Source organism: Pinus tabuliformis, chromosome X (assembly GCF_031772625.1).
Source record: "Pinus tabuliformis cultivar Carrire ecotype Pingquan chromosome X, CPIR1, whole genome shotgun sequence".
In the NCBI taxonomy this organism is placed as follows: Eukaryota; Viridiplantae; Streptophyta; class Pinopsida; order Pinales; family Pinaceae; genus Pinus; species Pinus tabuliformis.
The window spans coordinates 9038774-9327131 of NC_142308.1; the positions used below are offsets into that span (position 1 = coordinate 9038774).

General features: G+C 38.5%; 1 protein-coding gene across 2 annotated transcripts; it reads right to left on the minus strand.

The window, feature by feature from the left end:
- Positions 1–263255: 263255 nt before the first annotated feature.
- LOC149138020 (uncharacterized) lies at positions 263256–267532 on the minus strand. Of its 2 annotated transcripts, none has more exons than XM_089449204.1 (7): positions 266063–267532; positions 265175–265405; positions 265004–265069; positions 264825–264893; positions 264651–264722; positions 264091–264344; positions 263256–263969 (listed from the first exon to the last, which is right to left on the minus strand). In XM_089449204.1, exons 1-7 carry the CDS (start codon positions 266861–266863, stop codon positions 263894–263896), a joined length of 1569 nt encoding a protein of 522 aa, XP_089305330.1. In that variant the 5' UTR covers positions 266864–267532; the 3' UTR covers positions 263256–263893. The 2 variants fall into 2 exon arrangements, with proteins under 2 accessions (XP_089305330.1, XP_089305331.1); XM_089449205.1 differs by having other exon boundaries at positions 263260–263969; positions 264141–264344; positions 266063–267527.
- Between the last annotated feature and the right edge of the window lie 20826 nt (positions 267533–288358).

The window sequence follows — 288358 nt, forward strand, 5'->3', positions numbered from 1 at the left end:
ATTGTAGGAATTTTACCAATTTAAAAATTTCTTTTCACTCTGTGTAAGAAAAATAAGACATCAAAGAGTACTTTCAACAATAAGTATAACACGCAATAATTTCAGCAATCAATGGAACACACAAAGAACAAATAACTTCTTCAAAACTTCTTCGATTTATTCATAGGGCAAGTTACAACTTGTTACAATTTTATGGATAAAACCAACGGGAAGCTACAAATCCCTGATTTATCAGCTACAATTAAATGGAGCTACAACCCCAAGTATTTTCTATCACCCACTAGAAGGAGCACCAACCCCTGATCTGTAATCTACAGCTTGCTTTGACACTCACTATTTCATATTTCATCCGTTTTCATATTAGGAATAATGAATTCCTTCTATTCTTTCAAAATCAATTAAATTCCTCAATCACCAACAACTTTAACAATATTTGATTACTGAGAACACCAACTGCTTCACCACAAATCACTCATAGAACTCACTGTCAGGCGGTATAAATGTAAGATTTACACCAACATTTAATTTGTCAATCTAGGTAAGTAAACTTAGAGGCGTAGCACAATATATGTCAAAATATGACCTTAGGGAGATGTTGAATAAAAACCAAACTCTTGCAAGAAATTCAAAAGGAGCATCATTCAGGAAAAATAAACAAGAATATTTAAAGCAAAGTAAACACACACCGGGAATCTACTTCTGGCTCCTCTTCTGGGTTGAGTTGACTCCTTCGGTAAGCCTTCCTTAGTTTTCTAGGGGACAAAGAAATGTAGGCCCCATTCAAAAGAAAGTGATTCAAGAAATAAGGAATGCAAAACCTCTTAAAAATTACTGCTATGTGGCAAGCATGAAACTAGAAATCCCACGACAACTTCATTCCAACTAATCTAAGGAAATAATCGAATGCTTAAAAAGAATCAAGATAATAATGCACTACTTCTCTTAAAGACAATTTAGTACTTTAGTTGTAATAGAAATATGAAATAAGAACCAATATATAATTCGTGTTATTTACCCTGATCTTATTAAATACTTCCTTATAATATATGCAACATTTAATTATATTGAAGAATTATGTGAGCGTTTTGTCAACAAGATTCACAATATTTCCTTACATGTTGAGTGTGGAGCATGATTGTTCAGAGGTCTTTGTTTCAGCCGGATGTATACCCCAGGAAGTTTGTACACCCCTCCACAGGGGGGGACTTGTCCCCCCCGTGGGGGTTTGGGGGGGCCGATCCCCCCTGGCTGGGGGGTCTGGGGGCCAGCGTTCCCCCGGTGGGGGCTCGGGGGCAGTGCCCCCGAAGCCAAAAATAGATGTAAAATTGCCTTCTAAAAGTATAGTAATTTCTAGTCAATCTGGGCCGTTCATTAGGCAGATGATCTGACAGTAGAACTTATGTTTAGTTTAGGGTTTTTTCCCTAGAAGGCAACCCCTCTCTTTGTATGAGGGCATTGTATTTGAGGCTATGTAATAGATGTGTATTCGTTGAGTGAGAAATAGAGAGGTGAGACTGTGAGAAAAAACAGAGTATATTACAACGGATCTGCTGTAGGTTGTGTCTCTTCATTTTGCTGGATAATAGAAAGGAAGGACTGGCTGTTCGGGGTGGACGTAGCCCAAATTGGGTGAACAATGTATATCTATGTCTCTCTTGTTTTATGCGTTTTCTGTGTTTATATTTCTGCAATATTTTATGTGTTCCATTGCTCCGTAATATATATATTTTCTAACAACTAGTATCAGAGTTGAAGGTCTATTTGGCTGATAAACTCGCAGGAAAGAAGGGTTCCTCACTCAAGTGGGAGCAATGGCGGAAGATGGTAAGTTTAGGGTTGAGAAATTTAACGGCCAAAACTTCTCGCTGTGGAAGATGCAGATGGAAGATTATCCGTATCAGAAAGATCTATACCTACCATTGGGCGAACAAACAAAGATGCCGATGGGTATGATAGATGAAGAACGGAACCTTCTCGATAGAAAGGCACTCGGAACAGTACAGTTGTGCTTCGCAGCGTCGGTCGCCTTCAACATTTTGAAGGAAACGACGACAGAGGGTTTGATTAAAGCATTGGAGAAACTATATGAAAAACCCTCGCCCTCAAACAAGGTATTTCTTATGAAATGGTTATTTAATATGAAGATGTCAGAAGGTGGATCTGTTGCAGACCATTTAAATGATTTTAATACTATTACAAGTCAGTTATGTTCTATAGGGGTAAAATTTGATGATGAAGTTAGAGCTCTGTTATTCTTGTGTTCATTACCAGAAAGTTGGAATGGTTTAGTAATGGCCATTAGTAACTCTGTGTCTGGATCTAGTACTTTAAAGTTTGATGATGTTGTTGGTGATATCCTTAGAAAGGAAATGTGACGGAAAAGCTCTGGTGAGACATCGGGTAATGCTTTGAGTACAGAGTCTAAGGGAAGAAAAATGGAAAGAGGAAAGAGCTCAGGATATCGCAGTAAATAAAGGAAAGGTAGATCCAAGTCCAGATCAGGGATAGTGTGCTGGAAATGCGGAAAGAAAGGACACCTAAAGAAAGACTCTAGATCTCAGAAGGGAAAAGAAGGAGATGCACAGCAAGAAAACAATCATGAAGCAAATGTGACAGGTGAGGTGTTACAAGATGATTTGATTCTTTCTTTCGAAAATATTACTGATTCCTGGGTGGTAGATTCAGGGGCCTCATTCCATGCCACACCTAATAAGAAATACTTTCATGACTATGTTCAAGGAGATTTTGGAAAAGTTCGTTTGGGTGATGATAAACCCTGTAAAATTGTTGGAATGGGTAAGGTTCTTGTAAAACAACAGAATGGAAACCAATGGCTACTAAAGGAGGTAAGGCATGTTCTAGATCTAAAGAAAAATCTGATTTCAACAGGGCAGTTAGGCAGTGAAGGTTGTGTGACAACTTTCACAGATAAAGCTTGGAAGGTCACCAAAGGAGCCCTAGTAATAGCAAAAGGTGAAAAGGTTGGTACATTGCATTTATGCAATGGTATTTCTAACTCTGTTAATGCTTTAACTTCCAAAGGAGCAGATGCAGCATTATGGCATCATAGGCTCAGACACATGAGTGAAAAGGGGATGAAGATTCTTCACTCAAGGAATTTGTTGCTGGGTTTGAAGAATGTTGATTTGGACTTCTGTGAGAATTGCATTTATGGAAAACAAAAGAGAGTCAGATTTCTCAGAGTTGGGAAAGAAAAGAAGAGTGAAAAATTAGAGCTTGTGCATACAGATGTATAGGGACTTACTCAGGTATCATCTCTTGGTGGCTCTCATTATTATGTTACTTTTATTGATGATGCAACTAGAAAAACTTGGATTTATTGTATTAAGAATAAATCTGATGTATTTGATACTTTCAAGAAATGGAAAGCTTTGGTTGAGATTAACACAGGAAAGAAATTGAAGTGTCTTAGATTGGACAATGGAGGTGAATACTGTAGAAAAGAGTTTGATAGGTACTGTTCAAAGCATGGAATTCTCAGAAAGAAGACAGTTCCAAGAACACCATAAGAAAATGGTGTGTCAGAAAGGATGAACAGAACAATCATGGAGCGTGCAAGGTGCATGAGATTGCATGCAGGATTGCCTTTACAGTTTTTGGCAGTTGCTGTAGATACTTCTGTTTATCTAATAAACAGAGGGCCTTCAAGTTCCTTGGATGGTGGTGTTCCAGAGGAAACATGGACAGGTAAAAAGGTAAACTACTCCTTTTTAAAGCCTTTTGGTTGTGAGGCCTTTGTCCATATTGATAAAGAAAATATAACAAAGCTTGAGGCAAAGTCAAAGAAATGTACCTTTATTGGATATGGTGTTAATGATTTTGGTTATGGCTTATATGATTACGAAAATCACAAAATCATTAGGCGCAGAGATGTAATATTCAATGAAAAGGTCTTGTATAAGAATCAGTTGCAGGAAAAGAAACAGTAAAAAGAAAACAAGGAATACACAATTCTTGATGAAATCATTGAAAAAGTAAAGGTGCCTGAAAATAATAATAATCAACAACCACAACAACAACAACCACCACAACAGAAACAGGCACCCCAAACACCTGAAAGTGGTGTTAGAAGATCTACCAGGATAAGTAGTCCCCCTGAACGATACTCTCCTTCATTATATTATTTATTGTTGACTGATTCTGGTGAACCTTAATGTTATGAAGAAGCAATGTAGGTTGAAAGCAGGAAGAAGTGGGAGGTAGCCATGGAAGAAGAGATGGACTCCTTAATGCATAACCAGACTTGGGACTTAGTTAGGTTGCTTGTAGGAAAAACTACATTGAAGAATAAATGGGTTTACAGGCTGAAGGAAGAAGATGGAGGAAAACAGAGGTACAAAGCTAGACTTGTGGTGAAGGGGTTTGCATAGAAGAAAGGTATTGATTTTGATGAAATATTTTCTCCTGTTGTTAAAATTACTTCAATAAGAACTACTCTAAGTCTAGTAGCAGCTGAAGATTTGCATCCTGAGCATTTAGATGTAAAGACAACCTTTCTCCATGGGGATTTGGAGGAAGAGATATATATGCAGCAGCCACAAGGATATGAAGTGAAAGAGAAGGAAAAATTAGTGTGTAGGTTGAATAAGAGTTTGTATGGCTTAAAACAGGCTCCAAGGCAGTGGTATCTAAAATTTGACAAGTTTATGTCTGAACAAGGTTATACTACATGTCACTCTGATCATTGTGTTTATCTGAAAAAGCAAAATGATGGCAGCTATATTATATTGTTATTGTATGTAGATGACATGCTTGTTGTAGGGTCTAACATGCAGGAAATAAATGTGCTCAAAAGAAAATTGGAAAATTCATTTGCAATGAAGGATTTGGGAGCTGCAAAACAAATCCTTGGTATGAGAATCACTAGAGATAGGAAAAATCGCAAATTAACATTGTATCAGAATGAGTACATACAAAAAGTGTTGAAAAGATTTAATATGCACAATGCAAAACTAGTTAGTACACCTTTTGCTAGCCATTTCAAACTTAGTAAGGAAATGTGCCTAAAGACCCAAGAAGACATGGATTATATGTCTAAAGCTCCATATGCATCAACAGTTGGAAGCCTAATGTATGCAATGGTCTACACAAGGCCTGATATTGCACATGCAGTGGGAGTTGTAAGTAGGTACATGAACAATCCAGGAAAGGAACATTGGATGGCAGTGAAATGGATTCTCAGATATTTGAACGGTACCACAAATCAAGCATTATGCTTTGGTGGTTCAAACATTTCTCTACAAGGATATTTTGATGCAGATATGGTAGGTGACAGAGATAACAGAAGGAGCACTACAGGATATGTATTTATTGTAGGTGGTACAGTTGTCAGTTGGGTTTCAAAAATCCAAAGTGTTGTTGCACTTTCAACAACAGAAGCAGAGTATGTTGCTGCTACAGAGGCTAGTAAAGAAATGATTTGGTTACAAAGGTTTATGAGTGAATTGGGTAAGGAGCATGATATGGGAACGTTATACAGTGATAGCCAAAGTGCCATTCATCTTGCAAAGAAATCAGCATTTCATTCCATGACTAAACACATACAGCTCAAGTACCATTTCATACGATCAGTGTTGGAAGATGGAGAGTTGAAGCTGGAAAAGATACACACTAGCCAGAATCCTGCAGATATGCTAACAAAAGTTGTAACTAGGGAGAAACTGAGAACATGTTTAGTTTCAATTGGTCTTCAAGGATGACAATGAAGATGAGAAACAGCCAGGTCCAAAGAGGAGTCATTGTCCAACAAATGAAGCAGTGATGGAGTTGCTACAATCATTCTCCAAGTGGGAGATTGTTGAGTGTGGAGCATGATTGTTCAAAGGTCTTTGTTTCAGCTGGATGTATACCCCAGGAAGTTTGTACACCCCTTCATGCGGGGGGTATAGGGGGGAATTGTCCCCCCCGCGGGGGTCCGGGGGCTAGCGGTCCCCCGGCGGGGGCTCAGGGGCAGCGCCCCCGAAGCCAAAAATAGATGTAAAATTGTATTGTAAAAGTATAGTAATTTCTAGTCAATCTAGGCCGTTCATTAGGCGGATGATCTGACGGTAGAACTTATGTTTAGTTTATGGTTTTTTGCCCTAGAAGGAAACCCCTCTCTTTGTATGAGGGCATTGTATTTGAGGCTGTGTAATAGATGTGTATTCGCTGAGTGAGAAACAGAGAGGTGAGACTGTGAGAGAAAACAGAGGATATTACAGCGGAGCTGCTGTAGGTTGTGTCTCTTCATTTTGCTGGATAATAGAAAGGAAGGATTGGCTGTTCGGGGTGGACGTAGCCCAAACTAGGTGAACCACGTATATCTGTGTCTCTCTTGTTTTATGTGTTTTCTGTGTTTATATTTCTGCAATAATTTATGTGTTCCATTGCTCCGTAATATATATATTTTCTAACATTACATTGATCTTGGAATTTTCTTGCAAAAGTGCAGGAATAAATGTTTTTATGTAAAAGTGTAGGAATCTGTCTCATATAATATTCAAAGGCAATTATGAGTACATGTTAAGTGCGTTAACCAGAATTCTTGCTCATCAATTATTTCACCATTGCATTCTGGAAATAAACTTTGTTATGCAGCAATAAGATTAGGGTAAATCTTTGTAAGAATAAATAAGAGACGTAGTTCAAACATTCACCGTTTACTTTAGTTCAACCTTTATGAAAATACATCCAAAATCATTGATATTAAAATTAAATAACCAGAGCAGTAGAATAAAGCTTTTGGAATGGCTAGCAAAAGAAAGTTAAGAGGTTTGGGGCAACAGACTGGCCGATGGGCCCAACCATCCAGCTCGTTTCCCTTGCAGCGATTAAGTCACAATCTTCAAAACAATATGGAGAAAAAAAATTACTTAGAAGTGATTTCCAAATAAACTCATTTCAGAGTAGAAACCAGAATTCAAAATTTAATGCCAAATAAATTCATTTCAGAAGTCTTGTTACAAATTCATAAAACAATGTTGCGCTGGTTCTAGTGGTCCCCTCGAGGGATCATCCTACTAGTGCGCAACTCCTCCCTTCCTACACAACAATATCAAGTCCCTACTCCCGCAAACAAATATGATTTACATAATACAATCTGCCATATACAAAAACTAGCCCTCACACCTACGTGACTCCTTCCTTTTATAATGTTATTTCATGATAATTTTGGCTCTATTCCTTAGAAAACAATATGGGGATTGAATCCCAACTGATATTCATCAATAGAATATTAGTACAACCATTTACCCATTGAAGGAATGAAGATCTGGCACAAATTTCCCAAATCTGGCCATTTTCTACAATTCTGGAAAAATCAGTTTTTTTAACAAAATGCCTCCAAAGAATTCTGTGTATCTCCTTAACCATTATGAATTTCGGAAAACTGTTTGGATTCAATCTAGCTTGTTATATTCGTAACCATAACATCTCTCTGAATTTTCTATTTCAGCTCCATTGCTTCGGAAATCGTGCCCAAAAATCACTGTTTGAAATCCGAGATGCTATAATTCTAGAAAAACAGTCTATTTTTAGAAAACGGCCTCAAGGACCGTTATGTAACTTTTATACCATTAATAATTTTAGAAATAGGTTTGAGGCTTTGTCAATTTGCTATACTGAGACCAAAACCCATGTTCCATAATTTCTCTATTTGTCTTCACCTGCATGGAAATCGAGGCGGAAGTTGGCAGTCTGGAAACTGCTATGAATTTGGGGCTGATGCATTAATTAATGCCTAAATATAAATCCGTACGACCTGGGCATATCTTAGCTTATGTGGAAGTGTTCAAACACCATTTTGAATAAAAACCTCTTTCATATTTCCCTAGAGATGTGTCAATGTATGAAAGCCCCAAATTAATGGATGCATGTTGGTGGAGGCATGTTGGTGCAGGAAGAGCTAGTGCAGGCACAACTAGTATAGGAATTGCTACTATAGGAATGTTAGCACCTACCACAAAAGAGCCTGACATTAATGACATTTTCATATTAAATTAACAAAACAATAAGAGTTCATAGATCAACAACTGTCAGCTCTAAATGCCTCTAAATAATAACTTAATAATGCATAAAATGAATAATAATGATTATAGACACTTAGTACAGGTATAAAATTAATTAGTTAATTCATGAAAATTTTGGACAAAATGGAGGCTCAACACTCACTTCTCTATAAAATTGCTATGTCTCTGTAGGGAAAAATATTGAGGAGGTGGGGGGGGGGGGGGGGAGGAGTGTTAATAAGTATTTACAAATCAATAAATTTTTGCATTTCATACTCAGATTTCTATACGTGACTTTATTGAACGAAACTTGCATGTGTACGCAATTGTTCTTAAGACAATTAGCGTATATCTAGTGAAATTATGATTCAATTAATCCATCATATGTTTGTCTTTAGCCAGTGCACTGGTACTTTATTAATCATTAGATAAACAGTAAACATGTGTTGTAATAACAAAATAGACCATCACACATAAGAAACACACATGAACACCAGGATTTAAGGTGGAAACCCAATGCGGGATAAAACCACCTGCTACTATCGTCTCTGTCTTATTTTTAATATAAAGAAAAAGTTGTTTACAATCTTGTACTGGCACAGACTCATACCAGTATGCAGGTACCCACCTACAGAAGGATACAACCTTCTCTCATTCTCCAGCTTCTACTGGAAGGGAGCTACAACTCCCTAGCTCTTGTACTGGTTGAAATGTTTACCAGTATGTAGGTGCCGGCCTATAGAAGGTTGTCACCTTCACTCTTTCTCTAAGGACCACGTTTCATAAATTTTTAGCCTGGATCCACCTGCTTCAACACATCATAAATTGTAGGCCACATTTCATCAAATTTTCATAATGGACCCATTAACAACACTTAAGCTCAATATCAAAAATCAAACTATAGCTCATCACTGCAACACTGTCATTCACAATTGAATCAATCAATCATTGAAACCCAATCATAAATCTTTGACATAACTGAAATCCAATCATCACTTTCAAAATTAACCAGTCATTGAAACTTTTGACACAGCTGAATCACCCAATCATCAATTTCTGATACAACTGAATCAACCATTCACTCAAAACCCAATCAACCGATACTTAATCAAAATTCAACCAATCAATTGGAACATTTAGATCAATGTAACCAGTACACAAAATTAAACTCAGAATATTGTATCAATTTTAACTAGAACAAACAGCAACCTCAAAAATCATATGTCAAAATGTATACGCTACTTCAATGAGGACAGCCTATGTGTATACGATACTTTCTGTGACTCAACCTGCGTATACCTCCAAAGATACTGAATCATGAAACTTCTAAACCAAAAACTTTACCAACCAAAAACATTATAAAGATCTACTATCATATTACAGAGTTCTAAACAGATAGCAACAAAGATCACCCTTCTTACTCAATCAATCAGTCAACCAGACTCAATCTCCTTATACAATCAATTTTACTTCAGATCTAATGAAGACATCATTGACAAACAACAATAAAACAACAACACTGATCATATAGATCAGTCATTTATGAACAACAAGCCCTTCCTCTGCATACGCTACTTAGAAGTGCCAAATCCACATGTATACACACCTTTGTTGGCATTATGATGCACGTGTTGTACTTGATGGCAAACAACTCATAGAAGATCAACTCACTTATATATATCTAGATGAATCTACGGAAGAGATATCAGATGTCAATTCTCAGTATGACAAGTCCAAAGGGGGAGATTGTTGGCATTATGGCTAAAGTGTTGTCCTTGATGGCAACCCATACAGGTGATAGATCACAGGACTTCAGGTCAGTAGCAGAGATTGATGATCAGCTCTCAAATATTGAAGAAAATAAGGGGGTACACAGGTACACTGTACAAAAGGTGCGGACACACAGGCATGTCTTAGAAAAGGTGCGTACATACCCGCAGGTACACCATGTAAAAGGTGCGGACCCCAGTTCACGCACTTTCATGCAGTGAAAAAGTATTCTCACGTGGGAATCCGATGGTGGACCATAGTATTTAGCCCGACGTATTTGATCCTATGGTTTGGTCAGTGGTATTGTTTTATATTATTATTATTATTATTGAGCCCCATGTTTTTGGGCCCCTTGTATTGGTTATCTATGGTATTGATCCATGATTTTAGGAAGACCCTGCCTATATAAAGCAAAGGAGATCATTTGGCTAGACACTTGTGAAATTAGAAGATCTTAAGAGAAGCTAGATCTGAAATTCTTGTAATCGGTTTGTGAGAGAGAGTTGAATCAATATCAAGGAGAAACATGAGAATTACAAGTCGGATCTACTAATGGGTTGATATCTCCTCGGTGCATGTTCAGATCTGTAGATCTGACAGTCTGGGTTATTCTTGAAGTCTTGAAATTATCTATACCCGCAGGTACGCAAGTACAGTGAAAGAAAAGTGCGGAGATACGCAGGCACAGAAGTGCTGCAGGTGCACAGATACGCAGGCCCAGAAGCGCTGCAGATGCGAAGGTACGCAGGCAGTTCATTGGACACAGAGCGCAGGTACGCAGGAAGTCTGTGAGGCACAGTGCATGGGTACACAGGAACGCAGTTGGAAACAGTGCGTACTTCTACGCAAGTGTTATATGGGTGAAGCTGCGTACTTCTCATGAAATCTATTTAGCTGCCCCTGTTTATTGTTGTGTTCTGGGTTTTGAAGTGATGTCTGGTTTCTGGTATTAAGTTCTGATAACAGCAGTGATTGATTAAATGTTTATACATTGATGGATGAATGGATCAGGTTCTTATTGACTCATCTTATGTGATCTGATGGACTAGATCTGATTGATGACTCACTTGTATATGTATTGATCTAGTGCTTGGGTAATTCAGAAGGTTGTTTGATTATGAGCTTCAATGTTGTTGGGCCCAGTATGAAAATTGGATGAAATGTGGCCTTTCAGATTATGTGTTGTGCTTCAGTGTATCCAGTCTGAAAATTGATGAAACGTGGTACCTGGAGGAGAAAATATTGTAGGCCAGCACCTACGTACTAGTATCTAAGCTAGTACAAGAGCTAAAGGAAATCTTTGGAGCATTGTAGCAGGTAGTAGCCTGCGTACTAGTAAATGGATCGGCTAGTACAAGAGCAAAGGGGGTTGTAGCTCCCATACTGGTATAAGACTGCACCAGTACAAAATATTGTAAAAGGATTTTCTTATTAAGAAGAAGATTGAGATGACTTGCAGCAGGTGGTTTTCTCCCGCATTGGGTTTCCACCTTATATCATGGTGTTCATGTGTGTGCCTTATGTGTGATGATCTATTCTATGTTACTGCATTTGTTAACTGATAATATGGTTGATAATGTTCTAATGCACTCATTGAAGATCAATTAACTTAATCATAAGAAGTTGTGGAAGTAGCATATATGAATCTGATTATGGAAATGAAAAAGTTTTATTAATGTGATAATACTGATTCACCCCCCCCCTCTTAGTATTATTTCCAACAATTGGTATCAGAGCAGGTCCTTTGGTAGAAGCTTGATCGCTTGAAGGAGATCCGTGGAACAATGGGAAAGAAGCTTAAGAAGAAAGCTCATAAGAAGAAGAAGACATCTCAGAAGAACTATGACAGTGGGAGAATCGATTGGGGATTAGGTATAAGAAGCTCCTCAGATTCAGAATCATATTCAGAATCATTATCAGGTATGAATATATTATCCTCTGATGTTCCAGCTATCTTTCCTTTTGGAAGAGATGAAAGTGATAGCGAAACTACTGAATTTGCTCTTATGGGTGAACAAGAAAGATATCAAATAGAGGCAGAATTTAAAAGGCTGACAGACAAAATTAGAGATCAACAAGATCTATTGAACAAAAGGAAATGTGACTTCAAAGAAGAAGCTACCAAACTAAAGGCCCAATTAGAAGAAGGAAACAAGGTAAGAAAACTACTCAAGGACAAGGAAGACCAATGTCAAAAATTGCAGCATGAAGTGACATCATTAAGGAAAGAAGTCAACGAAAGAAGCACAACCATCAAGAAACTCAAAGATAAATCCAGCTACTATGAAATCTTGAAGCTACAATCCTCTCACTAAAAGGAGATCTTGAAGAATCAAAGAAGCAGAATGAAGATCTACATCAAGCAATTGAAAAACAAGACAACGAAGTTATAAACTTAAAATCCCAGCTGGAATGTGCCTTCAGAGTTCGTCAAATGCAGCAGGATCTGAATGAAGAACAAGAAAAGGAGATTCTCAAACTAAGGGAACAAATGGAAGAAGGAAGGAAAGCTGAACAAGATTTGAAAAAGCAATCTCTTGAAAAGGAAGAACAGCTTCAGGTTGAGGTAAATATCTTGAAAGGTAAATTAGAAGAAAAGGATAAGCTTTTACGATTTCAAGATAGTTCTAAAGTCTTGGATGATATTCTTAGTAGTCAAAGGTCTCCTGCTATAAAGACTGGTCTTGGTTTCCATGAATCTGTTGAAGGTGAATCTAGTTCACAAGGTGAGGCAAGGAACTCTAAAGAGAAATCTGAAGTGATCAACGAAGAAATGAAAGATCAATCTCATCATCAACCAAGGAAAGAGATTCCTCAAAGAAAATCCTTTACTCCTCCTATGAATAATGTTGAATGTTATGTATGTCATAATCTTGGACATGTTGCAGCTAGATGTAGAAGAAGAAGGGTTCAAGACCATTATGCAGAAAGATCATCACATTCAAGGTACTTTAATGGATATTTTTTTGCTTGCAATATGTATGGTCATAAAGCTGCTGACTATTACAGGAGGAATATGAAACATGTAAGATGTTATGCATGTAACAAGCTTGGACATATAGCTAAGGAATGTAGGAACAAAGTGTGGGCACCATATCAAAAGGAGAAAATGTCATCATCACGCTTGAAGATATGGAGGAAAAAGGAAGTACAGTCAGAAAAAGGCGGCACAGCACAACGTACAGACATACCAGAATCAGAGGGAGTTGAAAGTACAAAACTTCAGTGCCCTGAATCTCATATGCAAACTCCATAAAGGGAAGTCGCGTATATATGCGAGTTGGATACTGCACAATCGCGTATATGATTGTTTGAAGAAAGGCAGTAGGGAAAGTGAAGATGGAAGTGAATCTATGAAGTGTGATCTCTCGAGCACAAGATCAGATCTGGGAATCTGACTGTCAGTAGCACAGAGGAGGACTGTTAATTGGGTTCTAATCAGAGGTACGCAAACCATTCACTGTGAAAGTGCGAGGGTACGCAGCGCAGCAATGGTCCTGGTGCGTAGGTACGCGGCGACATAGGAGGTCGAGCTGCGTAGGTACAGTATAAGTACGCGGCGTAACAAAAGGGCACATGCGGACGGACGCGGCGAGACAGAAGAGGCGGTGCGGAGCAAGATCGGAGGTACGCGGCGCGATAGAAGCAAAGAATGCGTGGCCACAGTAGAGGTACGCGGCGCAATTGAAGAAACAGTGCGTGGGTACGCGCTGTAGTAGAAGGCTCTCTGCGGGAATACGCAGAAACTCAGAAAGTCAAGTGTGGGGATACGCAGAGGAGCGGAAGGTGAAGTGCGGAGCCACGCAGGCAATATAAAGAGAAACTGCGGATCTGTCTTAAGGCATTTATTGGCTGACTTTTCTTGTTGATAAGATCTGACAGATGGCACCAGTTTAGGGGGAGCATATGTTCTTAATGCATTGTTGGCATTATGGTCCTTGGTGACGATGCTTATAATTCATCTTGCTATGATTATGAGTTGTTCACATGATTCTTGGATCAGATTTGTGGTTGATTCTCTAATGGTGCTTGCATGGAATCTTTATTGTTCTTGGCACATATATGGATGGGGATTGTTGGCTGGATTCATGGTTGACTATTCAAAGTTGCATTAATGCAGATATTCCAAATTGATGATACTTAGTTCATAATGGCTATGAATGAGTTGATGCAGACATACCTTGATGATTCATGCACTAATGCAAGTTGCTGATCTAGTTGTTGTTGACAGATACTATGGAGCAGATCATACAGTGTTGTTGCTGATATTTATCTTAGGTGATTGGTCTCTGTTATAAATGTCATATCACAACTCATGATGTAATAGTATGTCTCTATCTTTTGTAGTCATTTGATGAGATCTCTTCAGGTCATGTAACGGCCTATATTGGTTGCCCCACTATGCCTGGGATGAATGATGTTATTCTCTTATGTTATTTGTAAACTTTTGGTATATCACCATTGTGATGGGAGATAGATGTATGTATGAGTCTTTGGTGATAGGAAGGTCATTTATGATGTATAGAGTCATGTACTTCTTGTAGAACATCTTTTTGCAGACCTTGCTTAACAGTCAGGGGGAGCATGAACAAGCATATTTCAGCAGAGCAGAGATTTCAGCATGTTCTCAAAAAAAGCATGGACATATTGGTGCACCATGGCATATACAAAGGGGGAGCTCATTCAGAGATTTCAACAGGTACTCAGGGGGAGTATGAACAGCGGAATGCCTTTCTAGGAAAGAGAATATCTTGGTTCGCCCTTTGCCCTTGATTTCAAAGGGGGAGAGTGATTTGGTATTGTTGCCATCAAGTCCAAAGGGGGAGATTGTTTGCATTATGATGCATGTGTTGTACTTGATGGCAAACAACTCATAGAAGATCAACTCACTTATATATATCTAGAGGAATCTACGGAAGAGATATCAGATGTCAATTCTCAGTATGACAAGTCCAAAGGGGGAGATTGTTGGCATTATGGCTAAAGTGTTGTCCTTGATGGCAACCCATACAGGTGATAGATCACAGTACTTCAGGTCAGTAGCAGAGATTGATGATCAGCTCTCAAATATTGAAGAAAATAAGGGGTACGCAGGTACACCGTACAAAAGGTGCGGACACACAGGCATGTCTTAGAAAAGGTGCGTACATACCCGCAGGTACACCATGTAAAAGGTGCGGACCCCAGTTCACGCACTTTCATGCAGTGAAAAAGTATTCTCACGTGGGAATCCGATGGTGGACCATAGTATTTAGCCCGACGTATTTGATCCTATGGTTTGGTCAGTGGTATTGTTTTATATTATTATTATTATTATTGAGCCCCATGTTTTTGGGCCCCTTGTATTGGTTATCTATGGTATTGATCCATGATTTTAGGAAGAGCCTGCCTATATAAAGCAAAGGAGATCATTTGGCTAGACACTTGTGAAATTAGAAGATCTTAAGAGAAGCTAGATCTGAAATTCTTGTAATCGGTTTGTGAGAGAGAGTTGAATCAATATCAAGGAGAAACATGAGAATTACAAGTCGGATCTACTAATGGGTTGATATCTCCTCGGCGCATGTTCAGATCTGTAGATCTGACAGTCTGGGTTATTCTTGAAGTCTTGAAATTATCTATACCCGCAGGTACGCAAGTACAGTGAAAGAAAAGTGCGGAGATACGCAGGCGCAGAAGTGTTGCAGGTGCACAGATACGCAGGCCCAAAAGCGCTGCAGATGCGGAGGTACGTAGGCAGTTCATTGGACATAGAGCGCAGGTACGCAGGAAGTCTGTGAGGCGCAGTGCGTGGGTACGCAGGAACGCAGTTGGAAACAATGCGTACTTCTATGCAAGTGTTATATGGGTGAAGCTGCGTACTTCTCATGAAATCTATTTAGCTTCCCCTGTTTATTGTTGTGTTCTGGGTTTTGAAGTGATGTCTGGTTTCTGGTATTAAGTTTTGATAATAGCAGTGATTGATTAAATGTTTATACATTGATGGATGAATGGATCAGGTTCTTATTGACTCATTTTATGTGATCTGATGGACTAGATCTGATTGATGACTCACTTGTATATGTATTGATCTAGTGCTTGGGTAATTCAAAAGGTTTTTGATTATGAGCTTCAATGTTGTTGGGCCCAGTATGAAAATTGGATGAAATGTGGCCTTTCAGATTATGTGTTGTGCTTCAGTGTATCCAATCTGAAAATTGATGAAACGTGGTACCTGGAAGAGAAAAGATTGTAGGCCAGCACCTACGTACTAGTATCTAAGCCAGTACAAGAGCTAAAGGAAATCTTTGGAGCATTGTAGCAGGTAGTAGCCTGCGTACTAGTAAATGGATCGGCTAGTACAAGAGCAAAGGGGGTTGTAGCTCCCGTACTGGTATAAGACTGCACCAGTACAAAATATTGTAAAAGGATTTTCTTATTAAGAAGAAGATTGAGATGACTTGCAGCAGGTGGTTTTCTCCCGCATTGGGTTTCCACCTTATATCATGGTGTTCATGTGTGTGCCTTATGTGTGATAATCTATTCTATGTTACTGCATCTGTTAACTGATAATATGGTTGATAATGTTCTAATGCACTCATTGAAGATCAATTAACTTAATCATAAGAAGTTGTGGAAGTAGCATATATGAATCTGATTATGGAAATGAAAAAGTTTTATTAATGTGATAATACTGATTCACCCCCCCCCCCCCCCCCCCCCTCTCAGTATTATTTCCAACAACCTTCATCAAGGCAAACATGCGTATAAATATGCAAATAATGACTTATAACTTCACATTTTTTCAAGATTTCAGATATACACAGATCATAACATTTAAAGGATAAAACATGTGTTAGCACTCAGATCTAGGCTATACATTATTAGATCATACAAGGATAAGTCATTTTAGGTCTCATGATCCTGATCCATCATTACATATCATCCATCATCAAACACTCAGGTGCATGCTTAGTTCAGATCAAGCAAAGCATCAATAACCCATAACATGCATATTTGCTTTTGATCTAACTCTTCATAAGATTTTCATTACTTGCACACACTCACACTTTGATCTTCACCTCCTTATATAATTTTAGCCTTTTTCAATACCTCGGGTCAAAACCATAGTTATGCCAATGGTATTCTTTGACGGGATCAATACACTTTGTCGTGCTTATTACTATGGGCCAATACCATGGTAGGAACCCCTGATATTCTTTAACCTTAATTTTCCATCCCATACGTGCTTTTCCTTCTATGAACTACGTGCATACATATACGCACCTTATTTTGTGTACCTGCGTGTATACGCTACCTGGACTAGGTTAAACAACATATACAACTTAAAACATTCTCTTTCCTCAATTTCCTGATTTTGATCTGCAATCCTTTGTCCCATCATCTTGTTCTTCTATGCCATTACTCTGTTACCTCTAAATTTTCCTGTTACATTGTGAGTTGTAATCATACATCACTTCTGAACTGATTCCTCTAAACTACCCTGCATTTTTTCACATTTGTAAACACAACTGCCATGCATTCTATCACATCCTATTTATACCTTTATCAAGTAGTTCATTCATCAAGTAGGTTTCTATCAAGGCGAACACCTAATTCATAATACTAACAATCAAGCTTCTGATTTTGATCCATAAACCTTTGACCCATTATTCTGTCCATCATTCTGTCACCTCTGATATGACCTGTAGATTCATCTAGTTTCCATATACTTGTTCTGTTACAAGTGAGTTGCCATCAAGTACAACACATGCATCATAATGCCAACAATCTCCCCCTTTGGACTTGATGGCAACCAGTTTGGTGTTTGGTCACCACAACCTATATATAACATCAAGACGAGCACCAAGCTTTTCAAAACTTCAAGCTACTCTCCAAACACCAAGCTACTCTCCCCCTTTGACATCAAGGGAAAAGGGTTGACCAATGTTAAATGAAGACCTCAATATCTGAACTGCTAAATATGGACACTGATCACGCTTCCCCTAGGCACATGCTGAATTTTCTAATCAAACTCCCCCTTAGTACATGCTGAGATGTGCTATATTGTCCATGCTCCCCCTAAGCACATGCAAAGTCTGCAGAAATATTTTTTCAAAAGAATAACATGACTCTATAACTCAACTATATGTGTATGACATTCCTATCACCAATGACTCATACATACATCAATCTCCCAACCAAGTGGGATTACATATTTGACATGATTTCAAAAGTCCATACATGACTGAATATGAAAATTATTACATCATTGATATTTACATGACCTTTTCATCAAATGATATACATGACATTTATAACAAAGACCAAATACCTAAACAAGATCATGATAATTATCAACAACTATCATACACCATATATAATCTGCACCATAAACATCTGTCAGCAACATCAAGAGTAACAACCTGTATATGTCCATCATCAGTTAGCAAGATAAGTCTATGTAGCTTTAATATCATCAACCTGTGACTAAGTATGCTTCATATATATATTCACTCATCCTCTTGACCTTATCAAGATCAACTTGCTTTGCTTCCTTAGTAGAAAAAGCCTTAACATAGCCTTTCATGAATCAACTAAGCATATGTCATATCTCTAAGAAATAATACAAAACCATTCACATCATATCATATATATGTGAAACCACCATAGTCATCATCCATGACCATAACATCATCATCGTAGCAGGAACTGCATGATATTTCCACAAGAACCCTCAATATATCAACCATGTATCATCACTAGGGAACATCCCACATCTAATAACCATTAACCATGATAAACATATGTGAGAACCAAAACTATCATCATAAAGTAAGAAGTCATCATCATTATGTGACTAAGTAATCCAAGTCTCCAAATAACCATGTCTTCATGAAACCTGCAATAACACCATTCTCTTGGCCAATTTTCTTCATACAAGAGGATCTTTTATACCAACATCACAACTTAAGTAAGCATCCATGTATCCAACGTAATATGCATCTAGCTTCTCATCAATGTAAAAGGAAAACCATGAGCTTACAGTCATTTTTCAAACTTTCTTAATACCATAAAGTGCAAAAATACTCAAACAATATACCGTGTGAGAGGAAAGAACTATAGGAATCCTCATGCATAACTGCACCATATGGAATTTATGCATCTTTGAAGGCATGAAGGCAACAACATAACAGAAATGAATGGCACTTAACATCATCAAATAATGGAGATGTGTACTCAAGCTTTGTTCTTCTCCTTGAACTTATGAAGGTCACAATGTAAGCAACATAACTATATGTATCATCAAAAGAGTCATCCACAAATCTGATCAGAAGCATCAAAACAACTAAGTGTCTCATGAAAAGTATCATTTGTGATTTCATCATAGGCAATTCATGATCGTAGCATAGCATGATGCATCATTTAAACACTTCAACAACATAATAATCCTCACCATTGATATGAATCATTAGGTACCAAAGACTTCTAAACATAACGCCAACAATGCATTATTAGAAGCATAACATATTCTCCCCTTGAACATGTGCCAACCATTCATTGTGAGATCTAATCATTGCATATATAAGTAAGAATCATAAAGACATCATCATCAACCAGTTATACATCAAAACATCAACAACTTATGAGGGTCAAAATCACTTCTAAATAACATCCGCAGACTGTAATCATCAACCACCAAAATAGAAAAGACAATTGTTGATTGTCTGAACCATATCGGACCCCTTTTCTAAGTCAGTCCCACTGCTTCTTCATCAAACCAATATATACGTGACTGTGCAATTTCGAACTCGCGTATATATGCTACTTGTCTTCATAATATTTGCGTATGAAAATTGGAACACTAAAATTTCATACTTTCAGTTCCTCCTGAGTTTGTTTTGATTGTACCTGGTCCTAGAACTTTTGTTGAAACATCAGTTCCAAGAATATCATTACCATGATGGTTCTTCATCAGAGACTCCATTTTTCTCTTGTCTCCAGTCATGTGATGAGCACATCCACTATCATCTTTGTCTTCGAATGAGCAGAGAGCAAGATCACACCTTATTTGATCTTCCTTGGTGGATTCATCTTTTTCAAATTTTCTGATATAAATGTGCTTATTTGATTGCTTACCATATTGTCTATGGTGATCCATAGACTTGTTCCTGCATTCTTTTTCTATATGCCCAAACTTGTTACAAGCATAACATCTTATATGTTTCATATTCCTTCTATAGCAATCAATGGCTTTGTGACCAAACATATTGCAAGAAAAACAATATCCCTTAAAGTACCTGGAAGTTGATGATCTTTTTGTGAGACAATTATTAGCTTGAAACATTCTAATTCTGCACCTAGCTACAACATGTCCAAAATTATGATAGATATAACATTCAACATTATTCATCAGAGGAAATAATCGATTAGCACTTCCATAGATAGGAGTAAATGATTTTATTTGAAGACTTTCTTTCCTTGGTTGTTGATGGGCTTGACCTATTATCTCCTTATTGAGCATTTCATATTTTTCATTAGAATTCCTTGCCTCAGTTTGTGAGCTAGATTCACCTTTAATAGTTTCATGAAAACCAAGAATAGATTTGATGGTAAGAAACCTTTGACTACTAATAATATTATCCAAAATCTTAGTACTATCTTGAAATTGTAAAAGTCTATCCTTTTCTTCTAATTAGGATATTTACCTCAATATGATATTGCTCTTCCTTTTCCAGATACTGTTTCTTCATGATTTCTTCAAATTTTCTTCCTTATTCCACTTGTTGCCTTAATTTGAGAACCTCATTTTCTTGTTCTTCAAATGCTTGAAGTAGTTCTTCATTATGCTTATTTGAATTTTCAAGATATTATTTTAGAGAGATGACCTCAGCTTCAAGACCTTCACAATAATTAGTTTTTTCTTTAAGTTCCTTGGTGCTTGTATCCTTTTCATTCACTTCATTTCTCAATGATGTCACTTCATCCTGCAACCTTTGACATTGATCTTCCTTTTCCTTGAACTGATTCCTTATTTTGTTTCCTTCCTCCAACATAGTTTTTAACTTGGTAACCTCTTATTTGTAGGTACACTCCCTTTTGTTAAATAGATATTGTTGATCTCTAATTTTATCTGTGAGACCTTTTTTAGCCCCAAGGGTTAGCTTAGTTGGTCAAAATCAGTGCCTCGTCATCAGGAGGTCACAGGGTCCAATCTCCCCGAAGCCCTTGGGGTCAGGCCTTGCTAGTGGGCCGTGGGGCTAGATTCCCTTCGGGGTCGATCGACCCATATTTTTCCGTGGACGTAGCGCCACCCGTTGACCAGGGTTTCCATGAAACACAACCCAAAATAAAATAAAAAAAATATGTGAGACTTTTAAATTCTATCTCTATTATATTTCTTTCACTTTCACCCATAAGATAAAATTCAGTTGTTTCACTGTCACATTCATTATCTTCAATATTACATGAACAAAGAAATGTATCACTAGAGGACCAAAAATTAGTACCTGATAATTCTTTTTCTTGTTCATCTTCAATCTGAGGTGATTCTGAATCTGAATAATTGCTTCCACCTAATAGCCAATTGTCTCTCCTACTGTCACTGTTCCTTTGAGATGTCTTCTTCTTTTGAGGTTCTTTCTTCTTTTTCTTCTTTCCCATTGTTACAACAGATCTCCTTCAAACGATCAATCTTCTACCAAAGAACCTGCCCTGATACCAATTATTGGGAAAAATAGTCCGGGGGGGGGGGGGTTGGGGTGGGGGCGGAGGGCGGTGGTGAATCAATATTTACAAATCAATAACTTTTTACATTTCATATTCATATTTATATACGTGACTTTACTAAATGGAATCTATGTGTGTATGTGACTATTCTTAAGATAATTAGCGTATATCCATTGAAATTATGATTCAGTTAATCCATCATATGTTTGTCTTTAGCCAGTGCATTAGTACTTTATTAATCATTAGATAAACAATAACCATGTGTTGTAATAAAAAAATAAACCATCACACATGAGCACCAAGATTTAAGGTGGAAACCCAATGCGGGAGAAAGCTACCTGCTACTGTCGTCTCTATCTTCTTTTTAATATAAAGAAAAATTTGTTAACAATATTGTACTAGCGCAGACTCATACCTATACGCAGGCACCCGCCTGCAGAAGGCTACAACCTTCTCTTGTTCTCCAACTTCTACTGAAGGTAGCTACAAACCCCCTAGCTCTTATACTGGCTAATATGTTTACTAGTACGTAGGCGTCGGTCTACAGAAGACTGTCACCTTCACTCTTTCTCTAGGGACCACATTTCATAAATTTTCAGACTGGATCCACCTGCTTTAACACATCATAACTTGTAGGCCACATTTCATCAAATTTTCATACTGGACCCATTAACAACACTTAAGCTCAATATAAAAAATCAAACTGTAGTTCGTCACTGCAACACTGTCATTCACAACTGAATCAATCAATCACTGAAATCCAAGCATCAATCTTTGACATAATTGAAACCCAATCATCACTTGCAAGATCAAGAAATCATTGAAACTTCTGACACAATTGAATCAAACAATCATAACAACCTCTGACACAACTAAATCACCCAATCATCAATTTCTAATACAACTGAATCAACTATTCACTCAAAACCTAATCAACCGACACTTAATCAAAATTCAATCAATCAACTGGAACAATTAGATCACTATAACTAGTACACAGAACTAAACTCAGAATATTGCATCGATAACGAGAACCAACTAAAACTTCAAAATCATATGTCAGAATGTATACACTACTTCAATGAGGACAACCTGCGTGCATACGCTACTTTTTGTAGCTCAACTTGCGTATACCTCTAAAGATACTGAATCATGAAACTTCTAAACCAAAAATTGTACCACCAAAAAAATTCTGAAGATCTACTGTCATATTACAAAGTTCTAAACAGATAGCAGCAAAGATCACCCTTCTTACTCAATCAATCAATCAACCAGACTCAATCTCCTTATACAACAATTTTACTTTAGATCTAATGAAGACATCATTGACAAACAACAATAAAACAACAACATTGATAAGATAGATTAGTCATTTCTGAACAACAAGCCCTTCCTCTGCATACACTGCTTGGAAGTGCCGAAGCAGCATGTATACACACCTTCACTGAGGCGAATCTACGTATAGATCTACAAATAATGACTTATAACTTCGTAGCTTTTCAAGACTTCAGATATACCCAAATCATAACATTTAAAGGATAAAACATGCGTTAGCACTCAGATCTAGCCTCTTCATTATCAGATCATAGAATGATATGTCATTTCAGGTCTCATGATCCTGATCCATCATTAGATCTCATCCATCATCAAACACTTAGGTGCATACTTAGTTCAGATCAAGCAAAGCATCAATAACCCATAACATGCATATTTGCTTTTTATCTAACTCTTCATAAGATTTTCATTACTTGCACACACTCACACTTTGATCTTCACCTCCTTATATAGTTTTAGCCTTTTTCAATACCTCGGGTCAAAACCATAGTTATGCCGATGGTATTCTTTGACGGGATCAATACACATTTCCGTGCTTATTACTATGGGCCAATACCATGGTAGGAAACCCTAGTATTCTTTAACCTTAATTTTCCATCCCATACGTGCTTTTCCTTCTATGAAATTGTGTGCATATGTATACACACCTTTAATTCTATGTACCTACGTTTATATGCTACTTGGACTAGGTTAAACATCATATACAACTTAAAACATTCTCTTTCCTCAATTTTTTGATTCTGATCTATAATCCTTTGTCCCATCATCATGTTCTTCTATGACATTACTCTGTTACCTCTGAATTGTCCCGTTACAATGTGAGTTGTCATCGCACATCACTTCTGAACTTATTCCTCTGAACTGCCCTACATTTTGTCACATCCATAAACACAACTGCTATTCATTCTATCACATCCCGTTTATACCTTTATTAAGTAGTCCATTCATCAAATAGTTTGTCATCAATGACAACTCATCAAGTATTTTTCTATCAAGGACAACAACTAATTCATAATACTAACAGTCAAGCTTCTGATTCTGATCTGTAAACCTTTGACCCATTATTCTGTTCCATCATTATGTCACCTCTAATATGACCTGTAGATTCATATTTGTTCCATCATTCTGTCTCCTCTGATCTAACCTATAGATTCATCTAGTTTTCATATACTTGTTCTGTTATAAGTGAGTTTCCATTAAGGACAACACATGCATCATAATGCCAACAGTCTCAAACCTACTTGCTCAAGCCTACTCATATCAAATTTTGGCTCGATCTTTTTTCCTTCTTTGCTTTTCTTGTATTGTTGCATGCAATCTTATTTTTTGCCTTTGTCTTGTTCATTTAATTCTTTTGGACCTTTTCACCAAGTTCTTAGACTTCAACCATCCTTTTTTATACGTTAAGCTAAGCTTATTTTCATATTTTAGAAATTCTGCCTTTTTAACAAGTTTTAGCAAGGCTTTGCTATTTTTATCTGCAGGTAACTTTGGCATAGCTTCCAAATCTGCTTCCAAACTGATAGTTCTACCACTTTTGGCCTTATCTCCTTTTCTTGGCTCCCTTACCTATTTTTCCACCATAAAAGCAGGTCTCCGGGACCGCGGCTTAGGTTTTCAAGCTTTAAAACCTTTTGATCTCTTTGCAGGCCAAATCTCTTTGTTAATGGCTCCACGATGCTGGTACCATTTCTTCATGAAACGAAAAAGAGCTATCACTTAGCCTCTCCAAGAGCCTTCACTTCTCTTTATAACCTTTGCGGCCTTGGTCCTTACCTGTTGCATAGGTCCCTATGCGGGCACTTATCTCATTGCCCCCTCTATCCTGACACATTGAGTTTGTGCCTCTATATAAACCTTTGGGATCCATACCTTTGGGATGAGTTGTCCTGTGGGGTCCTCCCGACCTCAATCTCATTCATTGTTTCTCTGCTATTAGTGTGTCCAGGTGCTTGTTTCCCGATTCTTCTGCTTGTGCACCTTGTTAAGTCTTCTAGGCTATATCCATCAGGATGACATCACAATGAAATCATCTGCGCCACGTGTTAACCAATGATTGGTCCATGTGTCAATCAGATATGGGCCCTTTGGGTTCCTAAAAATGTTGAATCTACATGCCATGTTTCCTACTCTGATTGGTCTATGCTAACATCATCATCCTCCACCATCTGGGCCAATCACATGCTGCCACCTGTCCTCCTAGAGGAGAGAGAAAGGGTAATGGAGGCATGTTCTATTATAAATTTCCTTTGTTTATTAGAAAACCATCGGGTCTTAGAAACCAGTCTCGACACCACTCCTGTGTAGTTTGTGGTTTTTGGAGGAGAGGTCTCGGGGTGAACCTCCGTTGTTGATCTAAGTGATCGATGGTGTGGGAAACCACCCCTCATGACCACCAAGCCTGTCTAAAGGGCCATCTCAAGTGCTGTCAGAAAGACACAACATGGCCTGGTCCTTTTCCTTTTTTTCTTCTTCTATTCCAACACTCTATCGCACTGCAACTTTGTTAAACCTTCAGGCTAGCCCTTAGTGGGGTGAGTTTTCGGAGTGGAAACCACCCACCCGAATCCTCATTGGTCGGCTCTTTGCTATCATGTCTCGACGTCCACCGCCCAATAATTTTCTTGGTGCATCCTTTGCAACCTTCTGGTATGCACTCTCTGGGCTACCTCCACGAAGGTGGCGTCACCTGCTAGCGTCATCATGCTTCGATGCTTGAGTCCTCCTTATTACTTCATCGGGGTTATACATCAGGCTTCCTCCATTGGGCCAGGCTGTGAGGTGGGATCCACCTTAACTAATAAAATTGCTTCCCACTTCTAATGTGTCCCTGACACGTATTCCTGGTCCACCCTTTATATACTCTTCTATCTTTGCCATCAGGTTTGGCTTATTTTCTAAACTTAGCTATGCGTCAAAGCTCATCCATCCAACTTCTAACTCTGCTAGTTTGACTTTGGGTGTAAGTAACTTTGACTGACTCTAAATTTCAATCCAGGAGGCCATTTTCATGTTAGGATATTCCGACACATAGGAAATAGTTAAGTATAACTTGGTCTAGTGTAGAGTTAGGTAAAGTGTGTTTCTTTACTATGTACTTTTGTAACTTACAATTCGATAGTTCATTCTCTCCTTGGTATTACTGACACTTGATCTGTGGCTTAACACCCGATTGGGCCATGATCTCTATTTAAAGAGCATGGAGGGTCATTTGTAGGGTAATCGTTCATGAGGGAAGCTTATGTAAATTTTCATCCTTTTTAATAAAGTCTCTAAAGTGGCTGTGTTGGCTCAGGTCGTGGACTGTTTCCCTCTTTTAGGGTTTTAACCACGTTAAGAATACTGGTGTACTAATCTCTGATCTATTTGTGAGTGGTGTCTTCCGGTGTTCTGTCTAAGGAACTTCCCCTATAAATTCCTACATGGTAACATAGCTATTTGAGGGCCGCATCCATTGGTGATCCAAATATGAAGTCGGTAGAACTGCATCTGACTTTCGTTTCCTAGATCTACTATTTTTTACTGCTTTCGGGTCGAGAGGATTGATCTATTGTGTTAGGACCACCTGTTCCAGTGAGGAACTCCTTTCATTTCACGCGAAAGGGTTTCCGGTAGCCCTAGAAAAGTCATTTTTAAGATCTGGAGGTATACAATGTTTATTTGTAGTTTTTAGTTATTTTCTCCCTGTTTATTTCGGTTTATTTATCTCTTTGTTTTTTATTACCGAATCTATACCTTTCATTTATACGTATTTTTATAGACATTTTTGGGCATTGCAATGCCAATCATAAATTTCCATAAACTAAGGGCTCCTAAGTCCCTAAAGGTGTTGTTCCAACCCCTAAAAGAACAAGGTCAACTGATTACAGCATCTCCCAGAAGTTCTCCATGAAAAACTACTCAGAACTGGTCAAAACTGGACCATTTCACCTGCTCCATAGTCAAGGTGCGTTGCATCCCACCTGAATACACACAGTAGGTGCGATGCATGTCAAAAACCCTTCTATGGGGTGCGATGGGCAAAAGTGGGCAAATGGCAGGGTCAATCCGCAAGGTGGAGAAGCATAGAATCTTCTAGAAACTTCTCCTGTGACACTTTCCTCTCTGCATTCGACCAGGGATGAGTAAGAGATCATCAATCTCCAAGTGGAATCAAGAACTATCAGAGAGAAGACACTAATCAAATATCAAAATCTGAGTCACCTCCCTTGCAGACATCTATATATGGATCCCTCATCCCAGAGATCCAGAGGCCGAAATTTTGTATCTTGTAAGGAAGTGTTGTTGGTTTCTTGGTGCAACATCATAGTGTTGGGTGATCTAAGCTTTTCATGAGGTGAAGAAGGGCTTTCTTGCTGAGAGGATGATGCTGGGTCAGAACAATTGGTTGTAATCCTCTTTTCTCTTTCTTGATTATCAATAAAGCTATTCAAGTTTTCCTCCACATTCTTGTATGATTGATGATTTATGCATTTGTGTGGTCAATATACATCTGGTCCTGTATTGTTTATGATAATAGATCTATGTTCTTGGATAGTGTTATGCTGCTTTGATTCTACAGGTACTCTTTGAAGCTGGGTAGACAAGGAAGCGAGTGGCAAAGACCTATCAGAAGAGAGAGGAAACGAGCAAGGAACCAAGCGCAAGACAGAGGTTGGTCTCCTTATTCTTCTCTCATCTATTTCTCATAAAGGAAAACGAAATTAGTTTTTAGTGTGTTTGTTTCTAAGGTAGCTACCAGCCTTAGTGGGACTAGCAGCTCTGCATAGACACTAGTTTTCCCGATGACACGTATGCTCTTTTCTCCACAACTCTGTGTGATCTAGGCAAATCAAAAATAGAAAGGAAGGAATTTTTCTTGCGTATGCTCTTTTCCGTTGCGCTTTAGTTTGATCTCGGAAAATCAAAAACAATGAGAAATTTTTTTAGTTTTCGGGTGTTTGGTCTAAAATGTGGATGAAAATTAGAGTTTCATTTACTATCAATCTAGATAAGTAACCTTCGAGGATCATCCAATATATATGGACTTAGAGATAAACTAAACTAAACTAGGTGAAGAAATGCCACAACTCCCTTACAAGAGGTTTTTCATTGGGATCTCCAACATCTATTTAGTCATTTAACAAAATGAAATCTAAAAATTAAAAGGCATTGTGATAAGTGTAAGAAATATTAAAGCTCCCTTACAGGAGACTGCTCATTAATATTTCTAATCACCTTAGTTAACAAAACCTAATCCTCATTGATTGCATGAAATATTAAAGCTCTCTTACAAGAGACTATTCAGTTATATCTCAAGCATATAAATCAGAAACTTAAACTAATGAAATCAAACATTAAATAACAAATCAGATTCATTGAAGGAAACATTAATAGTTTCTTACGAAAGGTCATTCGTTAATATTTCAAGCATATGAAAGTAATAATTTAATCTAATGAAATTCACAAACAAACATAAAATAAAAGCTCACCAAAATAAAAGTGTACTTGCTAGGCATTGGGGATCCTTCCAAGGATTCACAAGCACACCAAAAGAGAAGTCAAATGTAGAGGATCAAAGAAGCTCCGTTTTATTCATCATCAATTGCAAATTGCAATTACAACCATTACAATGATTCTCCAAATCTAACTTCTCATTACCAACCTATAAGATACTAAGATTACAAATGAAGGACTAGGTTCTAAAATTCTAAAAATTAAGATTACAAATGAAGGAGATAACACTCCTATTTATACAACAAGATGAGATAACAAACTCATAATGATGATCCACTATTCCCTCTTCAAATCCACATATCTCTCAACCAATGGTGACACATAACCCTATCCTCCATGATCTTCTCCATGAGGTCCATGATCTTATCCATGAGGTTCATGATCTCCTCAAATTCGAATTTGAACATAGAGTGCCACATAAGGGTGCCTTAGAAGCTTCCTTTGTACCTACACATGTCAACAAACTCATTCTAATTGTTAGGTATAAGTATATGGATATTATTTTCTAAAGTTTAACCACAAATTCTCTTAAAAATACTAAGAATTAATAATATTTTGGAAAACACAAAGGTAACCCATATAATGATGAAAGTGAAGCGGATGTGATGACATGGTGGTGGAATAGAGGTGAGAAAATGTGTGAATGGAGAGAAAGTGGATGTTGAATGGAGTGAAAGTAGATGAATTTTAAGGATAATTCTTAGGCCCAACATACCCCCAAACTGAAGGTATTGCATGTCCTCATGCAATCTATTACATTACTTTTTATACTTGAGCTTTGGCTTAAACTTTGCATGATATTATTTACTTAACTTTTGCAAAGTGTGTTTGTTGAATTGCAACTTGGTTGGTTCTTATGTTTCAACCGTATTTTGTTGGTTGCATTCAAATTCAATGTATGATCTTTGCATAATGATAATGTGATTTTTATTGCAAATTATTTTTGTTGGAATGCATCATGGTTGGTTCTTGTGTAACAACTATGATTGTGTTGCATCCAATTAGCTTTTAAGTACTTTTTACAAAGCCATTTATATGCTCATGTAATAGTGAATAGATTTTGAAGATATGTGGGTTTTAGAATGTGATATATGAATATGGAAAAATATGAATGTGACAAAGTATGAATGTAAATGTATCCCCCCCAAACTGATGGTTTTGGCAATTTTATGAAATGAGGAAAGGAAGTTTTTTCCAAAAATTATCATTCTAGCTTTCAAGGAATTAAATGGTTAAAAGTTAGAAAATATCATACCTCAACTTACCCTTTCAAAAATGGATGAGATTTGTGCATGTGTGGCTGCAAAATTATGATCATAGTCTTCTTTACTTGGCTGTGAAAATGGTGGATGAAGTCGAAAAAGTGAATATTTTATTGTTGTTGCATCTGCTGCTAAATCTGTTGTTGGATCTTCTGTTGAATGTTTAGAATCTGCTGTTGAATGCAGCTGAAAATGTATAAGGCTTGGAAGGTATACAAAATTTAGAATTTACACTTCCCCCCCTAGCCTTATTTATTGACTTGTCCTCAAGTCATTTACATCAAAAAACTAAAAAGTAATGAATGTAATTCTGTTTCGTCTGCTACAAAATGATTGGTCTTCAAGTCTTCAACGGAACCAGCTCATTGGCACATTTCTTGTCATGTGAATAAATGTTTTGGTGTCGAACATAACAAGAAGCTGTTAACTTAGTGGCCATTAATGGATGTCAGTAGTCAACACGAGAGCTCCCATATTTGATGTGGGTGAGAGTCAAGATGCCCCGAACACATCTTTCTAAGTATGAATGAATTTGTTGTTGTCGAATACTTAGAAGGTCTGATGAACGAGGGACGTTGATGTATTCCCTTGTTTATCGGCATGATAGCTTGCCCTTAAGGCATGCAAGCTTCAAGGTGTTTTTAGAATAATATTTAGACTCAAGGACTATGGACTCAATGGTGTATGGAAGCAAGGTTTTATTTGCAAGGGTAGTGAAACGGAAACTGACAATGATTATGTAACGTGGAACAAAAAGCTTGTAAATGAAGTGTATGTGGATAATGAGAAGTGGGTTAGGATTGATGAAAATGTAATGAAGTGTATGTGGATAATGAGAAGTGGATAATGACTCTTGCTGGGAAAATGTGAATTTTGGCGTGCAAAATCGTAAAAATAGCAAATCTACTCATTAATTCGGGAATTTATGCTAAAATAGCTGAGTTTCACCACCGTTGACCAGCCATCTGTAGACTTTGAATTCATGAGTGGATAGGTATTTCACCATCCTTGGACATCTAGGAACAAACCCTAGTTCTTTGAGTTTGCTAATCTGTCATGCAACATGTCAAACCATTAAGCTATTATAAGAAGTTGCAAGATCTTGTAATTTTCTAGAAATTTCATTTATGTTCATGTACTTGTTCTTTAGAATTTCTCATGAAATTAGTCTTTTGAAGACCAATTGTGCACACGATTAGTTTCCTTTATGATCAGTTGATCATCCGAAATCTGCAAAAAATAACTTGGCATAAAGAACATTAGTGTGTTAAAAAAGGAATGGCCAATTCCTTGATGATTCTTACGCAAAAATTGTATGCCAAAATGAAACGATTATGGAATATCAAAAGCATAATTTTAGTCCAATTCATGATGCTAATAACAATCTATGTTTAATAAACAAATAACCATAATAAATAAATCAACTCCCTGTTTGTGTCTGAGGACTCATGGAATGTGCATGTAAAAGCTTAGCATTGTAGATGAATCCTCCTAATTTGCTTCCAAGTGTAAACCCAGAAAAGTAAACAATTTTTGTACTCTCAATCTTGTAATTTTTTCACATGGATGACAAAAATGACAATATGCAAAGATAAACAATTTCCTCCATTTTTTTTTGTTTGAACCATAAAATTTCATAAATATTTTTTCAGTTTGCTTCAATCATGCAATAAATTTCACATCAATTTTTTTCGATAATTTTCCATGTCAATTTTTTGAAAAAACAATAAAACTAATAAAATATTTACAAAATTAAAAAGTAAAATAAACAAAACATTTAACACATTAATCATAAAACATATCATAAACATAACATTAAAACATAACATCAAAATTAAAACATATATAAAAACATAGCATTAAATATATACTAAAAAAACATAACACAAAAAAAAATTATAATAATAATAATTATAACATATAACAAAAAATATATACATTAAAACAAAACAAAACATATAGACGACAAAAATAGAATTATAAACAAATAATATTAACAACGCAGCAAATCACTTACCTCGGATTCCTTTCTGGAGATACCCCTATAAATATGGCACGATTTTCTCACAAAATATGCATTTAATCATTGATAATCTTCAAATCAGCAAATATGGAATACTGGTGTTGCGTGCCTCCTGCGCTTGAAGGCGTGTAGATCATGGGTGGTAAAGGATATATCCGGTCGGTTGCATGTCAATTCCAGGTGCGTCGAATATGCAATTGAACAATAAGTATGAGGTGCGCCGAATACGCAATTGAATACGCAATTCCGTGGTGAGAGAATGACAATAAGTATGAGGCGGTTAAGGTAACACATTATAAGTAATTTCCATGCATCGAGACAACACTACGGCAAAACAACGATAACACATCCATATCCGCTAACTTTCAGGGTCAGCTGCATGGACTGCTTCTTTGATATTGCCACATGTAGAAAAATCTTGATGTTTCCAATAAACATAGTGACCAGAAGCAATCCATAGTTGAAAATACCATTGTTACTTACGCAGATCGAATGCACAGTGTCATTCATGGTCCACCCAAGCAGGTACCAACAAGCACCAGCATAAGTAGCAGAGCTAGTTGTTTCATACTTATTCACTTTTGCCCTTGGATCTAGAAATATAGATCTACCTAGCCAAAACAATGGTAGCAGGGGAACATCCCTTCGTTTGAATCCATATGCCATCTAACTACCAACAACAGTAGCTAAGGTAGCACCAGCGGCATATCCAGATGCAAAGGTAAAGGTAGTTTCTCCAGCTCCAGATCGAGATCAAGAATGAGGGTTTTGAACATAGAGATACGCACAGTAGTTTGGGACAATTTCCTTGTTCACACGCAGTTGTATTTACAAGCTTAATCCGCAGTGATTTGCAGACAAAACACGTAATTTTCTGTGCATTGATTTTAAAAACTGTTTTTTTCTTCATGCAGTCACCAAAACAAGGTCCCTAAGAATCACGATTTCCTCTCAAACCATTAGGAATCCAAGGAAAAAATTTCTGGGTTATGTAATTCATTTCGTTCTGGAAAAAAATCATGTCTTTGTTTTTCCAAATTTGTTTTTGTTTGATCAAAAACAATGTTTCAAAATGACATGTCAAAACTGTTGCATCTTCTGTTCAAGTTTCCAGTCAAAAAGTATGTCGAAATCATACCCAGCTCAAGGGAAAAGTTGCATGCTTTTAGAATAGTTTATTACTGCAATTGTATCATGCTGCAACCACCTCCATCCCTTTCAAATCCTTACTCTTGTGTAGATTTGCATGAATGTGTAGATTAGCGGCTTGTCGACTTGCATGAATGTCAAGCATGTACTCTGGATATATTATGGGTATCTCGATGCTCTCACAAAGTCTGATTTGAGGAGGAAAATCAATGCAGGATTATCACAGGATACAAGACCTTAAGTAAGCGCATTATATCGACTATGATGTAGCAGAGCGGGGTACTATATAAAAACGACGAGAGATAGCAACGAAGATCAAAGCAGTGGCTGTGCGCTGAGAGTGACTAAGATACATAAGTCAATCTGGGTGTTCCAATTGGATCTGACATATTCCAGCGGACCGTGACTCTTCTTTCAAAAATTCGTGTGATGCATACAAAAATTATTACGATGTCAGGATCCTTTTTCAACGAAGATATGGAGAGCCACGTAAATTTGTTCATGCATTGTTATGGCTCGTCAGTTAAAGATATGTTGCATTCGAAGGTCCATATGAATGGCCTTTATTTGATCCCACAGAAAATGCATACCATTTGATCCCACAAAAAATCCTTATCGTAGGGATGATTTAAGAGGTCAAGAAGATGATTTAAAGATATCACAAATTTCTCTTTTAAAGATATCACAAATTTCTCCCTTAAATACTGACCTTGAATTGTTTATATGCAGACTTGGTGCAAATTCTTAGCAAGAGATTTTTATTTAATTTTGAAAATAAATCAATAGATTTTCTAATCTTCTTGATTGCTCGAAGCGCAGGAAGAGAGCATACTAATTTATTGATTTGTTTTTTATTTTTTATTTTTGTAGGTTAGCGTGGATGAAGTGGCTCACGTAAATTTATTCATGAGAAATTTTGATGATTTTTTTTGTTATTATTTATATTTTTTGAAAACAAGACTAAAAGAAAACCATATGAGATCTCATTTTATTTTTCTAATCTATTCTACCTTAACTTGAAAGATTTTTTTTTTATTTTTCTAAGTGAAAAAATGCTTCCAGTGAAGCCATCTACGGACTAAGAATTCGAAAATGCTCACATCATGATTTAAAATTTTTACCTTATGATTTGCAAACATGTGAGTAACATGTCTTATTCTTGGAGTTGGTGCAAGGTTCTTTTGAAACCAGTCCTCAATATTGTCCTTGCTCTCTAAGAAGTTCCTGTTCAACATCTTCAACTTTCTTATCTGTAGATGATTAGTAAGAAATGGGGTTTTTAAAAAGACTAAATTTAAAACTAACTAAGTATGAGAATAAAAAATGCTCCAAGCTTGAACTCCTTTATGAAGATCCTGTTGTTACCAGGTTTCACAAGTTAGTCCATAAAAAGAAATTGCAATAAAACTAATTTCCTAAGTCTATCTCCAATCATCCTCCTTGACAACGGCGCCAAAATGTTTGATCTAAAATGCAGATGCAAATTAGAGTTTCATTTACTATCAATCGAGGTAAGTAACCTTCAAGGATCATCCAATATATATATGGACTTAGAGATAAACTAAACTAGGTGAAGAGATGACAAAGCTCCCTTACAGGAGGTTTTTCATTGGGATCTCCAACATCTATTTAGTCATTTAACAAAATGAAATATAAAAATTAAAAGACATTGTGATAAGTGTAAGAAATATTAAAGCTCCCTTACATGAGACTGCTCATTAATATTTCTAATCACCTTAATCAACAAAACCTAATTCTGATTGATTGCATGAAATATTAAAGCTCTCTTACAAGAGACTATTCATTTATATCTCAAGCATATAAATCAGAAACTTAAACTAATGAAATCAAACATTAAATAACAAATCAGATTCATTGAAGGAAACATTAATACTTTCTTACGAAAGGTCATTCGTTAATATTTCAAACATATGAACCTAATAATTTAATCTAATGAAATTCACAAACAAACATAAAATAAAAGCCTACCAAAATAAAAGTGTACTTGCTAGGCAATGGGGATCCTTCCAAGGATTCACAAGCACACCAAAAGAGAAGTCAAATGTAGAGGATCAAAGAAGCTCCGTTTTATTCATCATCAATTGCAAATTGCAATTACAACCATTACAATGATTCTCCAAATCTAACTTCTCATTACCAACCTATAAGATACTAAGATTACAAATGAAGGACTAGGTTCTAAAATTCTGAAAATTAAGATTACAAATGAAGGAGATAACACTCTTATTTATACAACAAGATGAGATAAAAAACTCATAATGATGATCCACTATTCCCTCTTCAAATCCACATATCTCTCAACCAATGGTGACACATAACCCTATCCTCCATGATCTTCTCCATGAGGTCCATGATCTTGTCCATGAGGTTCAAAGGAGATAACACTCTTATTTATACAACAAGATGAGATAACAAACTCATAATGATGATCCACTATTCCCTCTTCAAATCCACATATCTCTCAACCAATGGTGACACATAACCCTATCCTCCATGATCTTCTCCATGAGGTCCATGATCTTATCCATGAGGTTCATGATCTCCTCAAATTCGAATTTGAACATAAAGTGCCACATAAGGGTGTCTTAGAAGCTTCCTTTGTACCTACACATGTCAACAAACTCATTCTAATTGTTAGGTATAAGTATATGGATATTATTTTCTAAAGTTTAACCACAAATTCTCTTAAAAATACTAAGAATTAATAATATTTTGGAAAACACAAAGGTAACCCATATAATAAGGTGATGGTGTTTTTGGAAGTCATTTTTCTGTTTGGCATAAATGGAGTCGGGATTAGGTGAAGCGCGGGAGTGGTATTTTCAAAAGGAGTCGTTGGATATTGATCCGACACCCGAAGACCTCCTCGCCTATTGGGGACTGGAAGAATCAGAGGAGAACCTGCATCATTTCTTTCCGAAGCAGGCAGTGAAGTCAGTAAGCGTGGAAATGGCAGTGGAAGCAGGAGTAAAGGAAAAAGGTGCTATCGAACGGAGTTCTGGGGAAAATACAATGCGGGAAGGATTGCTTTCAAGCTCTGCTCGGCCCTCGACTGTAGAAGAGGCGGGAAGAGATTTAAAAGTTTTAGGAAAAGAGGGTCAAAATCAAAGTTATTTTTCAGGATCGGCGGGTGGGGGTTCCAGGATGGCGGAGGAGCCAAATGAAGGCACCTATCTACAGTCTGATAAGCATTCTGAGTCATTTGAGGCTGTAGAGGGAGAAGATAAGATGGAGGAAGTGGGTGGAAAGAGGAAGAAGCCCAAAATTTGCAGGAAAAAGGCGGTAAGACCCAGTTGTGTTTTTGGAGTGGATATCCACATAGACAGGGCGCTGGAAGCATCGGAAACCCTTCTAGTTGGCAGAGTCCGTGGAAGGAAGTTCTCGGTGGCCTTCATCAAGCAATGGGCTCTGGATGAATGGAAAGAAGCTCCGGGTCAACCAGAAGAGATCAAGATGCTTGACAGAGGCTGGTTCTATCTTCGGTTTGGGCAAAAGGAGCATGTCGAATGGGTGTTGACAAAGCACTGGAGCCTAGGGAAGAGGCCTATCTTATTCAGGAAATGGACGCCTCTCTTTGATGCCCAGAAAGAAAAAACAGAGGAGTTTCCAGTCTGGGTCAAACTAATGGGCCTCCCTATTCATTTCTGGACTGACTCGGCTTTCTCCTCAATCGGAAACACTCTGGGCAAGTTCCTTGATTCAGATAAATCCTATTTATACACTCATGACTGGAGCGCAGCCCGCCTTATGGTAAGTTTAAACCCCAAAGAAGGTCTGGCGGATGATATGCTTTTGAAGTATCGTGGTCTAGAGTTTATCCAGACCCTGGACTACGAAAACCTTCCTTTCAGATGTCATCGATGTAAAGTATATGGTCATCTGGCTCAGGATTGCCCTCGAGGACATCGTCGTCGTCGAAGGCAGAGGAAAAATGGGATTAAGGTAGAGGAAAAGGAAAAAATGAAGATCACTGCTCAGAAGGAAGAGGTTCAGTCCAAGGAGGCCGAAGTCTTGGCAAGTGTCCAGGAGTTGGGTCCGGAGCTTATGGGGGGCTTTGGAATATTTCAGCCTGAGGTGACAGCGAGTGCTGTTGTTTCAACTCAGCTCTCTACAGCTGGTTTCTCAGCAGTCATTGCAATGGATGAATTGAATCAGGCTTGTCCCCTACCCCCTCAATACTCCTCCCCTCTCTTTTCAAGCGTTTTTCATGTGTCGTGTAGTGGCGAGTTAGATCTGTTATGTCAACTCTCAAACGATATGACAGACACGAATAAGGGACAAAACCCAACTGATAGTGTTCTAATGTCGGTTCCATCCCCTCCTTCTCTCGGCTCTACGCATTCTGGAGATGGAGGACGTGAATCTCATTACAATCTAAGGCCTTTAGCCACCAGAAAAGGAAAAGGGCTGGTAGTAGGCGGTTTGGCAATGGATGAGGTGTCCATAGGTCCGAGGAAGTTAAGAGGGAGGAAGTCGGATTTATCGAAAGCAAAGCTGAAGGCTATCATTGATATTGCTGGAGGGAAGCAGTTGTCACTGCCAGGGGTGCTTAGAGCAAAGCAACCACCCCCTGAGGTTTTTAAATGATCATTTTATCTTATAACTGCAGGGGTCTTGCTAGTATCCCCAAAAAACTAGCTCTGAAGGATCTGGTCAGGTCTAACAAACCTGATATTCTTTTTCTTCAGGAAACTCTTGGGAAAGGAGATGATATTATAGGCTGTCTTCATAAGCTTTTGTCGGGTTGGAGTTTTCATGCAATGGATGCAAATGGTCATTCTGGAGGTGTGGTTTTGGGGTTTAATGTGAAGGTAGCGCATGAAATCTCTTCTTGGGTAGCAGAAAACGTTTTGGCAGTGGAACTCTAATCCAATGAACTCTGTATTCCCTTTCTTTTTCTGAATATCTATGGTCCTAATTCAGAGCGGGAGAAGTTCTGGAACTCTTTCTTCGCGAAGTCTTTTTTGGCGCATCCAAATCTTATTATTGGTGGAGACTTCAATTTTTCTTTGGGCCTGACTGAATCCTGGGGGGTTAATGCTAGAGTGGATCCCCTCTCTGCTTTCTTTCATCAGAAATTGGCCTCGTCGCCTCTTGTTGATGTTAACCCTTCAAAGATGCGTCCCACTTGGAGGAACCACAGAATTGGCGATGACTGGATCGGGAAGAAACTAGATCGTTTCTTAATAAGTGATTTGCTGGCTGAGAAACTACAGGCGTTCAGGCATTGGGTTGGAGATGGTGGCCTCTCAGATCACTTACCGGTTTTCCTGGAAGTGAAAGGTGATCTATCCAAGCCAGGTATCCCTTTCAAATTTAACTCTTCTTGGCTTTTGGATGCATCTTACATTAGTCTTTTTCATAAAACTTGGAGGAAAGCCGTGGTTAATGAAAATGAGAATCGAAGTCAGTTGTTTATGGAAAACTTATTAAGGATGAAGGCCGCTTCAAAACGCTGGGCTCTACAAAAGAAGCTGAAGGAAGAAGAATTAATGCAAGCGGTAAACTCAGAACTCGCCCTTCTCGAGGATCCAGATAGTCAGGGCTATGGCTCAGGTGAATCTCGATCGAGGATCCATGAGTTGGAAATGGAAAGAAGGAGAATTCTGTAGCTCAGGGAGCAAAGCTGGCGCCTTAAAAGCAGAGCGATCTGGTTACAGGCAGGGGATGAAAATTCCAAGTTTTTCCAGAATTATGCCAAAGGGAGAAAAAACTCAAACACAATATGGGAAATGAAGAAAGCAAATGGTGATTTAGTGCTTTCTTTCGAAGAGTTGGCCACTGAGGGGGTTAATTAATTTAAAGACCTTTTTAAAGCTCCAGGTGAAGCTTCAATTGCAGAAGTTATAAGGGTTGCCCAGATTTTCCCACGGTTTATAGAGGAGGAAGACAATGAATTTCTCATGGCACCTATTTCTAAAGAGGAGGTTGCAAGCGTCCTCAAATCGATGCAAAAGGAAAAAAGCCTCGGCCCGGATGGCTGGACAGTTGAATTCTTCCAGCATTTCTTTGAATTCATTGGTGATGAGTTAGTGGAGGTAGTGGAAGAATCCAGACGTTCAGGTTCTATCTATCAACCCTTTAATGCTACATTTTTAACACTCATTCCCAAGAATGATCTCCTAGGTTCTTTTGCCAATTTCAGGCCCATTTCTTTGTGCACCTGTGTTTACAAACTTATTGCTAAAATCATTGTTGTCAGGCTAAAACCCTTCCTTTCTAAAAATGTTTCTCCGGAGCAGTTTGGCTTTTTAGATGGCAGGCAAATTCATGAAGCTGTGGGAGTTTCTCAAGAAACGCTCCACAGTCTCAAAGTTGGAAAGAAAAAAGGAGTCATTGTGAAAATAGATTTATCGAAGGCTTACGATAGAATCAGCTGGCTATATCTGAGACTTTTGTTAACTCATCTGGGCTTCAGTTTTGAACTTGTAAGATGGATTATGAGTTGTGTTTCGTCTTCTTCCATAGCTGTTCTGATCAATGGAGCAGCCTCCAGTTTCTTTAGCCCTGAACGTGGCCTGTGCCAAGGCTGTCCGCTCTCTCCCCTCTTGTTTTTGCTGGCAGCAGATGGAATCAGTCGTTTGATCCATGAAGCAAAAAGACAAGGATTGTTGAAAGGAATCGAAGTTGCTCCAAATTTCTGGGTCACTCACCTTCTCTTCGTGGATGATATAATACTCTTCAGCAATGGCAGCCTCGAAGATTGCAGGATGCTTAAGAGGATCTTGGACCTCTTTCTGAAAGCGACTGGCCTCTGCATAAACGAGAGAAAATCTACTATTACTTGCTCTAGTCTGGCTAGAGAGGAGGTGCATAGAGTGGCTTTGGTTCTGAATTTTGAAGTTAAATCGTTGGAGGATTCTTTCAAATATCTGGGGTTCTATCTGAAACCAGATAATTATAGGATAAAAGATTGGCAGTGGATCCTTGTAAAATTGGATTCGAAACTGAAACATTGGAGCCACAAGTGGCTCTCTCGAGCAGGTAGGCTTGTTTTAATAAAATCAGTTCTGATGGCAATCACAGTCTATTGGGCAAGCCTGACTTGGGTGCCCAAAGGAATTCTAAATTCTATTGAGAAATTATGCAGCAGCTTTCTGTGGGCGGGGTCCAAGTCTGAGAGAGTTACCCCATGGATCGCATGGGAAAAAATAGCTCGCCCTAAAGAGTGGGGAGGCTGGGGTATAAAAAACCTTGCTAGTTTCTCCCAATCCCTTGCAGCAAAGTTGGCTTGGAGGATCATTACTACGGAAAATCTATGGACTGTTGTGACTAAAAGGAAATATATATATCCATTATCAACGCTAGATTGGATTAGACTGCCGCAAAAGTCGTCCAAAAATTCCTCGGTGGTCTGGAAAGCAGTGGTTGCATCTGTTCTCATCATTGAGAAGGGGTTGGCATGGTATGTGGGAGATGGAACTCAGATCCGCTTGGGGCGAGATCCTTGGATTGGCTGTTCTGAGGGGTTTACTCTATCTCAGGGATTGGTTGCGGCTTTAAAAGACAGAGGTCTATACACTCTAAACCAGGTAGCTGATCCTCGGGCCTCTTCCATTTGGAATCAAGGGTGGCTTCAAGGGTGAGACTTAGATTTGACCGATGATAGGTTGGAGGAATGGGACAGGTATACAAGGGACCTCCTCAATTCCTCTGTGAGGCTTTCTGACTCTCCGGACGAGCTAAAATGGGTTTTTGCTCAGAATGGTTTTTATTCTCCAAAGGCAGGTTACAAATGGATGATGTCTCAAAACGGATGGGAGAATCCAGATTGGTGGACTAAACCGTTATGGAAGTTAAAAGGACCAGCTAAATCAAAATTGTTCTTCTGGTGTGTCCTATTCCAGAAAGTTCCTACGTGGGATTTCCTTCAAAGAAGAGGTAGAATTGGTCCTGGTAGATGTCCACTGTGTAAAGACAGTGCTGAAACAGTTCAACATTTATTTCTCTTTTGCCCTTTTAATTCTAGCCTTTGGGCAGCAATGCTAAGCATAATAAATGTTCCTCATAGATGGGAAGGGCAGGGGCTCTTAGAGGCCTGGCAGAGATGGTGGAACGTTTCTTTAAACGAAAGAGAACGAACCATTCCGTTACTCATTACATGGGGGACTTGGCTTGCCAGAAATCAAGCTATTTTCAAGGACTCTGCATTCCCTATTGGAAGACTTGCCGCTGAAGGAGCTGCCATCTATGAAAGCATTCCTATACCTCAAGCTCTTAAGTCTTCCAGAGCTGTTAGTCAAGAAGTCATTAGATACTCTATGCTGTGGGCTTATTTTGATGGGGCTTCGGATATTAATGGTCGATGTGGGGCTGGCTTGATCATACATTTTTCAGAGGAGAAGATTGTTAAAGTTTCAATAGGTCTGGGACAGGGTTCAAATAATTTTGCCGAATTGAAAGCCCTTCATCTCCTCCTCAGCTGGCTTATTCTTCGAAATGTGGGAGAAGCTCAGCTTTTCGAGGATTCCATGAATGTTGTGAAATGGTTCAACGAGGCTCATCGCTACAGCAACCTTACTCTGCTTCCTATATTCAAAGAAGTTTCTCGTCTTAGGAATCGCTTCATGGAGATCTCTCTTAGCCATATCTACCGGGAAAGGAATTATGAAGCAGACCATCTTTCTAAAGAAGGAGTTGAACTTGAGATGGGGTCGTGGTCTGTCTCGGAGGTTGATAATGGGGTTGTTCGACTTGTCGAACAACCCATCTTTGCTTAACTTATCTTCTCGTTTCTTCTGTTCCTGTAAATAATCGTGTGGTTTTTCTGTTTCTTTTCCTTGTGTTTTCTACTCTCTGTTTTTTTTCCCTGCCGGATTTCTTGGGTTGTTTTCCCTATTTGTGGATGCCCGGGCAGTGGTTTCAGTCACTTCTCTGTAGCGGTTTCAGAATCCTCAAAGTGCTTATTGTGGATCTCTGAGGCCTTATTCCCTGATCGCGTTCACTCCCGCGTGATCTTGTTTCCATCGAATCGTGTGGATTTGGAGGATTTTTTCCTCTTGCGGTGGCTTGCTTTGTTATAGCTGCGAGCAGTTTTGACTGTGTTTCAATGAAACGTGTGGTTTTGGAGGAGTTTCTCCTTCCTGCGGTGGCTTGCACTGTCAGCGAGCAGGTTTGGTAGTAGGCTGAGACTCTCCCCGCTTGCTGGTGGATACAGTCTCGGCGTTTTGCTTACATAATTTATGTAACCCCCCTTTTTTTAATAAAAGGATGGTCTTTTTCTGTGGAAAAAAAAAAACCCATATAATGATGAAAGTGAAGCGGATGTGATGACATAGTGGTGGAATAGAGGTGAGAAAATGTGTGAATGGAGAGAAAGAGAGAAAGTGGATGTTGAATGGAGTGAAAGTAGATGAATTTTAAGGATAATTCTTAGGCCCAAGACCGGGCAAAGCTAACTTCAAACCATAAGGTTTGTTTTTTTTTTTTTGTATGTCCGTGTTGGGTTTTGTGGTTTTTGTTTTGTAGGAAAAAAAGGAGATTTCTCAAGTAAGCACGCACCACAAAGCTTCAATGACTAAAAAAAAAAAAACCCTTCCTCTTTTCCAAAAATTACTAACCTTTTAAATTAGCTCACTTGGTCCAAAGTTACTTTATGAGAATAGAGGTCTTGGGTTCAAGTCTTTCTTTTTGTTGAGTTACTTTTTCAAAAAGCACATGTAGCTTATGTTTTAAAATTACTTTATGTAAAAGTGTTCTCACCCATTATAAAAAGTGAGTCACTTATAATTCTAAAGTCTCTTTATCTTTTATTTAAGTTACAATTTAGTGGGTAGCTCATAAAGTACCATTGTAAAAGTGACTTTCACTTATTTATAAAAGTGAGTCACATAATTTTTTTTAAACCAAGAAGAATATATTGCCATCAATAACAAAGGGGGATATTGTTGACCTAGATTGTCATTGATGTCAATATGGCAATATTCTAGGTGAAGCGGAGCAAGAAGCCATGAGGAGAAACCAAAGGAAAGCCAAGACAGTCAAGCCATTAGAGATAATATCGGAAGTCATAGGAGCTATCAGAATAGAGATATCAAAGTAGGAAAGAATTTCATTAGAAGGAACAAAGAGGAACACGCATCAGGAGGAGAAGTCAGTGAAAGAGCAGTTAACGAAGGAGCATCGCATGTAATATATGCCAAAGAAGAACTATCGGAATCCAAATGGAAGACCAATTAGAGGAGCAAGAGAAGCATAGAGGAAGAGTCATTTGAAACCACAAGAAGCAAAGAGCAGAGAGTCGTTACTCTGTGTAACCGTGTTCAACAGTTAACCGACGGGTTTGTAATAGTGGCAGTCGTTATCGGGCGAATGCTAGGCAGTAAGTGGTATTTAGAGGAGAGCGCCCGATTCAGTTAACCAAGTGACACGTAGCATTCGTGTGGAGAGAGAAAACCACTTTTTCGGGTGGTTATTTCTCTTGCAAGTGGCTCACCCGAAATGCATGTAGGTCGTTGGATCTAGCGCATGTTGATCGACAATGAAGGATCAACGGATGGTTATGGGTTGATTGGGTTAAGTCAGGACCATTAGATCTAGAGAGAAGATCAACAGTGGAGGATCGCTAAGGAATACCGCAAGAGTGTAAAGCCGTGTCATGATAAAATATGTGATTGCGATATATCTATATATATATATATATATATATATATATTTGGACCCACGGGACCATTACAATATGATGTAATATAATATCGCATCCGTCGCAATATCGCAAGCCTTGTTAAAGTTTTGCCACATTGAAATCCGCCGATTGCAATATAATTGCGGACCCGACTACACCATTATAGCATGGCTTAATCAAATGTCGCATCTGCAGTAATCGTAATGTACAAAGGAATGTCAAACCGGTGATTGCAATAAGGGTGTGGACCCGACGGACTTATTAATAACTATTTAATACCTTATTGCATTCGCTCCGTCGGCAGTTGGAAATCATCAATGTTATGTGCAAACCTTCGGAAGCTGCGATTGCGATAAAAGGATGATGTGGCATGTGGGACCTCTATATGGGTATAGCCTATTCTATATGATTTCCATGAATATGGAAGACTCTTCACTATGTTTTTAATATTCAAGTTGGCCGGCCTTCTTCCACTAAACGCGTCTTTCCATTGGTGAAACTCATATAAATCTACGATAAGACGTATCATTTCGAATGATCTACTATGGGCATCAATCACAGAATAGAACGGTAGTTCACAACTCGTGATTATGAAAAGAAGATGAAAGGACGAGTGAGCGTAGATTGGGAAGCTAAAGCTCAAGAGACCGGATGAGGGAAGCCAAAAGGTCGAGCGAGCATTGAGGAAGCCGAAGCTCAAGAGAACAAGGAGGAAGCCAAAAGGTCAGGCGTATCAGGCTTCTATAACAGTGAACAAGGAAGGTTCAAAGTGTGGTTGGCGAACTAGAAGAAAGAAGGAAGCCGACAGTCCAGCAGGATAGAAAGAGGCCGAAGGTCCAGCAGGACAAAAGGAAGATGAAGGTCCAATCAGACAGGAGGCAGTCGAAGGACGAGAAACTCTATTGATCATGTTACCCTGTGAAAGACTCAAACCTGTGATGAATTAATCAGGTACATAATGCATACTGAAGAAAAATCCTATGATATAATAAATAAAGTTTCATTTGATATCTCTTGAAGGGAATAGTAGCCAACATTAGTATTGAAGCATATGTGAATGTATTTCTGGGAAGTAAGAGATTGCAATAGAAAGAACAATGCGCAGTAGTCACGCTAGAAGCATTCACCATGAAAGTGAGAACAAAGGCTTGAAACAGAGAGTTGGTTCTTGTGTAGAGCTTAGTGCAGCTAATAGTAGACTCACTAAATCTGTGTGGAGACATTATCAGAGATCATGATGGCTATTTGATATCATCATGAGATAACTTTTGCAGACTCTGTGTGGATAGTATAAAGAGTTGTAAAGACTTCTTCATATGAAGACTGGTTTCCATTTATGTTGTAGCATGGAGACTACAGTGAAGCTGTAAATAGAGAGAATTCAGTAAAGAAGATTTTTGGGAGCAAAGAATCACTATTAAACATGCCTTGAAAAGATTGGGTCAGAGCCCTTGGGTTGGTGCCTCAGAAGTTGGAAGGATTGGTGTCCTTGGAGTTGGTACTCTTATATCCAAGGTTGGTGCCTTGACAACAGAGGGTTGGAGCCCTTGAGTTTGGTGCCTCAGAATTGGAAGGATTGGTGTCCTGGGAGTTAGTGCTCCTAAGTCCAAGGTTGGTGCCTTGACAAAATAGAGTTGGTTCTCTGGAGATTGGAGCCTCACAAAAGTCCAAGTTGGTGCTTGGCAATAGATTGGAACCATATATACATTGTATCTATTTTATTGCAAAGATTATATTAATAAAATCATTTATTCTTGTTGTTCATCTTGTGTTCTGAATATAAATTTTTTAACTGGTAAAATAACAATTGAAAAGAAATATTGATTCACCCCCCCTCAGTATTTCCAATAATTGGTATTAGAGCCAGTACCTTCATTCAAAGCTTAACAGCTTGAAGGTTGATCTTTAGAACACAAATGGTGAAGTCAAGGAAGAAAGTCTCCAATCCTCCTAAGGATGTGTCTCCCTCTACCACTAAAATAGAAGACAATCAATTTGAGGAGGCTCCATGGTTCAATGGGAACTTTAATATATGGGAAGCAAGAATGAGGAATTTAAGGCTCAAGGCATTGAAATCTGGAAATCAGTAATTGTTGATAGCATGATGGATGGAGAATCCAAGGAGTACAATGAAAAAGCAATGAAGGCAATCTTGAATGGGCTACCTGATTCTATAAAGAACAATTTAGGAAACTATTCGTCAGCAAAGGGTATATGGGACAAACTTCATGACATTCACTCAAAAGGAGCATTGACCATGACCATTAGTCAAGAAGATGATGGAAATCAAGAAGAAAATCCAGAACTCATCATAGAAGCTGAAAATGAGAATGATGACATCAAGGTTAAAAAAGACCTAGAAGATGAAGAGAATGAAAAATATTTTGTAGAAGATCGCCTCGCTCGACTTACAGCTACCATAGAAGAGATTATCAATTTGAAAATGGAAAACAAGGAACTTAGGAAGAAAGCACTAGCTGGTGACCAAGACCAAACAAGGAAGAACGTTGACCTTGTCTAGCTTCAAATACAAGAAAGGGATGAAGAGCTTGTCAAGCTTAAGAAGGAATTTCATCAAAGCAAAAGAAAGCATCATAAAGAAGTCATATCCATGACAAATCAATTGGATAAAGCAAAGAAACGAGAAGATACCTTGTCAAGTCAACTTGAACAAAGGCACAAGAGCTTGAACAAACTTGAAGAAGAGATTGGTCAGTACAAGGTAGAGGTCTCCTCTCTCAAATCTCAACTACAAGAAGCAAGAAAGTTAGCACAAGGAGCTGAGAAGACAATGGAAGCATTGGCAATCATAGAAGAACAGGTTGATGAAGCAGAAAAGGAGAGAAACACCATGATATGTCAACTAAAAGAAAAGGATGAAGAAATATTCAAATTAAAATCTAACATCAAACTTCTCAAGGCCGAAACATGTAAAGCTACAAGGATCAAGGAAGAAATGGAGAGCGGTCTAGCAAAGGAAAATGAAGGAATCTTCAAAATGAAGTCAGATATCATCTCCCTTAAAATAGAAGCAAATGAAGCTGCTCATATGAAGGAAGTGTTAGGATATTCCGACACATAGGATATAGTTAAGTTCAACTTGGTATTTGAGGGCCGCGTCCGTTGGTGATCCAAATCTGAAGCCGGTAGAACTGCATGCGGCTGTCGTTTCCTAGATCTGCTGTTTCTGACTGCTTTCGGGCCAAGAGGACTGCTCTGTTGCGTTCGGAGCATCTGTTCCAGTGAGGAACCCCTTTCGTTTCACGCGAAAAGGTTTCCGGTAGCCCTAGCTGCGTCATTTTTCAGATCGGGAGGTATACAGTGTTTTTTTGCAGTTTACTGTTATTTTCTCTCTGCTTATTTCGGTCTCAGTTTATTTAGCCTTTTTTTTAACCGGATCTATACCTTTCATTTCTGCGTATGCTCTTTGCCCTGCGACTCTGTGCGATCTGGGCAAATTAGAAACAGAAAGGAAGGATTTTTCTCATGCGTATGCTCTTTTCCCTGCACCTTAGTGTGATCTCGGAAAATCAGAAACATTGAGAAAAATATTTAGTTTTTCGGCTAAAGCTAACTTTGAGATTTTTTTAAAAAATTTCTAGTTTTTTTGGCTAAAGCTAACTTCGAGCCGCAAGGTTCGTTTTTCTTTGCATATTCGTGTTGGGTTTTGTGTTTTGTGTTTTGTAGGGAAAAAGAGCTTTCTCAAGGCAAGCACGCAAACCAAGGCCCCCCCCCCTCTCTCTCTCTCTCTCAAATTTTTTGTATAGATCAATTGGTTCAAAGCTATTTTAAGAGAGTAGAGGTCTTGGGTTCAAGTCTCCATTTTGTGGGGGCGGATTTTTTTTCATTCCCGCACATTCGCGCACTTTGCCGGCAACGTCAACATTTTTTTTTCAAAAAGCCATAACTTCTTCATCTGGAAGCCTTTTTCAGAGCCGTTTTTTTTTTAAATCGCCTATCTTTTCGAGATCTATCCATTGGAACACTTACTTTTAGCATCTTCAGCTTCAGTTTTTTTTAAAAATGGAAATTCCATGCCAAGTCATTCTTGACAGCACTAACTACTTCCAATGGGTAGCCTACATGGAAGATTTACTTAGAAGTAAAGGTCTCTTCAGAATAGCCACAGACCAAGAGAAGAAACCAAAAGATGAAGACAAGGCTGCAAAATGGGAAAATAGACAATATCAAGCACGTGGTTTGATAGGGATGTCTATTTCTCCTGATCTTAGATTCCACATTGCAGAACTTGAGACTCCTCATGAAGCATTAGAAAAACTCGCTAAAGTTTTTGGGATTAAAAATGAAATTAGAGCCCATCAACTTGAAAATGAGCTGCTTACTTTGGATCCTAATAATTTTTCTTGCATTGAAGATTTCTTGTCCAAATTCAAGACCCTTAGATATCTCTTGGAAGGTGTTAAAGTTAAGAAAGAAGATGGTAACCTTATTTATTCCATCCTTACTAAGTTGGGACCAGCCTACTCTGTATTTGTTTCCACTTTCCATTCTACAAGGGAAGCTTTCATTTGTCAAGGAAAAGACTACAAGGCCCCTTCCTTTGACTCCTTTTGTGATTCCTTAATAAGAGAACAAGAAAAACTCTTACACCTTGGTCTTCTTAATCTTGGAAACTCTTCCACGAAAGCGTTAGCCGCCCAGCAGCAACCAAATTCAAAGAATCTTAAGAAGTCATATCCTCAAAAGAATGGTCCTAAACCATCTCAGCCTCAAAATGAAAGATCATTTCAGCAAAATGATAAGACCAATAAAAACAAATGGAAGAAGACTGATAGACATTGTAACTTTTGTAATCGAGATGGCCACTTAGAATCTAAATGCTTTAAGAAGATGGAAGCCTTGGAAGCCGCAATGAAGAAACATAACATCCATGTGGAGCCTACTTCAACTTCAACTTCCGGAATGGCACTTTCTGCATGTCATTGTCAATCATCTCAGTCTGGTTATGCATTAAATGTATCTTCTTCTTCTTCTCATTCTCATGAGTGGCTCATTGATTCTGGAGCCTCTTGTCACATGGCCAAAAACCAAGCCATGTTTTCTTCTTTAAATGATTGTAACACCAAAAATATATATGTTGGTGATGATAGATCTCTTAATGTTGTAGGGACTGGAACTGTTCATCTAGACAATGGTCAGTTTAATGATGTATTATGTGTTCCAACCTTATCCTGCAACCTTCTATCTGTCTATCAGATAACTCATTCAGGTGAAGGTAAAATTGTTGAATTTTCACCTCATGATGTTGTAATCAAGGATCTAAAAGATCCTCAACAGATTCTAGCTACTGGTCTTGCTGATGATTCCAAAAGGTTGTATAAGTTTCACAACTTTGGGTCATCAAATCTTCCCTCAGTATTTGTTGCTCATAATGATGAAGTGAGCAAACTTTGGCATGAGCGATTTGGTCACTTAAACTATCGCTCCCTTCAGCATCTATGTAAAGAAAATATGGTGACAGGTCTTCCTATGGTATCTTGCAGAGATGGTGTTTGTTCCGGATGTGTACTCGGAAAACATCATCGGGACAGTTTTGACAAACGTGCCTCTTGGCATGCCTCAGCCCCTTTACAGCTTGTGCACAGTGATTTATGTGGTCCTCTTCCTGTTGCTTCATTCTCTGGCTGCAAGTACTTCTTAACTTTCATTGATGATTTCTCCAGACGCACTTGGGTATACTTCTTAAAACTCAAGAGCGAAGTATTTAACACCTTTTTGGCCTTCAAAGCCTTTGTTGAAAAACAATCTGGACATCAAATTCTTAAGCTAAGAACTGATAATGGTGGAGAATATGTTAAAAACACATCCATCAACTTTTGCACCGAAAATGGAATTCAAATGCAACATACTGTTCCATACACTCCACAACAAAATGGTGTAGCTGAAAGGAAAAATCGCACCTTAAAGGAAATGGCTAATTGTATGCTGCAATCTAAAGGACTCAGTCTTAGTTTTTGGGCCGAAGCAATTAATTGTGCAAATTATATAATCAATCGCACTCCTACTAAGGTTCTAGAGAATATCACTCCAGAAGAAGCTTGGAGTTCCATTAAACCAGATGTAAGTCACTTTCGTGTGTTTGGAAGTGAAGCATGGGCCCATATTCCAGATGAAAAGCATAAAGCTTTAGAACCTAAGAGTGAGAAATGTACTTTTGTTGGATATTCTGAAGATGTAAAAGGTTATAGACTTATTCCATTTAAGTCCAAAAATGTTATCATTAGAAGAGATGTAAAATTTGATGAAAATAAATCGGCCTGCGAGCCTAGTCCGGCGGATGTGCCACCTCTTCCTATCTCTTCTACTTTTGAAAACATTTCTTCTTCAGATGATGAAAGCGAGGATGATAATCCTCCCCCACCTTCTCAGGATCCTCAACTTCCAAGATGGGTCCGTGCTACTCGGGATGCAGCAGGTGATCTTGCCGGTGATCCTACAGATCAGCGACGTACACGTTCTCAGTTTGAAAGAGCCTCTTCTTTACTGGCTCAAGCTCCAGTAAATCATGATCCTGACACTTTTGCAGAAGCTTCAGGCCATCCACATTGGGAAGCAGCTATGAATGAAGAATATCATTCATTGATGACAAATGATACATGGGATCTTGTTCCTCTACCAAAGGGACGCAAACTTGTTAGATGTAAATGGGTTTACAGAACCAAGTATGGACCAGATGGGAAAGTTGATAAACATAAAGCTCGTCTCGTTGCTAAGGGATTTTCACAGGTTGAAGGCATTGACTACACTGAAACCTTCTCCCCTGTTTCCAAAATGAACTCTATCCGCCTTGTTCTTTCCCTTGCTGCCTCTTTAAAATGGGAAGTCCATCAGATGGATGTTAAATCTGCCTTCTTGCATGGGGACTTGCAGGAAGAAATCTATATGGAACAACCCATTGGCTTCATACAAACAAACTCCAGCCTTGTTTGTCGACTTAAGAAATCCCTTTATGGCCTCAAGCAAGCTCCTCGGGCTTGGTATGCCAAAATGGATAGCTTTCTTTTAGAATCTGGCTTTTCTAGGTGTCATTCTGACAATACTGTCTACACCAAGAAAGTGGGCAACTCTCTTATCATCCTTGTTCTTTATGTTGATGATCTTATTCTTACTGGTAGTGATCCCAACCTTATAAACCATGTGAAGTCCAGCCTTAAAAAGAAATTTGAAATGACAGACTTAGGACACTTACACTATTTTCTCGGTCTTCAAGTCTTGCAATCCCAGGAGGGTATTTTCCTTTCCCAGTCCAAGTATGCTTGTGATATTCTTCGTCATTTTCACATGGAAGACTGTAAGCCAGCCCCTTCTCCCTTTCAGTCTGGAGTCAAACTTTCAGTCTCTTGTACTTCTCCTGAAGTTGATGCTACCTTATACCGTCAACTTGTCGGAAAACTCTTGTATTTAACCCATACTCGTCCTGATCTTTCCTTTGCTGTTGGCCTTGTTGCTCGTTTTATGCAAAACCCCCGTGAAAGTCATTGGAAAGCAGCTAAAAGAATACTTCGTTATGTTCGAGGTACAGTACAGTTTGGGATTCATTACAGTGCCAAAGCAGCTCCTCTGTTAGTTGGTTTCACTGATTCTGATTGGGCTGGTGACCCTGATGATCGGAAGTCTACTGCCGGTTATGTCTTCACTCTTGGTTCAGGACCTATTACATGGGCTTGTAAGAAACAGGCTGCCATTTCTCTTTCGTCAGCAGAAGCAGAGTATCGTGGTGCCGTGGAAGCTAGTAAGGAAGCCTTGTGGCTTCGTCAGATCCTATCAGAGTTTGGCTTTGAGCAGCAGCATCCAACCACACTTTGGTGTGATAATCAAAGTGCCATTCAGCTATGCAAAGATCCAGTCCAGCATCAGCGCAGCAAACACATTGAACTACACATGCACTTCATCAGAAAGCTCATTCATGACCATGTTCTTGAAGTGCAATATTGTCCAACAGATGATCAGGTTGCAGACATCTTCACAAAGGCTCTCACAGAGGCGAAGTTCACTAAACTTCGATATATGCTTGGAGTTCAGGAAGTTGTCACTAAGGGGGGATAGGCTCTAGTGCCTCCTTCCTTCTCCTATTGTGTCATATTTGTAAATCCTTCAATCTTATCCCAAGTTGTTCTTAAGGGGGGATGTTAGGATATTCCGACACATAGGATATAGTTAAGTTCAACTTGGTCTAGTATAGACTTAGGTTAGAGTTAGGTAAAGTGTGTTTCTTTACCGTTGTACATTTTGTAACTTACAATCCGACGGTCACGATATGTAGTGATCCGACGGTTCACTCTCACCTCGGTATTACCGACACTTGATCCGTGGCTTGACACCCGATTGGTCCATGAGTTCTATTTAAAGCGCATGGAGGGTCATTGTTCGGGTAATCCGTGCATGAGAGAAGCTTATGTAAATTTTCATTCTTTGATTAATAAATTGCCTGTAGTACCCACGTTGGGACAAGCCGTGGACTGTTTCCCTCCTTGCACTTTGAGGGTTTTAACCACGTCAAAAATATTGGTGTATTGATTTGAGATTTGGTTGTGAGCGGTGTCCTTTTGGTGTTCTTTCTGAGGAACTTACCCTGTAAATTCCTACAGGAAGAAACTGCGAAACAACTTGCTAAGAAGAATAATGAGTTTGAAAGATTGGAAGAAGAAATTGTCTTCCTTAGGAAAAAGGTTGAAGGGATGAACAAAACCTTGAAGAGCTCTCAAGCCTTGGATGACATGCTCAACCATCAAAGATGTCCATTTAATAAATCAGGTCTCGAGTATGCAGGTGAATCCTCAAACAAGAATGATAATGCTTCAAACAAAAAGGGATGTGAAGAAGACAGAAAGAAATGGTGATGCTCTCAGTTCCAGCAAAGGGAAGGAGAAAAATCAAGGCAAAAATGGAAGAAATCCTGCTCCAAGAAGAAATGTAGATAATGTCAAGGATGCTAGAAGCAATGGTTATCATCAAAGGATCTCAAGACAGAAAGACTTCAGAAGTACATCAAGGAAATCTCCATCTCCCAGGTACCAAAGTTTATTTCTTGGTTATTGTTATTCTTGTACAAACTTTGGTCACATGGCAAAAGATTGTAAAGCATATCATAAAGATAGATGTTATGGTCCCCAACCATATCATAAATATAGATATTATGGTCCCCAACAATCTCCAAGGAACAATTTTGCAGGAAGAAATCATGAATTCTTATTCATGAACAATGTAGAATGCTTCAAGTGTCATAACATTGGTCATATGGCACATGATTGTAACTTAACTTGGGCTCTTACACAAGCTAGAACCATGCAAAAGAAGAAAGTTACACAAGTATGGAGAAGGAAGCTAATACAATCCGAAAGTCCCTTAAAATCTCCAGCCAACAACACATGTTGTTGACCTGATCTTCGACAATCTGAGCATTTGATGGGAAGACTCTGCCAAAAGAGATGATGCATACAGTTAGGGGGAGCCTGTGATTCTTGATCATTATTGCAGAAGCTATTCGTGAGAGGGTCCTTATAAAATCCTTGTTGAGCTATATTAACTATCATTCTTTGATAAAGATCATTTCTCAGGAGTACTCCATTGAAGAACATGATCTTGTAACCATTCTTTGGACTGTTGTTGAAGCTGCTTTCCACTTGATCACTAAGCAGAAATTGGAGCAGCAGAGAAGGCCATCCAATGCTAGAGAAATAGGGCAAATAACTATGTTGTTGATATTACAGATGTTAAATGTTTCGACTCAGGGATTTGATGTGAGAACAGGTAGATTATGGACACAAATAGAGGCAACCTTCAAACAAACAGATACATCTGGGAATGAAGCATGAAGCAAGAGAAGTTGGAAACATCTAACAAAACTGAAGCATTGCAAAAAGATGCCAATCAGTAAAAAGAATTTAAATGATAGTCATAGATTGGATATCAAAATCTACCCGTGGAGATAACTTGCAGAGATCTTTTTTCAAGAACACAAGGAAAAGATGGCTCGTCAAAAGACTATAGAAAGGAGAATGTTGTGCAGTGGAATATAGCTCAGTAACTTAAGGAGAAGCACAGGAATACAAAGGAACTTTGATCTAAAGAGAGATAGCAAGAAATACAATTTCAGTGGCATTTTCTCTTGATTCAGACTATGAAGGCCTCTTAATTCTGACTATGGAGACAACAGAATATGGATTGAAGCATAAAAACTTGGACACTTGGTGTGTGACTATTTGAAATTTGTTTGAAAGCATTGAAGTGGAGCATATTTAAGCATTGTCGAAGCCATGCTAAAGTAGTTCTGAGACATGAAGAGGGGATAATGTGTTGATTGATGATAAAGCATCAATCCTTCTATCTTGAGTAAAAAGAAGAGCACTATTATAGGGGAGTAACATACCCATGAAGATCTACTATTCATAAAGAACAAAAGTAGTTTGATAGGGGGAGTCCCTGAGCACTCCTTTGCCATTGATTTCAAAGGGGGAGAGAAAAAGAATATTGCCATCAATAACAAAGGGGGAGATTGTTGACCTAGATTGTCATTGATGTCAATATGGCAATATTCTAGGATAAGCAGAGAAGAAGCCATGAGGAGAAACCAGAGGAAAGCCAAGACAGTCAAGCCATTGGAGAGAATATTAGAAGTCATAGGAGCTATAAGAGTAGAGCTATAAAATCAAGGAAGAAGTTCATTAGAAGGAACAAAGAGGAACATGCATCAGGAGGAGAAGCCAACGGAAGAGAAGTTAACGAAGGAGCATCGCATGTAATATATGCCAAAGAAGAACTATCAGAATCCAAAGGGAAGACCGATCAGAGGAGCAAGAGAAGCATAGAGGAAGATTCATTTGAAACCATGAGAAGCAAAGAGCGGAGAGTCATTACTCTGTGTAACCGTGTTCAACAGTTAACCAGCGGGTTTGTAATAGTGGCAGTGGTTATCAGGCGGACGCTAGGCGGTAAGTGGTATTTAGAGGAGAGCGCCTGATTCCATTAACTGAGTGACATGTAGCACTCGGGTGGAGAGATAAAACCACTTTTTCAGGTGGTTATTTCTCTTGCAAGTGGCTCACCTTAAATGCATGTAGGTCATTGGATCTAGCGCGGGTTGATCGACAGCGAAGGATCAATGGACAATTTTGGGTTGATTGGGTTAAGTCGGGACTGTTAGATCTGGAGAGAAGATCAATGGTGGAGGATCGCTAAGGAATACTACAAGAGTGTAAAGTCGTGTCATGATAAAATATGCGATTGCGTCCATCGCAATACTGCAAGCCTCTTTAAAAGCCTTGCCACATTAAAATACCAATTGTGATACGTATGCCGACCCGCTGCAACGTTATAACATGCCCTATTGTAATATCGCATCCGTCGCAATATCATAAGCCTTGTTAAAGTTTTGCCACATTGAAATCCACCGATTGCGATATAATTGCGGACCCGACTACACCATTATAGCATGGCTTAATCAAATGTCACATCCGCAGTAATCACAATGTACAAAGGAATGTCAAACCAGTGATTGTGATAAGGGTGTGGACCCAACAGACTTATTAATAACTGTTTAATACCATATCACATCCGCTCCGTCGGCTGTTGGGAATCAGCTATGTTATGTGCGAACCTCCGAAAGATGCGATTGTGATAAAAGGATGACATGGCATGTGGGACATCTATATGGGTATAGCCTATTCTATATGATTTCCATGAATATGGAAGACTCTTCACTATGTTTTTAATATTCAAGTCAGTCGCCTTCTTCCACTATACACATCTTTCCATTGGTGAAACTCATATAAATCTATGACAAGATCTATCATTTCGAATGATCTACTGTGGGCATCAATAACAGAATAGAATGGTAGTTCACAACTCGTGATTATGAAAAGAAGACGAAAGGATGAGCAAGCATAGATTGGGAAGCTCAAGCTCAAGCGACCGGAGGAGGGAAGCCAGAAGGTCGAGCAAGCATTGAGGAAGCCGAAGCTCAAGTGAGCAAGGAGGAAGCTAAAAGGTCAGGGGTATTAGGCTTGTATAACAGTGAACAAGGAAGGTTCAAAGTGTGGTTGGCGAACTGGAAGAAAGAAGGAAGCCGACGGTCCAGCAGGACAAAAAGAGGCTGAAGGTCTAGCACGACAGAAGGAAGATGAAGGTCCAGCCAGACAGGAGGCAGTCGAAGGACGAGAAACTCTTTTGATCGTGTTACCCCGTGAAAGACTCAGATCTGTGATGAATTAATCAGGGACATAATGCATATTGAAGAATAATTCTATGATATAATAAATAAAGTTTCATTTGATATCACTTGAAGGGAACAGTAGCCAACACCAGTATTGAAGCATATGTGAATGTATTTTTGGGAAGTAAGAGATTGTAATAGAAAGAACAGTGCGCAGTAGTCACGCTGGAAGAATTCACCATGACAGTGAGAACATAAGCTTGAAACAGCGAGTTGGTTCTTGTGTAGAGCTTAGTGCAGCTAATAGTAGACTCATTAAAGTTGTGTGGAGTCATTATCAGAGATCATGATGGCTATTTGATATTATCATGAGATAACTTTTGCAAAATCTGTGTGGACAGTATGAAGAGTTGTAAAGACTTCTTCATATGAAGACTGGTTTCCATTGATGTTGTAGCATGGAGACTACGGTGAAGCTATAAATAGACAGAATTCATTAAAGAAGAGTTTTGGGAGAAGAGAATCACTATCAAACATGCCTTAACAAGATTGGTTCGGAGCCCTTGGGGTTGGTGCCTCAGAAGTTGGAAGGCTTGGTGTCCTTGGATTTGGTACTCCTATATCCAAGGTTGGTGCCTTGATAGTAGAGGGTTGGAGCCCTTGAGGTTGGTGCCTCAGAACTGGAAGTATTAGTGTCCTGGGAGTTGGTGCTCCTAAGTCAAAGGTTGGTGCCTTGACAAAACAAAGTTCATGCTCTGGAGGTTGGAGCCTCACAAAAGTCCAAGTTGGTACTTGGAAACAGATTGGAACCATATATACATTGTATCTATTTTATTGCAAATATTATATTAATAAAAGCATTTATTCTTGTTGTTCATCTTGTGTTCTGAATATAAATGTTTTAACTGGTGAAATAACAATTGAAAAGAAATATTGATTCACCCCCCCTCTCATTATTTCCAACAGTAAGCTAATTAGATTTATGTTTGGAAAGGGGGGGGGAGGGGGGGTTTAAAATATAACATTATCATTCATTTCCACACATTCACACACTTCGTTGGCATCTTCAACAACTTTTCTTCAAAAAGCCATAACTTCTTCATTCGGAAGCCGTTTTCAGAGCCGTTTTTTTTAATCAGCCCAAATTTTCAAGATCTTTCCACTGGAGCACTCAGTTTCAACATCTATAGCTTCTGTTTATATTAAAATGGAAATTCCATGCCAAGTTATTCTTGACAGCACCAACTACTTCCAATGGTGGTCTTACATTGTGGATTTACTTAGAAGTACAGGTCTTTACAGAATAGCCTCAAGCCAAGAAACCAAACCTTAAGATGAAGATAAGGCAGCCAAATGGGAAAATAGGCAAGATCAAGCACGTGGGTTGATAGGGATGTCTATTTCTCTGGACCTTAGATTCCATATCTTAGAACTTGATAGTCCTAATGAAGCAATGAAATAGCTCACTAAAGTTTTTGGAATTAAAAATGAAATTAGAGCCCATCAATTCGAAAATGAGTTGCTTACATTAGACCCCAATAATTTTTCTTCCATTGAAGATTTTTTGTCCATGTTCAAGACCCTTAGACTTCTCTTGGAAGGTGTTAAGGTTAAGAAAGAAGATGGTAGCCTTATCTATTCCATTCTTACTAAGTTGGGACCAGCATACTCTGTGTTTGTTTCCACCTTCCATTCTACTAGAGAAGCCTTTATTTCTCAAGGACAAGACTACAAGTCCCCCTCTTTCGATGCCTTTTGTGATTCTTTAATAAGAGAACAAGAAAATCTCTTATATCTTGGTCTTCTTAATCTTGGAAACTCTTCTAAGAAAGCCTTAGCTTCCCAAAAACAACCAAATTCAAAGAATCCTAAGAAGAAGTATCTTAAAAAGAATGGTCCTAAACCAAACAAGGGCCATAAGCAATTTCAGCCTCAAAATGAAAAATCATTTCAACAAAATGATAAAGAAAATAAAAACAAAGGGAAGAAGACTGATAGACATTGCCACTTTTGTAATCGAGATGGACACTTAGAATCCAAATGATTTAAAAAGATGGAAGCCTTGGAAGCAGCAATGAAGAAGCATAACATCCATTTGGAGCACTCTTCAACTTCATCTTCAAGAATAGCACTTTTTGCTTGTGGTTGTCAAGCATCTCGATCTGGTTATGCACTAAATGTATCTTCTTCTTCTCATTCTCATGAGTGGCTCATTGATTCTGGAGCTTCTTATCACATGGCCAAAAACAAAGCCATGTTTTCTTCTTTAAATGACTGTAACACCAAAAATATATATGTTGGTGATAATAGATCTCTTAGTGTTGTAGGGACTAGAACTGTTCATCTAGACAATGGTCAATTTAATGATGTATTATGTGTTCTAAGCTTATCTTGCAACCTTCTATCTGTATATCAGATAACTTATTCAGGTGAAGGTAAAATCGTTGAATTTTCACCTCACGATGTTGTAATTAAGGACCTAAGAGATCCTAGATAGATTTTAGCTACTGGCATTGTTGATGATTCTGCAAGGTTGTACAAGTTTAACAAATTTGGGTCATCAAATCTTCCCTCGGTATTTGTTGCTCATAATGATGAAGTGAGCAAACTTTGGCATGACCGATTTGGTCACTTAAACTATCACTCCCTTCAGAATCTATGTAAAGAAAATATGGTGACAGGTCTTCCAATGGTATCTTGCGGAGATGGTGTTTGTTCCGGATGTGTACTCGGAAAACATCATCGGGATAGTTTTGAAAAATGTGCCTCTTGGCATGCCTCAACCCCTCTACAGCTTGTGCATAGTGATTTATGTGGTCCACTTCCAGTTGTTTCATTCTCTGGCTACAAGTATTTCTTAACTTTCATTGATGATTTCTCTAGACGCACTTGTGTATACTTCTTAAAACTCAAGAGTGAAGTATTTAACATGCTCTTGGCCTTTAAGGCCTTTGTTGAAAAACAATCTGGACATCAAATTCTTAAGCTAAGATCTGATAATGGCAGAGAATATGTTAACAACAAATTAATCAACTTTTGCACTGAGAATGGAATTCAAATGCAACATACTGTTCCATATACTCCACAACAAAATGGTGTAGCTGAAAGGAAGAATCACACCTTAAAGGAAATGGCTAATTGTATGCTTCAATCTAAATGACTTAGTCTTAATTATTGGGCAGAAGCAATTAACTGTGCAAATTACATAGTAAATCACACTCCTACTAAGGTTTTAAAGAATATCACTCCAGAAGAAGCATGGAGCTCAATTAAACCAGATGTAAGTCACTTTCGTGTTTTTGGAAGTGAAGCATGGGCCCATATTCCAGATGAGAAACATAAAGCTTTAGAACCTAAGAGTGAAAAATATATTTTTGTTGGATATTCTGAAGATGTCAAAGAATATAGACTTATTCCACTTAAGTCCAAAAATGTTATCATTAAAAGAGATGTAAAGTTTTCTCAAAATATATCGGCCTATGAGCCTAGTTCGGCGGATGTGCCACCTCTCTCTCTAAATATTTCTTCTTCAGATGATGACAGTGAGGATGAAAATCCTCCCCCACCTTCTCAGGATCCTCCTTTAGCTCCTCAGCTTTCAAAATGGGTCTGTGCTACTCGAGATGCAGCAGGTGGTCTTGCCGGTGATACTATAGATCAACGACATACACGGTCTCAGTTGGATAGAGCCTCTTCTTTACTAGCTCAAGCTTCAACAAATTATGATCCTGACACCTTTGCAGAAGCTTCAAGCCATCCATATTGGGACGCAACTATGAATGAAGAATGTCATTTATTATTAGAAAATGATACATGGGATCTTGTTCCTCTTCCAAAGGGACGAAAACTTGTTAGATGCAAATTGGTTTATAGAACCAAGTATGGACCAGATGGAAAAGTTGATAAACATAAAGCTCATCTTGTTGCTAAGGGTTTTTCACAAGTTGAAGGCATTGACTATACTGAAACCTTCTCCCCTATTTCCAAAATGAACTCTATCCGCCTTGTTATTTCCCTTGCTGCCTCTTTCAAATGGGAAGTCCATTAGATGGATGTTAAATCTGCCTTCTTGCATGGGGACTTGCATGAAGGAATCTATATGGAAAAACCTATTGGATTTATACAAATAGACTCCAACCTTGTATGTCAGCTTAAGAAATCCCTTAAGCCCCTTGGACTTGGTATGCCAAAATGGATAACTTTCTTTTAGAAATTGGCTTTTCTAGGTGTCATTCTGACAATACTGTCTACACCAAGAAAGTGGGCAAGTCTCTTATCATTCTTATCCTTTATGTTGATGATCTTATCCTTACTGGTAGTGATCCCAACCTTATAAACCATGTGAAGTCCAGGCTTAAAAAGAAGTTTGAAATGACAAACTTAGGACACTTGCATTATTTTCTTGGTCTTCAAGCCTTGCAATCCAATGAAGGTATTTCCCTTTCCCAATCCAAGTATGCCTGTGATCTTCTACGCCATTTTCACGTGGAAGACTGTAAGCCAACCCCTTCTCCCTTTCAGTCTAGAGCCAAACTTTCAGTCACTTGTACTTCCCCTGAAGTTGATGCTTCCTTATACCGTCAACATGTAGGAAATTTTTTGTATCTAACCCATACTCATCCTAACATTTCCTTTGTTGTTGTCCTTATTGCTCGGTTTATGCAAAACCCACATGAAAGTCATTGGAAAGCAGCTAAAAGAATACTTCGTTATGTTCGAGGTACAGTTCAGTTTGGGATTCATTACAGTGCAGAAGCATCTCCTTTATTGGTTGGTTTCACTGATTCTGATTGGGCTAGTGACCCTGATGATCAGAAGTCTACTGCAGGTTATGTGTTCACTCTTGGTTCAGGACCTATTACATGGGCTTGCAAGAAATAAAGTTCCAATTCTCTTTCTTCAACAAAAGCAGAGTATCGTGTTGCTGTAGAAGCTAGTAAGGAAGCCCTGTGGCTTCGTTAGATCCTGTCAGAGTTTGGCTTTCAGCAGCAGCATCCAACTACACTTTGGTGTGATAATAAAAGTGTCATTCAACTATGCAAAGATACAGTCCAACATCAACGCAACAAACACATTGAACTGCACATGCACTTCATCTGAAATCTCATTCCTGGCCATGTTCTTGAAGTGCAATATTGATCAACAGATGATCAAGTTGCAGAGCTCTCACAGAGGCGAAGTTTACTAAACTTCGATTTATGGTTGGAGTTCAGGAAGTTGTAACTAAGGGGGGATAGACTCTAATGCCTCCTTCCTTCTCCTATTGTGTCATATTTGTACATCCTTCAATCCTATCCCAAGTTTTTCTTAAGGGGGGATGTCAAGATATTCTGACACATAGGAAATAGTTAAGTATAACTTGGTCTAGTGTAGAGTTAGGTAAAGTGTGTTTCTTTACTATGTACTTTTGTAACTTACAATCCGATGGTCACGATATGTAGTGATATGACGGTTGATTCTCTCCTTGGTATTACCAACACTTGATCCATGGCTTAACACCCGATTGGTCCATGATCTCTATTTAAAGAGCATGGAGGGTCATTTGTAGGATAACCATTCATGAGAGAAGCTTATGTAAATTTTCATCATTTTTTAATAAATTTCATGAAGTGGCCGTGTTGTCTTAGGTCGTGGACTATTTCCCTCTTTGAGGATTTTAACCACGTTAAGAATACTAGTGCACTGATTTGTGATCTGTTTGTGAGCGGTGTCCTCTAGTGTTCTGTCTAAGGAACTTACCCTGTAAATTCCTACATTTAAAACTTCTAAATACCACTATAAATATCTTTTAGATCTCTATCCATCTAGGTGGGTTCCATCTGCATCTGAGATGGCCTGCTACTCCAAACTTGGCTCCAAATTATCTACACCTTTATGATGTCATGCTACCTCTCTTTTCCATTTCCTTTGCCTTTGCTTTTCCCATGCCACCTTTGATATTTCCTTTCCCATTTATAATTCTTTTTCCTTTGCCTTTTCTTTTCATGTGCCACCTTCGATATTTCCTTTCCCATTTATAATGTTTTTTCCTCTGCCTTTGACATCAATGACAACATATTTCCAACAATGACTTGAAATCACGCTCACTAGAATGGTGGGATGTGTTCTCAACCTGCACTGGTTCAGACTCGTTGCTTGAAGACTCACTTTCTCATGTGGATTAAGACTCTCTTTAATTGATTCTCTTGTAACAATATCCACCTTCCTCTCTGATATATCCCATTCCTGTATATTAAGGTAGTTCTACCACTACGATGTGATTGACGATTCCTTGGCCATTGTCTCCAAGGCATTTTCATTCATATCCCATTTTCTTTAACAACTTAATGCCCTTGGTGTTTTTATTGAATGTTACAAAATCCTCATCATAATGGAAAGAACATGAAACTAAAGAATTACTAAAATTATTTACCTTAGTTGTTGATTTTGGATTGGGTGAGGATTTCTTTTCTAAGCCTTAATTAGACTACAACTTCACCAAGGCCTCTTCTGTGACTTGCAACTGAAGTTACAATATCTGTTTCTCCTCTTCTACTTCTTCTAGCAATCTTCTCAATTCAACAATATTTGCTTGAATGCTCCGTTGATGATGATTTGAATAAGGGCAATGAGAGGAAGAAGAAGAAGAACTTGAACTTGAAGATGGAGATAGAGGCTCAAAAGGGTCTCCTCCAAATCCCTAGTTCACTGAATAATTATCCTCTACTTTTCCTTTCTTCTTTTCCTTCTTTGGCACTAACTTATGATAATATGAAAACAATTTGTCTACTATTTCTTCCATCCAATAGAAATACTTGTGAAAATCTTTATCATTCTCTATGTGAAAATCGTCATTCGCCATTTTCTTTCTTCTAGTTGCATGTACAATATTAGAGTTGAAAGTCTTAAGTTTTCCTTCACCCTCTTTGAGCTTGGCCTTGGTAAGCATCCACACTCATAATTCACATCAAAGAAGACCACTTTGAAACCAACCTGATCTAAAATGACTTTAAAACAAATTAAATAAAGAGCATGAAATAACCGTAAGTGTAACACACATGAAGAAATGACAATATGGACAAATGCACCAGAAATTGATAACAAATTTCACCCACAATGTGTGAGTTGTGTATTCAGGCTCCAATCAACTATGTAGCCATTTCATTAGCTACTCTTCAATAAGGCTCTTCGTTATCGATATAAGGGTTTAACTCTCACTTCAAAGGGGTTGAACTCTCACTTCAAAGGGGTTTAACTCTCACTTCAAAGGGGTTGAACTCTCTCACATAAAGTGTCATTTTTGGGCGCAACCCAACTTGGTCCAATTTTTGGATCAAAGACTCCGCATTTTGAGGAGCGGAGCTAGCGAAGTGCTATTCATCACGCAATGTTTAAGGGCTTTGGGGTGGGTCAAAAGTCCCTTATTTTGTAATGGCTTTGGGTATTAGTCCATTTTTTTGTTGGATCCATGGTATGTCAACCATGGTCTTGCAGTAAGTAAGCCTATACAAGGAAGATGTAATATTTTGTCAAATATAACTAACTAAGCATAGATTGTTCGTATTTTCTGTCTCGAGTCTGTATTTTTGGGGAAGGCTCGACAAATGAGTGTGCGGAGGCCTTGAAAAGTCTGCAGCTACGTGTGTAGACCACCTGTAGCTGAGTGTGAATACCTTGTTCATGGCTTCCATATGGAAGAAACAAATGACAAGGGACACCCTTTGATCATGGCTTCCAAAAGGTCTTCATCAAATGGAAGAACAGTTCTCTGGAAGGAACACATGTCAAGGGGATCAATAGGGATAAGAAAATTGTATTCAAATTCCCCCATTGATGTTTTGACCATGTCAGCTACCGGATCTAAGTCAAAATAAGTCAAGCAGATAGTGAGAGGCTCGCTTGCATCAGTAACTGAAAACATGGTACTGGTTGCCACATAATTCAACCGTGGTAGGTTAGGTACCACTTCCATATAAGGAACATTCAGGGGCATCAGATGACTAGTAGTCAAAGCAAGATCAACGTATGAAAGATGATCAACTCTCACAATGTTTCCATTGTGAGGGAATGACATCACATGAAAGAGTGTCGATACAACAACTTTCATGGCATAGACATAGTCTTGCCCAAGGAGAAAATTGAAATCTAAGGGACCTTGGACTACCATAAGATCAATACAAACAGTTTTACCTTCCAAGGTAATAGGTAACTTAGGAAGGATCCATAAAGGTTCACTAACGGTTTTTCTAAAAGCTAACATATTTGGTGTAACAGGCAAAGCTGAGGGGAACCCAAATCTTGCCATGCAGTTGAGGATAAAATACTGACAGAGCCTCATTACTTAGATGGGGTTCAAATGCAACAGATGAAATGCCCCCATGTGTAGAAGAATCTGAAGTAACATTAAGAACATGAGCGGTATGAAGTTCACTCTCTAAAGGGAGAGTGGATCGACCGAAGATGGAATGGATTCAACCAACAAATAGTCCATCAACCTGACTGATACATGTTTCACCCTCGGATGGAAGAGTGGGATTGAATATACTTGGATTTAGATCAATCACTTCGTTAACTGATAGTATATGGGGAGAAAGTTTACAATAATTAGTTGGAAGTTGTTGTTGTGAAACAATAAGTTTTTCTAACAATTTTGAGGCTTCATCCATGTAAGGGAAAAGGTGACTATGATGAGTCCCTTTGCATAACCTACAAGCAAACCTAACTTTAATATTTTTCCCCAGAATCTAAGAATCACTGTTTGATGGATCAATTGTAAGTTGATGAGAATTATTTGACCATACTTCCAAAATCTTAGGAATACTAGGAAAATTGATAAGGAAGTGATCACCCTTACAAAGCTTGTAAGGGTATTTTGGCTTACGATGCATTGTAGAAGTTCCCTCAACATTACCAATACTTATGGCCATGGTTGGTTGGTTGAATACTTTCTTATCTTCCTTCTTCTTCTTCTTCCCTTTCTTCTTCTTCTTCTTAGTGACCTAGTTACTAGCATCAAGGCTTTTACCAAGCGAAGAAGAAGAAAGGGAGGAGGACATGCTGGATGAAGAAGGTAAAGGGTCAACAATAAATTGGTGATGTTGAGATGGTGAACTTGGTTGAGGTGATAAACTCGGTTGAGCTAGTACAATTGGAGTATTTGGAATTAAAGAATTTGAGAACAACCATAACGGTAAACCTATCGTGAATTTGAGAAGTGACAATGTAGCCATATAAGGAGGACTGACATTTCCAAGATTAGGAAAAGGATTAGGATTCATGTTAAAAGGGAGGTCCTTATCAGTAACTTCTGGAATTTCTTCCATTAGATTCAATCCAAATAAGTTATTATTATTAAAATTAAATAATATTCACAATCCACGCCTAAGGTCTTGTAAAAAGTAAAAACAAGCAAGGTAAGACATGTTAAAAATCTAGGAATTCGGACCATACGAACTGACTTCTCACAGAGATCAATAATTACTAGTTGGTGAGGAAATCCAACATCGCAAAGATCAAGGTGAAAATATTTATATGTATGAGCGGTTGGAGCTAGTTACATTGACAACCTTCTTAATGAAACAGTCTGGGGCAGGTAACTTCGCTTATTCCATCTCGAGTAAAGATTACCCTCCAAAAAGTCCAAGTGAGTCTAGCCAATGTCTGTTCTAGGTACATCAGGACCTTACCTCTATCGTCACCTTAGGTAGAGCCCTAGGATTATGGTCACTAAGTTTAACAACTATAACAAATTCACCTAAGGGACAGTTGTAGATTAGATGTACACGCAAGGGCAGAGTAACAAAGCTCAATCCCCTAGAAATCTCCTCAACGTGGTTAATTGGAAGTTTACTTTCAAGTGACCCCAAGTACCTTTCAAAACCATTTTAATACATGAAAATCACTCTATCATAGCCAATGAAGTGGGTATGATCACTTCACCAGATCCAACATGATCTCATGCTTAACTCATGTATAAGAAGAGTTTCCCAGAGCAAAACTGAAATAATTGGATTTCTCTCCCGAATGCAATATTCTATAGTTTGTCTGTAGCTTTGGAAAGTTTACTAACTTTTCTATTCCAAAGCCCTACAACCTAGTCTACTATAGGTGGAAAGAGCCCTAAAAATAATAAAAATTCTAGATGAATTTTATTAACGCTGTGTTATTAAGCTGTTATTTACTCAAAGGGTAAATGAACATGAAAAAAATGGTATTATGACTTTGACTCAAAACTCTAATGCATCAAATATGAAATTTGTAATCTTTTCATTTTGATGAATTCTAGCTAGATAAGTAAAGAGGTTCTTCTTTAAAATATTAACTCCAGAATGTACTTGTTCTAATTTTTTAATGCAATTCAAAGCTCTAAGTTGCAAACCACGAAATGTAATCTATGCACAATTTTCTTGAAAACTATGAAAATGTAATCTATGCACAATTTCCGTTCATGAAATGAGAATTCTAACCATGCAAATGTAACCTATGCAAGATAATTCTTCAAAAGGAACACAATATGATTCCAAAGCAACAAAAGAACAACAAGACTATTTCCCTTCACTAATCCAACTAAAGAACCAATCAAGTGTAAATAAAGGAAATCGGGTGAAAATTCCAAATATCAAAAAATAATGGCACTCAAAGGAAATTAACACTCAGACACAATTACCCCCCCACGGACGATTGAGGGGGATTTTTTTTTGCAAAATGAAAGAAAAAACATGCAAAAATTGTTAAGAAACTTAGACAAATCTTTGAGCAATGACCAAAGGAATTCCAATTCAAAACAACCAATAAAATCCTTAAAATTAATATTCTTTAATGAATGTTATGAAATCAACACCTAAAGTGTAATATGATTAAACTTCAGTACTAGAAAAAAAATGACTCCTGTTGTCAACGCAACACAAGAAGCAAATCTCATCAAAGCATGAATCCTTGAGAAACCCTACCTTTCAATCCTTGAAAACAGACAAATCTCAAGAAAAATCCTTCACAACACTTGATCAAACACAAGGAGACTGACTGGAGTCATAGGCAAATGTAATGAACTAAATAGAAACTATGCAGTTCGAGAAACTTGAAGAAAAATAAAAAAGTATCCAAACAAATCACAAAATATGAAAGATCATTAACTTTTCAAGACTCAGATAAGGCTATCCAAAAAGGTTCGAGAATAAAAAACAAAACAAGAAGATGGAAGAGTACATGACGTTCCCCAGTGGAGTTGCCAATTTGTTAGGCAGATAAATCCCTCTTTTTGACAAGAGTGATATCCCTAGTTCCTAGACGAAAAATAGAAACAAACAGATAATCAAGATAATTCCTTCCCTAAATCTATCTTTTCTTGAATCATAAGCTAACAAGGTGAGAAATGGAAATTCATACCTTGTTACGACATGCTTGATGAAGATCCCCCTTTGTGCTTCAGTGTAGCTCCTCCATTCTTGAATCTATTAATACCTAAACACATGGAAACAACAAAGGATCAAAGGCATATGCAACATAAATGATTCAATAATTCAAACTAGTGATCAAGGAGATTAGTAACAAACATCATTCCAATGGAAAAATATGAATAACATCATTCCAATGGACAAATATTAATAACATAAACCATCCATGAAATTCATCAATTAATCCATTAAACAATGAAGTGAGAAGAAATGCTTGTTTGTATTAATTTCGTAAACATAAAGGAGCTAAAAAACTTGTGCCTTGATGTTGTGAAGCGCCTCCCATTGATATCAATCCTCTCCAAGAATGATAAGATCTCCAACCTGATTCCCTCATCATAAACTCTCTCAGTAGCCTCCAACTCCCCCACCTATGGCTTGATTAATAGGCCAAAAGGAAGTAGTTTGAGGTCCTTAGTCCAAGGATGAGATACACTAAAATAGGGATGAGGGATCCTTGAAGAATGGGAATTAGTTCCATAAAAAATGAGGTTAGGATCGAATAAACATGAGTTCGAGGCTTTCTGTTGGGAATGATTTTCCCAACAATGCTTCTAGATCTCACTTTTTATTTTTTATTTTTATTGATTTACCTGCGTGGTTTCTGCTTAGAAACAGAGCCCATATCTACATAGTTTATAGTGGAAGAAAATGCACATGTGCAGTTTTTGTTCAGAAAAATTGCACAGATGCTCAAAAACATGGTTTTGTACCATGAGACCCAGAGATTCCACTTTATTCAAGGTATATAAGTTTTTGACTTTCAAGGGAGTGTTTCATGACACTTGTATGGATGGTGAGAGATCCAATTCTGAATATTATTTACCTAATGCGACAAAATGATGTGTAACATCGAGGTGAAAATTTATGGATGATGGGACCTCGAACTCTATCATGCATCCGACACAGAAGGATAAATATGAGATAGTACCGGTTGTGACACAAGATGTGGATCCAAATATTTTGAAGTCTTTCTACAGACTTGAATGAAGTTGTTGAGGAATCGGAAGGTCGTAGAGGGATTGCAGGAGTTGATAGACTCTTCTACTCCTAAAGAGGTACCGTAGAGTGAGATGCATGCAGTGAATAATCTACATAGACACAAGAAGTGGACTGGAAAGGAAATGAGGCTTACAACACAGATTGGGAAATACAACATGTATCAGGTTATCTTGGATCTAGGATCTGATGCCAATTTCTTGCCGAAACAAAATTTGGAATTGATGGGTAGGTTGAAGCTGCAATGGTCAACTATCTAGCTGAAGATGGTGAACCAACAAAAGATTGTCCCTTTAGGAAGATTGTCAGGTATCACAATAGACATTGATGGAGTGCGCACTACCACTAACTTCAAAGTGATTGAGATTGTGGATGCAGTAATCCCTACCGCACATTGCTTAGATTGGATTGGGCATTTGATAACATGGCCATAATTAACTTAAAGAAAAGGCAAATGATCTTTGAAAGAAATAACATTAGATCCATTGGAGGGAGCGAGATATAATGAACCTGACAAAGAAGAGTACAACACAGATGACATCGACAACATTTATAAAATAACAAAGAATAGGAATGGATTAACCCTACTACAAATGAAAAATTGACTTGGGAACAGGATAGTTCCTGCACTTCAAATTCAGAAAAGGAATTGGAAAATTGGGAAAACAGGTTGCATGAAGTGTCTACAAGGCGATGTGCAAGGATCACTAAAGAAATGCGCTGTATGACATATGAGGTATATGATTTACCTTTGTATGATGGTTTGGGTTTTGTAAATACTTTCTTTAGAGATTATGAAAGATGGCTACCTGAATGTCAGAGATTGTTAGCTCTGGATCAAGCACTAAGGGCTACTCCTGCTAGACGATGGGGTACTCATAAGAAGAATATAGGAGATTGGAAAAAATGTAGAAGGTTGATGTGGGTAAGGTTTGTTCAAGTAGAAAAATAGCTCGTAGACAAGTATGATGGCCATAATGATCTTAGAGACCACATACAACTCTGTATGATAGCTTGGGGAGAAATTCCGCTAGAAGAATGGGTGCATGGCTTCATCCATACCCTGGAGAAAATTCCTCAGAATTGGTATTTGGAATCGAGCTTCGACATGGTACTACTATCTGGGTAGAAATGGTTGATGGATTTATATTGACATTCATATTTGAAGATGAATGCCCACATATAGATGCAACTTTGAATATAGTTAAGAAGAATATTTTTGAGAATGAAGTTCTAGTTATTTGGCAACCTAATTGGGTTGCGCAGATACATAATGTAATGGAATGCTATAATCTCACTATGGAGGATGAAGGTCCTCGCAATATTGACATCAAAGAATCAAAATGTCATCGTGAAGTAAATGGACCTGAGATAGAGATGCCTGATATAATGAAGCCATCGAAGACGAAGAAGTTGAATATAGGGTTGGAGGTTGAATCGAAGAACGTGACAATATGAGATTACCGGGATGAAGACACAATCAAAAAGATAACATATCTGCTACAAAAATATTAGGAGTTGTTCCCCACTAAGTTTTCAGATATGAAGGGCATATTAGGAGATTTGGGAGTTATGAGGATTCCTCTGAAGCCTGATGTGAAGCTTGTTAAGCAGAGACCTTATAGACTGAATCCAAAATACAAGGCGAAGGTGAAAGAAGAATTAGATAAGATGTTAACAGCTGGGATAATGGAACCTATCATATAGTCTGAATGGGTAAGTCCCATGGTGGTTCAGGAAAAGAAGGCAAAAGGGGGAATCCAAATTTGTGTTGAGTTAAAGGAAATTGAATGATGCATGCCTACATGACCCCTTCCCTACACCATTTACAAATGAAGTATTGGAAAATGTAGGAGGACAAGAGGCCTATTCTTTCATAGATGGCTTTTTAGGATACCATCAGATTAGAATTGCACCAGAAGATAGACATAAAACAAATTTTGCGATAGAGTGGGGCTCTTATCAGTACACGATGATTCCCTTTGGATTAAAGAATGTGCTTGATATATTTTCCAAAGTTGTAATTGCGGCCTTCAAAGAATATATACACAAGTTTTTGGAAGTATACTTCGACGATTGGACAGTCTTTGGTCTATTAAAGAAGCATGTGGAAAGCTTAAGGTTGATGCTGGATACGTGTAGGCAGTACCAGATCTCATTGAACTTGAAGAAGTGCATCTTTTTTGCACCATTTGGTATATTGTTGGGACATGTAGTTTGTAAATAGGGATTAATGGTGGATCCTGCAAAGATCATAGTTATTGTGAACCTGCCAGCACCAAAAATAGTGAGACAACTACACACGACACTGGGACACACTGGCTACTACATAAAGTTTATAAAGGGGTATGCGTAGATAATTGCATTGATGGAGAAATTTCTGAAGAAAGATGTGACTTTTCAATGGAGCGAAGAGTGCCAAAAGAGCTTGGATGTACTAAAAGAGAAGATGGTAACTGCGCCTATTCTAGTTTTCCCAGACTGGAAGAAGGAGTTCCATGTACATGTTGATGCATCTTTCATAGCATTGGGTGTAGTGTTAGTGCAACCAGGAGTAGGAGAAATTGATCATCCCATAGAATTTGCAAGCAAGAAACTGTCCAACGCAGAAAAGAACTATAGCATGATGGAAAGAGAGGGATTAGCTATGGTGTATGCATTACAAAAGTTCAGGCACTACTTGTTGGGGGCACATTTCAAAATGTTCACTGATCACTCTACGCTAAAATATTTGGTGAATAAGCCTGTTTTAGGAGGAAAGATATGTCGATGGTTGTTATTATTCCAGGAGTATGACTTCAAAATTATAGTGAAGCCATGGAAATTGAACCTTGGACCTGATCATTGAACCTTGGACCTGATCATCTATCAAGAATAGAGACAGGAGAAAAACCCACAAATATCGGTGATAACTTGCCTGATGCACATTTATTAAAAATTAAAGTCGCGAACGATCACTTCGCGGATATTATTCAGTTTCTCGTCATAGGAATGGTACCCATGGAGTATACTATGAAGAAAAATAAGGAGTTAGTGGTTCGAGAATCTGATTTCTCGTTGATTGTCGGACATTTGTACAAAATGGGACCACATGAAGTACTACGTAGATACATCTATGAACACGAACCACAGAGTATTCTAATAGAAGCTCATGGAGGAGTCACAGATGGTCACTATGCTGGAAAATCCACTACACATAAAATCTTGAGAGCTGGGCTATGGTGGCCCATAGTACATAAGGATGCAAAAGAATTTTTTCAAGCATGTGATGTATGTCAAAGAACAGGAAAGCCATCTAGAAGAGATGAGATGCCACTAGTACCACAGGTAACTTTGCAGGATTTTGACAAATGGGCTATTGACTTTGTTGGACCTATCAGCCCTCCAAGAAAGAAGGCTGGTGCAAGGTATGTAATCATTGCAACTGATTATTTGACAAGATAGGTTGAGGCACAACCAGTGAAGGATTGCAGCACAATAACTGCTACGAAATTCATCGTTGAATATATAATTTCCAGGTTTGTTATACAAGAAAATGACCTCCTCACCAGCTCATAGGAGAAATACATGATGACTGAAGGACTGACCAAGTTCACAGGCCCAGTTGTTAAGCTAACGTTGTCTAGGCACTAGAAACCTTCTTTATAAAGCTTCCTAGCAAGGCTAAGGGTGCGTTAGTGCCTAGGGTAACTTTGTATGTTACCTCGGGAAGAGAGTTAGTGAACCTAAATTAGTTTTTATGGGTCAAGGGAACAAGTTGACCGAGAAATATCCCAAGATTCTCTCCTATGTCAGCTCACAAAAGCAGGGAAACATCAGAACTTGACCTGTTTGGAGGAATTACTAATTCCTAATGGATTCTACAAATGGGAAAGAGCACAAAGGCATGGAAACATCACTGCTTTTGCCTAATGGAACTCATGAAGGACTTGGAAACCCTATCCTCACATGCTATATATGCAAGGCTAGGGCCATTGTGGAAGAGGTTGAACCATTTGAAAGGATTTCCTATTTGATTGTCGATCATAGTCTCTGACTAAGGCATTAGAAGAGGTTAAGAAGGGAGAGAGAGAGAGGAGTTGGAGGGGTAAGGGAAGGCTGATGCAACTGATGGTTGTAATCACTCTTTTCTACATTAATATAGAACTGCAATTGTTTTGTCCACTCCGTGATGTTGGTAGTATAATTTGTTTATATATTCATGCAATGTCGTTATTATGAGTGGCTTAGATATATGCAACTAGATATCTTTATATGTTAATGCATTGTTTATCAAAGTTATATGTTGTGATATTACACTTGTCTTATCTATGTGCAGGTTTTGATCTAGAGCTAGCTTAGGGGTCTTCCACCTAGCTACATTTTTCTCTCCAGCAACACCACACTAAGACTTGGGGTAATAAGTCCTTCTTCTTGCTTTGATTATTATTTGTTAAACATAGATATGCATGCATCTTTGTTACAGTTGCAGCTAATATGACTATCTGGCAAGGATCCGGGAAGATCCTTGAGGGTTTCTACATCACCAAACACCCGTGCATTAATCCCTATAGCAAAATTGGCGACTCCACTGGGGACTACACTTAGTTCCTGGTTTTTCCTTGAAAGTTCCTAGATCTCTCTTTCTTCCAGGCCTTCTTGTACTTCTTCATTCCCTTTCTGACCACTCAGGACTATACAACACCCTTCTCTCAATGCTCAACCCTAGATCTGATCCCCACAACATTTGCTTTTAGCCTTTTTCCTCACTAACGTTGTCTTCTAGTGTAAATAGTGCTTTATAAAGCATTGTGGCCTCACAAACAGTGAGTTAGTGCTGCAAGTAACTCTCTGTAGCCTCTAGCACAGACCGTTATCCAACCATTTCTTGATAAACAAACTTCTTTGCCACCTCATGGGTTGGGAAATCTGCTTATAAACTGATCAGGGATTTATAGTTGTGCTTGTTTGATTGATCTGTCTCCTAAACAATTTTGTTTGTTAAGAAAATATCTTTACTTCTTAAAGTTTTTTTTCATAAAATAAAAAATACAATTTTTTTACTATTTTCTACTTAGTTGGTTATATTTGCATTATTTGGTTTCATAAGTTGTGAGTGAGCATTGTAGTTTTGTCGGTTGTGCTAGTGTTTTACTGAACAGGATGCATGGTATATATATTGATGTATGAATGACTCTCCCTTTGTAAAAGAAACTTATTCATCGAAAGTGAACTTTACAAGCATTGTTTTGCATGATTTGAGTGAGAGTCCCATATAACTTCATACTTCAACACCCCTACCGAAGACTCTAACGAAGTACATTTAAAATTTACCTAATAAAATCAATCAGCAACTCTTTTTAGAGTAAACACATGGTTTAGGCTAGGATCTTGGGTTAGGGAGGGTGAGTTAACTACCCAAGATCATACACCGAAACTAGTGTCATTAATGAGAGAAATCCTTCTGCACTCATATTATCCGGGACCACTCTAGTAAAAGCGGAGCTAAATATGAGACAAAAATGGACTATAAACAAAGGTAGCCCAGCTTCACTTACATCTCCTTTAGGTATTCTGTGTATCGGGGATCCCTTCGGGGATATCGAAGCTAAGTCGAGGACTCAGGTATCCTACCCACACAGCGTATTGTCTACGACTATGTCCCCCCGGTAGTGTTTGTGATTTGAGGTATCCTTAGTGGCCATACTTTTAGGGAGAAACAAAAGGTGACTGGGGCGGGCTGCCCTAGTACCTAACACAGACGAACCTACTTTGTCTTCGGTTTTTGGGAGGGTGATCATCTTCACGAGAGTACTTGGCCCCTTAATCTGAGGTTCGGGTGAAGCTCAAGAGTAATCGTAACTGTACATTTGGCCAACTCTCTCTGTTATCTATTGTGATACTAGGTTTCATCTCTAGTGATTGGTGGTTATCAGACAGGGTCATTTCCCTCTGCTTGTTGATTGATTTCCTTAGTGTATTTTTTATTTTTTAAGTGCTAGATTGTTATCACCAAGACTTTAATAATTATCATTGTAAAATTATTGATAAAATTTATCGGCCACCGTGGCTACAGTCGGCCCTCATCATCAATCTAGATGGTTGGTAGCTCTTCCCCCACTCATTGTGGAGGATCCGTCGAGCCCCTAAGAACCGAATTACCCATCTTCGGGCAATCAGTCTTCGAGATCTAACACAGAACCATTTTGGACATCCCACGATTCCATCTTTTCGAAAGATTTCTTTACTAAAGGTTTTATTCCTCCATACAATCCTCCAATCACCAATCTGTTGGGACCACTCTTGATTCCAGTTGCATTATATGTCTTCTGTTGGACCTACACCACCCACCCATCAATGACTAATGGGTCGTGGGATTTTTTAGACACTTTTGGTCCATCGCCACCTCCCTAGTCGAAAGTCAGTACCACACCTTTGATGGCAAACCCTATTATCCCACCTGTCCCAGGTTCAAACGCTATCATGATACCCAGCATGAGTGGAACCTAGTATATATCGGGTTCCGCCCCTTTTGTGTCAGCTCCTGGACCTTCGACAAGTGCTACATCTAGTGCTCCTTATAACGCTCAATATAGCACGGTTAACAAGGGTCCTGTCAATAGCCCATTTGATTGGAATCCATTGTTTAGTTCCAACCCCCATGTTTAGATGCCTGGGGGCAATGTTCCTAATATGCACATACCAGTCGGGAACATTACATTTCCCCCTCCGTTTACAAGACAATAGGGACATTCATTGATTGACATGAACCCTCCTTATGTTAGTCAAGGACCTATAGTTAATTATGTGGTGAGCAGGATCCCTCAACAAGGTCCCAATCAATCCATATGGGCACCCCACTCTCAACCTCAAATGAGTCAAGGGGGCATTCCTTATCCTGGGGGCACTTACAACCCCCAGTCTAACAATCCCTATGGAAACCCACAGTACACGATTGTACCCCAAGGAAATTACTATTCCACACATCCTGTGTATAATATTGGGAACAACACGATGGGAGGACCGCAAGGATCCTCAAGTCATATGTCATTGCCTTGGTTCGATTCGGGGGCATCAAACACCTTGCCTTTCTTGGCAACGCTTGATATCCCCGACTTGTACAAACTCACAAATGACCCCATCTATCACAACTTACTTTGGCCGCTAATCCAGCATAAAAATCTGATAGACATCCCGAAGTTCGAAGGGAAACAAGGGGAGGATCTGGGTACGCACATCACTGCCTATCATTTATGGTGTGTTCCTAACTCCATGGTGGATGATAGTATCCAGCTATGGCTCTTTCCCCGCACCCTTACTGGAAATGCATCCAAGTGGTACATCGAGTTACCACGCGTGTTAGTCAATACCTTTGGTGCTTTAGTGATGTAATTCTTAAAGCACTTCTAGCTACCCATCCGCTATGAACTGGGATGGAAATCCTCACTTAATTACATTAGGACACCACACCCACATCCCTGATCATATCCATGAATGGAGACATAGGCGGAGGCTAGTCAAAGTTTCCCTCCCAGACTATCTATTAGCAGATTGGTTTTGCACGTCTCTACTCCCTCAAATCGTTAATATGTTGCCTTAGGTGGTGCAGTCATAGAAGACCAATCCATTCGTCATGCCTAGTACTTAGCTTTGATATATTCACAGTCTGGCACTTTATACAACGTAATTCCAAATGCCCCTCATAACTCCAATGCTCCCGCCACTCAGAAACCTAGTGGGCACGCTCATGGCATTATCGGTGCTACCTCTGGGGATGTTTTAAAACAACTTAGTAGTCACATTGCCCAGTTTTCAGTTGACACCTCTACCAAATCGACTGCTCTTCCTACCATTGTGATAAACTCTATGCAGTCTACATAAAAAATTGACAGTAAGAACAAGAAGAATAAGAAAAAGACCACTCCTTTTGAAGAGTAGTAAACCAAGCAATACAACCCAAAGAAGAAGGCTATTGCACCCTCTGATGATGGAAAGAACTAACCTGCCAAATTCCCTTGAAAATTTTGTGTGGAAGACCACATGACATATCGTTGTCCACGTCTCTAGGAATGCACAAATTTCATTTCTAAAAAGGACACTGGCAGGAACCATGCGGTCCTAAACAATCCTTTCCTTGCTCAATAGCAACAGAACCTTATTGAAAACCAACCCCAACCCCCGCAATGAGGCAACGACAGTTCGCATCATCCTTCCGTTGGTGAAGGACCATCTACCGTTTACACCTTTGACATGATAGATCTTCAAACCAGATCCAAAACTTATGGAGCTCCAGTCGCTAATGCTAAGGAAGCTTCCTCGAATCAAAACCCACTATTGCCTAATGATCTTCATATTAAAAGGTCAGTTTTTGATCTTGTGATTCACTCCCCAAAAGGGGAACTTCGTCGCACAACACATAATACATATGCACGTGTTTCCCATAACTACAGTATTGTAGAGTATTTGGCACAAGCACCGTCAGCTATGTCAGTGCTCGAATTATTACAAATCTATCCAGCACAAAGGAAAGATTTGCTTTCGACAATTGGTGGGGTCGACCCTCAGGATTCCATGCTTGCAATTTTCGACATGGACAAATGTAAACCTCCCCTTTCACACTAGCTTTCATTTCAAGTGCAAATATTTTCGAAAGGGCGAGGAGTACATAGAATTGTCATTGACGAAGGTGCTTCAACCTGTGTCATGTCGGCTTCATGTTGGCTTGATTTGGGTTCTCCAACCCTATCAACGCTGTCAAATTCCCTTAAATCTTTTGATGGCCACACTTTCATCCCAAAAGGTTACCTAGTTAGCTTACCCATCACTTTGGGTGGGAAAACAGTAACTGTGGACATCGAAGTCGTAGATAGAAAGCTCGACCATAATCTATTGTTGTGTCACAGTTGGACTTAATGTTACAGATCTATTTGGGCACATCAAATCCCAACATTTAGATCAGTGTTTTAGGGCTCATCAAACCCTAATTTCAGTTGCTACATGCCCTAAACAAGTCACCCCTTTGAATGCCTCCTTCCCAGAAAGTTTCACGACCTAAGACATCCATAAATGGTCTCTAATGGGACTAGAACAGGTAGATACACTGCTTTGCAGCGCAGATAGATACACTGTCAGGGTGCTCTGCAGAGCACCTAAGCCCTTTTTAGGTTGTGCTGGGCACATTTGAGTGAAATTCAATTAGGGTTTGGGGAATATTCTTATCTCTTGGATTCATCTAGAAGATTTCCTCAGTTATCTACTCCTACGAGCTTGAAAATGGATGAGGAATGAGTTAAGGTGCATCCTATCCTCTCATCCCTTCCTCCATGGAACTAATTCTAAGTAGGGAAGGCCATTCAATGCCACCATTTATGAAAAAACCTCCTTCATCCTCCTATAAATTTACCACTCATCTAAGTGATCAGGGGCTGGCTAGATTATGTTGAATTGTAAGGAGATAATGTTGTTATGAGACTTGACTTTGGAGAAAATGATGTGATGCCATAAGCTTGTCTTGCTTTTGATGTGATGTGGATGGGATCCAAGCTAGAGGAATGACTTTGAATCAGACACTGATGGTTGTAATTCCTTCTTCTATCTAATAAAGTGTTTGAACCTTTTTCCATATGTTATGTTCTTTCATAATGCTTATATGTATGAATTGCTTCTGATTCCTTTCATTTATATTCAATGGATCATATGCTTTGATCGGTTTTCGTCTTCTGTTGTGTTTACAGGGTACTTTTCAAGCAGATTAAGTACAGGAAGGAGCGACGGAATCGATACAATGGATATGAGAGGAAAGCAAAACTATAGGTAGGCCTTCTATCCTCTCTTCTTATCTATTGCTTATAGGAAAAGTCTAAAACACTTTAAACTGTTGTTCTAGGCAAAGCTACTTGTCTAGTGAATTAATGTTTATCCGTAGATGCTAAATTCTCCAAAACAAATTGGTGACTCCACTGGGGAACTATCACCTTTCCTAGTAGCTTACTCACCTCCTAAGACATTCGTGTAGACCCTACTTATGTTCATTGAGTCTATTTCATCTCTTTTGCATTGAATTTTGGTCAAAAATTGAGGTTAGATGACTCTTGAGTGGCCTCTCAAAAATCAGTGCAAGCTTGGTCAGGGGACAGTTCTCTGCAGAGCACTCTTGAGTGAGAGACAGTGCTTTGCAGCACAGTTAGGCCCTCTTTGACCAACGTTGATCAACCTTAGGTCAATTTCCCACCTTTGGAAAGTGTTTTTGCCAACTTTTCTCTGCTTGTTTGCTTGGTTATTGATCAACGAATGTCATGTCTCAGAGAACAAATTTTTATCTCCTTTGCTAGCCCTACTTTGATTTGATTGATTAATGTTTCTTTAATGTTTTCTTTGTCATTATCATTCTATAGTCAAATTTAGAATATGGTCAATTAATCTTCATTCGAAAGAAAGTGTCGCAAAGTCTTCTCTTCATTTGAATTAGAACTGTCGTAAAAGTCTTCGTTCTTATGAAAGATTGATTAATTGTATGTGCATATTTCTTTTTGTTCATCATAACATTAAGGGATTGGAAAAGAAAAACTTGCATCATTCATATTGTATTTTGTCAATGCTTGAAAGCAATAGCTAGGGAAATTGCATAATATGTGCTCTTTGCTCTTTGTGAAAGATCTGATTGCTTTATACCTACTAGCTAAGGATTATCATTGTTAAATTGAATGGAAAGAATTCTTATCATATTAGTTGAATTTTAGGAATTGAAAACATACATCACATGTTGAAACTTGAAAGGAAAATTCTAAAGAAGATCAACTTAAAATTTATCTGAATTTACCTAATGGAGCATTGTCACCTAACGAAAAACATTTAGAGGTCTAGGCTAGAGACGTGTTCTGGCATCGTAAAAGAAAGCAGTTGTCGCTAACTTGTCTGCAATACATCCCAAGTGTGATACCTCATTCCATGAATGTGAGTATATCGTAGCTTGTCCATGTACCTTCAGGTATATAGGGCGGTGTTACAATACGTAAAGTATATGGGAATGCTCTCACTATGTGATTTTGCATTAGACAACACTTATACGGATTGGGCCTCCACGTAATTTCGGGTATATATGGGAGGACAACACTAGGTTGATGTCCATCCTTAGGTAACCAAGTCATCCGCATTGTACATTTTGATACACCGAACACATCATTCGGGGAGATTTCTTGCCCATACTTCCCGGTTTGCCGGGAGGTATTTTGCAGTTCACAGTTACTTGGTAAACCTTTTGCCTAGATTATCCTTCTTTTTTTTGTTATGTTAATTTGATTAAAATAAATTTAATTGACTGTGGATAACATCCTCCATGCTCGCTCCTTAGTTGATATTAGGTTGAAACATATGGCGACAAATCCGGAGTCCACCGATCAAAGAATTCCTTTTGATGGGAATCCTAGTCCTTTTCCTCCTTTAGGAAATATTGGTTCTCCTTATATGGCTACATTATCCCTTCCAAGATTTACCATTGGCTTGCCAGTATGGTTGTTTTTAACCTCCTTGGGTCAAAATATCGTGATTTCTCCACAATCGGTTACACCTCCAATTGGACAAAATCAACCTCCAGTTGATCCTAAAGTTGACCCTTTGCCTTCTTCTTCGGTTGTTTCTTCCTCCCCTTCTTCCTCTTCACTTCGTGAAAGTATTGGTACTAGTAACCAGGTGGCTAAGAAGAAGAAAATTCAGCAGAGGGGCAACCATGCAACCATTGCTTTGAATGCAACATCTGATGAGAAATCATCTGTCAAGCCTCACAAAGTTCAATATCCATGCAAACTTTGTGGAGGAGACCATCTTCTTCGAAATTGTCCTGATATTCCTCAGATCTTAGAAGAATGGTCTTCTCGTTCACATCATCTTGTGCCATCAACTTCTGGAGGTCATGTTGGTGACACACCATCATCTAGTGGTAGTAAAGTTCATGGAAAAAAGGGTAAAGTTAAGTTTCCCTGTAGGTTATGTGAAGGGAATCACCCCATTCACCTTTGTCCCTATCTGGATGAAGCCAAAAGAGTGTTGGATAACCATCCTGCTTCACCGCAATGACTTCCATCTGGTTACAGGAAACTCTCCCTAAATCCTTCACTAGTTGATGAATTGACTGACCAAAATCAACCATCGGTCGAAACCACTCTCTCTGAAAGTGAATCCTATGAGTCTATACCTGACCCAAATCAATAGGTCGAGGTAACAGTTGACCTGATTTCACCTTCAGCTAATCGTACCTTTCCCGAAGAGAGTGAATATGATACCACTCAAGTTATTTTTGTTTATTCAGATTCTAATGAGCTTGGGGGCAGTCCTCATGTTCCATCAAGGCAGGAGGAAAATCCTCCCACTCTCATAACTGAAGGGATTAATTCTCTCATTTCTATGATACCCCCTCCAAGTAGTCTAGTCACTTCCTTTGATTGGAATTGACTGGCAGGATTCTATCTTCCTTCTTATGTGCCTTTCCAGATCATAGTACAGGTTTGTAATATGATTGCATCTAGCACTATTATATATGAAGGTGCATCTATGATTATCCTTTCCACAACCGCTTGGCAACCGCTCAATTTTCCGCCGCTTGTGCCTGTTACCCAGAATCTGTTGTCTTTTAACTGAGGAACCAGTCAACCATTCAGGATCCTCCCTCAGTTACCTATTACTTTGGGAGGAAAAATTGTTTATCTCAATGTGATGGTAGTCCCAGGCCCTTTAGATTACAATTTACTTCTTGGGCGCGACTATGTTTATGACATGGGAGCTATTGTTTCAACATTCTTTCGAGTGATTTTTTTCCCACATGAAAGCAGAATTGTCACCATTGACCAACTTTCATTTCCCAGTCCAAATATGGCTCCTAGTCAACCATCTTCCCTAAATGGTCCTTTTGTACCAATGGCATCATCCCCGCCATGGGTTAATTATGTGGCAACCTATTCCATACCTACATTAACTTATGATCATTTCAGTGATGTTGTACATCATGTACTGGGGGTATTGGAACCAAATCTCTCTTTCATGACCTCTTATGAGTTGTGATCAAGGAATATGAGGATAGTTCTTTTACTGTGTCAACCTCATTAAAAAATGAAACAACTCCCATGAGGATAGTTCCTGGTCTTGTGTCAACCTCATTAAAAAATGACACAAGGGATATGAGGATAGTTCTTTTACTGTGTCAACCTCGTTAAAAAATGAAACAGGTCAATGAGGATAGATCCTGGTCTTGTCTCAACCTCGTTAAAAAATGAAACAAGGAGTATGAGGATAGTTCCTGGTCTTGTGTCAACCTCGTTAAGAAATGAAACAAGGGTCTCTGAGAAGAATTCCTTGTCTTGTGTTACTCTCATTAAAAAATGCAACAAGGTCCCAAGTTCCAAGTCGAGTCTTTGATTAGATCTCGTAAAATCCTAGTCGATTCTTTCACTTGATCTTGTATATGAACCTTCATTCCATCCACCTGATAGCCACGAGTAGTCTACTTAGGTGAATGTAATGAAGCTTGGGGGGCATGCACTTAGTGGTAAAGTTAAGTTTCCCTGTAGGTTATGTGAAGGGAATCACCCCATTCACCTTTATCCCTATCTGGACAAAGCCAAAAAGGTGTTGGATAATCGTCCTGCTTTACTGCAACGACTTCCATTTGGTTAGAGGAGACTCTCCTTTTCATCATACTAGGGGCATGTAAACCAATCTCAAGCATAGTTCTTTGTTTCAATCTTGTGTAAAAATGAAACTGAATTCAAGCATAGTTCTTCATTTTAAGCTTGTGTAAAAATGAAACTAAATACAAGCACAGTTTTCATTTCAAGCTTGTGTAAACATGAAACTGAATCCAAGCACAGTTCCCTATGGTTCAAGTTTATCTAAAAATGAACCCATTTCCATTTTAACCCTCGTGATTGTTGTTCTATCAACCTATTTCGCCAAATGAGCCTTGGTTGTTTTCATCCCATCACCACCATCCTTTTGGCCGATCATATGCTTTCACTTGGTTGTTTTACCCCTTTTTGAGGAATAGTTGCAATGAGTGGTCTTATTAGCCAGCCTCTTCACATAAATCAACATGTGTTGAGAAGTTCCAACATTACCGGAACCAGTTTCTACCCTAGACACCACTCATTCCTCAAAATGGAGTCCTCTTTAAGCTCTTTTCAGACTCTCTAAACATGAAAAGATTTCCAAGCGCTTGTCCTTTCCAGCTCGTTAACGGATTGGAAACGATATCTCTCTTGTATTATTTTACACTTTTTCGGGCTTGAGAGATTAATTTACGAAAAATAACTTGTGGAGTTTTCTTTTTGTACCTTTTCAAACTCTCTAAACATGAAAAGGACCAAGTTATCTTTGTCGTTAAACTCGTTAAAAACATCAAATAGCGACAAACTTGTCCATCTAGACAAGACTGAGTTTCACCTTCGCTAGACTCATTAAAACATCAAATAGTGATGGATTCACTTAAAGGGTGAAATTATACAACAAGCATATGTTATCCTCCTCAAGCTTGATAAAAATAAAGAGGTATTGGTCAGCAATGACTAGGGAAAATGGAAAAAGGGGAAAACCACTTTATGGTAGCAGGTCGCTCTTGAACATGATACTTTCACTCCATCACCATGACTATTTGGGTTGGGTTATTAGCTTCATGGTTATCATACCATTGGTCTATCATACCATCCATTGCTTTGTTTTGGGTCAATGCTACCAATTCACTTTAGTGTCGCCAACATGTTCAAGAGAAGTCATCCAGTCAAAATCCATCTTTTGCAATACCATAAACCTTCATTTTCATGACCACCATTCCTGAACTTTGTGTTGTCAGTCAAATTCCATCTCGAAAATCACTACACTTGTTTCGTGTCGTTGATGTGGGATATATCAAGGCCTTTTGTGACAAGTTGCTTCTTGTCGACATCAACTCATTATCCAAGAAGTTGACTTAGAAACACCCATTCAGTACCTTGAGGCCTATATGCATCAATGGCAGGTCTCTCACTTTCGGAGATAGGCATACATCAATGGCCTTCGACCAAAAGAAGTTGTATGGTGTTCGACATCAAATCATCCATTCACACCATGTAGAATGTACTGCAGTACCTTGAGGATCATTATAATTATCGGTGATTTCTCTCGCATCTGTTAACAGCTTACATATTCGGCTGGTAATCAGATGGTGTCTTCCCATGTTCGACTTCAGATCACATATTCACATGGTTAGACTCGTACTTGATCGAACAGTTGAACGAGATTGAAGACCCCAGATCTAGTTTCATCCATCCGGGCTGCGATATTAGGAGTACTAAATCATATGTATAATGGCTTTACATTGATAGTCATTCCGATCATAGGTCTATATCTGTAGATGATTGTTTATGTACATGTAATTAGCGTTTATAAGCTAAGAATGGGTATGCCTTCCCTCAGTGATTCATGTAAAATCAAATATCATGATATAAGTATTGTAATTGATGCAAGTCACCTTCCACTTTGATACCTCCTCATCACATCATAAATCATTTCATTCGACATTGGCATTTTTCCAACTTCATGATTTAGGGGGCAGCTGTTACAGATCTATTTGGGCACATAAAATCCCAACATTCATATCACTGTTTTAGGGCTCATCAAACCCTAATTTTAGTTGCTACATGCCCTAAACAAGTCACCCCTTGGAATGCCTCCTTCCCAGAAAGTTTCATGACCTAATACATCCAGAAATGGTCTCTAAAAGGACCAGCACAGGTAGATACACTGTGAGGGTGCTCTGCAGCGCAGGTAGATACACTGTCAGGGTGCTCTGCAGAGCACCTAAGCCCTCTTTAGGCTGCACTGGGTGAATTTGAGTGAAATTCAATTGGGGTTTGGAGAATATTCTTATCTCTTGGAGTCATCTAGAAGCTTCCCTCAGTTATCCACTCCTATGAGCTCGAAAATGGATGAGGAATGAGTTAAGGTGCATCCTATCCTCTCATCCCTTCCTCCATGGAACTAATTCTAAGTATGGAAGGCCATTCAATGCCACCATTTATGACAAAAACCTCCTTCATCCTCCTGTAAATTTACCACTCATCTAAGTGATCAGGGGCTGGCTGGATTATGTTGAATTTTAAGGAGATAATGCTGCTATGAGACTTGACTTTGGAGCAAATGATGTGATGCCATAAGCTTGTCTTTCTTTTGATGTGATGTGGATGGGATCCAAGCTGGAGGAATGACTTTGAATCAGACACTGATGGTTGTAATTCCTTCTTCTATCTAATAAAGTGTTTGAACCTTTTTCCATATGTTGTGTTCTTTCATAATGCTTATATGTATGAATTGCTTATGATTCCTTTCATTTATATTCAATGGATCATATGCATTGATTGGTTTTCGTCTTATTTTGTGTTTATAGGGTACTTTTCAAGCGGATTAAGTATGGGAAGGAGCAACAGAATCGATACAAGGGAGACGAGAGGAAAGTGGAACTACAGGTAGGCATTTTATCCTCTCTTCTTATCTATTGCTTATAGGAAAATTCTAAAACACTTTAAATTGTTGTTCTAGGTGCAACTACTTGTCAGTGAATTAGTGTTTATTCGTAGATGCTAAATTCTCCAAAACACTTATGCCATGACTAACATTGTGTCTACTATCTTTCGCATCATCCTATTCCCATTAGATGGAAAGATAGTCACAGTGGATCAAATTTCCTTTTGCACCCCTGAATATTCCCCGTTACGCAGCGGATCTGTACCCTTAGTGGGTGGTGTACCTGACTCTTACATCGATATCGATACTGTTCTATTGAAGGGATCTTCCCTGATGGGTTGTTTCCCTCTTCTGCCACCCGCGGTTCCACAGATGGTCTCTATGGTTTCATCCATTCCTCACGAACCGACCGATCCTTGGATCCTCCTGGCCCCTTCAGATATTGACACTTAAGGAGAACCAATCTTGTTGTCACCAGCTGAATCAGCCTACCAAACCATTCAATCTTCATCTGAATCTCCGGTCACTTTGGTCACTGCCAATTATTGGCATTATGATGCATGTATTGTACTTGATGGCAACCCACTTGTAGTAGAACAACTCACTTGTATATGATAACTAGATGAATCTATAGAAGAGATATCAGAGGTGACAGAATGCATGGTAGTTGTGTTTACAGATGTGACAAAATGCAGGGCAGTTCAAAGGAATCATTTCAGAAGTAATATGGAAAATGAAATTATAACAAGTCTATTCAAAAGGAACAAGGTAATGGTACAAAAGAATAGGATGAAGGAACAAAGGATTACAGATCAGAATCAAGGAATTAAAGAAAGAGAGTGGTTTAAGAAGTATACGTTGGTTCACTTTGTCCAAGCAGTGTATACACGCAAGTTAATAAAACAAAAGGATCGTATATGTATACACGCACTTTCACAGAAGGAAAAGTGTGTATGGGATGGAAAATCAAGGTTTTGGTCCAAGGTATTGGTCCGAGGTATTTGGCTCAAGGTTTTGGACCAAGGTATTGGTCCGAGGTATTGGTCCGAGGTATTTGGTCCAAGGTATTGGTCCTAAGTGGTTTTGGTCCAAGGTATTGAGAAAGACCTAAAACTATATAAGGAGGAGAAGATCATTAGGCCAAGGTGCACAAGTATTGAATATCTTATGAAGTGTCAGATCAAATATGCAGGTTATGGGCTTCTAATGCTTTGATTGATCTGAACTAAGTATGCACCTAAGTGTTTGATGATAGATGAGATCTAATGATGGATCAAGATCACAATGACTTATCATTATGTGATCTAATAATGGATGGGCTAGATCTGATTGCTAACACATGTTTTATCCTTTATATTTGATGATTTGGGTATGTCTGAAGTCGGGAATTGCAGCGAAGTTATAACTAAGTATTTGCAGATCTATACACTGGTTCTCTTTCGTGAAGATGTGTATACATGTTGGTTCAGCTCTTCCAGGTAGTGTATGAAAAATAAAAAATTGATGTTCAAGGATGAGTGATCTATGAGATCAGTGTTGTTGTTTTACTGTTGCCTGTCAATGAGTCTTCTTAGATCTTAAAGTAAAATTGAATGCATAAATAGTTTGTGTCTCATTGAATAATTGATTGAGAAAGAAGGATGATCCTTGTTGCTATATGTTTAGAACTCTATAATATGACAGTAGATCTTCAGAATGTCACTGATTGGTACAGTTTGTGGTTCAGAGGTCTTATGATTCAGTATCTTTAGAGGTATACGCAGGTTGGGAAAAAGGAAGTAGCGTACACACGTAGGTTTACTTCATTAAAGGAGCGTATACATTATGACACATGCATTCTGAGGTTACAGTTAGTTCTGGTTGTTGATGCAGTGTTCTGGGTTAATAATTGTGTACTGCTTATAGTGATCTATCTGTTCCAGTTGATTGGTTGAATTTGATTAAGTATAAATGAATGGTTGATTCAATTGTGTCAGAGGTTCAGTGATTGTTTGATTTAGTTGTGTCAGAGGTTCAGAGGTTGTCAGTGATTGATTGATTCAGTTGTGGTTGATTCAGAGAGTGATGATTGAGTTTCAGTGATTGGTTGATGCATAAGTATTTGATAGTTGTATTGTAGTTATGCTTTTGAGGTTCAATGTTGTTGATGGGTCCAGTATGATGAAACGATTCCTTCAGATTGTGGTGTTGTGTTCCAGGAGTATCTAATTCGATAATTTATGAAAAGTGGTCCCTGGAAGAAGAAAGAAGGTCGTATCCTTCTATATGTCAGTGCCTACGTATTAGTAAACATATTGGCTAGTACAAGAGCCAGGGGGTTGGAGCTCCCTTCCAGTAGCAGCTGGAGAACGAGTGAAGGTTGTAGCCTTCTATAGGTTGGAGCCTACGTACTAGTAAACATATCAGCTAGTACAAGAACTAGGAGGTTGTAGCTCCCTTCCAGTAGAAGCTGGAGAATGAGAGAAGTTTGTAGCCTTCTGCAAATAGGTTCCTACGTACTGGTATGGGTCTGCACCAAAACAATATTGTAAACAAATTTTCTTATTATTAAAAGAAGACAGAGACGACAACAACAGGTGGTTTTCACCCACATTGGGTTTCCACCTTAAATCTTGGTGTTCATGTGTGTTGCTTATGTGTGATGGTTTATTCTATTATTACTGCACATGGTTATTATTTAATGTTTAATAAAGTACTGATGAACTGATTAAAGATCAACATATGATGAATTAACTAAATCATAAGTTCACTGGATATACACTGGTTGCCTTAAGAATAGTTGCGTGCACATGCAAGTTCCCTTCTCTGAAGTAGCGTATATAAATATGATTATGGAAATGAAAAATTTATTGATTTGTAAATATTGATTCACCCCCCCTCTCAGTATTATTTCCAACACCAATGGTACCACCTCCCCTCCCATAACTACTCCTTCTTTCGATCTCGTCAATCAAGTCCTACCTTCGGATGAAGCTATTAGAGAGATCATGTGTTTAGAAGAGCGACCTTGGGTGGACTCTCACCATCTTGTTTCGATATCTGATTCGGACATGATGCCTCTTCAAATCCTATCATTTGACGCACCTAAAATCATTCCCTCACCTTATACGACTATCCAAACTTTGGACTCGAAGAGAAACATGGGCAATCTTTCAAATAAATTTCTCATTGATATTTCTATCAAGACAGGAATCATAAAAAACATCCAGGTTGGAGTTGATTGCAATCATGAGGAAATTGCAAGCTCCACTTGCCTTTTTAAGGAATTCCACGATGAATTTTCTTGGTCTTACAAGGAAATTACTGGCATAGATCCATATATTATCGAGCATGAGATCAAGATACATGACATCGTCGATCCCAACGAGATAGCACACAATCCTCTCCCGGATGAAGCTGCCTATTGGATCGACTATACTGACCCTTGGTATGGTGACATTCTTGTCTACCTCCAAGCGCAACGTTTCCACCCTAAACTATCGTCAGGTGACTGTCGTCGCATCTGCCACCAAGCACGACACTATTTAGTGCTCAACGATACTTTATATCGTCGTGGCGCTGATACAATTCTTCGACGTTGCCTCACTCATGAAGAGGCGGAACACGTTTTAAATGACTGCCATGCTGGGGCATGTGGCGGTCATATTTCTAGCATATCTACTGCTCAGAAAATTTTACGCACGGGCTACTACTAGCCAACCTTGTTCAAATATTGTATCAAGGCTATCCGGTAGTGCCACCCTTGTCAAGTGTTTACAAATAAAATGTGCACTCCTCCAGCCCTACTACACCCAGTTATCTCTGTTGGCCCCTTTTCCAAATGGGGGATAGACTTCGTCACTTGCAACCCCACTTCCTCTGCTAAACACAACTACAATGTTGTAGCTATGGACTATTTCACGAAATGGGCCGAAGCCCTTCCCACTTTCCGAGCTGATGGAGAAACTGCGACACTATTCCTATTTAATCAGGTCATCTGTCGCTTCGGTGTGCCCCGCATGATCGTTACAGACCATGGGTCTCATTTTCAGAATCACATGATGTCTGACTTAACATCGTTGCTCGGTTTTCACCAAGACCAATCGTCCTCCTACTACCCTCAAGCTAATGGCCAAGTATAAGTCATTAATGATGTCTTAAATACCATGATCCGCAGGTTAATAGGGAATCACAAAACCCACTGGCATCGAATGTTATATCCTACGCTATAGGCATACCAAACTTCAATAAAAACAGCTATAGGTTTCACACCTTTTCAACTAGCTTATGGCCTGGAAGCAGTTTTGCTAATCGAGTGTCAGATTCCTTCCTTACAAATCATTGTTTAACTCTTTCCCAACACCATTGCCAAAGAAGAGAACCTGCTATACCTAAATAAACTAGATGAAACTCGTCAGGATGTTGAATTGGCACTCGAAACCCACAAGCGCTAGGTCAAAGCCCAGTATGACAAAAAGGTCAAGCCCCATTCTTACCAAGAGGGAGATCTTGTTTTACTCTATGATAAAAAACATGACCTCTTTGGGGAAAGAACACTCAACCCTTATGGCTTGGTCCATATGTCGTCATGAAATCCCTCTCAAAAGGGGCATATGAACTTCAGGACTGGGAAGGGTTACCACTTGTTGAGCCCCGAAACGAGCTATATCTGAAAAAGTATTATGCCTAGTTCTGCACTAGGCATGTGCTTTGTAATTTTATGTATTTATAAGTTTTGCTTATTTTTTATGTGAATGTATTTTTGGGTATTTCTTGAATTATTTGTCTCATACATATTTCGTGTCATGCAGATGCCTTCGTTACCCTTATCATACGTAGGATACGCGGATGGTGCCAGTCGTCACACATGACACATTGCATCAGCTGCTTGGGTCATTTACACACCTGAGTTGGAACTGGTTTGTTCTGGGGGAGTCTTTCTTGGCACTACCACCAACAATATTGCTGAGTACATGTCTGTAATTTCACTTCTCACTGAAGCGTCATCAAGGGACATCTCCAATCTATTGGTCAAGTTAGACTCTCAGCTTATTTTTATGCAATTAAAAAATCATTATCATGTTTGTAATACAATCTTGTTGCCTCATTATTTAAGGGTGAAACTCTTGGAACGTTAATTTCAGTTTATTACATATGAACACATTCCTCAAGAATTTAATATAGTTGCTGATTCATTGGCAAACTATGTGTTAGATTGGCATCTATCTCATTCATTATAGATGCATGTATGAAAGTAAATATTTACACAGTTAAAAATTTACAAAAACTCTTAAAAAACATTTACATCATAAAATACTAAAATATCTATATATATATATATATATATATATATATATATCAGATCCTGTCTTTTACATCAGAAAAATTCCAAAACTTGGGTGTTTTAAGTACAAAATGGCTACTAATCCCAACTATAAACACCCACTAGCTATACCATGCGCTTGCTAATAGAGCCTACTGCTCATGGAAAGACAATACAACTCTAGTTATCCTCCGAAGAGGAACAAAAAACTGCTCAGGCACACCAATTGTGTGTCGCTACATGTGAGCAAGAATCTCACTCATAGGAAGGGGGGCACACCCATGCTCAATCCCTCCAGGTTCCTCAGAACCTTGCGAAGACTTTCAGCATCACCCCCCCCCCCTTTCGAGTAGTTGGCCACCTCACTTGCAGGTCACACCGACGCCACATCTGTGTCAAGAAAAAATATTCATGTCAGTACTTGTTCACCCATAAAATCAACAAAAAAATAACATAAGCATTCAAAAACTTAAAAATAATTTAAGTACTCTCAAATAAACCTTCTTACCTTGAGGCCCCCAGTTTGTACCAGGTGGCAAAATGAAGTCATGATCACCTGTGAAGTCCATGTCCTCATAGTCATAGTTATCTATTATCACAATCTCACCACTGAGCCATTCGAAGAAATCCTCTTTGAAAAAATGCCAAATGGGTCCTCCTCCTGTGCGAGGATCGAGCGATGCACATCTCCTCTGCCTAGGCTCCCTCAAATCAAGGGGACCATCCGTGGTCACATAACTGGCACCCTCTCAAGTATGAAGGATACAATGAGAGTATCGTACCCAAAACTTTGTTGGGTCTGGGTCTTACATGCAGTCAAATCTGCCTTCAACTGACGAAGCACCACCTCGCACCAATTAAAGATCTGATAATGGACACAGTCATCAGCAAGCAAAAGTTGGGCCTTTTTCACAATATGGGGAATTTTCGGCCCCGCCAAGCGCACAATCATCCATATAATGGCCCTCATAGACCTGGATTTGATCTGCTCTATAGGGACTCTATTGCTAACAAGTCTGCTCTCAGGGATACAATAAGCTTGGGCCAGCTCTAAAGTGGATCGAGGATCGGGCCTACCACCGGTCAATTTTTCCTATGCTCCTTTGCACGACAAACCTGTCAAGAAATATATGTCATCTCGGTCAATAGCAAGCTCATGGTCCCCGATCTTGAACACTTGTTCGTGTTCATCCCAACGCTGAATAATCCAGCTCAAAAGGTCCTCCTGACCTTTCATCAAGTCCAACTGTGCATACTTCATCAAACCACATTGGTGCAATGTAAGTATACAAGTTGGATCATTTCACATAAGCAATTCATGTCGATCATGGGCCCGTCTCTCCATAAACTAGTCATAATGGCTCAAAACCTGAACATATCAACCCAAAAATTAGTGGAAATGGGGAAAAAAGCTCAATAAAACATTTTTTGGGTTTTAGAGTGCACCCTCATGCACTAATGCCCCCCCTTATGGAAAACAGGGAGGATTAACACCCTCCCCCATGTCGTAAAGGGCGTTTAATGCTCCCTACAGGCCTGGAAGGGGGCCTTAGGCACAATAAATGAATTAGGGCTCCACAAATATTTAAAAATCCACCCCAAAAATAGCTAAAAAAGGTTGAATAATGCAAGATAAGGGTTTTGGCATCTACCTGGGACTGACGGCAAGTCGAATGGTCGCCCGGATTGCCCACAATCGTTTGTGGAAGATCTACTTCTCTTTAGCTCCAAAACACTCTCACAGCTCTCAAATGATGAAAATGGTGAAAGTGGAGGCTCAATAACTCCCTTATAGTCACTTTGGAGACATGACTTATCTTAATTGAAGTCATTAAAGTAGAATTAGTCCATTTCCTATGATATTTATCAGGCACCATGACCCCATATTGGCAAAAATTGCTCATGTTTTGATGAAAGAACTTTCAGGGTTGAATGGCAGAAATGACCATGTTCGATTCTCAATGAGCACTTTCTTTTATGGGATGTTTTCTCACTCTTGAACTGAAAAATCCTCGAATTTTTCATCATCGAGCTCATTAAACACCTACGACGATGGTTTGAGCAACTCTTCTTCTCTCTTTTTCTAGCTCACTAAACTGAAAAAGATAGACTAAGCATTCCTTTTAGGGAATTTTTCTCACTAATAAAATTGAAAAAACCCCGAGTTCCTTCTTCAGACTCGTTAAAAACTTATGAAGAAGCTCTGAGCATTCTTTTTAGGAACTTTTCTCACTCATTAAATCGAAAAAACCCTGAGTTTTCATCATCGGCTCGTTAAACACTTACGACGACGATATGAGCGCTTTCTTTTTTGGCACTCTTTCTTGCTCTTATCCCTGAGTTTTTCCCTTCTTCGGACTCATTAAATCTACGAAGAAGGAATGATAAGTTCTTTTACCTATTTTTCCTCGCTCATTAAACTGAAAAAGGTACCTCGAGTTTTCTTCATTTGACTCATTAAAATTCGATGAAGGGATATTGAGTTTGTCATCGCGTGGCTTATTAAACTTTCACGATGAATATCGATTTTACTTCGTCTCCGCGTACTCGTAACAAAATGAGGTAAACATCTATTGAGCATAGGTTTCTCTTTATCCAGACTCAGTAGATTAACTTACGAAAAAGGAACCTTTTCAGGTATACTATTAAACCTTTGTTGCACCCAATTAACAACTATGACAAAGGGACCACCCTGGAGTCATTCTTTACGATCTTTTTAGACTCTCGAAATATGAAAAGACCACCGAGTTGTCCCGTCTAGACTCATTAAATTAAACATATGAGGAATGGAGTCGCTCTTTACGATCTTTTTAGACTCTTAAAACATGAAAAGACCAATGAGTTTGCCTGTCTGGACTCATTAAACTAATTAGATAGGGCATAGAGTCACTCTTTTACGATCTTTTCAGACTCTTAAAACATGAAAAGACCAATGAGTTTACCCGTCTAGACTCACTAAACTAATCATATGGGGAAAGTGGACAATACAATTGCTTTGTGTTTAGTATTTTGAAAAGAGTTTTTTGGCAGCAGTCGCTCCCTTGAACATCGAACTCCCTCTAATAAATCTTCCTTGTGATGGCCTCTCAATATGAACCTTACCATCCTATGAGTTTAGCCTATATACCCTGATGTTCTTACATCTTTGTATCCTAACACTCTTTGGTGTTCATGAGTCTAGTGCTGCATGGTTAAAATCGTTGTGTCGTGCCTTCTATTGTTCAAGGGAAAACCTTTATCTTCTGTTTCCTCCATCAAACCATCAAGCATATCCTTTTATCATTCCCTCTGTCGCTTTACCTAATGCTCAAAATATTCCTCAAAAAACAGTCATTCTTATTTTGTTTCGTGTCGACTAATGTAGGACACCTTATTGCCTACCTTTCAACATGTCTCTTCCTATCGACTTCAACACTTTATCTAGGAAGTAGACCCAGAAACACTTCAGTGCCTTGGTACTTGCAGACATCAGTGGCAAGTCACCTTGTGTTTGGTCAGGGTTTTTCATTATTGACTCCTGGTTAAATGATTCTACAAGTCTTTGACAACAAAAACATTATTCACACTCGCTAGATTGTATTGTACATCTTGGAGACCATCACCATTATTGGTGGCCATCCTCGCATCTATTAACGGTCTCCATTATTGACTGGTAATCAGATGATTTTGTGCATGTTTGACCTCAACGCCTTTATTCACATGTATCGATCTATGTTGTTGCGGTGAAGTGGAAATCAAGACCTTGGGTAGAGGCTTACATCACTCAGCCTTGTTTCCTCTCCCAAGTTGCGTTTATTGTTTTTTGGAGACAACTCATCAGAATGATCCTATTATGACACATGTTCTGCATTGTGCTTATCGGCGGCCAACATCGTCATATCTCTTTATTGAGAAAATCACTCTGACATAGCTACTGAGCGTGGGAATGCCTGACTCAGGACATGATTTTAGTTGTTTTATATATATGTTTTGTATCAGGTTTCTCCTACCACCCAAAGCTTCGATCCTCTCTCTCTTTTTTCCAAAATAAAATGACAATTAAATATAAAGTATTTCGACCATCGTCATAGCGTCTGATCTAACACTTTATGGGGCATATGTTATATAGGAAAATGACCTCCTCACCAGCTCAGAGGAGAAAGACATGATGATTGAAGGACTAACCAAGTTCACAGGCCCAGTTGTCAAGCTAACATTGTCTAGGCACTAGCAACTTGGTTTATAAAGCTTCCTAGCAAGGCTAAGGGTGCGTTAGTGCCTAGGGTAACTCTGTCTGTTACCTCAGGAAGAAATATTAGGATATTCTCTCTTATGTCAACTCACACAGGATCTAGTATTAGGAAGAAAATATAAGGTGATACATAACAGAGAAGTCACAAAATCACACCCAACAATGTATGGAAAACTTATGATTCTTTCATTAACCAACAGTTGTATCGGGAATTCATTGGCCTAGTATCCAGGTTCTCCAAAATTTGAACCCCTTCTTTCTAAATTTTCCTCTTTTTATACATTATGAGACAGTTGGTAATCACCAAAATTGTCAAACTACTTAACTATTTTCCTAATTGTCTAAAGTAAAAATTATTACAGAATAGTACACAGAGGGTAAAAGACACCTCATTCTAAAGAACATAAAATAACAGGGAGTAACAGAAATGAGAAGATGATAGTTGTTCGTTGTTCAAATTTGTATCTTGAGCCTTAATGGAGCAGTGGATGAAGGGCGGAAGGCTTTGGGAGCACTACGAGGGGTGAAGAATGTATGGGAGCCTCAACGAGGTTGAACCCCCACGGTGATTTCTGGCCACACATTTCGGTCAACCGTGCTAACGTCACGGTCAACTGCGGGGGTCGAGCTTTGACTAACCTTCGTGCTCATTGCTTCCCCGCAGCGCACCTTAAAGTACTTATCAAACTATCGCTTGATCGCACTTCATGAACCTGTATGACATTTAAATGATGGGTCGGGCCCACGAAACTTTAAAGAATTAACACTCTAATTCATAAAACCTATCGTGTTCGCCTTTTCAACACACCTTTGACTCCCTTACGGACCCAATAGGACATAAAATTGTATTTAATGATTTATCGGGTCCGATATTAAAGACAGAACACGATGATTTTCCGACTCGATATCCGGACCCGATAGGAAATAAAAACTGAACTTGATCACTTTCCGACCCGATATTCGTCGGATCCCGTTTCTTTCGTTGGACGGCTAAGATTGGCCCAGACTTCAGCAAATTTAAACTATGTTTGATACACCGTCACATCTGATCTCCAAAATAAACCCATTATGGTTAACTTATGCGATTACCATTGGATCTGTGGCTTGTTGATCAGACGGCCCAGATCTTCTCGTGAGTTTGTCACTTTCAAAGCCATTGAAAATATAAAATCAACCATTTCTTTCATATTTTTTATTTTTCTTCCATTTTATAATAAAACTTAAATAACAATGAACAATGGATGCTACAACAGGTGGCATATAAGGTGGGAGCACAATGGGAATCTCTTCGTCCTCTGTCTCCATGCAGTGAAATTCAGCCTCCTATTCACTATTAATGATCTACTAAGGCGCCTTCTGTAGCATCGGCTTCTTTCCTTTCTACACAAGGTTATTCCCCTTATCTTCTTTGTTCTTTGTGCAGACTTCCTTCTGTGTTTACTTCCTTGGGGACGTTCTGAGTTCCGTCCCCGAGACCTCGACTAGTCTCTTCTCCTACTTCTTCTATGGTTGTGGTTATGTGGGTACCTTCTTTCTCGATGACCTTTGGCACCTTGGGGACATGGATACCTTCGCTACTTGTGCCTCCATAATACCCGCTAATCCTTTCTCTGCAAATATTCCAACAAGTTCCTCAAAACTCCTCTCAAACATACAACAAATTTCTTAACACTGAGATGCAATTTCTTAACTTTCTCTTGATAGAAAAGTGTCAAATGTGGTGCGAGATATGGTTTTTATAAAAAAATTGAATTCCAAACTCATGATTGCTTCAATATTTTCTCATTTAATGCAGGTATATGGTTAGATATAGCCATTTGTGCTTCATAAATTCTCTTCTCCCGCACTTCTTAATGACAATTTCCTTTTAACGGTAGCTTTTTCCTCCCAACGGTCATATTTACGGCCAACTTCAACTAATCTTTCCTCATGGCACAATCACCTTTTCTTTGTCATAGTTCCTTCAGACTTTGTCATACTCCTAAGTATAGTGCAGTAATATTTCTTCGGCGAAGTCCCTTTCTGCATTGTAGTTTATAGTCTCGTGCCCACTTTCAATTGCAGGTGGTACTAAGACTTCCTTCCTTTCAATTTTCAGTGTGAAGCTCTAGGGACAAAGTTGTCCTTGTATATCTTCAATCTTCCACCATTCACTCGCCCCAGAATCAATTGACCATTCAACTTCGCGAGTTGAACTACACTGCCATCAGAGATGTGCTTGATGATACATGGTCCTAAACAATGTGTTTTAAATTTTCCTGGGAACTTCGTGAATTTGCTGTCATATAATAATACAAGATCTCCTTCCCAGAAGTCTTCTTCTTGATATGCCTGTCATGCCAAACTTTCTCTCATGCTTTATGCGCTTGCTAATGGAACCCTGCTGATGCAATTCTCAAAGTTGGCACAATGTATTCCATAGGCATAACTACCTCTTGTCCATATACCAACCTAACCAGTGTTTTCCTTGTCAATTTCTTGCATGTTGTGCTATATGCCCACAATACCGCTGAAATCCTTAAATCTCAGTCATCTTCATTCACATTGCATACATTGGTCAATGCATTGCCATGTCCTTCATGAGTTCCATTAGGCAAAAGCAGTGATGTTTCCCTGCTTTTGTGAGTTGACATAGGAGAGAATATCGAGATATTTCTTGGTCAACTAAGTTCGGGATATTTCTTGCTTTTGAAGTTGCATGTCTTTATTTGCTTATGTAAATGAAGTTAAAATCCCTTAAAAGAGTGCTCCTATACTTGAATTTCACACCTCTGCAATTATTCTAAGTTACAGATAGTAGTTTCTATGTAAGACAACATATTATCTATAACTTTTCCAAGTGTCACAGATAGTAGATCCTGTGTAAAATAGCATATCGTCTATGACTTATTCAAGCTTTCTTCATTCATCATTTATATTCAACAATCAAATGGAATTCTAATATTTTCTTGTCACCTAAGTATTGAGGGTTAAAAACCAAGTCTCTCAGGTCCTTCATTTGAGAACACAACATACAATTAAGTGACAAACAAGTGACAATAACTATAAACATTAATGTCTTAAGCACAATTTCTACACAGCTAGGAAATTGGTTTCTTAAGGTACAACATTAATCGGTGCCGTTGCCAGGTAAAGAAGACAAGAACACTTTTCCCTGGGTTTTCAATAGTTTCCTCTGGTTGTTCAGTGAGGAGGAAATTTTTAGCTATTTTGGGTAGAAGCAATAACTCTAGCTCCAAGAAGGCCCCATACAATATTAGACACCTCACAATAGAAGGTTCAAGCCCTTTCAGATCTTGAAAGGCTAGTTTCTAAGAAGGTTGGAAGGTCTAAAACCCCACTTACATCGATTCCTGATGAGCCTCATAAATGGGTAATTATATGGGCTCATTTTACCTCCTAACCTAGTCAAATCAACCATTCTCTTAGCTTATTGAATGATTTTCTGATTATATTTATGCTTATAGAGTGAGTTGAGTTAGTTATTATGCCATGTAGTCTAACATGTATTTAATGCAGATTATTAATGGATTTTGACGTCAAAGTCAAGAATCCAGTGGTCAAATGGCAGCAATAACTCGAAGTGGAAAGAGGAGAGGACTTATAGGAGGGAATCCCCCTCATTTATTACTCCTCACTTTGAAGTTCCCTTCATTTAGCTCAGAGTACAAGCAGTCGAATCATGCACTAGAAGGCAGCTGAGCAAGTGGAAGATGATTGCGAGTTATCTCGAGTTTTGGGAAACAAGCCTCCCTGATTTTAAGGAAGTTGTTGGTAGCTTCAGATGTGTAAGTAGAGAGGCCTAGGGCCTCACTAGGGTCGGATTTTTTTCTTATGTAAACTCTGCTCAAACTTCGAGCTTATTATTTTTGTGACAGTTTTATCTAATCTTGCTATTGTTTTGATAATGGAGATGGAATCCTTTTTGAGCTAGCACTGAGTTACCTCAGAGGGCTGAAGCTCTTGGGTTGGGACCCAATCCAAGCAGCCAAGCTTCTCTTTACTTGTATTTGTATACTTTACTTCAGTTTGTAGATTAGTTTGATGTTAGATGTATTTCTTTTATGGTTAAGAATAGGTTGCTTTTGATGATTTAGTAGTTTTCTTCCATTTGTGCTTTCTATAGCAGGTTAAGCAGTGATTAGAAAAGAATTCAAAAGGCTAGCAACGGTGCCTTGGCCTCTCTTCCTCCCTATGGGACGATGATTTGAGGCAAAGACTCTCTTGCTGCCCCAAAAACATAGATTTTCCTCATTCATAGGACTTCTAGTGTTTGCAGCTTTCTAGTAGGTTGATAGTCCAGTTTTGCTTTGCTTCAAATCCTATTTATCATGCTCACTTCCTGATTTACAATAGTCCTTTTGCATGCTTTCCTTTCTTGCAACATTTCCCAGTATTTCCTTCTATGCATCATAGTTTAGGCCATTTCAATGTAAAACTCGGTTTTTTTCTAGGATGCATTCATTTCAATGGTTGCTAGATTTCCTTCGTTTCTATGCAGCAAATCTCTTCCAGCAGTAGGCTAGCTTACCAGCAATCACACCCTCCATCTGATTCATGCCCTATAGGTCTCCCAAACCTCACCTTAATTCTGCCCTAGTTCCTTCATTTTTCATAAAACTTCTTCTTCTCTCCTTGAGCAAACCCAATCATCTTTCTCTCTCCTAGTGATTTGTGGTAGACCGTAGGCACCCTAACACCTCATTCCAACCTTCATCCACATTTTTCACCCACTCTCACACCCTCAAAACAACTGAAATTTCTCTCGGCCTCCTCTTGTTGGCCTCTTGTAGTTACCCTGTTTTCCTCCTGTAGTTTCCTTGTGTCCTCCTGTAGGCTTTCTTTTGAAGGCCGAGTGTGAGAAAAGCCTCCAGAAGGCCACCTAAAACCTCCCAGGACCCATCCACACCATCTTACATCCTCCCAAGCTCCAAAACCGCCCTCTATTTCCACCTATTCACTACACACAATAAATTCAATGCATGTTAAATTCACATAAAAACACATAAAAATCAAAAAATATGTTTTTTGCTTATTTACTTCCAGAAATAGCATGGTTAGATGTTGTTCACTTCCTTGACAGGTAATGGCATTTATTTTATGGTTTTCATAGTGTTTTTGGTAAAGGTAGAATTAGCATGTTAATTAGGGTTTACTAGGTTTTGCTTTACATTCTAGTCTTTCTCCTTTCTGCAGTTCAAATAACATCTATAGAGTAATCTTTCTTTTCTTAAATCATACATAGAGATTCTTCTAAAATCTATAGAAGTTGGCTTGAGCTCCTAGTGATCTTGTGCTGGCTGACCAAGTGACAACCTACAATGAGAACTAATACTTGTGCATATAGCACTGACGCTTCCAAGTTTGTTATGAACTACCGGGTTGATAAAAGTAAAGTTGGCAACCTAGGAGTTACAACATTCTTGCTGCAATACTGGCGCTCATCACTTTTTGGCGTCGTTTCCGGGGAAGCATCAGAGTATTCTGTGATTACTGCTTTCTTCTATTTCCTATTGCAACATTCTTCTAATATTTTATTTCACCAAAAGTAGACTAGTCATTTCTTTTCTTTCAAGTTCTGTATTTCCTTGCTTTCCTTTCTGATTCTGCAAATTTCATTTTAGCAAAAGTAGACTAGTCATTTCTTTTCTTTCATTTCTAAATTTCCTTGGTTTCCTTTTCAATTTTGTAAATTTCATTTCAGCCAGTTGCAATTTTTCTTTGTTCAATCACAATTTCAGTTTCTGCAGGTACTTTCAGTGTGGGGAAAAAGAAACAAAAACCAACCAAAAATATTTCCTTTCATGCCTCGTAGGAATAGAGATAATTTAGGAAAAAAATTTCCCAACACCCCCACTGCCTCACACAGCCAACCTTCTCTCTTCTTCGGTGGCTGCAATCATGAAGAACCCTTAGGTGAACAGCCAAAAATATTTGAAGAACCTATAGGGGAAGAAGAAGAAGAAAACATTCCTCCTCAGCCAATGGCTGAAAATGGAAATGATAGGGGAACCAGAGAGAGAATAGAGGGTACCTTTCCCATTCGGGAGACCAATGGGGACACCAAAATGAAGAATATAAGTCCTTCAGTGCTACCTCACTTCCATGGTCTGACTATAGAAGATTCTAACACCTTCTTGTTCCAGTTTGTTGTCATCTGTCGAACTAATGACTATGCAAAATACGAGCAAAAGTTGAAATTGTTCCCTTCTCTCTCAAGGATGCAGCATTGCGCTGGTTCATGGGATTACCTGGCAATAGCATCACAACTTGGGCTCAGATGCAGCAGGCCTTTAACGACAAGTATTGATACTATTGTAGGTCAAAAGATACTGAAGAATAAGTCTTCCAAATGACCATGGGAAGTGATGAGTCCCTGGAAGATTATGAAGAGAGGTTCCAGCTCAGTTACAAAAGGGCCAGGTATACACTTGACCCTGAGTCTCTAAAGTTGGTCCTGCTCAGGGGAATTCAGGAAGACCTTCTCGACACCCCCCATCTGCTGGCTGGGGGAGACATCTACCAACTATCCTATGAGGACATAAAGACTGTTTTTAGAAACCATTCTAGAGCAGCCAGAAAGAAAGGTAGGGGGAGTCAACCCATAGCCAGTACCTCTTCTTCCAATTCATCCATTAAAGGTGAAATTGGAAACATGCTGGAAGACTTCAAGAGTGAGATGCTGCAGACTCTTGCAATGAAAATGGATACCTTACACATCAAAAGAAAATAAGAGGAAGCAAAGAGAGCTTTGGCCATTTTTTTCCCTAGATGCACCAGGAGGCATCCTAGGAATGAATGCCCATTGAACTTTATAGAGGTTTGTTCAGTCTGTGAAGAAGATCATTCTATAGATAAGTGTCCTTCCTTGCCCGGACTTAAAGTTGTATACCAAGGGGCTGAAGGAGCCACTAAACCGATCTATTACATAAACCAAAGGAGACCGCATGGACCTAGACCATGCCAGTAGGGGATGCAAGGGACATCTCAGGCATACTACAACCCCAACCAAGTCACCTCCATACCTTCTTGGGGCCCTCATGCTCATCCTCCCTGGTTCACACCTCCTCCTTGGTCCTTCACATCTCAATATCATGCCCAACTAGCCATCCATTCATTTCAATCCTATGCTTAGCCGCAACCTCAGTGGAATGCATCTCATCAGGGGTGGAGGCCCCAATACAACTCTCTTCTCGCTCTTCTGCCTCTGCCACTTGGCCATGTTGGCATTATCGCTCAAGTGTTGTCCTTGATGGCAACTCATACAGATGACAGATCATAGTGCAACAGGTCAGTAGCAAAGATTGATGATCAGCCTACAAAGAATGAAGAAAATAAGAAGTTCACAAGTGCGTCGATCAATAGGTGCGGTCATAGGTAGGATCCGCAGGAACATCATTCAGAAGGTGCGGACATGTTCACAGGTCTTGAATTCAAAAGGTGCGGACCCCAGTTCACACACTTTCATGTAGAGAAAAACGCACACACGTGGGAAATCTTATGGTTGGTCCATGGTAATAGTCCGACAGTTTTTGATCCTATGGTTTTGGTCTGTGGTATTGCATCCAAAAGAGTTGAACCCAAGTATTGGATCCTTGGTATTGTTTCTCAATGGTTTTGGTCCATGGTTTGAGAAAGGCCTAGACTATAAAAAGGGGAAGGAGATCATTTGGAGGATATACTCATGGGTTGAATATCTTAAGGTGAGCAAGATCTGAAATACTTGTGATCGGTTGGTGAGTGATAGCCTGATCTAAATCAAGGAGAAACCTGAGCATTACAAGACGAATCTACTGATTGGTTGAGATCTCCTTGGCGCATGATCAGATCCGTAAATCTGATAGTCTGGGGTGTAGTTGAAGACTGATAAATTATCTATACCCAGAGGTCCGCAGTCCAGACACGGCGCAGGTGCGGAGGTGCGCAGGCGATTCGCAGCAGAAGTGCGGAGGAGCGCAGGAAAGACACAGCAGCAGGTGCGGAGGTATGCAGGAAAGACATAGGCGCAAGTGTGGAGGTACGCAGGAAAGACACAGGCGCAGGTGCGGAGGTGCGCAGGCAAGCCGGAGGCGCAGGTGCGGTGATCCGCAGGTCAGAAACGGAGAAAGTGCAGATACCCGCAGGCTTCCTATTGGTGAAGTTGCGGACTTCTCAGAAAATATGTTTTAGCTGATTTTGTCTATTACTGTTGTGTTCAGGGTTCTAAATTAATGTCTGGTTACTGGTACTGTATTCTGATAACAACATTCTGAGAAGTGATTGATTGATTGATTATGTTTAGCTTCAGTATTGATGGATGAGATCTATAATGGATCAGGTTCATAATGACTTATCTTTATGAGATCTGATGGACTAGATCTGATTGCTAACACACATATTATCCTTGTATATGTAATGATCTGGTGATTGGGTGATTCAGAAGATTGATTGATTATGTGCTTCAATGATATTGATGGGTCCAGTATGAAAATTGGATGAAACGTGGCCTTCAGATTATGTGTTGTGCTTCAGGAGTATCCAGTCTGAAAATGTATGAAACGTGGTACCCGGAGGAGAGAAGATTGTAGGCTGGCACCTACGTACTAGTATCTTAGCTAGTACAAAATCAAAGGGGGTGGTAGCTCCCTTCCAGTAGCAGTTGGAAAACTTTGGAGCATGTCAGCAGGTTGCAGCCTACGTACTAGTAAATGGATCAGCTGGTACAAGAGCTAAGGGGGTTGTAGCTCCCTTCCAAGAGAGTATGGAAAACGAGAGAGGGTTGTAGCCTTCTACAAGTAGAAGCATGTGTACTGGCATAAGTCTGCATGATTCAGTACAAAATATTTTAAAAGGAAGTTTCTTATTAAAAGAAGATAGAGACAACTTGCAGCAGGTGGTTTTCACCCACATTGGGTTTCCACCTTATATCTTGGTGTTCAAGTGTGCTTCTTGTGTGTGATGATCTGTTCTGTTTTACTGCTTCCGTTTACTATTCATATGGTTAATAATGTTCCAATGCACTCATTAAGGATCAACTAACTGAATCATAAGTACACTGGATATACACTGATTGCATTAATCATTGTTGTGGAAGTAGCATATATGAATCTGAATATGGAAATGAAAAAGTTTTATTGATTTGATAATACTAATTCACCCCCCCCTCTCAGTATTATTCCCAACAATTGGTATCAGAGCAGGTCCTTTGGTAGAAGCTTGATCGCTTAAAGGAGATCCGTAGAACAATGGGAAAGAAGCTTAAGAAGAAAGCACTTAAGAAGAAGAATACATCTCAGAAGATCTATGACAGTGGGAGTATCGATTGGGGAATATGTGGAAAAAGCACTCCAGATTCAGAATCACTTCATGATGAAGATGAACAAGGAAATGATCTATCAGGTATGAATTTGTTATCCTCTGGTGATATAGGTATCTATCCATTTGGAAAAGATGAAAGTGATAGCGAAACAACTGAATTTGCTCTTATGGGTGAGCAAGAAAGATATCAAATAGAGGTAGAATTTAAAAGGCTTACAGACAAACTTAGAGATCAACAAGATCTATTGAAAAAAAGGGAATGTGCCTTCAAAGAAGAAGCTACCAAACTAAAAGCTCAACTAGAGGAAGGAAACAAGGTAAGGAAGTTATTCAAGGACAAATATCAAAAGTTTCAGGATGAAGTAACATCTCTAAGAGATGAAGTCAGTGAGAAGAGCACAACAACAGTTACTATGAAAGTCTTGAAGCTACGATCCTCTTGCTAAAGGAAGATCTTGAAGAATTAAAGAAGCAGAATAACGAACTTCTCCAAGCTCATGAAAAACAAGAAAATGAAGTTCTCAATCTAAGACATCAGTTGGAAGAAGGAAGAAAAGCTGAAGAAAACATGAAGAAGCAGTATCTTGAAAAGAAAGAGCAACATCAGATTGAGGTAAATATGCTAAAAGATAAGATAGAAGAAAAAGATAAGCTCTTACGATTTCAAGATAGTACTAAGATCTTGGATGATATTCTTAGTAGTCAAAGGTCTCCTGCTATCAAAGCTAGTCTTGGTTTTCATGAATCTGTTGAAGGAGAATCTAGTTCACAAAGTAAGACAAGGAACTCTAATGTAAAATCTAAAATGCTCAGCAAGGAGATGAAAGGTCAACCTCATCAACAGCCAAGGAAAGAAATTCTTCAAAGAAAATCTTTTACTCCTCCAATGAATAATGTTGAATGTTATGTATGTCATAATCTTGGACATGTTTCAGCCAGATGCAGAAGAAGAATGGTTCAAGACCATCACACAGAAAGATCATCATGTTCCAGGTACTTTAAGGGATATTGCTTTTCTTGCAATATGTTTGGTCACAAAGTTACTGATTTTTACAGGAGGAATATGAAACATGTAAGATGTTATGCATGTAACAAGCTTGGACATATAGCAAAGGAATGCAGGAGAAATGTACGGGCATCACACCAAAAGGAGAAAACATCACCACACTTGAAGATACGGAAGAAGAAGGAAGTACAGTCAGAGAGATGTGGCACAGCACAACATACAGACATAACAGACTCAGGGGAGCTGAAAGTGTAAAACTTTAGTGTCATAAATCTCATATGCAAGTTTCATAAAGGGAAGTTGCGTATATACGCGAGTTGGTTACTGCTCAGTCGCGTATATGTTAGTTTGAGGAAAAGCAGTGGGATAGACTCTGATATGATTCAATCCATTATTTGCTCTGTTTCATAATGGTTGCAATCTGTTGATGTTGTGTGGGAATGTCTTGACACTTGAATGATTTGATCTTAACTAGTTGATTCCTTAATACTTCTTGCTGATATATGCATGATCAGATTTGACAATAAACAAGATGGCATAGGTTCAGGGGAGCATACACTTTCAATAATGCATTGTTGGCATTATGGTTGGTAGTCCTTGGTAATGATGATTACATGGCTAAATGATATATCTTACTATGATATAGTTGTGAGTTGTCTCATATGATTCTTGGGATTACATAGTTGATGTTCAGATCAGATTTGTGGTTGATTCTCTGATGATGCATGTATGGTGATTACCCTGAATTCACATTACTTGATGATGAGTCACTCATATACTGCTGTCGTCATATGAATAAAGATCATATAATACAGTTATGATACAGATTCCTATAGTTCTTGGCGCTCATATGGATGAGGACTCTTGCCGGTTGATGATATCAAGAAGTCTTGACAAATGATCTTGAGCACAAGATACTTAGTGCTGGATACATGAATGATTGCTCAAGATGTTCCCAAGTGATGATACTTGGATCATGCATATCTTGATGTTGATGAGATGGCTATGGTGTCTTTCGCATAGGATAATGATCTTATAATGCTCAAGATCAAGAGAATGAATTGATATCTATATGCAGGCATATCTTGTCACAGGATGATGTTATCTACACTAATGGGCATATACAGGATTGCTGATCTAGATGTTATTGGCAGATGCTTATGGAGCTAATCATTCACCATGTATGATAGTTGCTGATGACTTTCATGGTTTTATTTAGATGTTTGGTCTCTGTTATAAAGGTCATATCAAGTCTCATGATGTAATAGTGTGTCTCTAATCTCTTTTGGTCATATGATGTTGAAATATTTCAGTCGTTATCAAGGTCATGTAATGGCCTATGTTGGTTTCCCCACTATGCCTGGGATGGATGAGTCTTTGGTGATAGGAAGTTCATTTATGATAGAGTCATGTTCTTCTTGTAGAACATCTTTTTGCAGACCTTGCTTACAGTCAGGGGGAGCATGAACAACACCTTTCAGCAGAGCAGAGACTTCAGCAGTACTCAAAGGGAGCATGGTCAGATTGGTACACCTTGGCATATTCAAAGGGGGAGCTCATTTAGAGATTTCAGCAGATACTCAGGGGGAGTATGGTTAGTGGAATGTTTATCATGGAAAGAGAATATCTTGGTCCGCCCTTTGCCCTTGATGTCAAAGGGGGAGAGTGACTTGGTATTGTTTCCATCAAGTCCAAAGGGGGAGATTGTTGGCATTATGATGCATGTGTTGTACTTGATGGCATTATCTTTATGAGATCTGATGGACTAGATCTGATTGCTAACACGCATATTATCCTTGTATATGTAATGATCTGGTGATTGGGTGATTCAGAAGTGTTATCACAAAATCACTACTGAGGGCTGCAACCAAGCAAGATTTCATGTAACTCTTTCAACCTAACTTTAGATCAAAGATTAGCCTCTTTGATCAGAGAGGGCTCTCTCACAAACTCTTGATAAAAATCCTTCACTACAATAGATGGCTAACTCTTTATTCTTTCATGAAAGCAAAAGCTGGTTGGAAACATATCAAACTGGTTCTCATTGGGCTATGGAGTCTCATACACTAAGTGAACAAGAGAAACAAAGTCATTTCATGGAAGTCAAGGCTCTTTGCATTACATGTCCAAACATATTCCATAAAAAACCACAGCTTGCTAAATACACAGGAAGTCAGAGCATAGGATATGAATTCTGAGTGATTGTACTATAACAAGGCTGTAAAATAACATATGATATAAAACACTACCATTACATTTGAACACAATAATCCATCGAGAATCTTGAGAAGAAATCAACACTGTTTTACTATTACTGTCATAAGTCTTACAATGGCCCAAAACAACTCTGTTTTTCTATAAAATGTCCAACCTTTTTTACATAAGAGTCATTTCTATATATAGCCAACCAAAATACTACTACCTGAGACTCCTCAACAAGCATGAAGGGAGCTCGGAATTCTATCATTAATTACCTTATCTATTATCTTAAACAAACTAATTAATTACAAAAGATATTGTGCTACGAAAACAGAGGACTCCATTACATTGAAACTTCAAGTCTATCTCCTCGTGTACATTGCTGTGTTCTTGAAGCTTGACACCTGTAGCACTTCAATAATAGCCAAACCAAACTGAAAACACATTCACTGGATGAGCAGCTTCGGATGCCTGATGTGTAGATGATTCATCAACCAATAAGAATCTGTACCCTATGTTCACGGTTTCTGCCTCCCATTAGTGTTCATGCATTTAAGATCACGTTTCAAGCCATTTAATCCTCTGATAGTCCCGTATGATGGAAGAAAACTTATGATCTGGCCATCCCATAACTGAACAGGTGTACCACTCAACACCTCGGCAACCCTACCAGAACCCTAAAAATTCGGACATAAAGTGAAAACTTCAACAAAAGACAAAATTTCACCTTTTCTTCGAATACTTACACCTGGCACCTTTTTAAACATCTGAATGACTTTCTATAGTCTCCATGCTAGCCTCGAGTCATCCCTTTTAAGATTTGCTGACCTCAGCATTCAAACTCAAGTTTTTTACATAAACAGTCATCTACAGCAGTTTCGTAGCGCGCTACGAAACTGCTGTAGGTAATCAAAACTAAGCATATGAACCTTAAAGCAACAATAACTTAACTCTGTGATTTCTTCAGCCATTCTATACAGGTGTAAGGACTTCAAAAAGTTTCAACAAGTTTTAAAATGATGACAGCCAAAATATACCAAAATTTGGAAAGCAAATTTCCCCTTGGATCATTTAGCTAGTTTGCCTAGCTTCCCTTTCAAGCTGCTGACTTCTTCCTTTAACATCTTGTTTTCTGCTCTTAAGCTTGTATTCATTTGTTTCATGATTTTTGCCTGCTTCAGAGCTGGCACTGTCCACACATATGCATCAAATACTGAGTCAGCTTGGCTAATCAAACTTGTTCTGCCTTTCATTACAGCCTTTTTATAACTTGTATATCTTACTGCCTTTTCCTTAAAAACATTTTTAATCTGAGGTATTTCTTCCTTTGTTGCTCCAGCTTGTTTCTTAATAGCAATAACATTTCCACTTTGACTGATGATAACCTTATTATCCTTGTTCTTGCTTTTGGCTGCTTGAACTATTTCAGTGAAAACTTCAAGTACCTCTGTCCTAGGCATTTCTAAAGGTGCTTTCTCTTTCTGAGCTTTCTCCACTTCTTTGATTTGCCTTCTTGTCACTGGTCTGCGTGGCTTAAAGGCATATTCTTCACTTGGCTCTTCAAATTTTAACCTTTTAGAAGCCCTTGATTTTTTAGAACTTTCAGGTGAGGACTGAGTTAGATCAATATGCATTGGTTGCACCGAGTGATCTCGCTCAAATTCTAGTGGTTCAATTTGTATTGGATGGTCTTGCTCTAGTTCAATGGCTTCAAGTAAGTCATTTAAACTACCTTTTGAAATAGGACTTTCTTCCACAGGGACTGACTTTCCTTTCTCCTTGCTTAGTTGGCCTCTAGTTCTCACCCTTGAAATCTTTTCAACTTCACTGGATTTAGTTTCATCTTTCCTTTTCTGAGTCTTCTGCTTTGATGACTGAGGTGTTTCCTTAGGTGATGACTTAGGGGTTTCCTTTTCAGATACTCTAGATGACTTAGGAGTTTTCTTCATTGATGCTTCAGGTGTCTCTTTAGCTGCCACAGACCTCTCTGATTTCTTTGATTTAGTTTTAGGCTTCTTATGGTCTGTCACTTCTCTTCTAAGTTCAGCCAAAGTGGGTTCCTCACTCCTCTCTTCTCTTTCTCTCACAGGTAATGGAGTGAGGCCTGTTTTGCTTGGGAAACCGGCCATAAACACAAATGAATCCCAATCTTTACCAATTTTTTGTAAACTATCCAACACCAGCAATTTTACTAGACCATGATGAAAAAGGGATGTTTCACAACCATCTTTCTTTAACTGAATCTTATCACACATTTTGCTAATGCTCCTGAACAAATAGAAAGGTATGTCTATTGAAGCCTTACCTGTGAAGTGTAACAGAAGTTTGAAGTGGTAGGAGTAAACTTTATTGTACCTACCCTCACATGTCAGGTACTTCTGGATACATGTCAAGAGCATAGCATAATTCTCTTTTATATAACTCCTTGGGACTGCTTTGTTGAGGTCTTCATCTACATAAGGTGCCTTCAAAAACTCTTTGCAGGGACCCATGTCGAACTTGAAGTTTTTGAACCATTCTTGGCCACCCCTCGGAATTTCAGTGACAGTGGAAATAACTTCAGGAGACACCGGAAACTCCAACATTGCCACCTTCGAATTCAGTCCAGTGAAGTTTAATGCGAAAGCCTTGGTCACTTCTGCATGTCCTCCCTTCAATTTTTCGCAAAACCGCCAGCAGCCAGCACTTCGAAAGGCCTTTGCTACCTCTTCATCCCTGAGAGTAACATCTAACCCCTCCGGCTCTGTCCTCACACACTTACCAGATCGGTGTTCCTTTCTTTCCATGCTGCTTTGAATATTTTTACACAGGAAACTAATGGTAGCTTGTAGCACGAAAACAAACTTCGACTTTGGAGTGCAGGCTCGCTTGCAGTAGTCCGTTTAAATAAGAACTTGGGCTTCTCATACAGCAAACATGTTTACATAATATGAAGAACCCATTATGATATAACCATCTCTTGTAACATCCCCTAAACTAACACTCAAATACATGACTTCGGACCTTATGGCGAAATAATGGTTTATCATGACATGGAGAGGATGTGAACTGACAATCATGAACGGACCTATGACTCACTACTCTCGGATTTGACATTCAGAGGAAAAGCGCTACAAAAAAAAAAAACCCTGAAACCCCGATTTCGTAGCGCGGGCAGTTCAAATTTAACAAGATGCGCTACGAAATCGCTGACAAACAGAGCGCTGCGAAAACACGAAAACATCATTTCGCAGCTAAACTGACCAATCAAACCTGCGCTGCGAAACTGCGTAAGTACCAATGACATCTAACCCGCGCTGCGAAACTGCGCAAAGTACTAATGACATGACATGCTTTAACTAACAATGATGGAGGGTGTCTAATGATTTTTCCTTTACACGAATTCACATCAATACCTCTTGAATTTCAAATTTCAAATTGACATATACTAATAAACTTATTCACAAGACTTCAAGGCTTTATATAAAACTTATGGACAACCTTATATACATGAACTATAGTTCCAAGTGATAACAAGAAGATTGATTGATTATGTGCTTCAATGATATTGATGGGTCCAGTCTGAAAATGTATGAAACGTGGTACCCGGAGGAGAGAAGATTGGAGGTTGGCGCCTACGTACTAGTATCTTAGCTAGTACAAAAGCAAAGTGGGTGGTAGCTCCCTTCCAGTAGCAGTTGGAAAACTTTGGAGCATGTCAGCAGGTTGCAGCCTGCGTACTAGTAAATGGATCAGCTAGTACAAGAGCTAAGGGGGTTGTAGCTCCCTTCCAGGAGAGTCTGGAAAACGAGAGAGGGTTGTAGCCTTCTGCAGGTAGAAGCCTGTGTACTGGTATAAGTCTGCACCAGTACAAAATATTGTAAAAGGAATTTTCTTATTAAAAGAAGATAGAGACGACTTGCAGCAGGTGGTTTTCACCCACATTGGGTTTCCACCTTATATCTTGGTGTTCATGTGTGCTTCTTGTGTGTGATGATCTGTTCTGTTTTACTGCTTCGGTTTACTATTCATATGGTTAATAATGTTCCAATGCACTCATTAAGGATCAACTAACTGAATCATAAGTACATTGGATATACACTGATTGCATTAATCATTGTTGTGGAAGTAGCATATATGAATCTGAATATGGAAATGAAAAAGTTTTATTGATTTGATAATATTGATTCACCCCCCCCCTCTCAATATTATTCCCAACAGCCCAACCACAACCATTACCTTCTGCTCTACCAAAGCAACCCCAAATGCCTGCCCAGTGAAATTTGAACCCGAACAATAGGCAGGCTCAGCTAGTGTATAGTGGGGAACCATCATGCCCAACTTATGCTGTGGAGATTCAGGAAATTAACTTGGGATCTAGGAAAGTTCTCCCAGATAGCTAGCCTCCACCCAAGGAGGTTGAGGAAGATAAAGAGGAAAGTGAACCTAAATCCAATCCACCCTTTCCTGAGAGACTATCCATGACAATCCAGCCTACCCCATAAGAGACTGAACTCCTGGGAGAATTGAAACATTTATGTGTGAAGATACCACTTCTCGAAGCCATAAAATATGTTCCTATCTACAACAGGTTGATCAAAGAGAAGTTCTTTAGGCATCCAGGAAGGTGTAAGAGAGATGCCCCAACCATCAATGTCATAGGACAACTATCCGACCTGATGTTGGGGCAGATAATTTGTCCAAAATATCTGGACCCTGGAAGCCCAGTAGCTGATGTCCACATCAATGGTACAATGATCCCACATACCTTGATTTATCTGGGAGCTTCCATTAATGTGATGTCAAAGGACACAATGCTCAAACTTAACCTCTAGGGCTCCTTGAGGAAGACCATGACAGTGCTGCAGTTAGCAGGTTGCTCCACCGTTACCCTTGAAGGGATTGTGGAAGATGTGATGGTCTCCATTGATTCTTGGAAGTACCCTGCTAATTTCTTAGTCCTCCAGCCAAAGGTAAAGCTCACTGGGTATCCTCTCATGCTAGGAAAGCCCTGGTTGGCTACAGCCAATGCCTACATCAGCTGCCGAGCTGGGAACATGACCATAAAGAATGGGCATATGTCCAAGCAGCTAACCTTATATCCTCCTTCCCAACCCTTGCAAGAACATGATCTACCTCTCTGGTTGGAGGAGGAGGATGAGGATGAAGTTTATTCTGCACCACTTTGTAAGAGAAGGCATAGTAAGAGAAACCCAAAACCACCCCTCAACTGATCTCTGTGAGGCTGACTCTACTTCTCTCCGTATCAAAAATATAGAGTTCGGCCTAGAAAGAACATTGAAAATCAATCCATCGCTATCTACTTCCATCATCAAGCAACCAAAGGATCCCACCTCCTCAAAAGGTGAGAGATGTTAGAAGTTTCCTAGGCTTAGATGGATATTACAGGAGATTCATTAAAGACTTCAGCAAGAGAGCCTCTCCTTTTTTTGGCATCTTAGGCAAAGATGTTGAGTTCATATGGTCGGAAAACTGTCAAGAAGCCCAAGATACCTTGAAGAGCAAGCTAGTGACTGCCCCAATTCTCAGAGGCCCAAATTGGGCCCTACCCTTTCACATTCACATTGATGCCTCGAACAAAGAAATAGGAGCAGCCTTAGGACAAATTGATGAAAATTTACCTTATGCCATATACTTTATAAGCAAAAACTTGTCAAAGGCGGAGTTAAACTACACAGTGACCGAGAAGGAACTCCTAGCTGTTGTGCATTCCTTAAAAAAATTCAGACATTATGTCACAGGCTATCAAACCTTTGTGCACATTGATCATGCTGCAATTAGATATTTAATGAACAAACCAGATGTAAATTCTCACATTATTAGATGGTTGCTTTTACTACAGCAATTTGATTTGACCATTATTGATAAGCCTGGTAAAGAGAATGTTGTTGCTGACTTTTTGCCTAGAGTAAATTTCCCTGCAGGTGAAGAAGGAATGGTGGATGACCAAATGCGAGATGAACATATATTTTCTATATCAATACTCTCTCCATGGTTTGCTGATATAGCAAACTACTTGGTTTCAGCACAGTTCCCACCACACCTATCCTCAAAAAAGAAGAGAAAAATAGTAAGGAAAAGTGCCACCTAGATTGGGGTCAATCTCTTCAAACTTGGCCCAGATCAGATCTTGAGAAGATGTGTCAGGGAGGATGAAGTCTTTGACATCCTCCTGACTTGTCATGACGGGCCTTGTGGAGGTCATTTTTCAGCAAAAAGAACCTCCTTCAAGATATTGCAAGCAAGCTACTACTGGCCCACTCTTCATCAGGATGTGAGGAGATACACGAGCCAGTGTGATCGGTGTCAGAGGATGGGGAAACCCACTCCAAAGGATGAAATGCCCATGCAACCTCAAGTGACCTTTGAGCCATTTGAGAAGTGGGGCATGGAATTTGTGGGGCCTATCAACCCCCCTTCAAAGAAGAAGCAGTACATCATTATGTGCATCGACTACCTGGCAAAGTGAGCTGAGACAAAAGCAATCAAAGCAGCAACAGAAGCAAAAGTAGCTAAGTTTTTGAGAGAAAACATATTCTACAAGTTCAGGTATCTGAGAGATTTGGTCACAAACCAAGGCAGTCAGTTCACTTCCAACCTGATTGAAGACCTACTCACACATCATAAGATCAAGCACAGGACTTCCACCCCTTACCATCCACAAGCAAATGGGCAAGTGGAGGTTACTAACAGAGCCTTGGAAGGGATCCTAACCAAGGTAGTGAGCAGCAGCAGAAACGACTGGGCAGACATATTAGTTGAGGCCAATTGGGCCTACAACACCACATGGAAGACCACCACCGGGTTCACACCCTATGAACTGGTCTATGGGAAGAAGGCTTTGTTGTCAATATAGTTTGAATTCAATACCCTAAGGATGGTAGCGCAGCTGGACTTAGACCTCAGCCATGCATAGAAGGAGAGATTACTGCAGCTCAATGGATTGGATGAATGTAGATTGCAAGCCCTTCTCCATACAGAGGTAGTTCAGCTTCAGAGAAAGATATGGCAAGACAGAAATATCAAGGAGAAGCAATTCCAAGAGGGAGATTGGGCACTACTCTATGATTCAAGATACAAAGATTTCAAAGGAAAGCTAAGGACAAGATGGCTGGGACCCTACACTGTGGATAAATGCAATGACAATGGTTCAGTTCTTATCAGAACCATTGATGATGAAGCCATCCCCATGCTTGTTAATGGACATCGGTTGAAAGTCTACAAGAAACCCCTCTCCAAGCAAGAGTTTTTTGAAGATTTGAACAAAACAGTGATGGTAGTGGAGCATGTCTTAGCTTCCACTTCACCCACTCACTGAAGAAAAAGAAAAAAGAAAAATAAGGACTCAAGTGAAAACCTCCATGAGGCGCTTAAGTCCCATCATTGGGTTGAAACCCTCTTTTGAGGTGGTCCAGTGATGTCAAAAAAGAGAGAAAAAAGGAAAGAATAAGATCCCTAGTGTTATAGCTCCAAATCTCACTCTTATGGTTTGTGATGCTGCACTTATGGCCTAGGGCAACCCCTCCTTCCAGACCTGGTCCAAAAATTTAAAAAACAGTGTTTTATTCCCTATACGCGACTTTGCCCTGTGTTAAACGCGTGTACACGCGGTTCTGTCATACCTAACCCGCGTGTATCTATTAAAACACTTAAAAAAATATAATTTCCTCTTTTTCGGGCGGTGATCGCGGGTTTACCTGCTGGATCACCTGTTAGTGCCCGTGGCCCAACTGTTCCCAACCAACTCCTAACTAAAAAACTACTTTGGAGAGGGTATAAAAAGACATCAAAGGGAAGGCCAAGGGGAGAGAGAAAGGAGAGCAAGATTATTATGCTGAGATTTTTCCCTTAGACCAGGTCTGAAGTCCTTGGTGCATTCTGCACTTCCCCCATTTTGCAGAGGAAACCCTTGTTTCCATGTGTATTGGTGATCATTCATCCTTGACATCATCATTGAGTAAGACTTGGAAGGAGCTCTTGTTGGAGGCTGGAGGCTGGAACGAATCCGGGAGGAAGCTTGCTTGGAGCCTGTTGAAGGTGTTCAGGTGATATCTTTCCGATATATGTACTTTATTTGCCTTTATATATAAAGAAACACGTCTTTGTTCCCGAATAATCTTTATTTATGCTTATGAGATTCTTGTGTTGAATTCTTATGAAAGTGGTTACTTAAAGATTTTTTATAACTAACTTTATAGCATAAAGATGATTTATACATAAACTTCTATACATGTATTGTTGTGTTCTTTGATTTGTTTGTCTTGCAGGTCAAAGAAAGAAGAAGGGAACTCCAAGAAGGGTTTGCACCCTAACGGTCTTCTCGAACGTAGGACCTTAGGTATGTACCCTAAACATTAGAATTTGCTTAAAAGTAAAAAAGATGGCTGTGTGTGTGTGTTTCTTTGAATAAGCAATTTTCAGTCTGGTAGAGTCTTAGCCCAAAGGACCCTAGGGGTACTTTCCCTTCAACCAGAATTGGCGACTCTAGTCCAACATGAGATCAAGACGTACGAAAACGCAAAACCGATTCGTCAAAGGCTTCGGCCGGTTAACCCTAGAAAAGCAGCGGCTATCAAAGCTGAGGTTGAGAAGCTGCTAAGGGCGGGTTTTATATACCCTGTTCCTCTTACGGATTGGGTTTCGAATCCAGTCCCTGTGGACAAAAAGCAAGGAACAATCCGCGTATGCATCGATTTTAGGGACTTAAACAAGGCTTGTCCAAAAGACAATTACCCCACACCATTTATTGATCAAATTATTGACGAGTGTGCGGGTAATGAGATTTTCTCCTTTATGGATGGTTTCTCAGGCTATAATCAAATCTCTATTCGTCCTGAGGATCAGCATAAGACTGCCTTCATATGTCCCTGGGGTACCTTTGCATATCGAAAGATGCCCTTCGGTCTTAAAAATGCTGGAGCCACCTTTCAGCGGGCCATGTCTTACGCTTTCCACGACATCAAACATATCATCGAGGCATACTTAGATGATCTCGCTGCTCGTTCTCGAAAGAGAACTGATCATCCTAGTCATCTTCGATTAGTCTTTGAGCGATGTCGTTTTTACAAAATCCGGTTGAATCCTAATAAGTGCGTTTTCACGGTTACATCAGGTCGGTTGTTAGGGTTTATAGTTTCCAATGAAGGGATTCGGGTTGATCCCTTCAAGGTTGAGGCAATAGTTCAGTTGCCTCCCCCGTCTTCAATTCGTCAACTTCAAAGTCTTCAAGGGAAGGCCAATTTCTTAAGAAGGTTTATAGCAAACTATGCCGAGATCACTAAAGGGTTCATGCGTTTGCTACGGAAAGGAGTTCCATTCCTGTGGGACGACTTTGCGCAGCGGTCGTTTGATGCTTTGAAAAAGGCATTAGTCTCTGCCCCGCTTTTGAGTCCACCGGATTATGGTAGAGACTTCCTTTTATATCTCGCTGCAGCAGAATCTACCATTGGTATGGTTCTAGTTCAGGAAGACGATGCTCTTGTCGAGCACGTGATTTATTATTTGAGCCGAGGCTTAATAGGCCCTGAACTCCGCTATTCTCCAGTTGAGAAGTTGGCCTTGGCAGCAGTCCATGCTGTCCAGAGGCTCCGTCATTACATTTTTCTACGCAAAACTTTTGTCTTAGCGGCGGTCAATCCATTCCAATTTGTCCTCAGTAGGCGAGTGATTGGGGGCAAATATAATAGATGGATAGTCATTTTACAAGAATTCGACCTCGAGTTCTTGTCCGCCAAGTCTAAGAAATCTATGGTCTTCGCGGAGCTAATTTCTGAGCTTCCTTGTGGAGAAGATGTTGTTTATGAGGAAAGTTTACCTGACGAACATATATTCCTCATCTCTTCACAAGACCCTTGGTATGGAGATATCATTGTTTATCTCCAGACTTCGAAGTTTCCCTCTACTTCCTCCAAGGATGAACGCCGCAAGTTACGTCACCTGGCTAAAAACTATGTTATCATTGGTGACACTTTATACCGTCGAGGGGTTGATTCAATTCTTCGACGTTGTTTAACCTTAGAGGAAGCAGAGTCTGTTCTTAATGATTGCCATAGTGGAGCTTGTGGTGGTCATCTATCTGGGCTTGCTACAGCCCAGCGCATCTTACGTGCCGGCTACTTTTGGCCTTCACTCTTTAAGGACTGTGTGGAAGCGGTAAAACGCTGTCACCCGTGTCAAATTTTTACTCGCAAGATGCGCGCGCATCCAGCTCCCCTTTTTCCCGTTGTCACCGTCGGTCCCTTTACTAAGTGGGGTATTGATTTTACGACTTGTAATCCGCCTTCAGCGGAAAATCACAAGTACATTATCGTGGTTGTAGACTACTTCACGAAGTGGGCTGAAGCCATGCCTACTTATAAGAACGACAGTGACACGGCAGCTTTGTTTCTTTTCAATCAAGTTATCTCAAGATTCGGTATCCCAAGAGAGATTGTCACTGACCATGGCAGTCATTTCCAAAATCAGCTAATGTCCGAATTGGCTTTTAAATTAGGTTTCCGTCAAGAGCATTTGTCTCCTTACTATCCTCAGGCCAATGGACAGGTCGAGGCGGTCAATAAAACTCTTAAGACGATACTCCAACGGACAATCGATAAAAATCGGTCCAATTGGCACATTATGTTGTATCCGGCTCTTTGGGCATACCGAACCTCCGTTAAAACGGCTACTGGTTTTACTCCTTTTCAGTTAGTTTACGGGGTGGAATCTATCTTTCCGGTCGAATGTGAAATTCCATCTCTGAAATTGGCTGTCGAGCTTCTTCCTGAGACTTCGAGTCTCGAGGAGCGCCTAGTTCACCTGGAACATCTCGATGAGCAGCGTCGAGATGCCGCCACGACGAATGAGGCCCATAAGAAAAGGGTCAAAACTCAGTATGATAAGTCTGTCCGACCTCGTGTCTTTTCTGAAGGTGACCTTGTCTTGGTCTATGACCAAGATAAGGACGCCTTGGGGGCAGGCAAATTCAAGCCTATGTGGTACGGTCCTTTCATTATCAAACGAGTCTTAGAAAAAGGATCGTATGAGTTAATTGATTTCGAAGGAAACAAGCTGGCGGAGCCCCGAAATGGGCTCTATTTAAAGAAGTATTTTGCTTAGTTTTACCAGGCAATGGCTTCTTTGTATTTTATGTATATTTGTACATATCTTATCGAGCGTTTTCTGATATCAGCACTTTTGGTCTGCTTTGGCAGGTGTTGATGGATGATTTGGTTTATTTTGGATTCGCCGATGGTGCTAGTCGGCACACTCGGAATCTTGCTTCCGCAGCTTGGGTACTTTATTACCCAACTGGTCAGTTGATGATATCGAGAGGCGTGTGTATCGGTCCTGCTTCAAACAATATGGCCGAGTATACAGCTGTTATCAATTTATTATCCGAGGCAATCTCTTATGGGATCGACTCGTTGGTAGTATATCTTGATTCTCAATTGATAGTGTCTCAGTTAAATAACATTTATCGGGTTAGAGATCCATCATTATATCGCCAATATTTAAGGGTGAGGTTGTTGCAAAGATCATTTATTTACATTAATTATTTGCACATTCCAAGATCTCAAAATTGGTTAGCTGATTCTATCGCTAATCAAGCATTAGACTGGCATATCAATCATTCATCATCATAAAATCATGCATCAAAAAGTCAAACTGTATATATATATATATCGCAAAGCGTCTCGAGTATACATATGTGTGGGACTCAAATGCCCATAATCATGTCAAGCATATCTAATGCCTCGGCTCTGGATGAGCATCTAAATAACTAACTATAGCAGTGGCCACGCGCCGAAAGACGCGAACCCAGTCACGTGGCATCCCAACCACATGACGTTGCATATCTGGAGGAAGGTCCTCTATCTCGGCCATCGGTACTTGGTAGCTCAATCTCGCCAAGTGTCGCTGGACGTTGTTGAGCGTCTTTTCCGCATTCGCAGCCTCCTCTTCGGCTCCTCGGCCACGCCGTCCATGCCGTGGGAATCCATCTGGTCGCACAGGCCCAAACGGTGAAAATGGTAAGTCCAAAATTTCTTTTTATAAGTTTTGAAAATGCAAAATTTTTTCAAAATTTTATTTTGTTTGGTTTCATGTCACTTTTAACTTGGGAGCTTGGAATGTCGAGATTGAGTTGTTTTTCAGGACATTTTGGACATTTTTCGACGGTTCGAGACGGTTCCATGACTGCTGACCCGTCATGGCAGGTATCGTGTTCTCACTGGCATATAGGTTAGGGACACCATTTTTCCGTTGCATTATGCATACTAGCCTCCATTTGACCGATACATCTGCCGTAGGGTCGACCCCATCATGTTATGGTTCGCAAGCCATTTTCACTCGCCGATTCTTTAAATCATGACATGATGGTAGAGCCATCCTTTTACATGGGCATCCTAGTTAGCACCTCACTGACATTTGTTGCCCATGCTGCTTCGTTTTGAGTAGGCTCGGGAGTCCTCTATAGTCCCGCCATGACTTATGCGTTGAAGACTCATTCTTCTTTGCTTCTTCGCTTCGTTCTGGCCTTATACCCTAGAGGCTCCTATGTGTGTTGAGTTGTACTTCTGCATTGCATGTTGACCATTTGCACCTTTTGGCCTATAGCCGGCTTCACTTGGACTCGTGTTTAAGCCCACTTTTGACCATGACGTCTGCAAAAATCAACCTTGCATACCCTTGACCTCTGCAGCTTGACATACCCAGATCCGTGGAAGGGACATACCTCTGAGTGTCACTGACCAGTTTTTCACCTCCCTGCATTGAGCATAGGAACGTTCCTTTCCCAGGAACTAGATCATCTGTTTCACCGACACTCGTTCTTTCCACTGTACCATAGCATTCTTTTATTCTTTTTCCGGCTTATCAGAAAAAGACAAAAAAATTAAATATTCCAAAAAGAGCGGGAACAGGGACATTATTTCCATTTATTGTTGGCAGCTAGAGTCAGTCGTGTCGCCCTTGAACAAAGCACTCAAAACAAAGTCTCCTCCGCATGGGTGGGATTTAGTTTGACTTAGGCAAGCCATAACCTTGTTATCGAGTCAGTTCTCCCCCGATTGGTTATCTCTTCCAATCATATGGAGGGTTCGTTCGTGCCTCCTGCATGACGAACTTATACAGATTCATTATATGCTGCCACATAGTCACATTGAGTCGTGCTTTTGTTCAAGGGAAGTTAGCCTGAGTCGGCCTTTCTGCGGTGTCTCTTGACTCATTTTTCAGTCGGCCATCCCTGGTTGTCAGTGTCATGTCTATCATCACATCAGTTATATTGGTCCTTCACTCGTGCCGGTTTGAGAAGGTCCCCATTGACTTCTTGCTGGCGGGTCTTGTCCTTATCGACGACGACACATTGCTCTGAGGGCAGACCTAGAGACCGCACCCTGGCCCTATTTTCATTATTGATAGGTCACCTTGTGCTCAGCATCGATCAGTATCATGGGTCTTTGACTGAGTGGTTTCCCTTGTGTTCGACATCAGCATACATTATCACACATTGGGATTCGTGCAGTACCTTGGTTTCCATTTGACCCTATTGGTGGATACCTCGCCTCTGTGTCAGCTTTCATTATTGGTTGGTTCAGAGGGTTTCTGCCGTGCGCTAGCCACATCTTGTGTACGCCGGAAACGTACTTCGGTTGGGTTACTACATCTTTTTCGTCCGATTCCTTCCACATTATTGGCCTACGGGTTACACTCGCGCTAGATTGATGGAGGATGCCTTAATGCCTTCCTTCTAGCGGATCTTTCCCTATCGACTCCGACTCATTGCTCTGGGGCAAAGATCTAGAGTCCATTTGGCAGTACCTTGGGGTTTGCAGTCATTAGTGGCAGATTCCTCGCTATCGACAGTGGGAAACCATCATTGTCTCCTGATTGATAGATTCTTACAGGTGTTCGACTTCAGCTCATCTATTCACACTTGTTAGATTGTACTGGGTACCTTGACGCTCATTATCATTATCGGTGAGTAGTCTCGCGTTTGTTAACGGTATACATCAATGACCGGTAATCAAACGATTTCTCACATGGTCGACTTCAGATCATTTATTCCCATGGTGTAGAAATGTACCACGGCGGTCGGTGAAGACCTCAGGTTGTATCAGCATTCATTGGTTCACTTGACAGTTGCTCCTGTTGCTGCTAGTTGATACCACTCCACCTTATATGTTGCAGTCAGTCATGGCGACATTCTATATGCTGGCACCTGAGTTTGCAGTGCAGTACCATCCTATTCCATCATGTTCAGTTGGTACCTTATGGGATCAGTCTTTGATTTCAGTGATCCGTTGTATCTTTCAGCATCATTGACAGTTTTATATGTGATATTCAGACATGTACTTACTCATTATGATCAGATGATCCATTATGTATTTTACAGTCATTTATACTTGTATACTTAGTGGATCCGCTTGTACTTGATATGCGGACATGCTTTACTTTTCCTGAGCATGGGTATGCCCGCCTCAGACAGTGTTTCTTTCTGATCTCCTTTCGGTAGCTTGGCAGGCTGAATTCTGGTGAAGTCCTCCTCGGTTTTTCGGCAGAGTTCCTTTCCTTGTACTTACTTAATATATTTCGGCCATCATGTTCCCCTTCTGACCTCATACATTAGGGGGCATTTGTTATAGCTCCAAATCTCACTCTTATGGTTTGTGATGCTGCACTTATGGCCTAGGGCAACCCCTCCTTCCAGACCTGGTCCAAAAATTTAAAAAACAGTGTTTTATTCCCTATACGCGACTTTGCCCTGTGTTAAACGCGTGTACACGCGGTTCTGTCATACCTAACCCGCGTGTATCTATTAAAACACTTAAAAAAATATAATTTCCTCTTTTTCGGGCGGTGATCGCGGGTTTACCTGCTGGATCACCTGTTAGTGCCCGTGGCCCAACTGTTCCCAACCAACTCCTAACTAAAAAACTACTTTGGAGAGGGTATAAAAAGACATCAAAGGGAAGGCCAAGGGGAGAGAGAAAGGAGAGCAAGATTATTATGCTGAGATTTTTCCCTTAGACCAGGTCTGAAGTCCTTGGTGCATTCTGCACTTCCCCCATTTTGCAGAGGAAACCCTTGTTTCCATGTGTATTGGTGATCATTCATCCTTGACATCATCATTGAGTAAGACTTGGAAGGAGCTCTTGTTGGAGGCTGGAGGCTGGAACGAATCCGGGAGGAAGCTTGCTTGGAGCCTGCTGAAGGTGTTCAGGTGATATCTTTCCGATATATGTACTTTATTTGCCTTTATATATAAAGAAACACGTCTTTGTTCCCGAATAATCTTTCTTTATGCTTATGAGATTCTTGTGTTGAATTCTTATGAAAGTGGTTACTTAAAGATTTTTTATAACTAACTTTATAGCATAAAGATGATTTATACATAAACTTCTATACATGTACTGTTGTGTTCTTTGATTTGTTTGTCTTGCAGGTCAAAGAAAGAAGAAGGGAACTCCAAGAAGGGTTTGCACCCTAACGGTCTTCTCGAACGTAGGACCTTAGGTATGTACCCTAAACATTAGAATTTGCTTAAAAGTAAAAAAGATGGCTGTGTGTGTGTGTTTCTTTGAATAAGCAATTTTCAGTCTGGTAGAGTCTTAGCCCAAAGGACCCTAGGGGTACTTTCCCTTCAACCACCTAGGTGAAAACCTCCCTTGTGTTGGCATTATGACTCAGGTTTGGCACTATGACTTAGGTGTTTTCCTCGATGGCAAGTCACTCAAAATGACAGATCACAGTTCAGGCCCTTAGAATGAAGGAAAAAGAGATATACGTAGGTTCCTCTTAGCCAAGTCGTGTATACATGCGGTATCGGTGATCAAAAGTCGCATATACGTATGCACGCACTTTCATGCAAGGAAAAGCGCATACATGTGTGAAAACTTATTTTTTGGTCCATGGTATTTAGTCCTTGGTATTTGGACCTATGGTTTTGGACCATGGTATCTTGTCCGAAGTTTTGAAGCCAGGTATTGGGTCCATGGTATTGATTCTCTATGGTTTTGGACCATGGTATTGAGTAAGTCCTAGGACTATAAAAAGGGAAGGAGATCATTAGGAAAAATCATTCACTCAAGCATTGAATATCTGATGAACAACAAGATCTAGAATACTGGTCATTGGGTAATGATGCATAGCTGGATCTGAATCAAGGACGAACCTAAGCGCTAGAAGAAGGATAAATTCTATTGATGGGTCAAGATCTTAAGGCTTGAATAGTAGTATCTTTGTATGATTTTGATCTGTTATATTTGGCACATGACTTGACCTATAAATCTGATAATCTAGGTATAACTGATGTCTGAATAAGTGAAAAGGGTAAATTATCTTTTATAGATCTATACGCAGGTTCGGCACAGCAGAGATGTGTATACACGCTGGTTCATTAATTCAAAATAGTGTATACGCAGGTTGGCCTTAATACATCAGCGTATGCACGCAGGTTCTGCATATTGAAGTAGCGTACGTCTCATGAAATATGTTTTAGCTACTTCTATTTATTGTTGTAGTGTTTTGGGTTCAGGATTGGTTCTGGTTACTGTTACTGTATTCTGGTTACAGCTTTCTGAGAAGTGATTGGTTGATTCAGTATTGGTTTGTACAAAGGATATTGGTTGATGCAGATATACTTGATGTTTGATTGATGTTATTCATGGATCCAGTCTGAAAATTTATGAAACGTGGTCCATCGAAGAAAAGAGAAGGTTGTAGCCTTCTGTAGGTCAGCACCTACATACTAGTACCTCAGCTAGTACAAGAGCTAAGGGGGTTGTAGCTCCCTTCCAGGAGAAGCTGGAGAATGAGAGAAGGTTGTAGCCTTCTACAGGTAGCAGCCTGCGTACTGGTATAAGACTGCATCAGTACAGAAATATTGTAAAAAGAAGTTTCTTATTAAAATAAGACAAAGACGAATTGCAGCAGGTGGTTTTCACCCACATTGGGTTTCCACCTTATATCTTGTGTCCATATGTGTGATTATTTGTTATGTTTTACTGCACCTATTTACTGTTCTTATGGTTAATGAAGTTCTGATGCATTGATTAAAGATCAACATTTAATGAATCATAAATTTACTGATATACGCTGGTTGCTTTAGACACAGTAGCGTATATACGCAGTTTCCCATAACTGAAGTAGCGTATACAAATCTGAGTATGAAATGAAAAATAATTGATTTGATAATACCGATTCACCCCCCCTCTTAGTATTATTTCCAACAATTGGAATCAGAGTAGGTCCTTCAGAAGAAGCTTGATCGCTTGAAGGTAGATCTTTCATCATGAGAAACTACGAAAAATAGGCATCTATCAAGCCACCAATCTTTGATGGGAACAACTTCATCTATTGGAAGGTAAGAATCACAACCTATCTTCAATCTCTTGGTACATAAGTTTGGGATATCGTGGAAGCAGGATACACATTTCCATCATCAACTCCTACAAATACGGCTGGTAAGAAGCAGTATGAAACAAATGAAAAGGCTGCCAATACTCTATTAGGAAGTTTATCTCAATCAGAATTCGTCAAGGTGATGCAGCTCAAAATCGCAAAAGAAATATGGGACAAGATTGTTCTAAGCTATGAAGGAGACGATCAGGTAAAACGTGCAAAACTACAAACTCTCATAATTCAATATGAAAATCTCAAAATGCACAATGATGAAAGTGTGGCTAATTATTTCTTACGTATAGATGAGATTGTTAATCATATGAAAAACTTCTGTGAAGAAATAAAAGAAGTTACTTTGGTTGAAAAGGTGCTAAGATCTCTGTCGTCTAAGTTTGAATCAAAAGTTTCTACCATAGAAGAAAAGCAGGATCTACAAAGCATTACCATGTCACAGCTGCACAGAATCCTAACCGCTTTCGAAATGAGAAAAGGGGGACCATCAAACAGGAGAGAAGCCGCATTCAAAGCTTTAGGAAAAGGAGATTACAATGAGTCAGGACATATGTCAGAAGAAGAGGAAGAATCAAATTTTGTCAAGAACCTTCAACCGAGTTCTGGAAGATTCAGAGGTAAGCTACCTTTCAAATGCTTTGCTTGTGGAAGAGTCGGTCACTATGCAGCCAAGTGTCCTCATAAAGATAAGCTTGACAAAGGTAAGAAACCAGTGAGATGGAACAGAAAAAAGAATGTAAGTAAGAAGAGCTATTATACACATGAGGACAGTGATTGTTACACAAAAATATCGTCACCATGATTATTTGCAGTCAGTATGGGTCCATCATCACTTGTACTATCCTCCTAAGCAAGTCTAAGACCTCAGCTCTTCAAATCAAGCTTTGGAAATGGGACAAAGACATCAAAAATCAATGTAACTCTGGTTCCGCACTTTCTCTCATGATCACCTGCAGTCCCGCACCTTCTGTGTACAAAAGCTGCGTACCTACCCGCTCTGTCCCTAACGGTGTAGGTGCGGACCCCTGTGAAAGTCAAAAAGCGCAAGTTTTATCTTAAAAAACTCACTTTGGGTTAATTCTAGAGTTTTCTAGAAGGAATTTTGACGTGGATTGTTCACTCTAAGGTGGTTCATGCATCCCAAAAGAGAAGGAGCTAATCCCTTGACTAAAGGAGCTATCCCTTTGAAGGAGGGCTTTATCCCTTTGAAGGAGGACCTAGTAACTTCCCTCCATTGCACTATAAATACAGGCATTGGGGTGAGGACTAGAGAGGTTAGAAGATGAACATTTTGAGGGTAAATGCTGGTGAAATTAAGACTCTTTGGTTGAGCTTGAGAGGATAGATCACATACCTCTTGGTTCCTTTGGAGAGTGAGTGAACCTTGTCAAAGTAGAGGAGACATCTTGTTGGACACTGGGAGGAGCTTGTACAGCGTCAAGGCAAAGGTTGTAAAGTTCTTCTTCTTTTGAATTAATACAATCAAACTCATTTTTCTCAACAAGTATCTTATGTTATTTGTTTCATGGACTCCTTGACTTTCATGCTAAATATGTTTTATGCAATTGGCTTTTCAGGTGCTATTTAATTTGTTCGCCTTGTTTGTGTTTGCAGATTCGCGAAAAGGAGCTCATTTGGATCAAAGGAGCGAGGGCATCCACAAGCTTGCGTTGGACTAAAGGTAGGCCCTAAAAACACTTGTTTGCTATTGTTTATCAAAGCATATTTAGAGAAAGATAGTGTCTGGTTGGTTTGCTTGTCATTAGGTCTTCTTTAGATTCTAGGAAGGTCTATCTTGTCCGCAAGATCGACTCATCCCGCGTGACAGTGATGGATTTTCAACTAGTGATGAAGATGAACGATATAATGATTATAGATTTTTGATGGCTTTTGAAGATGATGATTTCTTAGATGCTATAGATGAAAATGATCTCTATGAAGAAATTTCTAAACTTAAAATTTGTTTAGAAGAAAAGAGTATGATCATAGATACTCTAACATTCCAACTTGCTGAAAGGGAAAAACACAATGAAAAGTTAGAATGTGAAATTGTGGGACTTAGAAAAGATATTGAAAAAACAAAAGCTCTTAATCTTAGATTTGCTAAAGGATCTGAAACTTTAGATGAGATTATCAAAGTGCAGCATTCTCCTCTAATCAAGACAGGTCTCGGATATTCTGAAGAAGCATCTCAGGCACAGAAGACAACCACCTCAAAAAGTTATCTTGATGCAACAAGGAGAAGTGAACAGGTTGATCATCGACAGCAAAGGCATAAAGCAGATCACCAGGTAAATCAGGGTCAATCTACTTCAAGGATGAACAGAGATCACCAAGTAAATCGGGGGCAATTTACTTCAAGGATGAACAGAAGCTACAACCAACCGCAGGTAAATCATTCTCAATTTGCCTCAAAAATTAATGTCTATGGAAACTACAATCAACTGGACGGTAGCTTTGATAATCGCAGGAATTTATTCAATGGCCAATGTTTCTCTTGTCATAACTTTGGACACAAAGCAGCTTAATGTGTTGCCTACAAGACCATCATGACCAGAGAAGCACGAAATCAAGGGAGTGTGACTGGAATCATGAAAAGAACCTACAATAACTTTTCTACTCTTGAAAATGAAATAGAATGTTCTATTTGTAACAACTTCGGTCATGAAGATTCTGAATGCAGGAGTAGGTTTCGGAAAACAACTCAGAAGGAGCAAGCTTCATTGAGTCCCAAAACATGGAGAAAGAAAGAACTGCAACCAGAAAGATGTGGTATAGCCTTATATGTGGAAGGACAGGAAAATCAGTGGTACATCGACAGTGGATGCTCGAAACATATGACAGGTGATAAAGAAAAACTTTAATCGTATAGTGCTTTAGAAAAGGAAAGGAAGGTCTCATTTGGAAATGACACCCCTGCACTCATAAAAGGTAAAGGTTCTATTCTTTTGAAAGAAAAGGTCAAAGCTGGAAACGTTATGTATATTGATGGCTTAAATCATAATCTATTGAGTGTCAGTCAAATGTGTGATCAAGGAAATGAGGTAATATTTCGATCAAATGGATGTATTGTTCGTGAGCTTGATACAGGAGAAACAGTGATCAAAGGCATAAGAACTCCAAATAATTTATACATACTCAAGGGAGGACAACAACAATGCTATCTAAGCAAGAATGATGAACACTGGCTATGGCACAGAAGATTGGGGCATCTAAGCTTCTCTCAGATAAGGAAAGCATGCAAATATCAGGCGGTTCATGATCTCCCTGACATCAGAATTCCAGACAATACAATATGCAAATCATGTCAGTTTGGTAAGCAAACCAGAACTAATTTCCCTGAGAAGGAAGGATCAGCTAGTAAGCCACTTGAACTTGTCCATACTGATGTATGTGGTCCATCCAGGAAAAGGTCACCTCGAGGAGAAGAATACTTCATATTATTCATTGACGACTTTTCCAGGATGTGTTGGATAGGACTTCTGAAGCATAAATATGAAGCTTTCGAAAAGTTCAAAGCATTCAAAGCCTTGGTTGAAAACGAATCAGATCGCAAAATCAAATGCCTAATAGAGGAGGGGAATTTGCCTCGAATGAATTTTTCGATTTTTTGAAGAACATGGAATAATAAGGGAATTCTCTACTGCAAGGACTCCTCAGCAAAATGGAGTAGTGGAAAGGATGAACAGAACAGTTCAACAAATGGCTCGTGCTATGCTTGATGAGTTTGGAACTCTTGCAACCTTCTGGGGTGAAGTTGCATTTGCTGTCGTTACTATTCTCAACAAGACAAACGTCTGGGTAAACAACACTCAAACTCCTCATGAACTTTGGTATGGTAAGACTCCTACGGTAAAATACTTCAAAATTTTTGGAAGCAAATGTTACATCAAAAGGACTGATGAAAACCCTGGCAAGTTTGAACCTAGAGTAGATGAAGGCATTCTCCTTGGTTACTCTCCCCATAGCAAAGGATATAAGTGTTACAATAAAAGACTTGGAAAAATGGTTGAAAGTATTGATGTAGTGGTTGTTGAAGAAGGAAACACTCCAAGGCAGGTAAAATCCGAAGATTTCGAAGGTGATGAGGACTATCCTTCAACATCAAATCAGACGTATGATGAAGAAGAAGAAACCTATGAGGCACCAGAAGAACAGATAAGGGTAGAGGAAAAGACTCCATCCAGGTATGTCCAGAAGAATCATCTAGAAACTCAAATTTTGGGGCAGAAAGAGGCAAGTGTACAAATAAGAAGAACTATTTCAGAAGCTTCAAGCTATCTAGCATTGCTCTCCTCCACTGAACCACGAAATATAAGTGAAGCATGCAAAGATGAATGTTGGGTCAAGGCCATGAATGAAGAACTTGAGCAGATTGAAAAGAATAACACTTGGGAGTTGGTTCCTAGACCAAATGATAAGAATGTCATAGGGACAAAATGGATATTCAAAAACAAGTTGAATGAGAATGGAGATGTTATTAGAAACAAAGCCAGACTTGTTTTTAAAGGGTATGCTCAACAAGAAGGAATAGACTTTGAAGAAACTTTTGCACCAGTTGCTAGACTTGATTCCATAAGAAAGTTCCTTGCCCTTTCTAGCTTTCAGGAATTCAAAGTATATCAAATGGATGTGAAATCTACTTTTCTAAATGGAGACTTAGAAGAAGAAGTGTACATTGAGCAACCAGATGGACTCATCCTTGGGAATGATCCAAAACTTGTATGCAGACTCAAAAAGGCTCTCTATGGTCTTAAATAGGCTCCAAGGGCTTGGTATTTTCGGTTGGACAAATACCTCCATCAAAAAGGTTTTTCAAAAGGATCAACAGATAGCAATCTATATATAAAAATTGATAATGTTAAATTGCTAATACTTGTTGTGTATGTTGATGATATCATCTTTGGTAGTGTTACATAGTATTTGTCACCGTCCTTGTTACCCCTCTCCCGCACGCTGGAGGACTCATTCCGGGACCTGTGAGAAGTGGCATGACCTGAAACCACTTGCATTATATTCCTCTAAGTGTGAGCTTCATATGCCCTGAAGACATCTCCTGCAGAATACCCATAAAAAGACGTCTTTTTGCATTGGCGCGGTTCCATAGTGTACTGCTCGCGCCAATGGGGGAAATCCTCTAAAGAGGGCGCACCATTGGCGCTCTGTCTCAGAGTCACACTTGTGCCAACCGAATTGAGTAAATTTTTTAACAAACAAGCTTCCGAAGGTTCTCCTTAACCCATCCACCAACTGAATCCTTGTTGAGTTAGGATGGTTTGGCTTCGAATCTCCATAGAAGGGAAGTGGTTTGCCACCTTTCATGGAAGCTTCTAAGTGATAAAGCCAATCCCATTGAAATTGTGATTGATCTTATCTCCTTCCCCTCTATCTATAAAAGCTTGTCTCTATGCCTTGAGCAAGCTAGTTCCAGCATAGTGATAGAGAATTCCAGGAGTTCAAGAGTTTGAAGCTGCAAGAGCCTTCTTTGCACCCATAAGGCCAAATCTAAGTGAGGAGATTCTTGTCACCCAAGAGAGAGAGGCTTGTTTCCCATCCCAACAAGCTTTGCAAGACTTATGTAGCTGACTACCTAGCCAAAGGAGGATTTGACGTCAGAACAATGGTTGTATTCTTCTTTGTTATTTATCAATAATAGATGACTATCATTATGGTTCCACTCTCATTGTCCTTTGTAATGATTGATGTTGAGTTATATCTTTTCTGACTGATATATAATTGCATCTATTGGATTTTATGCTTGTATTTGTGTTGTTCTTTGCATGTGCAGGTGTCCAATCACGGAGATCGTGGGGATCGTGACCGGCCGAAGCAAAGGAATGAGAGCGACGTCTCTTCTACGAATATTAGCGTTGGAATCCAAGTAGGTTCTCATCATCCACTTTTAATTTGCAATTAGGAACTTGCGTGATAGCATTGTTTGATTGTTGCTAGACCCGGTCTGGGCTAGTAGGATCGTCTGCCTAGTATGACGATGGATGATGTAATGTTTCATCCATCATCATACATCATCCATCATCATACATCATACATAAAAAATTTCTGCCTGGGATGGATGATGTAATGTTTTTATCATGAGTAAACTCTTGGTGTATCCCCACTTAGGTGAATGAGTGAATCTCCACTTGGTTGGGAGATGGATGTATGTATGAGTCTTTGGTGATAGGAAGGTCATTGATGATGTATAGTGTCATGTTCTTTCTTATAGAACATCATTTTGAAAACTTTGCCTCATAGTCAGGGGGAGCATGGACAGCACAGCAGAGCAGATATTTCAGCATGTACTCAGGGGGAGCATAACCCTTTGCACTTGATGACAAAGGGGGAGAATGACTTTGAGTGACTTGAAGTTGCCATCAAGTCCAAAGGGGGAGATTGTTGGCATTATGACTCAGGTTTGACGCTATGACTCAGGTGTTGTCCTTGATGGCAAGTCACTCAAAATGACAGATCATAGTTCAGGCCCTCAGAATGAAGGAAAAAGAGATATACGCAGGTTCCTCTTAGCCACGTCACTTATACACGCCGTATCGGTGATCAAAAGTCGCGTATACATATGCACACACTTTCATGCAAGGAAAAGCACGTACATGTGGGAAAACTTATTTTTTGGTCCATGGTATTTAGTCCTTGGTATTTGGACCTATGGTTTTGGACCATGGTATCTCGTCCGAAATGTTGAACCTAGGTATTGGGTCCATGGTATTGATTCTCTTTGGTTTTGGACCATGGTATTGAGTAAGGCCTAAGACTATAAAAAGGGAAGGAGATCATTAGGCAAAATCATTCACTCAAGCATTGAATATCTGATGAAGAGCAAGATCTAGAATACTGGTCATTGGGTAATGGTGCATAGCTGGATCTGAATCAAGGAGGAACCTGAGCGCTAGAAGAAGGATAAGTTCTATTGATGGGTCAAGATCTTAAGGCTTGAATAGTAGTATCTTTGTATGATTTTGATCTGTTATATTTGGCGCATGACTTGATCTATAAATCTGATAATCTGGGTATAACTGATGTCTGAATAAGTGAAAAGGGTAAATTATCTTTTATAGATCTGTACGCAGGTTTGGCACAAAAAAGGTGTGTATACACGCTGATTCATTAATTCAAAACAACGTGTACGCAGGTTGGCCTTAATACATCAGTGTAGGCACGCAGGTTCTGCATATTGAAGTAGTGTACGTCTCATGAAATATGTTTTAGCTACTTATGTTTATTGTTGCAGTGTTCTGGGTTCAGGATGGGTTCTAGTTACTGTTGGGCCTCACAATGGTCCCTATTTTCACTCCATTATTCACCAATATCTTCACATTTTACCTTCATGTCACCTCCATTCCACCTCCACATCATTCCATTTATCTCATTATTGGGTTATAACTATGCTTTTTCAAAGTTTATTAATTCTTAACATTTTTAAGTGAATTTATGGCTAAACTTTAGAAAATAATATGCTTATACTTATACCTAACAATTAGAATGAGTTTGTTGACATGTGTAGGTACAAAGGAAGCTTCCAGGGCATCTTTATGTGGCCTTGAATGATCAAATTCGAATTTGATAAGATAAACCTCATGGAAAAGATCATGGAGAAAATCATGGACCTCATGGAGGAGATCATGGAGGATAGGGTTATGTGTCTAGATGGTTAAGAAATGTATGGAACTAAAAGAGAGATTAGTGGATCATCATTATGAGTTTGTTATCTCATCCTATTGTATAAATAGGAGTACCTCCTCCATTCCAAAGGGAGGACTCTTAGAGCATTGTATCCAACTTGTGATGGCATAGAATAAAGCTTCATTTTTCATATATTTCCACTATGTAGTTTTAGATATAAGTTTTACATATATTTCCATTATGTAGTTTTAGATTTAATTTTCCTTAATGTAGTATATGGAATAATTTGTCTTGTTCTTAAGAGAATTGAGCTCACTCTAAAAGGATGAGAGAAACATTTTATTTCATATTAGATCTTATTTCATTTACTTGTTTAGATGTTTGAGGATTTGTTTGTGATTGATGAATGAGTTTTAAATTAGAATCTAATCAGCATATGAGAGGACAACTAAGGGTCTAAGTTAGGCTCTCTCTCTCTATTTGATTTGCATGATAATTGAAATTCATTCGTTTGCTTTTATGTTTCAAGTATCATATGAGGAGATACCAAGAGTCTAAGTTAGGCTCTCTCTCCATTGATTTATATGGTAATTGAAATTCATCCTTTTGCTTTCATGTTTCAAGTTATTTCATTTCTTATGCTTGTGAATGAATCTTAGTTTAGTTTGGATTAGTACATGAGAGGACAATCAAGAGACTAGGTTAATCTCTCTCTCTACTTGAATTGAACAACAATTAAGTTCATTCTCTTGTCTTTATTTCAAGTTTCTAGTTTTATGTAATCAATGATTTCTCTATGATACTGTAGGGAAGGACAACCAGGACCTCCTTAGTTAGGAACCTCTTCCCTTGCATATTATATTGAATCATAAATTATTTAGTTAGACATAGAGTTAGTTGCCTACTCCTGCATATATTTTTTTGGCATCATCACAAGCTCACGAGTTTCCCTGGTTGATAATTTAATGTAGCAATTTAAACCCAATAAATTTCCCAACAGTTACTGTTACTATATTCTGGTTACAGCTGTCTGAGAAGTGATTGGTTGATTCAGTATTGTTTTGTACAAAGGAGATTGGTTGATGCAGATATACTTGATGTTTGATTGATGTTATTCATGGATCTAGTTTGAAAATTTATGAAATGTGGTCCCTGGAAGAAAAGAGAAGGTTGTAGCCTTCTGTACGTGAGATCCTACGTACTAGTACCTCAGCGAGTACAAGAGCCAAGGGGGTTGTAGCTCCCTTCCAGGAGAAGCTGGAGAATGAGAGAAGGTTGTAGCCTTCTGCAGGTAGCAGCTTGCGTACTGGTATAAGACTGCATCAGTACAGAAATATTGTAAAAAGAAGTTTCTTATTAAAAGAAGATAGAGACGAATTGTAGCAGGTGGTTTTCACCCACATTGGGTTTCTACCTTATATCTTGTGTCCATATGTGTGATGATCTGTTCTGTTTTACTGCACCTGTTTACTGTTCTTATGGTTAATGAAGTTCTGATGCACTGATTAAAGATCAACATTTAATGAATCATAAGTTTACTGATATATGCTGGTTGCTTTAGACACAATAGCGTATGTACACAGTTTCCGATAACTAAAGTAGCATATACAAATCTAAGTATGAAATGAAAAATAATTGATTTGATAGTACTGATTCACCCCCCCTCTCAATATTATTTCCAACACCTTGGAGGTGCCTAGGGCAGGCAACTAAGGTGAAAACCTATCTGAGGCGCCCTATTTGTTTAAAAAAACAAAAAAAAATAGAAAGAGAAAGGGAAAAAATGAATTTTTATTGCATTGCAGGTTTGCAGGAGGACTACAGGGAACAAGAGAAGGTGCCAAGGAGACCCTGACATTCACACCAGCACCCATCTCATCTTCTCCACACCTTCCTCCATCATTTTTGGTATCTCTTTCACACCACCATACCCCTTTTTCCAAAATTGTGTTTTCTACAAGAGGCTCTGTGTTTTCTACATGAGGCTCCTCTAGGAATTACAGAGAGCCAAAAATGTCTACAGAAGGCAGTTTGAGGGATGAGGAGAGCTCCATGAGGAATGTATCATCCCTATTACCACCTTTAAGCCTCCTTGCTACCATTTCCAAGCCTGCATCACACCCCAAGCATCATTTTCCCTGTCCAAGAAAAACACAGAAAAAAAAAAAAAAAAAAACAGTTTTCTAGTTTTGAAAAAAAAAAGGCACGAATAACCTTACTTGAAGCTTACCTATTATCCCTCCATCAATCATTGCACCTATAGAATTATTCTCAAGCTCCAAGTAGAGGGAAAGCTGAAGTTTCAAGGGGAGAAGCAACTACAGGAGCTCTTGTAAGAATTCTTGTAGCAACTGATCCCATATAAGTCCAGCACCAACAGCAAAAGAGTACACCTCTGAAAGATGGAAAGGCACATGCAGTTCAGCTCCAGCAAAGAAGGACCTGCAAAAGCACACAACCACACATCAGTAAGCAGGACAACATGCATGAAGAAAAATGAAGGCATGCAGTAGTGAAAGCCACAAGACCTCACACCCAATACACTTGGATCACAGATAAGTAACTAAATCACTCCTCTATTTGCATTTGTGTAATTAGGATTCATACAAAGGCAACGAGATGGTTGAGATTGAACGATGGAAAGGTGGCCAGTTAACTTGGCCACCTTCATTTAGTTGACTCCACTTAGCCAAGATGTCACCCACACATGTGCATAGTCAACTCAAACACAAGATGCCAAGGATAGGTAGTGGTAGGAAGTGTGAACTTTGATGCAATAATGGGGGTTGATTACGAGGAGGGGCCATGATGACAAAGCAGGTGGGGACCAACGGTCCAAATATGGCCAACGTACACCTTGCCAGCTCAGCATTCATAACAGAAAATATCCATAAAGGGTAATGAGCGCTCCTCCCTGCATATTATCACCACCTTTTCTTCATTCTCTCCTCGTAACTCAGCTACAGCAGTCTTCTTGTGCCCCCACAACCTCGTAACCACCATCCTCCATCGATTTCCTCCCTATCTTTGCTCTCGGAATTTTCTACAGGAACACCTACAAGAAATCTATAGGAGCACCTACAAGAAATCTACAGGAGGGACAACGAGCTTCTACAGGAGGGGCAGTGAGCCATTTTGAAGGGAGAAAACACGATTTTTGGCACGAATTTCAGTATGAAGAGGTAGGATTTGTGCATGCCCCCTATTGAATATCAGTATATGAAAGAAATGGCCTCAATTTGAGGGTTAAATACATCTTTAGGAGGACAGAAAATACATAAAAAATTTCTATTTATTAAAAAAAAAAACAAAGAGTCTCCTCTGTTTTTATATTTTTCTCAAAACTCTTTGTCTCCACCTCCATATTGGTTTTTTTCTAAAAATCACAGGCAGTATGACAGGAGGGTTTATGAGAAGGGAGCCCACCAACTCCACTAGGCTCCATGCACATCCTCAAGTAGTGGACATATTCACAAGGGAAAACTAGATGAATTTCTTTGAGAAATTCTGAGGGTTTGATGAGGAGATTGCCCAAGAATTTGCTCTCTCTCTGGTCCCTCACACAAGAACACATGCCACTGTAACCATTATAGGTCTCTCCATGGAAATTACCCATGAATTCATCAGTAGGGTCACTACCCTTCCTCTTGGGCTGCCTTGGAGTAAAGATAAGAAACCAGTTGGCCAGGCTGCCAAGAAGAAATTTTTCCAAAATAATGAAACCACTGTTGAAGATAAAAATGAAATTAGAAGAGCGAATATACCATATCCCTAGGATGAGGTTAGCTACCAAGTAATCAAATACATTTCTTGTGAGGGGAGGCATAGAATTGTCTATGGTTATCATTTTAGAATCCTCCATGACTTGAGGTATGGAATGGATACTCCAGCACCTCAAAAGCTAAGTATCCCTTACTTTCTCCTTCAGTCCCTCATTGACTCTAGCACTAAGGTACAAGCAGGAAATTAAGGGAAGTTAGCTCACCATGGCTTAATCAAAATCCTAGTAGAGGAAGCCCTCCATACCTTTACACTCCCCATAGCATGAGAAGTTTTTCGTCATATGACAGCTGAGGATGACATAAAAGCATTAACCTATGATGTCAATCCTACTGGCAGTGAGGAGGAAGAACAGCAAGGAGGAGAAGATGAAGCCAGTGGTAACATAGCAGAGCAAGAAAGGAAGGAGGAAGGAAAAGAAACAGAGGAGGGAAAAGTGGAAGAGATAGAAAAAGAGACAGAAGAAGGAGAAAAAGAGGCAGAGAGCAGAGCAAGAAGAAGAGTCCCCTAAGACTTTGGAAAGAGAGGCAGTAGCAACCCTCACTACCCTCAGTACACCAGTCAAGCCAAAGTAGAAGAGGAAAAGACAGACTTCCATGTATTTCAGGGCAAGGAAGAGCACAAGAATTAAAACAAGCAAACCTCAGCCCTCTTCAAAACCTCCCATTACCATTGAAGATTCACCATCTTCCAAGGTGAAAGAGTCTGCTTCCAAGACACTTATAACATATGAAAGGGGGACTCCAAGATCTTCTACATGGAAGGAAAAGGTAGTACTACAGGACCCAAAACCAGACCCACAGGAGGTTGAGACAGTGTTACAGGAGACACTGCCTAAACTACAGGAGACCCAAAAGCTTGAGGAAAGGATGGAAGGACAGCCATAGGTGAAGGAGGAAGCAAAAGAGCTACAAGAACCTGACCCCCAACCTAGTCTTGCCTCCTACTACAATCTACTTGAGGGAGGTAGAATAATTCCACATAAATTTGCAATTCCAATATTTTTCAAATTAGAGAAAGAAAGAGTGAGAACACATAGGTTGATGTAGATAGTCAAATCCAAAGGAGTTGAGGTTGTTGGCCATATGGAAAACAAACTCAAGGAAATGGGCAAAGAATTGAGTGCTCTTAGAGATAGAGAAACCATCACAAGAAGCCACCTTGAAAATGAGAATGAAATCCTAAGGAGGCAGCTGCAGGAGAAAGAGACTCAGCTGGCATACATGGCCAGCTTGTCCATGGAAGCATTACAATGCAGAAAACAGCCAAATCTTATGGCCTCTATCTGAAGGACCAATGGCTTCAGTTCCAAATAAAGACTTTGGCACAAAGAGGCATAATGCCTTTCCAAGACTACAGGCAGTTCATGGACCTGTGTGACCAAAGCACCTCGAAGGATAAAGCAAAGATGGTAGAGTTCTACCTACACAATATGGCCCTCATAGACATGAATGTGTGGGACCCCAATGCCAAGCTAGGGGACCTGTAATTAATGGCAATGGCCTCATGGATGAACCATGAAGAATTGAGGGCAACAGAAATAAAAAGATTGATGATAAAAGAGCAAAATGAACCATTAATGATAAGAGCTAAGCTATCAGATCCTATGGCACTCATCAGTACACACAACCTACTTGGTAATGACTCTCAGATTGCCCCTAAGTATCTAACCAATCAGGCACAATCCATTGCACACTTTGAAGATATGCAAAGGCTACTTAGGGATGACTGTGTGCATGCATGCATGAAGAGATGGAACACCTTACCTCACAGTTTGCAGATCAGGGAATACCATTCCCCCATGAGGCTGAGGGAGGCATTAAAAAGAGTGCCGATGTACAAGCACTCCATGCAAAGGCTGAAGGTCAACTGGATTGGCCTCAAACTGAGTCCTTCACTCCTATTAGGCATGATTGAAGGCAGAAGAGAAGAAGAAGAGGAGAAGCAGCGGAAGGACATAGACAAGAAGGCAAGATTTTATGGCACACATGAGCAGACCACATCAGAAGCCTGGGATGCTAGGGAGGCCACCAAGGCCATAAAATATGAGGAGCTTGGCTAGGTTGCTCAAAGGATGAGCAACACCTTCAGTAGGGGGTGATGATGAGCCTCATAAATGGGTAATTATATGGGCTTATTTTACCTCCTAACCTAGTCAAATCAACCATTCTCTTAGCTTATTGAATGATTTTCTGATTATATTTATGCTTATAGAGTGAGTTTAGTTAGTTATTATGCCATGATGTCTAACATGTATTTAATGCAGATAATTGATGGATTTTGAGGTCAAAGTCAAGGATCCAATGGTCGAATGGCAGCAATAACTTGAAGTGGATAGAGGAGAGGACTTATAAGAGGGAATCCCCCTCATTTATTACTCCTCACTTTGAATTTCCCTTCATTTAGCTCGGAGTACAAGTAGCCGAATCATGCACTAGAAGGCAATCGAGCAAGTGGAAGATGATTGAGAGTTATCTCGAGTTTTTGGAGCCAAGCCTTTCTGATTTTAAGGAAGTTATTGGTAGCTTCAGACGTATAAGTAGAGAGGCCTAGGGCCTCACTAGGGTCAGATTTTTTTCTTATGTAAACTCTGCTCAAACTTTGAGCTTATTATTTTTGTGACAGTTTTATATAATCTTGCTATTGTTTTGATAATGGAGATGGAATCCTTTTTGAGCTAGCACTGAGTTACCTCAAAGGTCTGAAGCTCTTGGGTTAGGGCCCATTCCAAGAAGCCAAGCTTCTCTTTACTTGTATTTGTATACTTTACTTCAGTTTGTAGATAGTTTGTTGTTAGATGTATTTCCTTTATGGTTAAGAATAGGTTGCTTTTGATGATTTAGTAGTTTCTTCCATTTGTGCTTTCTGTAGCAGGTTAAGAAGTAATCAGAAAAGAATTCAAAAGGCTAGAAATGGTGCCTTGGCCTCTCTTCCTCCCTCTGGGACCATGATTTGAGGGAAAGACTCTCTTGCTGCCCCAAAAACATAGATTTTCCTCATTCATAGGACTTCTAGTGTTTGCAGCTTTCTAGTAGGTTGATAGTCCAGTTTTGCTTTGCTTCAAATCCTCTTTATCATGCTCACTTCCTGATTTACAATATTCCTTTTGCATGCTTTCCTTTCTTGCAGCATTTCCCAGCATTTCCTTTTACGTATCATAGTTTATGCCATTTCAATGTAAAACTCTGTTTTTTTCTAGGATGCATTCATTTCAATGGTTGCTAGAATTCCTTGGTTTCTATGCAGTAGATCTCTTCAGAAAGTAGGCTAGCTTACCAGCAATCACACCCTCCATTTGATTCATGCCCTATAGGTCTCCCAAACCTCACCTTAATTATGCCTTAGTTTCCTTCATTTTTCATAGAACTTCTTCTTCTCTCCTTGAGCAAACCCAATCATCTTTCTCTCTCTTGGTGATTCGTGGTAGACCTTAGGCACCCTAACACCTCATTCCAACCTTCATCCACCTTTTTCACCCACTCTCACACCCTCAAAATAGCATAAATTGCTGTCGGCCTCCTCCTGTAGGCCTCCTGTAGTTACCCTGTTTTCCTCCTGTAATTTCCTTGTGTCCTCTTGTAGTTTTTCCTGTAGGCTTTCTTTTGAAGGCCGAGTGTAGGAAAATCCTCCAGAAGGCCACCTAAAACCTCATAGGACCCATCCACACCATTCTACATCCTCCCAAGCTCCAAAACCACCCTCTAATGCCACATGTTCGCTACACACAATAAATTCAATGCATGTTAAATTCACATAAAACCACATAAAAATCCAAAAATATGTTTTTTGCTTATTTACGTCCAGAAATAACATGGTTAGATGTTGTTCACTTCCTTGAGTAGGTAATGGCATTTATTTTATGGTTTTCATAGTGTTTTTGGCAAAGGTATAATTAGCATGTTAATTAGGGTTTACTAGGTTTTGCTTTACATTCTAGTCCTTCTCCTTTTTGCAGTTAGAATAGCATCTATACAATAATATTTCTTTTCTTTCATCATACATAGAGCTTCTTCTGAAAACTATAGAAGTTGGCTTGAGCTCATAGTGATCTTGCATTGGTTGACCAAGTGACAACTTGCAGTGAGAACTAATACTTGTGCATATAGCATCGACGCTTCCAAGTTTGTTACAAACTACCGGGTTGATAAAAGTAAAGTTGGAAGCCCAGGAGTTGTAGCATTCTTGCTGCAATACTGGCGCTCACCAATTCCTACACTGTCTACATCAGACCACAACTCACTCAAACATTCATCTGATCAAGAGTCACTTTTTTCATCATCTTCATTTCAAGAACCCAACTGTCAAGAGCAGTCTTTAGAGTCTATTACTTTTCCATTATCTGCTATAATTTTTCAACCTGAACCTATAACTACATTACCACCTCTGCACACTCCATTTACCCCTCAGTCAGGTTCCACATCTGTTGGTAATCAAGGTTCAATAAATTTGGGAGCAAACATGACAGCGCCTACATTCTTGATGAATAGATATGCACCTCTTCAAATGCCACAACCATTGAATCAAATTCCACAAGAATACCTCAAGATTCTTCCTCATTTAACAGGGGAATATGAAAAAACAACAAGGAATCATGTATTTTGCAGAAAACCTAAATGTTGAATGGCTAGATATTGTTCTAAGGCTTTTTGTTCAATCCTTGGATGGAGAAGCAAGAAAATGGTTTAAATGGCTTCCTAATAACTCTATTCCTTCTTGGGAAGAGATGAAACGCCTATTCACCCAAAGATGGGGAGAAAAAAGAGACCATGGTTATTCACTAACAGAGTTTAATGCTATAAAGAAGAAATCTGATGAAACTATAATTGAATTTGTCAGAAGATTTATTAAATTGTACAATAGTCTTCCAATAGAGATTAAGCCCCCTCCTCCTGGTGCAAAAATAACTTTTGGAGGGGCTTTTGAGTCAAATTTTGGATTCACATTAAGGTAAAGAAGATCCCCAACCCTTGATCAAATGCATTAGAGATAGAGTCAAATCTGGTGGCTGCAGGCAAAGCACTAGAGACACAGCCTATCCAAGACAAGGGAAAGGCAAAGATAGAATCCTCTCAAAGTCAAACATTAGAGGATATGAGTAATGTAATTAAAAATTTGTGAGATAAATTGAATAAGTTAGGGTTGGAAAATAAGAATTCTCAAAGGCAAACACAATATAATAAGAACTTTAATCCCCAATACAGAAGATAACCTTTGCAAATCTTGCAAAAGGAGAGGAAAGAGCAAGATCAGATTCAATCACCATTGTATATAGAGGTAGATCCTCGTGAAGTACTAGAGCACCCTAGGGACCATGAAGATCAAATTTCTTTGTTATATGCAGTATATGAAGATGAAATTGGTGTTGAAGGAGAAGAGTATGAATATGTTGAAACAGATGCCATTTATGATGAAAATAAAATTGATGAATATTGGAAGCAATTCTCTGATTTTATGCAGGCAGAACTACATAAGAAATATGACTTGAGATCAAGGAAAAGATCAAGAAGTCAAGAAAATGAAAGTGAGCAGCAAGTTCCAGCTTCCTCACCAAAGGCGACTCCACAAGAATCTCAACCTGCAAAACAAGTAAATAAAGGAAAGCAACAATAGAATGCAAATGGCAAGACACAAATACTTCAAGGTGAGTCTTCTCAAGACCAAAGTGGAAAAATTCCTTTGGAGAAACTTGTTTCAATTCCCCAAGTAATTTCAGTCATGAAGAAAGGAGAAGATGAAAATGAAAAGAATGCTAAACAGGGTCATTTGTTTAGTCTTACTAAAGAGTTGGAAAAGGTTAGAATTCAAGTTCCCCTTACAGAATTAGCAAAAACACCAGTTTATCAAAGGGAGATTGTTGAGTTTATTAATTTAAAAGAAAATGTGAATATAAATGACACTGTAAATTTGCAGGAAGATAAACCAGTAGTGGTTTTTGGTCCACATGTAGAGGAAGTAGATCCTTCAACACCTCCTTTTTATATTTCCTTATTGATCCATGATTTCCTCTTGCATAATTGTATGTTTGATTCAAGAGCTTCACACAACCTTATGCAATTGTCAGTGATGAAGCAACTAAATCTACAAGTTACCAAACCCTATAGAGACCTATGCTCTTTCGATTCAAACAAAGTCAAGTTTCTGGGGGTCATTAAGGATCTGGTAGTGTCACTAGCCCAAATCTTAGCTAGGAGCTTGGCAATGGATGTAGTAGTAGCAGATATCCCTGCTAGATTTGGAATGCTACTATCTAGGTCATGGGGGATAAATTGGGTGGTGTTCTGAAACTAGATTTTACATATGTTGTTATACTGAATTTTGGTGGGGAAGAGAGGAGATTGTACAGAGAAACTAGATTTGTAAAAACAATTACAAAAAATGGAGCAAGTAATTCACCTATATATAGCCAGGAGAAAGATGACTTTGCTTGCTTCATGCTGCATGATAATGTAGAGTTGGTTGAAGATAATCAGAAGCATCTTGCTTCAGCCAATGTAATTACAAAGCTGCAAACTGAAGGAGTGTGGAAATGCTTCTTTGATGGAGCCTATTCCAAGGAAGGAATAGGTGTTGGTTTCCTTCTAATTGCACTTGGAGGTAATATGTTCCCTTTTTCCTTTAAATTGGAGTTCGAAGCAACAAACAATGTGGCAGAATATGAGTCCTTGATTATTGCTCTGCAAACAGCTAAACAAATGGGAATTAAGTCAATTTCTACTTTTGGAGATTCGGAGCTGATTATAAAACAAATAAAAAATCACTGTCAGACAAAACACCCTAGGCTTAGGGCATACATAAATGAAGTATGGGATTTGGTTGAGAACTTTTTCGAAGCTTTTAACATTCAATTTATTCCAAGGGATGGGAATAGATTAGCAGATTCATTGGCTATGGTTGCTAATACTTTCAAGCCTCCTATTAATCCAATACTAAGAAATGAGGCATAAACCTTTTGTTCCTGATAATGTTAAATATTGGTAGGTTTTTGAAGATGACTAGCAGATTAAAGAATTTTTTACTATGGTTGAAGAGTTTCAGGGCACAAAAATTGATCAGGATGAAGATGAAACAACAGAAGTTGTAGAAGTTAGTGGTTTAAAAGATTCAATAGCTAATCAAAAAGTTTTTCAATTGAAAGATAATATTCTGCCAAAGGGACTTGTCTTTCTTGAGAGGATTTTTAACCCCAATGATGTGGTTGTTGACTCAGGAAAAATTTCACAGGATGAACACGTTCGGGATCATAAAATTGGAACTCAGGAGGAACCCAGGCTAGTCAAATTATTCAGTGGAGTTTCACCTAATTATCAGGAAATACATATTAAACTTTTCAAGGACTATGTTGATGTCTTTGCATGGTCCTATGAGGATCTCAAAACATATGATGTAAATGTTATTCAGCACAAGATCCCCTTGAAGGAGGGAATTAAACCCTTTAAATAGAAGTTGAGACAGATAAATCCTCTGCTTCTACCATCAATTGAAAAAGATGTCAAATAGTTGCTTGATGCCAAAATAATAGTTCCACTGAGGTACTCTGATTGGGTGGCTAATTTAGTGCATGTAAGAAAGAAAAATGGAGAGATAAGGTTATGTGTGGACTTAAGAAATCTTAACAAGGCTTCCTTGAAAGATAATTATCCATTGCCTAAAATGGATCATGTGTTGCAGAAGGTAACATGATATTTTAGAATGTCAATGCTGGATGGATTCTCTGGGTATAACCAGGTGGCTGTGGATAGAGAAGATCAGAAGAAGACAACATTCACAACTCCCTGGGGGACCTTTATGTATGTCAGAATGTATTTTGGATTGATGAATGCAAGTGCTACATTTCAGAGGGCTATGGACATTGCTTGTTAGGGTCCCACCCTAACCCCCATATTTATGTAGTGGGATCGAGTCATAGTAAAGAGTCAATAAATCCCATATTAATAATTGTAAGTGGTTAACCCGCAATTAATTACGGGACCACAGTTAGTTGCAAATGGGCCATGGTATTAGATAGATGGTATTAATAAAACCCATGGTATTGATCCATGGTATTGCATGTATGAGTCATATATAAAGGATAGAGACTCCCTGCGAGGAGCATCGTGTCTTATTTTTGTATCGAGCTCTGCTCTATTGGAGGTTGCCCCCTCGAAGAGGCCAGTGAACATTGCTTTCTGAATAATAAAATATTTGCTATTGTCTCTCACTATTCTATGTTCTGGGTATCTTTCTTCGCATAGTCTGTATTTGGGTATCTTTTGCAGGTTAAAAGCATAACAAGTGGTATCAGAGCACTTTCCAGGGCCAGTGGGATCTCCATTTCTTAGCAAAAAAAAATTTGGCTAGAGACGTGTTCCGGCGTCTTTAAACCACGGGATCTGTCGTTGAGCACATAAACCTGCAGATTTGGGGAGGCATGCACGCAGGAAATACAAGAGGTGGTCATGCTTGTTGGACTCCCTTGTAACCCCTGTGGGTACCCCTTCGAGTAGTAGCGCATTAGACAAAACAGCGTATGGACTCTCTTCCAAGTACCTTCTAGGTATATCAGAAGCCACTTAACTCCTCTGCAACCTCGCCATAGATAAACCGTCGGTTGTCTTGTTGCTACAGTACACCGAGAATAGCACTCGGAGAGATTACTCTCCCGTACGATAGGGTAGTCGGGTTGTACGGCTAAGGGTACGGTTGATCCTCCTTAGTTAGAGCCCTGAAACATTGGGCTGAGTACTACTGTCAGACCCTTATGTATATTGCGATCTGTAGCACTTGACACTCCTCAAGACCATAGTTCCCTTTTCTATCTGGGGATCACGCATCATCTCGGCCAGATCCGCTCGTGCAAAGGGGTGCAGTAGTAGCAGACATCAGTCACGCAGTTCCTAGTTAGCAGACCAACCGATCCGATCTATTAGATCCATCAGATCCACAGCAGCAATCTGTTCCGCCGCTCAGAGCTATCTGATCCGCCATTCAGATCTCTCAGATCCACCTGATCTGAGTAGTTGTGTGGGGTTCCTATACCAGGGCATGATTTTCGCAGGACTTTTGGTAGCATTGACATTTTGAGGATTCGGCTACTGTAGTATTCCTAAGGAAGGAGTAAAACTCCGTTAGGAGTTTTCAGGAAAAAAAAAAAAAAAGGATCTCCCGAGGCGCTTATTGGTGATCTAGCCCATCAGAATCAGGATGATGAGCTGAGCACGGTGGTACCATTCAATTCTTAGTGAAAAAAAAAAAATTTGGGCGGTCCCAATTTTCAAGAACATCAGGTCGGTGCATGGTAGAAACTAGAGCTCAAGCTATGGCCAATGAGAGGATGGACAAACTTGAAGAATCCTTGCAATCCCTCCAAATTCAGCTTGACCGACTAACTATCATAATCTCGACGGGCAAGGAGGAAGCCAATGAGGAGGCGTATATTGGCAATGGACACAGTGAGGGTGAGTCTAGCCACTTTCTTCACCTCGGGGGCCCCCACCAACAATCCCGTCCCCGACCTCCCAAGTTGGATATGCATAAATTTGATGGTTCTCACCCGGCAGCATGGATAGCACAAATGGAGCAGTATTTCAATCTGAATAACATCTTAGATAATGAGACTCAACTTATGGTGGGGAGCATGTACTTGGACAATGAAAGGTGGCAATGGTGGGAATGGCATCAACGTTGCAATGGACCTTTTATGACTTGGACCTCCTTCAAAAAAGCTCTTACAGAACGCTTTGACCAGGAATCTTCTTTTCTGGGTCGTCTTACTAAGCTCCGACAGACTGGCATAGTGGATGAATATATTACAGCCTTTGAAGCCTTAACCTTCCGCACTAGGGGTCTCTCATATGTGTTCTACATGGAATGTTTTATCAACGGTCTTAAAGAAGCCATAAAAGCCCACGTCTTGCTGCACCACCCTCCCACATGGACGGAGGCTTGTAAGGTAGCTCGTAATGTGGAACGTGCATTAGCAGCCTAGTACAATCACCCAAATTTCACCGTTAAGGGTCGCCCCCCATAGGCTCACAGCACGACTCAAACACTTAAGGTTCAAAAGGTGTCACCTACAGAAATGGCCGAAATAAGAAAGCAAGGATTATGTTACTACTGTGATGAAAAATACTCCCCGGGCCATAAATGCAAGGAGCCCAAATTTTTTCAAATTGATGCCACTGATTACAACTCATCGGAGGAAGATCCACCACTGGAGGAACATGAGGCGGTAGAAGAGGACAACCAAAAGGACAATGTCCTTGACGAACCAGTTATTTCGCTGCATGCTTTGGCAGGGATTTCTTCACCTCAAACTCTCAAAATCAGAGGTTTTATTAAACATCGCCCAGTAGTAGTCTTGATTGATAGTGGAAGTACACATAATTTCATCCATCAAAAAGTTGCGGAAGCAGTGCATTGTTTTGTACGAGCAGTTTCTAACTTCCAAGTCCAAATTGCGGATGGGGGCACAATGAAATGTGAAGGCCGCTTTGAAAATGTCAAACTTCAAATGGGGGATTATCAGTTGAAGACCCACATGTTTGCCATACACATGGGAGGGTGCGACATTGTCCTCGGTGCTGAATGGATTCGCACTCTTGGGCCAATCACAATGGATTTCCAGGACTTATATATGAGTTTTAAGCAGAACAATTCCACACATACCCTCCGTGGACTCCAGGTAGGAGCTCCCTCTGTCATCAGCTTGCATAGGATGGAAAAATTGCTAAAAAAGGGCCATCATGGAGTTATAGCTCAATTTAATGCCATCCAGGCAGTCGAAACCAAGTCTCTACCGATTCATCCTGAGATGCAACAGATTTTAAATAACCATCTGTCGGTCTTTGACAAGCCTCATGAGCTTCCACCCTTGAGAGGGAACATGATCATAGCATCACCTTGGTTCCAGGGGCCCAACCCCAAATGTGCACCCATACAGATATCCGTTCACCCAAAAGAATGAAATAGAAAAAATAATCAAGGATCTTTTGGAAGCAGGTGTCATTCGTCCCAGCATTAGTCCTTATTCATCACCGGTGGTCATGGTGCTCAAGAAAGATGGGGAGTGGCGGATGTGTCCAGACTTCAGGGGCCTCAATAAGTTGACAGTCAAAGATAAATTTCCCATCCCGGTGGTTGATGATTTGCTGGATGAACTCAATGGGGCTCAATTCTTCACTAAGCTGGATCTTCGCTCAGGCTATCACCAAATTCGCATGAAGTAAGTCGACATTCCAAAGATTGCTTTCTAAACTCATGAAGGCCATTATGAGTTCCCTAGTCATGCCATTTGGTCTTTGTAATGCCCCATCTACTTTTCAGAGCCTTATGAACCACCTTCTCAAACCATATCTCAGGAAATTTGTCCTTGTCTTCTTCGATGACATCCTCATCTATAGTTGCACTTGGGCCGCACATCTTCAGCATGTAGATCTACTCTTGCAACTACTCCGCAAGCATAAATTATTTGTCAAGATGTCCAAGTGTTCGTTTGGCATGGAAGAAGTTGAGTATTTGGGCCACATTGTGGGGCGTGAAGGTGTCAAGGTGGACCCCAAAAATATCCAGGCAATGCAGGATTGGCCTCAACCTAAGACCTTGAAGATCCTGAGAGGATTTTTGGGTCTCACAGGCTATTATCGCAAATTTGTCCGAAATTATGGTCGCATAGCGAAGCCCCTCACTCAACTCCTGAAGAAAAATTCATTCTTCTGGAATGAGGACGCACAAAAGGCATTTACAGCTCTCAAAAATGCCATGTGTTCCACTCTAGTCTTAGCACTACCTGACTTCACCAAATCTTTTGTCATTGAATGTGTTCTTCGGGTACGGGTATTGGGACGGTCTTAATGCAGGAAGGGTGACCTTTGGCCTTCACAAGCCAACAACTAAGTGGGAAGAATCTGGGCCAATCTACCTATGAGAAGGAATGATGGCCATTTTACGTGCAGTAGAGACCTGGCTACCTTACTTATTGGGGCGACGTTTCCAAATCCACACAGGCCATCACAGCCTTAAATATTTTTTGGAGCAACGCCTATCCTCCCCACAACAAAATAAATGGCTCGCCAAAATGTTGGGATATGATTATGAGATCATTTACAAGAAAGGGCAAGAAAATAGTGTAGCAGATGCATTATCTCGCCAATTTGAGGAGGGAAGTACCCTGCTAGCAATTTCCCTTCCCATTTCAGAATGGATTGAAGAAGCTCGCAGGGAATGGTTTTCACATCCCGGGCTCTCCCAACTCATTTCGCAATTGCAGGCGGATCCAAATTCCACCAAGGGCTACTCGTGGCAGGATGATATTCTTCGCTACAGGGACAAAGTCGTAATATCACCAACATCCACCCTCAAAAGTCGCATTTTGGCATAATTGCACTCATCCCCCATTGCAGAACATTCAGGTTTTCAGAAGACGTATGCTTGCACCAGAAGATCATTTTTTTGGACAAGCATGAAAAATGACATCCTCACTTTTGTAGAAGAATGCGATGTCTGTCAACACCACAAAGGGGAGACTGTCAAAGCACCAGGCACATTACAACCGTTGCCCATCCCGGCAGCAATATGGACGGAGGTATTTATGGATTTCATTACAGGTCTTCCAAAGTCAGGAAACAAGTCAGTCATCATGGTGGTTGTGGACAGACTTTCGAAGTATGCTCATTTCTGCGCCCTACCCCACCCATTTACACTGACTTTGGTCACTCAATCTTTCATGGATCAGATCTTCAAATTTCATGGCATGCCCACTTCTATTGTGTCTGATCATGACCTGATCTTCACCAGTAATTTTTGGCAGGAACTCTTCAGGCTACAAGGCACCCAACTAAAACTCATTACTTCTTATCATCCACAAATGGATGGTCAAATGGAAGCCGTCAAAAAATGTCTGGAAACCTACCTTAGGTGTTTCACTTCAGAAAAGCAACATCTTTGGGTACAATGGTTACCTCTGCCTGAATGGTGGTATAACACCAACTATCATGCCACCACCAAAATGACTCCCTATGAAGTAGTATATGGTCAACTCCCTCCTTCCCCTACTTCTTATATCAAGTGGGGCTCAAAGGTACAAGCAGTGGATCAACTCCTACAAAACCGCGCAACCATGCTCGCCCATCTTAGAGAGAATCTTCATCAAGCTCAGAACCGCATGAAGCAACAGGTAGACCGGAATTGCTCAGAGCGCCAATTTCAAGAAGGGGATCAAGTCTTTTTGAGGCTGCAACCATATAAGCAAACATCGCTCAAAGGCAAGGGTTGTCAGAAACTATCTCCAAAATTCTACGGACCATATCAAGTACTTTAACGCATTGGAGAAGTAGCCTACAAGCTGGCTTTGCCGCCTACTGCAAAAATCCATCCAGTTTTCCATGTCTCATGCCTCAAGAAAGTGATTGGGAACAATTGCAGAATTCAAACCAGTCTACCTGAATTGGACGAGGAAGGGTCAATCTGGCTCCAACCTGAACAGGTCCTAGACACACAAGAAAGGCATCTGCGTGGCCGCATCATTAGGGAAGTTCTTGTCAAGTGGAAAGACACCTCTCCAGAAGATGCAACTTGGGAACCAGCCACTATTCTTCAGCAGTTTCCGCAGCTTCAGCCTTGAGGACAAGGCTATTCTTAAGGGGGAGGGCATGTTAGGGTCCCACCCTAACCCCCTTATTTATGTAGTGGGATCGAGTCATAGTAAAGAGTCAATAAAGCCCATATTAATAATTGTAAGTGGTTAACCCGCAATTAATTACGGGACCACAGTTAGTTGCAAATGGGCCATGGTATTAGATAGATGGTATTAATAAAACCCATGGTATTCATCCATGGTATTGCATGTATCAGTCATATATAAAGGATAGAGACTCCCTGCGAGGAGCATCGTGTCTTATTTTTTTATCGAGCTCTGCTCTATTGGAGGTTGCCCCCTCGAAGAGGCCAGTGAACATTGCTTTCTGAATAATAAAATATTTGTTGTTGTCTCTCACTATTCTATGTTATGGGTATCTTTCTTCGCATATTCTGTATTTGGGTATCTTTTGCAGGTTAAGAGCATAACATTGCTTTTGTGGGAGATAAGTTTTTATTAATATATTTGGATGATATTACTGTTTTCTCAAAGTCTGATGAAGAACATCTGGACCATCTGAAAAAGACTTTTGAAAAATGCAGGAGATTTGGGCTTTCCTTAAATCCCAAGAAATCCATTTTTTCTATGGAAAAGGGAAAACTATTGGGGCACGTTGTTTCTAGAGATGGAGTGAAGATAGATCCAGCAAGAGTACAAGCTATGCAAAAAATACCACTTCCTAGGAGTAAAAAGGATATTCAAAAGTTTCTGGGAAAAATAAACTTCTTAAGGAGATTTGTGTCCAATTATGCAGAGATTGTAAAAGAAATTACTAATATGTTGAAGAAGGAGAATGAAATGCATTGGGCTAGGGAAGCTAGAGAATCGTTTTCCAGGAATAAAGAAGCATTGCAGGTAGCTCCATTCCTAATCAGCCCTGATTATCAAAATCCTTTCCAAGTTTTTTCATTCGCATCACCGAATTCAATAGTTGTTGTTTGCTGCAGAAGAATGATGAAGAGAAGGAGCAACATGTTGCATTCTTTACCAAGATTCTCAGGGATGCTCAGCTAAAGTATAATATTATTGAAAAGTAGGTGTATGATTTGGTAAAATCCCTAAAATCATTTAGAACTTATGTGTTGTAGTCAGAGAGCATTGCTTATGTGCCAAATGCTGCAGTAAAAGATGTATTAGTATAGGGAGATGTAGAAGGCAAAAGAGGAAAATGGATAGCCAAGATCCAAGAGTATGACTTGGACATAAAACCCACAAAGTTGGTGAAAGGGCAAGGATTGGCAAAAATGTTGACAGAGTCGAACTTTCAGGCATTGGGAATTAACTTGCTGACACCTGTGGATGAAGGAACAACTGAAGAAAATGAAGAAAAGCCAGATCCAGGTATGAAGATCAGGTATAAATTTTTATGTTCAGAATGGTACAAGCATATAATCCATTATTTGTTTTTTCTCTCCTGTCCCCAATCCTTGGATAGAACAAAGTATAGAGCATTAAAGATCAAATCAAAACCATATGTGATTGTGGAAGGCAGATTATACTGGAAGGATCCTGTAGGAATTTTGTTGCTATGTTTAACAGAAGATGAGTTTATAGAGGCAATCAAAGATCATCATGAGGGGTTATGTGGAGGACATTACAGTTGGAAAGTTATTGCACATAAAATCCTTCAGACATGATTTTATTGGCCTACTTTATTTGGTGATACATATAAGTTTGTCAAAAGTGTCAGCTTTTTGCTGAGAAGAAGAGGTTAGCTCCCTTTCCTTTGATCCCAGTCTTCATAAAGGAATCATTCAAACAATGGGGATTGGACTTTGTTGGAGAGATTAACCCACCTTCAAGTGGACAACACAAGTGGGTTCTCACAGCTATTGATTACTTCACCAAGTGGGTAGAAGCCATACCTACCAAGAGGGCAAATGATCAAGTGGTGATGAAGTTCTTAGAGGAGAATATTTTCAGCGGATTTGGATGCCCCATCAAAATCATAATAGACAATGCTCAAGTCTTCAATTCAAGTAAGTTTATTGCTTTTTGTCAAAAGTATAATGTTATTTTGTCCCATTCAATAGTTTATCATCCATAGGGGAATGGATTAGTTGAATCCACTAACAAAACTTTGATGAAGATCCTTAAGAAAACTATTGCAGAGAACCAAAAAGACTGGGATTCTAAGTTAAAGTTTTCTCTATGGGCTGCTAAAGTGATTACAAGAAGATGTACAGGCAAATCACATTTTGAATTAGTATATGGAACTCAGGCTCTGTTTCCAAGTCAACTTGTGAAGCCTGTGATTGCAATGATTCAGGAGGTGAAAGAAGAACCCAATGCTTTGATAAGAAGAATGAATAAAGTAGTGGAGCTAAGTGAGAATAGGGACAAGGTAAGAGACAACTTGATTATGTATCAATCAAAGATGAAAAGTATTTTTGACAGAAAAGCCAAGGAGATTGACTTTAAAGTTGCAGACCTAGTATTAAGATGGGATACCAGAAGAGAAGATAAGGGTAAGCATGGGAAGTTTGATCCTCTCTGGTATGGCCCTTTTAGAATTGTTGAAGCAAGGTCCAATAACACTTTCCTTCTTGAGAATCTTGATGGTGAAACTCTACAGCTGCCTGTCAATGGGCAGTACCTCAAGCATTACTTCTAGTTCTGAAGCATAAGCATCTTATCATTGTAGATACCAGAGTGAAATCAGTGTACAAATGCCATAGAATTTAAATTGATTAAGAAATATATGACTCCATGCTCGAGGTGAAGGCACTGATCTGCGGTTCTTAGTGCTTCTGTGGAAAAATCACTATCCCCAGGTGGAGCCAGATGTTGTAGCATCCATTGTCCATTGTTATTTAAGTTTTATTTTCAGTTTTATTATAAAATGGAAGAAAAATCAAAAAATATGAAAGAAATGGTTGATTTTATATTTTCAATGGCTTTGAAAGTGACAAACCCACGAGAAGATCTGGGTCATCCGATCAACAAGCCACAGATCCAATGGTAATCACATAAGTTAACCAGAATGGGTTTATTTCGGAGATCGGATGCGACGGTGTATCAAACACAGTTTAAATTTGTTGAAGTCTAGGCCAATCTCAGCCGTCCATCGAAAGAAACGGGATCCGACAGATATCAGGTCAGAATATCGGGTCGAAAAGTGATCAAGTTCCCTCTTTTAATTGGACCCGATAAATCATCAAATTCAGTTTTTATTCCCTAATGGGTCTAGATATCGGGTTGGCAAATCATCAGGTTTTGTCTTTAATATCGGACTCGATAAATCATTAAATACAGTTTTATGTCCTATCGGGTCCGTAAGGGAGTCAAAGGTGCGTTGAAAAGGTGGATGCGACAGGTTTTATGAATCAAAGTGTTAATTCTTTAAAGTTCCATTGGCCCGAACCATCGTTTAAATGTCATACAAGTTCATGAAGCGTGATCAATCTGTTGTAGCATTTTTTTGTTTTGATAAGGTAAAATAAAATAGTCAAAAAATAAAAAATATTTTGAAAAAAATGTTAAGTTAGGATATGGACATAATAATAGTGAATAGAATGTTTTTGCAAAAAATATCTTGATGATGATGTCCATATCAAAGAAAATGTTAGGTTAGATGCCCTAAAAAATCAAGGCAAAAAGAAAATGTTAGGTTAGAAAGAAGAGAAAACAAATAAACTCTGAAAGTGAGCAAGTCCAAATGTCACTACTATTGTTTCTGCAAAATAATGCGTGTGTGCAGTTTGTAATCAATTCCACAACCCATGACAGTCAAACTGTTTAATCTTGACTGTTTCATGCTTTAAATTTGATGATATAGTTAGAGAATAAAGATCTGGCCAAACTGTTTAATCTTGGCGGATCAGTAGTTAGGTAGGGAATAATAAGGTGCTCATTAGTTTAATATGAGCCCTTGGATGTTATAAGGTTAGAATTAGATAGTTTTCTTTTGTAAAATAAAAAGAAAGGAAAAGGGTTTGCTAGCTTAAATGCACCCACTAAGTGAAGAAAAAATGATAGGATAAGCAAAGGGTAAGTAGAGAAAGGTTGCGGGTTGGGTTGTTTCATTCACCGGTCACATCACCATGGTCTTGCCATACCATCCATATTTGGGGTAATGCTACCGATCCATTGCATCAGTGTCGCCATATGTTCAAGAGAAGTCGTTCAGAAAGAGTCAACCGGGTCCCATCCACTGCCATACATTATCCTTCATCCATTCATGACCGCCACCCTGAATCATATGTCACAGATTGTTTTCACCTCCATTAAAATCATTAGCTCCGTTCCGTGTCACTGATGTGGGATTCATTAAGGCCCTCCTTTGACGGATCGCTCCTTGTCGACATCAGCTCATTATCCAAGGAGTTGATCTAGGAACAACCCCTTTCAGTACTTTGAAGCTTGCATGCCTCAATGGCAAGTTTCTCACTTCCGGCGACAGGTATACATCAATGACCTTCGACCAGAAGATTTTGCGTGGTGTTCGACGCCAAGTCCTTTATTCACACCACGTGAATTGTACTGCAGTACCTTGAGGGTCATTATCATTATCGGTGATTCCTCTCGCGCTTGTTAACGGTTTACATCATTGACCGGTAATCAAGCGATGTCTTTCCATGTTCGACTTCAGCGCAATTCTCACATGGATCGACTTGTACTTAGAGTGAAGATCGAACGAGTTTGAAGACCCCGGATCTAGTTTCATCCATCCGGGCTGCGATATATATTCAGGAAAAATAAAGACATTTGACATGTACATCGTTGCAGCAGATGATCATCCTAATCAAAGGATGATAATTTTCACCAAAATTATCAGTCTACCGTCAGACGATCGTCTGTTCTATGTACCAAAATGAATTTATAAAGCTGAGCAGGGGAATGCCCGCCTCGGCTAGATCATGAAAGCAGTATGAATCATAATTTATTGTATTGTATTTTATTACAGGTCTCCTCCCAGCAGATGGATGAACTTCGGACCCTCCTGGATAAAGCATTTCACCCGATAAATGGCCTCATACTTTAGGGGGCAACTGTTATAGACATTTTTGTGCCTTGCATCACTGAGCATGAAATGTCGATAATCAAGGGATCCAAATTCCCTAAACATGTTGTTCCTACCCCTAGAGGAACAAGGCCAGCAAACCACAGCACTTAACAAAAGTTCTCCACCTGAAAACACTCAAAACAAGGCAATTCTGGATCATGTCAACTGCTCCACTGAGCATCTGCGCTGAATGTCAACTGCTCCACTATCTACCTGCGTTGAATGTCAACTGCAAAGAAGGCTACCTGCGCTGAGCGAGTTTGGACAAGTGGCAGAGTCATTCCTCAAGGTGTCAATGCCCAGGAAGCTTCCAAAATGACACTTGGATCAGGGAATTCGACTGGTGATGAGTAAGAGGTTCCAAATCTCCAAGTGGAAGCAAGAACCTCCAAGTGGACTCAAGAACTGAAGTGGGAGAAGACACTAGTCAGTTTTATACCAGCATGAAGCTGACTCATCCTCTCTCCAAAACTCCTATATATAGATCTCTCTCCATGAGGTCTAAGGAGGCTGGAATTTAGTATTTGCAAAGAATTGCTGTTGGTTTGTGGCTAGAAACATTGGGTGTGTTATGCTGTGAAAGGAGCTGAAGAAGGAAGTCCATTCTGCTGGGAAGGAGATGCTGGGTTGGAGCCCTATGGGTTGTATCTCTTCCTGAACACTGTTACTTTCAATAAAGCTATCTTGATTCTTTCCTATATGTTGGTGTATTTTGTGTAATTGCATTAGTATATTTGATTTACTTCTAATCCTGAATCATTTATGAATATGTATATTTGCCTTTGTATTGTGTTCTTCTCTTGTTGCAAGTAGCTGCTCTCTTGCCACAGGTAGTTGTTCTCTTGTGATCTCGTGGGATTCAAGTAGTTGTTCTCTTGATCGAGCGAGGAGGCAAGTAGCTGTGGACACACAAAGAGAAGAGGATCTAGTTCGAGGGACAACCGGAAGATAACGGTAAGTCTGCCGATCTCCTCTCTTTCATATTTCATAAAGGAAGAAGTCATGATAGCTGTATTCGTTTGTTGCTAAGGCGCTATCACACCTTAGGTGGATAGGATCGTCCTAAATAGGCATTTTTCCCCACAACAAATTGGCGACTCCACTGGGGAAGAACTTGTTTATTCATTTCATTTGTGTTTCTGTCATTTGTTTACTTCATAGACTTGACAGCAACTCTTGAACTGCATCTTTCCCGGATGCAAAGTAAAATTTGCTGCTTTGATCCAGTATGTTGGACTTGTCTATGATTTAAACTAGATCCACAAACAATTTGATTGATCCTTGTGATAGTCTTTAGTACCCTATCAAAGCATCCCTCTGTTTATACCTTGCTTGTGTTTCTGATTTGGCCTGAAACAATCGATTTTTGAGCATTTTGTGACCCAGAAACCAAGAGAAACGAGAGTTTCTCTCTCCAGCGCAGACACTGTGAAGGAAGTCTACATTTCAACGCAAGTCCCGAAGGGGCTACCTGCGCTGAACGTCAAACTGACAGTGTTCTACCTGCGCTGAACCAGTGTGGCCTTGTGCAGCTGGGGTTTTTTGTCCTTTTTGCCCTGTTTTGATCTCTGTTTTTGCAGCCTTTAACCAAGTATAGGTGCTGGTCTGATAACCCTTTTCTTTGCCTGAATTCCGACCCAATTTTTTTACAAAAAGATTGTGAATGTTTTTATGTGTTTGTGGCGTCATTTACAGTCTTCCTTTGCATGAGTAAAGTAGTCTTTCTGTAGCCTTTGATTCAGATCTGATTGAAAGTGATCTTAGAAGAGAGCTCATTGGCTGTTTGTTCAGATTGGTTTTACTGTTACTTTTGCTTATTGGTTTGAATTTGTTCTTTTCAAAGTATCAAAACAAGTCTTTATTTCGAAAATTGCAAAGTGATTGTAATCTCTTCTACCCTTGTTGATTTTGAAGAAAGTAAACTTGTTTATTTTGATCATTGTAAAAGAGAATTCAAATTTTTGCAAAAAGCTTTCTTTGTAGGCATTTATACTAAGAAAGTGAAAACAAACACCTGCATTGTGCATTTTGCATTTGATAAGTTTGCATGTTGGATTTAGGGAAAGTGCATTAGAGTGTGCTGATTGCTCTTTGAGAAAAGATAGTCGCGCTCTTTTCCTTAGTAGCTAGGATTTTCAAAGTTGAAAGATTGTAAAGCTTGCTTATCATCTTAGACTGCATTTAGGAATTTGTATCATACATCTCGTGGTGAACCTTGAAAGGCAAACTTTAAAAAGATCAACTTAAAATATATTGAATGAACCTAACAACGCTTTGCAACATAACACTCATCGTAGAGGTCTAGGTAGAGACGTGTTCCGGCGTCGTTAAACGTAGTGACTGTCGATCTCTAAGAAGGTGGGTGATTCCTCCTGAGGGACGATTGCACTAATACGGACTTGTGCTCCCACGTACCGTCGCGTATATATTGGGATACCCCTATAGGCATATATCTTTTATCCCTAGGAAGCCGTGTCGGCCGCCCTACTGATCGCAATGCAGTGAACACAACATTCACGAAGATCGACCACCCGTACCATAAAACGTATTCTGTGGTTTTGCGAAAGGTTTGGCACACCCTCTGCCTAGATCTCCAGAGCAGTTTCTTTTGGCCTTTTTCAGACTCTATAACAGAAAAAGTCCATCCGAGCATTTGTCACTTCGGGCTCGTTAAAACATCGAAGGAGACTAGAGTCATCTTTAGCTTTTTCTCGACTCTTTAAAACTGAAAAAGCAAGTTGTGTCTAAAAGCGTCGTTAACAATTTATTTTAAACGGAACAATCACCCTTTAATCCTGCGTTGATCTTTAGGTCGAAAATATGGAGCACACCAACCAAGGAGTTCCCTTGGGTGGAAATCCTAGTCCCTTCTCCTCTTGGGGAGATGTTGGTGCGCCCCACATGGCCACATTGTCGCTTCCAGGATTGACAATTGGCCTACCAGTTTGGCTCTTTTCGACCAATGTCGTTCAGAATACCACCACTCCTGAACAGTCGAGTCAACAGTTAGATCAGACAAGAGTTGCCTCCCAGCCTTCCACTTCATCTTCCTCCCCTCCTTCCTCTTCGCTTGACGGAACTGGTCGATCAAAAAATCGGGTTCCTAAGGAGAAGAAGGAGAAGAAGAAGAAAGAAAAGAAGAAGAAGGAGCCTAAGGCGACTGGGGGCAAACAAATGTCATCTAACAAAAATCCACACATCGCACTTGTAAGGCCTAAATCGCCATGCATCATATGCAGGGGAGACCACTTCCATAGAGATTGTCCCTGTATCCCACGGATACTAAGAGACTGGTCCCCCCGTTTGCACAATTCGGGAGCATTGACCTCTGATAACCATGTCGACTGCTCACCGTCAACTAGTGGGAGTGAAGCTCTAGGACAGAGTGGGAAAGTAAAATTTCCCTGCAGACTGTGTGAAGGCGATCACGCCATCCACCGTTGTCCCTTCTTAGACGAGGCAAAAAGAGTTCTGGAAGACTGCCCGATTTTACGAGCGAATCTTCCTCCTGGATATCAAAGACTCCTGCCAAGTCCCTCACTAGTTGAGAATCCGGCTGAGCCACTTAGATGGTCAACCGAAGCACCTGTCATTGAAGAAGAACCGTCTGGATCCATGGCTGATGAAAGTCAAAAGGTTGATACGGCAGTTGACCCGGTTTTGCCTTCAGAGGCTCCATCTTCGAATGACACCATCACAGAGGAGAATACAGACGACACCGTCCAAGTTCTCTTCATCAGCACTGACTCTGATGATCAAGGGGGCAATGCCACCATTCCTTTGTCGCAGGAAGGAAGTTCATCAGAGCGCTATCCGGCCGTATATTCGGTCCCACCACCAAGCAACCTGGTTGTGTCCTTTGATTGGAACCAACTAGGCAGACCCCGGTTGCCAGCCAGTGTGCCATTCAGAATTATTTGTCAAATATACAGAATGGTAATGGCTGGCACTATCATTGATGAGGGGGCATCTGTGAGTATCCTTTCCTCTATTGCTTGGAAAGCGCTTGGTTCGCCGGCGCTTTTACCTGAGATGAGAAATCTATCAGGTTTTGATAAAGGAACCAGTCGACCTTTAGGGATCCTCCCCAATGTGCCTATAACATTGAAAGGGAGACCGTTCAAATGAACGTGATGGTCGTTCAAGGACCCTTGGATTATAACCTACTCCTTGGACGAGACTATATATATTGCATGGGAGTTGTAGTCTCCTCACTCTTTAGAGTAATGTGTTTTCCGCATGAAGGAAGAATGGTCAAGCTCGTGGACCAACTTTCGTTCCCCGGATCACACATCGCAAATAGTCATGTGCCGTCCCTAAATGGTCTATTCATGCAAGAAGTGTCTCAACCCACAGTCCGTCCTCCTGATGAGCGTGAGTAATCCGGGAGGATATGACTGGAACCCAGGGGGCATGCATCCTGGCCTGCTTCGGCAGGGAAACTTTGGGTATAAGGTAAGGTTTCCGCGGGAGAATATGACTAGTCCGTACCCCGTCCGTGGTTGGAAGAGGGGTTGTTCTGGAATAAGATTCTCTTGTCAAAGTTATGTGAGAGGGCGGGGGTCGTCACTCACCTCTGTCTATTTCGGTAGACATTGCCGAGGAAGTGTTTTGTTTGAAAGATTAACGAGACAATCTTTGGGTAACCTGAAAGAGGTAAGCCTCTCCCGGTGAAACGAAAGTTTCGATGGAATTGAAGTAGAGGTAACTTTGAAATCGTACTTTATACCTGGGGGCATGCAAACCTTTTGGAGTGCAAGCAAAGAGCGGTTATTTATCTGTTTTTTGGGTTAGTCGTTTCCTAACTTGCATAAAGAAAGGAGAGTGAGCATAGCTTTGGTAAGGCGCAAGCTCTATAAAAAATGGGATCTTTCATGAGACACTCTTATCAAAAGACTGGGTAATCGAGCAGTTTTAGCATAAAGTTCATGCTCGTTAAAAAATAAACGCAAGATCCGAGCAGTTTTAACGCGGTCTTCATGCTCGTTAAAAAATAAATATAAGCAGTGAGCAATGTTTCCTCCAGAGTTTAAGCTCATTTTTAACTAAAAAATGAACCTATCCCGGTAAATAACCGTTGTGATCGTAAATTTATCAGCCATAAAAGCCTTGGTCGTGTTTGCACCTGCCACCTCCACTTTCATTTGGCCGATCGTTCACCTCCATATGATTGTTTACCCATTTTGAGGAACAGCTGCGAAGAGTGATTTCACCTAGCCATCCTTGTGACACTGCCGTGATTGGAAAATTCCAACCTGTACCTGGAATCAGTTGCTATCCCTGTTTATCACTCGTTCCTCAAAAGACGAGTCTTCTTTAAGCTCTTTTCAACTGACTCGTAAAATATGAAAAGATTGCCGAGTTTTGGCCTTCCAGCTCGTTAAAGGACCGGAAGAGCTATCCCTCCTCTAGATTTTAATCTTTTTGGACCTGAGGGATTATTGCACAAAAAGGTCGAGCGCTTGTTTTATTCGGCTCGTTAAAGTTATCGAAAACTCATCCCTTCTGTATTGTTTTATGCTTTTTCGGACTTAAGGGATTAGATGACGAAAAAGGAATTTTGGAGTTAACTTTATGTACCTTTTCAGACTCTCTAAAAATGAAAAGGACCGAGTTTTCCTTGTCGTTAGACTCGTTAAAATGATTAAATAGCGACAAACTTGTCTTTAGACGAGAACGAGTTTCCCTATCGCTAGGCTCGTTAAAACATAGCGATGGGCTTGCCCGAAGGGCAGGTTATAGAACAAGCATATGTTATCCTCCTCAAGCTTGACAAAAATAAAGAGGTACTGGTCAGCAATGACTGGGGAAAAATTGGGAAAGATCAAGAAAACTTTGATGGTAGCAGGTCTCTCTTGAACATGACACTTTTCTTCCGTATCACAATTCGGGTTGGGTTGTTTCATTCACCGGTCACATCACCATGGTCTTGCCATACCATCCATATTTGGGGTAATGCTACCGATCCATTGCATCAGTGTCGCCATATGTTCAAGAGAAGTCGTTCAGAAAGAGTCAACCGGGTCCCATCCACTGCCATACATTATCCTTCATCCATTCATGACCACCACCCTGAATCATATGTCACAGATTGTTTTCACCTCCATTAAAATCATTAGCTCCGTTTCGTGTCACTGATGTGGGATTCATTAAGGCCCTCCTTTGACGGATCGCTCCTTGTCGACATCAGCTCATTATCCAAGGAGTTGATCTAGGAACAACCCCTTTCAGTACTTTGAAGCTTGCATGCCTCAATGGCAAGTTTCTCACTTCCGGCGACAGGTATACATCAATGACCTTCAACCAGAAGATTTTGCGTGGTGTTCGACGCCAAGTCCTTTATTCACACCACGTGAATTGTACTGCAGTACCTTGAGGGTCATTATCATTATCGGTGATTCCTCTCGCACTTGTTAACGGTTTACATCATTGACCGGTAATCAAGCGATGTCTTTCCATGTTCGACTTCAGCGCAATTCTCACATGGATCGACTTGTACTTAGAGTGAAGATCGAACGAGTTTGAAGACCCCGAATCTAGTTTCATCCATCCGGGCTGCGATATATATTCAGGAAAAATAAAGACATTTGACATGTACATCGTTGCAGCAGATGATCATCCTAATCAAAGGATGATAATTTTCACCAAAATTATCAGTCTACCATCAGACGATCGTCTGTTCTATGTACCAAAATGAATTTATAAAGCTGAGCATGGGAATGCCCGCCTCAGCTAGATCATGAAAGCAGTATGAATCATAATGTATTGTATTGTATTTTATTACAGGTCTCCTCCCAGCAGATGGATGAACTTCGGACCCTCCTGGATAAAGCATTTCACCCGATAAACGGCCTCATACTTTAGGGGGCAACTGTTATAGACATTTTTGTGCCTTGCATCACTGAGCATGAAATGTCGATAATCAAGGGATCCAAAGTCCCTAAACATGTTGTTCCTACCCCTAGAGGAACAAGACTAGCAAACCACAGCACTTAACAAAAGTTCTCCACCTGAAAACACTCAAAACAAGGCAATTCTGGATCATGTCAACTGCTCCACTGAGCATCTGCGCTGAATGTCAACTGCTCCACTGTCTACCTGCGTTGAATGTCAACTGCAAAGAAGGCTACCTGCGCTGAGCGAGTTTGGACAAGTGGCAGAGTCATTCCTCAAGGTGTCAATGCCCAGGAAGCTTCCAAAATGACACTTGGATCAGGGAATTCGACTGGTGATGAGTAAGAGGTTCCAAATCTCCAAGTGGAAGCAAGAACCTCCAAGTGGACTCAAGAACTGAAGTGGGAGAAGACACTAGTCAGTTTTATACCAGCATGAAGCTGACTCATCCTCTCTCCAAAACTCCTATATATAGATCTCTCTCCATGAGGTCTAAGGAGGCTGGAATTTAGTATTTGCAAAGAATTGCTGTTGGTTTGTGGCTAGAAACATTGGGTGTGTTATGCTTTGAAAGGAGCTGAAGAAGGAAGTCCATTCTGCTGGGAAGGAGATGCTGGGTTGGAGCCCTATGGGTTGTATCTCTTCCTGAACACTGTTACTTTCAATAAAGCTATCTTGATTCTTTCCTATATGCTGGTGTATTTTGTGTAATTGCATTAGTATATTTGATTTACTTCTAATCTTGAATCATTTATGAATATGTATATTTGCCTTTGTATTGTGTTCTTCTCTTGTTGCAAGTAGCTGCTCTCTTGCCACAGGTAGCTGTTCTCTTGTGATCTCGTGGGATTCAAGTAGTTGTTCTCTTGATCGAGCGAGGAGGCAAGTAGCTGTGGACACACAAAGAGAAGAGGATCTAGTTCGAGGGACAACCGGAAGATAACGGTAAGTCTGCCGATCTCCTCTCTTTCATATTTCATAAAGGAAGAAGTCATGATAGCTGTATTCGTTTGTTGTTAAGGCGCTATCACACCTTAGGTGGATAGGATCGTCCTAAATAGGCATTTTTCCCCACAACATAAGGTCAAAATCCTTTTTGCCTAGGAAAAGTGAAAATCCCATGTTAAATTCCCTTTTACTCGAAAAACCCACAAAAATATGTTTACCCTAAGTATTGATGTATATATGTGAAAAGCAAATAACCCATGAAAAGCATAATACTTAGTATATTTCCCCTTTTCGCGTATATTTTCCCTTTCCGCTCATATTTTCATATTAACACTAACCTATAGTATTAAACCCCTAAAAGTCTATTTTCTCGTACATATTAAATCCCTTTATTAAATAACCCGAAACCCTTAGTTTTATTATAAAACTATGTATTTTCATAAAATATCGCATAAGCCTTTCATATGAATGCACTCTCCTCCGATTGCGATATGTGATACATGATGGACCCGGACCCTACGTAATATATATTATATTTCATTTCCATATCACATCCACCTCCATCGCAAGTCCCGACCACAATAATCCCTCGCCATTGCGATCCCCGATTGCGATAAGAACCCTGACCCGACGCGTTATTATCCATGATTTATTTTCATATCACGTCCAGCCCTTATCGCATTCCTTTGCAATGGGCCTTCCTCTGCTAAACCCCGAATGTGATATGCGATCTGAACCTGGACCCAATATCATTTATCCGCCCAAATTTATATTTTTGTTTTGCAAAGGTTTTCTTTGTTTAATTGTTTTTATGTTTTAAACGAAGAATCAACCTAAACGTTTGTTTAACCATAAAACTCTGCTAATCTCAATCTTTAACCCATAATAAAACTCCATACCGCCATAATAGCTTCGCGCTGCTCTTTCACTCCACCATTGTCCGATCTAATGCATTCAAATCCAACAACCCTCGAAAATTTCGAGTTGGCTCTCTGTACGGGCATTACCCACACGAAAAGCAGTATTCCACTAACCTCCCTTGCTACGTGTCAAGCTCAGATAATTTCGGGTGACCCCTTCCAAAAACTACCCATGCCTTATAAGCGGTGCCATGAAAGCCAAAAATTCCTCCCGCATAATGACAAAATAGCCACTATTCATTTGCCCCATATTTCAAAAAGAAAGTCGTTTCTCCGTTTAAACGCAAAAATTACCATTTTGCCTTTGTTTCGCCAGTTTTCACAGTAAACCCTCCATAAGCCTCTGCGACCAATTAAGCCATGGTTTTACCTTCTGATACCCTCTGGACTCCTTCCAATATCCATTCAAGTTAAATAAAGCTATTGAAGACCTCCTCTGCCACCTATGTTTTCTTAACAATTTCTGTGTTTTGCAGGGAAAAACTTATGTTCCAGGCTTACAAAGAAAAAGTCTGCATACAGTTTGAAGACAAATATGAAGATCATATCAAATTACTTTATCATGTGACATAAAATCTAAAAGGATTTACTGTTGAAAATCACAGTAAAACCTAAAATGCACAGTAAAGGTAAAAAGAACACAGTAAAGGCTACTAAGCAGAGTCAAAGGATATTCACAGAGTTTAAAGAGTATCAGATGAAAAATCAAATGAAGGAATAACTAGCGTAAAGGATACAAACAATCAAAGCAGCTTAAAGGGAAAAATATCAAACAACAAAGCCAGCACAGCCTAAATAAAAGGGACAGCAAGAAGCAATTCAACAGCCACCCCTATCTTCTTGTATGAAGATCTTTCCTTTCCTAGAATAAATCTTAATCAGTTGTAGGATATTTTCTTAGTTTCATTATTGTATAAATAACTTTCTTATCGAGTTGTTATAAGTTTGAAGTTCAAGATTCATTTTTCATTTCTTGTTAATTCTTGACTGTTAATTCTACTTTGAACCTAGAAGCCACCTTTGAAGGAAGCTTTTGTAGACACTTGGTGTACTCAATTTTTCTGGAACCTTAATACAAAGCAGAGGATTCTGAATTTGGTTTTACACAATTTGTGTTATCTTGTAAGTTTTTCCAGTTATCAATCATTATGTTTTTCTGCACATGCTTATGTCTTATAGAGATATCTAGGTAGGAAGAATTGTGTCTCAATTTATTCCTATAAGCTCCTGAAGTGATCATCTATTAAGAGAATGGATTAATGAACTGTCTGTTTAGCTAATCCCCTCTAATCAATAAATCATCAGCATCTTGTGTAAGCTTAAGTATACTGCCTTGAACCTTTGGAACGTAGTTTAGAAGGTTTTCCTACTTATGATTGTTCTGTTTTACAGTGTGGAAACTGTGATAATCATATTATTTTCTATCTTCTTCTCACCACTATTTTGATCTATATCACTGTGTAAAGTCTTATAGCATCCCTTTGCTAAGATATTAATATAACCCAAAGGATTAAGTATTTCAATTCTACATCTGTCTTCATTCATTGGTCTTCCAAAACTAAAACCAAAAACCCGAAAACAATTATTTTAGATGCTTTGGCATTGGTAGCTGACCTACTACTACCTCAAAGGTACAAAATCAGATTGGCGCCATTGCAGGGGATTCAAATTGTTTTAAGTTTCCCCTAGGACAACGATATTCATTCATTCTTTTCCTTTAAGGTGATTAAAGGTTTAGAAAGGTTAAAATCATTCACCTAGGCGACTCCACACTCCCAAGCTGGCACCTTTTAAACATACCAAATCTCGTTCAGAAGCTAACATAGTTAGTCCTCTATCAAATCCTAAAAGGCTTCTGAGAAAAGCTAGTTCTAAAAGGGGACACCAACCAACTTCTTCTTCCTCTTCAGTACTACAGTTTGAAGAATTAGAATCATTTGACCCCTATAGTAATATCCCATTGAATCCTGATTACTCCCATTTATCACCTAGGGTTTCTGAACTTCTAGATAAAGGAGTTGATTTTAAGTCAGCATACCTTATTCATTCATTAGAATCTCATCCAATAGCCACACTACCACCAGGATCACCTAAAATTGAATCTGATTTGGGTGTTAATCTACCAGAATATAAACCCACAGATTGCATATCCCCTACCACCTATCATTTTTCTTCCCTTTTTGACCGACCTAAAGCTTCTTCTTCTGAAACACCTGAGGAGACCTTCTCTATATATTCCAATCCTCTCTTTGAAACAAAAGAAGGTATTCCTTTATGGGTCCCAAAGTTAGTTCTTAAGACTCCTTTGAAGTCTTTCAAGAGATCTCCTCCTCCTTCACCTCCAACTAGTTCATTAACCTCTGAATCACCATCTTCTTCCTCTACTTGTTCTTCATCCTCTACTTCCACAAAAACACCTCATACTCCACCTGGACAACCTCATATACCTCAAGCACCTCATACACCACCTATTTTCATGGCTTTCTGACCTATTGTACAGGCTAGATATGTTGCTTTAGTATTACCTAATAACCTTGATGCATTCCTAGCTGGATACTTAAAATACCTTCCCAAGTACAATGGAGAAATTGGTCCCTCAGCTGAGGACCATCTTCAAGCTTTCCTAGACTTTGCAAACAACATGAATATTGAACAAGAAAACATTTATATGAGATTGTTTGTACAGTCACTTGAATGAAATGTGAGGATTTGGTTTAAGCAGTTACCAGCAGCTTCCTTTAGAAATTAGGAAGAGCTTACAACCATATTTAAAAATAAATGGGGTGTGAAAAAGGATCCTCTTTACTTCCTCACATAATTTGAAGAGCTTAAAAGGAACTTCGGTGAACCAGTATCAGATTTTATCAAAAGATTCAATAAACTCTATCACAAAATGCCTGTTGATTGTAAGCCCCCTGTAGTAGCAGCTAAGTCTAGATTCTCTAAAGCTTTTGATGATGACTTTGTTGTTATGCTACGAGAGACAACTTCAAGAACTCTTGAAGATATGAAAACAAACGCTATAGAAGTGGAAGCAAATAGGGCAGCCTCAACTTCTTTAAAACTTAAGGAAGAAAAGGCACAAAGAAAACTCAAATATATTCAAGAAGCCTCTAGTTCCTCTAAGACTAAATCAAAAGACTCAAAAATAGATGAAATAACATCTATTCTTACAAACCTATCAAATAGGATTTCAAAGATTGAGACCCAACCTAGGACAATACAACAAATAGTTGCTAGACCTCAAAACCAAAATCAAGGTCAGTATAAAAGAAATCCACCACTACAAATTCTTCAGAGACCTAGCAATGATCAACAGGTTCCTACTCCTCTATTAATAAATGACCAACAACCTAATGATAATACTATGACAACTACTGAAGATATTAATAGTATGGATTCTTCTTCCAATCAAACAGCCATTATTCCTCTCTCACAACAAAATCAGGTTCAAGAAGATCAGGAAGCTTCACAAGTCTCTAAATATCATGCTTTCTCTGAATTTTTAATTGCAGAGTTAAACAAGAGGTATGATCTTAGGCCTAGGCCTGGTCCTGGGAGACCTCCAAAGGAAACTCCAGTAATTGAACCACGTACCAAAACTGTTGAAGCTCAAACAACTCTTATTCATCCCTTAGATCAGTCAATTGATACTATCCAAATTGGTAAAAACATTTTGACTACATTTAATGTTGAAAAAGAATTAGAGAGGGTTAAGATCCCAATTCCACTGTTAGAACTTTCTAAAAACCCTGGTTACAAAAGCCAAGTCACAAAATGGATACAAAATACCTCGGTTGATGCTGAAGGTGATGTCATAAGTCTGCAAGATGAAAAACCAGCAGTAGTTTTTGGCCCTAGTTCAGACATGATAGATGAGATAGTGCCTCCTTTCTATGTAACTCTTAAAACAAATGATTCCATGTTGTATAATTGTATGCTTGATTCAGGAGCATCACACAACCTTATGCCAAAATCTATCATGGACCATTTGAAACTCGACATAACTAAATCCTACCATGATCTCTACACCTTTGATTCTAAAAGGGTGCCATGTTTGGGATTGATCAAGGATCTAGTGGTTACCCTTGCCCAAATTCCAGTGAAAAGTGTAGTACTTGATATTGTTGTCACAGTTATCCCTACCAAGTTTGGAATGCTCCTTTATAAGTCTTGTTGTGCCAAATTAGGGGGAATTTTACAGATGGATATGTCATATGCTACTATTCCTGTTTATGGAGGAGAGCAATTAAGATTATATAGAGAGGTAAGATTTGTACATACTGTTTGTAAGACTAACCAGCTAAGGAACCATCCAATTTATGAAATAGATCAAGATTTGGTTGTTTCAACACACTTCAAACCAACATAAAACTCAAGTCAAAATTGAAGAGGTAGTTGAAAGTCCTAAACCAAACCAAACTGATATTTGGAAATTGTTCTTTGATGGCTCTTGCACGAAAGATGGGGTGGGAGCTAGAGTAGTTCTAATTTCACCTGAAAAAAGAAAATATAACCCAATCATGTAAATTAGACTTCGAAGTTACAAATAATGTGGCTGAATATGAAGCTTTCCTTTTAGGATTGCAATTAGCAAAAAGCTTAAAATTTCAAAACTTAAGTGTTTTTACTGATTCAGAACTTATTGTTAAGCAAGTAAGAAATGCTTGCTAGACCAAGCACCCTAGACTTAGGTCCTACCGAAATGAAGTATGGGATTCAGTTGAAAACTTCCTTGATGCTTTTAATTTGACTCATATTCCCAGAGATCAGAATATTCATGCAGATGCCTTAGCTGTTTGTGCTAGCTCTTTTAAAATTCATGATCTTACTAATGTACTCTATCAGATACAAGTCAAATATAGGCCATCTATCCCAGATAATCTGAAACATTGGCAAATATTCGAATATGATGAACATTTGAAATCATTTCTGCAGGTAATAGATGATTTTTCATTTCTAAAAATTGATGAAGATAGAATTGAATAAATGAAAATGCAGATGGAAATGATACTTCATATTTTAAAACCCAAATTGCTAATCATGACATTATTCAATTATCTAATAATTTTATTCCAAAGGGACTCATTCCTTTAGAAATATTGTTTGATCAAAATGATGTCCTCCGAAACCCTTAGTCCATTTCTTCAGAAGATGACATAGAAGAGATTAACATTGGAACTGATGAAGATATCAAAAACATCAAAATATGTGCATCTCTAGACCCTGAGATCAAAGCTCACTATCTTAAGTTACTGCAAAATTATAAGCATGTTTTTGCTTAGACTTATGTTGATATAAAGACCTATGATACCTCATTAATACAGCATAAGATTCCTTTGAAGCCAGAAGCAAAACCTTATCAACAGAAACTTAGAAGGATAAATCCAGCCCTTCTACCAACTATAGAAAGGGAGATTAAGAAAATGCTAGATGCTTAGATCATCCTCCCTCTTAGATACTCTAATTGGGTTGCAAATATAGTTCCTGTTAGAAAGAAAAATGGAGAAATAAGACTCTGCGTGGATTTTAGAAATTTGAATAAAGCATCATTAAAAGATAATTATCCTTTGCCCAAAATGGATCAGTTACTTCAAATGGTTTCAGGAGCACAAAGACTTTCTATGCTTGATGGTTTTTTAGGTTACAATCAGGTGAATATTGATACAGGAAACAGAGAGAAGACAACCTTTACTACACCCTGGGGTACATTCATGTACGCTAGGATGCCATTTGGCTTAACCAATGCTGGAGCAACATTTGAGAGATCTATGGACATAGATTTTATGGGTCAGGTAAATAAATTTGTGGTTATTTATCTTGATGACATAACTATTTTTTCTAAATCTGATCAGAAACATCTAAAGCACTTGATGAAGGTTTTTGACAGGTGTAGAAAATTTGGAATATCATTGAACCCTAAGAAATCCTTGTTTGTTGTCAAAGAAGGAAAAATGTTGGGCCATATAATTTCAAAGGAGAGAGTAGTAATTGACCCCAAAGGAGCAAGCCTTTCATATGAATGCACTCTCCTCCGATTGCGATATGCGATACATGATGGACTCGAACCTGACGCAATATAGATTATATTTTAGTGCCATATCACATCAACCTCCATCCCAAGTCCCAACAACAATAATCCTTCGTCGTTGCAATCCCCAATTGCGATAAGAACCCGTACTGACGCATTATATCCATAATTTATTTTCATATCTCGTCCAGCCCATATCGCATTCCTTTGTGATGGGCCTTCCTCCACTAAACCCCAATTGCGATATGTGATATGAACCTAGACTCGATATCATTTATCCGCCCGAATTTATATTTTTCAAGTCCGCCATACTATGTTTTGCAAAGGTTTTCTTTGCTAAACTGTTTTTATGTTTTAAACGAAGAATCAACTTAAACCTTTGTTTAACCATAAAACCCTGCTAATCTGAGTATTTAACCCATAATAAAACACCATACCTCCATAATATCTCCGCGCCGCTCTTTCACTCCATCATTGCCCAATCTAATACATTCAAATCCAACGACCCGCAAAAATTTCGGGTTGGCTCTCTGTACGGGCATTACCCACTCAAAAAGCGGTATTCCACTGACCTCCCTTGCTACGTGTCAAGATCAGAGCATTTCGGGTGACCCCCTCCCAAAACCGCCCACACCTTATAAGCGGTGTGATGAAAACCAAAACCGCCTCCCTCATAACGACAAAATAGCCACTGTTCATTTGCCCCATATTTAAAAAAGAAAGTCGTTTCTCCGTTTAAACGCAAAAATTACCATTTTTCCTTTGTTTCACCTATTTTCACAGTAAACCTTCCATAAGCCTTTGTGATCAATTAAGCCATGGTTTTACCTTCCGATACCCTCTGGACTCCTTCCAATATATTCAAGTTCAATAAAGCCATTGAAGACCTCCTCTGTCACCTATGTTTTCTTAACAATGTCTGTGTTTTGCAGGGGAAATATTTTGTTCTAGGCTTACAAAGAAAAAGCTTGCATATAGTTTGAAGACAAATATGAAGATCATATCAAATTACTTTACCATGTGACATAAAATCTAAAAGGATTTACTGTTGAAAAACATAGTAAAACTTGAAATGCACAGTAAAGGTAAAAAGAACACAGTAAAGGCTACTACGCAGAGTCAAAGGATATTCACAGAGTTTAAAGAGTATTAGATGAAATATCAAATGAAGGAATTAACCAGCGTAAAGGATACAAACAATCAAAGCAGCTTAAAGGGAAAAATATCAAACAACAAAGCCAGCACAACATGAATAAAAGGGACAGCAAGAAGCAGTTCAACAGTTGCCCCTATCTTCTTGTATGAAGATCTTTCCTTTCCTAGAATAAATCTTAATCAGTTTTAGGATATTTTCTTAGTTTCATTATTGTATAAATAACTCTCTTCTCGAGTTGTTATAGGTTCGAAGTTCAAGATTCATTGTTCATTTCTTGTTAAGTCTTGACTGTTAATTCTACTTTGAACCTAGAAGCCACCTTTGAAGGAAGCTTTTGTAGACACTTGATGTACTCAGTTTTTCTGGAACCTTAATACAAAGCAGAGGATTTTGAATTTGGTTTTACACAGTTTGTGTTATCCTGTAAGTTTTTCCAGTTATCAATCATTATGTTTTTCTTCATATGCTTATGACTTATAGAGATATCTAGGTAGGAAGAATTGTGTCTCAATTTATTCCTATAAGCTCCTGAAGTGATCATCTATTAAGAGAATGAATTAATGAACTATCAGTTTAGCTAATCCCCTCTAATCAATAAATCATCAGCATCTTGTGTAAGCTTAAGTATACTGCCTTGAACCTTTGGAACGTATTTTAGAAGGTTTTCTGACTTATGATTATTCTGTTTTACAGTCTAGCAACTGTGATAATCATATTATTTTTTGTCTTCTTCTCACCACTATTTTGATCTATATCACTGTGTAAAGTCTTATAACAGCCCTTTACTGAGATATTAATATAACCCAAAGGATTAAGTATTTCAATTCTACATCTATCTTCATTCATTGGTCTTCCAAAACTAAAACCAAAAACCCCAAAACAATTATTTTAGATGCTCTGGCATTGGTAACTGACCTACTACTATCTCAGAGGTACAACGCAAGCGATAGTTTGATAAGTACTTCAAGGTGTGTTGCGAGGAAGCAATGAGCACAAAGGTTAGTCAAAGCTCGACACCCACATTTGACTGTGACGTTAGCACGGTTGACCGAAATGTGCAGCCAGAAATCACCGCGGGGGTTCAACCTCGTTGAGGCTCCCATACATTCTTCACCCCCCGCAGTGCTCCCAAAGCCTTTCGCCCTTCATCCACTACTCCATTAAGGCTCAAGATACAAATTTGAACAGAGAACGGCCATCATCTTCTCATTTCGGTTACTTCCTGTTATTTTATGTTCTTTAGAATGAGGTGTCTTTTACCCTCTGTGTAATATTCTGTAATAATTTTTACTTTAGACAGTTAGGAAAATAGTTAAGTAGTTTGACAGTTTTGGTGATTACCAACTGTCTCATAATGTATAAAAAGAGGAAAATTTAGAAAGAAGGGGTTCGAATTTTGGAGAACTTGGATACTAGGCTAGTGAATTCCTGATACAATTGTTGGTTAATGAAAGAATCAGAAGTTTTCCATACATTGTTGGGTATGATTTTGTGACTTCTCTGTTATGTGTCATCTTATGTTTTCTTCCTTTAAGTATGGTAATGAAGCTGCAGGTCTTTATTTTCTTATGTAAATGAAGTTAAAATCCCTTAAAAGAGCGCTCCTATACTTGAATTTCACACCTCTGTGATTCTTCTAAGTTACAGATAGTAGTTTCTGTGTAAGACATCATATATCTATAACTTTTCCAAGTGTCACAGATAGTAGATATTGTGTAAAACAGCATATCGTTTATGAGTTATTCAAGCTTTCTTCATTCATCATTTATATTCAACAATCAAATGGCATTCTAATATTTTCTTCTCACCTAAGTATTAAGGGTTAAAAACCAAGTCTCCCAGGTCCTTCATTTGAGAACACAACATACAATTAAGTGACAAACAAGTGAAAATAACTATAAACATTAATGTCTTAAAAACAATTTCTACACAACCAGGAAATTGGTTTCTTAAGGTACAACACCACCAAGAAAACCAAACACCAAGCTAGTTAAGCAAACAAAGGAGGGTAAGATTGCCATGTACACTCTATTTCTACTAGAGGAAGTACCGTTTGATGCTGAAGTTTTGGAGAATATCCCCTAACTAAAGATGAAACACTGGGACTTTAACGATTGGAGAAAATACCCTCAATTTGAACCAAGTAGATATTTGAAGTAGGTTCAGTACCCAGAAAGTGGAGTCACAAGGTTGGAGCAGTTCCAGTGGGCTACAGGATTACAGAGAGCGGGCCTCTTGAATATCTTTTATCCGTGTGTGGCATCTCCTCTATTTTGGGAATAAGTACCCTAGGGATTTGGGTTAGAGCCCCAAAGGAGAAAAATCAAAATACAACAAGAAACACTCATACAACTCAGGTAAAACGCTTATATAATCAAACTGCATAAGAGTGATCGTACCCGAATTTCCTTCGTTCGAGTAGGTTCCGCAAGGTTCAGACCCTCTGCAACTCCCGATGTTCTTCAAACTTGAAAATCATTCAATGCGAACATACGTAGCAGTATAGAAGTAAAGCATATTCACGAAATTTGACTTTATATCATATAAACAAATGATTGATCATACATCAAAACAACATTCATCTATGAATTACAACATAATTTCATGCATAAACAAAGTTAATTTCGGAAACAAGACAACATTTCTTTTATTGCAGTAAGCTATAAATAACATGGAGAGAATTCACCTGAGTCTTCTTCTTCTAGCTCCAAGCGAAACTGTCCTCTGGATTCGTCCTATCCCAGCCTTCAACAATATTCTTCCATAACCAACACCATGATATCTCAAGCAAGAGGGAGAATATCTATAATCAAGGAAACAAGGGTTTCCTGAAGCTTGGGGAAGTGCATGAGGCACAGGGATTCACCAGACTCAGCCAGGGATAATCTCAGTATAATAACTCTATCTCTTCTCCTCCTTTAAGCCTTCTCATAGAAGTCTATTTATACTTCTCCCAATTAGTTTTTTAGTTGGGAAATAATTGGGCCACGGGCAATAGGAGGTAATCAATAGGTAAAACCCGTGAACTCCGCCCATAATTAAGGAAATTTAAATTTTTAAGTGTTTTAACACATATACGCGGGTTGGGTATTGACTAACCTGCATGTACACGCTTTTATCTCAGGGCAAAGTAGCGTACAGGGAATAAAACATTGTTTTTAATATATTTGGACCAAGTCTGGAAGGAGGGGTTGCCCTAGGCCATAAACCAAGCATCACAAATACCAAGGGTGGTAAATGGTGCTATAACAGATGCCCCCTAATATATGAGGTCAGAAGGGGTACATGATGGCCGAAATGTATTAAGTGTATGGAAAGAATCTTGTCGAAACTGAGAAGGACTTCATCAGAATTCAGCTTGCCAAGCCATCAAAAGATATCAAAAAGAAATTTTTGTCTGAGGTGGGCTTACCCATGCTCAGAGAAAGTAAATCATGTCCGCATATCAAGTACAAGCGGATCCAATATGTATACAAGTATAAAGAACTGAAAGTACATGATGGATCATCTGATCATGATTGAAAAAAGTACATGTCTGAATATCACATATAAGAAGACGATCAATGATGTTGAAGGATGAAGCTAGTCACTGATGTCAAAAATTGATCCCAATAGTACCAAATGAACATGATGGAATAAAATGATACTACATCGCAACTCGGATGCTAGCATATAAGATGTCACTGTGAAGAACTGCAACATATAAGGTGGATGGTGTCAACTAGCAGCAACAGGAGCAACTGACAAGTGAACCAAAACATGCTAATGCAACCCAAGGTATTCACTGACCACAACGGTACATTTCTACACAATGGGAATAAATGATCTGAGGTCAAACACATGAGAAATCGTTTGATTACCAGTCATTGATTTATACCATTAACAAACGCGAGACTACTCATCGATAATGATAATGATAGTCAAGGTACCCAGTACAATCTAACAAGTGCGAATAAATGAGCTGAAGTCGAACACCTGGAAGAATCTATCAATTAGGGGATAATGATAGTTTCCCATTGTTGATAGCGAAGGAATCTGCCACTGATGACTGCAAACCCCAAGGTACTTCCAAATGGACTCTAGATCTTTATCCCAGAGCAAATGAACTGTAGTCGATAGGAAAAGATCTACTAAAAGGAAGGCATTAAGGCATCCTTCATCAATCTAGTGCGAGTGTAACCTGTAGGCCAATAATGTGGAAGGAATCGGACAAAAAAGATGTAGTAACCCAACCAAAGCACGTTTCTAGCGTACACAAGATGTAGCTAGCACACGATAGAAACCCTCTGAACCAACCAATAATGAAAGTTGACACAGAGGCGAGGAATCCACCAATAGGGTCAAATGGAAACCAAGGCACTGCACGAATCCCAATGTGTGATAATGAAAGCTGATGTCGAACACAAGGGAAACCACTCAGTCAAAGACCCATGATATTGATCGATGTTGAGCACAAGGTGACCTATCAATAATGAAAATAGGGCCAGGGTGCGGCTCTAGTCCTGCCCTCAAAGAAATATCTCGTCGTCGATAAGGACAAGACCCACTAGCAAGAAGTCAATGGAGACCTTCTCAAACTAGCATGAGCAAAGGACCAATATAACTGATGTGATGACAAACATGACACTGACAACCAGGGATGGCCAACTGAAAAATAGGTCAAGAGACACCGCAGAGAGGCCGAATCAGGCTTACTTCCCTTGAACAAAAGTACAACTCAATGATGACTATATGGAAGCATATGATAACTTTGTATAAGTTCGTCATGCAGGAGGCATGAGAAAACTCTTCATATGATTGGAAGATGTAACCAATTAGAGGAGAACTGACTCAACTGACCAAATGTGACCACGAATACACACTTATTCGGATTCAACTAGATTTTATAAAAACAACATCTCTCAAAAACTAACTGAAGGTGGCTGGGATGATCAATTCTCTTTCAAGAATGAGCAGCTAAGTCATCCAAGTATGCTTCGATAACATGTTTGATGTCGTGGAAAGCATAAGACATGGCTCGCTAAAAAGTAGCTCCAGCATTTTTAAGACCAAAAGGCATCTTCTTGGATGTGAACGTGCCCCAGGGACAAATAAAGGTTGTCTTGTGTTGGTCCTTTGGACGGATAGTAATTTGATTGTAACTAGAGGATCCATCCATGAACGAAAAAATTTAATTACCCACACATTCATCAACAATTTGATCAATAAAAGGTGTGGGGTAGTTGTCTTTTAGACAAGCTTTATTTAAATCCCTAAAGTTGATACACACTCAGATCGTTCCTTGTTTTTTATCTACCAGGACTAGATTGGAAACCCACTCAATTAGAGGAATGAGGTATATGAAACCCGCCTTAAGCATCTTTTCAACTTCAGCTTTAATAGTTGTCGCTTTCCGAGGATTGACTAGTCGAAGTTTCTGATGAACAGGTTTGGCGTTTTCGTACATCTTGATCTCATGCTGGACTATAGATGGATCGATTCCAAGCATTTCCTCATAAGACCAAGCGAACACATCTTGAAACTCTTTAAAGAGGTTAGTGTAAATTTGAATTTCTTCAGGGGAACAATTGGCTCCGATGAAGACATTTTCTATGACATTAGGATTCCCAGAGATGTTTATAGGTACATTTCGTGAGATAACTGACATGTTACCTTCGGCAGAAAATTGTGCTGGAGCCAAAGGGTTTGAAACTGTACAAACATCACTAGTAAGTAGATTGGAGAACTTAGATTCAACTTCATGCAATGGAGGAAGAAAATATGAACGATGATGTAAATCTTCCCATGGTCAATCCACACCCATTATTGCTTCCAAAATTGCTTCTTCAGATGGTAAGACTGTATCCAAGCAATCCAAACATGAAGTAGAATCAAGGGTCCAAGCCGGAGCCACATCGCCATCTAACTCCTCTTGTGAAAAAGGAGTGGGATGGTTGTCTGCAGAGTTAACAATAGATTGATAGCTAAGTTCCGCTGTAGATATGGGAAATGCCATTCCACCAACCTACCCTCCATCTAATGTGGTGGTAGATGAAGGTAAGGCCCAAGGTCCAAAAAATAATGAGTTCGAAAGAAACCTTTCCGTGAAGGTCCCCTAAAGGATGAAATTGCATTAATTCTAGTTGTAGGAGCAAGAAGATCAAATATACCCATTAACAAAGAGTACATCCCAATTCCTAGATTCTCAATAGGTTGATGAGGATTGTCCACCAATGGAATGGTAGAATTTGAAGTTGCATGGGAGTCACCTGGAGAATAATCCAACTGATCAATTTTAACAATCCTCCCCTCATGAGGAAAACAGAGGATGCAGAATAAAAATGAAACTATGGCATCCATCTTGTAAATCCAATTCCTGCCTAAGAGGAGGTTATAATCTAGGTTGGCATCAACGATTTCTACCTCAATATTTATGACCTTTTCCCCAACACATATAGGAAAGGTCGGGATAATCCCATGTGGCCTATGAGAATGCCCATCAAATCTTGTCAAGAGAGTCAGTGAAGGAACAACTAAAGGTGATCTAATCACCTTCCAATATGACATAGACATTACGCATGTGGAAGCTCCCTCATCTATAACTGTCCGAAAAATATTGGTCTTTCGGTAAGTGGACTTTATCTGGAAAGCCATATGGTGAGGAAGTCTCTTTTTGACATTCAGCATATCAAAAGTGAGCACTAAAGAATTCTTTGGATCTACTACACTGATTGCCGAAAGCAAAGCACTTCTTTGAGTAGGACACAACTAGAGTACCACCAATGCAAAAATAGCACAAGGACTTTGAGCTAGATCTTCTACAATCGAGTAGTTCTGGGCTTCCCTAGCATTAGGGTTAATAGTCGAGTGCTTTGCGGAACCTTTCAGTATCCGAGGTATAGACTCAACAGAGGGTCGCTCAATATGAAGTGGGTATGTGGCTTCGGGAATAGATTTAGCCTTAGATGTTTCCGTTTCACCATAATCACGTGCTCGTGTAGCAAATTTGACATGATAATTCATCATATAAACATTTGACGAATTTTCCCCTTCCTGGTTGCCCCCTACGGAGGTACCAGCGTTTGAATTTGCACTAGCAAGTAATTGTTGCCCTTCAGGAAAAGGGTTACTGAGAACAACTTGGGAGCTAGAGGACCCTTGCTACACTAATAAGAGTTGAGCATCTTATATCTTGGGGTAGAGGTGAGTCAGATGATCTCCATTGCATAACTTGCATGGAAACTTTACCTTTTTCTTGGACTCTTTTCTACCCTCATCGGTACCGTTGTTGGGTTTGTTTGCATTGCCTTTCGCTTCCTAGTTCTTCTTCTTACCTTGTCCCTTCCTCTTCCTATCGGGTTGTTGATTTCCCTTGGGGTTAGAGGCCTAGACGGCGTTTATAGAGGTGTAGACGGTGCTGCCTGGTTAGAAGAAGTAGTTTGTAGAGACAACTGCTGCAATTGATTCAAAAGGTTTACCGTGTTAACATCAATCGATCCGACTATACTATCAGCGTGGGGCCTTGGCTTCGGTTTGGCTAAATCGACCTTAGATCTAGGAGCATCAAGTAGAATTTTTTGAAGAGTCCCAAACTGAGAATATATCAGTTCTAATTGCTGGGATCGAAAAATAGCCTGCTCTTCCAAATAAACACCGAAAAGAGATACGTCCTTTGAGATCTCAGGTTGTAATGATTTGAGAAACCATTCGAGAAGGAACTCTGGTGGGATTTCATATTTGAGAAGCCTTTTTCTCCTTCTCCATTCCAGGATGTGATCTGAAATGTGAGTTGTGGTGTCTTGCTGAAAGTTAGCCAAAAGTTCAGTTTCGGCTTCATAGCGGACAGACAACTGAAAATGGTTCAAGAATATATTAGCCAAATCATAGAAAGAAGTATAGGTGCCCCCTAGAAACTCTATATACCATTTGGCCACATTTCCAGTTAGGGTGCGCTGAAATAACCTCAACCTGATGGAATCATCTATCAGGGAGTTGGATGAGCACCATAAGTGAAATGTGGTCACATGGTCTCCCGGGTCTTCACCACTCTTCCCTTTGAACTTTGGAATATCCGAGGGAAGTTTAGTTGGGACCGGAGGCCAAGCTAGATTGTACCTAATTGGATCATTTGTCAATTTAGTTAAGTCTGGAAAATTAAGCGTGGCCAAAAAAGGAAGTCGTGGGGGACCTTGGGAATTCCATCCAGAGCAGGAGGGGTTCCCAAAGGTCTGAAAAGAATGACCTGGATTTTGAAAGGCACCAAGTTGCCCGAAGTAACTCGTAGAGCCTGCTGAACCAAAAGGTGGTCCTTGTGGTCCAGCAAAATTCGGAGTTTGACCAACTCCTGCCGAAAATCCTCTGTAACTAGTGAAGTTACCCCCTAACGAAGTACTGAAATGAGCTAACAACTCTTGATAAGGATTCCATGTGTTAGCAAAGGTTGGAAAACTCTGAAATGAATTAACTGAAGAATACAGCATGTTCCCTTGTTGGCCAAAAAATTGATTCCCAGCTCCTATCCCACTAACCGCAGGGTTTGTCCAACTCTGGAAGGGGTTACTACCTTGACTTGTAAAAGGAAAAGGCATTGACCCTACTATCGGATTGGAATGTGGTATATGACCACTTCCAAATTGGAAAACCTGAAAAGAAGTCGATCCACTCATCATGGATGTAGAGGCGGTCGATGGTATGTTCAACGAAACTGAAGGAATCCCTTGAGACAACATTCCAAAAGGGAAAAATCCAAAACTGGATGCAGTAGCTTGAGAACTTCCACTCGTTGATGGAATGGAAGTAGACCCAAACATATTCGTGCTGGAGTAACAGAAGGGATCGAAATAGTTCCTCCCCCTTGTATAGATATGAGAGTCTGCATGCGCGCAACACTCATCATAGATGCCATGCTTCCAGCAGTGGTCATTGAAGGAATAAATGTATATAAACCTGGGCTCGAAGGCCTATGAGTTGGAGTTCCAGCACATAACAAAACATCCGGATGATCAGGAGGAAGAGGAGAATTCGGAGCCGCAACCGATTTTGAAAGCTCTTCAACTTCGATATTATCTTCTAACTGGAAGAGTACTCGAGAAAGAACTGGTGTATTCCTCTCGAGCTCTGTACTTGTGTTAGGTCTATCTTGTGAACTAATGCCCCCAAGCAGAGGATCAATCTTCGATGCGCCTGCTACCACTGGTTGAAAACCACTGGCAGAATCGCTCCTACGCCTTCTAGGAGAAGGCTCCGGACTCGTAGGTGATAGCCCATGAAGTCTCCTAGATCGTCGAGATGGTTGGTTAGACACTTTGAATTATTTAAAATATCTACTTAAAGACTCAAAAAATTATAAAGCTAGGCTAACTAGGAGTAAAGAACACTCACTAAAAATGTCCCTAAATATATCAGCAATCAAACAACTCCCAAGTATTTCTTCTCCGAGTGATTAGGACCGAACACCAAAATACAAGAAAGTTAATAACAAGGGTCTTCTGAAAATAGACTGGGGTAATTACGCCCTAGGCCTAATAGCGAAGGTATCAGAGGTAGTTACGCTGACCCCCAGACAATAGCCTTTGCCGGTGCATGCCCCCAAGCTTCACAAGGGTGCCCTCCAAAAGTACTGTTGAACGTGATACAACGTCAACCTCAAGTGCCATGGGATTCCCCTCCACAGCCACCTGTGTGGTCCCTAGGATAGGAAACTATGGTCACCAACTCATATCAAAATTCGGGCGGAACAGTCGTGAGGTAGGATCCGACAAGTAAGAGAGGGGGTATCTCTCATCCTTATCTTCACTAACTGTCATGCTTTACTCCCAGTTATGGAGCTTTCCTGGTCTCCCTAATGCTATTGGATTTCGCTCATTAATCAAACTTCTATGTTTTGTAATTTAGAGCGGCCTTGGAGAGTTAAATCTCCTCTTGCCTAATCCAAGGCCCTAATAAACCTAAACTTGTTGGTGTATTCTGATGACAATACAAAAGTTCTAGTTTATTTTAATTAAGCGCTTGATTTCAATGGATGTTCTTTTAAGTCAAGTGTATAGATGGAAGTGAAACAAATGGTGTTTGTATGATGCAACAGAAATCAATGAAAAACTAACTACATAAATGCAATCATTTGTTCTTCGATGAAAAGAGATCTCTATATGGGTTCTACGAGACTTCTATAAATCAAAATACTTTTTCTTTTCTTTTCTTGAAACACACTTCACACACTCAAAAACTAAAAGGCTACAAATGCTTTAACAATGAAAACTACCCTAATGCAAGATACAATGGAGATGCAAGATCCCAAATTACTCTAAAAAGCGAAAGCAATTGTTTATAACTATCAACTAGCCAACTTAAGTATTGAAGAGGATATAAATTTTGAACACAAAATTCTCTCCAAACAAGAAGGACAAATCATAAAAGATCGCAATTCACTTTCAAAAACCAAAAGAAACCAAAATCAAACTTGGCAAAAGAAGACAAAAACAAAGTTTTTGAGATCTTTCCTTTTTCAAGAAACAACCAAAACAACTTTTTGAAATCATCCACAATGCTATTAAAACTCAAAGATCGAGAAAAAGAGCACAAGGAATCTTTGCAAGCTATAAACTCGAAAATGAATGAAAACTTGAGCAAAAATGCTTCAACTTGTACTAAACGACCCAAACAGCAGCAAAGAGCTTGACAAACTGACCAAGAAGCCAGGGAAGAAATACTTCCAAATTCGTCAAAAAGACTTTCAAAAAGAAAGAAAAGCTAGAAGACCACAAATCAAAGGAAAGAAAAACAAGTGGATCCAAAAACCGAGCTTGACATTGAAACTGAAAACAGTCTCCTGTTCTAGAGGACTAGAACAATCAAGAACTTTTTAACGAAGTCTTGTGTGCCAAAACAACAATTACAAACTTGCTCAAAAAGCAAACCTAGGGAAAATCTTTTCAATGAGGAAGAGACTTCGAAATAGTAAGCTTGTAGAATAATGAAATTCTTCAGACAGAAATTGACCGCACAGAGACTAAACAGGCCAGGCAGCAAACCTATCTAGGTAGAGAGATTTGAAAAAACATTGCAAAAATTGGTATACGCGACTGTGTACACACGTTTCTGATATGGGAAACTCCCGTATACGCGGGTTCACTTCACATAAACAAGCATGTGTACGCTATTGTAAACAGAGTAAAAGGCGTATACTAAGCTTTGCAAGAAAATTAAAACCAAAGCCAGATCAAAAAGATCAAACTTAAGGTCTGAGACTCTAGTAGACCAAATAAGACTATAACAGCAAGCAAACCAAAGACTGAGCCTTGATTGACACTGAAAAACCCAAACTAGGAATAACAAGATTGTTATCCCCAACAGAGTTGCCAATTTTGTTTTGGGAATAAGTACCCTGGGGCTTTGGGTTAGAACCCCAACAGAGCAGAAGCAAACTACAACAAGAAACACTCATGCAAATCAGGTAAAATGCTTGTATAAGCAAACTATGTAAGAGCGATCGTACCCAAATTTCCTTTGTTCGAGTAGGTCCTGTAGGGTTCAGACCCTCTGCAACTCCCAATGTTCTTCAAACCTGAAAATCATTCAATTCAAACATACATAGCAGTATAGAAGTAAAGCATATTCACGAAATTTGACTTTATATCATATAAACAAATGATTGATCATACATCAAAACAACATTCATATATGAATTACAACATAATTTGATGCATAAACAAAGTTAATTTCGGAAACAAGACAACATTTCTTTTATTGCAGTAAGCTATAAATAACATGGAGAGAATTCACCTGAGTCTTCTTCTTCCGGCTCCAAGCAGAACCGTCCTCTGGATTCGTCCTATCCCAGCCTTCAACAATCTTCTTCCATAACCAACACCATGATATCTCAAGCAAGAGGGAGAATATCTATAATCAAGGAAACAAGGGTTTCCTGAAGCTTGGGGAAGTGCATGAGGCACAAGGATTCATCAGACTTAGTCAGGGATAATCTCAGTATAATAACTCTATCTCTTCTCCTCCTTTAGGCCTTCCCATAGAAGTCTATTTATACTTCTCCCAATTAGTTTTTTAGTTGGGAAACAGTTGGGCCATGGGCAATAGGAGGTAATCAACAGGTAAAACTCGTGAACTCCACCCATAATTATGGAAATTTAATTTTTTACGTGTTTTAACACATATACGTGTGTTGGGTATTGACTAACCCGTGTGTACATGCTTTTATCTCAGGGAAAAGTAGCGTACAGGGAATAAAACATTGTTTTTAATATATTTGGACCAAGTTTGGAAGAAGGGGTTTCCCTAGGCCATAAACCAAGCATCACAAATACCAAGGGTGGTAAATGGTGCTATAACATCCTCGCACTTGTACATGATGGATGCATTTGGCTAAGAATGGGGATCCTGATTGATGAGATGTTAATCAAAAAAATCACAACATTGCCTCATCAAGGAAAAGACCCCGCTGAAGAATTTGTGGGCAAGAATAAGGACAAGGAGATGGCACAAATGATGAAGGAAAAGTTTGGACTAGTGAAGAAGTCATGGGGATATGACATCAATTCCATTGATGAGCAAGGAGTGCATTTCACCATGCACATCTTGGCAGGTAAGATAATGAGGAAGTGTAGGGTCAATGAGGTTCCTGCAGCTGTAGTATCTTTGGCTACGCAGTGCAGCGCAGGGGTCTAGTTTAAATAGGCCGCCTATCTGTGCAAGGAATTTTTGACAGATTGCAGAGAAGCACATGAAGAGGGGAAGATGTTCCACTACACTTGGCTGATAATCCCCGTCGTGCTAATTATGTGGAAAGAATCAGAAGACTCACAGTTTCCATCTGTCGAAGTGGATATTTGGGAAGCATCGAGGTATGCTTCCCTCTGGTTTACAAGGAGCCAATGCACGCAACAGAAAGTAGGATTTTATTCGTGGTGATGGGAATGGATTTACACATGGTGGTGAATCAGCGTCCAAGGTTTTCACCTAGTTTATATAAGTAGTATTGTCACATTGCATACTTCAAAGTGGAATTCCATAGAGCCTATGTGAAGGCAATGAAGGACCCAAATAGGACATGGCACCCATTGCAATAATTAGTAACTAAATATGATATGCTTTCCATAGTACAACAATGGTAGAAATAATGGATGACTCCACTCAGTGGAGCAGTTGCAATAGAGAAGGGTATCCTGCAGGATGAAGGTACAAGTGGAAAGGTTGTAGAGATAGAAATAGAGGAAATAGAGTAGGAGCATGAGGAACCCCTCAGTGATGCAAGAGTATCATAGGAGTCACCTTTTATTGTCATAAGCAGAGACACAACAATTGTGGCAAGAAGAGGAAAAAGCAGAAAGCAAATAAGTTCAATGGTGCAGAAGCACTTGTCCTCACTGATGGGGACATCAATGATATCAGAGAGAAGGTCAAGGAGATCACAGTGATGACCTTGGACATAATTGATGATCGATATAGAATGATCTTGGCTGAGGTACATCAGGGCATCGTGGAGCTAAAGGTGTTGTCGCAAGTAGAAAAAAAACTAGAACAAATAGCTTAGCCATTGCAGGTAGAATAGAGAATAGAAAAGCAATTTGGTATTAAAATTTTGCAAGTGCCAGCTGGGGTACTTTAGTGGTACACATTGGAGGACAAAGAACGAGCCAAAGCATGGAAGGCTGTCAGTACAAATATTGTCACAATACCCATTCATGTGCTGCACAATTTCCATCAAAGTTTAACAACCGAGCTACAGGAGTGAGAACAACGAACATCGGCATTGATGATGCAGGTCGAAAAAGAGAAAGTTGCACTGAAGAAGGAGTTGGAGCAGGTGGCTAAGCAAAAAGACGATGCATGTCAGCGAAAATAGCAGTTGTAAAAAGCCATCGAATATAGTTGCAGCATAGTCCGGGATGTGAAGGTCGGTGAGGAGGAACCACTAACAGAGAAGGTCATGAAACTCGCCCTTACGATCAAGGAATCAAATAATACACTAGCAAAGATAAAATTTGAGTATGAAGTGTAGATATCAGAGTTGAAAATAAGGCTGCAACCAACCATGCCACCAGAAGTGTGGGAGCAGAGGAAGAAAGACTTAAAGGTAGTATTGAAAGGAATCTCTGACACAGTGGCAGACTCTGGAAATTTATTAGATGACACGATGCAGATTTTGACCTTACTACATGAGGATCCAAAAATCCAAAAGATCGAGGAGGAATTACAAGTGAAGCAGAAGCAGCACGATGAAATCTTGACAGATGTAAAAACCCTACCATTCTTATAGAAACTCGCCAATATTACTAAAGGGAAGAACCTCCAAAAGTAGATAGATGATCTTTAGAGGAAGGAGAAAATTTTGCAAGCGAGGACTCAACTATGGCAAGATGGCACCCTCAAACTATCTCAGGAAGTGGACAAAAGGCTCAAAGAGTTAAAGAAAAGGGAGGCAGAAATAATGCAGAAGGATTTTGGCCCAACCACAGAGGAATTGAAGGAGGAGGTGCGCAAATAGGAGAAACAAATGGCAGAGACAGTCCAACTGTATAATGCAGTCTACAATGGAATTGCAAAGAAAATCAAAGGAAACACAGCCGGGTGATTCAAGACGAGTCACAAGTGAGTGTTGGGGGTCTATTGGGCACATCCCAACTTGGTCCAAGTTTTGGGTCAAAGACTCTGCATTTTGAGGATCAGAGCTGGCAAAGTTCTATTCATCTCGCAGTGTTTAGGGGCTTTGGGGTGGATCAAAAGTCCCTTAGTTTGTAACGAGTTTCGGGTATTAGTCCATTATTTTGTCGGATCCATGGTGTGCGAACCGTGGTCTTGTAGTAAGGAAGCTTATATAAGGAAGATGTAATACTTTGTCAAATATTACTAAGCATAGATTGTTTGTATTCTTTGTCTTGAGTCTATATTTTTGGGAAAGTCTCCGCACCTGAGTGCACAGAGGCCTTAAAGAGTCTATAGCTGAGTGCACAGACTACCTGCAGCTGGGTGAACAGGTAAGGGAAAAGCAGGTACTGAAGATCCTTATTAATAAAGAATAAATTTTGGCAAAGTATTGTGTATCTTTATGTGTTCATTCTCTATTGTCATTGATATCGTTATGCATGTTTTTTACTGAATTATGCGAAAGAATACATGTTATATTATTTATGTTATGTCTATGTGTTAAGTAAAAATATGTGCAGTCAATCATCAGCGTGAAGTTATTCTTGTACTCATAGTTATAGGTAAATATAAGACATAAGTGAACACATAGACGCCACAACACGCAAATCCCTCTAGCTATAGAAACCTGGTTCTGTAACCTCCCATAACTGCTTTGGGTGAGAATGTGATCTGCTCGCGGGTCATTGCTAGAAGGGCCAGTGGTTGAGGGTTTTGTTGGTGCACAATACACTCTAAACCTAGGTCAAGCCCCCTTAAACCAACAGTCATAGTTTTTCTCCCTTTTTCCATGTTAAAGGGGTTAGACTCTCACAACAAGGAGCAAAGATTCTAGTTGAATCTGCTTCTCAGACTCAAGCATATTTGTAAACACATGTTATCCCTTTTATAAATCTTGAAAGGGGTATATCAACAATAAATTGGTATTACATTGGTTTCCATTCCAAAACACTCCATTAGATGCTCAAAGCCATTGAACATGACATCAACATCTCTTTCTTGTCATTATTCAACTTTTGACTATAAACATGACCAAGTTCTAAAAATTGCATCTATGTATCGAACTTTGTGCTAAGAATTAATGACACATGTGGGCTTCTTCCATGAGCCCTCAGGTCCTCTACTTAGATCCAAATTTTAACCTCATTGTTGGACTTGTCTAAAAAAATTGTGAAAAGTGACTATAAACACCTTATGGTTCCACCACCATCACTTATGGATCCCCTTTGAGAATATTTCGTCGAAAATTTTGCCACAACAATAGAATATTCCCATTTCATAAGCCATTGCCATACTGGGCCACATGCTACCTTCACATTTCCACCTACCACTCTTATCCATGGGTCAAATGTGGGTACCGTGTCCCAATTTGCATGAATAACATTAGGATTATATATAAATTTGAGGGCATAGCTACTAATGAGGTCGTTGGCTCTCTTGGTTGGTAGACATATATTAAGGCACCTTGGTTGTGGGGGGTTCTATGGTCGAACCAACGGGAACCCAACTTTTATTTTTAAGACATGTGTGGTTTATTCATATATATACATAACTCGAATAAAATCCCACAAACCATGACCGTTCAACCAACCCAAAATTTTAGCCAACTGGGGACTGCCATGTAGCATTCCTAGTTAGGCCACATGGACTCATACTGGCCAATTGGGTGTTGCCATGTGGTGCCCCAAATTGGTCCACTTAATTGATGACCATGATGCCATTGGACCATTACTGTGTTGATGTGCTGACATGTGTTGACTTGCGGTGTTGCCACGTCACCTGCTTGTGGGTCCACTTGGTCCACTGACTAGGATACCATGTGGTACCCTGTGGACCCCACCTATGCTTTATTTTTTTTATTTCAAAAAAAAATCGATGACCATAACTTTGTCATACAGACTCGGTTTGAGGTGTCATTGACGTTGTTAGAAAGGTACCACCGAGCTCTTCGACATGACACTATTTCCATCAACTTTTTAGCACTTTTATTTTTTAGGTTTCCTACAACCTCCTGGATCATCATGGCTATTTGACTCTCTTTCCAAAGTGTTGAGTGGAGTTTCTCCCCACATTGTGTCTTCATTGGCTTGTCTGTGTGCCTCTTATTTGACTTGTTGCCTTTTCCCTATTTGTTTCAAAACCAAGATTTTGGATTTTAGATGGACTTTTCTTGAATTTATGCTTGTCGAGATAGTTGGCACTAGGCTCATGTTTCTTTTCCCTTTGAAAAATTTACATTCTCTACAAGATCACTACATTCACCTATGCATACCTTTCTTGCAGTGCTATAATAATCCTTTCGTTGTCTACCTTGCAACTTCTAAATCTAATGCTTAAGCTCCCTAGGGTATCCATCCATTAGGGGAGTTTTCTTATTGCCTCTTTCCCACTAAGTCATTTTCCTAATCATCATGGGTTTGTCCATGTTGTACCATACCATTTTTTTTATTGTTCCTCTAATTTCTTTTGTAATTTGTGTCTTTTATGTGCTTTCACACACACATAATTGTTAGCTCAATCATGCATAAATTTATTAACTCGTCACCTTGGCATTTCAACACTCAATATGTTAATCTGAATTTGTTCACAAAATCAAACCCCATCTTAGTTATACATGCTAGAAAAAAAAATGACATATCCGAAATCTATCACGGCTAGCAATCACATCAATTATAATTCTTAAAAAAAACATAACAAATAAACTATCAGATTAAATTTTTACCATTTATGTGTGTCCCTCTTCATCTCTAGTGTAGAACCTTTGATTTGATACCACCCTGTAACCAAACTACACCCCCTTGTCCTAACTTGGGTTGTAGGAGGGTTACCTTCTTGTTTTGACCCAATCTCCAAAGTCTCTAATGAAGATGGGGGCACATGGCCTATTTTTCTCACGGTCTTCGAATCTCAAAAGAAAATCCCCCATTGTATTCAACTCGTCGAGAGCATTCTAATGATATAATTTTTGTCTCAATCTAAGTCACAGATCAAAAGTTAAGCTCCTTAGAAGTTTGGCCTATCAAAAAGGCCATGTCATCACAATGGAATTGTGTAGCACTCTCGTGGCCATCACCTTGTCCATGTGGCTCCACCATTCAAACATCGTGGAGTCCATAAGCTCCCACTCTATCATGGATCAGGTTGTTATTCACATTGAAATGCTAGCACGAGAACTAGATGATGGTCAAGACCTGTCTCTCGATGTGGAGCCCACTAGTCCACGTCAGACTAGATCCTCGACTCCACTCTTTATGCATAAGAACTTTTGTGTTAATATGGTGTTAGTGTAAATATTTCATTAAAGTGTAACAAAAATGATTCATTTAATTCACTGGTGACAAGTGACCCTAACGACATAATGTATCTGCTTATTATGCTTTAGATCTGTATGAAAATATGATAAAATCCTGCAAGAAAATATCTGATGCAAGTCCAAAACATATAGCAACAGTAAAGAAAAGTACAATAACCCAATAGAAGGACTTTAAATGAATATTATTTTATTAAAAACACCTGGTGAGGAAGATTTACAACATGGTTCTGTAGATTCCCCTCTGTGGGATGGGTCCTTTTGATGTCCTTGTGCTTCAACAATCTTGTTCTTCTCTCTCAAATGTGCAGAAAACCCAAAAGAAAGATGGAACTCAAGTGGGAGCTCAAATGTAGTGAGATGATAATGGTGACGATGATAATGATCATGGTGAAGAATGAATGGAAAACCCTCTTATTTATAATAAAGTATTGAGTTAAATTAGGAAATGGAAAATAATAAAATATTATTGACCAAATCAAAATCTAACTGTTAGGAATACTTTATTATATTTTTTGGAGAGGGAAAAGATATTCAAAATGGTCAAATATCTTTATTTAGAAAATGGTTGAAGTAATTAACAAATAAAATGATTTGTTAATCAGTTCGTGAGGATTAAGAAAAGTGTGAATTTGAAATAATTATTAAATAATGGTTTAACAATTATTCCAAAAATAAGAATAAGGAATAATAAATAAATAATGATTTATTTAATTATTCCAAGGTGATTTAGTCAAATGTGTTAAGAAATAATTATCAAATAATTATTTAATAATTATTTCTAGAGATAAATAAATAATGATTTATTCAATTATTCTCATGGGGTTTTTAGATTTTAAGTAGAAATAATTTAATAAAAATGGTTTTCTAAATTATTTCCTATGGTGAAAGTGATTTTACTACAGTAAAATTAATCCTACATGGTGTATTTCGATCCACCTAGTTAGAAATGGATAAGTGATCTTTTTTAGGTGATAACACATGGTGGGTTGAAGATTGCAAGACCAGTGGGCCTACCCCTGACCGTGTATTTTCGGGTTAAGAATTATTAATCATGGCTCTCACAAGCAACTCCTATGAATTCCAATGGCTCGAAGACCAATATGGGGACCGCCCGCTGACATGTGTCAGATCAATTCCTCGCTCAACTACCACTTCATCTTTATAAAGTTACAAAAGTGTAATGACTTGATGGTAGGGTCCTAGTCGCCATGGTTCCACCCCGACACACTTAATATCAACTCAAATATACCAACCTTTACTCTATGTGAAACTCCTTTGAGATTCGGTGGACTAAAGGCCTGGCAAGACCCACCCTAGTGCACATCACCTCAACCCTGACATATGTTACCTCGACCTTGGCTTATGTCACCTCGTCATTGAGGTTATATCGGCCTATTTGCACACATATACTATGTGTTTGATGGTTGGTATCTATCCATTGGCATCATACCTCATAGTAAAATGGCTCATGCCATTTCCCCTAGGTTCGACACCCAACGAGCGTCATGGTTTTAATGGGGCGAGGTTCCACCATTGGTGCCCTAATAATTTTCTTATAAGTATTAATCCTTACCTCTTTTTGTTCCTGGCGACTGACATAAACAACCATTTTCTAGGTTTTACAGAACATGAAGGGTGATTGCCCCACACCCAAATTTCTAAGTTTTATGGCCCGAGGCTTGAACCTCAAAATAATGTGATCATGTAAAACAAAGGGGTGACCCTAGATCACAAAATTTCGGTGTTATTTTAAATAGAATGTTAGGTCCCTATAATACTAGTGTAGTCCCATTATTGTTATTGTTAATGTAGCCCCCATATTGTTATTGTTGTGCCCCATAGAAGCCCACTATTGTTATTGTTGTGCCCTTACATTATTATTGTTATGTAGGCTTTGATTATATTGTGACCCCTCAAACTCCTATATATAGAAAGGAGGTCTTCTCATATAAATCATCTAAGAAATTTTCATTTGTGTGATGTAAAGGAGGTTCCCCCCTTAAAGAGGTTGATTTTCAAGTCGTTGATCTTGTTAACGCTTGAAATTTCACCTCAGGCTGAGAAAGGCAAACTCCAAGGCAACATCAAACCACTTAGCCTCGTAGCTAGCCCTACGGGGCAGGAGAGGGCTCTCTCCGGTATATCTCGGTAAAGATCTTCAATGGGCGAGATAACCAATAAGGAAACACTGATTTTAGGCTAGTAAACTGATAAAAAGGTTTGAATTGGAAGTTTTAAGATTTTGGTGGAAAGTTGGGGAAAGGCAATTTTGGGTGCGGGGATTGGACACAGTTTTTGCAGGGGGTTCTTTGGGGCAAGGTAGGAGACAGTATTGATGCCTTTGATAGAGGTGGATGGATGAGAATGACCGGTGAGGAGTTAAGGAGAGCAAGCAATAACCTTGAATTCCCCTTAAACAGTTGAAAACATTGATATTAAGCAAACTTAAAAGCAGAGCATGACAGTCATGAATTCTACTTTAACACTTCATTTGCCTAATTTGCAGAAGGAAAAGTAAGGAAATGATTCACATAACACACTTACAAGTACAAATAGAAACACACCATCAATACATGTGACCACAAGAATCCCAAAAAGGACTGCAAAACCCTGGTCTTCCTTTGCCAAAAATTGCAGAGATACAATGAGTAATACAATAGAGCTTATCCCTCAAGAGTCCAACCATGAAAATGACCAAGAAAGTACATAATATAGGAAATCTAACATCTTTCCTTGCCTCTAGGGGTCAAGCTCATCATCCTAGGAGCTGTTTCAACCAATTCTAAACTGAGCACTAAAATCTAGGCAGTCAAAACAACTTGCCTCTATAAGCTAGGAAACCAATTCATTCATTAAATGTTTGCTATTTCATGAATGAATCTTCTAGAATAGGTAAATAAGTGTCATGTCAACATGAAAATACATAAATTACATCAAAGAGGGTGAAAAATCCCATCACAAGTCAAAACTGGTCAAAGCTGGGCGAATTCCTGAGCTGTAGATGAATTCCTGTGCAAACTGCTTGATGGGTCGCGCGCAATTCCTGAATGGGTCGCGCGCCTTTGGAGGCACTTCCAGGTGTCCAAATGAGGCAAAAGTGGGCTTGTTGAAAATTTCTGGATGTCTACTTTCCAACCCAAGTGGAATTTATAAATTTGGTGGTCATTGGCCCCTCCAAAATTGCAATCTCCCAAGACTGCTTCCTGTGTGTCAAAAATGTGGCAGAAAGTCATTTTTTGCTTGTTTTTTGACTTTCTGGCGGCCCAAAACTTGGTGAAATTTCTTGGAAATGGCTGAGAAAGTGTAAATTTTCATGACAAATCCAGAAATGCTGAGTTTTCCCAAAATGGAGTTGCCAAACGAAAGGGTCGCGCGCAGCGACCCATTGGTGGAGAAAACCTGTTTTTTGCCCAAAAAATCACAAATGACCCAAAATGCTCAAAATTTTTTGAAATTTGTGCTGGGAGTCCCCAATAAAGTACCATGCTCAGTCAAAGAGGCTTTGGCCAAAATTTGGAGTGGATCGGGCCTTTTCCGTCGTTTTAGTGCCTTGGCCAACCTCCTTGGATCTAGCGATTGCAATTTTGACATTTCTCTAAAACCATGACACCTGTGCAAAAAGTGAAGGAGGTTTTTCTTCTTTGGCATGTTATGGACAAAAACCTCTCTCAGTTTTCCAAAATTCATCTTTTATTGCTCTGGAACATCATTTGAGTGCGACTTGTCCCGATGTGTGAAACAAGGAATTTTGTCGAAATGGAGCGAAATGAAGGGGATAGGGGGCTTCTAAATTCTTGGGGAAATTTTTGGGAGTGGGGAGGGATGTTAGGAAGCAGGGGAAAGTGGAATCTCAGAGATTGAGTGAGGGGAAGGGGTCCAAAAGGGAAAAACACAGGCCCAACCTAGAAAATTGCCACGTTGTAGCTAGAAACTAGGGTTTGTGCAAAAATGAGGATTTTGGGGGATCTCAGTGATGGGAAGCATTTGATAAGGTATATGAAGGATAGGGGAAGGTGTATGAACATCTGGATACAAGTTTTGCCGATGATTTGACCGTCCAAGAGAAATTGCCTTCAAAACCCTAGGAGAGGGAAATGACCTTACCTAGGCGCAACTGAAGCATGAACAAGGTGTACAATGACTCATTAGACACTGAGATGATAATGAAAACCCTCTGAATGATGATAAACTCAGCTGAATGGTGACATGGACCAACATTTGGACAACTTTTAGAAGGAGTGAAGGCAAACCCTAGACCTAATGCCTAGTGACCAAATTTTGCTTGAAAACTCTTTGAAATGACAAAATTTGACCTTGACACTCTGAGACCACTTTGTAAGAGCATATTTGATCACTAGAGGAAGGCTGGAAAGACTGACACTAACATTGGCTCCAATGGGGATGGTAGCTCCTTGGAGGTGCCAAGAACCGCAGACCTCTGGGAGAGCAGACTAGTGCTTTCAACCATTGGGCAATGGAGTCAAAAACTCAAGCTGAAATGCATGACTGAAAACTGATAACTTGACAACACAAATTGACTCTCACTCAACTAAAAACTGACTCAATTCTTAAACACAATCGACAAACTAGAAATGATGCTCAAAGGGGAGCTTATTCATCATAACCTACTCTAACAGTTTCATTCATCACCTGATCAAGTGAAATGAAACAACCAATGCAACCAAGTAAGTATCCCGTTTGCTATTCGAAGTCTCCGCAAGTGCTCACTTATGAACAACAAGAGAGAACTACTGAAAGGAAACTCCCATGACAACTTAGAAACAGATTCGTTGAATGATATGAATTCTCTATCCGCCTCCAAAAACACTGCATAAGGATCTTGAAATTCAACCACACTGGAACTTAGCTCATCCAATGGATTACTTCTATTCTCCTCATACCATGAATGCAAACTTTGATCTGAGCCTTGTGACAAGACCTCTACTGAAAATGACAAGGAAACTTACTGCTGGATCAAATTCATATCAGCACTTGTTTCAAGCTCACATGTAGTCAATGGAGAAAGACTTTGACTGCAAACCTCATCCAAAACATCAGCTATTGGATCATGAAAAACTTGAAAAGACTGCTGCAAGCCCGTTTCTATTGGTTCCATCGTGATTACATGATTGCCTACATGCTGCTCATTCTTCACTGAAGATGGACTATGCAAATTTCCCTTCAAATACTTAAATGATTCAAAACAGAATGGTAGGGAACCTTCTTGTATCATTTGATCAAATATGTCAGCTTCCATGCCTTCATCTGCAACTTGACAACCAATGGCATTTGGGGGATGCAAATCTGAATATGAGAAGTCTGGAACAAGGTTTTTATTGCCTTCAAGATGGTCTAGATCAAGACTTGTTGACAGCTGATTTCTAAGTTCATGGAAGTTGTCTCTAATGAAATGACATGAATCAAAACAAAAAGGTAAAGATCCTTCACTTACTTCAAACTTTGCTGCACTTTCCTCATCACTGTCATAGCTGATATGTGATAGCTGAACATTGTATTCAAGCTGCTGAAAATGAACTTTTTCCTCCCACAAACTAGCTGTTGATTTGTCTGCAAGATTAGCTTCTGTTTGGAGAACATAATCATCATCATACTGATCATACTGAGGCAAATCATCGGTATAAAACATATCATCAAGCATGCAGGTCATATCAACAGTTCTTTCTTTGCCAAGGTGATCTACAAAACAATCATTATCAAATCTATGACAACTAGGATAAGAAACAAAATGTTTTGGATCAGCAACTTGTTCTTCTTCAATCAGCGCGCCATGAGTTTGAACATCATAATCATTTCTTGCGGTGATCTTGTCCATCATCTTTTCCACTGCACTTACCAAAATGTCAAACTTCACCTCTAGAGATGTTGATTTTTCCAAATCTATGTCTTTCATCTCTTCTTCTTTCAACCTTGCCCTTCGGATCAGCAGATGAGCTTCTACATTTACTGCATGGTTTTGCATCTCATGAAGCGTTGCAATATCCCTTTCTCTCAGCTGAAACTCCATCTCTGGATCAAAGGCACCTGGGTAGTGCAAAAGAGCGAATCTAGGAGTAGGCCTTATATCAACTGGCATTGAATAATAAACTTGATTAAATCTGGCTAAAAACTGTTGTACTGTCTCCCCTGGCAATCTTTTCAGTTGATTATACTCTTCTACGATCAAGAGAAGGTTCTGTCTGATCATCCACCTATCGAGAAAAACTTTGACGAACTGCTGGAAATCTGAGATGCTTGCATCAGGCAGGGCTTTGAACCAACTCTTCACTTTGGCTTGCAAAGAAAGAGCAAAAAGCCTTATACTGACATCTTCTTCATCAACTTCAAAAAGATCTAGAAAATTCTCAAAATTATGCACATGTTGCTCGGCATTGACATTCTTACATTCACCGTCAAACCTTGGCAAGTATAGATCATAGTTTTTGGGGAAAGCATGAAGAACAGAAGGTAAAACAAGAGGTTTATACCAATCTAGAAGTTTACAAGGTGTAGGGGTATGTACAGCAGGTATAGAATCGGTCTTGGTCTTTTGAGATTCATCAATTTGAAGATGGTCATCAGAAAATTCGGAAAAAGGATCCTAATCAAGCTCAAAGTCATGCAAATCTTTGGTATTCACAATATTCAAAGGGAAAGAATCAACTGCAGGCCGAGGATCTTTTCTCAAGCATAGTATACTTTGCAAAGCCTTCTTGACATTCTTGGGAAAAGAGAAGAAATAATTTATGACAAAGAACAACATGTCTTGGATGAAATTCCAGCTTGAGTACCTGATCTGTCCATATTGTCCTTTCATGTTTTTACTGGTCGGGATCATCCTCCAGTGGAGTCTTTGGATCTGATCTCGAAAATGATTTTAGAGTCGCCAAGTGAATGATTTCAGCCTTTCAAGTGTCTGATCGTTGTCCACCATCAACAATCAGATCTGAACTTGAAACATGTACTGGGGTAATTAACAAGTTAGATGTCACGTTTACAAGCTAGACCGGAGATTGACTGAAGCAGCGTTTATCTACTTTCGCTAGTGCAAAGCAAAAGCGTTTCGAAGGCTGCCTGGCATAACTTCAGGCTCCGTCTAAGACTTATGAAACAAACACATCAATCCACAGACAAGTTGTTCTCCCCAGTATGGTCGCCAATATGTTAGCGCTTGAAATTTCACCTCATGCTGAGAAAGGCAAACTCCAAGGCAACATCAAACCACTTAACCTCGTAGCTAGCCCTACGGGGCAGGAGAGGGCTCTCTCTGGTATATCTCGGTAAAGATCTTCAATGGGCGAGATAACCAATAAGGAAACACTGATTTTAGGCTAGTAAACTAATAAAAAGGTTTGAATTGGAAGTTTTAATATTTTGGTGGAAAGTTGGGGAAAGGCAATTTTGGGTGCGGGGATTGGACACAGTTTTTGCAGGGGGTTCTTTGGGGCAAGGTAGGAGACAGTATTGATGCCTTTGATAGATGTGGATGGATGAGAATGACCGGTGAGGAGTTAAGGAGAGCAAGCAATAACATTGAATTCCCCTTAAACAGTTGAAAACATTGATATTAAGCAAACTTAAAAGCAGAGCAAGACAGTCATGAATTCTACTTTAACACTTCATTTGCCTAATTTGCAGAAGGAAAAGTAAGGAAATGATTCACATAACAAACTTACAAGTACAAAGAGAAACACACCATCAATACATGTGACCACAAGAATCCCAAAAAGGACTGCAAAACCCTGGTCTTCCTTTGCCAAAAATTGCAGAGATACAATGAGTAATACAATAGAGCTTATCCCTCAAGAGTCCAACCATGAAAATGACCAAGAAAGTACATAATATAGGCAATCTAACATCTTTCCTTGCCTCTAGGGGTCGAGCTCATCATCCTAGGAGTTGTTTCAACCAATTCTAAACTGAGCACTAAAATCTAGGCAGTCAAAACAACTTGCCTCTATAAGCTAGGAAACCAATTCATTCATTAAATGTTTGCTATTTCATGAATGAATCTTCTAGAATAGGTAAATAAGTGTCATGTCAACATGAAAATACATAAATTACATCAAAGAGGGTGAAAAATCCCATCACAAGTCAAAACTGGTCAAAGCTGGGCGAATTCCTGAGCTGTAGATGAATTCCTGTGCAAACTTCCTGAGGGGTCGCGCGCAATTCCTGAATGGGTCACGCGCATTTGGAGGCACTTTTTAGGCACTTCCAGGTGTCCAAATGAGGCAAAAGTAGGCTTTTTGGAAAGGTCTGGATGTCGACTTTCTAACCCAAGTGGAATTTCTAAATTTGGTGGTCATTTGCCCCTCCAAAATTGCAATCGTCCAAGACTGCTTCCTGTGTGTCAAAAATGTGGCAGAAAGTCATTTTTTGCTTGTTTTTTGACTTTCTGGAGGCCCAAAACTCGGTGAAATTTATTGGCAATGGATGAGCAAGTGTAAATTTTCATGAAAAATCCAGAAATGCTGAGTTTTCCCAAAATGGAGTTGCCAAACGAAAGGGTCGCGCACGGCGCGCGACCCATTGGTGGAGAAAACCTGTTTTTTGCCCAAAAAATCACAAATGACCCAAAATGCTCAAAATTTTTTGAAATTTGTGCTGGGAGTCCCCAATAAAGTACCATGCTCATTCAAAGAGGCTTTGGCCAAAATTTGGAGTGGATCGGGCCTTTTCCGTCGTTTTAGTGCCTTGGCCAACCTCCTTGGATCTGGCGATTGCAATTTTGACATTTCTCTAAAACCATGACACATGTGCAAAACGTGAAGGAGGTTTTTCTTCTTTGGCATGTTATGGACAAAAACCTCTCTTAGTTTTCCAAAATCCATCTTTTATTACTCTGGAACATCATTTGAGTGCGACTTGTCCCGATGTGTGAAACAAGGAATTTTGTCGAAATGGAGCGAAATGAAGGGGATAGGGGGCTTCTAAATTCTTGGGGAAATTTTTGGGAGTGGGGAGGGATGTTAGGAAGCAGGGGAAAGTGGAATCTCAGAGATTGAGTGAGGGGAAGGGGTCCAAAAGGGCAAAACACAGGCCCAACCTAGAAAATTGCCACGTTGTAGCTAGAAACTAGGGTTTGTGCAAAAATGAGGATTTTGGGGGATCTCAGTGATGGGAAGAATTTGATAAGGTATATGAAGGATAGGGGAAGGTGTATGAACATCTGGATACAAGTTTTGCCGATGATTTGACCGTCCAAGAGAAATTGCCTTCAAAACCCTAGGAGAGGGAAATGACCTTACCTAGGCGCAACTGAAGCATGAACAAGGTGTACAATGACTCATTAGACACTGAGATGATAATGACAACCCTATGAATGATGATAAACTCAGCTGAATGGTGACATGGACCAACATTTGGACAACTTTTAGAAGGAGTGAAGGCAAACCCTAGACCTAATGCCTAGTGACCAAATTTTGCTTGAAAACTCTTTGAAATGACAAAATTTGACCTTGACACTCTGAGACCACTTTGTAAGAGAATATTTGATCACTGGAGGAAGGCTGGAAATACTGACACTAACAGATCTATCTTTTCTTCTGTTTTGAGATATGGTTGCATAATATTTAGTATCGGAGCTTTAGATTCTAGGGTTTCACTGCTTCAAACATGTCATCTTGGAATTTTTGAAATAATTTTTTTTTCTACATGGCTTCATAAGATGAAATGGCAACCACATAGATTCAAAATATTGGTGAACTTCATGTAGTAATTTTATATCTTGTTTCACTATATTTTCTAAGATATGGTTAGAATAAGTTAGGGTTTTTGCAGGCTGTAGAATTTAATCACAAACAGGTGACCTAGGGAAAATCATCATAACTTTCTCTATGAGAATCATATTTTAATTTCATAAAAAGTTACTGAAATTGAATGAACTTTAGTTTTCATTGTATCATTTTTTGGGACGAAATTAGAAACAATGGCACGTGGCATTCCGTACAAGTTCACTCTATTGAACTAGTATATAATTAGGTCATTGTCGAAGATTGGGCATAGATATTTATTGAAAATTCTAATTTTGGTTTGAAGTATGCGGTTGGGAGGAATTCTCACAGGGATATGATAGGACAAAATTTTAGACCTTGGAGATCCTAAATCACAGAGATACAACAGTTTCAATATCAAGCTCCTAAAAAGCAAAAAAAAGGTGTGTATTTTTTTTTTACTTTTGCATAACTTTTATTTTAAAAATCAGTTTGAGGTGATTTAAAGGGAATATTGAAACATATATATCATTGTTTGATTTTGAAATTTCTCAAAACAAAAATATGGACATAATTAGTAAGCAACTAGAAAACTCTACTATGACACATGAAGAAGAGGAAGAAATGCAACATGATATATCAAAATTACGAGACCAAGTGCAACAAATTATGCTCTTGCAAAGAGTAGCCAAAAATTAACTAGAAGCTAAGACGGATGGTTTATAAGAAAAAATAAAAGGAAACATGGAAGGCTTGAAGGATCTTTTAAAAACATATATGGTATTTTTTAATGTAGACATGGACGCGATGAATGTCAAATTGGAAGGGTTGAAAAATTTTCTGCAAGAAAGGCTTCCCATTGGTGACAAGGTAATTCATGAAAATCATGATGAGGACAAAAGGAATATGAATTATGATTTTAGAGAATCCAATGTTGGGTTTAAGACCCACCACATTCCAAATATTGACATGAGGAAGTTTGATGGCAAGGATCTGGTAACATGGATACTGTAGATGGAGCAATTCTTTGATTTACATGATTTTCCACACATACAAAAGTTACGTATTGCATCTTTATATTTAGAACAGAAGCAGTTTGTGTGGTATCAATGGCTTTTTTCTCGTAAATCAATTGTCACTGATAATTTTTGTGGAATAATTGCTAGCACAATATGAGGATAAAAAGAGAAATAATTTCTATAGTCAATTGATAAATCTCAAACAAAAAGGGTTCAATCTCGAAGCACATTGAGGACTTCAAAATATTGAATATCAAGGTAAATGATATTCCAGAGGAACATAAGATTGATGTTTTCATAGGTAATTTGAAGAATAATGTCCAACATGAGGTTCTCCTTTTGGAACCTGATTCATTGGAGAAGGCATTCAACGTGGCAAGAAAAGTTGAAAGAAAAATCATGAAAACAAGGAAGTATACCACTTACAACTATAAATATGGAAGTGTTGTTGCTCCTAGCCTCCCACAACCTATAAGGTTGACACCACAACAACTAGAGGAAAAAAAAAGCAAAAGGGCTTTGTTACAGTTGCGATAACAAATACACTAAAGGCCACAAGTGTCCTGAGAAGAAATCATTTTACATAGATTGTAAAGAGGAGGAAGATAAGGAACAAGAAACATCAAAAGAAGAGGATCTACACCAAGAACCAACCCTATATAAAGAAAAAATTAATCTGACCATATCTTGTAATGCATTGGAAGGAATTACCACTCCTCAAATTCTCAATATAGAAGGATATATCAAGAAATAAAAGGTAATAGCGTTGATCAACTCTAGTAGTACCCATAATTTTATTCATTATAAGATATCCAAGGAATTGAATTGTTTTCTATATCTAGCACTAGAATGTCAAGCGATGGTTGCAAAAGGAGGAACTATAAATTTCTTAGGGAAGTGTCATAATATCAATCTAACAATTGGGGAATATGTATTGAATAGTCCAATGCTTTCCATTCCAATGGGTGGTGTTGATGTTGTATTAGGAGTTCAATGGTTACAATATTTGGGGATGATAACTTTTAATTTTCAAGAAATTTTCTTGAAATTTTCCTGGGAAGGAAAGGAAATTGAATTAAGGGGCATGACAGGGAAACCAAGGAAGATAATAAAATCTAATGGCATGAAAAAGATTTTGAATAAAAAACAATGGGGAATAATTGCACAATTATGATCACTATATGTTCAAACATCAAAATCGTCCATTTCTCCATATCTCCAAAGAATATTGGACAATCATTACAAGGTATTTGAGACTCCCAAAGGCCTCCCACCTATTCATGATCATTATCATGCTATTCGCTTAATTCCAGGAAGTTTTCCTCCAAACATCATGCCTTACAAATATCCCTATTCCCAAAAGAGTGAAAATGAACATATGGTTGCAAAAATGCTGGAGGTCAGTATAAGTTAACCTAACCAAGTTATTTCTCTGCTCCAGTAGTATTGGTCACAAGAAGGATGGATCACGGCATACATGTCCGGATTATAGGGAGCTCAAAAAGATCACTATTAAAGATAAATTCCCCATTCCTATCAATGATGAATTACATGGAGAAATTTACTTCACCAAGCTAGATCTTTGTTCAGGATATCATCAAATTAGAATGAAAAATGAAGACATTCCGAAAACAACATTCATAACTCATGAAGGTTATTATGAATTTTTGGTCATGCATTTTGGACTTACTAAGGCACCTTCCATGTTTCAAGGTTTGATGAATTCCATTTTCAAACCCTTCCTTAGAAAATTTGTGTTAGTATTTTTTGATGATATATTAATCTACAACAAGTATTGGAAGGATCGTGTTCAACATGTTGACATGGTGCTCAAACTATTGGAGGAGAAACAATTATATTGAAAAAACTCCAATGATTATTTCGAGTATAGAGGTGCAATATTTGGGTCATATTATATTTCATGAGGGTGTTAAGGTAGACCCTAACAAAATTACATGCATTAAGGAATGGAAAATTCTCACAACCACAAAATATCTTCGAGAATTTCTCGGGTTGACAAGGTATTATCACAACTTTGTTAAGAATTATGGGAGAATAACATCGTCTCTAATAATATTACTAAAGAAAGATGCATTTTCTTGGACTCCAGAAGCAACTAAGACCTTTGAACATCTTAAAGAGGAAATTTTCCAAGCACGGGTATTAGCTACACCAGAATTCACAAAAATCTTTATTGTGGAATGTCATGCCTCAAGAAATGGAGTTGGTGCTATTTTAATGCAAGAAATGAAAATCCATTTATTTTGAAAGTCATCTAATCAAGGGAAAGTATTTACACAAACATATTTATTGAGAAGGAAATGTCGGCAATACTACATGCACTAAAGCAATGGCGACCTTACCTAATGGGAAGACACTTCAAGATAAAAATGGATCATGATAGTCTTAAATAATTTTTGGAACAAATATTATCTTCATAAGAGCAGCAAAAATGGGTCACAAGGATGTTGGGTTATGACTTTGAAAACATCTAAAAAAAAGGAAATAAAAATGTTGTTGCAAACACACTCTCAAGAAAGGATGAGGATGTGGAAGCATTTCACTGTGCCTGAGGCTGCGGCACTATCGAGATAGTGTGGTTCATTCTATAGAGTATGTGGTAGTCATGGATGCCAGATGGGCTAGTGTTACCGAAGATGATTATGGAGACTTCCTAGTGTTGCAAGTACCTCCCTCGCTAAGAGGGAGTGTTGATATTTATAGCTTGGTAGGTACTCTAAGCCCTAGGGTTCAAGGTTTTGGAGGAATAGGCTCCACAAAAGTGGATTGTGGGCTTAGAACCCAAGGGGGGGTTTTGCACCCAAAGGAGTTGGGCCAAAACCAAGGAGAAATTTGGACACTTAGCACTTGGAGATTGTAGGGCATCCTTAAGGGAGCAAGGAGCCGCTTGTAGCACAAAGAGAGGCCTTGTGGTTTGAGAGAAAATAATTTTTGAATATTTATGTGGGTGAATTTATTTACAAGTTCAATTCAGCCTTAACATAAGTGACCTTCTTGCTGGGCTAGATGGCGCCCCAAGGAAAGATATAAATAGGAATGAGGAGGAGCATCATTCATCATCCAATCATGGCACTTGTTCCTCGTGTGAATACTAAAATAGGAGGTCAATTTTACCTCAAAGAACCGCAACCCTGGGAAACCAAGCAAAGAGGAGAATAAGGCTATTCTTGTGACTATTTGGGATTGTTTTGAGCAAGTGCAACCAACAAAGAAGATGATACTAAGCTGAGGTTTTGAGGGCAGAATCTAGGCTTAAATCTATGTTGGCTTAAGGGGGCCTGACCCAAGTTCGGAGTTGTTCACGCCAACCAACAAAACCCTAATTTCTAGCCCTTTCAGCAACAAGTTGCATAGCGCATGCTGCAATCTCACCTGAAGCAGTATTGGGGGATGCTAGAACTAGGATTTTTCATTTAGGGATATGTGATAAACAGTTCTTCGGCTCTGGTAGCTCAGATCTTCCTTTGCATAGATTCGTAGCCTTCTAGGGATTCTTTACTGAACTAGGTTAAAATAGCTTCCAGGCCTTCATGAAGGTCCACAATCAGTCTTTTCGGACCTTAAATAGACAATCTACCTACTTTCGTGCATCAATAAGCTATTCTAGATCTGAATTCGCGTAGATCTACTTAATTCATCGGGAACATAACAAAAATAGTTTTTAACTTCGCGAGAGTAGATAATCATTCACATCATGCATCATTAAGATAGATTCAGTGACTTTGCACAGCATTCATTCATTATTTCATAAAACAAATTATTAATCAACAAAATATAACATAAACAAATTCAACAGAAATACAAAATAATTCTTCAAAAGTTGTCTTTATTGATCTTCAATGTTTAGATTATAGACTCTTCTATCCTGCACACTCAGTTGCAGGGGTCCGCGTACTCAGCTGCAGACTCTACCCAGGCTTCCTATGCACTCAACTGCAGGAGCCTTCCCTTCATCACCTAAGTACAGGAATCAATGCCTTCCTGCCTTAGTACTTGCCCAAGACAACAAAAACCTTTCAGCGTACCAAATTCTCTATCCAATTCTATCCCTAAGGCTCGTTATGACTCAATTATTTATATATTTCCTTCATACAATACCATGGTCTGCGGACCATGGGAGAATCTTAAAACTAACCAAAATCAAGGGCTAAGACCCTTTTGACTCCTATCTATCTGCGCGCTTCGCATCCACATATTACGGAGACTTTACATTCTTTTTACAAAAAATTTACAAAATTGGGTTAACTTAACCCCAAAACTAACCCTAGGGACCCTACCCCAACAGGCCCCCAACACAAAGATCATGACTCACCCTCGAGTCACTCAGCTGGCACCGCAATCTTGTTGCGAAGACCACCTAGCTCAACCTACATCACTACAACTTCTGCAATGCTCTGTGTCACTACATGTTGTACCTCTTTGACCAATTTCTCAGTTGTTGTCCCCTCCACTGTGAGGTGCATTTTCCTTTGCATCTGTTGTAATCCTTTGAGCTTCTCCTGAAGTCACAGAGTAAGCTGACAAGCTTCCTTTAGCCATGGCTGTAACCTGGCCTTCACCAAGGCCTCCTTGCTCTGTAAGTCCTCTTGTGTGAGCAGTTGTTTTCCGTCCTATAGCTTCGCGAGGCATTGCTTTGGCACCAAAGTACGTGCAGTCGCTCGAACCTCATCATAATGTCATTGTGTTTCTCAAACATCTATGTTGATATTCTGTAGGTTCGGGTCCAGTGTATTCATGCGATCCTTTATTGTCGCTCTACGCTGCTCCCAGACCTCTAGCGAAGTCGCCCACTGCAACTTCAACTGCAGCTCTATTATTTTCATTTGGAAATCAAAAGTCACTCTACCAACTTCCTCCTTTGATGTGCGTACTGCAACATCCAATTTCCGCACTTTTGCTAAGGCCTCTGCATCCTATGGTATATTTAGTTTAGGCACAGACTTGTAGGCTTGCTCGATCGTCATCTCCAGGTTCTGACGTTGAGTCTGCAATGCTTCATTTTCCTTTAACGCCTGAGTTTTCTCTGCGAACAAATGTTCGTTGTTGACCTTGAACTCACTGAAAATGGTGAGAGCGCATTGTTCCTTGATCCTTAATTCTTCCAATACCCCCTGATGCATCCCATGGAGGGTATGGAGCAGCAACGCGGACAAATTCAGCCCCATATCCTTTATTGTATTCATCACAGCGCGATCCTCTTCTGATTCTGTGCGAACGGACCCCTCTAGCAATGGAATGACTCTAAGGTCTAGAATCCGTTCTAGCTCTGCCATTGTGCTACTTCCCTGTGTCATGCTTTCTTGTGCTCCACTCTCTTGCTCGATGCCTACTTGGATCTTGTTCTCCTATATCTGCATCTCACGCACATCCTTTTGGACGCCCCCCAATGTCTCCATATATTTCTGCTCAAATTGTTGTAGCACCTCTGTTGTCGTGTCTAGTATCTTGTCTCCGATCTCATTGAGATTGCCTTCTGTCAGCACCATGGGATCAATATGTTTCTGCTTATCATACTTATTCTTTTTCCATTGTCCACCCATCTGCTCATGCCTATGTCACTTCAAGATGAAAGGAGTTCTCTGCTCCTCACCATCGCCTCCTCCCAGTTCTGACAGCTCTTGCTCATCAGTATGTTGTGAAGCATACTTTTCACCCTCTAATGTTTCATGTCATTCCTTCTCTTCCTGCTCTTTAGCAGCACGCTCCTTCTCCATCCGTTCCTTCTCCACAGCGGCCTTAGCATCTTCCTTCTTCTTCTGTTCGGCCAAGGTACATGCAGCCTTCTGAGCGACATCCTTCCGCTTCTGCGCAACAAAGCTCTCTACACCTTTTCTTATTCCAACATCCAGTGTTGTAGGTTTGCACCACTCTACTAGCCAATACCCTACAACTTCTTGCACATCCATCTCGAACACCAAATAAGGCAACAGATGCCATGTTTGCTCTAGGTCCTTCTGCAGATTGACACATTGTGAAAGTCAGCCTTGAACTCCGCGTAGGCTGTCAATTGTTCGAACAAGGTTGGGGACAACCTTGGCCTCTGATTAACCACCATACAAAGATCCATTTGTATCAGTACCCAAAAAATCTTCGTCTCCTTGATTTGTGCTAGATTCTTTGTAGACCACTGCAAAGCGATCTGCGCTGCCTCGGGTAAATATTCCTTGTGTGGAGGAAACTGGCTATCCTCCGACAACCTCCAAGCAACTAACACAATGGACAATAAAAGCCAAGCATAGTGAAATGGATTGCTTTCCTCTTGGGCTTCTCGATAGTTCGCGAGGAACTCCTGGCATAGATATTTGGCCCAATTATACTACACGCCCTTCATGCACTGTGTAGCAAGTGACACTACCAGCACTAGAACTTCGTCAACGCGGCACTTCCTCATGATCTTGCCCACGAGGATCTGGGCAGAGAACTGTACTGCCTGGTCTTGTATTGACAGGATAGAGTATCCGCACGATTTTTTCACAAGACCATACTCTTTCTTCATTTTATCAGCTAGTTCCTTCTCCCCGGTTTTCCCTCCAAACTCCTTTGCAGGGTTTGCTCCTTTGTGAGGCAACTTCGTTATCCTGTCGATCATCATGTCAATTATTGGAATGGGTTTCCTAAGCCACAAATCCCATTGTGCACCAGTGCAAGGAGCTGGTGCACACAGACCGTATTGATAGCTGAGCGATGATAGTGTGGCACTAAGAGCATGTCCAATAACCCCGTCTGCTCAATGTCGTGGACCCACTTCATGGGCTCCAACTACGTAACCCCTGTTTCATCATAGTATATCTTTTTCATATACTTATGGGTCACTAAGTGCGGGAAAATTTCATGATCTACGACATCCCAGTCCTCCATTTTCAGTACCAGAATTCGCGCTAGCCTGGAACCTTCAAATTTGACCTGCTCAGGCAGTAGGGGAGTCGATACCACAAATTTTCTAGAATCCGGGTCCTTGGTCACTTGGGTTCTTCCCTTTCACGGAGGGATATACTCAGGAAGCCTTGTGATAGGCTCAATGTCTTTAACATCAACTTCTTCGACACCTTGGTACTCCTCTTCTTCTAAATCCACAACTTTTTTTTGGCTATTTATATTTTTCCTCCTTCTGTCACACCTCTGGATTCTTCCTTGGTGACATTCACACAGGCACCGGTTTCTTCTACTTTTCCTTCTCAATGGAATGCTTATCCCTTGCGGGTGATTTTTTCTCTTTTGCAGCAATTTGCTTCGGCCTAGGCGACCTTGGCGCCATAGGAACAACGGGGTAGCTTCCATACTCGTTACTTTGGGGCCTGGCGCATCAGACACAGTAGCTTCTGAACTGATGGCTTTGGCAAAGTTTGTAAAGGTCATTTTCTCAATGAATCATTCCCGGGCTACTACAGTGTAATTTTCAAATGAGGGGTGCATCACAAATTCTTCCCAGAACGCACAATTCATACGCTTCAAACAACAAAACGTGCAAGCAACTCTTAGAATGCAAAGTGTTCTTCGTTGGACCAACACACGTAATTTTTTGGAGGGTTTGAATTCAAATCTGATCGTTCCCCCAAAATTCTGATAATAAATTCCCCTTTGGCGGCATATCTCCAAATATTTTCGTAATAAATAGCTCCTACCCGCTCCTCTTAACTGAATTTTAACCATCAAATCATGAATAGTAACCTCAATGGTTACCTCTAGACCCACCTACGCGACACTATCCCCAATGGTGCAACTCATGCAGCACAGCTTCACTTGTCGCACCCCTGCCATCCGTCACACAGCCTCCTTACCAAGCTTTTCCCTGAGTCAAGAAGCATAGTTTATAGTCCCACAATCCCTTGCAACTACCTAGATTACTGAGATTGTCCTGCTGCCATATAGTCATCGTGCAGGGGTAGGATCCCCTGTGTAAAACTTCAATCTACTTTCATTCACTTTTCCATGGAAATGTTCCCCATTCAGCTTTGCGAACTGAACTGCGCCACCATCCATGATCTCCTTAATGACATATGGCCCCAACCAGTGCATTTGAAATTTTCCTGGAAACTTGCTATCATGTAACAACACCAGATCACCTACCTTGAACATGCGCAGCTTAATATGTCGATCATGCCATGATTTTTCGCATTCCTTTTGCACTCACTGATGAAATCTTGTAAGGAAGTGGTCTTCTTCTAACTCCATGATCTACATGAGCCGTTCTTCCAAGGTCTCGCAGTCTACCATCTCAATCAAGGTTGCAATCCTTAAGTTGGGCACAATATACTCCGTCAGCATGATGACCTCAATTCCATAGACCAACTTGAATGGTGTTTTTCCTATCAATTTCTTGCAGGTCATCCTATAAGCCCATAACACAGCTGGTACACGCACGTCTGAGTCATTCCTCTACTTGTTGCATAACTTGGTTAATGCATGCTCCAAAATCTTATTAAAAACTTCCACTATTCCATTCGCCTATGGGTGATAGGGCGTACTCTTCTGATGATATACTTGAAATTCTTCTTGTTTTTGAAAAACAAAGGTCATTATCTCGTTTTTGTAAAAATTGTCAAAATTTCAAATTCTCCAAATGTTGAAGCGCAGCCTTGGTCTCCTTTGCCAAAGCATCTTAGAAGCTATCCTTGCAAAAAATTTCAGAAGAAATCATCATTTCAATCAATTTTTTCAAAGAAAGGAAACCAGAAGTCAGAGCCAATTAATTCAAAAAAGTGTCAACACTCAAACATTATAAAGTGGGTTTTGGGCAAATAAAAATCTAAAGGGAGCCTATAAAAGCACATCACTCTTCATTAGCAACTCATTTTCCTCTCACAAGCTAAGTGAATCCTTGCAAAGGCGATTTCAAGAGTCATTGAGCAAATTGGGCAGTTTCAGAGGTGCGCTACGCATCAGGGAGGGCGTGCTACGCGTCAGGGGCGCGCTACGCATCAGGCTGCCTTTCTCAGAACAAAATTGCTCATGCGCTACGCATCAGAGGGGCGCTACGCGTTGGGCAAGGCGCGCTACGCATTGGGTTTTTCGCCCAATAAACTGCCAGCAAGCTACCAAATCCTCTTTTCTCTCAAGCAAATTTCAGGTAGGCCTCTCCTCCATGGCTAGTTTTGGTTTTGCAAGATGAATGAGAAATTAATATGTTAAAATGCCATGAAAATGAGAAGTCAAAACCCTACATTGTTGTGGAAGATTTAAAGACTTAATGGTGCTAGGGTTTCAAAATATTTTTCTGTCCAAGGTTGCCCATTTTTGATCCCTCTTTTCCCTCATCTCCATCAACATTCTCCTTCAAATTTTCCCATAAAATTTCATAATTTTCCTCTCTAAAATCCCTAAAACCTACTAAATTCTCAAACCCTACTTCACCTTAAAATCCCACAATTTTATGATCTCCCATGTTGCCTTCCTTAAATTCCTTATTTATGTTTATTGTCCCTAATTCCCTCATGTTCCCCTATCCCTAACAATTCCCTTGTGTTTCTGTCCCCTTGGTGACAGCATTTGAAAAATTCAAACAGCAGTTAATTGGGTGCAAAGTCAGCATTACATTTCAGCCATCTTGCCTTCAAAACCATGTCAGAAACCGAATCAGATTATCAGCAGAGTTATGACAGTGATTCAACACCAGAGGTAGAAGTGCCAAGGAGGCATCACAAGGGTGGTAAAGGTGGTCGGCATGTCAGGGAGGAGCCCACTTCTTTGGCTCATTCGCAAGCTTGTCCACTTGCAATGAAATGTTTTCAGTATCAATCATACTTTGGATATTGTGAGCGGATCTCACAAATTCAACATCACAGAGAACTAGTCCGCTTGTTTGTCCTACATTTACACAATGGTCATGTGAACCTTGCAGGAGTGGACTTCACCCTATCACCCGAAATTGTTGCTCAAGCCACCGGGATACCAAATGTTGGGGAAGAGTGGAACAAGCGCCAGCAGCTAGACAGATTTCATTATCAACCATATATCAAACCCGGGTGTATGAGGCACCTTACTGCTGTTTTTCCCTTCAGATTCCTAAGGGATGAGTATGCACCCTTGATGAGGCTCATTATGCGCTATTTCACTTGTGAGGGCAGATTTTCACGTTTATATTCGTACCAAATCCGTTTGTTGATGCATTTCACCCGGGTACAAATGATGAACATCCCGTTTTTCATGTGCCGAAATATAGAGAGAATGGTGCCCTTAGTGCAAAGGAAGAGCCCCGCACAGCAACACAAGAGTATATATCATTATGCACTAATCGAGATCATAGTGATGCATCAGTTGGCACAGCAGGGTATTGCTTGGAGGATTTCATCTCTCGCGATTTCTTCACGGTGCCACAGCCACCCCCTGAGATTGTCCATGATGAGGGAGGGCCTTCACATCAGTTTCACATTCCAGAGCTCGAGCATGTCAGCACTCCAGCATGTGTTACATATCATAGAGGCCACAGGGCCTTATTTGCATCTGCAAGGCGAGTATTATCTCCACACCAGGTGGAAGGGGTCTCGCCTTCTTCATCAGCACAGCGAGTGTTATCTCCACATCAGGTGGAAGGGGCCTCGCTTTCGCCAGTAGCACAGGTACAGGAGAGGGGCAAGTAGCCCATGATTGATGAGGGACCATCAGGTGATCCAGACATAGACATCATTGATCTTGACATCAGTTCTCCTAGCTCGGAGCCAAAGGAGATCATTCAGCAACTAAAGGCTAAAAATCACTTGTTGCAGCAAAAGTTGGAAATGGCAAATTGGACAATCAAATACTTAGAGCAGCGCAACAAACAGTTAGAGGATGAACACACTCTTGATGAGTTGCGGAGGATCCGAGAAGACCGGAACTTGGCTCGTAAGAGACCCGGTGATTTGACACCTATTGAGCAAGGTTCTATGATCATTCAGGTGAACACTCATTTAGAGAAGTTGCTAGCCAAGGAAAATAGGGACAAAGATATGCTCTGCCATATGAAGAATCATTATTGGGCCCGCATGCATGTGTGCAAAGCGAAAATGAAGGTACTCAAAGGACGATTGGCCAAGGCACTAAAACGGAGGAAAAGGCCTGATCCACTTCAGATTTTGGTTGAAGCCTCCTTGAAGGAGCATGGTGCTCAATGATACACCCCCAGCTCAAAATTCAGAAAATTTGGAGCAATTTTGGTCAATTTTGAATTTGTTTTGCTAAAAAACAGGTTTTTGCCCTCAACGCGTAGCGCGCCGCGCGCTACCCTGAAGATGGGGAGGTCCATTTCACAAAAACTCTGCATTTTTGGATTTTTCATGACAAATTACACTTGCTCAGCCACTGCCAAGACATTTAATTGAGGTTTAGGCCCCGAAAAGGTCAAAAAACAAGCAAAAAATGACCTTCTGCCACTTTTTGGACACACAGGAAGTAGTCTTGGGAGATTGCATTTTTGGAGGGGCAAATGGGCACCAAATTGAGAAATTCCACTTGGGTTGGAGAGTAGACATCCAGACCTTTCCAAAAATCCCACTTGAGCCTCATTTGGATGCCGAGAAGTGCCCCAAAAGTGGGCTCAAAGGCGCACTACGCGTTGAGAAATGGCGCGCTACGCATCAGGACATTTTCTCAATTTTTCATCTTCAGCTCAGGAAAATGCAGCATTTGACCAGTTTTGACTTTTGGTGGGATTTTTCACCCTCCTTGATGTAATTAATGTAATTTTATGTTGACATGACACTTATTTACCTATTCTAGAAGATTCATTCATAAAATAGCAAAAAATTAATGAATGAATTGGTTTCCTAGCTTATAGAGGCAAGTTGTTTTGATTGCCTAGATTGTAGTGCTCAGTTTAGAATTGGTTGAAACAGCTCCTAGGATGATGAGCTCGACCCCTAGAGGCAAGGAAATGTGTTAGCTTGCCTATATTATGTACTTTCTTAGTCATTTTCATGGTTGGACTCTTGAGGGATAAGCTTAGATTGTATTACTCTTTATATCTCTGCAATTTTGGCAAAGGAAAGACCAGGGTTTTGCAGCACTATTTGGGATTCCTGTGGTGATTTGTGTTGATGGTGTGTTTCTCTCATGTACTTGTAAGTTTGTTATGTGTATCATTTTCCTACTCTTCTCTTCTGTAAATTAAGTAAATGAAGTGTTAAGGTAGAATTCATGGTTTCTATGCTCTGCCTTTAAGTTTGCTTAATATCTATGTTTTCATCTGTTTAAGGAGAAATCCTGATGGTTTCTTGCTCTCCTTAGCTCCTCACCAGTCATACCTATCCATTCACTTCCTTCAAAGGCATCAAGACAATCTCCTACCTTTCCCCAAAAAGACCTCTACAAAAACTGTGTCTTATCCCTGCACCCAAAATTGCCTTGCTCAGTTTTCCAACAAAACCCTAAAAATTTGAAATCAAACTTTCCCTATCAATTTACTAGCCTAAAATCAGTGTTCTTTATTGGTCATTTCAGCCCTTTGAAGACCTTTTTCCGAGATAGACCCGGAGAGAGCCCTCTCCTGTCCTCATAGGGCTAGCTACGAGGCTAAGTGGTTTGATGTTGCCTTGGATTTTGCCTTCTTCGGCCTGAGGCCAAATTCGAGCGCTAACACTTCCAACATCGTGCTAATTGTTTCATTCAAAAAATGCGTACCTTGATCATTCATCAAAATCTTAGGACATCCAAACCATGTTAAGACATACTCGAAGAGAAACTTTGCAGCAGTGGCAGTTGTACAATCCCTCATTGGTTGTGCTTCCACCCATCTGGTTAAATACTTTGTCACAATAATAATATACCACACACCCATCTTCTTTCCTGGTGGTTGTATGGGACCTATAAAATCAATGGCCCATTTCTCAAAGACCTACAACGAAACTTGGGGATTTAAAGGAAATTCATCCCTTCGCGAAGGCTGCCCCGTCCTTTGGCAAGCATCACATGCCTTGCAATATGCCTTAGAATCCTTCTTTAATCCAAAAGGAATAACAGTGTACTGAAAGTAACCCCACTCTGTTGCGAAGGTAGTTTTGCTTCGATCCTCTAGCGCAATCTTAATTTGATGATAACCGGAAAACCCATCAAAAAAGAAATAGGCCTCCTGCCCTCCTACATTGTCTAACACTTCATCTGTAAATGACGTTGGAAATGGATCATGGACACATGCATCATTCAACTTCCGCAAATCTATGCAAATCCTTATTTCACCCTTTTGTTTCTTCTCTTGGACTACCATCGGGCTCACCCAATCGGATTCTTCAACAGGTTCTATAATGCCAGCATCCAACATTTTATCCAGCTCTTGGCGAACCTTCTCCTTATACTTAGGATTAAGGTGATAAGGCCTCTGTTTGACAGTATTTGCATTTGGATTCAATGTGATCTGCATAACACCCGAATCGCCAAGTATTCCCTTTAAATATGAAAACTTAGTGGGGAATAGATCCTGGTGCTCGTGAAGTAATTTAGCAACTTTGTCTACTGTAGCGTCATCCCAATAATCTCTAATCTTTGCAAACTTCAATTCTTCCTCAGTGCCAATGTTTACCTGTCTTGTTTTCAAAGGTGCAGAGATGTATGGGTTCTCTACTTGTGGTCCTTCTATTATGTGATGCCCTTTTGTTTCTGGAATATTGATATTCCTCGGGTCTTCTTCCTCCTCTTCAGCAGTCACATTATAGCATTCCAATGCATGGCATAGCTGGGTGCTCCAATCAGGTTGGGTCCATTCCATAGGTTCCTTTGGCGTCCTGAAGATAACCACTTTAATCTCTTGAAGTGCTTCGTCGATGCTTTCAAACCCATCCTTGAAGTTGAAAGTCAATAAGAAACTTTCTCTCAATACATCCCATTCCGCAATGTCGTGGTGGAGCTCTGTTTCGAGATACCAGTTCATGGGGATTGTATCCAAGGTATGACAAAATATATGTACCCATTCTAGCTATGGTTTCATCCCCCACGCCTTAGTCCACTTCACTAGGTGATCGCACAGATCATCCTTCCCACTATACTTCTCAGTCATTCTTGTATTAGCATGCCCAAATCATAACTTCATCATTCGCCTATAATCCCTCCATCCAACAAAACTTTCCTTATGCGTACCCCACCATCGTGCAGGCGTAGCGCGCAACACCAACTCCAATGCTTGAAAATGGTGGTCTTCAGGGACTTCACGCTCAAATTCATCTAAAAACATATCTACGTTAGTCAAACCATCATAATAAGGTATCTTTCTTACCTCTGATGAAACACAACGTAGTGACTTCATCATCATATTGCATCGCAATGTAGATACTTCATGTAAGCAGTTTTTCCAATGCTCTAATTCCTCATCTGAGTCAGAAGTGCATGAACTCTCCCGGTCCCATGCGATTCGTCCATCCACCATTGGATTGATCCAATCCTAATCTCGTGTTGTTATCTTGTATATTTGATCCAACTCGTCATCACTTTCTACATAATCACGGATTGGGTTCGATATAGTGTGCTCCTTCTGAAGGATCCAGTGGCACTACGACCCTAAGTGACTTCTTTTCGAAGGTAATTTTCCTCTTCTTCAAATTAATGACCCCATTCATATCAATAGCCTAGTCGATTCCCAGGAGCACGGGGTAGGGATTACTGTCATCGACAATTTCTATAACTTCGAAGTCTGCTAATGCACTTTCACTTTCACTATCAACTGTCACTCCATACAATCATCCCATGGGGATGATTTTCCTAATTCACCATTTGGAACTGAATCAAAGACCACTGTAGTGCAGGTCTCCCCATCCTTTCCCATGTCAATTTTGATAGAACATTCACATCGGATCCCAAATCCAAAATTACCTGGTCCATTTCAAAATCGCCTATCTGTGTTGTTAGCTACATCTCGTGTCCTGTTCGCGCCTTATGCTTACCAATCCTTCTGACCATATATTGTTCCTCAGGGATCTTTTCTTTATTGGTGCATTTATTTATTAATTCTTGTGGTCCTTCCACAGCCTTTCTGTCACGTAGTAACTTCATGGAGGTCTTCAAAAAAGTAGTGAGTATGGAAGGATCAATCTCTTGCGTTGCACTCGTCTCAGGTGTATTTTCATGGCTTCCTAGGGTGGAGGCCTTAGTGAAGCTCTTCTTTGCTTCCATGAATGTTTCCTTAGCACGATTAAGGTCAAAGGTGGCTTCTTTCTCAGGGGCTTTGTGGACCCATTCGTCTTCCTCAGGATGCTTACCTCTATCTCTGTCGGTCTTCATACCACTTCTTAATACAATATTGATGCTTTGATCTTCCTCACGGGACTCAGCCCTCATCATTTTTAAATTCTGCGTACGTTGCATTTTCTTCTCTTTCATTTTAGCTATTAGCATCGGACAGTCTTCTATGGCATGGTTGAATTGTCTACAGTATTGACACGAAGGGACTGTAGGATTCGGGAAATCTCACGCGAAGTGCCCCAACTCTCTGCAGTTGTAGCAAACAACCTAAACATGACCTCTACTAGGTCCTCCTCCTCCTCCTCATCCTCGGCCTTGAAAACCCCCGCGTGCTTCTCATGCACCTTGATGTGGAGACTGATTTTCTGCTTACATACAGTAAGTAGGGGTTCTTTCCATCATTAGCTCATAAATTCAACAATGGTGCTCATCATGGTCCACAGATTTACAAAAATTGCAAAATCACTGCTCAGGGGTCTGTACAAACTTCTGCAGTAGGTGGCAGTTATCTATAGCATGTTGTCCTGTGACTTGACAAATAGTGCACCACAGCACAACTCACGTGCTCGTCCCAATATTAGTCTCTGGTTTCAGGGGTATAGTTCCTCCCCCTATAATATAATTCTTAAAGATCGGGCAGTGATCCTTATCATGTCCATGGCTTTTACATTTTAGAAACCAGATCTCAGAGTGCACCTCTAGTGGAGCTTCCCTTCCTTTCTTCAGGCTCTGCAACTCCAAGTGTAGGCTCTCCAGCTGTGAATGAATCTGTTGCACCCCAAGGTTCGTATCTAGAATAGGTGATGTGTGTAGCCTCATTGTGATCTCCAAGGCTTCTGCTTGCATTGTTATCTTCTATTGTGACAGAGGTATTCTTAGATGTGGCAAAAGTGATGCTATAAACCAGTCATGATGCTGGTTATATGAGATTTTCATATTAGCCTGCCTAATCTGGCACTTCAACCTCTAATCAAAGTCCCAAGGCATCTCATCGAATCGAATCTCGATCTCCTTAAATTAAATTACTGATTGTGCCTCTGACTTAGGCATACTAAACTCCTTATTCAAAGCTAGCTGGGTATCTGCCAACGATGCATTGGGGTTATCAGTGCAATACTTTATGTACCAAGTTAATGCGTGATCCTGCAAGGCGATGACCAATTGTGCTTTCTTAATATTTCCATAAATAACCTATTGCGTTGTCCACACAGCTCTTGCAACAAACCAAAATTTTTCTAGATCTTCATCGCCCGTCCCTTTAAAAATCGGCATCTTCATCACATTCGCCATATTGTTGGCATTATGATGCATGTGTTGTACTTGATGGCAACCCACTTGTAGCAGAACAAGTATAGGGCAACTAGATGATTCTATAGGATATATCAGAGGTGACAGAATAATGGAACAGAGATGAATCTACAGGTTAGAGATGACAGATTGATGGAAGAGAATAATGGTCAAAGGTTTGATACAGGGAGATTGTTAGTGTGTGTTGTCCTTGATATTTGATGAATGAACTAATTGATAAAAATATAAACAAAATGTGACAGAATGCATGACAGTTGTGTTTACAGATGTGACAAAATGCAAGGTAGTTCAGAAGTGATGTATGATGGCAAATCACATTATAACAGGTCAATTCAAATGTAAATGGGATGTTGGAACAAAGGACTACATATCTGTTGGAAATAATACTGAGAGGGGGGGGTGAATCAGTATTATCACATCAATAAAACTTTTTCATTTCCATATTCAGATTCATATATGCGACTTCCACAACTTCTTATGATTCAGTTAGTTGATCCTTAATGAGTGCATTAGAACATTATCAACCATATTAACAGTAAACAGGTGCAGTAAAATAGAACAGATCATCACACATAAGCCACACACATGAACACCATGATATAAGGTGGAAACCCAATGTGGGAGAAAGCCACCTGCTGCAATTCGTCTCTATCTTTATTTAATTAGAAACTTCCTTTTACAATGTACTGGTGCAGTCCTTTACCAGTACGCAGACTACAACCTGCAAAGAGCTACAACCCTCTCTCGTTTTCCAGCTTCTCCTGGAAGGGAGCTACAACCCCCTTAGCTCTTGTACTAGCCAAGATACTAGTACGTAGATGCTGGCCTACTGAAGGCTACAACCTTCTCTTTCTTCCAGGGACCACGTTTCATAAATTTTCAGACTAGATACTCCTGAAGCACAACACATAATCTGAAAGGCCACGTTTCATCCAATTTTCATACTGGACCCATTAATATCATTGAAGCACATAATCAATCAATATTCTGAATCACCCAAACACCATATCAATACATATACAAGGATAATATATGTGTTAGCACCCAGATCTAGTCCATCAGATCACATAAATATGAGTCATTATGATCCTGATCCAATATTAGTTCTCATCCATCAATACTGAAGCTAAACACAATCAACCAAACAGGATATGCATAATACTGACACCTTTAAACTGTCATCAGAACCCATCAACAACCAGAACCACCTGTGACTTCAAATATCATAGCTCAAATTGTATACGCTACTACAATGAACCAAACCTGCATACATACACGCTTACACCAAAGCCAACCCGCGTACAGATCTATAAATATTCAAACATGACTTGCAGCGATTTCAAACTTAAGTTATACCCAGTTCAGATCATTACAAGCATCAGTATACAGATCTAGAATAAGCATAATCAACTATATAGAGATAGTTCATTTCAAACCATTTGATCCCGATCTATCCTTAGATCTTGTTTTCCATCAACCGGTGAGATCCCTCTTTAGCTCAGATCCAGATCTGCACCATACCCCAATCACAGTATTCCAGATCTAGATATTCAATAATTCAGATGATGTTGTGCCAAATGATCTCCTTCCTCTTTTATAGCCTTAGTCCTTTCTCATTACCACGGTCCAAAACCATAGGATCAAAAAACTGTTGGACTAATACCATGAGCCAACCATGAAAGTGCGTGAGATCAACACTTTTGGATGCAATACCACGGACCAAAACCATAGGATCAAAAACTGTCGGACTAATACCATGAACCAACCATGAAAGTGCGTGAGATCAACACTTTTGGATGCAATACCACGGGCCAAAACCATAGGATCAAAAATTGTCGAACTAATACCATGAACCAACCATGAAAGTGCATGAACTTTTCTCTTGCATGAAGGGAACTTTTCTCTGCATGAAAGTGCGTAAACTTTTCACTACATGAAATAAACTTTTCTCTGCATAAAAGTGCGTGAACATTTCTCTACATGAAATAAACTCTTCTCTGCATAAAATTGCATGAAATTTTCTCTACATGAAATAAACTTTTCTCTGCATAAAAGTGCGTGAACATTTCTCTACATGAAATAAACTCTTCTCTGCATAAAAGTGCGTGAACTTTTCTCTACATGAAATAAATTTTTCTCTGCATAAAAGTGCGTGAACTTTTCTCTACATGGAATAAACTTTTCTCTGCATAAAAGTGCGTGAACTTTTCTCTACATGGAATAAACTTTTCTCTGCATAAAAGTGCGTGAACTTTTCTCTACATGGAATAAACTTTTCTATGCATAAAAGTGCATGAACTTTTCTCTACATGAAGGAAACTTTGTTGCACTATAATTTATCAAATAAATTTGCTGCACTATAATTTATCATTTGTGTGATTTTCCATCAAGGACAACACTTGTCTCATAATGCCAACAATCTCCCCCTTTGGACTTGTCATACTGAGAATTGTCATCTGATATCTCTTCCGTAGATTCATCTAGATATATATAAGTGAGTTGATCTTCTATGAGTTGTTTGCCATCAAGTACAACACATGCATCATAATGCCAACAATCTCCCCCTTTGGACTTGATGGCAACAATACCAAATCACTCTCCCCCTTTGACATCAAGGGCAAAGGGCGAACCAAGATATTCTCTTTCCTAGAAAGGCATTCCGTTGTTCATACTCCCCCTGAGTACCTGTTGAAATCTCTGAATGAGCCCCCCCTTTGTATATGCCACGGTGCACCAATCTGTCCATGCTTTTTCTGAGAACATGCTGAAATCTCTGCTCTGCTGAAATATGCTTGTTCATGCTCCCCCTGACTGTTAAGCAAGGTCTGCAAAAAGATGTTCTACAAGAAGTACATGACTCTATACATCATAAATGACCTTCCTATCACCAAAGACTCATACATACATCTATCTCCCATCACAATGGTGATATACCAAAAGTTTACAGATAACATAAGAGAATAACATCATTCATCCCAGGCATAGTGGGGAAACCAACATAGGCCATTACATGACCTGAAGAGATCTCATCAAATGACTACAAAAGATAGAGACACACTATTACATCATGAGTCTTGATATGACCTTTACATCGAATGATATACATGACATTTATATAGAGACCAAACACCTAAACATCAGCAACGACACTGTATGATCTGCTCCATAGTATCTATCATCATATAGGTAAGAACTCATCATCATCATGTCTCCAACAATGCAACATTGAATAATCATCCATGTATCCAGCCAACAATCCTCATCCATATATGTGCCAAGAACAATAGGAATCCTACATCATAACTGTAATATATGATCTTTATGCATATGACGACAACAGCATATGAGTGACTCATCATCAAGTAAAGAAGATGTGAATTCAAGCTATGTACTTCTCCTTATCCTTATGAAGATCACCATGTAAGCACCATTAGAGAATCAACCACAAATCTTATCTAAATATCAACTATGTAACCCCAAGAATCATCTGAACAACTCATAACCATATCATAGCAAGATGAATCATTTATCCATATAAGCATCATCACCAAGGACTATTAACCATAATGCCAACAATGCATTAAAAGCATATGCTCCCCCTAAACATGTGCCATCTTGTTTACTGTCAGATCTGATCATGCATATCAGCAAGAAGTATCAAGACATCATCATTATCAAGTTAGAAACAAAACACTTCTAACCATCAAGTCATTTCCACATATCATCAGCAAATTGTAACCATTATCAAACAGCGCAAATAATAAACCGAATCATAACTGATCCTTTTCCTGAACCTGTCCCTACTGCCTTTCCTCAAACAATCATATACGCGACTATGTCATAACCAACTCGCTTGACTTCTCTTTAAGAAACTTGCGTATGAGATTTAGGACACTGAATTTTTACACTTCCATCTCCCTCTGATTCTGTTATGTTTGTATGTTGTGTTGTGCCACCTCTTTCTGACTGTACTTCTTTCTTCTTCCACATCTTCAAGTGTGATGATGATGTTTTCTCCTTTTGGTATGGTGCCCATACTTTGTTCCTGCATTCCTTAGCTATATGTCCAAGCTTGTTACATGTGTAACATCTTACATGTCTCATATTTCTTCTATAGCAATCAACAGTTCTGTGACCAAACATATTGCAAGCAAAGCAATATCCATTAAAATACCTTGAATGTGATGATCTTTCTGCATGATGGTCTTGAAACCTTCTTCTTCTACATCTGGCTGCAACATGTCCAAGATTATGACATACATAACATTCAACATTATTCATAGGAGGAGTAAAAGATTTTCTTTGAAGAATTTCTTTCCTTGGTTGATGATGAGATTGACCTTTCATCTCCTTATTGAGCATTTCAGATTTTGCAGTCGAGTCCCTTATCTTACTTTGTGAACTAGATTCACCTTCAATAGATTCATGAAAACCAAGACCAGTTTTGATAGCAGGAGACCTTTGACTATTAAGAATATCATCCAAGACTTTAGTACTATCTTGAAATCGTAACAGTTTATCATTTTCTTCTAATTTATCTTTTAGAATATTTACCTCAACTTGATGTTGCTCTTCCTTTTCAAGATACTGCTTCTTCACATTTTCTTCAACATTTCTTTCTTCTTCCAACTGACGTCTTAGTTCAAGAACTTCATTTTCATGAGCTTGGAGTAGTTCTTTATTCTGCTTCTTTGATTCTTCAAGATCTTATTTTAGCGAGCGGATCGTGGCTTCAACACTTTCATAGTAACTGGATCTATCTCTGAGTTTCTTGATGGTTGTGCTTCTTTCATTGACTTCATCCTGCAACTTTTGATATTTGTCCTTGAATAACTTTCTTACCTTGTTTCCTTCCTCTAGTTGAGCTTTTAGTTTGGCAACTTCTTCTTTGAAGTCACATTCCCTTTTGTTCAATAGATCTTGTTGATCTCTGATTTTGTCCGAAAGCCTTTTAAATTCTGCCTCTATTTGATATCTTTCTTGTTCACCCATAAGAGCATATTCAGTTGTTTCACTATCACTTTCATCTTTTCCAAATGGATAGATAGCCGGAACATCAGAGGATAGCAAATTCATACCTGATAGTTCATCTTCATTCTGAAATGATTCTGAATCTGATTCTGAATCTGAAGAGCTTCTTACACCTAATCCCCAATCGATTCTCCCACTGTCATAGTTCTTCTGAGATGTCTTCTTCTGCTTATGTGCTTTCTTCTTAAGCTTCTTTCCCATTGTTCCACGGATCTCCTTCAAGCGATCAAGCTTCTACCAAAGGACCTGCTCTGATACCAATTGTTGGAAATAATACTGAGAGGGGGGGTGAATCAGTATTATCACATCAATAAAACTTTTTCATTTCCATATTCAGATTCATATATGCGACTTCCACAACTTCTTATGATTCAGTTAGTTGATCCTTAATGAGTGCATTAGAACATTATCAACCATATTAACAGTAAACAGGTGCAGTAAAATAGAACAGATCATCACACATAAGCCACACACATGAACACCATGATATAAGGTGGAAACCCAATGTGGGAGAAAACCACCTGCTGCAATTCGTCTCTATCTTTCTTTAATTAGAAACTTCCTTTTACAATGTACTGGTGCAGTCCTTTACCAATACGCAGGCTACAACCTGCAGAGAGCTACAACCCTCTCTCGTTTTCCAGCTTCTCCTGGAAGGGAGCTACAACCCCCTTAGCTCTTGTACTAGCCAAGATACTAGTACGTAGGTGCTGGCCTACTGAAGGCTACAACCTTCTCTTTCTTCCAGGGACCACATTTCATAAATTTTCAGACTGGATACTCCTGAAGCACAACACATAATCTGAAAGGCCACGTTTCATCCAATTTTCATACTGGACCCATTAATATCATTGAAGCACATAATCAATCAATCTTCTGAATCACCCAAACACCATATCAATACATATACAAGGATAATATATGTGTTAGCACCCAGATCTAGTCCATCAGATCACATAAATATGAGTCATTATGATCCTCATCCAATATTAGTTCTCATCCATCAATACTGAAGCTAAACACAATCAACCAAACAGGATATGCAGAATACTGACACCTTTAAACTGTCATCAGAACCCATCAACAACCAGAACCACCTGTGACTTCAAATATCATAGCTCAAATTGTATACGCTACTACAACGAACCAAACCTGCATACATACACGCTTACACCAAAGCCAACCCGCGTACAGATCTATAAATATTCAAACATGACTTGCAGCGATTTCAAACTTAAGTTATACCCAGTTCAGATCATTACAAGCGTTAGTATACAGATCTAGAATAAGCATAATCAACTATATAGAGATAGTTCATTTCAAACCATTTGATCCTGATCTATCCTTAGATCTTGTTTTCCATCAACCGGTGAGATCCCTCTTTAGCTCAGATCCAGATCTGCACCATAACCCAATCACAGTATTCCAGATCTAGATATTCAATAATTCAGATGATGCTTTGCCAAATGATCTCCTTCCTCTTTTATAGCCTTAGTCCTTTCTCAATACCACGGTCCAAAACCATAGGATCAAAAAACTGTTGGACTAATACCATGAACCAACCATGAAAGTGCGTGAGATCAACACTTTTGGATGCAATACCACGGACCAAAACCATAGGATCAAAAACTGTCGGACTAATACCATGAACCAACCATGAAAGTGCGTGAGATCAACACTTTTGGATGCAATACCACGGGCCAAAACCATAGGATCAAAAACTGTCGAACTAATACCATGAACCAACCATGAAAGTGTGTGAACTTTTCTCTTGCATGACTTTTCTCTGCATGAAAGTGCGTAAACTTTTCTCTACATGAAATAAACTTTTCTCTGCATAAAAGTGCGTGAACATTTCTCTACATGAAATAAACTCTTCTCTGCATAAAAGTGTGTGAACTTTTCTCTACATGAAATAAACTTTTCTCTGCATAAAAGTGTGTGAACATTTCTCTACATGAAATAAACTCTTCTCTGCATAAAAGTGTGTGAACTTTTCTTTACATGAAATAAACTTTTCTCTGCATAAAAGTGCGTGAACTTTTCTCTACATGGAATAAACTTTTCTCTGCATAAAATTGCGTGAACTTTTCTCTACATGGAATAAACTTTTATCTGCATAAAAGTGCGTGAACTTTTCTCTACATGAAGGAAACTTTGTTGCACTATAATTTATCAAATAAATTTGCTGCACTATAATTTATCATTTGTGTGATTTGCCATCAAGGACAACACTTGTCTCATAATGCCAACAATATCAGAATCAAGTTGAAGAAAAAGGATGTTTTCAGGTATGTTAAGTTGTATACATGGGTTCACTGTACAAAAAGAGCGTATACACGCGGGTTCACTGTACAAAAAGAGCATATATGTATGCACGCACTTTCACAAGAGGAAAAACACGTATGGGATGAAAAATTAAGGAAATTAAGGTGAAAGAATACCAAGGGTCAATACCATGGTATTAGCCCACAATATTGAGCAGAGTAATGGTTATTTGATCCCATCTAAGAATACCACAGGTTCTAAGTGTTGTTTTGGTCCGAGGTATTGAGAAAGGCTAAAACTATATAAGGAGGAGAAGATCAAAGGGCTAAGTGCACAAGTAATGAATATCTTATGAAGTGTTAGATCAAAATAAATTATGCATGTTATGGGTTTCTGATGCTTTGCTTGATCTGGACTAAGTATGCACCTGAGTGTTTGATGATGGATGAGATCTAATGATGGATCAAGATCATAATGACTTATCATTATGAGATCTGATAATGGATAGGCTAGATCTAAGTGATAACAAATGTTTTGTGCTTTAAATGCTATGATATGGATATATCTAATGACTAGAATAGCTGCGAAGTTATAAGTTTTTATTTGTAGATCTGTACATTGGTTCTCCTTGGTGAAGGTGCGTATACACATTGGTTCGGCACTTCCAAGTAGCGTATGCAAAAGAAATCTTGTTGTTCAGAGATGACTGATCTATCTTATCAGTGTTGCTATTTTACTATTGTCTGTCAATGATGTATTCTTAGATCTAAAAGTAGAACTGAATGCATAAGGAGATTGAGTCTGATTGATTGATTGATTAAGTGAGAAGGGTGATCATTGCTGCTTTCTGTTTAGATATCTATAAAATTGACAGTAGATCTTCAGATTTTTACTAGTTAGTACAGTTTTGATTCAGAGGTTTTTATGATTCAGTAATTTTGGAGGTATATGTGGGTTTTGTTAAAGGAAGTAGCATATACACGTAGATTAGCTTCATTGAAGTAGTGTATACATTCTGACACATGATTTTTGAGGTTACAGTTGGTTCTAGTTGTTGATGCAGTCTTATGGGTTTAGATATGTGTACTGGTTATAGTGATCTATCTGTTCCAGTTGATTGGTTGAATTTTGATGAAGGTTTGAATGAATGGTTGATTCGGTTGTGTCAGAGGTTTCAGTGGTTTAGATATTGATGGTTGGATGTATTATAGTGGTGATTGATTTTGAGCTTCAATGTTACTAATGGGTCCAGTGTGAAAATTTGATGAAACATGGCCTACATATTGTGTTGTTGTGTACCAGGAGTATCCAGTCTGAAAATTTATAAAACGTGGTCCCTAGAAGATACTGAGGGTTAGAGCCTCCAGTGAGGAAGTCGAAGCCTCCTTCCAGTAGTGACTGGTGATTAGATAAGGGGGTTGGAGCTCCCTTCCAGTAGTAGCCGGATAATGAATGAAGATGGTATGTCGGCGCCTACGTACTGGTAAACATATTGGCTAGTATAAGTGCCTGGGGTTGTGGCTCCCTTCCCGTAGAAGCTGGATAACGAGAGAAGGTTGTAGCCTTCTGTAGGTGGGTGCCTACGTACTGGTATGATTCTACACCAGTACAAGATTGTAAACAGATTATTCTTTATATTAAAAGAAGACAAAGACAAGAGCAGCAGGTGGTTTTTATCCCGCATTGGGTTTCCACCTTAAATCTTGGTGTTCATGTGTGTTGCTTATGTGTGATGGTTTATTCTATTATTACTGCACATGGTTACTGTTTGATGTTTAATAAATTACTGATGCATGGATTAAAGATCAGCATATGATGAATTAACTGAATCATAAGTTCACTGGATATACGTTGGTTGCCTTAAGAATAGTTGTGTGCACACGCGAGTTCCCTTCACTGAAGTAGTGTATATAAATATGATTATAAAATGGAAAAAGTTATTGATTTTTAAATATTGATTCACCCCCCCCCAGTATTATTCCCAACAATTGGTATCAGAGCAGGTCCTTCCGTAGAAGCTTGATCGCTTGAAGGAGATCCGTAGAAACAATGGGAAAGAAGCTAAAGAAGAAAGCGCCTTAGAAGAAGAAGACATCTCAAAGGAACAGTAACAGCAGGAGATACAATTGGCTATTAGATGGAAGTAAGTATTCAGATTTCGAATCACCTCATATTGAAGATGATCACGCGAAAGAATTATCAAGTACAAATTTTTGGTCTTCTAGCAATACACTTCTCTGTTCATGCAATATTGATGATAATGAAAGTGACAGTGAATCAACTGAATTTTCTCTTATGGGTGAAAGTGAAAGAAATATAGAGGCAGAAGTTAAAAGGCTCACAGAAAAAATTAGAGATCAACAAGATCTATTGGACAAAAGGGAGTGTACCTACAAAGAAGAGATTACAAGGTTAAAAGCTCAGTTAGAGGAAGGAAACAAAGTAAGGAAGCAGTACAAGGAAAAGGAAGATCAATGTCAAAGGCTGCAGGATGAAGTGACATCATTGAGAAATGAAGTGAAAAGGATACAATAATCAAGAAACTTAAAGATAGATCCAGTTACTATGAAAGTCTTGAAGCTGAGGTTGTCTCTCTAAAAGAAGATCTTGAAAATTCAAATAAGCAAAATGAAGAACTACCTCAAGCAGATGAAGAAAAAGAAAATGAGATTCTCAAATTAAGACAACAAGTGGAAGAAGGAAGAAAGGTTGAAGAAATCATGAAGAAGCAATATCTGGAAAAGGTAGAGAAATATCAGGTTGAGGTAAATATCCTAAAAGGTAAATTACACTGTTACGATTTCAAGATAGTACTAAGATTTTGGATAATATTCTTAGTAGTCAAAGGTCTCCTATCATCAAATATGGTCTTAGTTTTCATGAAACTGTTGAAGGTGAATCTAGCTCACAAGATGAGTGTTATAGCTCCAAATCTCACTCATATGGTTTGTGATGCTGCACTCATGGCCTAGGGCAACCCCTCCTTCCAGACCTGGTCCAAAAATTTAAAAGACAGTGTTTTATTCCCTATACGCGACATTGCCTTGAGTTAAACGCGTGTACACGCGGGTCTGTGTATACCCAACCCGCGTGTATGTATTAAAACACTTAAAAAAAAAATATAATTCCTTATTTTCGGGCGGTGATCGTGGGTTTTACCTGCTGGATCACCTGTTAGTGCCCGTGGCCCAACTGTTCCCAACCAACTCCTAACTAAAAAACTATTTTGGAGATGGTATAAAAAGACATCAAAGGGAAGGCTAAAGGGAGAGAGAAATGAAGAGCAAGATTATTATGCTGAGATTTTCCCCTTAGACCAGGTCTGAAGTCCTTGGTGCTTTCTGCACTTCCCCCATTTTGCATAGGAAACCCTTGTTTCCATGTGTATTGGTGATCATTCATCCTTGATATCATCATTGAGTAAGACTTGGAAGGAGCTCTTGTTGGAGGCTTGAGGCTGGAACGAATCCGGGAGGAAGCTTTGCTTGGAGCCTGCTGAAGGTGTTCAGGTGATATCTTTCTGTTATATGTACTTTATTTGCCTTTATATATAAAGAAACACGTCTTTGTTCCCGAAACAATCTTTCTTTATGCTTATGAGATTCTTGTTTTGAATTCTTATGCAAGTAGTTACTTAAAGATTTTTATAACTAACTTTATAGCATAAAGATGGTTTATACATAAGTATTTGTACATGTACTATTGTGTTCTTTGATTTGTTTGTCTTGCAGGTCAAAGGAAGAAGAAGGGAACTCCAAGAAGGGTTTGGACCCTAAAGGCCTTCTCGAACGTAGGACCTTAGGTACGTACCCTTAACATTAGAATTTGCTTAAAAGTAAAAAAGATGGCTGTGTGTGTGTTTCTTTGAATAAGCAATTTTCAGTCTGGTAGAGTCTTAGCCCAAAGGACCCTAGGGGTACTTTCCCTTCAACCAATGAGGCAAGGAACTCTAAATCTAAAATGCTCAACAAGGAGATAAGAGGTCAACTCCATCACCAACCAAGGAAAGAAAGACTTCAAAGAAAATCATTTACTCCTAACTATGTAAGTGAGAATTATTTCCAATGATGAATAATGTTGAATGTTTTATATGTCATAATTTTAGACATGTTGCAACTAAATGTAGAAGTAGAATGGTTCAAGCTAATAATAATCACACAGAAAGATCATCAGCTTCCAGGTACATTAAGGGATATTGTTTTTCTTGCAACATGTTTGGTCAAAAAGCCATTGATTGCTTTAGAAGGAATATGAAACATATAATATGTTATGCTTGTAACAAGTTTGGGCATATAGCAAAAGAATGCAGTAGCAAATTTCGACCAACATACTAAAAGGAATAAACATCATCACACTCCAAGGTATGGAAGAAGAAGGAATTATAGTCGGAAAAATCTGACATAACTTAGTATACAGACAGAACAGACTTAGGAGGAACTGAAAGTATGAAATTTCAGTGTTCTAATTCTCATACACAGTTATCATAAATACAAGTCACGTATATACGTGAGTTAGAAGATGCACAATCATGTATATGTTGGTTTGATGATGATGCAGTGGGACAGACTCAAAAAAAGGGTCTGATATGGTTCAGACAATTATCAATTATCTGTTATGTCTAGATGATTAATGATTACATTCTGTGGGTGTTACTTAGAAATAATTTTAACCCTCATAAGTTGTTGATGACTTGATGTATAACTAGTTGAATATGATGCCTTGATGACTCTTACTGATATATGCAATGATCATATCTGACAGTGAACAGTTGGCACAGGTTCAGGGGGAGAATATGCGATGCTTCTAATAATGCATTGTTGGCATTATGTTTAGAAGTCTTTGGTACATAACAATTCTTATCAATGGTGAGAATGCTTATGTTGTTGAAGTGTTTAAATGATACATCATGCTATGCTACAGTCATGAGTTGCCTATGATGAAATCTCAGATGATACTTATACTGCTTAAGCCACATAGTTATTATTCAGATCAGAATTTATGGATGATAGTGGATGACTCTTTTGATGATGCATATAGTACATATGGTATGTTGCTTACATGGTAATCTTCATAAGGAAAAGGAGAAGAACAAAGCTTGAGTACACAAATTCATTATTTAAAAGTGTCATTTCTTTTATGCTACTATCAGCATGCCTTCAAAGATGCATAAACTTCATATGGTGCAGTTATGGATGAGGATTCATATAGTTATTGGCTCTCACATGGTTGAGGATTGTTGTTGTTGATGGTATCAAGAAAGCTTGACAAATGACTATGAGCTCATGGTTTGCTAGATACATATTGCTATCTCTTTGATGGATACACATTATGTTGGATACATGAATGATTACTTAAGTTACATATTGATAAATATTGTTGGTTGGCCAAGAGAATGGTGTTATTGCAAGTCTCATGAAGACATAGCTATTTGAAGACATGGATATTCGGAGACATGGCTTACTTAGTCACATAATGATGATGACTTCTTACTTTATGATGATAGGTTTGATACTCACATATTTTGATTATCATGGTTGATGCTTATCAGATGTGGTATGTTCCCTAGCGATGATACATGGTTGATATATTTAGGGTTCTTGTGGAAAGATCATGCAATACTTGATGATGATGTTATGATCATAGATGATGACTATGGTGTTTACATATACATATGATATGATGTATATGATTAGTTAATTCATGGAAGATTATGATAAGGCTTTTTCTACAAAGGAAATGAATCAAGTTGGTCTTTATGAGATCAAGAGGATGAGTTGATATCTATATGTGGCATACTTTATCACGGGTTGATGATATTTACATTGTCATATCTTAGGAATTGATGATGGACATATACAGGTTGCTAGTCTGGATTTTGCTGACAGATGCTTATGGTGCAGATCATATATGGTGGATGATAGTTGCTGATGACTATCATGGCCTTGTTTAGATCTTCGGTCTTTGTTATAAATGTCATGTATATCATTTGATATAAAGGTCATGCAAAGACCTATGATGTAGTAATCTTCATATTTCAGTCATGTATAAACAATTGGCATATCCCCACCTAGTTGGGTGGATGAGTCAAATTTGGTGTATCCCCACTTGGTGATTGATGTATGTATGAGTCATTGGTGATAGGAAGGTCATACTCACATGGTTGAGTTATATATTCATGTTATTCTTTTGAAAATATTTTTGCAGACTCTGCATGTGCTCAGGGGGAGCATGGACAGTATAGTGCATCTCAGCATGTACAAAGGGGGATTTTAATAAGAGAATTCAACATGTGCCTAAGGGGAGCATGATCAATTTTCATATTCATTTGCTCAGATATGGAATTATTCATTTAGCATTGGTCAGTCAGCCATTTTCCCTTGATGTCAAAGGGGGAGAGTAGCTTGGTGTTTGGAGAGTTGTGTTTAGAACGACTTGGTGTTATTTATAGGTTGTGGTGACCAAACACCAAAGTAGTTGCCATCAAGTCCAAAGGGGGAGATTGTTGGCATTATGATGCATGTGTTGTACTTGATGGCAACCCACTTGTAGCAGAACAAGTATATGGAAACTAGATGAATCTATAGGACAGATCAGAGGTGACAGAATAATGGAAAAAAGATGAATCTACATGTAAGAGGTGACATAATGATGGAAGAGAATAATGGTCAAAGGTTTGATACAGGGAGATTGTTAGTGTGTGTTGTCCTTGATATTTGATGAATGAACTAATTAATAAAAGTATAAACAAGATGTGACAGAATGCATGGCAGTTGTGTTTACAGATGTGACAAAATGCAGGGCAGTTCAAAGAAATCAGTTCAGAAGTGATGTATGATGGAAAATCACATTATAACAGGTCAATTAAGAGGTAAACAAGATGTTGGAACAAAGGACTACAGATCAAAATCAAGAAGTTGAAGAAAAAGGATGTTTTCAGGTATGTTAAGTTGTATATGCGGGTTCATTGTACAAAAAGAGTGTATACACACGGGTTCACTGTACAAAAAGAGCATATACGTATGCATGCACTTTCACAAGAGGAAAAGCGCATATGGGATGAAAAATTAAGGAAATTAAGGTGAAAGAATACCAAGGGTCAATACCATGGTATTAGCCCACAATATTGAGTGGAGTAACGATTATTTGATCCCGTCTAAGAATACCATAGGTTCTAAGTGTTGTTTTGGTCCGAGGTATTGAGAAAGGCTAAAACTATATAAGGAGGAGAATATCAAATGGCTAAGGGCACAAGTAATGAATATCTTATGAAGTGTTAGATCAAAAGCAATTATGCATGTTATGGGTTTCTGATGCTTTGTTCGATCTGGACTAAGTATGCACCTGAGTGTTTGATGATATATGAGATCTAATGATGGATCAGGATCATAATGACTTATAATTATGAGATCTGATAATGGATAGGCTAGATCTGAGTGCTAACAAAATTTTTGTGATTTAAATGCTATGTTATGGGTATATCTAAAGACTGGAATAGCTGTGAAGTTATAAGTTTTTATGTGCAGATCTGTACGCTGGTTCGCCTTGGTGAAGTCACGTATACACGCTAGTTCGACACTTCCAAGTAGCGTATGCAAAAGAAAATCTTGTTGTTCAGAGATGACTGATCTATCTGATCAGTGTTGTTGTTTTACTGTTGTCTGTCAATGATGTCTTCTTAGATCTGAAAGTAAAATGAAATGCATAAGGAGATTGAGTCTGATCTTTGTTGTTGTCTGTTTAGATATATGTAATTTGATAGTAGATCTTCATATTGTTATTGGTTGGTACAGTTTTGATTCATAGGTTTTTATGATTCAGTAATTTTGGAGGTATATGCAAGTTTTGTTAAAGGAAGTAGCGTATACACGTAGGTTGTCTTCATTGAAGTAGTGTATACATTCTGATACATTATTTTTGAAGTTACAGTTGGTTCTAGTTGTTGAAGCAATGTTATGGGTTTAGATCTGTGTACTCGTTACAGTTATTTGTCTGTTCCAGTTGATTGGTTGAATTTTGATGAAGGTTTGAATGAATGGTTGATTCAATTGTGTCAGAGGTTCAGTGATTGTTTGATTCAGTGTGTTAGAGGTTTCAGTGATTCAGATATTGATGGTTGGGCTTCAGTTATATCAAAGGTTCATGATTAGGTTTCAATGATTGGTTGATGCAGATGTAATTGTTGGACGTCTTGTAGTGGTGATTGATTTTGAGCTTCAATGTTACTAATGGGTCCAGCGTGAAAATTTGATGAAACATGGCCTACATATTGTGTTGTTGTGTACCAGGAGTATCCAGTCTGAAAATTTATGAAACGTGGTCCCTAGAGGATATTGAGGGTTGGAGCCTTCAGTGAGGAGGTCAAAGCGTCCTACCAGTAGTGACTGGTGATTAGATGAGGGGGTTGGATCTTCCTTCCAGTATCAACTGAAGAAAGAATGAAGATGGTAGGTCGGCGCCTACGTACTGGTAAACATATCAGCTACTACAAGAGCCAGGGGATTGTAGCTCCCTTCCAGTAGAAGCTGGAGAAGGAGAGAAGGTTGTAGCCTTCTGCAGGTGGATGTCTGTGTACTGGTATGACTCTGCACCAATACAAGATTGTAAACAGATTATTCTTTATATTAAAAGAAGATAGAGGCAACAATAACGGGCGGTTTTTCTCCCGCATTGGGTTTCCACCTTAAATATTGGTGTTCATGTGTGTTGCTTATGTGTGATGGTTTATTATGTTATTACTACACATGATTACTATTTGATGTTTAATAAAGTACTGATGCGTTGATTAAATATCAACATATGATGAATTCATGGTGCTCTATTAATCAAAGGATTCATGAGCACTCAGCCGACATAAAACATAGGAGGACCCGGTCTTCTGCTCTGGTAGAACACGCAAAAAAAACTAAGCATCACGTATGCATTGAGGAGGCCCGTGTTATTGCCATGATTGCGCCTTTTCATCACCGGAAGTATAAGGAAGCCATAGAAATTGAAAAAAGGCCGAGAAATCTCAATAGGGATGATGGCTAGAAGATTAGCAGATGTTGGATCCCTGCCCTTTCTTCCTAGTCGTCGCCGCCCTTGCCCCCCACCTTGTGCATTGTTCCTTTGTTGTGATCTTCTCTCGGCGTTTGGACCATGTGTTGTCCTTTTTCCTTCTCTGCTCTTTGATTTTAATAATAAATTTCAATTAATTTAATCTTTCTTGTTCTCTTATTAGAATAAGATATTTATTTATATAGGTGGTAAAAATATTTTTAAGCCTTAATTAATTAGCATAGTGGATTAATTAATATAATATTTTTTACCTTAATAAGGGAATTTTAAAGAATGGTGCCAATTATCCCATTTGAACTTTAATGATTGACATGAATCAGAAACTGCCTTCTTCTTTCTCAGTAGTTCCTTAATAACTTTAAAATAAAGTTTAATAAGAAATTGCCCCGTTTCGATTCTGTTAGGTCCTTTACTTTAGTTTTAAGTCATTTTTCTAACTAACTGGGTAGGTTAGACTTTAATAATCAATTTAATTTTTTAGTATTTCATTTAATAATATTAATTTGTATTGAATCTATAATAAATCTATTATTAATTATATAAGTTAAATTAAGCCTTAGGTAATTATTGGTATAGTGTAATAATTAATTTAATAAGTTTCACCTTAATGAAGAAATTTAAAGAATGATGATCCCATTATAACTTTAACATAAATTGAATAAGAATTCTTGAACGAATAACCTTAAAATAATTTTAATATAACTAACTAAGTAGGTTAGCCCTTAACAAACAAATTTAATTTATTTAATAATATTTGTTGGTATTTATTCTATATAACTTTAATAATAATAATAAATCTATTATTAGTTTAAATATAAACAGTTAAATTTAATTTAATATAATATAATTTAAGAAAACTAACTTTTGAATTAATTGAATTTCCCTATCCCTCGGTCCAGTACAGTTTCTCGGTCAAATATAGTCATTTCTTGGTCACATATAGTCGTTTCCTGGTCAAAGATAGTTGTTGGATGATCTGCTCTCTGTATTTAAATTGCTTCCATGGTCTGGTTCTTCATCTTGTCCTAACGATGAACCACACTCGTTGGTTCGAAACGCGTCGACAAAATGAAATAAGATCTGATTTTTACCGAAAAATATTCTCTATAAATATGATGAATTAACTGAATCATAAGTTCACTAGATATACGTTGGTTGCCTTAAGAATAGTTTCTTGCACATGTGAGTTTCCTTCACTGAAGTAGCGTATATAAATCTAATTATGAAATGGAATAAATTATTGATTTGTAAATACTGATTCACCCCCCCCCCCTCTCAGTATTATTCCCAACAATTGCTTTCAGAGCAGGTCCTTTGGCAGAAGCTTGATTGCTTGAAGGAGATCCATAGAAACAATGGGAAAGAAGCTAAAGAAGAAAGCACCTCAGAAGAAGAAGACATCTCAAAGGAACAATAACAGTAGGAGAGACAACTGGCTATTAGGTGGAAGTAAGTATTCAGATTCAAAATCACCTCAGAGTGAAGATGATCACGTAAAAGAATTATCAGGTAGAAATTTGTGGTCTTCTGGCAATACACTTCTTTGTTCATGCAATATTGATTATAATGAAAGTGACAATGAATCAATTGAATATTCTCCTATGGGTGAAAGTGAAAGAAATATAGAGGCAGAAGTTAAAAGGCTCATACACAAAATTAGAGATCAACAAGATCTGTTGGACAAAATGGAGTGCACCTACAAAGAAGAGATTACAAGGTTAAAAGCTCAGTTAGAGAAAGGAAACAAAGTAAGCAGTACAAGGAAAAGGAAGATCAATGTCAAAGGTTGCACGCTGAAGTGACATCATTGAGAAATGAAGTGAAAATGATATAATAATCAAGAAACTTAAAGATAGATCTAGTTACTATGAAAGTCTTGAAGCTGAGGTTGTCTCTCCAAAAGAAGATCTTGAAAATTCAAATAAGTAGAATGAAGAACTACCTCAAGCAGATGAAGAACAAGAAAATGAGATTCTCAAATTAAGACAACAAGTGGAAGAAGGAAGAAAGATTGAACAAATCATGAAGAAGCAATATCTAGAAAAGGTAGAGCAATATCAGGTTGAGGTAAATATACTAAGAGGTAAATTAGAAGAAAATGATAAATTGTTACGATTTCAAGATAGTACTAAGATTCTTAGTAGTCAAAGGTCTCCTATCATCAAATCTGGTCTTGGTTTTCATGAAATTGTTGAAGGTGAATCTAGCTCACAAGATGAGGCAAGGAACGCTAAATCTGAAATGCTCAACAAGGAGATAAGAGGTCAACTCCATCAACAACCAAGGAAAGAAAGACTTCAAAGAAAATCATTTACTCCTAACTATGGAAGTGATAATTGGTTATTTCCTATGATGAATAATGTTGAATGTTTTATATGTCATAATTTTGGACATGTTGCAACCAGATGCAGAAGTAGAATGGTTCAAGCTAATAACAGTCACACAGAAAGATCATCAGCTTCCAAGTACTTTAAGGGATATTGTTTTTCTTGCAATATGTTTGGTCACAAAGCCATTGATTTCTTTAGAAGGAATATGAAACATATAAGATGTTATGATTGTAACAAGTTTGGGCATATAGCAAAATAATGTAGTAGCAAATTTCGGCCAACATACCAAAAGGAGCAAACATCATCACACTCCAAGGTATGGAAGAAGAAGGAATTACAGTCAGAAAAATATGACATAACTCAGTATATAGACATAACAGACTTAGGAGGAACTGAAAGTATGAAATTTCAGTGTTCTAATTCTCATACGCAGTTATCATAAATACAAGTCGTGTATATACATGAGTTAGAAGTTGCACAGTCGTGTATATGTTGGTTTGATGAAGATGTAGTGGGACAGACTCAGAAAAAGGGTCTGATATGGTTCAGACAATTATCAATTATCTTTTCTGTCTAGATGATTGATGACTACAGTCTGTGGATGTTACTTAGAAATAATTTTGACCCTCATAATTTGTTGATGACTTGATGTATAACTAGTTAAAGATGATGCCTTGATGACTCTTACTAATATATGCAATGATCAGATCTGACAGTGAACAGTTAGCATAGGTTCAAGGGGAGAATATGTGATGCTTCTAATAATGCATTGTTGGCAATATGTTTAGAAGTCTTTGGTATATAACAATTCTTATCAATGGTGAGTGTTAGTGTCGGTCTTGAAAGCCCTCCATCAGTGATCAAAGCTCTTTGCATTTGCATTAGTAGGTGTCTCATCAGTGTCAAATTTTGCATCCCGTTAGGCATGCCATAACCCTGATGGAGGAGCTGGTTTATTTGCACCCCTCTTGGTTTTGCTGGATCAGGTCATATCAGTCATCAAGCTCTTTCAAGCTTGTCTTGTTTTGTCTTAAGGTCAAAGGTCCTAGGTCTAGGGTTTTGGTCATTTATCCCTGCAAGGTCATGTCTTTGAAAGTCCTTGAGTGCCCAGCAAGCCAGAGGGAGGATTGTAAACATGTTTCTTTGATATTTTCATCATGTACAGTTCATTTTTAACCTTGGATTTAAAAACTCTGTTTTTAAAGCCAAGGTCATGTTAAATTTTTGTAAAAAGAATGAAATTCCAAAAAGTCTTCAAAAGGGCAGCAGTAACCCAGGTCCCCTTGCCAAAGTCCCTCAGATGATCTACCTGCAAAAAGAATCAAGTCAAAGCACTCAATGAATCAAATTCAGGATAAAGGAAACCAAAAATCAGTGTTATAAAGTGTCAAAAGAAAAACATTAGAAAGTGGGTTTGTAAATGAAATTTTTTCAAATGAGACTTATAAAAGCCCAAATTCCCTCCTTTCACTCTCATTGTGCATTCTAACGCTTGCAAGAGAGATAGAAAGAGTGATTGAGAGAAAGGAGCAAAATTACAGCGATTTCGGGCAGCTGAGAGGGGCGCGACCCATCGAGGGAGGTGCGCAACCTGTTGGGTGGTGCGCGACCCGTCCAGAGTCCTTCTGCAGTTCAAAAAATCAACGTGCGCGACCCGTTGGGAGGGGCGCGACCCGTTGGGAGGGGCGCGACCCGTTGGGCGGCCTGCGCGACCCGTTGAACCGCTTGGCTGCAAACTTCAAGGAAATTTCCCTAATCTTCTTCCAAATCACCGAATTTGCTCGAGGTAGGTGCTCTAAACATGGATTAATTGCTGTTATGAATGGTGGATGTCATGGGCATGCTTTTATGATCAAAATTTTGCAAGTAAAAGGACATTATATGGCTGCAATGTTCATGACCAAATTGTGCTAGGGTTTGTGTTGTTTCAAGTTACTTTTCCCTTGGGTTGGCTTCCCTCCTTTCCCTATCACTCACATTTATATGTTCATCTCTTTTCCCATTTTATCTTATAAATGAAATGCAAATCTTTCCCCATCCCTAGCCATTAAAACTGAAAACCCTACCCCTTTCCCAAAGCATCAAAAAATAAAAATTCAAAACCCTAATTCCCCTCTACCATATGCATGTGCAAAATAACAAAAACTGTTGGTAAACATGTCAGCATGTTTTGTGCATGGTTTCCCTTTTTCCCCTATTAAACATGTATACATATATTCCCATGTTTACTTTCATGCATGTTTTTCCCATATGCAATAATCTTTGCAAATGATTTCCCTATTACAAATATGTGTTCTAATATGCATAATGATTTGCAAAATTTCCCTTGAAATTCCCTGTTATCTTTATATATTCCCATTCCTTGTTAAAAGATCCCTCCCCTAACATTTCCCTCATGTCTTTTTCCCCTTGAAACAGCATAGATTTCAGCACTTTTTGCAGGCAGAGACAGCAGTTCAATTTGTCCACTTTGCTCCTAAACCATGTCAGAAACCGAAACTTATGAGCAAAGTGATGACCATTCATCATCTACAGAGGTTGAGGTACAGAGGAGGCCTCGTAAGGGTGGTAAGGGTGGACATCATAAGCGAGAGGAGCCCACCTCTTTGGCAGAATTACAGGCTTGTCCCATGGCAGTGACTTGTTTTCAGTATATGTCTTGTTATGATTTCTATGAGAGGATTTCCCGGATTCAGCACCATAGAGAGTTGGCCCGCTTGTTTGTTTTACACCTCCATGATGGACATGTCACTCTGGCAGGGGTGAACTTTACATTGACACCCGAGGTGATCTCACAGGCTACAGGGATACCGAATGTGGGTGAGGTGTGGCCTAAGCGCAGGTTGCTAGATTTTGTTCACTTTGAGCCCTATGTCCGGCCACCATTCGTGAGACTTTTGACGGGTGTTTTTCCATTCAGATTTCTCCGGAGCGAGTATGATCCCATCATGAGGCTTATTATGCATTATTTTACCTGTGAGGGCAGATTTTCACAGGTGTACTCATATCACATTCGCCTTTTGATGCATTTCACCCGAGTGAGGATGATGAACATCCCGGTCTTCTTGTTTCATAACATTCAGAGGATGGTGCCTATGTTGCAGAAGAAGACCCCGACCCAGCGGTACAGGAGCTTATGTCATTATGGTTTGATTCAGCTCATAGTCTCACATCAGTTGACTCAGCAGGGCTTCTCATGGGAGGAGTTCATCTCCCGTGAGTTTTTCACAGCACCACCCCAGCCACATCCCGAGGTCATTCATGAGGAGGGTGGACCGTCTCAGCAGCCTGATATTCCGGTCACTAGACATGTTGTTTCTTCACCTCAGCTCACATATCAGAAAGGCCCGAGGGCCTTATTTGCAGCAGCTAGGCGAGTACTATCTCCACAGCAGGTGGAAGGGGTCTCGCCTTCATCTTCAGCTCAGCGAGTGTTATCTCCACATCAGGTGGAAGGGGCCTCGCTTTCTTCACCAGCACAGGTACTACAGAGGGGCAAAGAGCCCATGATTCATGAGGGTCCGGTGATTGATCTTGAGGCCAGTTCTCCTAGCCAAGAGGCGAAGGAGATCATTCAGCATCTCAGGGCTGAAAATGATGTTTTACAGAGGAGACTTGAGGGTTCCCAATGGACTATTACTGACCTGGAGCAGCGGAACAAACAGTTAGAGGAGGAGAAAGCACTTGATGAACTTTGGAGGATTCGTAGCGACCGAGTCTTGAACCGTAGAAGACCCGGTGATCCATTGCCTGCTGACCGAGAGTCAATGCTCATTCAGGAGAATGCCCACTTGGAGAGGCTGTTGGCTAAGGCCAACCAAGAGAAAAAGTTGCTGAGAAACATGAAGAATCACTATTGGGCAAGGATGCATGTATGCAAGGCCAAAATGAAAATGTTCCAAAGGAGGTTGTCTGAGGCTCTTAGGCGGAAGAAAAGGACCAATCCACTCTGTATCTTGGCTGAGGCTTTTCTCAAGGATCATGGCACTCACTAGCTCAGCCACAGCACAAATCCCAAAAAAAAAAAATTGAGAATTTTGGGTAATTTTGGCATTTTTTGGAAATTTACAGGTTTTGGCTCCTCAACGGGTCTCACCCCCGGTGAGACCCTTTGTCATGGCAGCTCCTTTTTGCAAAAACTCAGCATTTCTAGATTTTTCATGCAAAGTTACATATGCCTATGGATGGACTTGAGTTTTTATGGAGTTTTGGGCCTCCAGAAGGTCAAAATACATGCAAAATTTGACTTTCTGCCCCTTTTTTGAGTTGCAGAAGCAGTCTTGGGAGAATTGAGTTTTGACTAGGCAAATGAACTCCAAATTCAAAAATTCTAGTTGGGTTGGAAAGTAGACTCGCAGACCTTTCCAACGAGCTATCCTGAACCCAATTCTGACACCTGGAAGTGCCCCAAACAGAGCTCCAAAGTGCGCGACCCGTTGAGAAAAGGGGCGCGACCCGTTGAGCAGATTTTGCCAGATTTGACCAGTTCAGCCCAGAAAATGCAGATTTGACTCTTTTCGACTTTCTGAGGTTAATTATGGTCCTCTTGGATGTAATTGTGACACTTTTTGGATACTTTCACTCTTGTTTAACACTTCTAGAAGATTTTTTCATGTAAAGGGTAAAAATTGAATGTATGAACTGGTTTCCAAGTTTATAGAGGCAAGTTGTTTTGACTGCCTATTTTGTAGTGCTTAGTTTAGAAGTGGTTCAAACAGCTCCTAGGATAGTGATCTCGACCCATGGAGGCAGGGAAAGAGGTTAGATCATCTATATTATGTACTTTCTTGCTCATTTTCATGGTTGGACTCTTGAGGGAGAAGCTATCGTTGTATTATTTCACTTGTATCTCTGCAATTTTTGGCTAAGGAAGACCAGGGTTTTGCAGTCATCTTTGGGATTCTTGTGGACTCATGTGTTGATGGTGTGTTTCTTCATGTTCTTGTAAGCTTTGTTATGTGATTCATTTCCTTTCTTTACTGCTGCACATTAAACAAATGAAGTGTTAAAGTATGAATTCATGCTAGCCATGCTCTGCTTTTAAATTTGTTTAATTTCAATGTTTTCTACTGTCTAAAGGGAATTCAAAGTCATTGGTTGCTCTCTTTAGCTCCTCATCTTTCATTCCTGATCATCCATCTCACTTTAAGGCATCAATATTGTTTCCTACCTTGCCCCAAGGAACCCCCTGCAGAAACTGTGTCCAATCCCCGCACCCAAAATTGCAATTCCTCAATTTGCCACCAAAAACCCAAAAAACCCCAAATCAACCTTTTTAATCAGTTTACTAGCCTAATATCAGTGTTACCTTGTTGGTCATCTCATCCCATTGAAGATCTACCGAGATTGACCGGAGAGAGCCTTCTCCTGCCCCGTAGGGCTAGCTACGAGGCTAAATGGTTTGATGTAGCCTTGAGGTTTACCTTTCTCAGCCTGAGGTGAAATTTCAAGCGCTAACAGTGAGAATGCTTATTTTGTTGAAGTGTTTAAATGATACATCATGCTATGCTGCAGTAATGATTTTCCTATGATGAAATCTCAAATGATACTTATATTGCTTGAGCCACATAGTTGTTATTCAGATCAGATTTATGGATGATTGTGGATGATTCTTTTGATGATGCATATATTACATATGGTATGTTGCTTACATGGTAATATTCATAAGGACAAGGAGAAGAACAAAGCTTTCAGAGTACACAATTTCATTATTTAATAAGTGTCATTTCGTTTATCCTGCTATCATCATGCCTTCAAAGATGCATAAACTTCATATGGTGTAGTTATGGATGAGGATTCCTATAGTTATTGGCTCTCACATGGTTGAGGATTGTTGTTGTTGATGGTATCAAGAAAGCTTGACAAATGACTATGAGCTCATGGTTTTCTAGATACATATTGCTATCTTTTTGATGGATACACATTATGTTGGATACATGAATGATTACTTAAGTTACATATTGATAAATATTGTTGGTTGGCCAAGAGAATGGTGTTATTGCAGGTCTCCTAAAGACATAGCTATTTGAAGACATGGATATTCGGACAAATGGCTTACTTAGTCACATCATGATGATGACTTCTTACTTTATGATGATAGGTTCGATACTCACATATGTTAATTATCATGGTTGATGCTTATCAAATGTGGGATGTTCCCTAATGATGATACATGGTTGATATATTGAGGGTTCTTGTGGAAAGATCATGCAGTTCTTGATGATGATGTTATGATCATAGATGATGACTATGGTGTTTTCACATACATATGATATGATGTATATGCTAGGTTGATTCATGGAAGATTATGATAAGGCTTTTTCTACTAAGGAAACAGAGCAAGTTGATCTTGATGAGATCAAGAGGATGAGTTGATATCTATATGCAGCATACTTTGTCACAGGTTAATGATATTTACATTGTCATAAAATGGGAACTGATGATGGACATTTACAGGTTGCTAGTCTGGATGTTGTTGACAGATGCTTATGGTGTAGATCATATATGGTGGGTGATAGTTTTTTATGACTATCATGGTCTTGTTTAGATATTTGGCCTTTGTTATAAATGTCATGTATATCATTTGATGTAAAGGTCATGTAAAGACCTATGATGTAATAATTGTCATATTTTAGTCATGTATAAACAATTGGTATATCCCCACCTGGTTGGGTGGATGAGTCAAATTTGGTGTATCCCCACTTGGTTGGGTGATTGATGTATGTATGAGTCATTGGTGATAGGAAGGTCATACTCACATGGTTGAGTTATATAGTCATGTTATTCTTTTGAAAATATTTTTGCAGACTCTGCATGTGCTCAGGGGGAGCATGGACAGTATAATGCATCTCAGCATGTACAAAGGGAGAGTTTAATCAAAGAATTCAGCATGTGCCTAGGGGGAGCATGATCAATGTTCATATTCAGTTGTTCAGATATGGAAGTCTTCATTTAACATTGGTCAGTCAGCCCTTTGCCCTTGATGTCAAAGGGGGAGAGTAGCTTGGTGTTTGGAGAGTTGTGTTTAGAACAACTTGGTGTTATTTACAGGTTGTGGTGACCAAACACCAAAGTAGTTGCCATCAAGTCCAAAGGGGGAGATTGTTGGAATTATGTTTCATGTGTTGTACTTGATGGCAACCCACTTGTAGTAGAACAAGTATATGGAAACTAAATGATTATACAGGACAGAACAGAGGTGACAAAATAATGGAACAGAGATGAATCTACACGTCACAAGTGACAGAATGATGGAAGAGAATAATGGTCAAAGGTTTGATACAAGGAGGTTGTTAGTGTGTGTTGTCCTTGACATTTGATGAATGAACTAATTGATAAAAGTATAAACAGGATGTGATAGAATGCATGGCAGTTTTGTTTACAGATGTGACAAAATGCAAGGCAGTTCAGAGAAATCAGTTCAGAAGTGATGTATGATGGAAAATCACATTATAACAGGTCAATTCAAAGCTAAAAAAGATGTTGGAACAAAGGACTATAGATCAAAATCAAGAAGTTGAAGAAAAATGATGTTTTCAGGTATGTTAAGTTGTATACGCGGGTTCACTGTACAAAAAGAGTGTATACGTATGCACGCACTTTCACAAGAGGAAAAGCACGTAATGAAAAATTAAAGAAATTAAGGTGAAATAATACCAAGGGTCAATACCATTGTATTAACCCACAATATTGAGCAGAGTAATGGTTATTTGATCCCGTCTAAGAATACCATAGGTTCTAAGTGTTTTTTTGGTCTGAGGTATTGAGAAAGGATAAAACTATATAAGGAGGAGAAGATCAAAGGGCTAAGGGCACAAGTAATGAATATCTTATGAAGTGTTAGATCAAAATCAATTATGCATGTTATGGGTTTCTGATGCTTTGCTTGATCTAGACTAAGTATGCACCTGAGTGTTTGATGATGGATGAGATCTAATGATGGATCAAGATCATAATGACTTATCATTATGAGATCTGATAATGGATAGGCTAGATCTGAGTGCTAACAAATGTTTTGTGCTTTAAATGCTATGATATGGGTATATCTGAAGACTGGAATAGCTGCAAAGTTATAAGTTTTTATCTGCAGATTTGTACGCTGGTTCGCCTTGGTGAAGGCATGTATACACATTGGTTCGACACTTCCAAGTAGCGTATGCAAAAGAAAAGTTTGTTGTTCAGAGATGACTGATCTATCTTATCAGTGTTGTTGTTTTACTGTTGTTTGTCAATGATGTCTTCTTAGATCTGAAAGTAGAACTGAATGTATAAGGAGATTGAGTCTAATTAATTGATTGATTAAGTGAGAAGGGTGATCTTTGCTACTATCTATTTAGATATCTTTAATTTGACAATAGATCTTCATATTGTTACTAGTTGGTACAGTTTTTATTCAGAGGTTTTTATGATTCATTAATTTTGGAGGTATACGCAGGTTTTTTTAAAGGAAGTAGCGTATACATGCAGGTTGGCTTCATTGAAGTAGCGTATACATTCTGACACATGATTTTTGAGGTTACAATTGGTTCTGGTTGTTGATGTAGTGTTCTGGGTTCAGATCTGTGTACTGGTTACAGTGATCTGTTTGTTCTAGTTGATTGGTTAAATTTTGATGAAGTTTTGAATGAATGGTTGATTCAATTGTGTGATAGGTTCAGTGATTGTTTGATTCAGTGTGTCAGAGGTTTCAGTGATTCATAGATTGATGGTTGGTCTTCAGTTATATCAGAGATTGATGATTGGGTTTCAATGATTGGTTGATGCAGATGTATTTGTTGGATGTATTGCAGTGGTGATTGATTTTGAGCTTCAATGTTACTAATGGGTCCAGTGTGAAAATTTGATGAAACATGGCCTACATATTGTGTTATGTGTACCAAGAGTATCCAGTCTGAAAATTTATGAAACGTGGTCCCTAGAGGATACTGAGGGTTGGAGCCTTCAGTGAGGAAGTCGAAGCTTCCTGCCAGTAGTGACTGGTGATTAGATGAGGGGGTTGGAGCTCCTTTCCGGTAGTAGCTGGAGAAAAAATTAAGATGGTACGTCAGCGCCTACGTACTAGTAAACATATCGGCTAGTAAAAGAGCTAGGGGGTTGTAGCTCCCTTCCAGTAGAAGTTGGAGAACGAGAGAAGGTTGTAGCCTTCTGCAGGTGGGTGCTTGTGTACTGGTATGAGTTTGCACCAGTACAAGATTGTAAACAGATTATTCTCTATATTAAAAGAAGACAGAGACAACAGCAGTAGGTGGATTTTCTCCCGCATTGGGTTTCCACCTTAAATCTTGGTGTTCATGTGTGTTGCTTATGTGTGATGGTTTATTCTGTTATTACTGCACATGGTTACTATTTGATGTTTAATAAAGTACCGATGCACTGATTAAAGATCAATTTATGATGAATTAACTGAATCATAAGTTCACTGGATATACGTTGGTTTCCTTAAGAATAGTTGTGTGCACACGCGAGTTCCCTTCACTGAAGTAGCGTATATAAATTTGATTATGAAATTGAAAAAGTTATTGATTTGTAAATATTGATTCACCCCCCCCCCCCCCTCTCTCAATATTATTCCCAATAATATTGAATGGTGGGAGTAGAGGTGTAGGAGGTGAAGGCATAGGTGTATGAGGTGGAGGTGGAGGTGGAGGTAGTGGTGGAGTGGATGGATGAGATATCCTCAGAATACCCTGAGTTATTAACTGAACGGCGCTTCGCGGCGTAGTCATCACCCCCCCTTCGTCGTCACTTGAGGGAGGTTCAATCAATGGACTATACTCTGGACCTGATCCATCACCTCTTCTAAAGAATCTTCCACTTCGCATAGCTCCAAAAATTAAGGTAATTCCATTACCTGCTTTTCACATAATAGCATTTTAATCCAAGTATTCAATGACCTTAAATACTGTTATGAAACCAGCTCAAGAAAAGATAGAAAAGATAGATCAACGCCTTAGAATTTAGCCTCTTCGAGGGGGAAACCTCCTTTACATTACATAAATGAACAATTCTTGGATGATTCAAATGACAAAACCTCCTTTCTATATATAGGATTCTAAGGAGTCATAATATAACCCAGCTGACCTAACAATAATAATATAAAGCCACAAAAATAACAATAGAGGGATTCTATGGGGCACAGTAATAACAATATGGGGATAATAGGGGCACAACAATATTAATAAGGGATGCAACTACAATATTAATGGGGTAATCACTAGTATTATAGGGACCCAACATGCCCCTCTCCTTCAAAAAAGTGTTGTCCTCAACGCTTGAGTAGTTCTGGATGCTTCTGTATAAAATTATCATCCTCCCATGTGGAATATTCAGCGAATAAGTTCTTCCACTTGATAAGATACTCCGAAATTGATCGATTTCGTAGCTGTCGAGTTCTTTTTTCTGTGACTGCTTATGGTTCCAATATAATTTTTCCTTCCTCGTCAAGTTTTGGAAATATTGTTTGAACTGGGAGCTTGTCACCTATAACCTTCTTTAAACATGAAACATGGAAAATTGGGTGCAATCGAGAAGCTGCAGGAAGCTCCAATTTGTATGCCATAGTACCAATCTTTTGCAACACCTTGTATGGACCATAATACTTTGGTGATAATTTATTATACTTCTTAGCTTGCTTGAGGGACATTTGCTTATATGGTTGTAGCTGTAGGAATACCCAATCACCTACATCAAAACTTCTTTCACTGCGATGTTGATATGCCTGGTATTTCATTCTATTTTGTGCCAACACGAGGTTATCCTTTAAGAGTTGGAGGACTTGTTGTTGATGTTCGATGTGATGTTCCACTTCTTGAACCTTAGAATTTTCTCTTAAATATGATGTGATGGATGGTGGTTGATATCCATAAAGTGCCATAAATGGGGTCATTTTTGTTGCTGTATGGAAGGAAGTGTTATACCACCATTCAGCCAGAGGCAACCATTTGACCCATTGTGTATGTTTATCAGATACAAAACAACAAAGATATCCTTCCAAACATTTGTTTACTATCTCAGTTTTCCCATCAGATTGAGGATGATAAGATGAGCTATGAGCTAATTGAGTACCAAGGCAAGAAAATAATTATGTCCAAAAATTTCCAATGAAAATGGGATCTCTGTCACTTACAATAATCTTTGGGTTTCCATGTAGCTTTTGAATTGTTTCCATAAATGCAGTAGATATTGTACTGGCTTTAAATGGATGTGCTAATGCACAAAAGTGTGCATACTTGGTAAGTCTGTCAACTACCACCATGATGACACTCTTTCCCTCAGACTTGGGTAAACCTGTGATAAAATCCATTGAAACCTCCTCCCAACGTTGGCTTGGAATGGATAAAGGTTGTAATAGACCCGGGGTCTTAATTGTGTCAACTTTATTTTGTTGGCAAACCAAACATTTTGCCACAAACTTTTGAATATCCGATTTAAGGCCATCCCAAAAAAATTCCTTCTTAACCCTGTGGTAAGTTTTTAAAAATCCTGAGTGCCCTCCTAAGGGAGAAGTGTGCAATTCCATAAGAATCTTTTGTTTTAGTTGGGAATTCTTACAGAGGTATAAGCGATCTTTGTACCATAAAGAATAATTTTGCTAGCTAAATGTATCAGATGTACTGGAATCTTGTTGTGACTTTCGAATAAGTGCCCACACTTATTCGTCATTCTTCCATTCCTCCCTTGCTTCGTTTATCCAATCTGGTTGGATAATAGAAATGGCACACAACAATGCTTCCACGTCCTCATCCTTTCTTGAGAGTGCATCTGCCACCACATTTTGCTTCCCTTTTTTGTAGATGATTTCAAAGTCATAACCCAACATCTTTGTGACCCACTTTTGTTGCTCTTCAGAGGATAATCTTTGTTCTAAAAAGTATTTAAGGCTATCATGATTTGTTTTTACCTTGAAGTGTCTTCCCATTAGGTAGGGTCGCCATTTCTTAAGTGCATGGAGTATTGCCAACATTTCCTTCTCATAAATAGCTTTGTGTAAAAACTTTCCCTTGATTGGACGACTTTCAAAAGCAATGGATCTTTCATCTTGCATTAAAACAGCACCAATTCCATTTCCTGAAGCATCGCATTCCACAATAAAGGTTTTTGTGAAGTCTGGTGTAGCTAAGACAGGTGCTTGGCACATTGCCTCTTTAAGATGTTTGAAAGGCCTTTGTTGCTTCTGGAGTCCATGAAAATGAATCTTTCTTCAATAATGTTGTTAGAGGTGATGTTATTCTCCCATAATTCTTAACAAACTTGTGATAATACCCTATCAACCCGAGAAATCCTCGCAGATGCTTTATGGATGTGGGGATTTTACATTCCTTAATGGCTTTAATTTTGCTAGGGTCTACCTTAACTCCTTCATGAGATACAATATGACCCAAATATTCCACCTCGTTTACTCCAAAGAAACATTTGGATCTTTTTTCATATAATTGTTTCTCCTCCAATAGTTGTAGCACCCTGTCAACATGTTCAACATGATCCTTCCATGACTTGCTGTAGATTAGTATATCATCAAAAAATACTAGCACAAATTTTCTAAGGAATGGTTTGAAAATGGAATTCATCAAACCTTGAAATGTTGAAGGTGCATTGGTAAGGCCAAAAGGCATGACCAAAAATTCATAATGACCCTCATGAGTTCTAAACGCTGTTCTCGGAATGTCTTCAGTCTTCATTCTGATTTGATGATATCCTAAACGAAGATCCAACTTGGTGAAGTAAATTGATCCATGCAATTCATCCAGTAATTCATCAATGACAGGAATCAGAAACTTATCTTTAATAGTGAGCTTGTTGAGCTCCCTATAATCTGGACACATGCGCCATGATCCATCCTTCTTGTGCACTAATACTACTGGAGCAGAGAAAGAACTTTGACTTGGTTGAATTATACCAGCCTCTAGCATTTCTGCAACCATACGTTCAATTTCACTCTTTCGGGTATAGGGATATCTGTACGGCCTGATGTTTGGAGGAACACTTCCTGGAATCAGATGAATAGCATGATCATGATCACAAATAGGTGGAAGACCTTTGGGTGTCTCAAATACCTTGGAATGATTGTTCAATACTTTTTGGAGATCTGAAGAAATAGATGATTCCAATGTGGAAACATCTAGCGAACATAATTGTGCAATTACACCCCTTTGTTCCTTTATTAGAAGCTTTGTCATACCGTTAGAGCTGATTATCTTTCCTGGTTTCCCTGCAATACCCCTTAATTCAACTTCCTTTCCTTCCACAGAAAATTTCATGAAAAGTTCTTGAAAATTAAAAGTTATTGTACCCAAGGATTGTAGCCATTGGACTCCTAGTACAACATCAGCACCTCCAATTGGAATGGAAAGCATTGGGCTAGTCAATACATATTCTCCCATCGATAGCTTGATATTATGGCACTTTCCAGAGCAATTTATCATTCCTCCATTTGCAACCATCACTTGACACTCTGGTGTTGGATATAAGAAGCAATTCAATTCTTTTGCTACCTTACACTCAATAAAATTGTGGGTACTTTTTGAATCAATCAACACTATTACCTTTTTCTTCTTGATTTGTCTTTCTATCTTGATGGTTTGAGGAGTGGTAATTCCAGCCAATGCATTACAAGATATGGTCGGATTCATTTCTTCTTTATCTAGGCTTTGTTCCTGGAATATATCCTCTTCTTTTGACCTTTCTTGCTCCTTTTCTTCTTCCTCTTCGCAATCTATGTAGAATAATTTCTTCTCAGTACATTTATGACCTTTAGTGTATTTGCTATCACAACTGTAAGAAAGCCCTTTTTCTCTTTTTTCTTCCAATTGTTGTGGTGTCAACCCTATAGGTTGTGGAATACTAGGGGCAACAACACTTCCATCTTTATAGTTGTGAGTGGTATGCTTCCTGGTTGCCATAATTTTGCTTTCTATTTTTCTTACTAACCTGAATGCCTTCTCTAATGAATCAGGTTCCCAAAGGTGAACATCATGTTGGATATTATCCTTTAAAGACCCTATGAACACATCAATCCTATGCTCCTCTGGAATATTTTTTACCCTTATGTTCAATTTTTGGAACTCCTCAATGTGCTCCATTATTGAACCCTTTTGTTTGAGACTTATCAATTGGCTAAAAAAAGTGTTGCTTTTTGTATCCTCATAATGTGCTGTCAATTCTTCCGTAAAAATTGCCCAAGTGATAATTTGTTTACGAGAGAAAAGCCATTGATACCATACAAACTGATTTGGTTCCAAATATAAAGTTTCAATACGTACCTTTTGTGTGTTTTTCACATTATTGAGATCGAAAAATTGCTCCATCTGTAATATCCATGTTGCGGGATCCTTGCCATCAAACTTCCTCATATCAATTTTTGGAATATGGTGGGTCTTCGATCCCACATTGGAGTCTATGAAATCGTGATTAACATTTCTTTTGTTCACAACATGAGTTTCCTTTACAACCTTTTCACCATTAGTAAGTATTTCTTGTAGAAAATTTGTCAAATCTGTCTTCAAATCTGCCATGTCTGTCTTCAAATCTGTCTTCAAATCTGCCATGTCTCTCTTCAAATCTCTCTTCAAATCTATCTTCAAATCATCCATCTTAGCTTCCATTCCCTTTATCTTAGATTCCACGCCATTTATCTTAACTTCGGTTAGCTTTTGTGAGCGTGACATTTGTTGCTCTTATTCTTGTAATTTTGATATATCATGTAGCATTTCTTCCTCTTCTTCATGAGTCATGCTAGGGCTTTCAGGTTGCTTACTAGGTGTTTGCATTTTCTTTCCTTGGGGCATCCGTTACCGATAATAATGCTCTACTATGCCCTTTGAATTCCTTCAAAATAAATTTTCAAATCAATCTTAAGGAAAAATTTAAAAGAATCTACACACTTTTTTTCACTTTGGAGGAGCTCGATATTTCCTCTGATGTATCTCTGTACTTTCAGATCATCAAGTTCTGAAATTACGATCTATAGTAGCCCTCTGCGTCCTCTTTCCAATGCCACCAATCTGATCCAAATTGGATTCTCCAAGGAAGAGTTATGAAAAAACTCCCACAGTGACCTGATTATAGACAAGTTCAGTAGAGTGAACTTGTACGACATGCCACAAGTCACTGTTTCGACCTTTGCCTCTGAAAAATATATAAAAGAAACTACAGTCCGTCCTCTTTCTGTACCTTCTTATGAAATTTCAATCAGATGCTCAGAGAGAAAGTTATGACGATTTTCCCCAGGTCACCTGTTTGGAATGAAATTCAGGAGTGTGCAAGAAGACCAAATTCCTCAGATCATATCTCCGCAAATATAGCACGAAAAGATCTGAAATTCAGACCCCAGATTCAGTGTGATTTCTTCTCAAATGGGTTTTTTTTTTAGCTTCTGAAACGTCGCAGAAAAAAAGTGATAGCAAAACTTCCACGATGACCTGTTTGGAGCAGCGAAACCCTAGAATCCAAAGCTCTGAAACCAAATGTTATGAAACCAGCTCAAGAAAAGATAGAAAAGATAGATCAACGCCTTATAATTCAGCCTCTTCGAGGGGGAAACCTCCTTTACATTACATAAATGAACAATTCTTGGATGATTCAAATGACAAAACCTCCTTTCTATATATAGGAGTCTAAGGAGTCATAATATAACCCAGCCGACCTAACAATAATAATATAAAGCCACAAAAATAACAATAGAGGGATTCTATGGGGCACGGTAATAACAATATGGGGATAATAGGGGCACAACAATATTAATAAGGGATGCAACTACAATATTAATGGGGTAATCACTAGTATTATAGGGACCCAACAAATACTTACCTCACGGTCCTTTGAAGAATCTCTGCTTTGCTTCAGTATAGCTAACTAATGTGTCAACTACAAATTCAGTAACAAATCCTCTCAGAATTCAAACAAGTCAATGATCGATAGCCTACGTGATCTTGTTTTCAGATGCCTCTAGTCTTCACACCAATTCTGGAGTCCACACTATAGGACTATTAAGCTTCCACCTCCCTTGATTGTCTGCCAATTTAGCTAACCACTCATATAATTCGCATGGAAAAGTGCAAAAGAAAATTTTGTGTACCTCTGTATACATATATTTATTCAACCAATATGCCTTTGAAAGACGTGGATTCTTGTTTTCTTGAGCCGCAAACTCATGAATCTTCTTATCTAACCACTTTTCAATCTCTTTCTTAGTCGAATTCCAATGATGTGACATCACACATCTCTTAAACAGATCTCGGTCCCGACAACGGAACCATTTGTTGGCTTAAGGTGGGTTGACCTAGGTTCAGAGTTGTTCGCGTCAACCAACAAAACCCTAACTATTGGCCCTTTCGGCAACAACCTGCATAGTGCAGGCTGCAGTTTCACCCGAAGCAGTATTGGGGGATGATAGAACCAAGTTTCTACATCCAAAGATATGTAATAAACGGTACTTAAGCTCTGGTAGCTCAAATCTCCCTTTGCGTAGATCTGTAGCCTTCTAGGGCTTCTTTACTGAACTTGGTTAAAACATGTTCGAGACCTTCGCGAAGGTCCATGATCAGTCTTTGCGGACCTTAAACAGACGATCTACCTACTTTCGTGCATCAATAAGCTACCCTAGATCTGAATTCGTGCATATCTACTTAATTCATCATGAACATAACAAAAATAGTTGTTAACTTCGCGAGAGTAGATAATCATTCACATCATGCATCATTAAGATAGATTCAGTGACTTCATGCAACATTCATTCATTATTTCATAAAACATATTATTAATCGACAGAATATAACATAAACAGATTCAACAAAAATACACAGTAATTCTTCAAAATTTGCCTTTATTGATCTTCAATGTTTAGATTACAAACTCTTCTACCCTACGCACCCAGCTGCGAACTCTACCCAAGCCTCCTGCACACTTAGTTGCAGGGGCCTTCCCTTCATCACCTAAGCACAGGAAGCAGAGACTTCCTGCCTTAGTACTTGCCCAAGACAACAAAACCCTTTCAGCGTACCCAATTCTCTATCCAAAGTTATCTCTAAGACTCGCTATGACTCAACTATTTATAGCTTTCCTTCATACAATACCATGGTCCGCGGACCATGGGAGAATCTTAAAACCGACCAAAAACAAGGGTTAAGGCCCTTTTGACTCCTATCTATCTACGTGCTCCGCATCCACATATTACAGAGACTTTACATTATTTTTACAAAACTTTTACAAAATTGGGTTAACTTAACCCCAAAACTAACCCTAGGGACCCTATCCCAACAATCTGAATTAGACTCTCTATACGACAGGCAAAAAAAAATGTGTTTGTGCAGGTGGAAGGAACCTTGGTTGGGGAGGTCAAGTAGCCTAGAAGGATGCCAGAATCAGGCCACATGTTCCTAAGGCAGTAACGCAGGAGTTAGGGTTTGTTGGAGTGGCTTTTGAAGATGTTTGGAGTTGCCATAAGTTTCCCTAGATAGTACAAAGTACCTTAGAAAACCCTTGCTTAGATCTGATGGTTTTTGGAGAGCATAAGTGGTTGTCTTCAAGGAGGAATAGTGCAAGGTTGGAGGTCCTAGTTTACGACAATTGTTGGAGCAGCCAAAAGAGCAGTTTTGGGAGGGTTGTAGTGGCTTGCTTCAAGCCCTAAGTACAGTCACTTAAGAAGGACTTTAAGGACTATTAGAAGGGAAAAAGAAGTGATGCTTAGGACTAATCTTTGAAGGATGAAAGGAGGTCAAGCGAGAAGTTTGAATAGCCCTATATTACTTGTAAGAGAAGTACATCTACAGTAGAAGTGGGCAACCCTCCATGCCCCTAAGTTTGTCTTCATTGAGTAGCACATGAAGGCAATAGTGGGAAGAAAAACCCTAAGAGTTGTGTCCTTGAACAACAAAGGAGCAGTTAGTGGGAAGGAGGTACCAAAAATGTTGACTTATTAAAGGACAAAGGAGCAGCAAGTGGACGAATGTGAAGACCTGAGGTGTTGAGTAATTTATGGATGAATGATCAACTAGAGGGAAGATTGGAGCCGTGTTTAGTGACCTAAAGGACCTGGATCATTGATAGAGGCAGAGTTGTATTGTTGTAGATCGGGAGCCAAAGGATTGGGCAGGTGTGTTCACGGTATGACCATGGCAGTTGTGATTGTCGACTACATCAACTAGATGGTCATTGTATCTTGTTCATGGTAGATTGGTTGTCGAAGGACTGACACCAAACCTCAGTTGTGTATTGGTGTATCAGTGGATGTATGAGGGCCATTATCCTTATTACGAGAACCCTAGACTATTGCATTACAGTTTGTTAATATAACAAAGTTGGACAGTTGAAAATTGCAAATTTTTGTATATTTTGTGCACATGTTGATTTATTGTTGTTTATATTCAACTGTGCAAAGTAGTTTGTTGTGGTATTTGGACTGGTAGTTTCATAGATTCCAAGACCCTAACCTAGATTCTCCAATATCGTGGAAAAACAACATACATAGGTTTAGGGCTTCCTTCATTCATAGACTTAGGGTATGCTTCAACAAGGCTAGGGCATCATAGAGTAATCAAACATCTAGGGCATCAGCTAGGGCTTGCCATCATTTAGGGTTAGAAAGAATGTTGGATATAATATTGACATCAATCAACCTTATCCAACAAGATTGGCCTATCATCCTCAAACAATTAGATCAAAAATTGTTAAGAAATGTTTGGAAGCCTACCTTCTATGTTTTGTAATAAACAAACAGGATAAGTGGAAGACCCTACTAGAAGAAGAAGTTTCACCAACAACACCATTTGTTATCTATGCTTTGAAGACAAAACATTTTTTCTTAAGGGGAAGACAATGTTATAACAAACAATAAAGAAATTAATATTAATTAAAATGTCATGACTATCCAAAAGGTGCCCTAACCTATATTTAAGTTGAGCCTATGCATTGTAAAATCATCCATCAAATTTATTATTCATTTTAAAAATACAGATATATTTATTGGGTCTCCAACTTTTCGTGCACAATATTCTTCTTTTTTTTTTCTTTACAATTGTAGAATAACCATCCACATCAAACCAAATTCCTTATTAATGGTTAGTTAATGTTTAGTATAAATTCTTGTTTAGTGCAACCTTCATTCATTCTTAAAGCTACCTTAGTAATTGTTAAATGGGAGAAAGGTGAATAGATATGAAGTTGAAAGAGAATCAAACACCTCTAGTAGTGACTCCAGAGAAGAAAAAAGGAAAGAAAACAATTGTCAAAGATGTGATAAGAATTGAACTTCGAAATATAAATGTGCATCTAGTCACTTATATCATGGCAAAATTATAGATGGGAAGGAAGTAGAGGTTTCTTTTGAAGAAGACATCTTAGTCTCTAATGCAGATGAAAGTTCATTGAATGTGTCACTAGCTTCAATCACATGCATGAAGCAAACTTGTAAGAAAAATAATCAAAGGTTCATAATGAAGTTATAAACCAATCAAAAGAAGTGCAACTATCTATAATAAATTATACCTCACCTTATCTCATAAACAATAGTAAAAACCTAGACATTCATGATGAACAACCCATAATATCACTAGCAACAATTATAGAAAAAATGGAACAAAGGACATTAAAACTTGTAGGGAGTATAAAGAATAAAAATACCATTATCCTTGTAGACTTCACAAGTATACGTAATTTGATAGATATCAATCTCACCAAACTTAACTTTTTTGTATACCCTGTTAGCACTCCAATATTTCTCTAGAGTGTTGGAGAAAGAAATGATTAGAGGTAACCACAAACCAACTTTGGAGATTAGGATCTAGCCTTCCTAATCTCAGAGAGGGCTCTCTCTTTTTTATTTAACTTTGTTTATTTATTTGATTTTAGGCTAGTTGTGATTGTGCTTGGGTTTTGATTTAGATTTGGTGGTGGGATCACTTACTTAGATGAAAAAGGGTTGTCTTTTACCATTGGGCTATGGGGTCAAATGTCAGACAAACAAGACTGGATCAAGTTCTAAAAACAGTGTCTACAGGGCAAGATAGCAGAGTTACTTCAGATCTCAAGGCTAGATGGTGAAGTGGTTTTCAATCGGATCCAAAGAGCAATTAAGGGTTCCTTAGGCCGGATTATGAAGAAAGTGAAAGAGGTCAACCAGGATGGGAGAGCAATTAAGGATTCTCAAATCCAGATATCAGAAGAAAACATGTAAATGATTAACTGTGGAAAACAGAGTGTACTTAAAAAAATTCTAAGATAAATTTCCAATTAATTCATTCAACTTTAGATAACATTTAAGTTTGTGAAAAACATAAGAGAATAACAAATTGACAAAGAAAATGCTTCACTGTAATAGCTCTACACATGAATCCTATAATAGTCTACTGACTTGAAAATTGGTACAATAACCCTCAGGTTTATGATAAAAATAACTTTACAAATGTATAGCAATCCACACTCAATACCTCGAATTATGAAGTATTTATACAAAAATTATTTACAAAATATCCCAAACTGTCTTGGGAACTAATATAGGAGAAAGAAAAATCTTCATCCAAGAAGATAGAGACAGCTATTGAACTGATGCGTGTTGTCCCTACTTATTAGGTTGTGTTGACTTTAATCTTTGATATTTTGCACTTTAATTGGTGCTTTGTTGTTTGGTCTTCACGTTGGATGCTCTATTCACTCTAATCTTTCAACTGATACACTTTTACCTGATACACTTTGACCTTGTTGAGCTGTCATTATCCTTTTACTGTGCCCTTTTACTTTTACTGTACATTTTCACCTTTTGAATTTCTACAGTAAGTCATTTAATTTCTCCCATGTTTCAGCATTTGGTAATTGGATATTGATCATTTTCCTGAAAATCTCATCTGTCTCTATATACTTGGCAAAAGTAGGCTTATTGACAAAAAGGTGTTTTACCTCATGCTGGAGGTAAAACAATTTCTCAAAAGTCTAGTACAAGACCTTGCCAGTAGGTATGCCCTTATTAGATGAATTATTCACTTGATCTCTCGCTACTTCCCGGATTTTTCTATTATAGTCCTCCTGTGTCATCAACTTATCATTTATTACCAAGGGATTCGGTAAACCTTTTTGCCTCAAAATTTCAAATTTGACCATGAATCTGTCAATGGCCAGCTGCATGGTTTGGCACTTGTCTTCCAGGTTTAACATTAAATTCCTCTTGGTGAGGACCCTTTTCACTTCCAAAATTGTACCTGTTCTGTCAGGTATCTCTAATTCCTGCAGCTCATACTTGTTCTTGGAGTTGAGGAAGTGAATGATCCTTGCAGCTTCCTCTGGCATGTCTCCAAGTTCTACTTTGACTCTTTGTATGGCTTCTATAGCCTGTTTTATCAAATCAATTTGCTCAAAAATAACTTGGATGGATGGCCAAATATCATTGACAAAGTCAATGATATTGGCCCACAATTGTTCCTTAGCCTGACCTAGGGGTTCATTCAATGTTAGTTCCTTCTCCAAGCTTTTTATTCGTTCATTCATCCTTGTAGACTTCTATTGTTCTTCTTTGTGCATGATTTGGGCAAGCTTGTAGTCAGTTTCCAGGCTAGTCACTTTTTCCTTAAGCCTGTTCATCTCAGTGGTCTGAATGGACATTTCTTCCATTGCTTTGACCAACCTGTTTGCTTCATCACCTGTAGACCCTGTTGCTGATGTAGATGGTGTAGATGTTGGCAATGTTGTAGCCATTGGAGCTATGGGAGCTAAGGATGCTGCCAAAGTAGAAGGCATTACAGTAGTAACTGTTGGGATGACATTTGCAGGGGCAGTCTCAAGATTAGCTTGTTTTAGCTGAATCAAGCTATCCAATTCTTTTTCCATCTCCTTTAGTTGATCATTCAATTGAAGTACTAGGTCCATCATCTCTTCATGATTGGTTTGGCTTTCCAGGACCTCTTTAGTTTGTGGATGTTCTAAATGAGGCAACTAGTTGTTTCTTGAGAGCTGCTATATCCTCATTCTTCTTTTTTATCAACTTCTCAGCAGCCTTAATGTCAATTAGATCATGGCCCAGCTCAATAACCAAGTCCTCCAATGACTTGATCTTGTTGTCTTTGGCCTATGAGGAGGCCTTCTCCAATTTATATTGGGTTGTGATGTTATCCAGTGAACCCTGCAGCCTATGTGCAGCCATGGCCTTTCCTGTAAGGGTGGAGTAAATCATCTCTCCAGCCTGTTTATGAAACTCTATCTGGTCAATGGGATGAACATCCCTGGCCAATACCTCAAAATCAGTCTTCCTATAATCTGTTGAGGTCTTTGGTTGTTGAATAGTGGGTTGCATAAATGAGACCTGCATCTTTCCTGCTTTGATGTCAAAAGCTGACATCAACCTGCTCTGGTTGGCTGGTGTATGCTTGAAGTATTGGGCATATGTCTTAGCCTTCAACTTCTCATTCCTCATCTTTATTTCTTTATACCTGTCTTTAATGTCCTTTTCTCTGTCAGCTGGCCTAATGAAAGAGGAAACCTCAACACTTTGTTGTCTCTCAATCATTTGAGTGTTGGAGGTTGATGGTTGTTGTGTTTCACCTGAAGCAGCTGTGTCTTTGCTCCTCTGCCCCATTGTTTCAGTGTCAGTTATTTCTACTGATTCAATGTTCTCCTCCTGTTCAGACACAGGATTCAATTTGGGCCTTTTTCTAAGCTCAAAAAGCTCATCTGTAGTCTCCATGGCAGAACTGGAACCCTCTTCCCTGTTCCTCTTTGGATTCCTCTCCTCATTGGCTGGGGTCTGTAGGACAGGAGGAATATTCATGGGTTCCCCTAGTTCTAGAACCTGCAAGAAAGAACTCTGGTCAATTTGCTTTTCCACATCAATGAGTGTGTTCTCAACATCCACAACTATGTTATCCATGTCAATCAATGTATTTTCCAACCATTCAGATTGGTTGGAAAACTGTTCAATATCAGGTCTTAGGTGGTGGATGAAAGGTCCCAATTTGACCTTGAATCTTAGCTTGTTTATGACCCCATGAGGGTCATACTGCCACATGAAGTTGTTTATGAATTTCATCTGTTGTAATATCTTGTCAGCCTCTGGTCCAACCTCTCTGTTATTGCAAATGAAGGGACCCAATTGGTTTTTCATTTTAAACTGGGTTTTCTTCCTAACAGATAGGAAGTTGACTTCATCTGAATTGATGATTTGCCTAAAATACTCCAGTGCAAATATCGTCATAGGGAGGTATTTGGGCAGCTTATAAGGGGCTAGTTGGCAGCCATAAACCCTAATCTCAGTGTGGTTTTGGTATAGGTACTAGTCTCCCACCTTGTTGTTCTTAGCCAACTGTAGCACTCTCTTGATTTCTTGGTTGATTCTAGGTTGAGTGTTACTAGTCAGCATGTTCATGACTGGGTAGACAAATGAATCTATGAAGTCTTTGTAGGTGAATGATGTGGAGTATTTCTAGATCAAGGGTGTCCAGTAGACCATTGATCTCTCTTTTCCCTTGGTATCCAACTTCTGGATGCTGACAGGGAATTTATTTGCTTGATAATATAGAAACATGTGAAATAACACTGAAGAGTATTTGAAAACTCTTTCAGTTGGCAATCTGGTGAATTGTTCATGCATCCTGTCTGCAATGAACTGAGCATAATTATACATGATAGCAGGAGGCTTGCCTGGGGTAAAAATGGACAGAAAGGCCAGGATGACCTCATCCACATGCTCATCTGTGGTATATCCTAGGATGCAAGAGAGCATGGTGATTATATGTCTGCCTGTCTCTGAAAAAATGGTGGTAGCATAAGGTGGAGTATTTGTGGGAGTATGGCGGTCTTCTATGATGAAAGTCTAGAAGATTTGTCTTATCTTAACCAGGTCTAGTGTGATATATAAGTCCAATAGGTCTCCAATAGATAATGGGGTCTCATTAGGGCTAGGTTGGACTTGCAGCATTTGGTTGATAGACTCTGGAGTGATGGTGAATAAGAGCTGCTGGTTAGGGGCAACAATAGCCCTTTGGCTAGGGATATAGCAGGCATGACAGAAGTGTATGATATCAGGGAATGGGTGCACTTCTGGGAATAAATACTTGGGTAAATTGGATTCCCACAGATGGATGTCATCGGTATGGTTCAGGAATCTATCCTTACTCTAGCAGTGGAGCTTAAGATGGTAGGCTGGTGAGGTAGTATCTTTTATCTAGAAATCGTTGTCTGCTAGTGCCAAATGGTCGATGTCCGGGTGAGGGGCTGACACGGGTTTTACGTTGAGAGAGGTCAGGGAAGCCATGACTGAGTTTATGGACAGGGATTAGGCTTGTATTGGCTGTAGAAGTGAGGTTTGGAAAACTCTTGTACAGTTAGAAGGTAATTGCAGTTTGCAAAAGAGGGGTTTTGGGTATACAGGAAAATTACTCTTCAATTAGGCAAATGTATTAATTAATTTCAATTAATTAATCTTTAAACTGGATTGTATGCTTTCAAATAGAGAGGGTCGTTTTGGTTTTCCCAAAAGTACCTGGAATTTGGTGGTATGGCTTGCAAATTGGTTTGAATGGTGATTGCAGATGGTACGGTGGCTTCAGCTGTGAACTGGATGCTTTGAATTGGGCATGCGGAGCTTGTTCGGGAGGTAAACGGTGGTCAATTTTGGTCGCAAAGGCTTAGGGTGTCGTAGAAAGGCTTGAGCAGAATTCACAGTGCAAATGAGCGAAAAGAGTTGAAATGAGTTTCTCCAGCCTTTTAATCGGCATCAGTTACAATTTGGCGCAAAGTTTTACAAATGAATAGTGGATGGTTTTGGTTTGGGCGGGGAGGTGGTTTCTTGGGCCATCGCACCGCTTTTGGATAGCGGGCAGTATTTCCTTGAGAGCACGCAATCTCGCCTAGGGCTGCCACATAGCAGAACAATGCCCGGGCAAAACCGTGAATCTCGTGTGCTCTCAAGCTAGTAAGGTCGGATAGTGAACGAGCGCGATATGGATGCACGCCGTCGGATATGGGGGTGGAAGATCAGACGGCTATCGCGTGGTCAATATGCACAGAGGGAAACAGAGTCAGGATTTGCGGGGCCCGAGGGGGTTAATTACAATTAATTGTAATTAATTAATAACTAAGACGGGGATTTAAAATATAATCAGCGGGTCTAATGGAGTGGGACCAGGGGTTAATGTGGCAGGGTTAGTTTAACTACACCAAGGGTTGGTGGGTTAAAAGGTTTTTGTCGAAGAAATATGAATCGGGGAATTAATTTAAATAATGTGGGGGGGATAAAAACTTAGGATAAGGGGTTTTGAAGGGAAAATAAGGAAATTAATAAGGGGGAAGGTGATTTTTGCAATAGGAAATGGGTTTCACACTAGGGAAAAGGGGTTTTTGGGTAGGGGGTGGTAGGGGGGTGAGTTTTTGGAAGGTAATTTACTAGGGAAATGTGTGAAACCAAGGAAAGAGGGTCGAAATGGAGGGGAAATGGTATTTAATGAAAAATGATGAGATAATGGGGAAATTAGTAAATATGTATGTGGGGGTGAAATGAAATGAGGAGAAGTTAATCAAACAAGCTTGTGAACATCTTTTCACTCTCATAAATGCTCCTGCACATGAAACATAGGATTAAGCATGATAAATGTGCTTTTCACTGAGCAACCTTGTACATTTGCAACCTTTCTTTTACCTACCCATTATTTATCCTAACATTTTTTCTTCACTTTCTTGGGTGCATTTAAACTAGCAGACCATTTATTTCTTTTTCTTTTGACAAGCAAACTATCTAATTCTAACCTTATAACTTCCAATTGCTCAGATTAAGCTGATGAGCACATTTTATTTCTCTACCTAACTACTGATCTGTCAAGGTTAAATAGTGTGGCTAGATCTTTATTCTCTATCTATCAACATGAAATTTGAAGCATGAATTAGTCAAGACTAAGTTATTTGACCATCATGGGTTGTGGCATTTATGACACGTTGCACACAACCATTATTTTGCATAGTAAAATAACAAGTAGTGGCACTTGAATTTGCACACTTTCATTATCTATTTTATTTTTTGTTTGGGGTTCATATTTTTCACTTTTTTATTTTTTCGTTTTCTTTTTGTCCTTTGATTATTCTTTTAGGACATACACTCTTTACATTTTTAAATTTTTAATATGGAAAACATTTTGCAGAAAGCAAAAGTATGTACAATATTACAATACTAACCATAGCGAATTCAAAATTGTGAATCCTATTATTATAGGACCCTAACATACCCTATGAAATATCTCATTGTTAAAGTCGTTGATAGTCCACAAGTCAAAGGAATAAGAAGATGCCATAAAGTCTTTATATAAATGCAAAGCTTGGAACCACATGTTGGGTGTTACAATCTACCACTCTATGTGATGGACATGGTATTAGGTGTAGAATGGTTGACAGTAAACATTTGTCTCGCAAACCTCTAAGAACAATTTATAAACATCAAATAAGAAAGGAAAAAATAAAAATTATATAGGTCAAGAAACTTACATCATCTACTAAAAGAACTCACAAATTTCACACATCCCCTACAAAAGAAACCTCACAAATATTCAACAATCTAAAATCAAGATACCCTCCACAATGGAAGACAAAATCATCCAAAATCAAGATACCCTCCACAATCGAAGACAAAATCATCCAAAATACTCTAAGAACAGAGTTTTTCTAGAAGGAAAAATGATGTTATTTATATTAAATCAAAGTAATTCATAAAACATACCTACACTATATAACCTAAGATATCAATATAATTATTAAAGGTACATTACATGAAGACACAACTTTGTTTGAAAAGTTACCATGAAGCCTATAAAGACACAACTTTGTCTGAAAAGTTAACATGAAGCCTATAAAATCTTGAAGGCACTCCTCCTAATAATCATCTTATGATTTTTATCCTTTCACATATATTTTTAGGAATTCTCATATAAATTGAGTGGAACTTATATGCTCCATATTACCCTTATTTTATCCTTTTACATATATTTTTAGGAATTCTCATATAAATTGAGTGGAACTTTTATGCTCCATATTACCCTTATTTGACTACTCAACCACACATTTCAGTATGTTACATGCAACATATTTATGTTAATCTTTGACATTTGTTTCTTCAATTTGCCAGAAAACACATTTTAATATGTTACATGCAACATATCTATGTTAACCTTCCATATTTGTTTCTTCAATCAACCACAAAACTTAGCCATGCAACTTGATCCTGAACATGTTCTCTTCACTTACAGAAATTGAACATTTCTCCATTTAAAATCTTGGATAACAATATGCCCACAAAGCCAAAGTTGAGGGAGGATAGTTGTTGAAACTTTACACAAATATGCCCAGAGAGCCAAAGTTGAGGGACGATAGTTGTTTGACCTTATGTGGCTAGATTTTATCACACACCATTCCTTTGAAAAGGTAAAATCCTGTTATTAAACATAAGCTTAATCTGGCTTCTCCTCATCAGACCCCAAGATATGCTCATGGTTCTTTGCGATTTAATTCCAAGATGAAGCGTTCAAGAGAATGATCCCCAAGATGACATGACAAATGTGGCCAAAGGAAAAGGGGCAGTGATGTTTGTTCTCTTTGTTAGAGCACAAAACAATTGTACTAAAGGAATTGTGCATCTATAGAAGCAAGTAGGACATAAAATGTTTCCTTTTCTGTTTAGTCTGGAGAAACTCAGGATTGAAATTTATCTCCATGCTTATTGGGCACCCGCATTCTCTCTGTGCATTGCGAAGGCTACACCAATCCCTTAGAAAAAATTCAGTTATCATGGTTTAATCACTTATCATTCCACTAATAGCAATCTTGGTGCCCCACGGAAATCTACTGAAAAGCCACTGAAAGGATGCAACCAAGTAACTCTAAGGACAAGGTAGCAGCTAACTGATGAGGATTGATTAGATGTAGGGCAAATTTGCTGTTGAAGGAACATTTAGCTGAAGGTAACAACATAGACATCTTACTCAGCACATTTTCAGTTATTGTAACAGAGGCCATACAGGTTGTTGTTGATAGTTACCTCCATAACCTGGCGATGAGGTGGAGAGGATGCAACATTGCAGCTCCCGCTGGTAGCAGCCAGGAGAGGCCATACTGGGGCAAAGAAGGATGAAGTACTGATCAGTTGGCTCTAATATATAATCAGTCACAGGTTGAGTCCTTTCAGTAAAGGTCATAGGTTGAGTCCCATTAATAACTTTTTTGACATTGGCAATGCATGGGCCTTCTGTTATGTTATTTCCTATATTAAGGGTCAAACTCGTTTTGCAGTTTTGTCTTTGAACAACTAATTCTCGACAATTAAGCCTTTGCAATCTGTTTATCATAGTTTGTAAAAAATTAACTAAAGAGAAAAATGACATATTAGTTAAGAGATTACATCTAGTTAGTAAAATTTTAACTAAAGAGAAAAATTACATGTTAGCTAACAGACTACATATTGACTGCAATAACTGTCATTCCTTGATAGTTGTTTAAAATGCTTTGATTTTTTGGGATAGCTTTATATGTCAGCATTATACATGTCCTATTGTTCATATTTGTCTATTTGCTCTTACATTCAATTGTTTTTTATAAGTACTGCATATTGTATTTTGGGGATTGTTAAATGCCCATGTAGATAAAAGGAAAAGCCCCTTTTATGAAGAAACTCTGTAATGGTTGTACCTTTTTGTAAATATTTTGTATCAGTAATCCTATGGCTAGTTTAGGTAAACCAGGGAAGATCATGAAATTCAAATTGTCTAACCTTCAATAAAAGCCATTTGTGAATCAAAATTAATGTGATTATAACTAAATAGTTATAGACACTAACATATGTGTCTGAGCAGTTCATACTTAGAACTTTTAATTACACCGTTTTGACTGTAAATATGGTGTCTTATATCTGGAATATCCGGTTTCAGATTAATCTCATATTTGTTAACATTAGTTATTTTAGTTGTTTTCCAGTGCAAGAAAGAAACACAAATTAATTACGTTTAGAATGAAACCAAAACACATTGGATATAAAATAATTGTTCCTATCTACACACAAACAAACAAACAAAAGTTTATTGTAACAGTGTGAGAGCATAAGTCTTGATTATGCTTTACTAGATAAAATAACATAATTTTGTATTGATACCAAATTTTGTTATTTTCCTTCTTGTTGCTAGAGTTGTAAGGAAAAACAAACCAACTTAGGCATCAGTTTTAGAGATTTGTTTAATCAATTCACTGATATAGACCAAAGGCTGAAAGTAGCAATTTCAGGCCAGTTTAAAACAACCAGTTTAGCACAACTTAGATCCAAAAAAACGCAGAAACCAATCAAATGAGATAAAACAATCTTCACTAGAAAACTACAGCCAACTATATTTCATGGTTCTGAACTTACAAAACCAAGTTGAATATAAAATTCTGGTAAACTTCAATGGCAGTCGGTCATCTAAGAAGCAAGAAAAAAAAATTGCATTTATTCCAATGTAGATTTAAATAGACTTTTAACATAAGTACTGATAGAATTGGATGCCAAATGAAAACTATATCTGTTAACTTTATCTTAGATTTGACTACTCTGCCTCTCAAAGCGGCCCTCAGACAAATTACGGCATTTCCTTTCCAAATACAGCTATGGTAAGAATGATGACAATGCATTGGAACAATAACATTTAATAGATGATTTCAATCTAAGAATATTTATTTGCACAGATGAATGCACCTTGTGTAAAATAGACATTTGAATTAAGAGATATGTCCTCTGGAGCCAATGCCAGAGTAACATTGGCTTTTGTAGATATATGATGGATCATCTTTCTAAAAGGTTGCCACACAAAACCTCAGTTATATGATCCTTGAATTCTATAATTTGCAGGGGTGGTGGCGACAAGACTCCCCAATATGCAATACTCCAGGGCACCCAATTTATCACTTCAGCGGGCAGCTAGATCATCAAGGCATAGCATTTACCCTGCCTGTGTATCATCAGGAACTCTTGGAGCCAATTAACTCCTTTTGTACCATGTCAAAATGGCCAGCCTTCCTTCACCATGTATTAAACTAGCCAAGACTGTAATTAAATGTCAGACCTCACGTGGGTTGTGTAGGCATTGGACCTGCTAATACAAATTGAATTTGTAAGGATAGATCAAGAAACTGCAAGCGTGTGGCAGAGCTCAGAATTCAAAGATCAGGTTTTTAGCTTATCAATATTTCCCTGGGATGTCAAAGGTGTATGATTGTTTTGCACAAATCCCATCTGGACGACACTTTGGAGCTCATTATCCCAGACATGTGATAACTGCAAATGATTTACAAATCATATTCAGTACCTTTAAAAACAGGAACATTGTCAAATGACGGTTCCTAATAAGAATAGACCAATATTCAGAACATGGGCACAGAAATATATAAAAACATACTTCAATGGCAAGCTGACAAAGTCCCTAACATTTGCAGTGTTTGAAGGTACCTGTGCATTGACATCTCCATAACCATCAATACATCCTATTTGAGCATTAATTGTCCTTCTAAGTGCTTCTGCTTGATTTACTATACCATGCCCTTCTGTTCCAACTTGGACAAGCCCCTGCTGGGGCTGGTGAAGCTGGGGATATGATGTACTAGTATCGGAGGCAAATACCATAGTTGGTGAAGAGCCTTGTGACTGAAGCATCTATAAACAGAGAACTCAACAGTGACATTTTGTTTAGAAGTATTTAATGTACAATCTCCACAAAATGAATTGAGGAAAATTTGTTAGTTGTTATCTTTTTTATTGAAATAAACAACTGGCACACATAAGTTATAACTAAGAATTGAAGAGTGACAGCTAAAAGATTTAGAATTCACAAATAAACATTCAAGCAAATCTGAAATATAAAATCAATGAGTTCCAAACACAGCTACATGCCGTATTAAAGACATGTACAACATGTTTTTCTTTAAGACGTAGATAGGCCTGTAAACTGACAGGACTTACATCTTTAGCAAGAATCCCCTCGATATTGAAATCCATCCGGGGGTTAACAGCTGCAAGTTTCATTGATAAAAACTGCAAGAAACAAAATACACACCAAATATGAATAATGTACAGGATGACAACAATAGGTTGAACAAGTATCAGGCACTGGGTGAAATACCTTTGGTATCTTACCTCAACTTGCCGTTGTAATGACTGTACATAGTTTATTATTTCATCAAGCATCACGGCTTTCCCAGTGACCTGCAAACATAATCCTCTATTCAAATGTGTGGAATGAAAAAGTCCATTTTGCAAAGCAGTCAATATGACCTGAGAAAAATAAAACACAAGAACAAGCTAGTGTCCCCTACCTTACTACATCCAGGAACAAGATCTTGCAGAAACTTCATCCGTTCACTAATTTTTTCTCTCCTCACCTGTTACAAAGATGAATTTAGTTTTATACATTCAAGCAACTCAAAGCACATAACACAAACATAATGCATCATCCTTTGGAAGCTAAAACCAACTAGAATACTTACTCTCTCTGCAAGGCTGTGACTATTAGTGGCTTGGCCTCGCCTTGCTCTGACATGGATATAGTCTTCTTTAGGCGGTTCAGAATTTTGGATATTATCCTTTGTTTGCTTTGGACTGCCTTCACTAGTCTTTGCACTAGCATTCTGTTCTACCTTGTATTTGACATCATCCTTCTCCTTCACGCTCTCTACAACTTTATTCTTCATGCCTTTCAGCTCGTCTGCCTCAGTACTCTGTCAAGAAGAATAACATATTTTTCAGAAAACAATCCCAATGCAGAAGACTTCTTGCATGGCCTATTGCTCAGAATCCACAGCCAGTGCACAGGGTGCCCTTCATGATCGATGATTCGATTATATTTTCCCATCGTACTAGGGTTCCCACATTGTGTAATTACAGAGCACAAGAATGCATTCGTTACTCTTGTCTTCAAAACATTTTCCCAAAGCACAACTCAGTTTAAAAGATCCATGTTCAAAACTTATTTTCAGGGCATTCAGGAGCCAGTGTTAAGAATCTATTTTTCTTTTATAACAATGGGGATTTGGTTAGCTGGTGAAGTCAATGGAGTGTCAAGCTGCCCACCAGACTCCCATTCTTGGCACATGGCATGAGTTTCAAAGGGATGAGAACTGTTGCAAGTCCAAGGCTATGTTGGCAGAATATATATCCCTCAGACCTGGCACCTAGGCAGAAGGAAGTCTGCTCTTTGTGGGGCAGCCCCTCAGGATATGACTCTCAAAGCACCTCCAATGCACAATGAAAGCACAAGCATCTAACCAATCGATCTCATATAACTTATTTCTCAAGATGTTTTAAGCATTACAATCATATTGAAAATATTTACAATAAATTCCAAAAATGTGACTACTGGAGCAAAGAAAACCAACCTGTGTATCCTTCTCAGCCTGAAGAGAAGAAAAATCCTTTGCTTTATCCTTTTGCATTTGTTTTCTCTTCCTTCCATTGAAGGCATTCGGAGCTGCTTCACTTGTAATCTGATCAGAGCTGGAAGATTCTTCATGAGCAGTACTAACTTCTGCATCATCAGACTCATTGCCTGATGTTCCAAGTCCTGGTGTAGAAGACCTTGACAGCCTCCCAGTTTTTCGCGCTCCAGTCTCGGCAGCGCAAACTTCCTCCTTCGACAGACAGGTGTCAGAAACCTTAGTCAGTTCAGCCATGTTAGGCCTGGTGATCCTTGTCATTGCAGAATTATCAATTACAGATCTATGAAAGGGAGCACTAGCAGGGTCACTGAGATTCAAGGGGCCACCACCAAAGCAAGAAAGTCTTGCAGCTCTCTCTGCAAACCCATTATCAGATGACAACTGAGAAATACTCTGAGTTCCTAAAATGCCACCTTTGGGAGCATTCCAAGCAACAGAAGATCTCAGTGGCAGAGAACAGGAGGACCCAACTGATCTACCAATAGCAATATCATGACTGCCATTGCTGTTGGGTTCACAAGCATTATTCATAAGCGATGAAGACCCCATTGCCCCCTTTGACTGCATAGCCATGCTACTGTCCCAGCTAAAATAAGAAGCATTAGGCAGTGAGCATTTGGCATTCTGCAATGCAGTTGCTTTACTTGAACTCTCTGGTATCACAGGGTTTATCATGGCAGAGCTTGAACTAAATCCGGCTGTGTGGAAATTTACAAAGGCACTCTTCTCCTGATCACCCATGAACCCAAAATCCCAAATTGACAAAGAAAATAACTCGTGGGCTCTTCTAGAATGTCGAGATAGGCCTTGCACACAGCAACCAAGCCTGAAGGGCGCTCAACAGACACTTAAACCAACAGTACTACAATGACTAGCACCATGTTTTCAATGATCTGAAATAACCAAACTTTGACAAGTCTAGCTGATGAGGCAGCAGCAGCACAGGAGAATACCAATAAAAAACAAACAAAGGTGGTCTCTCTCATCAGATAGATTCCTTCATGGTCAGTCTAACTTTCTTTGAAAAGTGTGGAGTTCATGGAATAGTTTTTTAAAAGAAATTGCAGGTTCTGTTCCCTTCCACCACCACACAGCAACTGAAATGAAAGCAACCGCCTGCCTTTCACAGTTAAAAGGACTCTGAACCCAAACTATGTGTTGTACCTCGGTCGTCTCTGCTCTTGTTGGTACATAGTCAAATGTATTTACTTACTTGGTCTTCCATGGATATTTGCGCCTCCTCCAACCATTCCAGTCCCTACTCCATTCATTCAATGCTACCAACTCTTTTTTAATGGCTTGCCTCTGTTTGTCTGTTGTAGGTATTTGATTCTTTGATGCTCAGGATTGTTAGGTTAATACATCTAATATTTCACCTTACATATCTGGTGATATTTAATTATTTCCAGTGCAACATACAGGTAAGAGTTGCATTTTGAGTCGGAGATGGGGAAGAAAAGAATGAAATTATATTGATGGTTATACATAATTAAATATTAATTTTAAATAAAATTTAGTCCATAGACACATGAAAGAAACTTGTCAAACTAACTACCGCAACCAATTAACCAATTTCAAAGAGTAAATAAGTCATTTAATATTTTTTAAATCAAATTAAAAGCACAATAAACTTTTTAAAAATGTAATTTATAGAAAATATAAAATCTATCTTAAAAATAATTAAAAAATGTAATTTAAATAAGATATAAAGGTTTGCTTTTCTTTTTCATTGAAAAATAAATTAGTGAGTTATATTTTTTTAAATGAGTGATCCTTATTAAATTTAAAAAATATTTGTTAAAAGGAAAAAAAATATGGAAAAAAATTAATAATATAATTTGATGAGTCAATTTTCATTTCTTGATGATGATGATGATGGTTAACGTCCACTGAAGTCAAATTTTGGTCTATCTGAGATAAAGAAATGAATTATTTAGTTTGATTTAAGATTTTATTCCTATGCTCAAAAAGCTTGGAGAGAAGCCTCTCGAGCACACTGTAATTTTGACAACGTAAAAGGCTAGGAAGGTCAGTGTTGCAACAAAGATTTTGAAACTGAGATCTAATGTGGTTGTACGCAAGGCACTCTAAGAGGAAGTGATTTTCATCCTCGATGTTCTTTATCTCACAGAGATGGCAAAACCTTTCCATCCATGGTGTTTTAGGAACTGCCCAATGACCCGTTTCACTATGGAGCTCATGAGAGTTTGTTCTAATCTTGGCTATATTAATTTTCTTCTTTGAGCTAGTTAAAACAAAGAGATACTTTTGATCTTCTAGGGTGGGGTTGATGACCTCCGTATAATATCTTAATTTTCTTTTAGCTGTTAAATCTTTCTCACACCACATTTTCTCTTTGAACTTAGAAGTAACAATATTTTTAATGTTATTAATGTTTTGCAATGCAACATTCTCGTTGATCTCCCAATGGTTTAACCAGGCCCTGGTGTCTTTATACCAACCTCGTTTAAGCCTTAGGTGGTTTTGGCTAGAATTTAAAGCTAGCTTAGGAAGTCTATGGTCTCCTATATTATTGATTGTGTGCGTGTACAACAGAAGCCTAGTCATAGTTAGGCTCTCAATAGGGGAAAGACCCACTTCTATAAGGAGAATAGGATAGGGTGTGTTGCTTTTAATTTTGAGGTTATACGTTATAAAACACTTCTGGATTTGCTCAATCTTTCTCCAGGATTCTCTAGAGATGCTACAACCCCAAACCTCACGTCCATATAAGATAACATGAGTGACTAAAGTTTCAAAGAGGAACTTCTTTCTATCCCACATTACGAGGTTTATCATTTTACAATTATTTTCAAGACCAAAATAAGCTTTCCATCCCCCATTAATCATTTTCTCAATGCTATAGTTCCAGTTGAGCTTGTGGTGAATATCAATTCCTAGGTACTTGTAGGAAGACACTTCCTCCAAGTCATTATTGTCATACATAAAATTAGCGTAAGTGTCCTTCTTGGATTTGATAATCATAACTTTTGTTTTGTCAGTGTTAACAATCATACCCATGGTAGAGCAGAAATCCTTAAGTATAAGTTGCTTATCAAGATCAGATGGGCACCTTGCGAGAAGAACAATATCATTAGCATAGAGAAGAAGGATGATGACTATCCCAGCTAAGATCGTGCCAGCGCATCCTTGTTTCCTCTAAACAACCTTCTAGCTTGTTGATGTAAATGCCAAATAGGGTAGGGGAGAGGGGGGGCAACCTTGTTTAACTCTGATATTACACTTGATATCTTTCAACCACCCCTCATTGTTCTTTAACTTGGTAATTACATTCTCGTATAACCTTATAGCAGCAACTCTCAACTCAAAAGGAACCTTTAGCTCTTCTAATATGTTCCAAAGGTTGTTTCTAGGAACCGTATCGAAAGCCTTTCTCAAGTCCACAAAGCAACAAAAGAGATTGGATTTATCATTTAGGCATTCCTCCACAATGATTTTAAGTGTAACGAGGTGGTCTGTTGTTGAGTGCTGCTTTCTAAAACCCGTTTGGCCTTTAGCCCGCTTACCTTCACTTTCAAGCCATATGCTCAACTTCCTTTCCAAAATAATACCATATAACTTAGCTAGGAGAGGGCTGATCATAATTGTCCGAAAATTAGAGGGGTTATTTGTATCCCCACTTTTAAAAATAGGGATAATGAGGCTTTGAGTCCATGGTTTAGGGAACCCTTGCTTGATCGCTTGATGAAAAATCTTGTGAATGTGGGGGATGAGGACATGACCTCCAATTTTTAAGATTTCCGCCTAGTAACCTTCAATGTCCTTAGCTTTCCCATTAGCCAAGCGATTAACCCCAAAATCATTGTCTTCTAATGAGTAAACTTCTTTCGTTGTGAGCAAGGTTTCAAATTTATCCATGACATTTGGAGATTCATAAATCTTTTTAAGGTAAGAATTCCAGTCATGTAAAGCAATTTTATTATTATCTTTAGTTTTCCTAGTTAGAATCTGCCTCCAGAATTTCTTAGGAGCTACCTTAGAGAGGTGTAAGAGATTCTCTTGTCTTTTACGAATATACTGTCTTTTTTTCCTTTTAGTTAGGGTTTTGTATATTTTTATCTTGCCAATTTTAAGAGATTCATCAACAACTTCCTTAATTTCTCTCCTCGCACTTTTACAATCTTTGTCATACCATGGGTTGGTTTTGTTATTTCTTTTATTACTTGAAACTTCAATTGAGAACTTGTTAATAGAATATGAGAGGGTTATAGTAAAATTATGATAGAGATCTTCTATGTTGTCTATACTAGATATAGGAAGCAAATTAGTTTTTAATTCATTTAGAAAGAGATATTTTTTATTTCTATCAAAGATTAACTTCTTTTGGCTATAAGGATCATCTTCTATGGGATCTCTATGCATGACAAAATTGAGAGTTATAAGTAAAGGCCTATGATCAGAGTTAGGCTTGTGGTCATTTAAGATGTCAAATTTTGTTATTTCATTGTATAGAGGGAGATCAGAGATAACATAGTCTACCACGCTGCTACCAAGCCCATGGATGCAAGTCATCAAGCTAGAATTGGGCCACTTCTTTAGACCGTTGCAAATTATGAGATCCTAAGCACTACAAAGCTTAACTAGCTCCGACCCAAACAAATTCTCCCTGAGGTCTTCAGAGCTCATTTTGTACTGGTTAGCTAGAGGAAGGTCTTGGTCTAACCAAAGAGGATTAGGTTTGGAATGATTGCTTAGAAGAATAGCTTGGTTGCTTGAAGTTCGAGCATTAAAGTCACCCATTAAAAGGATATTGCATTCATTCCTTAGGCTAGAAATATCATTCTCTAAACCATTGTAAGGACTATTTTTATCTAGATTCTTTTTCTTATAGAAGTTAGAATTGATGGGAGAATAAATTTTACCATTTTTATATAAAATTTTATATTTAATCTAATATCTTTTTAATATAATAATAACAAAAACAATTATTGAGATCACTATCAAGATAAATATCAAATTGTATACGAGATTTCTTAATTTGTGAAATAAAAAATTTGTCTCACATATTTAACTATTAAAATCTATAAAAATGTATATACTCAATTTTTCTTAGGGTGAATATATTTTCTTTAAACAAAAATATATATTTTAACCTATTAAACAAATTCAAACACACAATCCCAATTATTTTAAATATTTACATATTCAAATCTTATATAAAACCTACACCAACATCTAATTTACATATTCAAAATATTCCATCACATAAATTATATATTCAAAATATTCCAATCACATGAGAGTTAAATCTACACTATAATTATTTTTATTCTTGAAACCTAAATTTCTCAATGAAAAACTTTAAATCTACACTATGATTTTTTTTTTCATTGGTTAAATTCTTGAAACCTAAATTTCTTAATGAATAAAGTTAGTGTAATTAAAAAAATGTGTGCGTTTAGTTTTTTTTTTAATGATGTAAGGTGTGTTAAATTTGTATTATGATTCTTCTTTTTATTATATTAAGAATTTGAAATCTCAACCTTTTTAATAAAAAAATGAGTGTAGTTAAAAAAATATTATTTGGTATTTTTTATTATTATTTATGTGATATTTAAGGTTGTATTTATATTATTTTAATAAATTTTTTATACATGATTTTTAAACAAAATTAAATATACAAATTCAATTATTTAAAAGGAAAAATAAATTAATATATGTATATCATTGATCTATATTAGTTCATGAAAGCTTCTTGTTGAACAGGAGTTGCGTTTTAAATCGCCCATGGTGTTTATACATGTTTAAATATTATTTTTAAATAAAACTTTATCCACGGAAGAAACGTGTTAAACTAACTATTCAACTAATTTCAAATAGTAAAGAAGTCATTTAATATTTTTTTAAATCAAATTAAAAACATAAATAAATTAGAAATTTATCTATTTAGTTAAAATAATTAAAAATGTAATTTAAATAAGATATAAAGTTTTTTTTTTTTAAAGAAAGTAAGAAAATAAATTAGTGATTCATATTTAATTTAAAACACATTGGTTAAAAAGAAAAAATATAGGGAAAAAAAATTTAATGATATAATTTGATCAGCCAATTTTTATTTATTAATAATTATATTTATTTTCAATAATAAATTTTATCATTTTTATAGAACTCTATACTTAATCTAGTTTCTTTTTATTATAATAATAACAATTATAATTATTGAGGTCACAATCAAGATAGTATCAAATTGTATATGAAGTTTTCTAGTTTGTGGATAATGGACGTAATTTTGAGCACCTATTTAATTACTAGCCTATAAAAGTGTACATACCTTACCCTTCTTAATTTGAATCCATATCCTCTTAAAAAATACACATTTTAAACTATTAAACAAACTCAAACACACATTCTCAATTATTTTAAACATTTTCACATTTAAATCTAAAGCCTATAAAAATATACATACTCTACCCTTCTTAATTTGAATCCATATCTTCTAAAAAAAAATACATATTTTAAACCATTAAACAAACTCAAACTCACAATCTCGATTATTTTAAACCTTTTCATATTTAAATCTTACATAAAAACCGCATCAACTTCTAATTTGTATACTCAAAATGTTTCATCAGATAAGAGTTAAATTTACACCATGATTAATTTTTTATTTTTTAAATTCTTGAAACCTAAATTTTTCAATGAATAAAGTTAGTGTAATTAAAAAAATGTGGTATAATAGGTTTATATTTCTATTTTTTTAAATGTAATATGTATAGTGTGTTAAATTTGTATTATGACTTTTTCTTAATATTTTTGAAATTTCAATTTTTCAATAAATAAGATTAGTGTTTTAAAAAAATATAGTGTGGTATTTTTTTAATTATTTATGTAATATTTAAAATTGTATGTTATATTATTTTAATCACAAAATTTTGTGAATAATTTTATTTTATAAATTTTTTTAACAGAATTAAATATAGAAATTCAATTATTTAAAAGAGAAAAAACAAAATTAATATATGTACATCATCCATCTATATTAGTTCATGAAAGTGTCTTGTTGGACATGTATCATACCTAGAGGACATTCTTTTGTTAATGGATGATATTGCTATACAACTCAAAAATGGATGACTACCTAGTGCACATTTATAGTGTCAATGACTCTTGTACAACTTCTCATCATCATGGTTCTAAGACTTTTAGTTTAATTGAGGTTAATAGACCATTCCTATGCCTTTTTTTATTGGCTTTTTATTTTTTATTTTTAGTGATCTACTTAGTAAGGTTATTAGAATCAATACTTCTAGGTGACTCTTGGTTTATTGGTCTTTTTTATTTTTAGTAATCTACCTAGTAAGGTTATTAGAGTCAATACTTCTAAGTGGCTTTTGGTTTAATTAAGGTTGATACTGGGATTCCACTTAATCTATTATGTCTTTTTTGTTAGTTTTTATTTTATTTTATTTTATGTAATCCACTTACTAAAGTTATTAGAGTAAATATTTCTAAATTTTATAAGCAACAACTATTAATAAACACTTTTGAAATTTCTATATATTTATAGTTTTTGAAATATTATAACATTATCTTTTTAAATAATTTAATTAATTTAATTTTAAATTTAAACAAATTATTGTTTTGTGATTAATTTGGTTTTCTAAATAATAAGTTATTAACCAAAGACAATAAAAAAATATATAATTTTTAATTACTAATAAACTTAAATAAATAAAACATTTATTCGCTCTATTATATTTATTTATTCATAAATGATGAGACCAATTAAAAATAATGTAATGTGTACAAAGATGTGGAATTTCTAAAACCCCACACACAATCACCTTACAAAGCTTTTTTTTTCTAACCCTTTTAACTTCCCTTCCCAACATGTTAGAGACTCTAAATGACTTGCCTTGGAGTTGATTTTATAGTAAGTATTCCAAACTGAAATTGCGCTGACTTTATAGTAAGTATTCCAAACTGAAATTGCACCCATTGTATATGGCTTCTCACTCTTGACTCCGTGCTTCCTTTTCACTAGTAGTGTTGACTCGAAATTTTTAATTTAATTTTAGTTATGTTATTTGTATTTCATTTTAATAAGACAAGTAACATTTTTTTGATAAGTCAATAGATTTTTATTAATTTAGAATAAAAATTATATTGTGATGAGTTCTTCAAATAAATAAAAATGGTGTCACTCCAATCGGATTTGTCGGCCTCTAGATACATGTAAAATAAAATAGACAATAGCTTCAAGAAACTAGATTGCTTATGGTCCATCGCCCATTAGGCACAAAATGTATTAAAAACTTGGACAAAACCTACTTTTATTGTGCCACATTTTTTGTAATGAGGTCATTTACTTCGATCTCTCGAACCGTTGGCCTGTGGAAAGCATCGTGTATGTGATATTCCATGTGTGCTATACAAGTTTCAAATCCATCCATGCGAGCTTTGAGACACTACTAGTTCCTCTGGAGGGATGCTTGACAGTCCAAGATATGCCTTTGGTTATCAAGGATGTCTATAAAGAAACTCATGTGATCTGTATGGTCCAGGTGATGCGCTTGTGAGAGTTGGTCGATAGAGTGTTGGAGGAGGCGGATATGAGCCTCAATAGAGTCAAATGGAGATGACAAGTCTACATTACCAGGCGAGTCTCTATGTGGTGTGACTAACTCTCCTTCTTCTTTGGGGTTACCTCTCTTATGATTACCTCCTCACCTTCTTGGGTGACCTCTTTACCGAAGCATCCTACAAGTGCCAACCTTCCAACCACACCCACAAAAGAAGGCTACATAGGGACAAACCACGACACCACCAGTGAAGCACCTTGTTTATATGCAGTCCGCCACCCTGGCAACAACAGGGAAGAGTAGTGAAAGCTTCGGGAATCAATCCCATGCCTCTCACTGTAACTCTATATAACTTCAAAAGTAAGACCTCATTTAAACCTGGGTTAACAGTCCATGCATCTTTGCGCCCATGCCCCGCCTTCTAGGACAAATCCACATGCACGGGCCCAATCACCCTTGTCTTCTAGAAGTAAACAGAATTCACTGCAGTGTAAGGAGAAGAAACGACATAGGGCAAGGATATCACATTTGACTAGAAGACAATAAAAGAGGGGCTGTCGTTATCAACAATAGGGCATGCAGAGATGACCTAGTGTTATGCTTGCCACCACTTACCTTAAGTCTCCACCACCACCTAAGCCATATACAAAGGAAGTCCAACCAATAATCTTTCAATCTTGTCCGGCTCGGAGCACCTTGCATTCCAGGGTCCCAAGTTATGGGCATGAAGCAAATTCTTGGAGCTTTGAGAGTCTCAGGATCAGAATTTTCATTAGGATGAGTCTCCTCTTCCCTAAAGAACCAAACAATGGTTCCAAGAAAACTCCACACATTTGTCAAATTCCTTACTATTCCATAGTTCATCTCCCGACATGCAAACATTGTCATCACTCACATGGTCCCTACAGTTATACATTGCACCATTTACATAACATTCTTTGGTTCGATTCCCAAAACCTTTTGCTTACCCTCCACCTACATCCAACACATCACATGGGATGGGAATTATTCTCCCCGTCCTTGTAGTGCTCTTAGGACTCACCCCCATCTGGGGAGAGAAATAACAATTTTTAAATAAAATAATAATAATTAAAAAAATGATATAGAAAAAAATGGTTAAATGTATTTGTGTTAGAAGAGTTTTGGGATGGATAGTTAAGTGTCTTTAAGTTAGAAGAGTCTTGGAATGGATAACTACTTAAAAAGGTTTTATTATTAGATATAAATCTTAAAGTGATTATTAATGCTATGTGATTCATTCTGGTTTAATCTCACTTCTTCACTTGTATCACACAATGAAAAAATTACTAAATTAACTTTTCAAAATCATGAAAAATGAAAAATTAATTAATTGTAACAAACACTCATGAAATAAGTAATAAATTATAGATTAATAACTTGTACAATTAATCCAAAAATTAATATATAATATTTTACTTTAGGAAAACTCCAAAAATACTTAAAATAATAAATTGATTTCTTTTAACAACGGTTTCATGTGAACAACATTGGATCATCTGGAATAGTATGAATAAGGTGTCCTCTTTCTTCCTACAACATCTGGTATGGAATATGGGATCGGGACATTCCATTATAATTGGGTTGGATAAGATACAGGGTGTTGGTCGGGACTGTAGTTTCTCTGACAATTTACTGATTTTTCTTCATGATCATGGAATATTTTTATGGAACCAATTGATCAGTACTTGGAGGGATAGATATCCCATATGGAAAACTTCAATAGAACTGGGGATGACTGATAATTTGGCATTGGAATGGAATCAAGTATGTGCGGCCTATAAAGTCCTGGGAATATGCTGGGAGGAACATCGTGATAAAATGGTATGGGTAGGGAAAATGAAGGATGGCAACATAAGTGTTGCTGATGTATATGCAACTCTGTGTGGTGGTGATGTTAACAAATTGGAGGACCCGACTCTTATTTCCCTATGGAGTAACCATATTCCAATTAAAATCATCTACTTTGCATGGCTAGTATACCATAATAAGAATCTTACCTGGGAGAATCTGCAAAAGCGCCATTGGCATGGCCCCAGTATTTGTGCAATCTGCAAAAACGCCACATAGGATAACGCATATGTTTCTCAAATGCCATAAGGTGACTCAGGTATGGCGTAAACTAGCGAATCATTTTGGTTTCCCATATCTAACTCATCTGAACATTGCAGATTGTATGGAATGGTGGTGCAAACAGAAACCAATTTGGCGTGCCATCCCATTATTTCTTTTTTGGACTATTTGGAAATGGAGAAATATGTACATTTTTTAGAATTGGTCTGATACATGAAAAAATCATCTCATTATATGCTCTATATCCCACACATGAAAGCATTCCAAAAGATATTGCAAATAGGAGCAACTGCCCTCACATGGATCTCCCGTTTGCTTACTTTGATGGTGCGGCGCAAAATAGCATATGTGGTTGCGGATTTTTTATTGTCATCACAAGGGATATATAATATAAGGCTCATTGGAATGTTGGTTTGGGAACAAACAATAAGGCTGAGGCTATGACATTTTGGGGTATGTTGTGGCTTATTAAATTACTTGATATCCTGGGGATACATATATATGGGGACTCAAAGATAATTCTGGAACACGTCAAAGGAAAGGCACAGATTAAACAACAAGAATTGCAAGGCTGGTTAAGGAGAATTGAAGGACTTTGGATCCAACTGGGGCAACCCTCAATCTATCATATTGGTAGAGTACACAACCAGACGGCTAATGAGCTATCTAAAAAAGGTCTACTTGGTAAGTTGGTAACTTGGGAGAAGTGCATATGGACATTATAATGGAAGACAAGAGGATTGGCATAGTGGAGTACACATTTCCGGGATAACTCTATAATGGTATATAAGTCTTTTTTGGATAACAATTTTTGTTTTTTGTATGCAATAGGGACCGACATGAGCTAGAAGCTTATAACATTATAACTATTTCCTGGAACAGGTCAAATGGTTTTAATACCATTTTACAGTGGATGCTATTGGTTCTGAATTATCTCTTTCAACTGTTATCTCCTACATGTAGCACTTATCAATTTTCTCTATATTGATTGTATTTGACTAATTATGTTTTTTATATGTGGAACTGGTTCTACTTTCTCACAGGAATATTGCTATAGTTTTCCTGTTGATTATGCGGATTATACGTATATGACCCAACATATTAATATATATTTAGCTACCTTATGTAAAATAAATATTTATCTATTTTAAAATCTGAACAACAATACAAAATTATCGCTTATTCACAATGAAATTACTACTATTTATAACTAGCAAACATATCACTTGGTAACTGTAAGAGACTTAATAAAATTTGATTCCCATATCTCCTTAAACTTTCACATCAAATTATTTATCAATTCAATTAACCTTTAAAATGCTAATTTATAATAGCATAATAATAAATAATAAATTATTTAAAACTTATAATGTCATCATAAATATTAAAAGAATTATATATATGTGTGTGTGGGTGGGGGGGTGGCATATTAGGTATTATATTTAAATTTAGTTACCGAAAATACAACTACTTTTAATCGACATAATTTTTTTATTTTTATTTTTCAAAATATATTATTTAATATATTATTTTTATTATTAATATCAACATAAATTTATATTAACTTCGGATTTATTTATTGTGGAAGAAAACTTGAGGAAATGTTTGCATATTGAGAGTTCTCATTCCTCTAAACTCTTAGTAAATTGAGAGTTAAATAAATCTACACCGATTTTGAACAAAATACTAATAAAATATTTTAACTATAATTCTTTTTTATTTTCATTATATATATATATATATATATATATATATATATATATATATATATATATATATAGATATATATAGATATATATATATATATATAGATATAGATATAGATGTTTTTTTTTTAAATATTATGTACCCACTCATATTAAGAATGGAATAAATTAAACATCTCCCTTGTAATGAAAATGGAAATATAATAATCATAATAATAATAATAACATTTTTCTCTATTTTATTTGATGATTGACACTAATTTTTTTGTTATTAATATACTTTTGCTTTAAATATTACATGTCAAATGAATATATAATGAATTGCACATCATATAATATCAATGAAATTATTTTTACATGTATATTAAGTAGTGAGGAATTAGATATCTCTTTGATATTTTTTTTCTATGTGGTTATGGATCCAGAGGTCATTATGTCCATGGAATATTTGTACTAGACATATCCACTAGAAGAGATCACAATCACTTCCTGTTGGCTCAACCATGGAGCCCAACCCCAACTGAGCTAACCCTCGAGGCTCAAATTTCCTTCATTCTGAAAATTAAATTAGCCACTCTAAAACCTAGTATGGGAGTGATGATAATGTTACATTTAAAAATAATAAAATAATACTTTTATTAATAATTTAAAAATAATATATATATATATATATATATATATATATATATATATATATATATATATCTTAATTTTACATCAATTTTATATAGAGATAAAATAATTGAAAGTAAAAAATTTCTAATTTAATTTATAATTGTTTTCTACTTAGTATGAGAGAGATGTATAATGTCTTCTTTACAAAATATAGAGTTGACATGTAACATTTATAAATAATATTAATATTGCAATCTAGTATTAAGAAGATGTGTAATTCATTCTATGTTTAGTCGACATGTGGTTTATATATATATAATAGAAAAAAAATTGTTAGTCATCAATATAATATTTCATTGTCCATATTAAGTAACATATTGTGCCCATAGGAGCTATCCAACCTAGTATTAAGAGATGTTGTCAATTAATGTTACATTTAGAATTGATAAAATGATACTTATAATAATAAATTAAGAAGTTGTAATAACAAAAAAATCTTTTAATATATGTCAAAAATAAAATACTTCAATTTCCACCTTAATTTTATATCAACTTTATATAAAGAGATAAATTAAATGAAAGTAAACAATTTTTAAATCAATTTATAATAGTTTTTTACTTTTTTGTGATTCCTTCATTGCTTAATATCGAGTTGACAAATAGCATTTAATTTTTTTTTATCAATTTTATATATTGAAAGATAATTTTTTATCCTGAGGGAGATGTGTAATTTATTTAATTCTTAATATGGAATTGATATATAGCATTTAAAATATATTAATAACAAAAAAAAATTGAATGTGGGCAAAAAAATGAATATATATAAGAAGTATATTTTTTTTAGTGTAAAATTTGAGGAAAGGTTTGCACCTATAGATTTGATTCTTGTTAAGATAGATCTATCTTATTTTACTTTCAATTACTTTATCTCTCCATATAAAATTGATGTAAAATTAAGGTGGAAATTGAAATATTTTATTTATTGTTGACACTAAATTATTTTTGTTATTACTATTTTTATTTTTTTAATTTGTAAATGTAAGTATTATTTTATTATTTTTAGATGTAACCCTATGGAATAACATCTCCCTTGCATTGTAGTACGCCTCTTGACACAACAATTATTTAGAAATATTTATTTCCAAAATGTCTATCCAATCATTTCTTTATTTTTTTTCTCATTTATAAAATGATTATGATGATGATTAACATCCACTAAGAGCAATATGGTCTATTAGACCTTAAGAAAGTAAGAGATTAATTGATATTCTTTGATATTTTATTTCTATGATTGAAAAGAAGGGAGATGAGCGTTCCTATATCACCATAGTTTTGTTGACTTGGTAAGTCAAGAAGGTTGGTAGTCTGTCAAAGATTTTGGAAATCAGCATGGATGTGAGTAAGAGCCAGGCAATCCAAGAGAAAGTGATTTTCATCTTCAACCCTCTTAGTGTCGCAAAGGTGACAAACTCTTTCGTCCCATAACGTTCTGGGAATAGACCAACGCCCAGTTTCACTATGAAGCTCATGAGAACTAGTTATTATCTTGACAATGTTTGTTTTCTTCTTAGCATTGGGCAAGATAGAAAGATAATTCTAGTTTTCGAAATTGTGGTTGATCACCTCCTTATAATATCTTAACTTCCTTTTTATCCTCTAACTCCATATTGTCCCACAAGTTATCCTTATATTTGGAAGAGATAGTATTTTTAATATTATCTTTGTTCTTCAATATAATCTTCTCCTTTACCCCCCAATGGTCTAGCCAAGACTAGGCATCCTTATGTCAGCCTTTCTTGAGCCGATGGTGGGAATTTTGGATTGAGTTAGAAACAATTTTAGAACACCTCTTAGCTTCCATGTTGTATAGCTTCTTCTTATACATGAGATACCTAACCATAGCCATGCTTTCAATGGGGGAACGACTAGCTTCAATCTAGAGGAGAGGTGGGGAGTATTTCCTTTAATATTGAGGTTGTAGGTCATAAAATATTTTTTTATCAACTCAGTCTTCCTCCATGATTCTCTAGAGATACTATAACCTCAAACCTCGCATCCATATAAAATAACAAGGGTGACGAGAATCTCAAAGATTTTTTTTTCTTACTCCATCCCTAAAGATGTGTCGACTTACAATTGTTTTCAAGCCCATAATAAGCTTTCTAGCCTTTAATTATCCTTTTCTCAATGTTATAATTCCAATTGAGTTGATTATGAATGTTGATTCCATAATATTTGCATGAAAAACTTTCTCCAAGTAGTTATTATCATAGATGAAATTATCATAGTTGACCATTTTGGATTTAATTATCACGACTCTAGCCTCGTCGTTGTTAACAATCATACCCATCTTGGAGCAGTAATCTTGGAGCATTCTAAGTTTCTTGTCGAGATTGTCATGGCTCCTTGATAAAAGAACAATGTCGTCCACATAGAGGAGAAGAGTAACGACCATACCAGTGAGCCTGGGGCCATCACATCATATAACTTCCAAACACTCTTCTAGCTTATCAATGTAATTGTAAAAAAGGGTAGGGGATAAGGGAAATGTTTGCTTAACTTGGATATTGCATGTGATTCCTTCTTACCAACCCTTGATGGTCCTGGGCTTGGAAATAACATTCTCATATAGCCTAGTCATAGAAACCCTCAACTCGGGAGGGACCATTATCTCTTCAAGCCTCTTCCATAGCTTATCCTGAGGAACAATGTCGAAAACTTTTCTAAAGTCAACAAAACAACATAAGAGATCAATCTTAGTATTGTGGAATTCCTCTGCAATGATCCTACGAGTAGCAAGATGGTATATAGTTGAGTGACGTCTCCTAAATCCAACTTTCCCTTTAGCTCTTTTATCATGGCTTTCAAGCCAAAAGCTAATCTTTTTTTCCAAAATGATTCCGTACTGTTTGACTAAAATGTGGCTAATAACAATGGTCATGTAGTATTGCTCAAAGCTCAAAATTTGTTAACATAATATTCAAAATTATTATAACAAAATACTTATTGGAAATTCAATATATTATTTATGAAAATTCAATTAAAAATAATAATAATTATATATATATATATATAAAATTTCAAGTGGTGGAAAGAAAGAATGAAATCTTCTCTATTCAAATTTAATTCTCCTAAGTAACGTAATAGATGTTGACAATATTGACACTGTACATATATTCTTTATATAAATTCTCACAAGTGACGTAATAGATATTGACAATATTGACAATGTACATATATTCTTTATATAAAATATATAATATTAAGTATATATATAATAAAATACCATTTTGATGATAGAAACCATTGTACCATTTATAATAAATAACAACCTTCATAACAATATTGAAATGACCTTTTTGACGAGAATTACAAAAAGATAAAGATGTCAAATTGTTATTTAATCTTTAATGTATTGCAAAGTGAAATAGTGAAGTGATTAATGTTTAAAAAATGTCACTATTAAGCTATAACATTGTAGTAATATTATGTAATATAATTATAAATTAAAAAAGATTTTAAGATATGATGTTAACATTATTGTTTGTGGATATAAAGTGGAGATATTGTCCTGTTGAGATTTCAAATCTTTTTGTTGTCGATAAAACTCGTAAGTATATTCTATTATAATTAAAAAAATTTAATTGATTTATTTAACAGTGACACTATTAATGATTTTATATCATCCTTGTTAAAACATAATGATATTTTATTTGACATTTTGGGAGTATAGGAGTAGAGTTATAATTTTGTTGTTATTAATTTATTATATGTAAAAAAATTATATGAGAAAAAATGTATTTTTAATCATTAAAATTATTAAAATTAGATTTATTGAATTTCATCAGATCTTATTTTTTGAGCTGCAAGATCTGATCCAACGCGCAGGCCACTGCCTGATGCTTTGCAGGTCCAGCTGTATTTTTGAAGGTAATTCCATTTCCCTTCACAGCTAGGTTTTAGATCTAATTTTTTGTGGCTAGATCTAGATCTAGGCGGCTAGGTTCTAGATCTAATCTTCTGTGGCTAGATCTAGATCTAATCTTATCTTCTGCCTTATTTTTCTGCGGCTGGGTTCTACGGGCAAGTAAAATATGGCTCCCAGCTTCGCGAAAATAGCTGGTGGCTCATCCGCCTCTGGAGGGCAAGCTCCTGCCCATATCGTCAGTGAAGCCCCAGCTCCCACTATCCAAGTGGTCCAGGCCTCACTCGATGAGGCTTTGAAGTTTTCTGAAAGTGCCCTAATCTGCCGGTTCAATGGTTTTTGGCCGCGGCTGACAACGCTCCACAATTGGATCTCGGAGGTATGGAAGCCTGTCATTTCTGATGAAATTAATATCTACCCCTGTGCTAGGGGTTTCTTTATAGTAGATTTTGAAAATCCTGAAAGCAGACAATGTATTCTAGATTCCGGCCCTTGGTTTTGGGAAAAATCAGGCCTATTCATGAAGCCATGGAACCCATCATTCGATCCCTCTACAGCAGTGATAACCTCAGCACCAGTTTGGGTGAGATTTCCAAGCCTACCCTTGCATCTCTGGAATCTCTCCTCGCTAAAAGCAATCGAAAATGCAATTGGGAAATTTTACTGCAGGTGCCCAGAAACAGAGGAATATGCCAGAACCACCTATGCACGCATCTGTGTGGAAATGGACTTCAACGCCGGATTCCCAGCTGAAATAAACCTAACAAGTAAAGACTATGCGTGGAACCAGAAACTTGATTATGAAAGTGTCCTCTTCAGATGTCGATCTTGCTTTGAGACAAGGCATCTAGCCAAAAATTTCCCAAAAGCCTCTGAGAAAAATTTTGCTAGAAAAAACCACCATAGATCTACATGGTGGGAAGGAGCACAAAAAGAACACTACACTGTCATCAAAGAAGAATATTCAAGAGAAAACTCTGAATCATAAGAAATCAGGGAAGAAAGAAACAACTCTCAAGACAAGCAAGGAGAAAGCCCCGCCCAACAAATCAACAGTTATGAGGATTCGAATACCGCACAAAATAAATCTTCATTTAACGGCAAAGCAGATCTCCTAGGCCAAACTTCTTCTCCGACTATCTTCAAAAGAACGAACACAATAGATCGCGAAGCTAAGACACCAATGTCCCAAGAACCAGAAGAGATGAAGGAGATGCAAGATAAAGGAAGTTGGAAGACTGTAGAGAAAAAAAAGAAAGCTACAACACCAATCTTGCCAAGAAAGACAAGGAGCCAGATAATTAAAAATTAAGAAAATTGTAGGTCCGATAGACCAATTTGGTCTCAGTGAACGTTAACCACCACCATCATATAAATTATAAATAAATTTATAATTTTTTTTTTAAAACAAACTTACAAATAAATTTGTCAAATGCTTTTCCACATTCATAAAAAAAAACATTTCTAAATCATAAATGTTCCAACTAAAAACATGTTAACACAAACTAATCTATACCTAAAAATATTAATAACACCAATTAAATTAATACTTAAACTACCTTACATACTAAATTGTTATATTATAATAAATAATAAATGTTTATCTATGAGCATAATTACTTTAAAGTTATCCCTAACCTTAATCATACCTAGATGAAAATTTTGAACTTTAGATTTCAAGCACCTCATAGAAAACACTCACTTTCCTAAGGTCTAAAAGTATGATACCATTATATTAATATGTATTTTGCGAGACAAATGAGCAAGGTTTAAATAATTTCTCATTTTTTCTTTTGTCTTTATCATAATGTTTTTATATGGTGGTGCAGGAGCAGTCTCCAATATGTCATCTTCACCTTAAACAATTAATTTTATTATAACGAGAAAAAGGAATCCTTAGTACCATATCTCAAGAAATACCTCTAAGAGCTTAAAAATGGCTTGAAGGATGAGCTTAAATGATTATTGCTGATTAGGGTGTATGTAAACGATGAAGATGGAGAACTTGTTAAATTGACCTTCCCTAGGTCATTCTAACTAAAGTGACCCAAGCAAATGTAGAGGAGACATGACCTGAGGACTCTGACTAACCATGGAAACATGAAGCGTTGGAGAGATTATAAAAAAAGAAACATTGAGATTCATTGAGTTTCCCAGAGGATTTTTGGGTTACCACATCCATAGACAATTGTCAGAGCCAACAATATAGCCAATGAGGTTTTGGCACAAACCCTGACATCCTTATGACTCCAGGCTTTCACCTTGGCACACATCTAGAGTACCAACTAGCAAAAGATAACTAAAAATAGTTGTCACGTCTTAACTTTTGGAAAAGCTAGCTCAGCCAACTGCCTAGGATTAGTTTAGTGATTCCCAACTATATTAGTCCAATGAGTACATCGTTGGGGTAAACAAAAAGTAAACAATGTGAGTATTTTTTTAAGGAAGAAATCCAAGGAAATCCCATGTAATCATGTGTTTACATATGTGATTATTAGTATGCTCTATTCAAGGTTGTCTGTGCATTCGATTTACCCACACTTAAACCCAAGCCCTATAATTTATTCACATTATTCAAGCTTGGGATCCACCTTCTTAGAAACAATAGAGAAGCCATAACTAACTATCAAAAGTATTAATAAAATTTTAGATTAAATTATTCATTAATTGACTTGTTTAAACCTTACAATCATTGAATGGGTGCAAGTAGTTTAGTGGAATCCCTGTTAAGGTAACACTTAATGTTCCTCATTAAATAAGGGTTGATCGAGACTTATGCTTATCATTTAAGTTACATTTTTCAAGAACAAATCCATATAGATTGTATCAAATAACTATTAACCCCTTTCACATTTTCTCATGGTGATGAGAATATTACATCATATAAAATCTAAGAGTTATACACGCAGTTTATGGCAAGTTAGTTCTCAACTTTCCTTTCTCATGGTAATGAGAGTATATTATATGGTATAGAATGTGATGTAGCACACTTTATGCTAAGTTCACGGGCTTTTGTGTGTATTTTAACAACTTGCTCATGTTTTCAATGTTTTCCTATGTTGAGAACTTATATGTATAGGGTAGTTTATATGGATATATTGTAACTTTGTGCATGTATATATAAATCTATGAGAAAGAAGCTAGTTCAAAGTCTAGATAATTATAAGGTAAGATATGAGGAGAGAATTTTGTAACAATTAGAGTTCCAAGCTTAATATTCTCTACTGATTATGGTTATTGTAATTTATAAATATATTAAAAAAAAACATAACTAACACCATTTCATTGTTGGAGTTTTTGCAAAGTGAGTTTTTTTCTATCAAAATTATGTGTTAAATTGTCTATGGCTAAATCCATTTCGTTTATGTTATTTCTCATTCCATAATTGTTTTTCCACTAAGTTTACCACCATATCTGCATATGTTTTGGGTAATGATGTGGAAAATATTTGCCTCTTTGAACCATCCTTGTTAGATGAGGAGGAGGAAGGGAAAGTACTTCCATGACTAGAGGACTTCACATCAAGTGCTCTTGAGGAGTTGGAGGAGGATCCAATTTTGCATTTAAAAGTTCTAAATGAATGCAAGGGGAAATAGGAAATATGGTAAATTTAACTCAAACAACAATTACCAAGAAAGGTAAAATGGGACAAGAGGGACAAATTTAATGGTATATTCCCTCACCTTCTTTGCTAGTAGCTTTGTGGACCAAAAGCCTCTCAACTAGGAAAGTGTGATCTAAGAAGGATCATGAAATTGGAATGGCAAGGCATATGTATGTGTACTTAAATGAATTTCATGACAACCTTCATTATGGGAGGGGCATACCCTTTATTATTGTTAGTATGCTTAGTAATAGAACTTACCACCAATTAAAGTAGATCACATTTGTTGAAGTGAATAAGCTAATATTTTTTTATTAAAGGTTGATACCATCATTAATATGATGCAAATTCATTAATTTAACTAAGGGAAAGAGAATCACTACAATGGAGCAACGACAACTTGTAGCCATTAATATGAAGGTACATTACACTAGTTGAGGTGAAGACAAATTGCAAAGATTGGCAGAAAGGGAGGTCACAACGTTTACAATGAGGATTGATTCCACCCGTTGGAATGAAGGTTAATTCATTGGTACCAGAGAAGGATATATCATAGTCTTTAGATCATGGAGAAACACAACTTTCAATTTGAATGCAATTGCTATCTTTCAAGTGAACGAGATCACATAGAATGGAACAAAGATTAATTGCAATAAGTCATGACCTTTGGAATGTGGATCAACTGCATTGTTTAGAATGAAGTGAATCATAATGATTAGAGAGAAATAATTATAAAAATCATAACCATATGGGTGAAAGAGATCATACTAGTATGGATGAAGGCCCATGAACTTCGCCCTTCACATTGAGAAGCCCAATTGACCTTAATGTATATGATTTGTTTAACTAAAGCAAGGCAACCAACCAACCTAAGAACCCCCATTTTATACAATGTGATGAGAGGCCTACCCACCAATACAAATGTGAAATTTTCTTATAATCGTGCTATGGAACAGATTTAACTCTCTCATACTAAATGGAAGAAAAACAACCAATGTTGTGGATTAATAAATCATTTGGAATTAGAAGGTCAAATGAATTAGTATTTGAAGAGTCTCAAAGAACCATTACCCAATTTAAAAATTATCCTTCAATAGATATAAAAGGGGTTCATAATTGAAGGTATATTGTATTTAGAATTGGAGTGTCTCTTATACTGAAGCTTGGATCATATATTGAATGATTCCTTAAAGACAATGAAAATAGTGGGACATAATACAATTTTAATCCATAATTTTTTTATTCAAATAATTAATAATATAAAATTAAAACTATGGCATTACTCAAGTTTTCCCGAAATAAATTTATATGTTAAACTGTTCATAATTAAATATATTTAATTTTGGGGACCTCGTCTCCCCTTTCTATAAATTCTAGTAGTGGAAGGTCTTAGCAGGGCACTTAAAGTGACCATCTCAAACAAAAAAATTAAGGGCCTTTGTCTATTTGGGGAAGACCTCCCTCTATTGCACCAACAATTAATGGATGATACTATGTGCATGGGCACCCCAATGATTCAAGAAGCTCAAGGGTTATCACAAGTGTTGGAAGACTTATCCCTCGCATCAAGTATGGAAATCCGCAAATCTAAATATCAAATATTTTTCTTTAACACACCAATGGTTATGTAGACTCATATAGCTAGAACTTTGGGATTCCAAATTAGCAATTTGTCCTCAACTGGGTGCCCCACTAACAAATAGTTCCCTCAAGCAAAACCTCTAGGCGGATCTAATTAGCAACTTCAGTTGT

Coding starts and splice junctions, on each gene's coding strand:
- LOC149138020 (XM_089449204.1), bottom strand. CDS start 266,863: ATGGGTGATCAGGAGAAGAGTGCCTTTGTAAATTTCCACACAGCCGGA. Junction 265,406..266,062: donor AGGCTGAGAAGGATACACAG/GTTGGTTTTCTT, acceptor TCTTCTTGACAG/AGTACTGAGGCAGACGAGCT. Junction 264,723..264,824: donor CATTACAACGGCAAGTTGAG/GTAAGATACCAA, acceptor TGTTTCTTGCAG/TTTTTATCAATGAAACTTGC.